The 284,209-nt window shown below is 47.5% G+C and overlaps 7 protein-coding genes, 1 long non-coding RNA gene, 1 other non-coding gene and 1 pseudogene across 20 annotated transcripts; 6 read left to right on the top strand and 4 right to left on the bottom strand.

Moving 5' to 3' along the window:
* Positions 1–11,089: 11,089 nt before the first annotated feature.
* DDX59 (DEAD-box helicase 59) lies at positions 11,090–59,451 on the bottom strand. Of its 8 annotated transcripts, none has more exons than XM_069459303.1 (8): positions 29,584–29,716; positions 27,070–27,887; positions 25,006–25,173; positions 23,397–23,486; positions 18,930–19,181; positions 18,055–18,207; positions 16,769–16,897; positions 11,090–11,476 (listed from the first exon to the last, which is right to left on the bottom strand). In XM_069459303.1, the coding sequence occupies exons 2-8, from the start codon at positions 27,874–27,876 to the stop codon at positions 11,399–11,401; spliced, it is 1,677 nt and encodes a 558-aa protein (XP_069315404.1). In that variant the 5' UTR covers positions 27,877–27,887; positions 29,584–29,716; the 3' UTR covers positions 11,090–11,398. The 8 variants fall into 8 exon arrangements, with proteins under 8 accessions (XP_069315404.1, XP_069315401.1, XP_069315399.1 ...); XM_069459300.1 differs by lacking the exons at positions 11,090–11,476; positions 29,584–29,716 and adding exons at positions 13,727–14,221; positions 59,359–59,451; XM_069459298.1 differs by lacking the exon at positions 11,090–11,476 and adding an exon at positions 13,727–14,221.
* A 9,131-nt stretch (positions 59,452–68,582) lies between these two features.
* Positions 68,583–146,263, top strand: CAMSAP2 (calmodulin regulated spectrin associated protein family member 2). 4 transcript variants are annotated; one of them, XM_069459584.1, is made up of 18 exons: positions 68,583–69,623; positions 88,228–88,487; positions 108,465–108,626; positions 111,107–111,190; positions 115,734–115,766; positions 118,644–118,785; positions 119,096–119,235; positions 124,903–124,996; positions 126,697–126,790; positions 131,310–131,344; positions 131,646–131,715; positions 132,036–134,241; positions 137,035–137,171; positions 137,658–137,878; positions 140,123–140,195; positions 141,048–141,163; positions 142,864–142,982; positions 143,319–146,263. In XM_069459584.1, exons 1-18 carry the CDS (start codon positions 69,485–69,487, stop codon positions 143,622–143,624), a joined length of 4,431 nt encoding a protein of 1,476 aa, XP_069315685.1. In that variant the 5' UTR covers positions 68,583–69,484; the 3' UTR covers positions 143,625–146,263. The 4 variants fall into 4 exon arrangements, with proteins under 4 accessions (XP_069315685.1, XP_069315683.1, XP_069315686.1 ...); XM_069459582.1 differs by having other exon boundaries at positions 131,262–131,344; XM_069459585.1 differs by lacking the exon at positions 115,734–115,766.
* LOC138375872 (U6 spliceosomal RNA) lies at positions 82,588–82,694 on the top strand. The gene has a single exon (XR_011231577.1). It is a non-coding gene; the product is annotated as a U6 spliceosomal RNA (small nuclear RNA).
* On the bottom strand, positions 103,378–174,667 carry LOC138375776 (uncharacterized). 2 transcript variants are annotated; one of them, XR_011231555.1, is made up of 7 exons: positions 174,519–174,667; positions 173,841–174,051; positions 141,040–141,145; positions 135,645–135,759; positions 131,020–131,066; positions 129,641–129,769; positions 103,378–104,530 (listed from the first exon to the last, which is right to left on the bottom strand). It is a non-coding gene; the product is annotated as an uncharacterized lncRNA (long non-coding RNA). The 2 variants fall into 2 exon arrangements; XR_011231556.1 differs by lacking the exon at positions 135,645–135,759 and having other exon boundaries at positions 173,841–174,667.
* LOC138375747 (large ribosomal subunit protein uL24-like) lies at positions 130,358–130,793 on the bottom strand (annotated as a pseudogene).
* On the top strand, positions 157,429–158,703 carry GPR25 (G protein-coupled receptor 25). The gene has a single exon (XM_069459560.1). It carries the CDS (start codon positions 157,500–157,502, stop codon positions 158,595–158,597), a length of 1,098 nt encoding a protein of 365 aa, XP_069315661.1. The 5' UTR covers positions 157,429–157,499; the 3' UTR covers positions 158,598–158,703.
* A 3,104-nt stretch (positions 174,668–177,771) lies between the features above and the next one.
* On the top strand, positions 177,772–197,799 carry INAVA (innate immunity activator). The gene is made up of 10 exons (XM_069459586.1): positions 177,772–177,978; positions 183,883–184,031; positions 184,699–184,823; positions 185,316–185,432; positions 186,137–186,359; positions 190,651–190,704; positions 191,556–191,766; positions 192,023–192,196; positions 193,855–194,527; positions 195,917–197,799. The coding sequence occupies exons 1-10, from the start codon at positions 177,776–177,778 to the stop codon at positions 196,007–196,009; spliced, it is 2,022 nt and encodes a 673-aa protein (XP_069315687.1). The 5' UTR covers positions 177,772–177,775; the 3' UTR covers positions 196,010–197,799.
* Positions 197,800–198,434: 635 nt separating this feature from the next.
* Positions 198,435–212,980, top strand: LOC138375735 (maestro heat-like repeat-containing protein family member 7). Its single transcript, XM_069459546.1, has 13 exons — positions 198,435–198,460; positions 199,383–199,497; positions 202,343–202,407; positions 202,831–202,953; positions 203,073–203,152; positions 203,498–203,627; positions 204,205–204,354; positions 207,120–207,227; positions 207,701–207,836; positions 208,532–208,620; positions 209,762–209,911; positions 211,200–211,354; positions 212,717–212,980. Exons 2-13 carry the CDS (start codon positions 199,410–199,412, stop codon positions 212,976–212,978), a joined length of 1,536 nt encoding a protein of 511 aa, XP_069315647.1. The 5' UTR covers positions 198,435–198,460; positions 199,383–199,409; the 3' UTR covers positions 212,979–212,980.
* A 124-nt stretch (positions 212,981–213,104) lies between these two features.
* Positions 213,105–219,845, top strand: LOC138375717 (maestro heat-like repeat-containing protein family member 7). Its single transcript, XM_069459513.1, has 11 exons — positions 213,105–213,131; positions 213,338–213,513; positions 213,964–214,101; positions 214,205–214,319; positions 214,834–214,974; positions 215,556–215,732; positions 216,063–216,221; positions 216,834–216,935; positions 218,393–218,495; positions 219,010–219,069; positions 219,665–219,845. Exons 1-11 carry the CDS (start codon positions 213,105–213,107, stop codon positions 219,817–219,819), a joined length of 1,353 nt encoding a protein of 450 aa, XP_069315614.1. The 3' UTR covers positions 219,820–219,845.
* A 7,499-nt stretch (positions 219,846–227,344) lies between these two features.
* Positions 227,345–279,500, bottom strand: KIF21B (kinesin family member 21B). The gene is made up of 39 exons (XM_069459512.1): positions 279,410–279,500; positions 275,877–275,949; positions 275,438–275,599; positions 274,320–275,003; positions 273,046–273,330; positions 261,384–261,606; positions 260,968–261,150; positions 258,602–258,751; positions 258,367–258,501; positions 257,228–257,392; positions 256,815–256,930; positions 256,056–256,251; positions 254,686–254,875; positions 253,862–253,925; positions 253,544–253,762; positions 253,067–253,148; positions 252,574–252,691; positions 251,673–251,864; positions 249,523–249,722; positions 246,042–246,149; positions 245,431–245,499; positions 244,712–244,944; positions 244,395–244,542; positions 244,010–244,204; positions 243,815–243,916; positions 242,580–242,745; positions 242,332–242,383; positions 242,090–242,147; positions 241,127–241,332; positions 240,975–241,049; positions 239,129–239,242; positions 237,323–237,361; positions 235,210–235,346; positions 234,113–234,293; positions 230,546–230,710; positions 230,133–230,250; positions 229,191–229,361; positions 228,437–228,636; positions 227,345–227,402 (listed from the first exon to the last, which is right to left on the bottom strand). Exons 1-39 carry the CDS (start codon positions 279,498–279,500, stop codon positions 227,345–227,347), a joined length of 6,123 nt encoding a protein of 2,040 aa, XP_069315613.1.
* Between the last annotated feature and the right edge of the window lie 4,709 nt (positions 279,501–284,209).

The following is a 284,209-nucleotide window of genomic DNA, read 5'->3' as shown; positions in this document are numbered from 1 at the left end:
AAGTCTAACGCAGGGCTGTCTAAGATAATGTGAGCTACGTGTGAATTTTAAATCTTCTAGTAGCCACATTAAGAAAAGTAAAACACAAAGGGGCAGTTTAGTTTAACAATTATTTTATTAAAGCCAACATACTAGAAACATAATCATTTCAATACATAATCAACATAAAATTATGGAGATATTTTACTTTTCTTTAGGCATCTAGTGTCTATTTTTACAATTACAGCATTTACGGAACTAGCCGCATTTTAAGTGCCTAGCAGCCACTATATTGGACAGCACAGGTCTAAGGAATCTCTCTCTCTCTCTCTCTCTCTCTCTCTCATTGCATATGGAAATGGGAAAGCAGGATCTTAGGACGTGGGTTCAAATTTTATTAAGTCAATCATAAGAGAATTGTATTCCAACTGGATGCAAAGGGATGAAATCTACAGCTCCTGATCTCTCTCTCTGGCCACAAACTCCATGGCCTCTCTGATAATCTCTCTGGGCTTTCGTTGGTCTCGAAGGGTCTAGAAGGTCTGTAGTTTAAGTCTGCTTCCGATTTCATGAAGTTGGAGCCCACCCTAAACTGCTGGTTCTACCATAGCATGATCACGTATGTACCTGACTATGTTCAAATTAATACTAACTTCAAAATTATTCCATTTCCTTTTTCTTTGTTTAAATCCCCTGCTCTCTCCCTGTGTTTAATTTAGAAGCCTTATCTTGGAAATATACGCCCGTGAAAAGTGCCAAGTCAGCAAAATGGGAAGAACAAAAGCATAAAAAGAATCGTGGGGGGCCCTATCCTCACTCAAGGTCCTGAGCCAACGTTGAAAGAATGATTCTTTTTGTACTCAGCCCAAGAAAAGGGTGAAAAATGCCTTTAAAAATAATTATAGCATGTACCTGACTGAGCCCCAGACCAATCTTTCCTTTTTCCCTCTTGCCCCCTTTTTAACATAATTCTCGGTGTGTGGGTAGGTACAAGGCCAGGACGACACCCAGGATTCTACACGAGATGTGAGAAACCGTTTACAGCGAGGAACCCGGCGAACCCGGCTATAAAAGGAAATCTCCTGTTTGCAACTAGACTCCTCACAACACTATTATCCAGCCCTAGGGCTCTTTCCTCATTATTTTCTGCAATGCTACCTATTAAGGCCCTGTTTGAATGTGTTATGGATTCTTCGATGCATGACCTTCCAGCTTTGTGAGACTGAATTTCATTAGCCTCCTTTCTGCCCATTTCCCTAAGCCGTTGAAATCTTGGGTAATCTGGTCCATTCCTGGAATGTAGCAGCTGATACTCTTGCAACACAGATTCTCCTGTAAACTCAGCTTCTTCCCAGAGGACACAACGAACTCCATTCTCCCTCTGTGTCCGAGGCCCCCAGCGAGGAGCGATTACAGTGGCACACTGCGGGCAGCGCCCTGCTTTTCCGGGTGACAAATGTGCATCTGTGTGTGCGGTGCCTGGTCCTGCCGCTCTGCTCGGTGCCTTGCACTTGTGAGAAGAGGGAGCTGGTTTTCACACCCATAGACGGAATTCTCTCCTATTTCCAGTCTTCCTGCCCTGACTGTGTTTCCAGAGAGGGGAGAGATTTCCATGGAGAAATGAAATAGGCAGCGGATGTTGGCTTCCCTTTCTCCTCCCCGTCCTGCCCACCCCCCTTCACGCACCTCTCTTTCTCCCCTCCCCTGACTGTGCTCCGACGAAGATAAAACTGCAGAGTTTGATAACTCATTACGTCTCTCAGTGCCGATCGTGACTTATCACCCCACCTGTTTTTGAGTTCAGCCACAATCGCTGAGTCTACTCAGTGACAAAATGTTCAACTAGAATTTGAATCCAGACCTTCGCACTCCAGATTTGCACTCACGATAAAAGCCAGGCTTCGAGGAGGACCAGCAGATAACTGCGCGTGATTGCGGGAAAGACAGCGGGGTGGGGAAGAGTCGGAGGCCAGATAAGGCACTGGATCCTGTGAGGCGATGGGCACCTGGCTGGCATGAGGGGCACAGACGAGGCAATGAGTGCGACAGACATTTTGAGATTGGGGATTATTATAATTTGGTAACTGATTTTATGGGAGGGGGCAAAGAAGGGAGGTGATGGGCTGACACTTCGAGATCACGGAACGAGTTGTCAAACATCAGGAGGCAAATCAAATCAGTGAAACCCTTTTGATTCTATTTCTTCATGTGTGAACCGATGGGGGTGAACAAAACAACCTGTCAGGTGCTTTCTAGAGCCAGAGCGTCTTGACTCTAGTAGACACCTGTGCTCACCCTCGTCAAGCAGACAGCACTGGACAAGGTTCGTCACTTAAGCCTTGTTCTCAGGACTGTGGCAGGCTCTGGAGTGGCACAGAATTGTCCTGGAGACATGGTCAGCAGGCTGCCATGAAAACACTCACACCAGAAGTATCTCTCGCCTCTCTCACAGGAGGTGTTAGGAGCGGAGTCCAGAGCACCCTGCCCGGGTGTGGGCGCCAGCCCTGCCCCTTGCTGGCTGCATGGCTTTGGGCAACTTAATTAACTTCCCTGTGCCCACTTTCCTCGGCTGCAAAACAGTTCACAATAGTGTCTACCTCACCAGGTGGTTGTGAGGATTAAATGAGGTAGTACATTTGCCTGAAACATAGCATTCTATACATTTAGCTATTATCGTTTCATATTTCTTGGCTCCTAGAATCCCACCATTTATAATTGATCCAAATAGGACATTTAATTGTTCCTGCAAGAAAAAAACAGGCCGGGCGCGGTGGCTCACACCTGTAATTCTAGCAGTCTGGGAGGCCGAGGCGGGAGGATCACTTGAAGTCAGGAGTTTGAGACCAGCCTGAGCAAGAGCGAGACTCCGTCTCTACTAAAAATGGAAAAATTAGCTGGGCGTTGTGGCGCACACTTGTAGTCCCAGCAACTCGGGAGGCTGAGGCAGGAGGATCGCTTGAGCCCAGGAGTCTGAGGTTGCTGTGAGCTAGGCTGACGCCACAGCACTCTGGCCTGGGCGACAGAGTGAGACTCTGTCTCCAAAAAAAAGAAAAAACAGAAAAAACAGAAACAAAGTAAGCCATTTTGCCAACGTCACGGTGTGAATGAACTCATCAGAGTCAGTCTCATGTGAGCTGGAGAAACTTCCGTCAGGAGGAAGCTGGACAGATGGTGCTGATGAGGAAAGGGCCTGGTTTGGCAGCCCGGCCACGGCAGGAGGTGCCAGCCTGCCCAGGCAGGGGGCGGAGAGGGTGGCGCTGCACAAGGGGGAGGTGGGTTCGAAGGAGGAGGGGGTTGCCATGGATTCTTCAGCTCTCCACCCGCCCCAGGCTGTAAGAAGGCACGGGGAGAAGTGTCACAGTTCTTGGAAGCCAGGGTCCCTGCTGCCTCACCTGCCCTGTCCCCTCCCAGGAGGGGGGTAACCGGGCGGCACGGGTGCAGCCGGACTGTTCCCTCGCTGGCTGTGAAGACAGCGCGGGAGATCAGCGTCGGCAGCTGGGAGAAACCTGAACACAGGGCCCCCGTGGCCAGCATCTCCCATGGCACGGGCACCCTGCCTTACACTGTCACCGCCTCCAAAAACAAACAGGAGCAGCTTGAAGAGCAACCCGATATGCTCAACCCACTTCTGGGGTTCCCAGTGAAATGCTCAGTCTTTTGAGGGCAGAAACCCAATGTCCCAGGCTTTGTCCGGAGCAGGCTGTGACCTGAGTCGTCCTCAGATGACTAAAACAACGAATGACTCTCAAGACAAGTATGTACAGTTTGTCACGACAATTACAGAACAGAATAAATCCTTTGCTCCTTGTTCCTAGAAACTTGAAAACAGTCTTTCCAGATTTGTTTCCTTTTTTTGGTTTTGGTTTTTGTGTTTTGGGGGGTGGGGGACAGGGTCTCTCTCTGTTACCTGGGGTAGAGTGCAGTGGCATCATCATAGCTCACTGCAACCTCACACTCTTGGGTTCAAGAGGTCCTCCTGCCTCAGGCTCCCAAGTAGCTGGGACTACTGGAGTGTGCCACCACGCCCGGCTAATGTTTTTTCTATTTTTTGTAGAGATGGGGTCTCACTATGTTGCCCAAGCTGGTCCCGAACTCCTAGGCTCAAGTGATCTTCCTTCCTTGGCCTCCCAAAGTACTGACATTACATGTGTGAGCCACTGTGCCCAGTTCCCATAAGTTTTAATAATATATAAATGTTTTATATGTTTTATTTTTAGTATAAGTTGTACACTATATAAACACTGTCTGAGCATTCACTCGGAGCCCAGCACAGCAATGTTCTAGAGGCATGGGGACGAACAAAGTAGGCAGAGTGATGTCGTGGAAGAAGTCAAAGGCTTGGGCTCTGGTCCTAGCCCTCCAGTGGGCCATGGGAGTTGAGAGGGAAAAAAATGGCCAGGTGGTTTCCCTGGCCCCGGATGTTTTGTTTCTAGATGAAAGATACGGTCCTTGTTTTGCATAGAAATGGGAATACCCAAGACACAGAGGAAGGAACTGGTATGTTGTTCTATCCGTATCGAAACCCAGCACAGCGAAGTGGTTCTGTGCACAGATGCTAGGGCCAGACTGCTGGGTTTGAATCCTGGCTTTGCCACTGACCTTGAGCACCTTAGGTGACTGCCCTGAAATCTGTTAAATGATGATCAAAAATGGTACCTACCTCACAGGGCTCTTATCAGGATTCAATGAATTAATCATTGAAAGTGGTTAGAAAACTGCCTTATACCTTGTTAAACAGTTCAAAAGTTTGGGCTATGATTTTGTTCCTTAAAGGGTCATTAAATAATTTCTGATTTACAATAGTTCCTTTTCATTTGTCAGAGAAACAGTGCCTATTGTCTAGTAAGAGAGGAATTCTATTATCTTAGAAGTAATTTAATCATTAACATCTCCAGTAGCTGTAGATTGTGGATAATAACCAGAGTCTATTTAAGAAAGTGGGCCGGGCGTGGTGGCTCACGCCTGTAATCCTAGCACTCTGGGAGGCCGAGTTGAGCGGATTGCTCGAGCTCAGGAGTTCAAGACCAGCCTGAGCAAGAGCAAGACTCCGTCTCTACTAAAAATAGAAAGAAATTAGCTGGACAACTAAAAATATATATAGAAAAAATTAGGCGGGCATGGTGGTGCATGCCTGTAGTCCCAGCCTACGGGAGGGAGGCTGAGGCAGGAGGATCGCTTGAGCCCAGGAGTTTGGGGTTGCTGTGAGCTAGGCTGACGCCATGGCACTCACTCTAGCCTGGGCAACAGAGTGAGACTCTGTCTCAAAAAAAAAAAAAAAAGAAAGAAAGAAAATGCAACTACCTGAACCTTGCTCAGTCCACTGCAGCTCTGTCTGGGCTTCTGTTTCTGTTTTCCCCTCCCTACGAGGACTAGCAGGAAAAATCAATCAAAAAGAATATCAGTCATACTCATTTGGTTTGTCTCATTGCTTTATAGTCTTACCTTCCTTGACCTCTGATTATTTCTTCATTTACCTTCTCCTTTCATTGACTACAGCATTAAAAAAATAATTATATCATTGCTTTCATTACATATTATTAAAAGCTTAGAAACTGGTCACCAAATTTTAACTGCTGATTATTGGCTGCTATTAACATTTTATTAAATTCACAGTTCCATTTTCATAATTACCATTTTACTTTGTAGCGTGCTTATTTAAAATGTAATCATGTAATAAAATAGCGTTCCCCCATCACAGCGTGAAATTTCACAGTAAGTGGCTATTCTGTTGATCTTTCGATCAAATAAAAGTCTTCGTATTTAATTATGAGGATTTTGTCTCCTTTCATAAAATAGAAACATCATGAGCACAAAATCAAGCCTTGATGCTCCTGAAATTGTGACAAACTACGTTTTTCTCCTTAGTTATTGTCCAGTGTCTGCCCTTCCCACGCACAGCCGTCCCCACCACCGAGCGCGGGGACTCGCCAGTATTCTGTGCCAGCGTGCCAGGACGCGCCACGAATACTAAACGGGGAGGGTGTGCAGACCCGTAACCAAGGAGCTCAGAGAGGCCACAAGGAGGCTAAAGCCCAATGACAGCTTCCTCAGTCTCCTGCCATCGCATTGCTACCAAAGACGTCCAGTGCTGTGGGGGTTAACTGCTCCCGTGACATTCGCCTCCCAGATCTCACAAACACCCCAAAACTTGCAGCCGCCTCATTGCACAACTCAAGGGGGCACTGTTCACACAGTTATGCTGCCCAGCAGCTCTGTGAACTTGCTCTCATTTGTCCATCATTTATCTCTCGCGCTAGCCCTTCCTCTTCTACATCCTCCCGGTTAACTTTCGGAGAGACTGAAAGAAGGAATGTAATCAGCCAGGACCCTCCGGTGACCGGCACTTCTTCAGGATTAAGCTGACGATGAAAGCTCAAGCAAACCTCAGAGACATGGTCTCTGCTTTCAACAGCTGTCCGAGGCTTCCAGATCTGTAAAGAAGCTTGGCTTTTTGTAAAAGACCTTTGCATATGTTCATCATGGCCATTAAGGGTCATAAGGTCTAGAACCGGGATGGGGAACCTTTTCGTCGAAAGGGCGCATTAATTTAGCTGTAATCAAATAAGGCCTCACTCAAGAAACTTCAATTAGATATACTTAGAAATGTATATTATTTAAAAAAATCTAACTACCATGTATTTAATAATTTCAAAAATGAAAACTATTTGTTAATTTTAAAGTTAACTAACCTTTTTAATGACTTTGTTGTGTCTGCTTTTTGTTGGAAAGCTTTTGAATACATGGTTGCAGCAGGGAGGGCTGCAGTTTCAGTTGACCCTCTAGATGGGCGTCAGTCATTTGTGACCTTCAGGGCGTTTTGATTTGGGTCAGGCAGGAGAGTGTAGATTCACAGCAAGACATGGTTGAAAAGCAAGAAAGCGTTTTTTGGGCACGTTGCTGAAAGCACAGGCATTCTGCATTTTTCCATATTTCAATTGGATCTTTCTTAGCAACAAACAATGACTTTAAAATGTCATCTACTGGGAGCCCAATCAATTTCACCTGTAGTTCTTTAGGTGCCTTGGTGATAACTAGGTGAAGCTGAAATGCTAATTTGAGTGTGATGTCATGATTCTCAAGGGCAGTGAACCTTTCACTGTATTCTCCAGTAGGTCTATAACAGCTGACTGTTCTTCAAATGATTCCCATTTATCATCCTGCTCATCAATGACCTTTGCTAACTGGAGAAAATGTTCATCCGAAATTTCCTTTTGAAGAAATGTTTTGAAAAAAGATAGCTTTTTTCAAAATGCTTGGATTTTTGCCACACATCGTATATAGACTTAGTGTTACCTTGCAAAAAAATATTCAAGTCATTTTGATTTGACATGATGTCACACAGAAATGCTGCATTCCTATAGAAATCTTCTTTCAATCATTCATGTTGCTGATTCTGTTCTTCATAAAATTTAACTATGTGTTCTCACAGGGATAAAATTTTGGCCAACACCTGTCCCTGCGATAGCCAGCACACTTTAGAAGGAAATAGCAAATCGACACTGAATACCTCATCATTCAACTTTAGCATGTCATGAAACTGACCATGCTGTGTTGCATTTGCACAAATATAGTTAACAATGCTTATAACTTGCTGCAAAGTGTCACTTAAAACAATAGCTTTAGCTATTGCTTATCAGAGATTTTGCTGATGCAAGATACAATGAAAAGAAATGAGAGCATTTGGATCTGTTAATATTCTTTTTATCTGTGCAATAAACCCTTCATGTTTTCCTGTCATGGAAGGTGCACCGTATCTACATACACTCACCAAATTTACCAAATTCAGTCCAACTTCACAACACTTATCTTGAAAATCCCCGAGTCAGTAGTATCAGTTGATTCATCCAAAGTGATTGAATAACATATATTTTCCTTTTGAAGTATTCCATGAAGTTGTTCCATTTAGTTGAAGGCTAATTCATGCTGCCGATCAATTATGGTTCTCCTTGAAAGAGGCAGTTGTTTGTACTTTGAAATGTTATTGGGGTCTAAGCATCCTACTACTTTAATGATGCATCCCTTCACAATTTCTACATCACTGAATGGTTTCCCTTTTTTCCCCCAGAGCGTATAAGCTACTATGTAAGTTGATTCAGTGGCATTATTTCCAGGTTTTTTTGCTGCTTGAAAGAATTGTCTTTGCTTTTGCTTTTCATCTTTTCATGTCTGCAATACAACCTCTTGTGATTCTCCCTCTGATTTAAAATATTTATGGACCTTATGAGTATTATAATGCTGGTGAGCATTTAATTTTTTTAATGTTGATATTGCAGTATCACAAAGCAAGCAAATCATCTTATCTTTAGCATAAACTAGATAATATTGCACTTCCCGGTCCTCATTAAAAAATCTGTTTTCTTCCTTCAGCATTCTCATGCCCTTCACCTTCTCTTCACCTCAGAGCCACTCCTGATTCCTCAGTTCCTGGGCCGATGTGCCCAGGACACCTTGATCCGAGTATTTCTTTAAAACTCACATGAATTTTCCTTGAATTGTTTACAATTATCTATTTAAAAAAAAAAAAAAGTCCAAAATGCTTTTCCACCCAATACCTCTTCAATAGCATTAAGCTAAATTATTTTAATTTGCTAGAGGTTGGAAGGAATTATAATTTTATATGTACTATTTAGTACCTATTCATGAGAGTTCAAGCATACAACCTAATTTCTTGACACAATGCTCTTTCCCCATAAAATAAAACTAAAATGTATTACTTACAAAACAGATACACAAAATTCCACATTTTCCCTCCACTCCCAAATCCAAAAGAATTTAAAGGAAATTGAGTAACCATTTGTCAATAAATAAATGACATCTGCCCATTATTTTAAAAGGACATATAGTGAAAGTCTCCCAGCTCTCTCCTCCCCCCATGGGCTACCCCATTTGGCTTTTCCTATCCTTCCAAAGACAATTTCTGTGTGTGTGTGTATCTATATACATATAGATACACACACACACATATATATATATACATATACACACACATATTTATGTAAATTATTTTCAACAAGGAATTTTCTGCATTTTTATACTTTTGCATTCATAAACGTCATAAACTGTTCTAATTAAGTAAAATGTCTCAAAAAATCACAATTGTTTATAAATGCCCTAATTTCCTTTCCCTAAAGCACCACATTTAATTGAATGCACTCAGTTGCTAACTCATGATTACAGCAGCTTTGTCAGCTCTCAAATGCTGCCCTACTTTCAGAATTCACGTTACTATTATTTCCCAATTCCCAGCACTTAAGATCCTCTGTAATTCCAATGCAAATGTCACCAGGATTCTAAATAGAAAAAAAAATGTTAAAAACAATCCCTCCCTAATTAAAATTGTCCTTCCATTAGCAGATTCTTTGTTTTCTTTTAGCTGTGTTGGACGTCTGAGAGCTCACCAGTGACACATCAGTTCCTGAGTGCCAGCAGTTAATTATTTGTGCTGCGAATGTGTTCGTGGAAGTTCTGATGAGCTGCCCGGCTCATCAGCGGTGATGTTCTGCAAGGCTCTGACAGGCAGGGAGGGCCACGGCAGATGGTTCCAGCTGGAGGGCAGTGGGGAGAAAGCTGGCAAGGGGACTCAGAGGAAGGAGGGATTCAGACACCAGCCAGGACTCAGTTTTGATGACGATGCTGTCAACAGGACGTTGCTGGAGGTTTCTGAGTAAGGAGACATCAAAGTACAGCAGATCCTTGAATAACGTTGTTTTGTTATAATGTTGATGAGAAAAAAAACATCGATATCCAGCCTGGGGCCACTGACTGCGTGGAGTTTGCATGTTCTCCCCATGTCTGCACGGGTGTTCTCAGGGTACTCTGGTTTCCTCTGACATCCCAACGATGCGCTGGTCAGGTTCATGGGCGTGTCCAAGTGGTCCTAGTCTGAGTGAATGACGGTGTGTGAGTGTGTGTGTGTGTGTGTGTGTGTGTGTGCTCCCTGCGACGGGATAGCATCCTGTCCGGGGTGGGTTCCCGCCTTTTCCCTTCAGCTGCTGGGATGGGCTAACAGCCACCTGCCACCCTGAACTGGAATGACTGGGTAAGTAATTATCTTACTTGTTTTTATTAATCTTTCTTACATGTATGTGCAGCTCAGATTTATTTTAATGTTTAATATCAGAAGTGTTTTGGTTTTTATTTAGAAGTTTGGTAATGTTTTCAGGACCAGAATTATACCGTAGTAACTGAACCCTTGTTTATATCCATTAGCCCGTGGTAAAACTGGTTTTGTTATACATCATTTTCCTTAAACTCGCGGTTTCCAAGAACCTATCGAGGACATTAAGTGAGGAATTACTGTAGTGAAATTATACTCTAAAAATATTCCCCTGCTTTGGATCGGAGGGAGACTCAGTGGCAGGGGGACCTCAAATTAGAACGGCCAACTCAGAGGCTGCTAATGTAATTTAGGTTTGTGATGACAGAGTCCTGAACTTCAGTGCCAGCACGAAAATGTGGACATTTTGAAGGAAAACAGATAGGACTTGGAGTCTAAGCAAATATGGAGATCAGGGAGAGAAATGAGTCAACAATGAGAGCAGGACTTTGAGCAGGATCCGGAGCTGGCAGCACCGTAGGCCATAGAGAAGTTAGAAGGGAGGACTCGGGCTTTCTGTAAGGAAAATGATAAATATGGCTTCAGAGCTGAACTCAAGCCAAAAAGTTCAGTGGAAAGTTGAAGATACATAGCTAGGGCACAAGCGAAAGGATGGGATTGGAGCTTATACATATAAAAGTTTTCATAATGGAATATTTCAAATACGTTAAATGTAAATCAAACAGTAATGAACTTCCATGTGCCCATCACCTGAATTCAACAATTTTCCAACTCTTGGCCAATCTTGTTTCACTCATACTCCCCATCCCGTATCCTTGTGAAGCAAACTCCAGACATGGAGATAGGGATTGCAAAGTATGAAGCGCAGAAAATGTAGACTTGGGAAGACCTCAGAGAACCTTGGACCATTTTACGGATGAGCAAAGCTACAGAGTAGTAATTAATTTGCCCTAATTAAAAACTGATAGAGCTGTAACTGGAACCCAGTTATTTGCAAACAGCTTTGCCAAGTCTTCATCTTTCTGAGATGAAATGAGAAAAACAAAGGTGACATGCAATTTTTTCAAAGCTAAAATTCATTTTGTAAATTATTTATACTTACAAATTATTTATAAACACTTTGCAAAAGTAAACACTTGTCTGCTTTACTTGTAATTTTGTCCAATAACATCACACATTATAAAACGTAACTATAAAATAGGTTCTCACACTAACAGCAGAACAAGAGAACTGTTTACTTAATTATCATTGGTTGGTTTTCACACTCTGGCCCTAGAGCCTCTGAGGTCGTTGGAAGTAAGCCTTGGAGGAAACAAGAGTCCTATCTGTCTGGAGTCAGTTTACTTGCAGCTGCCAGAAAAGTCACCTTTGATGACACATTACCTCTCGTACCATACCTGCGTTTATGGAGCCAATTTTATATTGACTGTGATGAGTAGACTATGTAACAAGGCAGCGAGAGGTGATTGATACAAATTCCACAGAAGGGCACAACCTAAATACTCAGTTGCCAGAAGAAAATAGTGTAGTTTTATCATAAAGTATGACAGTTTGTAGATCCAGCTTAGATTTATTAAATTCATCTGTGAGTCATAGTTTAAATATGTGGCAATGTTCTTTGTAAAGATGTTACACAAACACACACACAAGAAAACACTTTGAATAGTTCAAAAAAAATTTGATTTTAAAACTGTGATTGGTATTGGGAATACTAATAGACTAGCATTAAAAGTATTTTACAAAGTGGCAATGATTATTCCAGAATAAAAAGACACTTATAATTAAGGTGTTTGATACATAAAAGATGTTTGTTTATTGCCAGAGTGAAGCAATCAAAAAGCTACTTCAGGACTTTTGTCTTATAATACAATTACTGGTAGACTAAAATGTCTGAGAATGTGTATGATTAGTTATTTGAGCTAATTAAAACTCCAAACAATATAATAATTTTTCAGAAAAATCTACATTTGAAGTTTTATAATACAGTCCATTGGTGTCCTTTCTTGAAAAGAACTGTCCGTTATTCAGCAATTATGTCCTGTCTTATTCCGTACATGTTCTTTCTTTAACTAATGATATTAGATAGCTTTTTAAAATTAACATCTTTAATTGGGGAGAAAATACTAGCAACACTGGCATCAATTTTTTAAAAGTTTAATGTTCTGGACTGTGAAATATGGAATTAAGGAAACCACTGCATTGCAGTCCCCCAGATAACGGAGGAAAGGAAATGTGAGACAAGGAAGAGGTCACCAAGGGAAAGATTAAGGAATGAGAAGCAAAAGGCCCAGAGTCAAGAGTTAGAGAGGCAGGAAGAAGCAGTAAGAGGAGCTGGGAGACTGTGGAGCGGGAAGGAAATGAGAAGGGAGCTAGTACTTGGCTTCTACCCCACTGGGTACTGTACATACGCAACTGCACTTAATTCCCATAACGAGCCTGGGAGTTCGGGGCCCTTTTCCCACCACTCTCTCATTCACTGCTGCCTTAAGGAAGTCAGAGTTTCCAATAGGATGGTCACCAATGCCCAGAGCAATAAAGAAATTCAAAGTGAGGGCTGGCAGGACATGTGGCTCTAAGGAGGCCAAGAGACCACTGCCAGATCAGCATGGGTACGGTGGAGGGAACAGAAGCCAGACTGCAGCAAATTAATCTAACCAGTGAGGTTACGTTATTATTTATTTATAACCTAATATTATTTACTTTTGCTTAAATATAGTCTCCTATAAATTCAGATTCTCAAAGCTATCTTATTTTTCTGGCTAGACCACTTTTTTTTAACTGGACTCAAACTAAACTTAAATTTTTTTTAATGAAATTCTAGTAAAAAAAAAAACAAACCTGTGTTTTTCTATAGTAGTTATCAGTAACACTTCTCAGGCACATAGCATACAGTAAGCATCGTGCCAGTGCTTTTGAGTTCAGCCTCCCAACACACCTTTGCCACAGCACACCGGGACCTTAACTGTTGCCGCATCCTAGCTCCCCTGAAACCAAACATACTCACCACTCATCGGCTGAGCACACTTACAGAGAGAGAGAGAGAGCGAGCCAGAGTCCTGAGGGGTCACACGCTCTTTGTGGCATTTCTGACCCCTTCCTTCCTCTGGGTGGAGAGCGCACTAAGAAACTCCTACGCAGGAACTCTTGCTCGTTAGCTAAATCTCTCCCACACCCTGGGTGGAGGATGCTGAGGCAATAAAGCTTATGTAAGTATCAACATTTGTGTAACATACTATCTAAATTCCCCAACTAATGTGATGCTAACAGTTTTCAAAGAAATGAAAATATAGATGTATCAAAGCCAAACACTTATCCTTCCTTCCAGTATTTAAAACGACTAATTAAATTAGCAAAGCAACATTAGCATAACTTGACATTATTTTGGTAAGCAGCCCGTATTAAATATAAAAAATAATTTGTTAACCAAGCTGAAGGGAAAACAACTGAGAATAAAAATAGACATTTCACATTTATCTTTCAAAAGGAGTTCTGCAAATTTCTTCCAGTTTTTATCATTGACTATTTTCCTAACATTCATACATTCAGCAATAATTCAAGTGCCAGGGTGCCATGGCACTACAGGGCCAGCAAGCAAAGAACCCCCATTCTGAGTCAGGCTCTGCCGGGCAGGTTTCTGGTTCTAACAGTAGCTCTAAGAACTATTTATTTAAAAAAAAAAAAGCTTTGTCGAGAGGAGAAAGAATTTTATTTTATTTAACAATTTATTTTCTGATGTTGTAATTTATGAAAATTAAGAAGGGAAATAAATACATTATTGCTGTATAAATGTTAATAAATTTTTAAAAATCATACCTTAAGGATTTTTTCATGTACATTTCTATTTACTCAAACTATACAGAAATAATTTACAGAAATGTTGCCAACTATACACAATAAAAATATTGTTCATAGTATAACCAATCATTTTTGAGAATTACTTTTATCATGTTTTCTAATAATGTCCATAAGATTAGCTCCTGTAACCAGATCTTTCTGTGTCTGTTTATCTTTCTGTTGTTCTTTTCTCTTCTGGTCATGAAGATAAGGGGAATTTAGTAACTGTGGGGGAAGAATGGATCCTGTGGGTTTTACCCTTTTTGCAATATCCCAGAAGAGCCTTTTTGAATTATTATTGATGAAAGTAATCGCTGTTCCATTTTGACCTAATCTCCCCACTCTTCCAACCTGAAATGAGATGCAAAGGACATGTGTAAAATGTTCATATAAAATCTTAATGTCTCTTGAAAGAAAATGAAGACTATTATTTAAAGCTTTACTAAAATTAACCTTCATTCAAATATCATTTTTTAAACTGTGCATCTCAACATATTTGTGAAATCAATTTAGTGGGTTGCCACCAGCATATTGTTAATAAATTGACCCAAAGAGAACATAAGAAAGTGATCACATATAACAAAAGTAAGTACTGCTGTGAAACTTGTGTTCTGGTTACACCCGTATGTGGGCAGGGGGGTGGAGAGTGCAATGACAAAACTGTTTCTTATTGTGGGTGCGTTAAGGTCAAAAACTTTTGAAAGCCCCTGCGTTAAGAGCAAGAGGACTATCTATAATACTTTAGAATACTTAGGAAGCCTTTTTCTTTTCTTTGAAACGGGGTCTCAATCTGTCACCTGGGCTAGAGTGCAGTGGCATCATCATAGCTCACAGCAACCTCAAACTCCTGGGCTCAAGTGATCCTCCTGCCTCAGCCTCCCGAGTAGCTGGGATTATAGGCATGCCAACACACCCAGCTAATTTTTCTATTTTTTGCAGAGACGGGGTCTTGCTATGTTGCCATGTTGCCCAGGCTGGTCTCCAACTCTTGGCCTCAAGTGATTCTCCCGCCTTGGCCTCCCAAAGCCAAGGATTACAGGTGTGAGCCACCACACCCTATTTCCCATTTTGACAGAATTAAATGGATACAAATTTGTGATGGAGAACCCATAGTAAGGTGTAAAATCTACTTGTTTTTAAATATATAATGAAAATATACTGAGACACTCTTCAGAAGATGGGAAAAATACATAATCAATTACTGCTCCTTAACTGAAATGTAAAACTTAAAGTCTACATACAGAAATATTTAAATGAACAGATAGTTCTTGCTAATATACAGGGCATTTATTACACTGTAGCAAAAGAAGTCTCGAAAAAAGCTGAAAGAGGTGGCCTCCAGGGAATGAGCATGGGGGAAGTGAGGCAAGTGAATACTGTGTTCCAGTGTCAGCTTTTATTTCTACCTGATTTATTTAATTATATTCCTGGATTGTTACAATAAAAATAAAAATGAATATAAAAAGTAGCTTCAACCCACAGAATGAGAGAAAATAGTTGCAAATCATGTATCTAATAAGAGTCTTCTAGAGTATACAAAGAATTTTTACAACTCAATAATAAAGATAACTCACTTAAAAACTGGGCAAAGAATTTGAAGTCATTTCTTCAAAGAAGATATAAAAATGACCACTAAGTACATGAAATGATATTCAACATCATTAATCACTAGAGAAATGCAAATCAAAATACAAGGAGGTATAATTTCACATCCTCTAGCGTAGCTATAATCAAAAAGACAGATAAATGTCAATGAGTAGAGAAACTGGAACCCTCATAAAACAGTGAAGCTATTTTGGAAAACAGTCTGGCAGTTCCTCAAAATGTCCCACATGGAGTTACCATATGAACCAGCAATTCCATTCTTAGGTACATGCCCAACGGAAATGAAAACATCCACACAGAAACTTATACATGAATGTTCATGGCATCATTATTCACAGAAGCCAAAAAGCAGAAACAACTATGTCTAACAATTAATGAATGGATAAACAAAGGTGGTATATCCATACAATGAAACATTATTTGGCCATTTAAGAAAACGACACACTGATGATACATACAATGTGGATGAACCTCAAAAACATCACGGTGAGTGAAACAACCAACTCCTGTGGAATATTCAATTCCCTAACGTGCAGGTAAATGAGATAGTACCAAAAAAAAAAAAAAAATAGAAGTACTGCCATTAATATATTCTTAAGTCTAAGTAAAAAATAAAAGCAACAATGCACTAAAAGCACTAAAAGCTTTCCAGTGGGTGATTCAAGTAAATGTGGCATTCAGAGATGATTCTAAGAACATCGGAGAAAGGCTTTACTTGAAGAGTTTGTAAGTGACGCCCGAGGAGGAGGACAGGCAGCAGTCAGTGAGATAACACGGTGCTAAGAGAAGGCTCTATTTCTGCTAGAAAGAGAAGCTATTGTTACCTCTGGCAGCAAAGGAAAGAAACAAAACTTTAAAAAGTGAAAGACGAGAACAAATAAGGATATCAAGAAGAGATGAAGATTCCTAAAAAAAAACCAAATACTTTAAAGGATCAGTTTAATTTTGGCCATATATATTAACTTGAAACAATCTTTTTAAACAAAGATTTTTCTGATTATAAAAACTCACTGATTATATGCTCACTGAGTAAGAAAAATAAAGAAAACAGAAATAAACCAAAAAGTTTACTACCTCATATTTTTAAACTAACATTATTTACTTCCAGTTTTTTATTTAATGCACTTTAGGCATACATATAGCTTTTAAAAGCACAATTTAGTTTACATACATATACATTTTAAAAGCAAAAATAAACAGTTTTCTGTCCTGCTTTTCTTAAACATCACACTTATGACGCCTCACCCAGTGAAACTCATGAACACAATGGCGGTAACCACTAAACCTCTTTACCTGATGGACATACTCATCCATACTTGACGGCATGTCGAAATTGACGACCAGCTTGACACTGATCAAGTCCAGGCCTCGTCCCAGGACTCCCGTGCTCACTACAACTTCATAGTCTCCATCAAGTAACCCCTTTCCAAAAAAAACCAAAATTTATTATTCAGAATTTATTTTATGTGATTCTCATAACTTTTCTTTTTTCAATGCCTACTTCAATATGTTTGTTGCAACATCTTTTTTTTTCCTGAGACAGAGAGTCTTGCTCTGTCACCCTGGGTAGAGTGCCATCATGTCAGCCTAGCTCACAGCAACCTCAAACTCCTGGGCTCAAGCGATCCTCCTGCCTCAGCCTCCTGAGTAGCTGGGACTACAGATCTGGGCCACCATGCCCGCCTGATTTTTTCTATTTTTTAGTAGACACGGGTCTCACTCTTGCTCAGGCTGGTCTCGAACTCCTGACCTCAAGTGATCCTCCTGCCTCGGCCTCCCAGAGTGCCAGGATTACAGGTGTGAGCCACTACATCCAGCAATATCTTTTAAATAAGTAAACAAGGCCGGGCGTGGTGGCTCACGCCTGTAATCCTAGCACTCTGGGAGGCCGAGGCGGGTGGATCGCTCAAGGTCAGGAGTTCGAGACCAGCCTGAGCAAGAGCGAGACCCCGTCTCTACTAAAAATAGAAAGAAATTATATGGACAACTAAAATATATACAGAAAAAATTAGCCGGGCATGGTGGCGCATGCCTGTAGTCCCAGCTACTCGGGAGGCTGAGACAGTAGGATCGCTTGAGCCCAGGAGTCTGAGGTTGCTGTGAGCTAGGCTGACGCCACGGCACTCACTCTAGCCTGGGCAACAGAGTGAGACTCTGTCTCAAAAAAAAAAATAAATAAATAAATAAGTAAACACTTTAGGATACCTGAAAAAGGTATGCAGCTTAAATTATCCCCAACCACCATGGAATTTATTCTATTCACTTACTCAGGTACACCTTTTCCAAAGGTGAACTACTGCTCTGCCCCAGTCCAAACTGACCTGATTTAAGAAATTGTGAATTCTGATTAGTAATCTATTAATATTTGGTATACAATCCCTAGAGAACAGGCTACTGCTCCCCTAACACAAAATGCTGAGCAAGAGGAACAATCAACCTCATGGTCACTGCTTACTAGAAGTTCCCACGTCATTATGAAAGGGTGTGCTGTAAAAACCAGCTGTGATATGGTGTCCCTTGAGAAGGAGGCAAAACAGATGGATAGGAAAGAGGAGAAGACAGAATGTGGAGGGTCAAACCTTCAGTATGTCTTTCCTTTCCACTTGTGACTTCTCCGAGTGTATCGAGATGCTTTTCAGACCTGTGATTTTCTGCACAGCATCACTCAGCAGATCCGCCCCCAGTCTGCAGTCCACAAACACTAGCACTGGAGGCTTGAAGAGTTTCTTATCCTGAAAAATCAAAAACATATATTTAAAAATAGTCATATAAAATAATTAACAATGGAAAGCTTTCTGAAAACATTAGTACAAGCTAATTATTAATAGGTTTATATATATTGGCAGTGATGAAAAAAGGCATATTGTTAAAAATCGGTATTTTCTTTAAAATACATACAAACAGAAGCCAGTCGACCGCCCATCCCTTCGTGAGTACTGCAGTATTACAAGAGTAATTAAAAAATGTTAAGTGTAATTAATGTAGTTTTACATACTTCTCCTAAGTCAGTACCAACCATATTTAACTTAAAACTGTGTTTGTAAGTAACTATGCTTGTATATTTCACCCACTTAAAATTTCTGTTTAAACAAGTTAACACTTAAAAAAAATTCTTAAGGACAGACTATCCAAAAAAAAAAAAAAATACCTTGCCCCTCCCCTTATATATAAAACTACTAAAAAATTTTTTAAAGAAAAAATAATATTTAGAAATAATCTTCGTATTTAAATATCCTTTTATAAGAAAAAGAAAACCCAACCCTGCATCTATCCAGCATGTTTTCACAAATAACAATTTATTAGATCCTCAGAGAATTCTGAGGCAGATAAAGCAATTTATTATTAAATACCTACACCGAATTCCCCAAAAGTTGACTCTAAGAATCATTCTCTTAAGAGCTTTGAAAAATGCAAACACGATCTGTAAAACATGGCTGATTGCTTTACCACTCACATTTAAGATTTCAAATAATTTTTTCTTCTTGGCTGGGTCTTCTACCCACAGAATTATCTGACGCACACTGGCACAAGGTAGGTTCTTTTCTCCAGTGATGATTCGCACGGGATTCCGCAGAAGCTGGCTTGCTAGCTGCTCTATGCTCGCTGGAATTGTGGCCGAAACCAAGATGGTCTGACAATCATCGGGAACGTTTTCCAAAATGTCAAGCACTTGCTGTTGAAAGCCCATCTTTAACATGGTATCAGCCTAAAATGAAATCATGTTGAAGTTAGCCCAGCTCGACACTGAAGCCCAGAACCACCCAAGAAAAGACTGATAAAATTAGAAATATAAAAAATTAAAAACTCTTAAACAGAAAAATACACTATAAAGTCAAAAGACAAAGGATAAACTGTGGAAAATATATACTTACATAAAATTATAAACTGTGTATTTACAATGATATACAAAGATTGTTATTACGGCATTATTAGTAGTAGCAAACCGCCATACACACCCTAAATATTCATCAGTAGGGGACCTGGTAAATAATGGTAGAGCCATATAATACAACACTATGCTGTCATGAAAAATGATCAGAAAGCCCTTTATTAAATAATGAATGATTGCTAGGAGAAAGAAAGCACAGTACAGTACATATGTACAATAGGATACAATTTACGTTACGCAGTATTGTATGTGTATATATTCAAGAAACTGAAGGATTAACACTGGAGAGAAGGCTGGAGGGGCAATTCCACTTTTCATTTTTTAGCTTTTTGCGAAGTTGGATTTTATTTACCATGAACATATACTATATTTATAATAAAATATTAAATAAAAAGTGTAACGTTGGAGGCTGCTATGGCCTGCATGTTGGTGTCTCCCCCATATTCGTATGTTGAGACCTAACCCGGAATGTGCTGGAATTCAGAGGTGGAGCCTTAGGAGGTGATTAAGGGGCGAGAGCTCCACCGTGGTGAAGGGGATCCGTGCCCTCACCCAGGAGGCTGAGGGAGCTGCCCTCCCCTTCTGCGGGGGGGACACAGAGGACACCACCTCTGAAGAGACAGCAGGCCCGCACGGGTCCATCTGTCACAGCTCCACGGACAGCTCGTCCGTCCCACTCTCCACCACGTCCTCGTGTCACGCACATAAAAAGCCCTGAACGTGTATTTTATAAAACACGAACGTATGTTAATTCTAGGCACAGAACAAGCTCCTTACTTTATGTCAGACACCGTACTAGTCAGTGTGTACCAAAGCCCTCTGAAGACAAGATCACCTGGAATGAGTTTTTAAAGATTCCTGGGCTCCATCTCAGACCTACTGAATCAGAATACGCAAGTGAGAGGGCCGGACTTGTACTACTGTCACCGTCACCGCGCACACCGGGTGACCCTTACCGTCCGGGACACCTGGGCAAACACCGTGCTTCGTTAGGGGGCCACTGCAGGGAACGAAACAGGAGAGAAGGAACAGTCCGCGCGCAGTCCAACGGGGCAGAGGAAACAGGAACCAAACCCGTCTCGGGAGGAAGGGATTTCAGAGTCAGGGACACACGAAGAAGGGAGAGCAGGCAGACGGGGTGGGAGAGGACTCTAAGCCAGAGGACAGGTGTGACGGGAGAGACAGAGGGGGACAGAGCAGAGGTTTCCTACTCCAAAGAACAATGTAGCCCTCACCCCTCTCGAGACAGCAGCTTCTCTCTTCTCCAGGGATACTTTCATTCTCAGTTCCTCCCTGGTTTCTCAGACTACTTCTTCGTTTACTGACTCATCTTCAAACTCCCCAAACCAGACCTCAGCCCCAGCCCTTGTCTCTCCCTGCCCGTTTCTCTCCAGCCTTCCTCCTGAGAGAAACTGTGATGTCTCACAGATTCCAATGCGTATATCTCGTATCTACAGAACACTTCCCCTAGTCTATCGTTCACATGAAATTCAATGTATCTACAGCCAAACTCAATTGCTACTGAGACCCAGCATTTACCCACTTGCCCTTTTCTAAAATTAAAGGCACAACTGTAACTTACGGAGTCACCTCCACCACCGCCTTCTCCTCCCTCTCTCACATTCAGTCATCAGGAGACTCAAGAACGCTCCTCCAGTGACTTCTGGATGTAACTCCTGCCTCCTCCTGCCGCCACCCTGTCTCCGACCCCCACCTCTGTCTGGACTGCTGGCGGCCGTGTTCCCAAGACTCTTCCTTCTTTAATTTCCCTTGCCCTGAGCAGCAGAACGACCATCCTAAACCACCACTTTCAACATGTTACGCCCCAACTCAATAATACAGAAAACCTCCTTGTCTCCCACATCAAACCCAAACTCCTCTGCCTCCCTTCCAAGGCCCTCTATAATCCAGCCCCACCCAAACCACTCAGCTTTACTTCCTATTATTTCTCAGAATTCTTCAAGCTGATGGGCTCCTCTCTGTCTCCTCTACACGTGCACTTGCACTTCTGACTCTGCTTATGTCAGTCTCTTCCCTTGGAATAGTGGATACATCCTCTCGTTTTCTAAATCTTTTTCAATCTTTCGAGGCCATTACCTCTTGAGAAGCCACTTTTTACAGTGTGAATACATTTACTCTCTTGTTTTTCCTTCTGACTTACTTTGTCCTGGACAATAAGCATATTGTGTATAGTCCAATTATTTTACTAACAGCTTGTATCAGCGACTGGCAAATTATAGCTCGGGGGACAAATTCAGATCTTTATCTGTTTTTGTAAATACAGTTTTATGGGAACCCAGTCAGACCCATTTGTTTTCACACTGTCTCCATTTGTACTGAGTAGTTACAACAGAGACCACATGGCCCCAAAGCCTAAGATATTTACTAGCTGGTTCTTTACAGAAAGGGTTTGCCAACCCATGGCCTACATCATTCATTTTAGTACTTTAGGATCTCAGTACATACGATCATGTTCTTGCCTTTACATGTTCGTGTCTTTTCTCTCCAGTACAATTTCAGCACCTGGCAGGCTTGAACGGTAGTCAAACGTTCCCTGTGATGCCTCCCAGGCTTACCCAGAGCTGGCCGATCCACACTAAAGAGCACTTCCGTGCCGACTTCAGTTTCAGTACATCACCAATCACGTTTACCAGCCCACTTCCTCTCCAGACCACATGGAAACCATGCTCCTTAAAAGCCGAGGAGCAGGGATAGAGACTGCACGTAACAGGGACCAGACCCCCGTCTGCCGAATGAACACCCCTTCCGCACCGTGACAGGGAGCACAGCACTGAAGGGCCTCGAGAAACCCTGTTAGCTGAAGAGAATGAAAATGCCATAAAGCGAAGCGAGGATGAGTGGAACCTAACTCCAAATTCGATACAAGAATCATTTCTCGGGCTCATAAGACGGGGAGGGCTGAAGAACGCGGGCTTATCAACAAAACGAAGCCCAGGCATGTGTGCAGGGTGGCAAGAAGTCTAACGATCATCAGATGCAACAAATCGGTCCCACAAAACAGCTGTGCCAGGAAAATGCTGAGTCAGCAGGACTCTTTAAAGGCCTGGATATTATTATTTTACATTTCTGCAGGACTTTTCAGTCTATGTGACATTTTCACAGCCATTCTTCACCCTCAGCACAGCTCTGGAAGAGGAAATGACTTGCCCACAATCTCACAGGAGGTGGAGTAATGTTCAGCCCTGGTCTTTTGGGTACTGGCCACGTGTTCTTCCTACACCCTCCAGTATCCCACTGGGGGATGTTTACTGGGGCCCACAAAAGGTGGGCCAAGACGCTGGGTAACACCAGGCCCTGCTCAGTCCCCGCTGGCAGGTTGGTTGTATGGGAAGACACATGTGCCCACAGGCAGGAACGGCACATACCCAGTGTGGACGGACACACAGTTCTGTGTTCACACACTTAATTGCCTGGTGGAATATCAACGAGTAATCTCGCTTTTACTTCATCGTGCTAAGCAGGCCAAAAGTATAAAAATGCCCACATGGCATATGTAACAACTATTAATACAGATTCCTTTGAAGCTAAGAGCCGAAAAAAAACAAAACAAATAAAAAAAAAAAAAGAAAAAAGAAAAAAATACAGATTCCTATGTCCACACAGAAAAAAAGAAATGAAAAAAGGCCATCCAACTAAGCATTGTTACTTCCAAAATTCCCGTTAATAATTTTTTGCCATTGATTCCTTATTTGTGTAGAGAAATGACAGCAAGCACCAAATGTTTCAGAAACTTATCATTCTGAAAACAGAGCAGTGCCTGTTGAATCTGCGTTTTCTGTGCATTAGGGAAGGATTGCTCTGGTTTAACTCTGGCGGACTACTGCTCACACTGGCTGCAGGGCTGCACAGGAATCAGCTGAAGAACCACTACTGCAATTTTTTAAAAGTCCCTGAATTTTTTTTCCTTTGAGAGAAACAAATGCTCTAAATATACAATGAAATTATAAAACTATGCTTTTCATAAATCCTATAAAATTATGTGACTGATATTTTTAAAACACCACTACTTACTTCATCTACTACTACAATTTTTATACCACAGAGTTCTACGCAGCTCTGCTTCATTATATCCAGAAGTCGCCCAGGTGTCGCTATGATAACCTGAATAACAGAGAAGCAGCAAATTAGAAAATTAGGTAATATTCATTTGCTAATTCATTCTATATTTATTGAGTGGCTCATATATGCCAATGTGCTAAGCACTTAGAGTTCAATGATGAATAAGCCTGACACAGGCTCTGCTCTCAGGAAACTCATAATATAAAGGAAGAAACAGATAAAACAAGTAAATACTCATGAGATATATAGAAAGACATTACACGGACAGCTAAAAATATATAGAAAAAAATTAGCCGGGCATGGTGGTGCGCACCTGTAGTCCCAGCTACTTGGGAGGCTGAGGCAGGAGGATCCCTTGAGCCCAGGAGTTTGAGGTTGCTGTGAGCTAGGCTGATGCCATGGCACTCTAGTCCGGGCAACAGAGTGAGACTCTGTCTCAAATAAATGATGGGACAACTATAAAACTATGAACGGAGTCTGAGGGGTAGGCGATACCAATGTTAATTCCTTGTGTATTCCAATGTATCAATGTCAACGTTAACTTTCTGATTCTATAATTGTATCATGGATAATGTCCTTGTTTGTAGGAACATGCTCTGAAGTACATGAGGGTGACAGGGCATCAAGTCAGCAACTTACATCCAAAAGGCTTGGGAGGAAAAAAAAAGTTCTTTATACAGTACTTGCCCTCTTTCTTTACGTGTGAGATTCCTGTAAGAAAGGCTGATATTCACCCACAGAAGTTGTTGAATACTGCAGTAGCTTCATCCCAGCTGGTAGATAATTGCTGCCCCCTCCCCGAGTGCCCTTCTCCAACTCCCTGCACACCCAGCTCCCTGGGACTCCAGGACCTCCCCACCACCCCAGTAACTAAACAGTTAATGCCCAGCACACCAAGGGGCCTCCAGGGCCTGGCTCCCCCACAGAGGCTGCAGCCTACCTTGACAGGTCAGCATGTGCACCAAATCTTTCCGTAAACATTTTGACTTTAAAGGCAGATATCCTCAACCACCCATTCAAACTCCAGAAAACTGAGGCTCATGGAAGTGAAATAACCTACCTATGGCCATACAGCTATCAGGTTCCAAAGCTAGAACTAGACCATATTGCTTTTACATACCTTTATATATCAGAAAGTACAGACTACACATAATAGCACAGCCAAGGAAGGAGCAGAGTTAGCTAAATTATGGTTTCAATTTTGGCACTTATTATTTATTGGTTATAGACCCTTAGATGGATTCTATCTTTCTGAGATTCAACTCAACCGTAAGAGACGGTATATACCAACCCACCTCCAGGAGTAAATGTGATGGTTAAATGCAATAATGTTCATGAGAACATCCAACAGTATTTGCCATGTAACAGGCACTCAATAAACTGTGTTCCTTTCCCTTCCTATATAAAACAAACTCTTTAAAAAAAATTAAGCCTTATTTGGTAAGAATTGAAAAGCTACCCAAAATCACACTTCTAAGTTCCTCAAGGGGGAAAAAAACCCCACTAGTTCTTACATTGCTTGCAAAACTTTTCGCAGGCATTGTATCAAACTGGTGCTCACCTTAACATGTTGCTGCAGACGGTACAGCTGGGGGGGTAAGGGTAAGCCCCCCACGAGAAGCACAGTCTTCATGCGAGGCAGGCCACTCAACAGCTCTTTAGCTTGTTTCTCTATCTGAATGGCTAACTCTCTTGTTGGTGTGAGAATGAGCGCAGATGGAGTTCTGCTCTGCAAAGACATGAAAAACAAGTCTAAAAACACCAGCAATTAATTCCTGCTGATATGAACGAAATTTCACAGGGATTCCAGGAACACGGCCCTGTTAAACTGTTCCCATCAGCCCAACTGGATACGAGCCCTCCTGCCTTCTGTTTGCTACAGATTTTTTCCCTCTAAAAACCATCATAAATTAAACCCATTTCTTATGTAACACAGACATACAATGAAAGATTAAAATTGGGCCACAGTAACCAAGGTGGGAAAACCGAAGGTTTGCTCTTAATTGGACCCTGCAATCTCTAGCCACCCTCCCCTGAAGAGAAACCCAGTAGTCCCTGTGAAGATCTGGTCAACGCTCGGCATTCTACCCTGGACTTTTCCCTCTCAGTTCTCTTGTAGATTCGCTTCTTTCTTTGTCCAAAGAACTTATAGACACATCCATATCCTATTTCCTGTCTTAGAGCTCTATTTTGGTCCTCCAGCCGTGTGTCTGACCTATATTTTGAACATCTAGTGCTTTCTTTTATTTTTTTCTTCACATTATCTTCTACCACTCTCTAGTTTTCCAAATTTATCTCCTTTATCTTTTCTCTCTTTGCTCCCATTTTTTACTTGTTTCCTTCCTTGCCATACTTCTTATCTCAAAAGCTCACCTGTACTACCAGGCAAATAGTACTTACTCAACATGTTTGTTAAACTAATTAGGTGTGAAAGTGCTTTATACACTGTAACAAGTAAGGTAGCAGTATTTTAAGATGAACTATGGGTCACTTTTAAGAGTATTTTTTGAAATCCTACTACACTGTGTTCCACCTTTGGTATAAATCAATTTCTTCAAAACCCAAAACCAAAGGAGGCTCAACTGACACATAAACTGCAGCTCATCTGGTTGGCAGGATTTTCCCCCCCAAATCAAAAGCTCATTCTTTTTTTTTTTTTTTTTTTGAGACAGAGTCTCACTCTGTTGCCCGGGCTAGAGTGAGTGCCGTGGCGTCAGCTTAGCTCACAGCAACCTCAAACTCCTGGGCTTAAGCGATCCTACTGCCTCAGCCTCCCGAGTAGCTGGGACTACAGGCATGCGCCACTATGCCCGGCTAATTTTTTCTATATAGATTTTTAGGTGTCCATATAATGTCTTTCTATTTTTAGTAGAGACGGGGTCTCGCTCAGGCTGGTCTCGAACTTCTGACCTTGAGCAATCCACCCGCCTCGGCCTCCCAGAGTGCTAGGATTACAGGCGAGAGCCACCGCGCCCGGCCAAAAGCTCATTCTTTTAATAGAAAATCTGTTCAAAAGAAAATCTTTTGCAAGGAAGCAATTTTTTAGACCCTCAATAAACAGACCTTTGGTTCAACAAAACAAAAGAAAAATTCCCTAAAATTATGTTTTTCATACATTCAGAAGCAAAATCACTAGGAGCACTAGTGACTAAAGTTCCAAATATTTAGTATAATACCAGCTTGCAATTTTAATATAAAGGCAGAACTTGGTAAATACCTCATTTGTTTCTTTTTTTTTTTTTTTTTTTTTTTTTTTTTTTTGAGACAGAGTCTCACTCTGTTGCCCAGGCTAGAGTGAGTGCCGTGGCGTCAGCCTAGCTCACAGCAACCTCAAACTCCTGAGCTCAAGCGATCCTCCTGTCTCAGCCTCCCGAGTAGCTGGGACTACAGGCATGCGCCACCATGCCCGGCTAATTTTTTCTATATATATTTTTAGCTGTCCATATAATTTCTTTCTATTTTTAGTAGAGGTGGGGTCTCGCTCTTGCTCAGGCTGGTCTCGAACTCCTGAGCTCAAACGATCCGCCCACCTCGGCCTCCCAGAGTGCTAGGATTACAGGCGTGAGCCACCGCGCCCGGCCCTCATTTGTTTCTGACAATGACGTATGTGAACTCTGTCACTTACTTCACATAATGCTCGGATGATAACAGGAAGAAGAAAAGCAGCTGTTTTTCCTGAGCCAGTATCTGCACTGGCCAGAATGTCTCTTCCCAGAAGTCCCACAGGGATCATCTGCATTTGGATGGGGGTTGGCACTTCATAGCCTGATTTCTTCAAGTTGTGATTTAAGGCCTCAGGGAAACCACAGTGTTCAAAGTCAATGATGGGCCTCGTGACTTCTTGCCCTTGAACTACAATTCCCAGCTGCCGTTTAAGATTTTCAACCTGGTCCTCCTGAAGGTTCAAAATAAAGGGGTGCTCTTTGTAGACATAGAAAGCATTCCGTGGAGACTCTGGCTCCAAATCAGCTTTCTGGGGATTGCTGAGTTTTAATTTCTCTTCCTTTTCCTTAACTTGCAGGAGATGTTTTGCTTTGCACTCCAAGCTGCACACATCTTCATCTGTCTTATCACAGATATACTCTCCGTATCGACCGCAGACCACACAGACGGGTTCCCCTGGTTCTGCCCAGCGCTGTGTTTTGGAAAATGACTTAACAGGCTCTTCAGAAGGATGACTGTCCTTTGTACCCAGCTCAGGTCCTACCGAACCAACCTCGGCCAACTGGCCAGCTGGACCGGGGAAAGGACAAGACTCGCTGCTGTGCCCATCTGGTGTCGTGGCCTCTTTTGTGACTAAAGCATCAGATGGAACATCTCTGCCTTTGTCTGACTGAAGGTCTTCTGCTTCTGGTTTAATTTTCTTAGCCGCACCATTTTTGCCATCCTCATTAGCATTCCTCTTGATTTTCAGAGATCGTGGAACAAACATCCTTCAATATTCTGTTGAGGAAATTATATAATGAGATTTATTTTATCCTTAATAAGGTTCACATATAAAGTACCATATGATTATCTTGGAGTCAGCCTAGTGTCCCAGGGCTTTGCCTTAAAGGAATAGTGAAGACATCATGACACTACTTACATCAAGCTTTTCTTCCATTCACTAATGTCCTCTGGTGAAGAGAGCCCTTTTCCTCATACTTAGGGAGTAGTGAAACACTGCACGCTGCTCCGCGCCGCTCTGCGCACACAGTCTACTTCTGGTGGCTGATTACTTGCACTTTGAAGTATCAGATACTACAGAAATTCTGGGGCAAATCCTCCTGTTTCATTTTCATAAATACAGAGGGATACTTCACAATTAGAATTTTTAAAATCAGGCCAGGCACAGTTGGCTCATGCCTGTAAATCCTAGCACTTTGGGAGGCCTAAACAGGAGGATCACTTGAGGCCAGGAGTTCCAGACCAGCTGGGCAATATAGTGAGACCCTCATCTTCACAATTTCTTAAAAAATTAGCCAGGCATGGCGATGTGTGCCTGTACTTCTACCTACTGGGCAGGCTGAGGAAGAAGGATTGCTTGATTGCTTGAGCCCAGGAGTTGGAGGTTGCAGTGAGCTATGACAGTGCCACTGCACTCCAGCCTGGACAACAGAGCGAGACTCTGTCTCAAAAACACAGAAAACAAAAAACTTTAAAATCAAAACCACAAACCATAGAGAAAAATGCTGTTTTTATGTAACACTTACTTGGTGCTTACTATACGCCAAACACCGTGCTTAGTGCTTTACCCCATCTTCACAACAATCATATAAAATAAGTAGGTTAGTACTTCGTTTCATATATAGATACACACAGATATACATATTTTGATTATGCTCTATTATATATCTTACATGGCACGTTATACATAATATAACATAACAAAATATTTTATATGTCGCATTTCACACGTGAAGAAACTGAGCCAGCTGCAGATTGACGTGCCCAAGCTCACAGACTTAAATGTCAGAGCCCAGGCACTCTGGCTCCAGAGCACACGCTCTCCACCATAGCTATACCTACTTATGCCAAAAATATGTTTTTGCAAAATTACAGTGATTGGCAAAGAAGACTTATAACCTAATTTTGGGACTATCAAATATACTAATAAATATTTTTCTCAAAAAGATTTTTATAAGATAAATTTCCAGATTCCAAAGTCCAAAAAATTCAACAAAATGCAACTGCGGGTCTACAATTACTACCCTCAGTGTCCGAAAACGTGAGCAGGGGCGAGTGGGGCAGGCACGACTCTCGCGAGCACGGAACAGCCTGGAATCGGAAGTCTCCAAATGGCGAAACGGAACCGGCTCTGGCAGGGCGGGCGGCGGCGCCTGCAGTTCTCGCCCTCGGCCCCCGCACGGCCGCGCGTTCCCAGACCCTCCCCTCGGGCGTCGCCTCCCGCCCCCGCCAGGCGGCCCTGCACCCCGAGGCGCGTGCACGTGACGGCGCCGCCCGGAGATGGGGGGCGGGGCGCGGGGTCCCGAGGGAGGCCCAGGACGGGTGGGGGACGGAGGAGGCTGCAGGGATGGGAGGGGGACCGCACAGAGGGACCGTCCCGCCGCCGCCGCCGCCGCGGCCCGGCACCCGCGTCCCGGAGGAGGGGAACAGGACGGCAAGGAGGCCCGAGCGGCCGGGGCCGCGGCGCGCTCACCCGCGCAGACCTGGGGCCGCGTCCGCTCCCGCTCGGGCCGGCTCCCCTTCCAGGTGCTGGGCCGCGCTTCCTGCAGACAGGCCCGGACCCGCTCGTCCCGACGGCGGCCGGGGAGGGGCGGTGCGGAGCGCAGAATCCACTTCTCCGGGTTTTGGGAGGCGGCGCGCCCGCAGCGCGGCGGGGGGCGGGGCGATCTCGGGGCGGGGCTTGGGAGGCGGGGCTACCGCGGCACGGGGCGGGGTCTGGAGAGCTCCGCGCCCCCGGCCCGGCTCTGGGCGGGCGGTCAGGCTCGGAGCCCGGCCGTCGCGGGGTGGATTCTGCACGCAGGGGCACGTTCGGGGATCCTCTTGGAAGCATTTACGTAACCAAGTGCGCCGGGACTGGCTGAAGAGAGACCGTCCCGAAAGACGCAAGAGGGTGGGCGGGGGCCCGGCCCGCGGGGAGAGAGAGCGGGGAGTCGGTGCGGAAGGGAGCCCCTGCCCGCTGGGCCCGAAGCCCATTCTGCCTTGACCTAGTAAAAGAACTCAAAAATTACACAGGGTAGCTTAACGTGGCGTATTCGATATACTGCATAGTATTTCCACCACCACCACACCTACCCACCACCGAAAAGAAAATAACGCAAGTCACGGTTCTCGGTCGCTGTGGTTTGCCCTTTCTCCGCTGTGCCAACCTCTGGAGCCACGTGTCCCAACCACCCTGCAGTTAAGAAGTGATGGGGGAGGAGAAAGCGGGGGAAAGGAGGGCGTATTTTCCAATCTGATATGGATGCATACGAAATAGTACATTAAACAAATACATAAGATTTACGGCACACTGATAAAACTTGTGACTCCACCACATTATCAATAATTAGCATCCGTGCATCCCCGGGATTCCACCATTTGCCTCCCTCCCCCACCATCACGATCCTGAATTTTGTCTGTCTCTCCTTGCCATTTTTTAGTGGTTTCTATCATGTTTGGATGCATCCCTAACAATATATTGGTTTTTCTTTTTGAGCTTTATAAAAATAGTATAACATATGTAGCCTTCTGGGATTCACTCAACATTTGTTTTTTTTTTTTTTTTTTTGATTCATCCAAGTTGTTAAGTGTAGTAGTGGAACATTCATTTTTTACTGCCTAGTCAAAAGGAAGTTTTCTCCCCGTTACGAGTGGATTCAATACTACATCGCATATGATGCTAAATGCACTTTACATTTTTCTTATTGATGGGAACCACACAGACTAATTTTGTAGGTCACAAAGCTATAACAATTCTTTCCTGGGTTTTGTGACATTTGTAATTTGTTGTGATTTCTTTTCCCATTATAAATAAATAGTCACTTTTGAACATAATTTTCATTCACAATTCTGTATCTTTTTCTTAAAAAGCCTCCCCCTTCTCCAATTATATAAGCTCGTGTACCCACAAAACCTGAATCTGCCCCCAGTAATTACGAAAAATGCTGGTAGGAGCATTCTTGTTCACCTCCTGTGCGTGTGCTCAAGTCTCCTTTGAACCTAGGAGTGAGCACTGCTGCATCAGAGGCTACGGGGCTGTTCAGCTGTAAAAGATAAGGAGAAAGTGTTTTCAAAGTGGTTGTACCAATCTATACTGCCGCCAACACTGATCAGCACATGCATTCCACGTTCTCTCCAATCACTGTCAGACTTGTTGCTAGTCTATGGAGAATAAATAGGTACCATTTTATGGTCTTAATTTGTATTCTCTACTTATTTCTGATAAGATTGAGGTTTTTATTCATATATCGATTATTCATTCATGTTTCCTCTTTCTCTTCTAAGGGTTTTAAAATATATACATAGGCTGGTCAAGGTGGCTGGCACCTGTAATCCCAGCACTTTGGGAGGCAGAGGTGGGAGGATCAGTTTCAGAATTAATACAGCGAACTCCTGTATACCCTTCACAAAGATTGACAGTTTGCTGTATTTGTGTGTGTTAACAAATCCACTGAAAAATACGTTTTTTAAAAGACAGGAGAAACTTTATTTCAATGAGCAGTTTGCAAACTGGGAAGAGGCAGTCTTCCTTACAAAAAGATGTGTTTTGAGAGGACAAAGAAAAGGGTTTTTGTTTTTTTTTTGAGACAGAGTCTCACTCTGTTGCCCTGGCTAGAGTGCCATGGTGTCAGCCTAGCTCACAGCAACCTCAAACTCCTGGGCTCAAGCAATCCTACTACCTCAGCCTCCCAAGTAGCTGGGACTACAGGCATATGCCACCATGCCTGGTTAATTTTTTCTATATATTTTTAGTTGTCCAGTTAATTTCTATTTTTTAGTAGAGACAGGGTCTCGTTCTTGCTCAGGCTGGTCTTGAACTCCTGACCTCGAGTGATCCTCCCCAGCCTCGGCCTCCCAAAGTGCTAGGATTACAGGCATGAGCCACCGTGCCTGGCCCAAAGAAAAGGTTTATCTTCTATAGAGAAAGTTCCCACCCAGGTTCCCACGCTGGCCCACTTATGCAAATGAGGATACAAATTTGCTTAGTTCTGATTAGCTGGCACTTGTTAAATTCTAATTGGTCAACACAGGTCACAGTCTGGTGGTTGAGTCAGGCACTAAAAAGGAACACATAGCTACGAAAGTCCCAAAGTTACTCAGAACACAGAGTACTATATGTGATCTCTAGGCCCAGTTAGCCACTCAGAGTCTATCTTGAAGGATTGGCCCTTTCAGGGTTCACATGTGTAAGAGAGATTATATTTTACATATACATATATATATTTTTTCTGAACTATTTGAAAGTAAGTTGTGGCACGTATCTTCAAAGACAAAGATCTTCTCTTAGGTATCCAAAAAACAATGTTCAAATTTAGGTCGTTTAACACTGATGTAATACTAATAGCTAATTTATGGTCCTTACTGAAATTTCACCAGTCGTTCCAATAAGGTCCTTTAGAGCAATTTTTTCCCCAATCCAGGAACCAGTCCATGATCTTTTCACTTTCTTTATGGAGTCTTTTAATGAATAAAAGTTCTTAAGTACAATGTAGTTAAATTTTTCAATTTCTTTTTTACTCCCTTTTATTTTTAGTAACATAATAATTGTACGTATGTATGGGATACGGAGTGATGTTTCGTTATGTGTATACAACGTATGATGATTGATTTAGGGTTATCAGCATATCCATCACCTCAAACCTTTAACATTTCTTTGTGTTGTGAACATTCAGAATCCTCTTTTCTATCTTCATATGGATTGGTTTTTGTCTGGTATGAAGTATAAATTCACATCTTTGCTTTCCAAATGGCCAGCCAATTGTCTAAATCACATTTATTAACTAGATTCCTTCCTCCAGTGACCTGCAGTGCCATCTGGGGTCATGTATCAAGGTTCTACTGTGTCCAAGTCTGTTTCTGGACTCACTGCTCTCTTCCAGGTTGTCTACCTTTGTACCGATTCCATCCTGTCTTGATTATTGTAGCTTTATTATAAGTTTTCCTGTACGATTGAGCAAGTCCTGCCTGCCACGTTAGCTTTCTCCAAAAGAGTCTTGGCTATTCTTGCCCCTTTGTTCTTTCATGTGCATTTTAGATTCAACTTGTCAGTTTTCAGAAAAAGTCTTGATGCAATTATGATGGGAAATGCATTAATTCTGTAGATCAATTTGAGGGCAGAATTGACATCTTTACAATATTATCTTCCTGTATATCACAATTATTTAGGTTTTCTTTCTCCAGAGGTGCTTGCCCATTTTTGGTTATTTATTCCTAGACTCATTACAGTTTCTATTATTATTATAAATGGTATTGTTTAAAAGTTTTTAAAAAATATTTGCTCATTTATAAAAATGCGATTGATTTTCATCTGTTGATTTTATAGCCCCTTGTTAAATACTGTTTGTATTTCTAATAATTTCTTGATTAATTTTAGTTTTCTATTTAGACAGTCACATCTTAAGTGATGTTTGCTTTGTTTTCTTTCTTTTTCTTTCATTTATCTTCCTATGCTGACTAAAATCTCCAATACAGTGCTGAATAAATGTGATGATAGCAGACATTTCTGTCTAGTTCCTGATTTTAAAAGAACTTAACTCACATGTTTCCTCATTAAGAATGATGCATGTTGCAGGTTTTTCAGACACCTTTTATTAAGTTAAGGAAGTTCTCTTCCATTCTGAATTTGCTAAAAGTTTTATTATGAATGAGTATTGGACTGTATCAAATGCTTTTTTCTCTCTTTTTCTTTTTCCTTTGTTGAGATCAGAAAAAGGGTTTTTGTGTCCTTATTTATCAACATAAAGAATTATATTTACAGATTTTTCAAATGTTAAACACCTTTGCATTTCTAAGATAAACCTAATTTGGCCATGATATGTTATCTTTTATGTTAGCATTTTGTTCAGGATTTTAAAATTTATAAGTGAAATTGGCCTATAATTTTATGATTTTCCTTTCTTATACTGTCCATGGTTATGCCAGCATCAAAGAATGAGTTGGAGAATAATTCTCTTTGCCACCCTCCATTCTCTGGAATAATTTGTGTAAGGTTGAAATGATCTGTTTGCTGAAGTTTGGCAGAACTTCCTATAAAATGATCTGGACATGTAGGAGTTTTTTTGTGGAAAGATTTTTACCTTTAGATTTACTGTCTTTAGTAGTCATAGGGCTAGTCAACCTTTCTTAAGGAATTCTTGAGCCAGTTTAACTGTTATGTTTTTAAAGTCCTTTTCAACTAAGTTTTCATATTTATTGATTATAACATCAGTTCTTCAAAGTTTCTTGAGACTTGCTGTATGAGAAGTCTATGGTCAATTTTTATAAATGTTTAAAACCAGAAAACCCAGAGAAGAATGTTTATTCACCACTAGATAGGTACAGTGATATCTGCAAATAAATCAAGCTTGGTATTTTATATTTTCCATATCCTTACTAATGTTCATGTTCAGATTTGCCTATCAGTATTCCTCTTAACCATTAGTGCATAAAATGGATCAAGCAGTTAATTTTCCATTATAAAGGTGGATTTGTCCATTTTCCCCTGTAGTTCCAGCAATTTTAGTTTTGTGTATTTTGGGGCCATTTTATTTTAGAATTAGTATTTATAAAGCAATTTAAGCATTAATATGTCAGAGAATTTTAGATTTCAGTGCATTCACCAGAGTCCGATCACCACCCCTTGCCACTCTCTTGCCACACAAGAGGGGTATTTTAAAGTGCCCTTGCTACATGACCAAATGACTTATTGAATACCTTCGCAGGCAGGGAGCTCCCTGCCTTACAGCGCAGTCTAGTTCTTCACTGGGGGTCTCCACGGTTATAATTGCCATTTAATTGGACTGTCTATGACTAGGCATTACCCAAAGCACTTACAAACATTGCTATATTTCATTCTCACCATCATCTTTTAAAGCAGGCATTTTATCCCCATTGTACTAATGAAGAAACAGGTTAGGGTAATTAAGCAAGCTGCCAAAGTCACACAGGTAGGTAGTGGCACAGCAGGAACGTAAGCCCAAGTCTGTCTCCTAAATCCAACTATACTGTCTCCAAGCTCTTCTTTATGTTAGGTACAAAACCGTGTCCCTTTAACTTTCAATCAAGGGACTTGGTTCCAACCACCATTTTTAGTGTTCCTAGAAGTTCTCAATCCTTTGGAAACCTCAGAAATAACCCAAGCTAATATGTTTTCCCTAACCCTGCCCGACTTCCCTCAGTTTTCTCATGGAAGCTCTGGACCTTTGCCATATGTGTTCATATTCTTATTGTTACTTCTGGAAAAGTAGCCAATCTTGACCTGTGGGATGATTCATTCTTAATTTATAGCCTATGAGTTGAAACTCATTTATAGCCTATGAGTTGAAACTCATTTCTGCATATGAATTAGGATGCTGGATGAAGCCTAATATTTAACACTCCACGTTCTTCATCTTTCAAGGTTAATAAGTCAAACCTTGGAACAACTCAGGTCTCACAGCTAGCTCTATCCCACTGTATGTTCTTTAATAAAAAGCTCAGCTTCAGGCCAAGTGCAGTGTCTCACACCTGTAATCCTAGCATTCTGGGAGGCCAAGATGGGAGGATTGTTTGAGCTCAGGAGTTCAAGACCAGCCTGAGCAAGAGCGAGACCCCATCTCTACTAAAAATAGAAAAATTAGCTGGGTGTGATGGCACAAACCTATAGTCCCAGCTACTCACTCGGGAGGCTGAGCCAGGAGGATCCTTTGAGCTCAGGAGTTTGAGGTCATAGTGAGCTATGATGATGCCACTGCACTCTAACCAGGGCAACAGAGAGAGACTCTGTCTCAAAAAAAAAAAAAAAAAAAGGCCGGGTGCGGTGGCTCACGCCTGTCATCCTAGCACTCTGGGAGGCCAAGGCGGGTGGATCGCTCGAGGTCAGGAGTTCAAGACCAGCCTGAGCAAGAGCGAGACCCCGTCTCTACTAAAAATAGAAAGAAATTATCTGGCCAACTAAAAATATGTACAGAAAAAGTTAGCCAGGCATGGTGGCGCATGCCTGTAGTCCCAGCTACTCGGGAGGCTGAGGCAGTAGGATTGCTTAAGCCCAGGAGTTTGAGGTTGCTGTGAGCTAGGCTGACGCCACGGCACTCACTCTAGCCCGGGCAACAGAGCAAGACTCTATCTCAAAAAAAAAAAAAAAAAAAAGGAAAAGAAACAAAAAAAAAAAAACCATACTTCCAGGTCTGCTGGAAAGAAAAAATAAAAACAAAACAAAACAAAACAAAACAGCTCAGATTCAGATTTCTTCTTAGGTCTCACCAGATCATGGTTTAATTAATCTAAATTCCTATTTCCCTCACAAAAAGTCATTACCAACATGGTTTTATGATGGTCTTTTAATTTTGGGGTCACAGAAAACATTACCTATAATGGGTCACATGGAAATCACAGATGGTATTACTAATACATTCTTATTATGCATTAGGCTTGATGGCAGGGAGGGACAGGAAAACATACAGGGGTGACTCAATTAGACAAGAGTTGTGGAATGCATACAACCTACATAACCATTCTAAGAGTTTGCCAGGAGCTGTGTCTTAGAACAGGAAATGCTGCAATAATGTGAGCTGACCTGTATGTTATTCTCATGTGCTGTTGAGACATGCATAGAAATAATAACGCCTAGCATTCTTTCATCTCGGGAAACTTCAGTCTCACACCTATTAATTTATAGCTACTCCTCACTGTTTTAATATGTGAGGCTTGGAAAGCCTATATAAATTTACATCAAGGTGAAGACAGGAAAGCACAGATTGATAGTATTTGACTGTCATCAATGTTTTTCTCACTTGCATTACTATCATCACAATGAATCAGACCAGAACTTGGACCCTTCCACTTTCTGCCTTTCCTACATTTTCCTGATAAGTAGTATGACCAAACATTCAAATTCTAAAAATTGAATCATTTACTCATTTCCACAGATTGATGCCATCTGCCATGTGCCAGACCGGAGAATATAATGATGAAAAAGTCATAATCTCTGCCCACACCAAGCTTACAGCAGGAAGTGTACGCGGGTGGAGGGAGACTGACAAACAATTCCATAGTAAATGCTATAAAAGGGAAGTACAAATGGCATAGGAAGGTATAGCAAGGGCACATAAGCCAGACATGGCGAGTCAGGGAGAGCTCTCCAGAGGAAATGGCATCTAAGCTGAGATATAAGAGCTGAATATGAATTGGGACAATTAAAACAGAAAGAGAAGAGGAGGGAAAGGCCCAACGTGAGAATATGGCACATCCAAGGAACTGGAAGAAGTTAGGTATCAGTCTACTTAGGTCAGGTTATGCTGCAGTAACAAATGACCCCAAAATCTTAGTGACACATAACAAAGATTTATTCCTCATGTATGCTACAATATGGACAAAAGGTTGGAGGGAGTAAAACTGAGGTAGGGAAGCTAGGTAGGAAGCTGAGGCAGTAGTTCAGGCAGGAGAGGATGACGGCCTGAACTAAAGTAGTGGCCGTGGGGCTACAGAGAAGTGGACAGAGTCAAGAGCTATGTAGAAAGTACAGTCAGTAGCTCTTCCTGATTGACGGGACACGGAGGGAGAAGGAGAAAGAGTTTTGGTTGACATTGCAGTTCAATGTGCGCTACATAGCTTTATAGTAACCACATACAACACGATGATAAAAGCATTTACAGAGATGAATCTAATACTTAAAATAGCACAATCAATGTTTTAATGTAATCATTTTAGAAATGTCTTCCTACTCATCTTGTATACATCATAGAGTTTTTGATCTCAGTGATCAATATTACTCTTTCTTCCCAAACTCCTGGTACAGATATATTCACAAAGTATTAATACATAATTCTTGACAGTGAACCTTCTGGGATGCCAAATTAGGATATGCCTAATTAAAACTAGGTCTATTTTAAAACTCTACGTTCATCCTAAAACTTGAACTTGCAAATATGTCATTGGGTGGTTAGAAAAAATAGACTTTACTGAGCTATAGAGGCTACTTTTGTAAACTGTAGCAAAGAAAGGCCCATGCAGGTTTCACTAGATTCAATATTGCAAAGCCGTCACACTCTGAAGACACGGTATAAAAGCCATGGCCATAAGTACACTTAGAAACCGCTGCCGATATGCATTAATTTCCCAGAGGAAAAAGCAATATGGTGGATTCTCCCTTTCAAGATTACGTGTGTTGCTGTGATATTAAATTCTCAAAAGATGAAGAGAAGGCATCTTAGGTTTTTCCAAGCCAACTCTAAATTTTTCAGCAGTGGACAAATTGAGAGCACCAGTTCAGATATTCCTTTATTTGGCTACAATCTCCTTTTCTTCCAGCTTTACTTGTCCAGCTTCTCCCACTGTGATCATTTTCAACCACACTGGAACCTAGTCTGTTAATTTCTCTATTTCCTCCCAGTATGTCTGCCATCCTCTGTCTTCCTTTTCCATCTTATCCAACTTATATTCCGCATTTTGAGGGTTAATTTCAGTATGCCAACAATAAGCCTGAGGTATTTTACTGAAATCAGAAATGTACCAGCACTGCATAAATTAATATTTGAATGACTTACAAAGATATAATAATCTAGTAAGCTACCAACAAAATGATAGAAATTTATTTTCCAGCTGAAGGTAATCGATGGCTCTCAGAGTAGAGGCTATAGAGGGTGCCATTTGCAGATTCTCTTGTAGGAATACAACTAAAGGTGGCTGGGCGCGGTGGCTCATGCCTGTAATCCTAGCACTCTGGGAGGCCGAGGCGGGAGGATGGCTCGAGGTCAGGAGTTCGAGACCAGCCTGAGCAAGAGCAAGACCCTGTCTCTACTAAAAATAGAAAGAAATTATCTGGACAACTAAAAATATATATAGAAAAAATTAGCCGGGCATGGTGGCACATGCCTGTAGTCCCAGCTACTTGGGAGGCTGAGGCAGGAGGATTGCTTAAGCCCAGGAGTTTGAGGTTGCTGTGAGCTAGGCTGATGCCATGGCACTCTAGCCCGGGCAACAGAGTGAGTCTGTGTCTCAAAAAAAAAAAAAAAAACACGAATACAACCAAAGGAGTTCCTGGCCCCTAATATTCCTCCTCTTAAACATTCTTGCCTCTACACCTAGAGTTTCTATGCTTTTTATAAGGTTGGGTCAAACTAAAGCATGCACTATAAGCCAGTTTCTCTGGAAGGTAATAGTTTCAGATATGTGACATATGGATTATTCCAAAAACAACTTCAAAAAAGCATTACAAATATTTTTGGATTTGGAATAGCTTTTAAGAAATGTGAAGATGCCACATTTCTTGAGTCAAATAAAATTTTACTATGAATATGGCCAATGCATCTTAACCTCATTTGCTTTCTATAGATAGGCAAGTATTAACTTGTATATTTACATTTTCTTAATTTTAATTTTTCATCTTGTCACTAAAAAACAGTATCTAGTTTGTGGTTCAATTACTTTTTTTTTTTTTGAGACAGAGTCTCACTCTTTTGCCCTGGCTACAGTGCCATAGCGTCAGCCTAGCTCACAGCAACCTCAAACTCCTGGGCTCAAGTGATCCTCCTGCCTCAGCCTCCTGAGTAACTGGGGCTACAGGCATGCACTACCATGCCCAGCTAATTTTTTTCTATTTTTTGTAGAGACAGAGTCTTGCTCTTGCTCAGGCTGATCTCCAACTCCTGAGCTCAAGCAATCCTCCTGCCTCGGCCTTCCAAAGTGCTAGGATTATAAGTGTGAGTCACCATGCCAGGCCAGTTCAGTTATTATTAATAAATACTTTTTAAATAATCCTAGCAGCTTAAATGTGTCATGCAGTAGGATGTAGAATTGATTTCCTTTCATATGCAGAAACTGGAAAGTGAATGTAATAAATAATAATTTTACCTAGTCTTGCTCATGTTCATCTTATGTATTGACAGAAAAGAAAAGAAATTTCCATGGCTTACTTTTGGAGGATGCTAGGGAATCAATTTATAATTCTAAAATTTTATAAATAAAAAGAAAGACTCAAACAATAGTCTGACTTTTCTGAACAAATTGTACCTCCGGATAATCATTAGTTGATGAAAGAAAGTTTCCCTTTATAGAGATAGTCTAGCTAATAAGTGAGGCAGGCATAATGGAATTAGAATATCACGGTGCAGCAATCTCTAATGAAATAATGGATGCAAAGATCATCAGTGACTGCTAAAGGCATTGGGTGAAAAGCTGACGGAGAACTTTATATTACAGCATGTGACTCAGCCTAGCAATGCCCAAAGCCACTGATCAATCTTAACATCACAGAAAGAAATAACCATATATTTTGTGCCTCTGATGAAAGTACACAAAACCATTTACAAAGTATTCTCACCAAAAAATTGAACTTAAATTTGACTGAGCCTCTGGATGCATCAGTTTACAGAAAATGTAACAGACAAAGGAATCTTTTAAACAACATCAGTGGGATGCAATTAGCAAATTCAGACTGTTGGAAAATCTTACAGGAAAAATGACAAATATATTTCAAAGAAAGGAAAATGAGAGCGCCAGAAACAGAGGAGGAACCCATAGTTTAAAAGAGACATGTAAACTAAATGTAATATGTGACCCTTATTTGGTTCCTGATTTAAACAAACTGTAAAAAAAATTCAAGAGCTGCCAAGAAGCTCTTCTCTACTAAAGGCAAAACAAAATCACAAACCCCACTCGTATTGACTTCTGTTGGCATAAATCCCACAGTTAAAGAGGTGTACCTTTCAGTTAAACCTTATCCTGAGAAGAACATTCCTAAGAGCACATCAAACCTCCTCTATCACTCATTCTCAAACTAAAGAGAATGTTCACTGTTCACTGAAGCAGTGACCCATGGTTATCAGTCTGAAAATATTAAATGGAAAGTTCCACAAATAAACAATTCATGTTTTAAATTTTTCTATTTAAATTTATTTATATTTATAATTATTCTATTTTAAGTTATTTATATTTATAATTATCCTATTTTTAGTTGTTATTGCTAAACTCTTACTGTGCCTAATTCATAAATTAAACTTTTTCATAGGTATTTATGTATAGGAAAAAACATAGTATATGTCGGGTTCAGTACTATCTGAGGTTTCAGGCATCCACCGGGGGTCTTGGAACGTATCCCCCTCAGTTAAGCGGGGACTACTGTATATACATGAAGGAGTGGCCTAACTCACTGTCCTTTCTGGGGTACAACCTGGAAGTTGATCGTACACTTCTACCCTTGGCCCGTTGGTTATAACGTTGCCACATGGCTACACCTACGAGTAAAGGAACTGGGAAATACAGTGCTCATTCTGAGTGGCCATGTTCCCAGATGAAAATTCCCTGACTCTGGAAGAAGGGTAGAAAGCCTAGTAGTGGACTATTGATAGTCTTTGTCACAATAACTCCAAAAAAAAAAAAAAAACCTATGAGACCAGATGTCATAATGACGATGTGTTCTAAACTAAGTTTCATTGACATGTCCAAATACAAATAACACATACGTGACGGACATTTGTTCGTGACCACCTAACATCCATTGGCTCTACTTCTGGGAACATCCGCGTTGTTCTTTGCGACTCGGTTCTTCCTGGCTGTGCAGCCTGCAGCCGTGACGCCATCGTCGACTCCGGGTGCCTTGTGACCTCGCCTAGCCAATCAGAACAGTGGCTGGCTCCCGGACGGGCACGTGACTTCATTACCGCTGCTGGAAAAGCAGACTCTCTTTGAATTCTACGGCCATCTTGCCACGTGGACCCTGACAAGAAAACCAATTTTTTTTTTTTTCAGCCTTATTTGGGGTCTGCTCTACACTGGGGCTTCCTAGGTACAAGATCCAGTAAACCCTCTTCTCTGCCTCCCCCCTTTTTCTCTCCTTACACTAGTTTATAGTGGGTTTTCTGTAAACCTGCAATAGCGTCCTAATGGATATATTGGTGACTATTTCTAAAATTTAAAATTAAACAATAAAGAATTAAAATAATTTTTAAAAACCAAGTAAACTATCTGATTAGTTCATATATTTCAATGAATAAGCATTTATCATGTAGCAAAGAAATACGAAGCACCAATGTTCTATTCCGTACTTACAGAATTTGAAGTACTGTCTGATTAAGGCTTCAAAATACAGTTCAAGAATTCTCTCTCACACATTGCTAAGTAACATGACTGTAGATTCAAGAGCTTAAAAATTTGGTCATTATCAAGAATTCAGCCTTAAATTCTTTCCAGATGAGTTAGGAGTATAAATAAGTTTAAAAAGTCATCAAGCGATTTCTTTCTTCTTCAAATGGCTTCTTTTCCAAGAGGTCAAACTCTCCTTTCACACGGACTACATGTTCTCATCTTGTGGTACTTTAAAAGCACAATATTTCTTACCATTTTGAGTGAATAAATAATTCAGAGTAAGATAATATCAGATGTAACATAGAACTAACCAAACTTCTTACAAGTCCCTTAAAAAGTATCTTTTGGGGGGGGGGGGGACACAATTACATTACTGGGAAAAAAAGTATCTTGAAAAGAAAATATTGAGGAGAAATTTTGTGGATTCCTATATAATGTCAAAATAATAAAAAACATTCATACTCCATGTTGCCTTTTTGGAAAAGTCCCATTTATGGGAGTGGCTCTGGTGTTCAGTAATGCACATGAAATCTAAACAGGTCCTGTAGTTGGCCAGATAATAAAAGATAGGCTGAAAGGAGCTTAGAGGTCTTCTAGCACATCTTTTCTAGGGAATGATTGTACTAGAATTTTCCTAGAAACAAGGGATTTACCTCATTTTAAAGACTGGCAGGGAAAAGAATTCTATTCCTTTCTTAATAAACCATTTCGGTGCATAGCAAGCCTCACAAGAAATTTATCAACTATGGTTTATCCAAATCCTTTGAGCTGAAATTCTGTTTAGTAGAACTAGAAAGCTGCTGATGACTGTCATCAGTGCGAGAGCCCTTCACATATTCGGACATTGTAATGAAAAGTTCTTTATGATGAATCTCTTAACCCCCTTAATCAACCAGAGATGATTTTACTGCCAAAGGACGTTTGAAAATTTCTGTAGACATTTTTAGTTGTCACAACCAGAGGGGGAATGCTACTGGCATCTCATGTGTAGAGACCAAATATGCCACTAAACACTCCACAATGCACAGGACAGTTCTGCACGCACACACACACCACCCACCCCCCAAAGAATTACCCCAAATGTTAATAAATTCTGTTGCCTTTCCTCATATAGTCTTATTTTCTAGACTTTTAATAATAATTTGAATTTTCTTTGGACATCCCCTCAAACTTAAATGATCCCACTTAGATTTGAAGCTACAAATTACACATGGGTCTGTTCATTACTGAACACTAAAGACAGATGACTTCAAATTCCTTCAGTCTGTCATACTTGTTAAGGATCAACCAAGAGTGGCGTGTCCTGCGTGAAGGTTATAGACTCAAAGCTCCCTGGGGATAGAGATGATCCACATCAAATGCTGGTCGCCATTTGGATGAACTACTAGGGCACGCCCAGGGTTCTACCCAAACAAGATTACTAGAATACCTGAGACTGAGAGAAAAGCAGAGGGGCTGGGGATGGGTGGAGAAAAAAGGAAGATATTCTTGAGCTGGAGCCAAAGAATAGAAGAGCAACAGAAAATGGGAAAGGGAGGTTTCCCAGGGCTCTCTCCTTACAACTCCCAACATGGGCAACCAAAGAAAGGGGCTCAGTCTTCCTGGCCTCAGATGTGTTTTACTGTGGCCTAAGGACACATATTTAAGATATCTTTTGGTAATTTCACAAACTTCTGTAACTTTTATATTGCCTATTGTTAATCCCCTGTTTCTCAGTAATGTAGAGTAATGAAAACCTTTAAGTGAAAAGTCTCGTGAGCCTGCTTCAAAATTAGCAGAAGCAGCCCCCTTTGAGGCAAACTTTGGGAAAAAGGATTTCTGGAAGAAAATCTGGGCTGGCCATAGCTGGGAAGAAAAGCAATCTGGGAAAGTCCCTGATATCTGCAAGAAGAAACTGGGGACCCATGAAGGGCTAACACTGGGGTTGGAAAAAGTGCTTTCTGTCTTCAAAGATGGACGCTGAGTTCAGCTTTACATAGTACCTCGCTCATGAGACGATTTAATACATGGTTTTCTGATTTTGATTAACATTTTTTCTTCTAACTACTGCTCTTAAATTCAAATTATAGCTTTCCAGGGGATTCAAAAAAAAGATGAAGAAATATGCTGAGGCTTGCATAGAGATCAAATAACCATTCCATTTTAAAACCATAGATTCTGCCATTTGTTGGGTTTTCATACCAGGCTTGACATTTCTCATGCTTGATGTCTACATACAAATATTCACATTGGAGAGTTTGAGCAAAATCATTTGGTGGGTTTGAGCTCTGTAAGGAATATATAAAATGTTCCTTGAAATTATAGTTCCAAGTTTGCTTTTATATTTAGATGACTCATAAAGACTTTATTTGCACACATTTAGCATGAAAGATGATCTGGATGAATATGAAAAAATACTTAATTTCGAATTCATGCAAGGAGAAGATGGCAACTTAATGTCCCTCACATTCTCTTACTTCCAACTCCATCCCAGCCCCATCCGTTGGGGTCAATCAGTAGGCAGGTGGGACCTGAGTGATGGTTTCTTCACAGTGGGCAGGACAGGAGCTGAGGGTCAGGGTGGGATAGTCCTGACATGAAGACCTAAAAATGGTAGCTGCTGGCAGTTGGACCCCCTAATGGTGCTATGATAGTTGGCCCATCAGGGGGTTGATTTCTGCCCTGTTGAAGTGTCCATGTTCTCCCGGGCTGCAGCAGCTGGGGAAGAACCCAACAGGCTAGGAGAACTGGAGCAGATCAGAGAGCAGAGGGCCTTCCTTCCTTTCTTCCTGAGAACCTGTCCGCCCCTGTAGAACATCAGGCTATCAGACGCCACTGGCCTTCCACCCTCTTAGGACCAGTGACACTCAAGCTACTCCCAAGGTACTCAAAACCAGACAGAGAAAGAGCAAGTTAAACAATCAGAGTAAGTCCCGTATGAAATAGAATTGATGCAAGAGACAGACGACAACTTGTACGGCAAGAAAAACTTAATAAGAACACTAAGGAGATCTAAATGGAGCACAAAGGAGACACTCTGGAGAGAAATAAAACCAAGATTTTCAGACTAAAAATTTAATGATAGAATAAAGGCCATTGTTGAGACCCAAATTAGAAGCCTAGAAAATCCAATAGAAGAAATATCTCAAGTGACAGAACAAAAATACAAAGGGATACAAGTTATGACCAAAAAAAGGTAAGAAATTTGGAAGATAGCCTCTAGAGGATAGATTCTATTATAGAAAGAGGAAAAGAGCAGATGGAGGAGAGACAATAATAGAAAAAAAATTTTTGTGTGGTGAAGAGAGACCTGAGTCTACCAATTCAAAAGGCTCGCTAAGTTCCAGACATAATTAATGAGAAACATATCTGGGCATATGCTGGTAAAATTCTTAAACTTCAAGATAAAGAGGAAATCTTACAAGTTTCCTGGGTAAAAATGAGTAAACTACAAAGAAAAAGAGTCAGACAGACATGTGATTTTTCTATAGCTTTGGAGGCTAAAAAACGGTGGAGCAAACTCTGCAAACTATTGAGAGAAAAGAACTGTGATCCAAGAATTCTATTTCCAAGAAAGTTGTTTACCTTTCAGTGTGAGTGAAAGATATTTGTAACTATACAGGGATTCAGAGAATAAATCACAGACATACCACCAGTTGAGGAAAGGACTTAAATTACAAAAGACTTGAATAACAAGTTATGAATAGAACTTAAATGTGTGTGTGTATCAGTTACCTATTGCTGCATAACAAATTACCCCAAAACTTAGTGGCTCAAAATAACAGTAAACATTTATTATTTCTCACAGTTTTTGTGGGTTAGGAGTGGCTTAGCTAGGAAGGACTGTCTTGAGTCTGTTACAAAGATAAACTCATGATGTCGGCCTGGGCTGTGGTCACTGCAAGGCTAAACTGGGGCTGCAGGATCTGCTTCCAAGGCAGGTTGCTCATATGGCTGGCAAGCTGTTTGGCTCTGGGTAGGAGTTTCTCTGCACACGGGCTCTTTTAGGGCTCCTTGTGAGTCCTCATGATGTGGCAGCTGGCCTCCCCCAGAACTAGCTATCCAGAAAAGGGAGAGCCAGGTGGAGCCTCAGAAGTCACATGGTATCATTCTAGTTATTAGAAGCAAGTCACTAAATCCAGTCCACATTCAAAGAGAGAGGAATTGTATTCCACCTTTGAAGGGAGAAGTGTTAATGTATTTTTGAGAGCTGGGTATGGTGGCTAACACCTGTAATGTCAGTGATTCAGGAGGCTGAGTTGTTCAGCCCAGATGTTCTTCAACAGGTAAAAGGTTAAACAAACTGTGGTATATGTTCATTGCAGCATTATTAATAGTAGCCAAGATATAGAATAAACCTAAGAATCCACTGATGGACAAATGGATAAAAGGAAATGTGGTCTATATACACAATGGGGTACTATTCACCCTTTACAAAGACAGAAATTCTGTCATTTGCAACAACATGCATGAACCTGGAGGACATTATGTTAAGTGAAATAAACCAGGTACAGAAAGACAAATCCCACATGATCTCACTTATATTCATGTGTAGAATCTAAAAATGTTGAACTCACAGAAGTGGGGAGTAAAGTGGTGATTACCAGGGCTGGGCCAGGACTGGGGAGGAATTGGGAGATGCTGGTCAAAGTAAACAAGAGTTCAGCTAGACAGGAAGCATAAGTTCAAGGGACCTTTTGTACAACACGGTGACTGTAGTTCATAACAATATATTGTATACTTGAAAATCACTAAGAGAGCAGATTTTAAGTGTTCTCACCCCACAAAATAAGTACTTCAAAACATCATGTTGTACATCAAAAATATACACAATTTTTATTCATCAATTTAAATTTTTTTTAAAAAATGGTGGTATATACCTACTATGGCAGAATACCACTCAGCAATAAAAATGAACAAACTATTGATATTAATAGATGCAACAGCTTGGATGAATCTCCAGGGAATTATGCTGACTGAAAAAAAGCCAATCTCAAAGGGTTACATACTATATAATTCCATTTATATGACATTTCAGAAATGACAACATTTTAGAAAGGGAGAACAGTTTAGTGGTTGCCGGTGGTTAAGTTGGGGGGTGGAGGGGCGGGTCGCATAAAAGAGCAACGTGGAGGATCGTCGTGGAGATTGGAACTGCTCAGAATCTTGACTCTGATGGTGAACACGTGACCCTACACACGGAATAATATTGTGTAGAACTAAATACACACACACACACACACACACACACGCATTAACACAAGTAAAACCGAGAAACTCTGAATGAAATGGGTGGATTGTGCAGTGTCAATATCCTAGTTCTGATAGTGTACTGTTTTTCACAATGTTACCACTGGGGAAACTGGCAAAAGGTACAAGAGATCTCTCTGTCTCATTACTTGTAAGTGCATGTTAATCTATAATTATCTCAATTAAAATGTCAATAAAAATAACAGATAGCTTCTGAGTTTGTCAAATATTTCAAAGGGCACTGAAAATGAGAGAAACGAATGCCATCTGTCATTGGAGGTATGTGGCTACAGGTAGACGGGTTATCCATTTGGAAAAAAACAGGCCCCATGTCATACCAGGTAAATTATACCATATGAATAGTGGGAGAAGAGGAGATAATTAGCTTTGTCTTTTATATATGTTTGTAACACATTATTTCACTTATCATTAGAAGCGTGGGCTGCTGCTGTAATGTTCAAAAAAATTGTCTCATTGCATCCCTAGACTTAGCATGTAGTAGATTCTAGGTAAATGTTAGTTGGTGGTGGGTTTATGTTGCTGATGATTTAGTTCTTCCTCTTCCTTTTCTGCAGTCCTTATTTATTGCTCTTAAATCAACTTCTCAGTGAACTAGGAATCCAAACCATGGGCTCGCTGTTTTGCTAATGATCTGTAGTCCAGGTTTCTAGAAAGGCTTTGTGCCACTTTCTCTATTTTAAAAATGGGAACCACAATATATTTTGCTTGGCATAGTCACTAAGCATATTAGCAGAACCCAATGAGATGATGGGAACTGTGTTGCTCCATAAATCTGACTGTGTGTCATTAGCCTTCCGCAAGAGCATTTCTGGAGAGATACAGAAATAACGTTAAAAGGATCCTGGCTTCTCAAAGGACTTTCTCTTTAATATGTTAGTCAATTTAGAAATCAAGATTTCAGTCCCTTAGGAATAAGATAGCTGGGCTATGAATCAATTGATTTGTCTCAAAGATTTAAGCACTGTGAAGAAAGCTTTAACTCAAAGTCTTCTCATTCTCTAAAGGTTAAAAATTATATCCTAATTTCCATTTCCAGACTTGTTCTCTATTAGTCACAAGGAGGAGTCTACTCACCCTATTTTAGCACAAGGCAGATCAAGTAAAAGATTGACATTTGCTCTCAAAGAAAGCAAACAGCTTGAGAAACTACCACTATTTGGAGTAAAGAATGATGAGATTATCTGGTGGGTTTTATTTTCTATGTTAATTCTCTAGATAATTCAGGAAAACAAGCCCTGGAACTGAACTATCTAGATAATCTGTCATCATCTGAATTTGCTTATTCCACATGTAAATCAGGCAGTCCTTCATTTTTCCCTTGGTTAAAACTAGAGCAATGAATCTAGCATCCAATTTTTCCTCCCTGGTAGCAGAGAGTCCAGGGCTCTGGTCTCAGCTGGGACCTTAGGGATGCAAAGTCAGAGCTGCCTGGGGTGCAGGTGAGTAGCAGTGGGGACCTGAGGTCAGTGACCCCACCAAGGGGTGTGGGGAAGCAAGGACAGGGATCAAAGTGAGGTCAATGGCACAGACAAAAGACAATAACTGGATTCCAAACAAAGCATGTGCAGCAGTGTCTATAGGATGGAATGACTGATTCTGATCACAGAGTGTGGAGGGGCTCCCGAAACGTGGCAGGCAGAAGGACATCTCACAGCATGCCCGCCTCTGAGCATCGTTAGCTGCAACGAGTCAGACTGAGCACCCCAGGCCCCTGAGCAGCAGCCGGCACTTCACATAGCACATCCCCAAGCAGAACTGAGATTGTCTAGTGAGCTCTAAAGTATCACAGAGAAGTCACCTAGTAGAATCCTTGCTGATTTATTCACTCATTCATCCCTTCATTTAACAAACATTAATTGAGTGCCTATTATGTGCCAGGGTCTATTCTATGCTACTAGAATACAGTTGTGAACAACATACTTGGAGCTTAGATCCTAGCAAAGGAAGACTACAAACTATTATATAAACAGAATAAATAAGTAAACTGCGTAGTATTTAAGAAGATATCAAGTGCTACAGAAAAAAAATTGCAGCAAGGTAGAGGGTATTGACAGTGCCAAGAGTAGGCAGAATTTGCCTTTTTTTTTTTTTTTTTTTGAGACAGAGTCTCACTCTGTTGCCCAGGCTAGAGTGAGTGCCGTGGCGTCAGCCTAGCTCACAGCAACCTCAAACTCCTGGGCTCAAGCGATCCTCCTGTCTCAGCCTCCCAAGTAGCTGGGACTACAGGCATGCACCACCATGCCCGGCTAATTTTTTCTATATATATTTTTAGCTGTCCATATAATTTCTTTCTATTTTTAGTAGAGATGGGGTCTCGCTCTTGCTCAGGCTGGTCTCGAACTCCTGAGCTCAAACGAGCCGCCCACCTCGGCCTCCCAGAGTGCTAGGATTACAGGCGTGAGCCACTGCGCCCGGCCAGAATTTGCCATTTTAAGCAGAGTAGTCACTGAGAAGGTGACAGGTGAGCAAAGACTTGAAGGAGGCCAAGGAGTTCACCATGTGGCTATCTAGGGGCAGAATGTTCCAGAGTGTTCCAGGCCAAGAGAACAGCCAGGCCCTGCGTCAGGGGCAGGCCTGATGTGGTGGAGGAACAGCAAGGAGGTCAGTGTGAGGCAAGGCAAGGTGAAGAGGAGAGAGTTAGGAGATGCAATCAGAGAGGTAAAGAGGGGAGGGAGCTGTAGATGACATTGGGCCTTCTAGGTCTTTAGAATGACTTTGACTTTTGATCTGCAGGAAATGGGGAACTGTGGGAGAGTTTGTGGCAGAGGAGTGATGCAATCCACTTTAGACATTCGAAAGGATTTCTTTGGAAGTTGTTTTAAGAAGAGACGACAGAGAAACAAGGGTGGAAGCAGAGATCAGGAGACTTCTGTAGTATTCAGAGGGAGAGATGTTATTAGTGCAAGTGATGAGTCAAATTTAATCTACGGTGAGCAATACATTTGGATATTGTACCTACATGGATTCTTCTGTTTTGTTTGTTTTTGTCACAATTTTTTTTTTTTTTTTTTTTTTTTTGAGACAGAGTCTTGCTCTGTCGCCCCAGGTAGAGTGCAGTGGTGTCATCATAGCTCACTCAGACTCCTGGTCGCAAGTGATCCTCCTGCCTCAGCCTCCCAAGCAGCTGGGACAACAGCCATGTGCCACGACATCCAGCTAATTTTTCTATTGTTAGTAGAGATGGGGTCTCACTCTTACTCAGGCTGGTCTCGAACTCCTGAGCTCAAGCGATCCTCCTGCCTCGGCCTCCCAGAGTGCTAGGATTACAGGCGTGAGCCACCACGCCCAGCCTAACCTTTAAATAAATTGATTCAAAGGTTAAAGTTCTTCCTACAAAAAACTAATAGGCCCAGATTTACACAGGAAAGTTTTATCAAACCTTCAACAAGGAGACATAATCCTATTTTGTACAATTTGTTCCATATAATAGAAAAAGACAGAATGGTTTTCAAAACAATTTATGAAACTAGTATAATCTTTGTGCCACAATTAGACAAAGAGAGAATATAAAGGAAGCTTATCAGTAATCTCAAGTATGGAAATAAATGCAAAAATATATTAATGTAATCTATACCAGAATTAATAATATTCATGATTAAAATAAAACAAAAGCTCTTGGAATAAAAATAAACGTCCTTAATCTGATAAAGGTTGCCTACCAAAACCCTATGCAAACAGGATACTTGTGAAGTGTTAGAAGTATTGCTTTTAATTAAAGTTGAGAATAATCCATGGAAACCTGTTTTCATAATTTATATTCATAATTATACTGGAAGTTCAAACCAGAAGAGGAAAATAAGAAAAAAAAAAAAAGAAAGATATAAAGATTGGAAAGACAGAAACTAAACTATAACAATTCACAAGTGACCAATTAACACAATTATCATCGAAAATCCAGAGAATCAATAAATTATTGGAACAATAGTATGTAAAAAAACTGAATTGTATTTCTACACACATCAACATAACAGTACCAAAACACTTAAGATTCTTATGAGTAAATCTAACAAAACATGTCGGGGACATTTTAGGAATAAATACTGAAAGTAATTGAAAGAAATCAAAGGAGATAAACCTTGCTCATTGGAAGATTCAATATTGTAAAATTGTTCATCTTCCACCAATTAATCTCTAAACTCATTGTAATTCCAGACCAAATCTCTATAACGTTTTGGCAACCGAATTCTAAAGTTTACTTGAAGAGATATTTTTGAAGAAAAAAACAAGGTAAGGAATTCACCTTACCATATAAGAAAGCTTACTATAATTAAGCCTTATATGATAATTAAGACTGTGATATTGATGCAGGAATAGGAAAATAGCTCAACAACACAAAATATAGAGTTGCAAAATGGAAACATTAGTATGTGGAACTGTATATCACATTATAAATCCGTGGGGGGGAAAAACTCTTCAATGATCGGTCCTGGACAAACTAATTAATCATATGGAAAAAAATTAAATTACATACCTAATCTCACACAATCCACAAAGGAAAACGTTATGTAGAATAAAGACAATGCAAAAGCAAAATGGGTAAAAGATGGGAATAGGCAAGTCACAGAGAAGAAATGCAATTAACACAAAATAAAAATACTCGAACTCACTTGTAATCAGAGAAATGTGAATTATAATCCAAATGAGCCAGCATTTCGTCCTGTCAGAAAGTCGGCTGATGTCAAGTGCTGGCGCGGATGTGAAACAGGAGAACCTCACACACTGCCAGTGGGAGTCGAAATAGGATCAACCACTTTCGAGAGCATCTTCGAAATGTATAGCTAGTTTTAAAATGTGCGTGTTCGTAACTATTAGCAACTCGTACACACGTGCTCAAGAAAACAAGTACAAGAATATTTATTCTAACACTGTTCGTAACAGCAAATAATTGAAACACTTAACTATCCAGTAATAGTAAAACATAAATAAATGGTGATATAATCATATAAAAAATGGTATACAGCAATAACAATGGGTGAACTTGAACTAAATGTATAAACATAGGTAAATCTCAACACTGATTGAAAGATGGTATAATATCATTAATACGAAATTTAACAGCACATCAGTATGTGTTTTATTTATTATACATTCATATGTTAACAACATTACAGAAAGATGAAAAGAAAACTCCTGGTGTATGATCGCCAATACCCGTAGGTCGGAGGGCGAGGACTGGGATGGGAAAGACTACACAGAAGGTTTCAACTGCATCTGTAACATTTTATTTTTAAAAATTTGAAGCCAAAATAGCAAAATATTCAGATTTGACAAAGATCAGCGGTCAGCACTTTATGATATTATTTTCTGTAACTTTCGTTAAGCTTGAAATATTTTAAAATAAAAAATATTTAAAATACAGTAGAACCAATCCTGCCTGATTTTTACTTTCAAATACTTACATTGACATCTTAATATGGTAATGACATATTGCATGATGTTAGAAATATTTTTCTAACATTTTGAACTTGGGTAAGGATGTGTTATGAAACATTGACTTTTTTTTTTCTTCTTTGAGACAGGGTCTTGCTCTGTCTCCTGGGCTAGAGTGCAATGGCATCATCATAGCTCACAGCAACCTCAAACTCCTGGGCTCAAGCAATCCTCTTGCCTCAGCCTCCCGAGTAGCTGGGACTACAGGCATGCGCCACCATGCCCGGCTAATTTTTCCATTTTTTGTAGAGATGGGGTCTTGCTCTTGCTCAGACTGGTCTTAAACTCCCAACCTCCAGTGATCCTCCTGCCTCGGCCTCCCAAAGTGCTAGGATTACAGGCGTGAACCACCATGCCCGGTGGAAATATTGACTTAATAACAGCATGTTCTACTTATCTTCTTCGTGGCAAATGAAGGAATAATTTAAAATCAAGCAGTGCTTTCTGAAATTGTTTCACTAAGGTAAAAGAGTCAAGAGAGCAGTATTTAGTGAAAATAAGCAAATAATGAAAGAAAAGGTGAAACAGGCTGGAGATGCAGCATAGTGTAGAGAAAGGAATACTGCTGAGGAACCAGAGAGAAAAGGTAAAGACTAAAAGGGATGCACACTCTAGACCAACAATAAAGGGAGTAGACTGAAAATTAATAGAGCAGGTAATTCTTTATGTAACCATAGCAACTAATTTAAAAGGCAGACTCAGTTGCTAAATGTGATTTAATTTACTTAGACCATAGAATTTTACAGTTAACTAATGTTTTCTTCGGCTCTCTTATTTCAGGATGGGGAAACTGAGTCTGAGTTCAGTGAGTTTCCCTGTGGTCATTACAGAGCGGGAGGTAGAACTCGCATGCCCGAGGGCGGCTTGATGCCGTGATTCGTCCGTTGCCTACTGAGAACTGAACTCTGATCTGTTTCTTTGCCCCAAAAATTCCTCTCTAAGGGGGCCTGGTGAGTCACTCCTACAAATTATAAAATCTCAATAAACAGGTTTTTATGATGTGGTTTACTTCGCAACCTGATTCCGGTATAGCATCCCATAAAAGATTAAAGACCCTTACCTTAACTCAAGCATTCCTTTCCGCTGATTCCTAGTCTTTTGGACAAAGCCCAACTCTTTCAGCCAATTGTCAACCAAAGAATCCCTAAATCCACCTGTGACTTGTAAGCCCCGGCTTTGAGATGTCCCACCTTTTTGGGCCAAACCAATGTATGTCTTCCACATATTGATTTACGACTTTACCTGTAATTCTTGTCTCCCCAAAATGCATAAAACCAAACTGTAACCCAGTCACAGCAAGTCCACTTGCTCAAGGTTTCTTGGTTGTGGCTCTGGGCCATGGTCTTCAAATTTGGCTCAGAATAAACCTCCTTAAATTACTTTATAGAGTTTGCCTCTTTTCTGTTGACATTACTATCACAAGGGTCTCCACATACCATGAAAGGGTGCTGGGTGTCAGGGGGGTGTGAGGGGTAAGCACAAGGCATACACCCAGGGCAGGAAAACTCCAGGAAATGGTTGCAACAGAGTCACATAAACAGGGTTAAACTTTTATGCCTGTATAGTCTTCATCTTCTGTTTTTAAGCCTTTTTTGAAAAAAAAAACTCTAGTGGAGCATGCTTCTCCTGTTTTAGGCATTTTTAATAGACACACGATACGGGGAAATGAAAATGGGGAATTGAGAATGAAAAATATCGAGAACTGTTATATTAATCCATTCTTCTACTATTTTTATTTCTGTTTTTCCAGCAGAACATTCTCTGTAACACATTCCTTGTAATCCAGTAGAGAAAGTATCAAAAAGGAATCTTCTTTAATTAGGCCCTAAAATAAGATTACAACCCACAAAGGAGAAGCTGGTCTACAAATGCTTCCATGATGATTGCTGTGATTTCCCTTTTCTAAAAAAGAATGAATTATATCAAATTTGAACAGTAAACCCTGGTTTTGAATAGTTATTTGATTTTTCTAGTTAAGAGGTGGTTATATGCTTTAAGATAGAATGTGAAATTAAAGAAAACAAGCAAGTAAAAACCAAATTGGTTGTGTGATACATTGAAGTTGAAGTTGCTTAGTTTTATTGAACTGTAAAAGCACATTATTTCCTAGTGAAATAGATGTGCCAAAATAACATTTGGTCTATAATTTTGGCCAATGCATAGGAGGATGCCAGGTACATTTTTGTATGCTTCTTGCCATGACTTTGAGTTTCCCTGATAAACTTCACTCACAGTTCTAGCAACCTTATATTCAGCTGGTGAAAGACTGGAGCATTGAGTGGCTGACTGGAGCCATGAATGCGCCTTTGTTTGGGCGGAGAAGTGCAGCGGGGAGGGCTCTGTCCCGCCCGGCACTTGCCATTTAAACCTCCCTTTGCTGAGATTTATAACTTGGCTGGGACACTGTATTCATCACACAACTTTGTGTCAAAGGATTACTTTTTGTAAAGTCTGAAAACACACACACCAAGTAAACCAAATCAAACATTTTGTCAACAGGGAGAGCTTGGTTTTCTCCCTTCGTAAGTTGTGCTCTTACTTTTTGGGAAAGGATGCAATTAGGAAAGCGGGTGTTTCAATGAGACCTTTGATTAAAAATCAATCATACCCTTGGCAAACATTTGTTATATAATGTAGTTTTAGTTCCATTTGGAAAATTGCAACAACTAAGACTTGGAAAAAGTGTGGTAATTTGTTTTCTTTTAGTTAGGGCATTTCCTCTAAGAAAAAGTACCTGGGACCCTACTGAATCACTTAAAAAAAACATCCTGTAGCAAAAATCACTTAATGTTCTAAACTACAGTAACTAATATACTTTGTAAAATGATGCAAAAAAACAAATTTTTTAAAGTTCCATGAAACTGTAACAGTAAACAGTAACGTGTTGCAGAGCTCAAGGATGAGTGGACCTCGGAGGTCACTTGGCCTGTCTTCCCACCCCGCAGGACTGTGTCCCCTCAATTGTTTTTTTCAGCATTTTCTCGAGTCTCATGGAATGTCTAAAGCAACACAATACAGTCCTTTGAATTACAATTGTGTTTTGCAGCATTTCATCAACTAGAGCAATGCTGAGCGGAAATGATTGTCTAAATTGAATGCTGCTTTTAATCCTTCATTAAAAGATTTAAAATTAAGGCAGTGATACTCTTCTTTAATGTTGGTATTCTCTTTGAGGGTGGATGTTAGCCTATGTCATTTATAGAATAAGCATTAGTTCAAATTCTTACCATAATTAGTTATTATGTTTCAAGAGAGCTCTATGTAGAGTGGTGCTGTAATAAGGTCGTACTGTAACACATAGTATTTTGAGGTTTTATTGCTTTATTACATACAATTATTCCATAAAATGATGTACTATCCATTTAAATATTCAGTTGGAAGTGTCTGGTAAAAGTTTATTGAGGAAAAGAAATTATCTGAATACACAAAGCATATTATAGCTGACGACCCTAGAGAATAATTGCTGAGACATTTGTTGAAAAAAAGAGACAATGAAAATGCTTTATTTGTGTGAATGATAGGAGTAAATAAATGAATTGAAAATCTAGTTATTCCATAAACTACAAATGTATCCTGTCTTTTATCAACATTATTTAAGTTCTAAGTAGAATGAACAATTCTATAAGCAATTTCACCACACCAGTGAAAACTTTTTGAAAAGCAGCACAAACAGCCTTTACTTTTGTGTTTTCAGCTGTTCATCCTGCCTCTGTCAGCAAAGTTTCTTCTTGGCAAAAGACTTTCAGGGCTTGTGAATCCATTCTTTTTGTTCTGCTCATCGATAAAAATCAAGTATATAATTGGATTATTTAAGATCACGGTTTTTATAGCGTAGCTGTTTTAAACATTCTCTACCATAAAATAGCTATTTCCCAAACAGTTCATTTGAAATCCTTGCGGTGTCCACCCACAGTGGGCACGAAATGAATGAACACGCTGCTGGAGGTTGTGGGGAGGGGTGGAGTATCTGTCACACAGAAATCTGCACCACGGAAGTGAATTTAAAAGGGGTAGGGGGTGGCAATATGTAATCATCAGAGCTGTTTCCTTTTTACAAAAATCCAAAATGGTTTGTACTACCGTTCCCATTGCTATCTGATTGGGAAGCCAAAAGGAAGCGAGAGAACAGGGAGGGGACGAGGATAAGAACAGGAAGGTAGAGAGGTGAGGTTGGAAGGAGAGGGTGTGGTGAAGGGGGTGGAGGGGTAATATACAGAGCTGGGTATCTGCTATAGCACCAGTGATGGAGAGCAAACCACTGCCCGGGTGCCACATCCGGGAAGTCTTTGCTGACCCCTCTCCCAACTCATTGTCATATCCCCTTTATCAGTCATTTTTTGCTGCATAACAAATTAACTCAAAACCATCTCACACAGTCTCCAAGGGTCAGGAATCCAGAAACAGTTTAGCTGAGTAGCTGTGGCTCAGTCTCTCAAGAGGCATACTGGCTGGGCCAATATTGTCTTCTGAAGGCTTGATGGGGACTGAAGAATTTGCTTCCAAAATGATGCACTCACGTGGCTGTTGGCAGGCTACTTCTGTCCTTTACCAAGTGGGCCTCTTCACAGGCTGGTTAAGCATCCTTACAACATGGCAGGAGGATTTCCCCAGGAGCAAGTGGTTCAAGAGAGAGTAAGCAGGCAGCTGCAATGCCTTTTTGACCTAGTCTCCAGTGACTAGGTTATGGACACTACTCCTTTTGCTTTTTCCATAGTCTTTGGAATGAGTTCCTTAGTCCAGCCCACATTCAAGCGAAGAGGAATCAGGCTCCACCTTTTGAAGGGAATATCAAGGAATTTGTGGACATATTTTAAACCACCATATGACTTACCCTCCCTGGCTGCAAAGAGGTCCTGCCCTCTGTTCTCCTGTGTGGTAAACTAGCACATTGCATTTATAACGTCAGTTCTCAGCCCATCAGTCTTTTAACCAATTCATAACAAAAATTACTAATAGAAATAATTCATACAAAATAAAAACGAGACTGGCCCAGACTGCATACAGTAAAAGTTTTGCCTGGAGAATCACAAATTTTTTTTTTTTTTTTTGTTGACACAGAGTCTCACTTTGTTGCCCAGGCTAGAGTGAGTGCCGTGGCGTCAGTCTAGCTCACAGCAACCTCAGACTCCTCGGCTTAAGCGATCCTACTGCCTCAGCCTCCCGAGTAGCTGGGACTACAGGCATGCGCCACTATGCCCGGCTAATTTTTTCTATATATATTTTTTTTTAGTTGTCCATATAATTTCTTTCTATTTTTAGTAGAGACGGGGTCTCGCTCTTGCTCAGGCTGGTCTCGAACTCCTGACCTCAAGCGATCCACCCGCCTCGGCCTCCCAGAGAGCTAGGATTACAGGCGTGAGCCACCGCGTCCGGCCTAGAATCACAAAATTTTAACAAAATTAGAGCTCTAAAAATGTGACTTATGAAAATTGAACTTGTTAAAAATAATGGCCACGAAAGAAAGTGGATAACAGCAAAAGCTCTTGCTGTGAGAATTTGATGTCGACAAAAGAGTTGCACAACAGGAAAAAAAATAAAAAATAAAAAATGAGAGTAGTTTAATTGCAGAGCAGAGAAAATTGATCAAAAAATTAGCCTAATGGTAATGGTACTCATTCTGAAAACACTGTCTTTGCAGTCAACCTTTTTGGTATAATTCTGATTAAAATGCTTGTTAGTACACAGAGTAAAAACATTCGTGAAATTAAAACAGAGAAGTCTAAATATCTCTGGAGACAAAACATCTGTGACAATACATTGGACAATACATTTATTCATTCATTCATTATTTTATTTTATTTTATTTTTTGACACAGAATCTTGCTCTGTTGCCCTGGGTAGAATGTGGTGGTGTCATCATAGCTCACTGCAACCTCCAATTCCCGGGCTCAAGTGATCCTCCTGCCTCATCCTCCTGAGTAGCTGGGACTACAGGCATGTGCCACACCTAATTTTTCTATTTTTAGTAGAGATGTGCTCTCGCTCTTGCTCAGGCTGGTCTCGAACTCCTGAGCTCAAGTGATCTGCCCACCTTGGCCTCCCAGAGTGCTAGGATTATGGCATCAGCCATTGCACCTGCCCACTTTTCTGTATTTTTAAAATTAAATAGATGAATACGAATTGCTTTCATCATCAGAAAAAATGTGATTTTTTTAAGTATAAAAAAATACACTCAGTTGTAATTAGAAAGATATATTCTAAGTTTTTTTTGTATTGACATAGGGTTACTTAAGTTATTTATACTGCTTTCCTTCTTTCTGATGAACAAATAACATATTAAAAAAAAAAAAAGCTGGCTAAGACGTGGGCACAGGCAATGGGTACGACCACCTGCTGTCCAACCTGCCCCTGCTTCTCTGCTCCCACCTCCCGTTCCTGCCCTTACTCTGGAAAGCTAACCAGACTAGCTAAGCGGCTCATGGAAGGTAAACAATAAAATTCATTTCAAGCAAAATGAAAAGTTAAATGATTACAAGAATACAACCTGCTTGGACCAGCTCCTTTATGTGAATATTAAGATAAATATACAAGGCCGGGCGTGGTGGCTCACGCCTGTAATCCTAGCACTCTGGGAGGCCGAGGCGGGTGGATCGCTCGAGGTCAGGAGTTCGAGACCAGCCTGAGCAAAAGCGAGACCCCGTCTCTACTAAAAATAGAAATTATATGGACAACTAAAATATATATACACAAAAAATTAGCCGGGCATGGTGGCGCATGCCTGTAGTCCCAGCTACTCGGGAGGCCGAGGCAGTAGGATCGCTTAAGCCCAGGAGTTTGAGGTTGCTGTGAGCTAGGCTGAAGCCACGGCACTCACTCTAGCCCGGGCAACAGAGTGAGACTCTGTCTCAAAAAAAAAAAAAAAAAAAAAAAAAGATAAATATACAAGACTTGGTGGGGAAAAATGACTTACTATTAGCACACATCCAGGCAGTTCTTAAATAATGTCATTTATAAACAAATTAAAATTTCCTGATTTTATTTACAAATGATTGTCATTCTGAATTGTGTTCAGTAATTTAATGTAACAAAAAAAAATGCTTTTAACTATGGTAAGAAATAGGCTTAAGCAGATTTTAAATGGATTAGTGAAAGCCTAGAGTGTTTCTTCTATTTTTAAAGAAATCTCTTTTATTTTGGAATTGTGAAGGACTACCTCAGCACATTTTTAACTCACTACGCTTTTTTCTGTTGTTGCTTTTCTTTCCAATTCCAGAGTTCATCTTGAATAATGTAAAAGTAAAGAGTTTTTTTTACATGGCAAAAATAACATTCTGAGTTATCTGAATTCTATAAAGAATATCATTTTGGATGCCACAGGCTTTTGCCTTTTCAAATTCTCAATGTCAAGCTATAATTTCCCTCTTCTAGTTTTATCCAGAACCTTTAAATAAACAACAGAAGAAAGTAAACAGGAAGTTACATTTCTCTGATCTAGAAAATTAGGAGGAAGATGGGGGACAACTGAATGAGGAGAAGGAAGCCGTCATGTTTTGTTTCTCTTAATCAAAATCACGTATTCAAAATCCTCTTGGAATCCTAACTAAAAATATCGGAAAAAAGTGCAGTATATTTTTCCAGCTGTCTGTAGGTAATAACAAAATGAACAAAATGACCATTTCGTCTGATCCACTGGTGTTTCAAAATGTGTTTTAAAAGAGGTCCACAACCATTTAAGCATAGCTCCTAATTAATGTTTTGAAGGATGATTTGACTTATATTTTTAGAGACTAAAAAAGAATGAAAATTTAGCCCATATGTCATCAAATACCAGCATATTTAAAACTACAACAACTGTTTTCATAGCAAATATGATATACAAAAATAACAGATTTTTTATTTGTTTTTCTGAATGGTATAGGAGCCAGTTTTGTTTAAGAAGCTAAGTGAGACTAAGTCACTCAGTTCAGTTAAGTAGAAGTGGCCTCCAGACTTTGGGATTTCATGGAGCAACCAAGTTTCCTAAAATGAATTAATGGATTGAGGAATGAATGAATAAATTGGAGAGCAGCGAATATACGGTGATCAACTTTTTCATTTCACTACATGAGGATAGACAAAAGCTCAACTATCATCTACCACTACCATTGTTTCATAACAGAAAGGACATTTTCACAGGGGAAAAAAGTGGGATGAGAATAATATAATAAAAAATAGTCCTTCAGAGGAAAAGATTTAGGTTATTAAATAATCACTAAATACTCTCAATATGCATATAAGAATATTATGTATACATACAATTTTTATTATTTATTTAGAGACAGGGTCTTTTTTTTTTTTTTTTTTTTGAGATGGAGTCTCAGTCCGTTGCCCTGAGTAGAGTGCTGTGGCGTCAGCCTCGCTCACAGCAACCTCAAACTCCTGACCTCAAGTGATCCTCCTGCCTCTGCCTCCCAGAGTGCTAGGATTACAGGTGTGAGCTACCATACCCGGCCAGAGACAAGGTCTTGCTTTGTCACCCTGGCTGGATTGCAGTGGTACGATAATAGCTCACCTCAAGCGATCCTCCCTTCTCAGCTTCCTGACTAGCTAGGACTACAGGCTCATTTGTGTGCATGTTTGTCGGGGGGGGGGGGGGGGGGGGGGGGGGGGGGCGGGGGCCCGTGTGTGGCCCAGGCTGGTCTTGAACTCCTGTGCTCAAATGATTCTCTTGCCTCAGCCTCCCAAAGTGCTAGGATTACAGGCATGAGCCACCATGCCTAGCCTCAGAATATATTTTAATAAAACAGAATAGACTAGTGTTTAGGAACCACTCAGTATAGTAATATTAAGGAGATCCACTTCCTTTTTTTAATTCCTATATAAGCTAGTTAGGTTATATGGATCTACTGCATGGCCCTAGAATGTGTATTAATGTGTGTTTTGTTGTCATTGCTACCTGTTAATTCACTGATGCCTTCATCTAGTCAACAAATACTTGCTGTGGTCTGTCATATATTAAGCACTCCTGGCAAAGCGACGAAGCTTAATAAGATGTCTCTTCCCTTACGGGGCACAGAAAGGATTATAGTTCAAGACAAAATATACCATAAAAGAGCACAAATAGATCAGGGAGCCAAGGGTGGGGCAGGAAAGGCTTCGTGGAAGAGGTGGCGGTAAGGTAGATACAGAAAGATGAGATCTCAATGGCTCATGTTGGGCTCATGAAGGGCATTTAGAGAAAGGTTAACAAAATTAGCCAAACCAATAAGACTTAGAAAGGATCAAATATGTTTGAGGTCCTGAAAGTAGTTTGGCTTGCTATGCATAGGTGGTACCGGGGGGTATGTGAATGTAAAAACGGGCTATTTTGTAGAGGATCGTCAAGATCAAGGCAAACATTTATAGATTATATCTGGTAAGCAGTGAGAGCCACCAAGCCGGTGAGTGGGGATGGAAAGATTCCTGAACCTGAAACCAGAAACCATGAGTTTGAATGTCAGTTCTGCTCTTTCTCATGAAACCTTGAGGAATTCCCTTAATCTTCCTGAGCTTCTATTTTCCATCCATAAAATGAAGCTAATATCTATTTTTAAAAGAAAAAACTTTAGACAAATTAAATTTAACAGAGTTTATTTGAGCAAAGAACCAATTCAGATTCAGAGAGCTCCACCCAGCAACCGGGCAGGCGGTATTTATAGACGGAAAGAGGAAGTGACCTACACAAACAGCCTGATTGGCTACAGCTTGGAGTTTGCCTTTTTAAGACAAGGCTGAGCAGTTTGCAGCCTGTGATTGGCTGAAAGCTCAGTTGCTGCTACGATTGGCCCAGACTCAGCTACTTGTTAGAATGTTCTCTTAAGTTCCATTGCAGATTGTATATTAAGTTAAGTCGCAGTTCACTGCCTACTGGCCAAATTTAATTTAACGCTATGTTACCTGCTGTTTCATGGCTTCAACTCTCATCCCTGTGTAGGTGATTCCCTAATCTGTATCTCAGCTCCTGACCCTTTCCTGGGTAACTTCTTAAAGCCTGTTGAACATTTTCACCCAGATGTAGTCCTAGGATTTCACATTGAACATGATCAAAAACAAACTCATCAGATTTTCCTTTTACTTGGCTTCTACTCTCAGTCTCCCAAATTCTGCTAACACCACCATTCGCTAAAGTTTGGCGGCTGTGAATATTTGTTGAATCATCGAAGTTCAGGTTTAGGAATATTAATGTATTAAAGTTCAAGAGAGAGACACTGAGCGGGAGTGAATGATAGGAAAGGAGTAGTTTTGGGTAACGGAAAATAGTAAACAGAAGTGAGAGATATTTGGATTGCTTGGATGGAGTGGGATGAGAAAGAGGGAGGGCTCACGAATGATATTAATACATTTTAGGCAGAGAATGGTGTTGTTAGCAGAATTTGGGAGACTGGGACTAGAAGCCAAGTAAGAGGAAAATCTGATGAGTTTGTTTTTGAGGAGAGGGAGGAGAGAAACCAGGATGGAGTCTTGAATGGCTGCTCTATTGGGAAGGCAAGCAAACAAAGGAGGCCAGCAGGGCAGCAGAAAAGGGATTAGATAAGTGAGAGAGAACCAAGTGCCACAGGAGGGCCATGGAACCTGAGAGAGAAGACAGTTTTAAGAACAAAGGGATACTCATAAGTACTACATGCCATAGAGGCCAAAGGAACAAGAGCATGAGAGTCACAAGAATAAGTCGTTGTAATGACTTTTGTGAGAACAGTCTCAGTGGTAGCAGTAAGCAGGAAGACAGTAGTGGAAGCAGAAGCCACATTGCCAGGTAAGACTGAAAAGGTTAGTTAAAAAAAATTAATTTATATTTTGAATAAGTAAAGATGCATATGAATCAAAGTGAATCAAAAGCTATCAAAGCATATAAAGAAAAACCTGGGTCTCTCACCTACTCCTCTAGTTTCCTCGGTATCTTTCTGGGAATATCCAGATATTCCATGAATATATATATATATTTTTTTAAATACCATACCATGCTGCTATGCATATTTCTCTTTTTACCTGACCATGTGATGTTTTGGAGATCTTTCCATAGATGCAATGGATCCCTACATACAGCATAATTTATTTGATCAGTCCTCTCTTCTACTGGGAAACATTTGGATTGTTTCCATTAAGAAGTTGATAAAAGAAGAGCAACATCCTCCTGGTCGACTAGGTGATACTCTAGAATGCTAGATCTTGTGGACTGTTATGGTACCACTACTGTATTTAGCAACAAACAGCTGCCTCCGTCTCCCTCTCTCTAGAGTCCTTCCCTTTTTGATTTGGTCTCTGCCTTCACTGGAGGATTCCATTTTCTGCTGTTACCTCCCCTAGCCTTTCCATACAATCCCATCTTAATGCTTTCTGGAAACAAAAAAGTAATTCCTGCTCTAAAGATTTAAAACCTAAATGCGAGGCAGCTGAGTGATTTAACGTTCAGTTATAATCTAGTAAAGTTTGGAGATGCCATCTTCCTCTCCTAGACTACTGGCATTGAGGGTACTTTAGAAGTTGCCTGGTTCCACCCTATTGTTTCATTGCAGTGGAAACCCGACAGCAGAGAGGTGACATGTGTTTCCCCAAATCACATGGCACAAATAAGGAACAGCACTGGACCCCAGAGTCCACACTCCTAGCCCAGTGCTTTCTCTGTTACTTCCCAACACCCTTACTTTCCTTCAGTGGTGTTAAAAATGGCGGGAGCTTTGCCTGTTATTGGAGGCTAAGGGAGCTTGGTTTGAGTAGGGAATTAATAAAGGAAAAATGTTTTAGGGATCTGGGAAAATACGGTGCAATACCTGAGAACCTGAGGGCCAGGTTTCTCTGTTTAATTCAGACACTGACTCATAGTGTGACTCTGGGAAGTTATGTGGCCTGTGTTTCAGTCTTTCCAGCCACACACTTGGCACCATACTACACAGGCCTCGCTAGGATTATTGTGAAGGTTGATGAAGTAATCCTTATAAAATTCTGTTAGCTACTCGGATGAAAGCCACAACTGTGTCCAGCAATGATAGACTGTCAGATACACAGCACAGACTCTTCTATCTCATATTGGTTTATTACAGGCTGCTATAGTCAACTAACCTTTTATTGTCATCAGTTAGCTAAGCATTCTCTCTCTCCCGTTCCCTCTTCACCCACCCCTTGGTTGTTCTTAACCTGGTTGATTCAAAGTTTACTTATTCTAGTTCTTTTTTTTTTTTTTTTTTTTTTTTTTTAGAGTAGAGACAGGAAGGAGGGCAGAGGGAAGGGGGCTGGTCTCAAACTCCTGGGCTCAAGTGATCCACCCACCTCAGCCTCCCAAGTAGCTGGGACTACAGGCACAAACCACCATCCATGCCTGGTTCTAGTTCCTTGAGTTTCAAAATAACAAGGTCTTCACTTAATTAAGTCCCCTGCACCTTGATTTCTCCATTCGTTAAATGAGGATAATAATAGAACTGTGGGCAGCGTGCGGTGGCTCATGCCTGTAATCCTAGCATTCTGGGAAGCCGAGGCAGGAGAATCACTTGAGGTCAGGAGTTTCAGACCAGCCTGAGCAAGAGCAAGACCCCATTTCTAGTAAAAATAGAAAAAATTAGCAGGGCTTGCTGGTGCACACCTGTAGTCCCAGCTACTCAGGAGGCTGAGGCAGGAGGATCACTTGAGCCCAGGAGTTTGAGGTTGCTGTGAGCTAGGCTGACACAAGGACACTCCAGCCTGGGCAACACAGGGAGACTCTGTCTCATATATATGCCTTCTATTTAAGAAAACATGATGAGATAGTGCTCACTGATTTAGTATTTCTTTGCTTCTGAAGGGACACACTGAAGATTTCTACAGGTGAACAAGGTTTCTGACCTGTGGAGTTATAGGCATACTAATGAAGGAGAGCTGGGCTGCTCAGGCCATAGGATTTCCAAGTTTTCTCCCTAAAAATCTGCTTCTTCAGCTGCCTGTGTAACATTGCATCCTTAGAACCCAGGTGCTCTAGCAGCACTGGCTGATGAATGAGTGACCGAATGAACTTGTGAATCTATCCAAAGACAGAGACACAGAGCACAGCCATAAGGAAGGTAGTCTGGCTGGCACTTTGGATTCTCCAGGAGAAAAGAGAGAAATCCTTTCAAAATAGAGAGGAGGGTTGTGTATGTGGAAATACGAGTGCCTGTTGCCCGATGAACTGAGACTCTAGGCCTGGAGATAAAAAGCAGAGGGATAGCTGTGCAGTTGGGCGAGCTGGCCCAAAGAACCATTGGGTTTTGTTTTTGTTTTTGTTTTGAACAAAGTCAGCTATCTTAAGGAGGCGCTGGAGAGCATTTCTTTTTGACAGTGATATTCTGCAGAGATTTCCAGTTTTTAAAAGGATCATTCTGAAGGTGACACAAAGAACACCCTATTAGAGTGTCTGTCTCCCTGAAAATGAATCCTCCTTCTTTGTATTCAGGGTGTTTCCCTGTTAATAATAGCCTCCTACTGTGACCCCAAGTTGTTTCACAGCCTCCCTGAAAGTAAAAGCTGCTCATTGTTTAGGCATTTTCTTTTTTTCCATTCTTAAACAGACTCCTTCCCAATTGGGGTCCTAGTAATGCCATCCCTACTAAATCCATCACCACTGAATCAAAAGACAAGTTGGAGCAACTTTCTTTGTTTCCTTCTCTTCCTCATCTTGTTTATTTAGGTTGAAATAGCTTTCAGTGAAATTCAACAAGCATTTACTCAGCACCCATCGTGAGCAAACCATTACTGTGCTAGGTCACATGCAAAATAAAGGTGATTAGACATGATTTCTGGGCTTGAGAATCTTGTATTGACTTGCAGATTATTATAATGACTGGCAAAATGTTTCAGTATCTCTCTTCAACCTTTCTAGGTTATAGGCTTCTCTTAATTTGATATGGACGCTCTAGATTCAGTCGAAGTTGAATTTGAGAAAATTGGATTTAACAGAAGTCTCCAAGAAACCTTCCCGATCCCTCCACCTATATGTTTTCTCTGCACTTTATATCTCTTGCAGCACTTTTTACATTGTATTATATTTATTTATGTACATGTCAGCCTCCATAATCCAGAAAGGGAGCAGGCACAGGGAAAGGTGCCGGAGGAGAGGAGCCAGAGACCTATGCTTGCATTTGAAGCTGGGCTCCGCTATGAATCAACCACGAAATCTTGGCCAAGCCACTTGATCTCTACTGTCCTCAGTCCTGCATTTAGAATTGGAAGATAATAATGCCTGTTTTAAAATGGATGTAGAAATTAGTTATCATATGAATGTGTTTTGTGAACCATTATCTATATGTTAATTTTATTATCCCCTATATGATCTGGCAAGGGGCCTTGCCTATGAGAAAACCTTTAGTAATAGTAATTAAATTATTGAAAAAATTACATCAACCACTGGCGTATTACTATTCTCACTCACGTTCTTTTCCTATCCCACCTTGTTAGCGAGGCTTATCTGTAGCGCCCTACTAGGTTTAGGGAGGAGTGTTTGTAGGGATTAAACTGAAACAACCGGGCCTGCTTGCTGGGGGCACTGCCCTTTTAGATAACGGGGTCCAAAACCCCTCCCCCTCCCCTTGCTTCTGTCTTAAGGGAGGGCCTGGCTGTTCAAAGCATGGGCTTTGGAGTCAGATAATTCTGGGTTCAAATCTTGGGTCTGCCTTTACTGGAAATGGAGGAAACATTTTTTCTGAGCCTTAGATCTCTCATCCGTAAAATGAAGACAACACAGGATTTTATATTGGTTAAAATCAGATAATATATTAAAATGAGATGCTATGAGGATTTATTGAGTTAAGTAAGCTCCGTTAGTGTTAACTACAATAATATTCACCCTTAGTCCCTAAACATTAATTGAGCATATACTATGGTGCTGGGCATCATGCAGGTGCTGGAATTATGTCATCATGTCATCAATGGGAAAAACAGACAAGTAACTGATGTTTGCCATACCATGTGACAAGTGCTATGACAGAATTAAGAACAGGGTGCTATGGGAACAATGAGGGAGGCACCTATGTGACAGCCCTGACTGGGAAGTTGTCAGCAACCAGGGAAAGCTTCCTGGAGGGGGTGACTACTAGGAAGACACTTGAAGGTCGAGCAGGAGAGTAAGCTGGTGGGCAGAGCAACCGCCCTGAGCCAAGGCGAAGAGACCTGAGAAAGCACGCCCATCTGGGAACAGAGAGAGAGCAGTTGTGACACAGGAAGCTATTTCAAATGTTTGTAGATGCCACAGCACGGAGGGCGTGCTTGCTCTGTGAAAGAATTTGTGCTTTTTTCTGAGGAAACCGAGAGGCGTCGATGGACGCGCTCACTGAGAGACGAAGCGGAGAGCGCCGAGTTAAGAAAGTGTTTTCATACATGAAATACAGAGCCTCGATCCCGGTTCGGCTCCGTGGGTGACTTAACCAACTCACTTCCCCTCTCTAAGATTTCGTGGTCAGTCAGCGATGACACCCACCCCTCAGGGTTACTTCAAGGACTGCACAGGGCTGTGCAGGTCAAGTTCGCAGCGAAGTGTGCGTCCCTTAACAAGCACTGTTAATGAACCTCAGTTCCCCGCCACACCACGGTTTAACTATGGAAGCTACTGCCAGGCGTCCCCCTCCCGCCTCCCTTCCCGTTCCTCTCTCCGCGGCGGAGGCGGCGGCCGAAAGCCGGGGCGCGGAGGATGCCCGCTCCGGCGAGCGCTCCGCAGCGACGATCCCTCAGCAGCCGCGCCGGGCCGGGGCGCCGGCCGGGAGCCGGACTGGGCATGCTCAGTGGGCCGGGCGGCGGGGCCGGGATCCGGGCGGCGGGAGGCGGGAGGGAAGCGCGGCGGGGGCGGGGGGCTCGGGCGCCGCGCGAGGGCGCATGCTCAGTGCCCGCATCTGCTCTCCATCCAGTGCCGCAGCCGGAAAACCGCGGCGGCGGCGGCTGAGGGGAAGCGGCGGAGCCAGGCAGCAAAAGGGGGCAGAAAAAAAATACAAGGACGTACTGCGAGGCGGGACCTGAGAGCTCGGGATCAGCAGCTTCTCCCGGGCCACCGCCTTCGCCATCAGCAGGAGGAAGACCCGGAGGCGGCGGCAGCGAGGGCGGCAGGGGAAGGAGGAGGCGGCGACGGGAGGGGACCGCAGAGGAGGGGACGGGCCGCCGGCGGCCTGGGAGCCGCAGTGATTTTGACGTTTTTCTCCGCCTCGTCCCTCGCGGCCCCCGGCCGGGCTGCGCTGACTGGGCCACCCCCGCCCGCGCGCTCTCCCGTCCTGCTCGTCACTCCGCCCGCCCGGGCCTGAGGGGTCTCCCCGGTCCGAGGGAAGGGGAGGGAGGCGACGGCGTGCGGGCATCGCGATGGCGGGGACATTTTCCACAACGTGATTGTTACAGACTCGCCCCACCGCCCCCCCCCTTAAAATTCCGGGCCCTTCCAGCCTCCACCCTCCCCCAAGCCCGTGTGACTAAACGGAGACAAAGGGGAGGCGGCCTCGCTCACACGCGCGCTCGCGGGGCGGGTGGCGCGGGACGGACGCCCGCGCGGACGGACGGACGGACAGGCGGACGCGGCGCCGCCACATTCCTATGCCCGGGAGCGGCGGCGGCTCCCGCGGGAGGCGGCAGGCTCGCGGCGCGCACGGCTGAGCTGCTCCCCCCGTCGGCGCCCGGGCTGGCCTCGCCCCGGCCCCGATGCTTTGAGCTCGCCCGTCCTCCGCTCCCGACCCCCGCGGCGGCGAGGCCACACCATGTGAAGGTTAGAGCCGGGACATCCCGAGGAGCCGCCGTGAAAGATGGGGGATGCTGCAGACCCCAGGGAGATGCGAAAGACGTTCATTGTTCCGGCCATCAAGCCCTTTGACCACTATGACTTCTCCAGGGCCAAAATCGCCTGCAATCTGGCCTGGCTGGTGGCCAAAGCCTTTGGGACAGGTTAGTGGTGTCTTCCCTCCCCTCCCCTCTTCCTCCTGATGATGTCGACGTCCCGGTTTTTGTTCCCGATTCTCGAATCCCTCTCCGCTCCGGTCTTCTCGTACAGGTTCGGGGAGGTGATGGGAGACTAGGAAGAGGAGAAAGAAAGAGACCAGGTTTGGCCTTCAGTGACGGGCTCTTGAGTGGTCCGGTGGGCTTTGGCCAGATTCCCTTGGTTGGGTAGCCAAAGTGTTTTGTTTTCAGGGAGCAGTTTTGTCGTGGTTTTACATAGAATGGTTTTAATTTGTGGTCTTTTCCTTATTGTGCTTGCACACATTTCCCTCTCAGTCATCATTGTGATTACACCACCAAGAAATCTGTGTTGGTGTCTTCATTGTTGGCAGAAGGTGGATGACTAGTTCTGCATTGATTTTGACATTTGTAGCGATGGCTGCCATTCATGCCCCGAAGGATGTAGGGTGGCCTGGGTCGAGTGCACTGTTAAATTTTGTTGTCATTTTTTAAGCCTGTATCAGTCCTCCGTACACATTTCAGGTTCTTATTAAATCAGTTATGAAAACCAACGTTTAGTTTGCTGACTGTAGGCAAACGGATGTATTTTCCATTTCATATTATCACTGAGGCATATTCCTTTTTCCAAATATATTTTGGCTTCCTAAATTAACAGGAAAAAAACTCCCTACTTTGGGATTTTTTTTTGTTAGAGGAGTTTTTTTGAGGGCATGTGCTAGTCACACAAATTGTATAGTACAGTAGCAACTAAACACTCCCTCCACAACCCAGTCTTTGCAAAATAACAGGAAAAGGGCCTCCCGTTGTAATTTCTTAGCTGTTGCTTTCAGGAGCCCATGTTGTGGAATGCTAAAAAAAAAAAAAAAAAAAAAAAGTAGAGAGAGGCTTTTCATTGGAAGATGCTCCTGTAAAGTAATTTAGTCTGTTAAGTTTAAAGAGTAATTTTGCAAGATTTCTATTCCCTCGTTAATGAATTTTAGATACGTAAAATATTTGTGGAAAAGTTCCTTAGTATTTACAAACTTCTCCAGATGTTAGATATAGGTTTTAGTGGATGATGGCTGATTTCTAATTTTTGGACTGTGAAAATATGTTGGTAAATCGTTTAGTTCGGTTTTACTGCTGAATCTTACAGCTGAGGATTTTCTGGACTTGCACATCTCAGTTAAATAGCAGATGATTCTCAGTGTTTGGAAAATTATTTGAATTAGATTTTTGGGGAAATTTCACACTGATGTGATTTTATGTTTATGACAGCCTTAATTTTATTTGAATTCTCATGCTTTGATACTGAACTGGCATTAGGAATAAATATACATCCTTTTGAAATGATTTCAATTTTAAACATTTCTTTGAAACTAAATGTCTGTCGTAATACACAGGAAGAAACACAAAGTGTTCCTGCTTTTTTTTTTTTTAAATCAGCTGAATTTAAGATTCATGTTACTGCCTTTAAAATTTCTGGCATCACTGTTACAAGCAGTGACAATAGATATATTTTGCTTTTAATTTAAGCAGCATACTGAAGCTAATATCTATGTGGAGAGTGAATGAAGGCTATTTATTTTGGAAAGATGGAAAGAGGGCAATTTATATAGTAACTTATGTGGAAAAGTAGTGTGTACAAAATGGAAGGCAGAAGAAATAAGAAATATTTTCTTTTCATCTGAAACTGAGAGATTACTTATAGTATGGATGTCAACATTTTGCTGTGTTTTCACAAAGGGTTTTGACTGGAAAATGGCCTACTTTCTGGATATGTGTCAGGTAGGTTACTAGATTCTGGACCACTTGATAAATACATTTAACACACTTCAATGAGAAAGGAAGTGACGAGAATCTAGTATCAGTGGAATCCGACATCAGCCAGGCACTCTGCTGGATGCTTTGCATTAAGTTGTACATTAGGGATTCACAACAACTGTGTGATGTATGTAGTGTGTTCCCCATTTTTAAAAAATGCCAGTGCTCAGAGAGGTTAAAGAACTTTCCTACTATCACACTGTTAGTGTTACAAAGTGGCAGAAGTGTGTTTTGATTTGAGGCCCGACTCCAGAGGGTAAGATATTGGTGGAGACTGGACATTCCTGTTAGATACCAAACACTCTAAATACATTACTTCATTTACTCCTGCAGCAGCCTTACAGATACTGTTCTCGTTTTGCAGGTGAGAGAACAGGTTCAGAAAGATTAATTGGCACAAGATTAAACATCTGGCAAGTGGTATTCTGCATGCCAGCTCAGGTCTTTCTGATTCTGAAATCTTTGCTTATTGCTCTACACCATTCTGCAGAGTACTCCTTTTATCTGCAAGTGTGGAAAATGTGCACATAGTACATGTTGAAGTCTAATGTTATTTTTTCTTTGTAGATTGTGCAGATATTAACTCCCTGTCAGATGGTTTATATGACTGTTGTTGGTACCTAGTTCCATTTGTCTTGGCAGCAGTTGGAATGGATAAAAAGACCATATTCAAAATGGGATGAAAAACAAGTTTAGAAGAACTTGAGAGTGACTTAGTAACAAAAAATTAATACATTATTAATAATACATTTGTGCATTTTGTTCTTTATCAACAGTCTTTCAGAACATAAATTTATATGGAATGAATAGAAAAAAAGTAAGATTTTATTTTTTTGATGTAAATATTCTTCATTGGCTGCAGATACTATTTGCAGAAAAGGTTAATAGACAACATATTTCAAAGGTATTAGCTAATTGTATTCAGTTATTCAAAAAATTAGCCCAACTCTCAAGTATGATTTACTAAAATCACTACTTTTACAATGACCGATAGGGTCTTCAGGTACTGATTTAATGTTTTTCTGTCAGAAACTTTATAACTTTTGATATATTAAAAAAGCAGTCAGTTTTCCCGTATGTTGGGAAAGTAATTTAAAATGACACTAACAATAAATTGTGGGCATAGAGTGAAGTGGTTGAATTATAAAAAATGGATAAAGCACTAGCACTGTAATACCTAGAAAGCAGATGTGGAATATTTATTTAATTGGAAATCTTAAAATCAGGAGCTTTGAATCACTTTTTATCTTTACCCTAAAAATATTCCAAATAGCCCAAATCTTCATACTTTATTTTGTGCAAGAATACAGATGCAGTTTTGATCAAATGAAGAATAAGTTTGTGTAGATGAATTTGAAACAATAAACAGATACTCTAAGTAAATTGCAAAAGAGGAGGAAGTTAAAAACTGCCTTTTCTACTACTATATTTGAAGAACTTATCCTATTTAAGCAATATTACTGAGTTTGCTTTAAATATTCTGTTCCCTTAAATCCTCTGTGGAGATCATAGGTGCAAAACCTCTTACAATACTCTTCCTTACTAAATTCGTGAATTTAGAATTCTTAACATGGAATTCAAGGCCCCATTCCTAGTGTCAGTTTATCATTTCAGCCGTATCAAATATTATTCCCCTTTTCATAGCCTTTAGTTTAATTATATAAAATCATTTGCTGTTATAAATATGCCTTGTTAAATTTCTTTGTATATCTCAACATATCTTGCTGTCAAAATCCTACGTAAGATCTGACTCTGATCCATGTAGGAAGACAGTGAGAACATTAAGTAACATTGTGGTTAAGAGAGACTGCTAGCAGAGAGGCCAGTTTGGGATGTTATTGCAGGAGTCTGGGCAAGAGATGCTGAGGGCTTGAAATAGGGGGAAGATGACAATAAAGCTGCTAATATTTATTGAGCCCTTACTGTGTGTCAAGCACTTTATACATATTATCTAATTTTAATCCTCTTGACAGCCTTATGAGGTGGAAACTATTAATCATTCCAGTTTTACTGATGAGGAAAGTGAGGCCCAGGGGTTTAGAAACTGGTCCAGAGCTACCTGACTGATGGAGCTGGGATCTGAACCTGGGGAATCTGACTTCAGTCTGTGCTCTTAGTGCTGTACTCTATGGGTAGAAGTCAAAGGAATGGAAAAGAGGCAAATGATAGGAAAAATGTTGCACAGATTTAATACCCAAAATTTCTAAATGACTGAATTTGGGGTATAAGGGGAATGGTTTAAATGAAAAAGAAATATATGAGAGGATGAGGTCACCTGAAGTTTTAAGAAGGATGAGGTTAACCGAGATTTTGAGATTTAGTGACTGGGAGGATGAATCGTGATGGCATCGACAGAGAGAGAGAAAGCTGCAAGTTGGAATGGGAAGGCAGCTTGGTTTTTGGAAACTTTGAACTTGACTGTGTTGGCCAAATACTTTCTGAGAAATTAAGTGAAATAGGTAGCTATAAATGTAGGTCTGCAATATGATTGAGAAGTGGAGGCTAGAAATAACAATTTGATAATCTGTGTATAGCACAAAATTGAAATTGGAAGTAGATGAGATTATAGAGGGCGAAAAGAAATTCGAGACAGAATCTAGAGTAGTGAATACTTACAATGGAGGAAGTGCACAGGAAGAGGAGACTGAATTAGAGCAATAAGAAGGTTAGGAAGAGAATTAGGGAAGTGCAGTGATATGGAAGCCCTGGGAGGAAAAAGTTTCAAGGAGAGTAGTCTGATTATCTGATTAACTGTCAAATCCTACTGGTCTAAGTTGTGCCTTTTTTTTAAAGAGTTTATGTTCTTGTAGATATTATAAATGAATAAATACAATAGCATTTGGGAAATCAGTGATAAGAGCTATGTAACTGGAAGAATGATATTGAGAGGGAAACCAGTGGGGGTGGGATCTGGTAGGGTGGAGTAGGGAGATGGTCACTTTCAGCCCCAGTGGTCTGTGAAGGAAGACCTCTGTAGTGGAGGTGGTATTTAAATTAGACTTGGAAGAGAGTCAGGTGAATGAAAAGCAGGCTTTGTAGATGGAGGAAATGGTTTGTGTGTAGGCATGGAGTTGTGAAACCCCGGTGGTGTTAATGAAACAACATAGACCAGATTGATTGGATGAGGTTTTTGTAATGAAGTAGTGGAGGATCTAGCGTGAAAGACAAATTGGGACAGAATTGTGTGAAGGGCCAGGTTAAGGAATTTGGTATTTGTTTAATAGATAAATTATCCTAAGTACATTGGATAAAAAGAAAAAGAAAAACTGTTACTGTTTTAATAAACATGTACTTTGTGCAAGTTACTGTTCTGAGCATTTTCTATGCATTATTTCTTGTAATTATGAAAATGACCTTATTAAGTAGATATTATTTTATTTCTTTTTCTAAGACTTTCAATCAGGGTTTCTCAACTACAGAACTCTTGGCCAGATAATTTGTTGTTGGAGGCTGTCCTGTGCATCACAGGGTTTTAGCAGCATTCTTGGCCTCTAACCACTAGATGCCAGTAGTGTTCCCCACCCCTACTCCCACTCTAGTTGTGACAACCAAAAATGGCCCCGGACATTGCCCAGTGTCTCCTGGGGAGCTAAAGGATCCCAGGTTGAGAATCACTGCTGTAAATATTGTAAGGCACAATGTTGATTTAAAAAGGTTTTTTTGTACATTAAAGTACAAATTAATTATAAGACATCTTGATTTCATAAGTATTCAAACTGTAAATAAGAATTTAGGGAATATGATAGTTTGTCCTCTTTTGTAAGTGAGGAAACAGGTTTAGGGGAGTTAACTAAGTTGCCCTTGATCATCCAGCTTATAAGTGGTGGAACCTAAATTAGAGTCTAAGCCTTTATAGTACTAAAATTTGTGTCTTCACATCTGTGTTAATGCTCTTCCTGTATTTCATTACAGTTTTATAGTGCAGTACTGGAAGTAAAAGTGTAAAGATAGCATGAAAACCTTTCATGTGTCACCCTTAATTTTTTTTTTTTGTAAAATTCAAAAGTATGTTTGATTTTTCTTTAACAAGCCTATTTATATTTGATTAGTTAGTACAGAAGTATGAAATGTATTTATCGTTGATCTGTCATTTCAAGGCCTCTCCCCTCCCTCAGTGGATCTAGTTTTTCATGTATACCAGTTTATTGGTAAATTTTAAAGAATGACATTTAAATGAAATACTATGCATTTATTAGTAGTGACAAGTCTGGTGCTTTAGCTGAGATAATAATTGTTTTGTTTATCACATTTAGCACTTTTTTTACCCTGAGCATAGTTTTTCCTTTTTAAACACTGACTCTTTACCAATATATCATTTGATTAGAGGCTTGTATCATAGTATCTTTCCAGTTCTCTTTCTGCCAATTGTTCCTTTCTTTTCTGGGGCATTTTCCTAAAGCAATCTGTCTCCATTTTCCCGCTTGCTGAATATTCATGATAATAAGTATTTGTATGCCACTTTGAGTTGTGGTATACACACATAGTTGCAAAGTGTTAGAATTTATCAGTCTTACACTTATGCTGTGGATATTGTTTCCCATTGTGGAATGCAATTGTATTTTTTTATAATTATTTCAAAGAATTCTTTTTATTAAAAATATTTTTCACTACAAGCTAGGATAACTAAAACGGAAGCTGGGAGTACAAGAGAGGAGACTGAACTCCCTCTGTAACCCTCATAGTTGCGCTCTAGTATTACGACTGCGAATGTTCATAAGGTGCCTGTATCCTATTTCCTTGAGATAAAGAAATGGAAACGTTAACTGAAATAAATATTCATCTCCCTACTTCATATATCTCGTAGTTCCTGGGATATATGTATATGATCTTAAAAGTTATTTTGAAGCTACCTTGCTCCCCTATTCCCAGCCCTTCCTTCACACCATTTTCTAGCTCTAAAGTGGGAATTGCATGCAGATTTTAAGTACTTTAAGCTCTTGGAATAAAGGACATTTGAAATATTTTAAAAGACATACGTCTTCAGCAAAGGAAAGTTTCAAAATAGATGGTTTCATTTTTTCTGGTGGCATTCTGTTAGTACTCTCAAGATTGTCTTTTATAACTGTCTTCTTATGCTCTATCCTTTTTTAAAAAATGATGTTAGTTAAAAAAAAAAAAAAGAGATTGCTGACTGTGAACTTGTTCTCCAGTTTATATTTTGTAGAATTTTGTATTGTAACAGATTTTGAAACAGCAGAAATTTTTGTCTATTTTTTTAACTACCCCTTTTTTTATATAGATGCTAGAGGTCTTGAGTATAGGTTCTTGAAAATTTATTAACACTTAAAAATATTTTTTGAATAGGTAAATAGGCACAGATTAAAAACTCAAAGGTATAAAAGAGTAGATCTAGTGAACTTGGACCCTGAGCCACTCAGTTTCTGTTTTGAGCAAGATGACATCATCAGAAGTTTGTTTTTCAAAAGATCTCTTCGAGTACACCTAAAAATGGTTCAAATAGTAAATTTTTTTTTTTTTTGGAAACAGAGTCTCGTTCTTTTGCCCTGGCTAGAGTGCTGCAATGTCAGCCTAGCTCACAGCAACTTCAAACTCCTGGGCTCAAGCAATCCTTCTGCCTCAGCCTCCATAGTAGCTGGGACTACAGGCATGTGCCACCATGCCCGGCTAATTTTTTCTACATATACTTTTGGTTGTCCAGATAATTTCTTTCTATTTTTAGTAGAGACGGAGTCTTGCTCTTGCTCAGGCTGGTCTTGAACTCCTGACCTTGAGGGATCCTCCCAGCTTGGCCTCCCAGAGTGCTAGGATTACAGGCGTGAACCACTGCGCCTGGCCTCAAATAGTAAATTTTATGTTATATATCATAATTTTAGAAAGATCTCTTGGGATCAACAGAAAATGAATTGGAGGAGGTCTAAGAGTTATGAAGGAATAAACCAATTGGGAAGTTCTTATGGTCCAGGTGAGAGATGATGGCATCTTGAATTTGGATGGTAGCAGTGATATGGAGAGAAGTGGATGAATGTAAAAGTTAAGACCTGGTGATTGATTGGCTATGTGGAAGGAAAGATGAGATCTTGGAAAGTGTTAAGATCGATTCTATTTTGTGAGAAAGGGAACAATGGAAGAGGGCCAGATTGTGTGTGTGTGTATAAGAGAGAGGATGGGAAAGAACAGCATTGAATTTGAGGAACATCTAAAATGGTGGTGTGTGCATTAGGCCCTTGGAAATTTGTGTGTGGAGCTTAGAAGACCTCAAGGACAAGAAATACAGGTGGTAATTAAAATCAAGAAAGTGGGTGGCTGCCAGTCACTTTGAAGGAGAGCGTGGAGAGAGAAGAGGACCCAAGACTGGAGGGCCAGCGAAGAGCCAGGCATCGGTGGCTAGAGAGGAAGAAAGAAACCCGGGGAACGTGGAGTCTCAGAAGCCTAGGGAAGGGGACATTGAGGATGAGGCAGTGTGAGGTGCAGCTGAGAAAGATTAAGCAAGAAGTCTCAAAAGTAGTCATTGGATTTAGCAACAAGGCAGTTATTGATGACTTTGCTCAGGACATTTTGAGTGTAACGTGGAGACAGAAATGTGACTGGTTTGAAGGTGAATGGGAGATTGTATCAGCTGTGCTGTCTTCACTCGTAGTGACAGATAACCCAACTCAAATTGGCTAACAGGAAAGAGGATTTGTTGGTTCTGAAAAAGTCCTGAGGTGGGATGAGCTTTGCATTTGATTTGATCGGGGCTGTAGCTTCGTTGCTCTATGATTTCTTTAGCTGTGCCCTTGGTCGTGTGTGGATTTCATTCTCGGTTGTCTTCTCTCTTGGTAGAAAATGGCTGTGGTAGTTCCAGGTCTCAAGTCCATTATTCACACCATTCAGAGCTCTTCCCTAATCATTGCATGAAAGCTCTGCACTCTTGCTGTTTTTCTTTCTCTTTAAATGGACAAAACCATCTGATTATAGAAAACCTTACATATCTATAATAACAATAATCTTTCATGTACTCATCATCCAACCTCCACAGTCATCAATTTGTGGCCAGTCTTGATTCATCTGTAAACAGCTTCCCCCCTGCCAGTCACTTGAAACAAATCTCAGACATCATATCATTCCATCTATAAATATGTCAGTATGTATTTTATCTTCAAAAGTCAAGGACTCCCTTTTCAAACATAAACGTGGTGCTGCCATCACGGCACTGTCATCATCACACCACTTCGTATCGTCAGTGTTAACATTTCTGATGGTCTCCTACGTATTTTTATTTTATTCTATTTTGTTAGAGGCAATATCTTGTTTTGTTGCCGAGGTTGAAGTACAGTGGCCTGATCCATAGCTCATTGTAACCTTGAACTTCTGGGCTCAAGTGATCCTCCCACTTTAGTAGCTGGAACTATAAGTGCAGGCTACCACACCTGGCTAATTTTTTTTTTTTTTTCATGTTTTATTGAGATGGAGTATTGTTGTGTTACCAAGGCTGGTCTTGAACTCCTGGCCTCAAGTGATCCTCTTGCCTAGGCCCCCCAAAGTGCTGGGATTACCGGTGTGAGCCACCACACCTGGCCTAGAATGCTACTTTAAAAAGAAACTTACCTTTATTATTTGGTTACCCTTAGTGCTGTGTGGGAAATTACCTTGATGTAATGGTAGCCTCCAGGTACACACCAGGCAAACTGCCCCAGAGGTTACGGAACAGAAAGCTCATTTAAGAACAACTTAAAATGTTCAAATCATGTGATTTGTTAGATCATTTCAGAGTGATCTAAAAGCAAGAGGAAAGATATAGGGTGAGTTAAAACACTTAGGTTAGGGTGCATGCAGGGAGGAAGGACCACAGTCCCTGAATCCTGCCGTATACAGTGTTCATATGTCATCTCTCTCTGCTCCATTAGCCTTCCCTGCTGCTGCTAGTGTGGTCGCCGGGACCAGAGTTGAGGTTTGAACAAAGAGGCCCACAGAGACACAGGCCAGTGCCACACACTTGCTCTGTCAGACAGACACAGGGGACAAGCATGCCTGCCACAGCTGTAGCTTGCCATAAGCCTGATGATGAATGGTCATGGGCTGGCTTTGTGTTCCTTGGGCGGAGGACACATAGGCCAGAATGGGCTTCATTAATGGGTAGCTGAATTAAGGACTCATGAATATCAAGTGTTCATTGACTCTTGTTTAATCATGCATATTTGGTATGACATGAATATTTAGTACCTTGTATATTGTTCATGAATATTTAGTACCTAGGTGCCTCATAAATACTAGATGTCTTGTTTTTTCCGTCTCTTTCTATGTTTTAATATATGTGTGATACTGCTTACCTTTATTTAACCCATTCTATTGATTCTATGTCTAACAAACATTTTTTACTAGCTACTTATCTATACTTAATATTTCTTAAAATAGTTCACCTATGCTTTACAAACTACAAACATTCATGTTTTATAATAGAATTGAACAATCTTAGAAGTAAAATTTTATTGTCTTGAGGTACAGGGAGTGCAGGATAAATGCTATATTCTTTGCCTTTATTGGGGGCAAATTGGGCCAAACTGAATGGATCATGGGCCCCTGAGAATCTGAAAGAGGGCGAGGAATAGCGAAAAAGAGCATTCCGGACTGAGTGACCAGGTGTGCAAAGGCTCTGTAGTGGAAGAGAGCATGGTTTCCGGGAACTGAATGTGGCCAGTGGGGATAGGATCATTCTTTTCTTGTAGGCCAGAGGAAGGATTTTAATCCTTAAAGAAGTGAGAATTCATTGAAAACCCTTGGGGATGGTGGTAGTGATTGTTGTGACATGTGACGTGATCATGTGACATGACCAAATTTGCTTATGGGAAATAAGCAAATTCTGGCTACAGTAAAGAATGGTTTGATGTGGGGACAGGAGTGGATGTGGGAAGACAAAAATGGAAGTAAAGGAATCTTAGTGCATTTACTTGTTGCACTAAGATGCGTTTACTCGTAAGATGAAAAGTGCTGATTGCCTGGGCTAGGGAGATGCGTTGAGACTGTGAGAAGGGCATGATAGCTTTGGTCTGAATTCTTTTTTTTTTTTTTTGAGACAGAGTCTCACTCTGTTGCCCGGGCTAGAGTGAGTGCCGTGGCGTCAGTCTAGCTCACAGCAACCTCAAACTCCTGGGCTTAAGCGATCCTACTGCCTCAGCCTCCCGAGTAGCTGGGACTACAGGCATGCGCCACCATGCCCGGCTAATTTTTTGTATATATATTTTAGTTGTCCATATAATTTCTTTCTATTTTTAGTAGAGACGGGGTCTCGCTCTTGCTCAGGCTGGTCTCGAACTCCTGACCTTGAGCGATCCACCCGCCTCGGCCTCCCAGAGTGCTAGGATTACAGGCGTGAGCCACCGCGCCCAGCCTGCTCTGAATTCTTTAATGGATTTTATTTGGGAGTTGAAGGGGAGAGGGAGGCATTAAGGATGAGTCCTAGGTTTCTGGCTTGTGTAGCTAGATGGATATGGTGTAGTTCATTAATGTAAGGCACACTGGAAGATCATAAAAGTTTGGGAGAAAAGATTGGTTTGGGGCATTTTGAGGTTTTGTAACTTTTTCAACGTAATTTCAAATGTACAAGAATAGTACGTTTGAACTCCCAAATACACTTTACCCAGATTTACCAATTGTTAACATTTTGTCCCATTTTTGTTTGTTTGTTTTTTGAGGCAGCATTTCTCTCTGTCACCCAGGCTAGAGTGCAGTGGCTCATAGCTCACTGTAACCTCAGACTCCTGGGCTTAAGGCTCTTGCCTCAGCCTCCCTAGTTCCCTAGTAGCTGGGACTACAGGCTTGTGGCACAATGTCCAGCTAATTTTTATATTTTTTTGTAGAGACGAAATCTCACTCATGCTCAGGCTGGTCTCCCAACTCCTGGCCTCAAGCAATCCTCCTGCCTCAGCCTCCCAAAGTGCTGGGATTACACGTGTGAGCCACCACGCCCAGCCAGTCCCATTTGTTTTATCATTCTCTCTCTCTCTCTTTCCCTACCTTCTACATAAATACATGTATACATTTTATATGTATGTATGTGTGTATAAATGTAAATATATATATAATATTTTCTGGACTATTTGAGAATGCATTAGGTACATCATACCCCCACACTCCTTCATTGTGTATTTCCTAAAATAAAGGCTAGTTCTTGTAGTAATCTCAGTTAAAAATCAGGAAATTTAACCTTGATATGACATTATCTAATTATTTATTAGCATTTCCTTACTTTCTGGCAGATATATACACACACAAAGGTGTTCTAGCTTATCTTGTACTTTCCCTGCCCCAGCCCTGGAAGCAGCCATTTCTTCAAGGAGCCCTGTTGCTTTTAGTGGGAAGGGTATTAGAAACCAAGATACAGATGCTAGGTTTATTGCAAACGGAGTGTTATTTAGCAGGCAGAGCTAGCATACACATGCACATATATATAATATTATAGCTGCATCTATTTCTTCCTCTTCCCCTTTTCCATATTTGTAACTTCCTTGGTCACTGAGAAACCTGGCTACCATTCTGAGTTTGAGGTTTCTTTGTTACATCCACATGAAGAGCTGAGTAGGCTGGTGACTTATAGGGATGTAGATGGAGCTCAGAAGAGGTATTTTTTGTCTCATAGGGTAATGGGAGGGCTGGAAGTGATAATTTAAGCTCTGGAATGCTGTACAGCACTTAAAACATTGTTTGGTAATAATGTGGAAGGAAGGAGAGAGCTAACTTTTAATTGGTACCATCTATGAAGGCAAGGCTTTATGTGTGGGTATTTTATATTCTTTTAGTAAATACTTGAGTGCCCGCTATGTTTCAGGCACAGTTAGGACAGAGAAGTATCTTGCTCTTCTTGAAGTATCTTATAGTGGGAGAAGGCAGAAATAAAATATTATGGGATAATGGTAACTTTTACCTAAAGAATTAAAACAGAATGATTGGGTGGTCAGGAAAGGTGTATCTGAGGAGATTATATTTCGCTGCGATCTGAATGGAAATAGCCAACCATTCGGTCGGGGGAGGAACAGTGCACGGGCCAAAATGTCTGAACTTGACTTGCAACAGCAAGACTTGGGTGTCTGGAACTTAGTAGGCCAGAGGAGGAGGAGGAAGTTCAGGTCACAGTAGTAGCAGGCGGCATATTGTGCAATATGGAGAAACTAGAAATCAGAGATGTTAATTACTGCAGTCTAAATCCCGTGTTGTGCTCGCTTCGGCAGCGCGTATACTAGAATTAGAACGATACAGAGAAGATTAGCATGGCCCCTGCGCAAGGATAGCATGCAAATTCATGAAGCGTTCCATATTTTTACACCAGGGTTACTCCAGTGCACAGTTTACACGTAGATACACACACTTTTCATCTTCAGTTTTTACCTTTTGTTTGACACAAGGAAACAGTAGTGCCGAGAGACGGAAAAAGAAAAAGATCCCATGTCAAGTAAGTGGTAGAATTAGGATTCGACCAAGTCTTTTTTAATCCAAAGCCCATACTTTCCCAAAGCCCAAATTTTCCCCAAATTTCATAATGAATGTAGGTATTGCGTGTAGAATAACTGAAAAAAGGTTTGGTTTTTGAGAGGGATTGCTATTACAGAGGTTAAGAGCGGCTCCAGGAGAAAACTAAACGTTTTCAAAGCAGGTGTAAGTAGTAGATAATGATTGCTAGTGTAGACTCAGGGAGTTACCTGACGGGAAATTTGAAATCTGGGAGTCCCTTAAGAAAAAGGCCAATGACTAGAAATTTTTTTAAAATAACATTTTCATTCATTTATCAGATATTTGCTTACCATGTACCAGGCACTGAATAGGTGCTGGGGATTCATATAATGGTAAATACGACAGACACATCCTTGCCCTTTGGTCATATATGAGGATGTTCATTTCAAGACATTCTTGTCAACAGTGGATTTAATTTCTTTTTTCCATTTTGATAGGCAAAAAATGTCTCATTGTAACTTTTCTTTGATTACTGGTACTATGAATTTTTTTGTGTTATTGACCATTTTTGGTTAATTTCAAGTTTAAAGTCTCTCTGGTTTTCTTTCAGTGTGTTTTTGAAACTCAAAAGTTCTATTAATATATTAGTTAATTGTTTTAGAAACAATTTTTTAGATTTGGAAAGTAAGGGATATTCTCGTGATTTAGTGTGATGCTATTTCTAAAATGCACTCCCTACCTTTTGTCCGTTTATTGTTTTAAAGAAATCCGTTTCACTTGCTGGAGTATTGATGCACCTGGTAGCTAACCCAGTTTTATAGGAAATTGCCTTGAGCAATACTGTCTCTTCTCTCTACTTGCATCTCAAGGATTTCAGGTGAATGTTAATTTCAAAACTTAGATTTAGTCAGGATTCATAATAACACGATTAATGTATGTTCTGCCTACGTCTTGGTACACAAGAAAAACTTGTCTTTTATCCTCTGCAATTCTAGCAATGGTATTTCACTCAGCCATTCTATATGTATTAATGTCTCACCTGTGTTCTGGAGGTTAAGGAGAGAGTGAAACCTCTTATCTTTGATTTTGCCTGTTTTTCTTTTTTTCCCTAATGTGCTGTTTCAGAGTTCATTTTTTAAAAAATGTGATACAATTCCAAATTGGTTTTTAAAAAATAAAAGTCTTGTACCATTGGTAAAATGATAGACATTTTTGAAGTCTCAAGCACATTTAGTTCTTGAAAACTTGTTTTTAAGGTGATTTATTAATATAATATTCAATTTGCAGTTTTGCATTTGTTTTATTATTTTTATAAAAGGCGGGGTTGTGAGGACCATTATTCAGTTTCCTTGGTTTTTTTTGTTGTTGTTGTTGTTGAGACAGAGTCTCAGTCTGTCACCCTGAGTAGAGTGCAGTGGTGTCATTGTAGCTCACTGCAACCTCCAGCTCCTGGGCTCAAGCAATCTCCTGCCTCTGCCTCCTGAATAGCTTGGACTACAGGTGCACCACAATGCCTGGTGATCTTTTTCTTTTTGGTAGAGACTGGGTCTCACTCTTGCTCAGTCTGGTCTGTTTTTTTTTTTTTTTCCCTGAGACAGGGTCTCGCTCTGTTGCCCAGGCTAGAGTGCCATGGCGTCAGCCTAGCTCACAGCAACCTCAAACTCCTGGGCTCAAGCAATACTCCTGCCTCAGCCTCCCGAGTAGCTGGGACTACAGGCATGCGCCACCATGCCCGGCTAACTTTATATATATGTATTTTTTTAGTTGTCCATATAATTTCTTTTTATTTTTACTAGAGACGGGTCTCGCTCTTGCCCAGGCTGGTCTCGAACTCCTGAGCTCAAACGATCTGCCTGCCTCGGCCTCCCAGAGTGCTAGGATTACAGGTGTGAGCCACCAGCCCCAGCCGTTTTGCATTCTTTCAAGGGTTAAAAAATCTGTTTTTGTGGTATTCTTGAAACACTCTTTGATTTGCTATGGATCCTTTCCCTTTTCCTTGCATTGGGGTCTTTTTAAAACTTACGCTTGCACAACTTAGGTTTGTGGGTCTGCCTTAATGAAATGGAAACAACCCCAGGACTCTGTCTTCTACCTTCCACCCTTGTGATCTTGGCAAAGCATTATGATTTTTTGAGTCTGTTTACCTAGATGGTTTAGCACTAGAATTCTGTACTTATCTGCTATGTGCCCCTGGGCAAGATGACCTTTCTTGAGTTCTTTATCTACAAAATGGCGATAAGAGGATTGTCAGGACTGACAGATAGAAGGTCCTTAGTATTATTGTGTATTATATTATTTGTGTATTATCTGATTTGCCATTTTCACCAAGATGTTATAAAAATCATGTGTGAAAATGGATGTAAAAGCAGTAAGTGAATGTTAGGTGGATGTATAGATATATTTATAATCCTGATAATGAGCACTCACTTTTCACAGCTAATGTTTAGATGCCAAGTAACCTATGTTAGTTTTTTTTTATTGCTACTGGAGATAAAAATCCATTATATATACATTTCATAATAGTTATCTTAAAATCAAATAATTATCCTTTTACAGTTGTTCTGCTGATAGCTTCTTTTTAGTTCCTATAATATTAAAATTTAAATGAGTACCAGCACTATATTCTGTGGTGTACAGCTGAGCTTAAGTATCATGCTGAAGCAGCTGTATTAAGTTTAAGGCTGGCTCACTACTGGATAATGCCACTCTGAAGGAAGGAAAGTGTTTAAGTGTTTTCAATTATTAAGTGAGGATGATATTTTTAGATGTCATCCAAATCCCAAATTGATACATCCATTCTTGACCTCTTTCCAGAGTCCTATATCTCCAGCTGCTTATTGGGTATTTCCGCTTGGATATTTTTGCTATCAATTTAAACTCAACATGTTCAAAACTGAGTTTATGCTCTTGCTTCCAGAATTGGTGCTGCTTCTGATTTCCCTTTTTCTATTAATGATATCACCGTTTCCCTGGTGACCTAGGCTTGATTATCCTTGATTTTCATCTTGACCCCTCTCTTTGCTTTATTCCTGGGTACTTTTTGTTTGTCTTTAGCAGTCTCTTATGTTCTGCACTTCCTGTTGTCACCGCTCCCTTCCAACTTCATTTCCTTATCTCTATAAAATAATCTTCTGTCTCTGATTTTTACAGCCATCAATATTGAATACCAGATTAATTGTCTCAGACATCAATCTTAATGTTTCACTCTCCTGTACAACTGTCAGCAGCTCCTTGTTAGCTAATATACAAAGGCCTGGTGTTTAAAAGATAAATACTACTTTGAAGTCTTAATCCCCAACCTCCCATTCCAGTTTTACCTCTCCCTGCTGTCCTACATGAACCCTTCCCTTCACCCAGATTGTTCAGTGTAATGTATCTTCACATCTTTCTTTCCCCTTCTTTCTCTTACTCTCTCCTCCCCAGCCTTCCTTCTGTTTAGAAAGCCTCTTTTTTTCTGACTAAACAAATTCTGCCTATTTTTCTATCCTATTTCTTTAAGATGAAGTCAGCCCACTGTGATGCTTCCTCTTCTGAACTCTGAAGTACTTAATTGTTCATTTCTTTCATTTGGTGCTTAATCATTTACTGCTCAGTACTCTTTCTACTTTCTGAATGGTTTAACTTTACCTGTGTGTATGTCTAGAATTTTGTAAATTATTAACTCTTTGAAGGTAGGAGTTAATAATCATTGCTAATTCCTTGGCTTCCCCAGAACCATGCTGGTATATAATGTGCTGTGATGAAGACGTTTTTCTAAATAGCAGGAGTTTTTCAAAAACTTTAAGGTGAAGAGTGCTGAGGAGTATATTAATACTTTGTGAATAAATTTTTTGAAGTGCCGATTTTGATTAGTATTATGGTAGTATTGAACTTACATTAAAGCTGCTTATTCGAGAGACTGCTAAAATCAGTGAAAGGATGTCTGGCTTTGGAACCTCACTTTTCAGAGAAGGCAGATGAGGGACTGGCCAAGAGCCAGGCCAGAGCTATCAGGTTCTAAAATTGCAGCTCCACGTTAACTTCTAACTCAGGTGTTCCACCTCTTCCTTTAAAAGCAGGGCAGTCCTCATTCGTGTCCTGCTTTGGTGAGAAGCGTCCAGCCTAGGTAAGCAACAGGGTGGAAGAGGAAGAGATACGGGGTAGAAAAGGCAAGAAAACTTGTAAAACAATGAGAAGTATTTTCTTTCTCATGTTTGTTTTAGTAATCTTGCTGCCATCAGCTAGAAAGACAACCTAACGTTGATTTGGCAGTGGACACTGGGAGCCTGGGCCTGGCATTCTTTTTTTTTTTTTTTTTTTGAGACAGAGTCTCACTCTGTTGCCCAGGCTAGAGTGAGTGCCATGGCGTCAGCCTAGCTCACAGCAACCTCAAACTCCTGGGCTCAAGGGATCCTCCTGTCTCAGCCTCCTGAGTAGCTGGGACTACAGGCATGCACCACCATGCCCAGCTAATTTTTTCTATATATATTTTTAGCTGTCCATATAATTTCTTTCTATTTTTAGTAGAGATGGGGTCTCGCTCTTGCTCAGGCTGGTCTCGAACTCCTGAGCTCAAACGATCCGCCTGCCTCGGCCTCCCAGAGTGCTAGGATTACAGGCGTGAGCCACCGCGCCCGGCCGGGCCTGACATTCTTAAAGGGAAGTAGCTCACAGCAGAAAGAAACTTGGAAAGAGATTTTGGTTTCCTTCCACCTCCCATTTGTAAACTACTCCTTCTTGTGTCTTCATCAAACTTACCAGTTGGGTGCCCAGGAGGTCTTTTTTAGGTAGGATGGGGAGTGGCCAGTGGTAATATGGTGGTATCAGTGGTTCACCTAGTACAGGGGATTTTTCAGAGTAGCTCTCGCCTAAGTAATAATTCTAACTCCCCCCCAATAGCTTCAGCAGGCGAAGCAAGAAGGGAGAGATACCAGGGGTCTTGAGACAGAGGGACAAGTTAGGCTGTCTCTTCTGCAGCTCATTAGCAGTAAAACTTTGGGCAGCGATTAAATACTCTCAGGTGGCAAGGCCTGAAATAGCTATTGTGATGCATTTCTTTGTTGACTGCTTGCCTGTGCGGGGAGTCACTGAAATTAGTTTTTAGGAATCTTACAGTTCATTCTGTAGATTTAACTGTGCACGTGGGAATACATTCCCGAGAGCCACTAGACTCAGAAAACTTTTCTCCTTGTTTGGTTTGTAGTCCCTTTTTGGAAATAGAACAGTATCTTCTGTAAAGGAAACTTGTGTTTTTCTCTCATTCTAGATTATATGCCAAGGTCCAATGAATCATCTTTTCAGCTAAAGGGTTATTATTTTTAGAGGGAATCTTAAGTTCTGTGACATAAATAATAATTATTAAATAAATTGTGTATGTTTTTTATAAAAACCTTGTAAGAGAATTTTTTTCCATTAATCTTTATAGAAAATGTGCCAGAGGAACTTCGAGAACCATTTTACACAGATCAGTATGACCAGGAACACATCAAGCCACCTGTTGTTAATTTGCTTCTATCGGCTGAACTATACTGTCGTGCTGGGAGTCTCATTCTCAAGAGTGATGCTGCAAAACCTCTTTTGGGCCACGATGCTGTAATCCAGGCTTTAGCACAGAAGGGTCTTTATGTCACTGACCAGGAAAAATTGGTAACTGAACGAGATCTCCACAAGAAACCCATACAGATGGTGAGTCTTTATATACCCAAGATTATTTTAAGTTTGAAATGCGTACTTTTGAGTGTGAATTATACTATAAAACAGAGAGAAATGTGCTTTGAAATTGGATTATCTTTTCTGCCTAGAGTTTGAAAACCATCTTTTTCTTATAAACTTTGTTTCCAAAGGAAGGAAGATTTTAACAAACTATTTTGGAATGTTTGGTGCCTTCTAATACCTGGGAGAAACATAATCTCCAACTACTTTAATGTAATTTTTATTCAATTTAAAAATTTATTTCTTCCATTATAGAGACTAGCTAGAAGAAATGGAAAATATGTCTTGAGTTTATCATCATTAGGAAACAGTTGAGACTTGTAAGTGTGCATTTACATAGTTGAATAATCTCTTGGTAAATTTCTCATATCAGATATTTTTGTTTAATAACCATGAACTCATTTTTGTAGAAAATACACACAGAAGGACTCTAAGCTGGCCTGGGACAAGCATGCAAGAACTCTCCCATAGTCTGTGGGGACATCTAAGTTCCTTGGGGAATTCTCTCACACATAGTGTCTGGGGACATCTGATAAGTTCATTGTATGCTGCTTCAGTCTCTTGTACAACTTTAGCTTAAGTTTCACAAAATGTGGTTATCATCAAGATGATAGTGAAGGCAGGATTCTGACCATCTCTGCTTTGACTATGAATCCTATGTTCTTACCTACTAAATTGTATTTTTGTCTTTGCCTAGATAACAGGTAGATGGGAAGTAGTGAGGTGGAAGGAAATAGAAATGATGTGCTACCTGGAAATCCTCCTGGTAGTCTGAAATCTTGGTAATTTACCCCATCTGTTCCTATTTTCAAGGTTGTGTTAATTCTATGTACTATGGGAGTAGGTATGGCAGTTAAGTAGAATGGCTGCGGATAGAGGATGAAGCAGAGCTGTAACAGTCTGGGTGGATGTGAGTTTCTTCATGCAGTATTTAAGAATATGCAAGGTACCGTTATTTTTGCTGGATATACAAAATGTGTGAAGAGCAGAGAAGCTGATCCCAGGAACACTGTGTTATTCCTCTATTTTCTTTTCTTTCTTTCTTTGTTTTTTTTTTTTTTTAAACATAATTGGTCCTGTTTGGCAACTATTCTTAGGAATTTCCATGGTACCACCATCTGTTGGAACTCAGTGTAATTTACTCATTTAGAGGCTTTGAAAAAAATCATTTCCTTGTTTAAGATTTAAAATTCAACTTTAGAGGAAAAAGATTATATAAATGTAGTGTTACAATAGTAGGTGAGGGAACAATTTCTGGTTACTCTTGTGTAAGAATGCCTTGCAAATATATAAGCAGAACTTGTCTTAAAAAAATTATAATAATTCTCATAGCTATTGTTGAACAGGGTTTTCTTCTTCATGCAATGCTGGAACTCAGTTTTCTGTTTCCCACTCATTGTGTACCTAATTTGGATTCCATTATTTCTGGGTAACATGTACACCTCTGTTACAAATTCTCATCATCTTTTGATATCTTACAACCATGTTTATCATTTTAGAGTCACTATTTATTTATAGTTTATTTGGAACTCCAAGTATACATTCTTACAAAACTTAATTATACTTATTTTACCAGAAGATCTCACAAAAACCATTTATATTTATAATAAAAATTCATTCAGACCATTTATTTTATTCAGTTTATTTAAGGAGCTTCTGCAATGTTCTTTGTACTGTCTGTCATGATTACAAAGAGTTCATGTCCTTTAATATCTCACTTTCTAGCAGAGGGTTATAGGAAATAAACCAAATTGTTAATATAATACATATGTTTTAGGAGTCTAGCGGCACCAAACTGTACTACACCTAAGCTGAGTTTTGAAGGATGCGAAGGAATTGACTGGGTGAGGGAAATGTAGGCAGTGTTGTAAGATATTTTTATGGGAGTATAAGCTGATGTTAAAAGGAAGTGTGAGAGCATGATACCCTTGGGGAAAAGCAAGTGGCTTGGTTGTAGCTTTAGCAGTAGCTGCCTATTGAGGGGTGTTGAGAAATGAGATCACAGTTAGATGGGGACAGGGCATGAATGACTTTTTATGCTACTCCAAGTGTGTATGTTATCCTGGCAGTGATAAGGAACTACCTGGTATAGGGTTCTAAACCAGATAGGATGTCAGCAGATTGGTGTTTCAGAAAGTCACTGTGGTGGTATTGTAGGAGAGATACCACGTAGGAGGCTGTGGAAATAAGCTGGGGCCTGAACTGAGGTAGAGGCTGTGAAGATGTAGAAGTGGGGTCATGTGGGAGAGGCCTTTTAAAGGGGAGAATTGAAAGGAATTTTTGATTCATCAAGAGTTGGTGCCGGGCGCGGTGGCTCACGCCTGTAATGCTAGCACTCTGGGAGGCCCAGGCGGGTGGATCGCTCGAGGTCAGGAGTTCTAGACCAGCCTGAGCAAGAGCGAGACCCCGTCTCTACTAAAAATAGAAAGAAATTATATGGACAACTAAAAATATATATAGAAAAATTAGCCGGGCATGGTGGCGCATGCCTGTAGTCCCAGCTACTCAGGAGGCTGAGGCAGGAGGATCGCTTAAGCCGAGGAGTCTGAGGTTGCTGTGAGCTAAGCTGACGCCACGGCACTCACTCTAGCCTGGGCAACAAAGTGAGACTCTGTCTCAAAAAAAAAAAAAAAAAAAAAAAGTTGGGAGATGAAGAGGAGAACCTAGAAGAGGGCTGGCAAAAAATATTTTATCCCTTTTCAACTCTAATTAGTTAATTGGTAGTTAACAATTAGAAGGTGGGAGAAACTAGCTCCTTGGTTTCACTATTCTGAGAACCTTGGGGTCTAGATGATCCCTACCTCATTCTCTGTCGCTCCTAGTGGTTGGTTTGTGGGGTTTTTTTTTTTTTTTTTTTTTTTGCCCCACTGTACTCTGAGGAAGCACCTAGTGTTTTTGAACTTTGACATAATTACCTAACAATGGTAAAAAACCAAAACAAATAAAGGAACAGCTTTATAGTATAAAAATCTTGAGCTGATATTCTTTTTATTTTTCTTTTTGAGACAGAGTTTCACTCTGTTGCCCAGGCTAGAGTGAGTGCCGTGGCGTCGGCCTAGCTCACAGCAACCTCAAACTCCTGGGCTCAAGCAATCCTCCTGCCTCAGCCTCCCGAGTAGCTGGGACTACAGGCATGCGCCACCATGCCCATCTAATTTTTTCTTTTCTTTTTTTTTTTTTTTTTTTTTTTGTTGAGACAGAGTCTCACTCTGTTGCCCCGGCTAGAGTGAGTGCCGTGGCGTCAGCCTAGCTCACAGCAACCTCAAACTCCTGGGGTTAAGTGATCCTACTGCCTCAGCCTCCCGAGTAGCTGGGACTACAGGCATGCGCCACCATGCCCGGCTAATTTTTTCTTTTTTCTTTTTTTTTTTTTTGTTGAGACAGAGTCTCACTCTGTTGCCTCGGCTAGAGTGAGTGCCGTGGCGTCAGCCTAGCTCACAGCAACCTCAAACTCCTGGGGTTAAGTGATCCTACTGCCTCAGCCTCCCGAGTAGCTGGGACTACAGGCATGCACCACCATGCCCGGCTAATTTTTTCTATATATATGTTTAGTTGGCCAGATCATTTCTTTCTATTTTTAGTAGAGATGAGGTCTCGCTCTTGCTCAGGCTGGTCTCGAACTCCTGACCTCAAGCGATCCACCCGCCTGGGCCTCCCAGAGTGCTAGGATTACAGGCGTGAGCCACTGCGCCCGGCCTAATTTTTTCTATATATATTTTTAGCTGTCCATATAATTTCTTTCTATTTTTAGTAGAGACGGAGGTCTCACTCTTGCTCAGGCTGATCTCGAACTCCTGACCTCGAGCGATCCGCCCGCCTCGGCCTCCCAGAGTGCTAGGATTACAGGCGTGAGCCACCACGCCTGGCCTTGAGCTGAAATTCTTGAACTTATTTTTGGTGAGAAAGGTAAAAGGCTGCTGTCTTAAGTTTCATCCTGTTTCTTTTCTTCTTAGTACTTGTTGACAAAGAGTTGTATATAAGTGAAAGTAGGTCTTTGTGTGTATAGAGAAATGAAATAAGATTGATATGTATTTTGGTGGAATATCCTATTTTTTGGTTCGTTATGTTAACGGATTTACTATGAAGACTGGTGGACATTCATTTAGTAGATACTTACTCATTTTGTACTGTGTACTCTGGGATAGGTATTGGTGATCAAGTAGATGATTAGCTTGTTTGCTACTCAGCCCACCTGGGAAACTGAAAACCTAAAGGGAGGGAGAATCCCAGCACAGTGATGGAAGGTGGTTGGAACCACCCGCATCTTGCAGAATTAGTGCCCTAGGGAGAAGTCTGTGAGCTCCTGCTGCTGGAGATGCCGGAGCTGCTCAATTTCTGTGCATTTTTGAGCTTGATGCTTCAGCTGTTCCTTAGATTCTGTGAACTACTTCAGCGTCTCCTCAGTGAATCCCAATTATTGCTAAAATTAGCAGAGCTAATTCAATAGTTCGATTCTGTTGCTTGCCATTAAAAGAACTGTAGCTAACATTAAATTTACAGAAAAGCCACCTCTTGACCTTCTGAACACAGTTGAGGACAGATTTAGTTGTAGGGTTTTTTTTTGGGGGGGGGGAGTTGTTTGGGGTTTTTTTTTTTTTTTTTTTTTGTATTTTTTTTGAGATAACAGTTTCCCACTGTCTCCCAGGCTGGAGAACAGTGGCACAGTCATAGCTCACTGCAGCTTCGAACCCCTGGGCTCAAGCCATCCTCCCAAGTAGCTGGGATTATAGGCATGAGCCACCATACCTGGTGAAGTATAGTTTTAGAGCTGAAAGAGACCTTAGCAATCATCTGGTCTCGTGTTTTGAAATTCTTTTGACTGTGACCCACAGTTAGAAATACATTGTACTACAAGATCGACACCTGGTTTACCTAGCTGGTTGCACATATATTAACAGAAACAAAAATATTTAGCCTTGTAACTTGATACTTTTTTCTATTCTATTTGAAAAAAATATGGGTTGTGACCAACTAAATTGACTTTATGCATGACCCATGAATGGTTTATAAAACCTATATTTAAAATATATGAATTTGGTTACCTTCATTTTTTAGAGAAGAGTGGTAAAATGACAGTGTTGGTACTAGAAACTAAATACCATACCCAGATTTTTCTTTAAAAATGTATTTTCATTTACAAATTACCATCAGCTTCTATCTCTTTGAAAAGAGCTATGGGAATAGAGTTTGTATGTGGACTCGCTTCCTTAAGATTTACCTAATCTCTATGGTGTACGGCTGCCAGATTAATTTTCCTGAAATATGGCTTTGATATCTATCATTTCCTAAATCAAAAACCTTTAATTGTTTTATTTGACTTGACATGCAGTGTACACTTTGGTTTCGGATGCATGTCCTTTTAAATTCAGCCTATTTTCAGAGCTAGCAACTAAAGTATGAGGGAAGAAGTTGCTTCAGACTTTGTCTATAAAATAGATAATTCACTTTTGAATAATGAAAGTTTTATATTCTTTTTGTTTGTAATCTCATGTTCATAAGAGAAGATTCAAAGTAACAAAATCCTAAGATATTTAGGAGGTTGTCTAATATTACAGACCCACCAGCAATAATTTTTGATAATTATTGAAGATAAGTATGTATTAACTAGGACTTTTCATCTTTTAAAAAGAGAAAAAGGATAACTGTATATTCATATAGGTTAATAAACTTGAATAGATGGTACATCATAAGGTGATTTAACTCCAGTGTCTGGGACCTGGCCTATTCTGGAGTAATAATGTTCTTCTAGTTTAAATATCTAAAAACAAAAAATGCGCGCGCGCGCGCACACACGCACACACACACACACACACACACACAAATACAAATAATTGCAAAACAAAAATTGAGGTGTTTTAGTTTCGTATAAAAATACAGACTTTTCTTCTAATTTGCGCAGTTATAGTCCAGTGCTGAGGAACAGTGGACTATTTTTTTTCTATTTTTAGTAGAGACAGGTCTCGCTCTTGTTCAGGCTGGTCTTGAACTCCAGACCACAAGCGATCCTTCCGCCTCAGTCTCCCAGAGTGCTGGAATTACAGTTATGAGCCACCATGCCTGGCTACAAATCAAGTTCTTAACAGGAAAATTAAAGTGTACTTTACAGTTGTTCCACACAGCCAAGGGTAACTGAAAGTGTACATTTTATATAGAATCAGTTCCAGGAAGACAGGCCATGTTAGTCATGTTTGTCTTTGTATTCCTAGTGTCTGGGTCAGGGATAATGCTGAACCAGTGAATGAATAAGAGATATTGGTGAATATTTTAATTGAGAATTAAATATATTTTGAAGGAGAAGAAAGTCATTCAGAATTATTACTAAGAAAGTAGTAGAGGTTCTTTGTTTTGTTTTTTCCCCTACAGATTTGAATGGAGTGAGCTATAATTATTGAAATGCATATTTATTGAGCTTTAAGAATGAGGTGTTCTGGGGGAAGCTCTTGAACTCCTGGAGTTTATAAGAGAATCTAATTAAATGATTAGATTGCCAGTCTTCTACTTTATCATCTTAACGTTATTAAGTACCTGTCTACTTTCAAATACTCGTGGGAAAAAGAACGTGGACTTTTGGTTTCAATTAGCCAATGCTCGTTTGACTTTCCTTTCTACCTTTGCTTTTTGTGTATATCTGTGTTTAAATTTTAACAATTAATCCTGTTTAATATGTAATACCTGCATTTTTGCCCATTTGTTTTATGAAGTGAAGCATAATGAGATGTAAATACTGTATATCTATTAATATCAAGGATGTATTTTGGAAACTAAATCCAGTTTCAGTAGATTTTAGGTTGTTCATTACATAGTTGCATTGGTTGATCTGGAAGTCTTTTAATTATATAAGTTAATTCAGAATTTTAATTTGCATTTGCTTAAAGCCTTTTGTGCAAGAGCCAATAAAATCCAGAGAGTAGCTGGTGACCTGTTTGTTAGCAAATTGGTAAATTAGGTAGAGAGACATGAGGTGGAGTCAGGGCTGGAGGAGCCATGGGAAACCATGGAGTTAAGGGTGAGGAGGGTGCCTGGGAAAGCTTCATAATCATCTTTCCATATTAATGGACATAGATCCACACCATCAGTTTTGAAGGCTGTGCAATATTCTGTGATATGAAAATACTACAGTTTATTTGGCCAGTCCCTTGTTGGTGGATGTTTGGGACCTCCCCATACCAAAAGGTTTTTAATCACAACAATGACATGATCAGAGTTCCATTTTTAAAAGATAAAAATAGACTCTGTAACCTGACTAGGCATACGGGATATATATTAATATTATAGTAACTTTTATTGAAATAGGAAAAAGAGAAGAGGAGGGAATTGGAGTGGGGGAAACGGCCATGGTATAGTGCATAGATAATAAATTCAGTTTGGGACAGGTTTAAATTTAAGATGCCTTCCGAACACCCAGGAAGAGATACCCAGTGAGATGTGGGCTGGAGATAGAGATTTGGGAATCAGCTGAATAGTAATGGTTAGTTGAAGCCATGGAAGTTGGGATGCTCAGGGAGGGCATGTTTTAAAGTGAAAAAGAGAAAGCGATAGAGCTGTTAGAAGCACAAATACTTAAGTAATGCACAGAAAATACCATGGAGAACAGTCAAAGGTATAGGATATAAAGAACTGAATAACTATCAGTAGTATCAGAATCTTCTTGTTCTATGTAATACCTATTTTCCTCTGACTTTTTTTCTATTTTGTATCTTAGATGGGGAAAATATTTTAACAATCTGTTTAATAACTATAGAACATTATATATTAGGAGTTAGCTCATTTTATGTAATTTTGAAATAAAAAAATTTTTTTTTTAATTTTAAATAAGGCAGACAAGTTCAGAAATTCTTTGGATATTTTGACATTTTATCAGTTGTAATACTATGCATTGGTAGCATCTGTCTATAATAAGCCTTTCCTTCCCATTAATAGAGTTTATGCCATACCATTAGTTTCTATGTAACTAAAAGAATATAAGAATATTATTAGAGCAAGACTGAAAATGCAAGGAAAACTAATTTTTTTAGTCTTTCCTACAGCACTATTATTGATAAATATTAGCATTACTTATTCAATTGTTAATATGTACAACTAGAATTTAGGTTTAAATAATGTCAATGGTTAATGATTCATTACAAATTAGTGTTTTAAAGGATTTATATATGATACGGTCTACCAAAATTGGAGGCAGTGTTTTATGTGAGTAGTACTTGACTTGTCAACTATTTGAAAAATCAGTGCTGGTAAGGTGTTACCAACTGAAAGAGTTAAAAAAAAACTTGTTAGTCTTTTGGATCCCATTATGTATTTCTGCATCTTAGAGTTAATAGAGCGGAGATTTGATAGTTTTTTTGTGGGTAGGAGCATTTCTTGGGAATTATGTCATGCTGAGAGTTCATTTTTTGCTTAATTTGGGGACAAGGAAAACAGCTGCTTTGTGGTGAACAGCATCCATTCTAGCATACCGGTTCGTGTATTCCAACTCCTGTCTAGTAAGCCGAAGCTCTTGTACCTCCTAGATCTACAACTCTACTTTTCTTATAGCCATAGCTTTCTGGGCTCTGGCCAGTCTCTATGTGTATAGGCCATGAGGCTGTGAGTTAGGTAAAGTTTTGATCTCTTAATTCTACCTCTAGGGCATGTTAGTCTGGGAATTGTTTGCCAGCTTGCATTGGTCTGGAAGGAAATTGGTGGCTTCTAGATACTTCGTAGGCTGGAAGAAAGGTGTTCACTCTTCTTACTGTGCTGTTTGAGTATCTGCTATAGATACTTAGGTTTAAATTTCGTGAAACTCTCTGCTGTTATTCAACTGTAAACTGGATGGCTAGTTACCAAGGGGGATGTCATGACCTTCCTTTTTCTCTTTCTCATACACAGTGCTTGGAAAAGGAAGCCTGACTGGGTGGTAGAGGCAAACCTTGTGTGATTCAGTTTCTTTTTTCTTGTGATAAAACTAGTGCTGTTGGGCACATTTTTTATACACACCCAGCTGAAAGAAATTTGCTGACAAACTTTTTTCAGGGAATTTTTTGAGTGTTAGCTGGAGCTTTTGCTGATGGTAATTTTTTGTATGATAAAGTATATTTCAGTGAATTTTATGTAACTTGTTTTAGATTTTGAGATTTGAAGCGCACAGTTTTTGGCTCAGGATCAACTATGTCTGGAAAACTTTCAAATCTGGAAAGCTATAAAGCACAACATACTTTGAAGTACAACATATGTGACTGGTTAAAATATACCAGGAAGGTCACATTGGTTAGCAAATGAAAGAACACAGCTATCATTTTACGTTGTTGGCACAAGGTAGCAGCAATTACGTTGAGTGGCGGTGGACAGGCCTGAGCTGCCATATATAAACTATCGTAAAAATAAATCTTGCCCAGGTCACTACGGTTAGGACATTTGGAAAATACATACGTTCTTTACTTAAATCTTGATTTGTTGGATATAATCATCTACTTTAGTGGGTTTTTCATAAAGCCCATGTTTTATGGTCTTGATGGTTATTGTTTTTTTTCCAGCTCATCTGTCTTTGGTTCATTGGTAACTCCATTATTAGTTGGCCAGGTACATGAAGGGTGATACCATAGAAGTCTCCTAATTTAATTCCTTAAAGTATTAATTAATATAACATTTATTTGGGGAAAATATAAAATAAGTAATTATGATGAAGTTTGAAGATTATCTTTAGATTTTATTTATTATAAAACTGTTCTGTAGGCTAATCTCAGTCATATAAGTATATAAATGTGTTAATAAAATATAGATCTTTATATTACTGAGAAATTTTTAGAGCACTTTGATATACATCTGTTTCATGTCTCGTGTGGTGAGAAATCAAGTATTATCCCACATTTAACAGATGAAGAAGATAAGGCCTGGTGAAATCAATTGACTTCTTAAGGTCCGAGCTCTCTTTTTCAAAATTGACTATTAAGGCATTATTTACATAAAATAAAACATACCCATTTAAAGTAGTTTGATCAGTTTTGACAAATACACTCATGTAAATACCACTCCAATCAAGATATAGAACATTATCACCCCCAAAATGCCTTTTTTCAGTCAGCCCTCCCTCCACTTCAGGTACCTGTTAATCTCATTTCTGTCATTGTTGATTAGTTTGCCTGTTCAAGAATTTTATACAGATAAAAACATAACGTGTGAACTTCTTTTTCTGCAAGCATGAAAATGAGGTTTACTGAGGAGAGAAAGAGAGGATTATAGAGCAAGAGCAAGATACAGGTTTACAGAGTGTGATACATACACCACAGATGACGACCAGACCCATTGTCGTAGCCAAGGGAGAGCAAGGGGAAGGAGCAGGAAAAAAAGGGCTATAAACTCTTCTTTACTGGATTCTTTTGCTCATGTTTTTGAGATTCATCCATGTTGTTACGTGTAGTTTATTCCTTTTCAGTGCCAAGTAGTATTCTATTCTATGAATACCATAATTTGTTTGTTTATTCCTTCACCTATTTGATGGATGTTGATGTTGTTTCCAGTTTTTGGCGTATTATAAACAAAGCAGATATGAACCTTTGTGAACATCTTTGTGTAGACATGTATTTTCATTTCTCTCGAGTAAATACCTAGGTTTTGAATTGGTGGGCCATAAGTAAGTGTATGTTTACCTTTTAAGAAGCTGTCAAGTAATTTTCTAAAGTGGTTGTATTTTTTATCTCACCACCGGCAATGTGTAAGCGTTCCAGTTGCGATATACCCTTGCTAACACTTTTAGTATTGTCATTCTTTTTAATTTTAGCCAACCTAGTGTGAGTTAGTATCTCCTTGTGGTTTTAATTTGCATTTCCCTGATGACTAATGTAATTTAGTGTTTTCTTGTGTTTATCGGTCATTCATACATCTTCTTTAGTGAAATGTCTGTTCAACTCTTTCTCTTGTTTTTTTTTTTCTCTTATTACTGTAGGAGTTCTTTATATACATATTATACAAGTCTTTGTCAAATACATGCATTGCAAATATTCTCTCCTAGTCTGTGGTTTACCTTTTCATTTTATTAATGGTATCTTTCAAGGAATTTTAAATTTTGATAAAGACCAATTTATAATTTTTTTCTTTTATTTTTTAGTACACTTTCAAAGATGGTAGAGAACGGACTGGTCCAATAAGGAACAGCCAATTTTTTTCTTTTGTAGTTAGTGTTTTTATGTCCCAAGAAATCTTTCTTTGCCTATATCATGGTTGTGAAGATTTTTATTTTCCTATGTGTTCTTCTAGAAATTTATAGTTTTAGTTTTTACATTCAGGTCCATGATTCATTTTGGATCAATTTTTTTGTATAGTGAGGTCAAGGTTCACTTTATTCTCTTTTTTATTTTTAATGAGGATATCTGATTATTCCAGCACCATTTATAGAAGACTGTTCTTTCCCCATTGACTTACTGTGATACCTGTGTCTGTTGCACTGATTTAGATGTCTCTAGGGTCAGTACTACACAGTCTCGACAACTTGAATGGATGAGGAGTTGCTTCTTAAGGATGAGCAGAGTGGTTTCTTGAGAAGAACTCTACTACTAGTGAAGATGTTATGAATATTATTGAAATGACAACAGAATATTACAGAAATTTAGTTGATAAAGAGTGGCAAGGTTTGAAAAGATTGACTCCAATTTTGAAAGTTCTACTGTGGGTAAAATGCTGTCAAACAGCACCACGTTACAAAGAAATTTTTGGTGAAAAGAAGAGTCGATTGGTATGGCAAACTTTGTTGTTGTCTTATTTTAAGAAATTGCCACAGCTACCCCAACCTTCAGCAACCACCACCCTGATCAGTCAGCATCCGTCAACATCGAGACAACTATTGTTTGGACAGAGTGGTGATGTCTACACTCCTTACATGTAGCAATTGAAGTTCTCCTCCTTTTACATTTTTTGTAGTGCACATTTGCTGGTAACAACTTTTCTCAGTGTTTGTTGATCTAAAGATATCTTTATTTTATCTCCATTTTCAGTGGATATTTTTGCTGGATATACAATTCTATGTTGACAGCTCTTTTCTTTTTTCTCCCCCTCCCCTCCCCTCCTTTCCCAGATGCATTCTGTGTCTCCTGGCTTGCATTATTTCTGAGAGAAGTCAGATGTTATTCTTATCAGTGTTCTTCTGTATGTAATGTGTGATTTGATTTTCTTTAGTTGCTTTTAAGATTTCTTTCTTTCTTATTATTTTTCAGGAATTTGGTTATGATGTGCCTTAGTGGAGCTTTCTTTATCCTGTTTGGAATTTTTTTGAAGTCCTCAGATCTATGAGTGTGTAGTTTTCATCAAATTTAGAAAAATTCCAGCCTTTAGTTCTTTGACTATTATCCCCCTACCACCACTTTTTTTGGACTACATTTACATAACTGCTTACTGCTTCTCACAGGTTGTTGAGGCTCTGTTCATTTTTTCTTTTCAGGCTTTCTTCTTTTTGTGCTTTGGTTATGTAGCTTTTCTTCCCATGTCTTCAAGTTCACTTCTGTGCCTCAACTACTGTTAAGCTCATCCAGTGAATCTTTCATTTCTGATAGTCCATTTTTAAGCTCTAGGAATTCCATTTGTTTCTCGTTTTTATCACTTACATTTCTCTCAGTATGTTCATATTTTATCATATTGGTTTAAAGTACTTGTCTTAGTCTATTTTCTGCTGCTTATAACAGAATACTTGAAGCTAAGTAATTTATAAAGAAAAGGAATTCATTTCTTACAGCTTTGGAGGCTGAGAAATCCAAGGTTGAGGGGCCACATCTTGGGAGAGCCTTCTTGCTTGTGGGGACTGAAGAGTCCCAGGGTGGCACAGGGTATATAACTGAGTGTGCTAATGTGTTAGCTTCCTCTTCTTATAAAGCCACCGGTTCCACTCCCATAATATTCCGTTAATCCATCTTCTAAAGCCACCAGTTCCACTCCCATAATAACCCATTAATTCATTAATCCATGAATGGATTAATCCATTCATGAGGGCAGAGCCCTTGTGATGCAGTCACTTCCTAAAGGCCCCACCTCTCAATACTGCCACTTTAGGAATTAAGTTGCAACACAGTTTTTTTTTTTTTTTCTTTTTTCCTTAATTCTTTTTTTGTTTTTTTTCTGCACATGTCCTTGGTAATAATCAATATAAGTTTTGGAGAGGACAAATACTCAAACAGTAGAAGTCTTTGTGTGGTAATTCCATCATCTCCATCATTTTTGATTCCTCTCCTAATTAAGAGACATTTTTCTGCTTGTGTCTAGTAATTTTCTGTTTAATGCTAGACACTGTAACTGTCATACTTTTGAGTGTCTGAATTTTTTTCCTCCTTTAAAAAGTTTTGAATTTTGTGAAATTTTTCTTCAACCTATAATTATTTTAAAACAAAACGTTATAAAAAAGTTTTGAATTTTCCTTTTGTTGGCACTTAAGTTACTTGCTCTTTTAGTCCGTTTGGTTTACTAAAGCAAATTACCATAGTCTGGATAGCATATAAGCAACAGAAATTTATTTCTCAGAGGTCTGGAAGCTGAGAAATTCAAGATCAAGGTGCCAGCAGATTTGTTGCCCAGTGAGGGCCTGCTTTCTCATAACTGGTGCCTTTGGCTGTGTCCCCACGTGGTAGAAGGGGCATGATAGCTCTCTGGGCCCTCTTTTTTAAGGGCACTAGTCCCAACTGCCCTCGTGATCTAATCACCTTCAAAAGGACCTACCTCCTGATACCATGATCTTGGGGGTTAGGTTTCCAACATATGTATTTCAGGGGGACACATTCAGATCATAGCACTTGCAAATCAGCTTGAGCTTAATCCTTTTGGGACTTGTTTTTTAGCTTTGTTAGTGTGAGTCTAGAATAATCTTCACTCTAGGGCTATTTCAAGCCTACTACTAAGGTATGACCCTTCCGTAGTTTCTACTAGATACCCTGGATATTCAGTGTGATCTTTCTCTTCTTCTTGGTTGAGCCCAAGGAAACTGTGGGAATTACTCCTCCTATAGCTCCTTTTAGTTGTCCTTTCCCTGATAGTTGTTTTGGCCCAGGTTTATGGAGTCTCACCTTTTTCTTGTGCAGGTTTGTATTCTGCCAGTGTGGACGGCAGAATAGCCGTCCTGCATAGCCTCCTCCTCTCTGGTACTCTGCCCCACAAGTTTCAGCTGCTTCACCAAATTCCAGTCCTGTCTCTTTAATTTAGTGAGATAGCCATGCAGAGGGTTCCTACTCCCTTTCTTTTGTAAATTTTATTTATTTATTTATTTATTTATTTATTTTTTTGTTGAGACAGAGTCTCACTTTGTTGCCCAGGCTAGAGTGAGTGCCGTGGCATCAGCTTTAGCTCACAGCAACCTCAGACTCCTCGGCTTAAGCGATCCTACTGCCTCAGCCTCCCGAGTAGCTGGGACTACAGGCATGTGCCACTATGCCCGGCTAATTTTTTCTATATAGATTTTTAGTTGTCTGTATAATGTCTTTCTATTTTTAGTAGAGACGGGGGTCTCGCTCTTGCTCAGGCTGGTCTCGAACTCCTGACCTCGAGCGATCCACCCGCCTCGGCCTCCCAGAGTGTTAGGATTACAGGCGTGAGCCACCACGCCCAGCCAATTTTATTTATTATTATTATTTTTTCTACCCAATATGATTTGCAGGAACCCTCTCCCTTTCAGTATTCCATACAGTGCCGTTAGTCAGAAAGGTGAGGTGGCTCTAGGGCCCTCACTTGTTTCCTTTCTCTCAGGGATCACATCCCTGTGTTGTCTATGGTCCAGTGTCTGAAAATAGTTGTTTTATATGTTTTGTCCTGTTTTTGAGTTGTTTATGGCAGGAAGGCAAGTCTGGTCCTAGTTACTGATTCATGGTCAGAGTGGTTGTGTTTTAGGTAACAGGTGATATTTATAGAATTTAAGTGCAGCACTGTCCCATGCCATTTACATTCATTGATTCATTTATTTAATCCCTAACAATTCTGTGAGGTCTGTAGTACTATTTTATAAATGAGGAAAATAAGGTACAGAGATACTAAATTTACAGTCCTGAGTCACAGGGAAGATCATTGGTAGAGCCAAGCTTTGCCCTAGGCAGGTGGACTCCAGAGCCTCCTGAGTCTGTCCTCTGTGTTGCCTCCGTGCTTCGGAGCTTTAGACCTGGAGGATCTATCTTGGGATGTAGTGTCCGGGGCTAAATCAAGTGGGATGTCTAAATGAAACTGGTCAGAAGAGATACGATCCTAGAGGTGAGTGTGAATTGTAATTGACAAGTGAAGCCAAATGTTAAGGGAGTGATATCAGATAGAAGGCTTGAGAAGACGGGGCTAAAGCTATTAGCGGGAGACAAAGCGAGGTCAAGGATCACTGGCAAGTGCAAGGCAGGAAGAGACAAAATGGTTCAGTACGAGTAAGTCTGTTGGGAGCTGGTTTCTTTGTGGTTTTAATACTCATTCCTTTATTTTGCCCTGCTCTGTGTTAGGCTCTGGGTAAGCTAAACAAGGACACTTTGCATCATGTATGCTTTCTGGAGTGAGATGAGTGCGAAGAGTGTACAACACAGTAGACAGAAGAGAACATGAGTGAATCAGCATGAGATAGTGGTAACTGCCATGAAAAAAAAGCATGATTTGTTGGAGAATAATTAGGGTGGGAGGCAGGCACAATCTTTAGGGAAGATCTTTCTGAGGAAACGGTATTTTGGATGGGACTAGAAAAAAGAAACAAGCTAGGCATGCCAAGAAGTGAGGGCAGAGCCATTCAGTCAGAGGAACCAGCAAGTGCAAAATTCCTAGGCAGGAATAGTCTTGTCATAATTTAGGAACAGAAAACATAGCACAGGTCTAGCAAATTGGTTAGATGAACCTGTCTAAGATCCAAGAGGTAGGTAGGGACCACATTGTGTGACATCTAATGACTGGTGATAAGATTTTTTTTTTTTTTTTTTGGAGACACAGTCTAGCTCTGTCACAGCGTTAGAGTGCCATGGTGTCAGCCTAGCTATAGCAACCTCAAACTCCTGGGCTCAAGCGATCCTCCTTCCTCAGCCTCCCGAGCAGCTGGGCCTACAGGCACCTGCCTGTAGAGAGAGGGAGAGAGAGAATATTAAACATTATTATAGTATGGTGTTCTATTTTTCCTGTTTCTGTTCTGTTCCCTTCCTGTTTCTCATATACATATAAACAGCGGTCCCCAACCTTTTTCACACCAAGACTGGTTTCGTGCAAGACAGTTTTTCCGTGGATGGTGACGGGGCCTTGGGGGAAGGGGGAGAAGTGAGGGATGACGCTCGACACTCAGCTCCATCTCGGATCATGAGGCGTTGGACTCTCAGGAGGAGCACGCAGCCTGGATCCCTTGCGTGCACAGTGCCACAGTCTGCAGTGGGGCTCCCGCTGCTGATCTGACGGCGGGGTGTGTGGAGGGAAGCGGGGCCCGGGCGCTGATGCCAGCCATGGGGAGTGGCTGTGGGTGCAGGTGGGGCTTTGCACACTTGCTGGCCCACCACTCACCTCCTGCTGTGCGGCCCAGTTCCTGGCAGGCCACAGGCCACAGACCATGGCATATAAAAAATATATATATATATATATATATATATATCTTTAATACAGTACGGTATCTGGATTTTTCCACCCAATTTTATATTGTACACATTTCTCCTATCAATAAATAGTTTAATATATCAAATTACTCATTATGGGTGGATATTTACATGGTTTCTTTTTTGCTGTATAGTACTATAATGATTATTTTCATTCATATATCTCTATTCTCCTCTATCATATACCTGTAGAACAAATTGCCAAGAGAAGAAGTCTTAAGAGTACATGAATGGTTTTATGGCTCTTGAAATGTTTTCCCACATTTTTGTCCCAAAGTGTTATGCCTTTTAATGCTATTAAATACTAACTTACTTAAGAGCTTTCACCCATAAAACACTGTCTAAGAACAAAGGTGTGAAAAGACAGGATTCCTGCTTTTTTAGGGGTATTACAGAGGATATATAAAGATAAATGACTCGAGTGAAAGGATATGACAGTTTGAGTCTGAAGGAAGAACTGGGTTATCTGGACAGTACCAGTCTGGAAAAGACTTCTTAGAGGAGGTAGAATATGACAATATCATTTTAATTTGAAATACTGATGCTTATTTTTTTCTTGCATATTCTGTCTCTATCATTTCCAAAACATATTTTTTCCCTTTGAACTAAATGATTTAACTCCTGCCCAACCACCTGATACAGGAGAAAGAGCACGTAAGTTTGGATAAATGACTTGATTGTCTGAACTTCAGTTTCCTTACATATAAAATGTAAAAGATACTTTCTTCAGAGAGTTCTGAGGATCATAGGAGGTTTATTTTATCTATTATCTCTAACATTATTTCAAAAAATATTTGAAATGAAAGTTCATTAATAAAGCACTTAGGACAGTATCTGGCACATAAGTTAGACTTAATAAGTAGGAGTCACCATTGATTATGATGATGATTTATGATTGCCAAAATTAAGCATTTTGCTTCAGACAAAGCATCTACCTTGCTATAAATACTGCTAAGTTTTCTAGAGACCGGACCCACTACCCCTGCCAGTTGCCAGGTACCATGTTAGATGTAGGGAACAGGAAGATAACTAAGATAATGTCTTTGCCCTGAAGAGCCTTACTGTCCACATAGAGAAATAGAGGTGTATGCAGGTGACTATACACTGGTGAGATAAATCGGTGGTTTTCAACTCTGGCTGCTCAGTAGTATCATCCGGGGAGCTGTTTGGACTTGATGTTAGCCAAAAGGCCAAGAAGTGATAGGGTGCGGAGCTGTTTAAACATACCAGTGCCTATGCCCTATTTTAGATAATTAATTTAGAATTGAATGCAAGCATGAACTGCATTCTATAAGAACATGTACTTGTTCAAAGGAAGAGTGAGTCATTCTGATTGGAAAGAGAACTGGAAGAAGCTTCACAATGAGGGTAACATTCAAACCAATGGCATGACTTGGTCTATATAGTACGGACAGCAGTAACAAGCCAGGGCACAGAAACCTGAAAATGGGCAGCAGATTTGAGGAGCAGCAGTCTTATGTGGCTGTTGTGAAAGGAGTATAGATTGGAGAAGGAAATGGTAGGTTATAAGGCTAGTCTGGTAAGTACAAACCAGCTAGTAAGATAGAGCTTTACCTCTGTTAAGTAAGGAGTTCAGACTTTATGTAGAACATGAGGTACACTTTAGGAGAGAAAGATGCAATGCAATCGCTGATTTGGAAAAAGCCTCTAGTCCCTAGTTTATAACATGTTCAAAAATAAATTCCAGATGTATTTAAAGTAATAGAAAAAATAGAGGACAGCATTTCTATATTCTTAGGGTGGACAAGACCTTTGTAAACTGGTATAAACTCCAAAGCCATAACGGAGAACATTGAGATGGACAGATTTTGCCAAAGAAATATTTAAAAGTCTGCAGCAAAAGACACAGTAAAGTTGAAAGTCCGAAGACAAACTAGGAAAAAATATTTGCTACCTGAATGACAGTGGGCTAATGTACCTAATATAGCTCATTAGCTCTTACAAATCAATTAAGAAAGGCAAACATCCCAAAGGGAAGAATAGGCAAAAGATATGAGCAGGCAGTTTTCCAAAGAAGAAAATACAGATGGTTGTTATGGCACATTATAAAGATACTTAGCCTCAGTAATAATCAGAGAACTGCAAGTTAAACAAGAGTGGGGTCTTTTAACTTTTCATACTGATACAGATAAAGTGAATATCTAATGTTGGCAAAAACGTGGAGAAACGGGCATGCTGCCTAACATTCTTGGTGGGAGATGAAGTCAGTATAACCTTTCTAGAAAGCAGATTAGTGGTTATGTATCAAAACTTGTGGTTGCTCTTAGATCCAGTAGCCCCAAAACTAAGAATTATCCCTGGAGAAATGCAGTGTTGTAGCATTGTTTGTAATGCCAAACAATATAAATGCGTACCTATTTGATGTGCATTAATCTTTTTGTAAGAATACACACCAAATTGAAAATATTGCTGGGGGAGGGGCACTTTCTACTTTGTATACTTTGGTAATATTTGGAATTTTTTTTAAGAACCACCATATAACAGTTTGTATATTTGGGGGAAAAAAAAGCCAAAGGAGGCCAGGCGTGGTGGCTCACACCTGTAATCCTAGCACTCTGGGAGGCCGAGGCGGGTGGATCGCTCGAGGTCAGGAGTTCAAGACCAGCCTGAGCAAGAGTGAAACCCCGTCTCTACTAAAAATAGAAAGAAATTATATGGACAACTAAAATATATATATACAAAAAATTAGCCGGGCATGGTGGCGCATGCCTGTAGTCCCAGCTACTCGGGAGGCTGAGGCAGTAGGATCGCTTAAGCCCAGGAGTTTGAGGTTGCTATGAGCTAGACTGACGCCACGGCACTCACTCTAGCCCGGGCAACAGAGCGAGACTCTGTCTCAAAAAAAAAAAAAAAAAAAAAAAAAAAAAGCCAAAGGAAAGACTAGAAGTCCTGAATTAAATGAGGAACAAGTTGGAGGAGGAAAATCAATTAAAGAATTTTTTTTGCCTTGTTCAGGTGTGAGAAATGTTTATGGTCTGAATTGGAACTGTGGCAATCAGAATGAGGAAGAGGACAGATTTGAGAGACATTTTAGGAGTAGAATCTATAAAACTTTTATAATATGTGGATTTGAAGAATGAAAAAGATCATAAATGATTTTGAAGTTTGTAAATTGTATTGCTGTGTAAATGATTATGACACTATCAAAAACAGGAAAAAGCATCTCTGAATAGAAAATGATGAGCATCTTAAACTGGATCCTCTATAAATTTGAATGACAAATCAGTTTGGTTCAGTTAGCTCATCTTTAGCATTTTTTCTTACTATGGCCGGTCTTCTATAGTTACTAATTTTACTGCCACTTGTTAGGAGATGTTATTAATATTTCAAAATATATGAACAGCAGTTTCTAAGCTATTTTTTTTAAAGTACTCTTATTTTATATTTTCAGAGTGCCCATTTGGCCATGATCGATACTCTAATGATGGCGTACACTGTAGAAATGGTCAGCATAGAAAAAGTAATTACGTGTGCTCAACAGTATTCAGCTTTTTTTCAAGCCACGGATCTGCCCTATGATATCGAGGATGCTGTCATGTACTGGATAAATAAGGTAGGATTATGCTCACTTGAGTAAAAATGAGCCTCATAACTGGAAAATGTGAATTCTAAATTATACATTGTCACTTTATTACTCTTTATTTTAAATCAAAGTACAAGCTGAAGTTGTACAATTTACTTAAATTTTTTTATTTTAAAAACCTTAAAATGATGGAAATAGATTTGTATATATTCAGTAATCACTATAATTACATTTAGTAATGATTAATCTGGTTCATATGAGATTATTACAAAATTCAAACAGAACACTCAGAATAGTGAACTATACACAGTGGGTATTCAGTAAATATTTCTTTGAATCCAAGAATGAAATAATTTTCTCACATTTCCAATTTGAGAATTCTTTGGTTTGCTTGACTAAGTTGCACAAGATCATATTCATTGTGGATTCCTGTTCTTGGAAATTTTGGGGGGACTGTGATTTCTCCTTTAAAGATGCTTAAATTGTCAATTTATCACTCCGTTTGCTAATTTAGGTAGTTAATTTCTCTTGGTCCACTTTCATTTATAACTGTCAGCCCAGAGAAAATTAAACTTGCTATGTGGGCAAGCACTGAACAAACTTAAAAGAAGTTAAGTCTTCAGGTATCCTTCCCTGAATGCTTGTATGAAGCTCCTAAGAAGAAGCTAAATATAAAAACCACTCTCACAGGTATCTTCATTATCCATGATATCAGTGTGACTGTAGAAGGCCCATTTAATACTCTGACCCTGGAGTTACTTTATTTCTTCTTCTTTAGTGATCTTTTCTCCCCACTCCTCCTCAGCGATAGAGAATGATGGTCACATCCTAGGCCCATTCATTTTCAGAAACTATGCAACTTTGACCTCCCAGTGCAAACTCCCCATTCTCAAACAATTCCTCCTGTTCTTCTAACTCACTTGCTCTAAATCCCCTACTATTAAAAATTATCAACTTCATCATGACTTCCAAACCATTGAGCCTATTAACTTCTCACAGTATCACTTGACTTCACATTTGTCCTTTTTTGAACTTAGATTTTTACGGTTACCATCAGTTCTTCTGTCTCCTCCTCCCTCCTTGTTACTCATCTGCTAATGGCTCAGGTGGTTGAGCTCAGTTACCTTTCTTATCTCTGATCTACACCTATAGAGGTAAATGTTTCTGGAGAAATTTATACAGAGAAGCTGGTTTCATTTTAAATTTGTAAGCATAAACTTCACAGGGACACTCAGCCATTCACTGACAGTCTGACAAGTATGTCCCTGAGAAGTTTGCTTTTCCACTGTCCAGGATGACTATTTCATCTTTTTTCCTCTAATCCTCAGACCTTCTGTAATTCTTTCCCTATTGCTCTCAGCTGACTACTGTTAGCTTACTTTGCCTCATTCTTTTTTGAGACCAGAGATGGGAAGCCATTAGGTGGGAATGGTCTCCTTTTCGTACTACCTAATGTGTAAACCTTTCCGCGTCAGCACACATTGCCCCCCTTTTCCCACTGTTAGAATGGAGGAAGTTTCCTCCTTCCTGTCAAAGGTGAGTTCCCCAATACTTGTTGCTCTGGGACTCTGTCTTCCTTTTTTCATGGTCATTAGTCCTCTGTTTCCATTCTTTGCACATTTTAATGTACATGAGAATCACTTGGGGCTTTAGTATGTTTTCTTTTGCTTATAACAGAGTACCTGAAATTGGGTAATTTGTAAAGAAAAAGAATTTATTTCTTATAGTTACGGAGGTTGAGATGTCCAAGATCAAGGGGCCACATCTGGTGAGGGCCTTCCTGCTGGTGGGGACTCTGCAGAGTCCTGAGGCAGCGCAGGGCATCCCGTGGCAAGGGAGGCTGAGCGTGCTAGCTCAGGTCTCTCTTCCTCTTATAAGGCCAGCAGTGATAACCCATTAATCCACGAACTGGGTTTGCCCTCATCACCCAGTCACCTCTTAAAGGCCCCACCTCAATACTGCCACATTGGAGATTAAGTTTCAACATGAATTTCAGAGGGGACAGCATTCAAACTCTAGCACCTGGGAACCTATTAAAATGTAGGATCTGACTCTATAGGTCTGGAGTGGAGCCGGACATGTCTGTGAACTCACAGCTTACAAACTTGATGCACAGAGTTTTCTATTGATAATAAAAACATTAATTTTAAGATAAATGATTTTCATTTACTAGTTCCAAAATAAATTGTAAAATGTTTACTTAAAATAGTATTATTTTGCCTCCTAAGTGTTAAAACTGACATTATCGAGTAACTTTTTTTCTCTAGCACTCCAGTAAGTTCCTGACATATAGTAGGTGCTGAACAAGTATTTGATAAATTAATGAATTAATTCTAGAATATCAAATAAAGCACTTGTAAACGATATTTGTCTGGTTGTGAAAATAAATTTTACTTACTTGAGTGGCATTGAAATTTGACATCAGGGATCTGACTATAGGTATTTTAGATATGTAATATTTTATCATTATATTTGAATATAAATTCAAACTAATACTTTTATATTTTAAGGTAAATGAACATTTGAAAGACATAATGGAACAAGAACAGAAATTGAAAGAACATCACACAGTTGAAGCTCCAGGAGGTCAAAAGGTATATCTTTTAAAGACAAAAGGGTTCCTTTATGAGACTGTATATGTTTACATATATGCACTAATTGGGGAAATGTTAATAGTTGTGTCTATTAAATTATTTTTTTGGTATAAGTGTACCCTCAAAAGCCATGCCATAGACACTAAGTAAATACAAGCCCGGGCTAGAGTGAGTGCTGTGGCGTCAGTCTAGCTCACAGCAACCTCAAACTCCTGGGCTTAAGCGATCCTACTGCCTCGGCCTCCCGAGTAGCTGGGACTACAGGCATGTGCCACCATGCCCAGCTAATTTATATATATATATACATATATATATATATATATTATTTTTTTTTTTTAGTTGGCCAGATAATTTCTTTCTATTTTTAGTAGAGACGGGGTCTCACTCTTGCTCAGGCTGGTCTTGAACTCCTGACTCCAAGCGATCCACCTGCCTCGGCCTCCCAGAGTGCTAGGATTACAGGCATGAGCCACCGCGCCCAGCCTATACCTTCATTTTCAAATGAATTTTACCCTTTGTTCCATTGTTAGAATCTTTGTGAAAATAAGTGTTAATTTCACACAGTCTTATTGCAGAGGTACAGGTGTTACCATTATGAGGAAATATACTGTCACAGAATAAGCTAGGGAAAGGAAACTTACTCTGTTACTTGACAATGGGATTTTTGGCATTTGAACTATGTTCTTGGTTTGGCTGGAAATATTATCCTTCCATTCTTGATTTTTTTTTTTTGTTTTTTTTTTTTTTTTTAATTCTGTAAAAGCATGATTTGTGATCCTTTTCTCCCCTTAGGAATGAGATATAAAATGAGTTGCTCTTACTATTCTATAGTTGATAAGAAGTCGCCACTCTTTCCATCTACTTTAGGTAGCTTGCCTAGTGAGCATACTCAGCTGCCTAGCCCTGTGTCTGTTACTTATCTAGCTGTAGACAGAGCCGTGGCTATGATGTAACATATCTTAACCTTTTGTCCTTGACAAACTACTCTAAAACTCAGATGTCCAATAGAATTTGTTTTATGAAAGTTGTTTTTATAACCATAGTCTTGGTAAAATATATGCACATGTTGAAGGATACTTGTACTGTATATTATTAGGGTTGAACCAAAATTGAGGATTCCAAAGGTATTTCTTTGGGATATTATGTCCTTTCCTCATTGGATTGGGTGGTGTCCTAAGAGAAAGGCATTTTAAATAGTATCATGTCCTAGGAAAATGTTAAAAGTTTTGTTTAAACAGTTTAGTAATGTTATTTTCTGTTTTTTTTTTTCCAAATTGCTCTTCTTGCTTCCTTTTGACTATAAAGTAGTGTGCCCAGTTAAATTTGGATTCCAGATAAACAACAAATAATTTTTTAGTGTAAGTTGCATTGGTGTCTTACGTAGGCATCTTGTATTTTTATTTGCTAAATCTAGAAAGCCTGCTTTAAAGATCTCTAAAGTTTATAGCCAAGATGACATTAAGTCCAACATTCATTCTCTTGAAAAGTTTATATAAAGTGCTATGGTAAAATGAGTACTGCACTTAAAGTCAGACTAGTTCTGCCACTAAATAGCTTCATGACCTTTACAAAGGCACTTGACCTCTCTGGGCCTCATTTTTTTAACCTGTAAAAATTAAAAGGTTAGATTGAATGGTTCTTAAATTATGTGATTGAAAAGATTCTTAGTTTTCCCCTTCTCAATACATTAGTAAGCGTAAGGGGCTCAAAAACAAAAGGTTGGTGAAAATAGTAAGTAGTTGGCTATCATGACTTCTATATGTATATTGCTAGTAGATTTATGATAACCGTGAGTGAAACATCTAGGAAGGCTTTCTAGAGGATGTGGGACTTTAACAGGGCCTTAGTAGGTTTCATGATATTTGGAAAGGAGGGCACTAGGTCATCAGGAACAATATGAATAGAGACACTGAGTTGCAAGTAAAAGGCACGCTTGGGAATTACTCAGTAGACCAATTTGGCAGGATCATTTTTGAAAGAGCTATGAATTTGTGGGTTTGCATTCCAATATTAACTATATATGGAGTGAACTTTAGTGTTTCTCCAAAGATACATGTTTACTCAATGTGGCCTTTGCCACTTTTTAAAAAGAAATATTTGTAAGGTATTTTATAGGGGTGTGGGAATTAGATGAAGACCTTAGGAGAAAAGACATTCACTGAGCTCTAGTTGCTTTTCACTTGAAGGTATAGTCTCAATGTAGACGACACTTTCCCCCTGTGCAGGAGGAGGTGAAAGCTTATAGGTCTTCGCTTGGTTACTTCAGCCCATACAAATTTCTCTTTTGACCAAAGTTCCTTAGCCATTAAAAACTATAACCCACTTTTCCCCCCAAAGTCTGTTTCTTCAAATAGTACTTCAAGGTACTTCTTGAGAAATGGTCTCAGAAGTAAAATATATTTGGGAAATGTTGCCTAGTCTATGCCCCTTTAAGAATGTTACAATCCATTTTAGTACATTAAAGGCCCAAAGAGCCTCTCTAGCTACTTTCTAATATCCCATAGAATGAGTGTTCTTTGGAGCATACTTTGGAAAACACTGATTTGTAACCTATAGCTTCGTACTTGATTATCTATTTAATGCAAGTATAAATATTTAAAACAAACATTTAATATTCAAATATAGTGCATCATTCTCAGATACATCATGGTATAATTCTGATGATTTCAGAAATACATGTATTCTTCAGCAAGGAACTTGTGCTATATATTTGAACTTTTTGAAGCATGAGTATATAAGTATGCATAGTATATTTATTTGTTATTTTAGTACATTTACTTTTTTTAGGCATATTTCCTTCAAATAGCTAATCTATGTGGTTTTCCTTTTTCCTCTAATAGGATTGCCACACGAATTTAGACCAATGGAGGGGCAAGAGAAAGGCCAGAGCAGTCTGAATTAGTAAAAAATCCAATTATTGAATATTTTATAAGAAATATGGAGTAACTAGAGCCATTAGAGACTCCTTTGCACACTGCTGTTATGAATAGTCCACAATAATTGCATCTTATCACCAATTTCTATGCAATGGATTCCTCTAATTTAGAAAACAAACCAAAAAAACCCCTCTATTTTTAAAATTTCTGTTACAAATTGGGAACGCTGACACATTTTCAGTGGTTTCCTGCTCTTGTACTTTTTATGGCTATTGTAACTACAGCTGCTAAAAATTTCCAGTTAAATAGGAGATTAAAATGTTATTACATGCAACAAAATTATTAGGGTTAATCTTCCTGATGCTCTAAGAAAAAATTATTGGAAATGTTATTTATATGTAGGAAACCGGTAAAGTTCTTAAAAATACCTTATTTGATAGTATTTTTCTAAGTAATTTTATTTTTCATGTGAATTTATGTAAGAAAAACTTTCTACATCAAAATTGAATATGAATTTTAATGCATATCCCATTTAGTTTGGTTCATTTCAACAAATATTTATTCAGAGCTGCCAGAACTTTTTCCAGGATATGCAAAGATAAATAATCACAAATTATTAGTTCATATTATCTGAAATTACGGGTTTATTATATTCATTTTTTAAAGAGAAAAATTAGACTGGGGGAACCTCCTAGGCAGTAAAATTAATAACATTTATATTCTCTTTATATAAGTAATTACTTTGCTTTATTTTTATTTTATTTTACTTTTTATTTTTTTTTGAGACAGAGTCTCGCTTTGTTGCCCAGGCTAGAGTGAGTGTCATGGCGTCAGCCTAGTTCACAGCAACCTCAAACTCCTGGGCTCAAGTGATCCTCCTGCCTCAGCCTCCCGAGTAGCTGGGACTACAGGCATGTGCCACCATGCCCGGCTAATTTTTTCTATATATATTTTAGTTGGCCAGATAATTTCTTTCTATTTTTAGTAGAGACGGGGTCTCGCTCTTGCTCAGGCTGGTCTTGAACTCCTGAGCTCAAACAATCCACCCGCCTCGGCCTCCCAGAGTGCTAGGATTACAGGCGTGATACTTTGCTTTAGAGACTTGGCAATTACCAACAAGTTTTTTTCCCCCTTAATTAAAAGAAACTTTTTATATAGTTGAAAGGAAAGCATCTTAGTAAATTCTACTACATTGTTGTTTGCTTTATACTTATTTTTATTGAAATGATCTTTCTTCCCTTTTTTTGGGAAAAATATTGCCTTACCAGACTTGTTCTACTACTGTCTAAGAATTATGGCTGCAAATCTAGCCTTAGAATCTTTTTTACTTCCTTTTATGATATAAATTTATTTTTTAATCTGATGTGATTCCAGAACTCAGAAATAAATGCTTTGCTGCCAAAGTATATTGCATACCCTAGGTATCCTCAAATGAATTTCTGTATGGGTAGAGGAGAGAGGGAAGGAGAAGGTGGTAGTCTTTATCATTAGGAACCTACATATTTTTAACTTAAGTATTAATTAACTGAAAATAAATGTTATGAGAGCTATAAACTTGGAACTTCACTATCAGAAGCTTTAATTTAATTTGTTAATTGAAGATAATTCTGATGAATTTTCCCTTTACCTTTTGCTTTCCCCCTTTTTTTCTGCTGCTTCCTCTGAAGTCTCCTTCCAAATGGTTTTGGAAACTGGTTCCAGTAAGTTTGCCCAGCTACTTCAATTTGCTCTCCAGAACTGTAATATGTAGAATGGTATTGTTTATGTCGTACTGGTATAGTCATTTCGTATAACTCTGTTAGTCACTGAATAGAGATTAGATTTTAAGGTATTTGGTCATAACGTCAAATGGAAAGATAAAAGATCTAGCCAAAGTTTGGATTAGAAGTTTTAAAAGCAATTTAAAGGGTAAGCATCCTTTTGCTGATCTTATCAGTATTGACAGATCATCAGTAAATAGGTTAAACAAAACAATCCTTATGGATGTAGGGTCTCAGTGATTTTAATAATTTTAGCAAAAGTGAGTTTGAATTGCATGTGTAAATTAACTGTATTTTAAAATCATCTTTTGACAGAATCATTTCCGTTTTAGCTTGAATTATAGGGGACACCTAACTTTTTGTGTGATTAAAAAAGCAAAAGCTTCTCTGTGTCCTCACCAATATTGGGCCTAATCTATATCAAATTCTGATTTGACTTGAAGGGTTGATCTCTCAGGATTAAATCAGGGTGGGGGTGGTAAACCACTTAAGAAACTCTTTCACACCTTCAGGAATAAAGATACAATTCAGAAATACACCATAATGTTGAAATACGGAAAATACGTATGCCTTTTAAATGCCAAATGTTGAAGTTTGTAGAAAGAACAGGGAATGTTTTCATGCAATGAGTTTATAAAGCATTCAGCATGTTCAAGTATTAAAAGCCTTTAATGAGCTGTAGTTCATCAACTACAGATGAACTTTCTGAGAGTTGCACATACCTCAAGATTTAAAGTTGGTTTACCTGATATATCTTCTAGAATATAATCTTTAGGAAAATGTTATGGCATGCCATTCATAATTCTCTGATTGTCTAATCTGAACCATAGACATTTACTGCTGTGTGTGTGTGTGTGCATGTGCGTGTGCGTGTGTGCACACACCTTGTCCAGAAGTGCTTCTTGGCAGGGGGGAGTACAACAGATCACACAGTTCAGTTCTTTGTTCCATGACCTTGGCTAAGTCCGATTCAGATTGTAGGCTGAAAATAAACTAGTCCCAGGGAAGATCTGGGAAGTCTGGGACTCAGTTTAGCTCAATTTAGAGGATGTCCAAGAGGCAGACTATTTTGATTCTAAATGACCAAAAAAAAGAGTGTAAGGCTCTGGAAGAGTACTTACTAATGTGAGAAAGGTTGCCAACACTAGAAGATGATGCTGGTTGATTTCTTTGTTCCTTCTCCTCTCTCCTCCCTTCCCCATGGTTGATTTTTAAACTGTCTCCCGACAGCAGAGAGGACGTTTTCTAAGGCTTACGTAAAAAGAATCTGTTAAAGAATAAATTAATTAAAGAATCTACATATTACATGTAAGTGATTTTTTTTTTTTTTCTGAATATAGTTACCCTCTGAGTTAGAACAGACAGACCATCAAATACAGATTCTAGCCTGCACTGATGAATAAGAACAAGCTCCTCCAAAAATCTTCAAGAGGAAAACATGTTCCATGAATCTTATCCTTGGGCAGCCAATGAGAGAGAAGCAGGAATAAATATCTCCTTATTCATTAATGTATATGCTTATTTAAAAGAAATCTAAGTTTACCACCAAATGTTAAATTTTCTCTTCAAGATTTTATTATTCTGTTTTTATTCTCACAAAAGTATTGTATCTCATAATTATATTTTAATTATAAAATATAGAGATGACCAGTTTAGATGGAATTAGAAGAAAAAAATACTTTTGATCACCTTTTAAAAAAATATTTAAATATCGGTATCCTATGTTGTCATACATTTTGCTCATAAAATACTTTATTACGTACTCTCACTAAATCTTGAGCATTATTTTTCTTGGCTTCAGGAGAGCTAGTAGCTATAACAGCTGACCTTTATTGATTATCTGTTCTGTGCCCAGCAGTGTACATAGCACTCTGTGTCCGTCATCATCTTTAATCCTCTGGTGGTTCTGTGAAGTACGTACTATTAGAATCCCCATTTTGTAGATGGGGAAAATGAGAAATGAGAGTTTAAGTAACTTGTCCAAGATCACAAAGCTAATTAAGTGGCAGAACCAGGATCTGAACCCCGGTAACCTGACCCAACAGCTTGTTCTCTTGGCCACCTTCACAGCATGTCTTATTTTTAGAGAACTGTCTTGAAAATCTGTGTAGCCACACCAAGCAGTCTTTAGAAAATGAAAGTTTCTTCTGTTTTTCTGAGGAGGAGCAGGAACCCTTGTACTTGGCTCTATTGTTGGTTAATGAAACCTGAATTGGGAGGGTTTTTTTCAGTTTCAAAGTTGTTAACACTATTTGTGTTGTTTCAACATTCAAATGATAAGCCAGAATGTCTTTGGTGATATTATTCTAGTTTCGCAAAGTTATGTTTTTTTCATCTCTAAATTTCCTTTAATAGTATATTCTTCTACATGCCCCCTGACTTTGATAATTCTTGTAATTGTTTCTGCTCAAATAGTACTCTGGCTCTTCTCACATAACTTTCAGTCTACCTGTGTAAGAACTTTGAGTATAAATTAAGTCTAGCATTAAAGAAAATGAATTTTATCATCTATAAAAGAGCAGAACTGATGATTTGGATATATAAAGTATTCCAAATCTGTTTTGGGATGCTTTTATATTTAAGTATTGAAGTTAAACGTCATTTCACGTAAATTAGCAATATGTTATATTAACTATTTAGCTTCAAAACTATAGTGTAGCTGTCTAATTTTGGTAATTCCTACCATTATTTAGAAAAGAAGGATATCATTTCTCTTGAATTATTTTATCACTAATACATTAGAATCTACAACACTAATTTTTTTCCTGCATGCTGCTTAGTACTAACTTTCTTTCATATCTTTTTTTTGTATTGTAGGCTCGTTACAGGAAAGAGCAAACATTGCTTAAGCAGTTGCCCTGCATTCCACTGGTGGAGAATCTGCTGAAGGACGGCACAGACGGCTGCGCCTTAGCCGCCCTCATCCACTTTTACTGCCCCGGTGTTGTCAGGTTGGAGGGTAAGTGTTCCAGGGCAATAGTTCTGACCTACAGATAGATAGTCAGAAATATTTCAGATGGTATTTGACAAGTAATGACAGCTTTTTAAAAAAACATATTTATGTATAAATTCCGAGGAAGATAATGAGAAAAGTAGTGCTTGGTTTCTTAGTTTTTCTGTGTAATGACCGCTATATCTAAAAAGGTATGTCTGTTAAACAAATTCCACATAATAGTGTATTTGTACTAAATCGCCAATTACAAAATGGATATGAATTGTTTTTATCAAATTAACCCAAAGTCATCACCTTACTCTTTTCCTATTTGAAGATATTTGTTTGAAAGAAACTATGTCTTTGGCTGATAGCCTGTATAATCTGCAGCTGATTCAAGAGTTTTGCCAAGAATACTTGAACCAGTGTTGCCATTTCACCCTGGAAGACATGCTGTATGCAGCTTCATCCATAAAGGTAAATTTGATTATTTTCTCTCCCTTTACTTTGTTAAAAGTTTGTTAAAGAAAAAAAAAAAGCATAGAACAAGGTATATAAGTGGTTTAGCCACTTTAAGCTTACAGATTAACTATATCAGTCAAAAGAGCCTTTGAAAAAATAGTTTTTGTTTGATTTTTCTGCTTATTTTATGTTTTTTTAAATACACCATTAGCTATCGGTTTCTTTTGTAGTGCAAAGCCAAACTTAAAGTCACATACAAAATTGGTCTGTTGTCTTAATGTTGGCAAAATAGAGGGTAAGCCATAAATGTTTCTGATCCGTAAACAAAAAATTAATTGAAAAGTAAGGTTATATACTATTTACTACCATATGCATAAATATGTATTTTATATAGTTACATAAGATGATTTGGTACCTTTGCATATTTTTTTGTGTGTAATGAGTCATTGAGCATGAAATTGAAATTTAGTTTATTCTCACTAGCTCATATATAATTGTTCTTTAGTTATCAGAATATTTGAGATTTGTCACCTTTATTGATCCTTTGAGTGTTCATCAGTGTTTGCTTTCAGATTTTGTTAAGAAAATGACTAAAATTTCACATTGGTGAAATTTAAAAATTGTCCTAATTTTGAAAATTGTTGTCAATACTATATTTTTAATACTTCAAGGATTATTTCTTATCCTTCAGAGACTGTTTTGGTAATATTAGTGTTGTATTTTATGTGAGTCATTAATATAAAATGAATTCAGAAATCAGAAATGTTTTGTGATTGAGTCATATGGAGAGTTTTTATAAAATCTTGAACTGTAATACAATTGTAGCATAATTATGGATATTAAAATCTTTGGGGGCTTTTTCTTTTAATTTCCAAAGAAAAAATGTTTAAAATAGTAATTTATTTGAAGTTCAAGATTTGTTTTTGTTAAATAGATGGTGGGAGTCAGATGTATGTTAAAAGAACAGGAACCCCCCATGGACACAATTTATATCTTGGTAAACTATTTCAAAGTAGACTGTGAAAATGAGCTGGGTACATCTGTTGCTTGCAAAGAATGATACGATTTGTTTGCAGCTACTCTGTAGATAACCACCAAGTATTGCATGTGTATCAGTAGAGGAAAGCCCTGTTTCAGACACTGTCTGAAGAAACTGCAGAATGCAAGTGTGTAAAAGTTATTAAAATGAACAGAAAAGCAGCATTAAACAAGTTTGTCAGTAAAGTGTAAAATGGCAAAAACTGGAGATTATTATAACTTTGAGAACATTTGAGGATCCATGTTAATGTTTGACAGATATTTAAGTGAGAACCCGTTATGCACCAGGCACTGTGCTAAGGCTGGGGGATTTGTTTGTTTATTCATTCATCATCAGATATTAATTGAGTTATCTCCAGACACTTTTCAGCGTTGGGGATGAAGTGGTGAATGAAACAGCAGGGCAGAAGATAAAGCCGATGGTAAAGGCATTTCCAAAAGAAGCCACTACACCTACTGACCCAATATAGTATCCACTCCCTTATCTGACACATCAAAATGAAAATATTGATTAATTTTGAAGGTTTACACCTTGCTATTCTTTTTTTTTTTTTTTTTTTTTTTTTAATAGGGTCTTACTATGTTGCTCAGGTTAGTCTTGAACTCCTGGGCTCAAGGGATCCTTCCTCCTCAGCCTCCCAAAGTGCTAGGATTACAGGAGTGAGCCACAGTGCCTTGCCTATACCTTGCCATTCTTATCAGAATGGTAATTAAGAAATATTATTTCCATGTGTATCTTCTTAATGCCTTTTCTGACACTTGCCTGTTAAAAATTTTAAATACTTCTGTAATTGCAAAGGAAAAAGAAGCATCTCACAAATGCATTGAGACATAAGATTACATTTGTGTAAATTGGTATACCTTAGACTTCCAATAAAATACATAGTCCTGATGTTTAGATCAACTTTGGGCATGATCCAGATACAAAGATATTTTCTTAAATCAGGTATATTTAAAAGAGATAATTGTCTGGAGAAAAGGCTTTGGTCGCTTTCTGTATTCTTTACTAAATTATTAGAATCACAACTTTGACTTCGGTTGAGTATCTTAAGACTCTAGCCTACAAGAGGTTGCTTGGTCCATGATGCTGGGCACCTTGTTTTCACTTTAACTTTAAAAACAAGTGTTTATGGAAGTGCAGGGAGTGAGCACTGTCTTCCCCTCTGGGTAGAAGTGTATACTGGTGTGGCCACTGTAGAGGGCAGTCTGACGTTAAGCACATTTAAAATGCACAGAAGGCATGTATAAGGATTGTTTGTGGCGGTGAAAGGTTGGAAACAATTCATCTTAATAGGGGCATAATTAAAATGTAATGTAGCCAGACTGTTCAAACGAAGGAGGTAGAGGTATTTTTACTGATACAGAAAGCTCTCTAAGACATTAAGTGGAGAAAGCAAGTAACAAACATAATGCAAAGCATGATGCAACTTATATATTTTTTTAAAATTCTTGTTCTATTTGTATACAGACTTGTACACATACATTAATAGATGCACAGAAAAAGGTCTATAGAGGGATACACACAAAACTTAACAGTAGTTTCAGTGTAGCATTAGGATTTGGGGTAAAGGGAGTAAGACATACTTTTACTTTTTATTCTATATTCTGTATATCTATATTCTTCTGTATTTATGTTATTTTACAATGTTAATATGTAGCTTAACAAAAAGAAAAGCTTTCATATGAAATTGATTTGGTATCATTTCTGAAATATGGTTACAGATTTATTGCTGTTTAATCGTCATGAATTCAGAAAGAAATAATGAGCTGTGGTTACTGGGAAAATTATTTCTTACTGTACTGACATCTTGTGGCCAAACAGTACAGTTATGTTACTAGGACAGTGATCTCACCAGAGTCCTTAAAATATTAACTCATTATTGAGCACTTAAGCAGTGTTTTTCCAAAAGATGAACGGCACTAGTAGAGTGGAACCTAGCACCACTGCCTAAGACATAATTTTATACTTTGGCTTTAGAAAGTGTACTATAAAGATAAGTACAAAGAAAAATATAAATCACAATAATCTTATTACCCAGAAATATTCCCTATCAACATTTTGGTGTTTTACCGATGTCTTTTTTGTTATGCATAGATTGATTCATTTGTACATTCGTTCAAATTATTATTTTTTGAGCATCTACTATGTGCCAGGAATGGTCTTAAAAACACTGAAGATACAATGTTGAGCCATAAGCTTTGTCTTTCTAGACCTTATGGTCTGGTGGGTAAGATGAGGAACCCTGGAGAATGTGGTATTAGATGAAGCTGGAGAGATAAAAAAGGGATTCAATCAAGTAGCCTCCTCTAGGCCATAGTAAATTTCCCCCTTATCTCAAGAGAATGGAAACGGGTAGTGTAGGGGTTGCATTTTGAAAAGTTTGTTCTTAACAAGCCAAAGAAAAAGCTATTATGTTCCAAACAAGAGATGAAAACATTTGAATCAGAGTAATTATGATGAAGATGTAGAGAAGTGGGTAGATTGCAGAAATATTTGAGATGTAAAATCTGTAGGCTTCAGTAATGAATTGGATACAGGAAGGGAGAGAGAAGGGAGGTATCAAGGATGACTCCTAGGTTTCTGGTTTGCATACTGGCATAGTGGTGCCATTTAGTGAGATACGACTCTGGAATAAGATCAGATTTGTTGGGAAGATGATTATTTCAATTTTGGACGTAAAGCCTTTGAGATATCCAAAACAAAATGCTCTATAAGCCATTGCATATGTAAATACATTTGAGAGTCACTTAGTAGCTGATGGGCATAGGCATGGCAGTGTTTCAAAGAGGGAGAGATCAGGAATATCAAATGCTGCTGAGAGGTCAAATTAGATGAAAAGTGTGTTTGAATTAGCAGCATATGTAAGTCATTGGTGACTTGAGCAAATCCTGTTCTGGAGAAATGGTGTGGCTCCACGCCACACTGGAGTGGCTTGGTGAGTAAAAGGGATGAAATAGTTAGTAGAGGCTTGCTCTCGAAAGAAGTTTGTGAAGAGTTAATAAGGGTAGGGGTGAGGAGAAATTGGAGAATCATGAGTTGAGTGAAGGTTTTGTTTCATTTTTTTTTAATGGGAGAAGTTTGAGCATGTTTTAAAACCACGTGGGAAGGATTCAGTTAAGAAGGGAAGGGTAAATATATAGGCGAGAAAAAGGTAATCAAGAATGTGAAGCTTCTGAGAAGGCAAGCAGGGGTGAGATCCAGTGCACAGCCCTTAGGGATTATAAGCATTCTCATTACTTAATTAATGGCTGCTTCAAATATTAATAATATGTGTTTTGTATATCACTATTTGAATATTCTGGGAATTTATAGTAAAAACCAAATGCTGAAAGTAAAGTAGAAAACATACCAAATTATATTCACCACTCAGACTCTTACACTCAACCACCTCCATGACAGGCCCACTTAAATGTCTAATGAACATCTCAGATACAGTAGGTCGTGATTCCATTCACTACCTGTTTCTCTCAGTCTTCTCCATCTCACTATTAGTTGCTCAAAACAAAAACCTAAGAGTCACCCTTGATTTTTCTCTATCCTTCACTTCCTTACATACACAATAGCATTCTGGAACTATAAGCTTGAGAGATCAATATTTGAGAATCACCAGCTTAAATATAATAAACAAAAACCAAGAGAGTTACATGAACTCTAAGGGAGAGTGTATAGAGCTTTGAGGATTATTCATAATTAGCAGGTAGGAGGAAGAAGGCAAGACATTGGAAAACAGTCATATTTCCAGTGATAATTTTAAAACATGAGATTTAATATGAAGTAAGACCTCATTCATTAAATACTAATACATTTGGTAAGTATTTTATGAAATGCCAAATACCCAAACTTTAGCATGCATGCTGTTATTTTAAATAATTATGAAAACAGGCTTTGTATAGTGTTGTTTTTAAAAACTTACCAGATGCTTAAAATTAAAAGAATTCTTCATGTTTACAGCTTTTATGATGTATGCATTATTAGCACTTTAAAATATAAAAAGTAACATTGTTGATTAATCCTTATTAATAACTTTTCAAAATTAGGTAGGTGCATTAAATTATATAAATGTTTTTGTATATTCCAAAATTATTAAGAATTAGCTATAACAATCTAGAGTTTTGGTGTTATTTAGCAACTGGATTACTGTTGAGTTTAGCATTATTGGGCACATCCGTAAAATATTTTTTAACTATATACTTAATTATGTATAATTTAACTATGTACACTTAATTTTTGGAGAAATTTCTAGGGATCTGAATAGAACTTAATTATTTTTTAAAATGATAACCACTCTTCGGAGTGTCAAAGAATTGAATAGCTGTTTAAGTTGTTTGTATTTAATTTGGAATAAAAGTACCTTATATGTTATCTCAAAGTCCTACACAGTTACAGTTATTAATGCCTGCTAGATAAATTGAACCACCATCCCGGAACTATAGAGCAAATCATTTGCAAAGAGGTTTTGAATAGTTATTATATTTTTTACTCACAGGAGCAAATATTGCAGGCTTAGCAGCCTATAGTAGATGTATTCCAGTGATGACCGAATGAGATTTAGACCTATACTTTAAAACAGAATAAAATTCTATTTTTCATTAAGTTTTACCTAATTTAGGTTTTCTTTTAATTTTCTTAACTTTCTTGTATAGAGTAATTATTTGGTGTTCATGGCAGAACTCTTCTGGTGGTTTGAAGTTGTGAAGCCATCATTTGTACAGCCTCGTGTTGTTCATCCACAAGGAGGTAATCGGTCTTTTTAATATTGAATGTTCCTATAAACAGAAAAAATGGAAAGTTTATATAACCTCACCTTGTTACGCTTTTAGAGAGCAGCCTATTTTTAGATTTTGGCTATTAGCCTTGACAGATTCTGAGTACAGTAAGTATTGTTAATACTTAAAGCTACTAAATTCTCAGTGAGAAACAGACGATTAAGACGGTTAGGAGAGGAGAAGAAAGAAAATGGAGAGAATGGCTCTGAATCTGAGGTCTTACGGTACAGAACTTTTAGCCATAATGGCCCATTTTCTTCTCTTTTCATCTTTTGCCCCATATCCCATGCTTTTAGTCTCTTTTAGATGATTGATTTTTAACATTATGTTACCCAGAATACACTCAAATTATAGTTTGGCCTTAACCTACAACTTGAGTTTACCATTAAACCATAAAAGTGTTTGTGTATATATATATTTTTAAACCTGGTAGGTTTTGTGATTATTACAATATCATGATTTATTGATCGTACATTAATAAGAATAAAACTAATAAGAAGGAGGTTACTGTAAAGGTCCCTAGATATAAAAAACAAAAAATTTACCTAAATTTTCTCTAAAGCAGAATTTCACATAGCAAAACAAAATTTCTATTGGCTTCTATTATAGAACCTAAATTATAAGTTTGGCCCCACTAAAAAACTTTTTTCCAGCATAACTTACAGGAGCAGTTCTTTGTGCTACCAGTGGCTGCCCCACACAGCACAGAACATGATTATCGCGCATCCCAACTACTTAGCAGCTTTCCTTTGCTCTCAGGTTTGTTATTTAGTAACCATTGCCATTACCTCTACCCCCACCCCCACCCCCAAAAAAGAAGGAGACAAGGAAGGAGGAAAAAATACATACCTAAGGGGGAGGCATATTCTAGTGAGTACAGTGAGCTTACTCCAGGCAGCCCACTGACGTTTACTTCAGGCAAAAGTCTGTGAAATTTATGAGGATTTAGTCTGTTCTAGTATCTCTAAGCTGCTTAAGGCAAATTCTGAATATTGAGCCATAACACACCAAAGAATACGTTTAAAGAATTGAGATCCTTCCCTAGGCCATTAAGTAAATCAGATATCTTTAGTAATTATCATAACCGATATTTGTATAATTTTTTACAGATAATGTAAGATTTTAACATACATTGCTTTCTGTGATTTCATCTGTGAAGCCCACTATTTAAAATACCAATAGCTGTTGCATTAAATCTCAAAGTCAAAAAGTAAATTGAGTCGTCCCCCAGAGTTACTTACAAAAATGTAAACTATACCAGTGGGTTTAATTATTTTCAGTTCTCTAATGAAATTTTATCTTTAACTGATTATACCAAAATACCAGCTATTTCATAAAGAAGCAAAGATGACCATGTGTATCTGAAGTTCTGTGAAAGCTTTCACAAAATAAAAACACTAAATAAATTTTCTGCATTTTATGTTAGGCCCCTTAATTATCCTTAATCAAATGAATTTTTTAAGTCAGAATACTTCAAGAAGAGTTTAGAGAAAATTTAACTCTTGGAGAATTATTTAAGAAGAAACTTTATGCTATGATTTCTCTATAAACAGTAAGGGAAATAGAGATTCAATTTTAAACATTTGTTTATTGTCCATAACTCTTGAAGTAATATTATAAACATGTTAAACAGGTCATTTTGAGGTTTTAGCTTTTTATCTTTTATTCTAGCCGAACCTGTGACAGATACGCCTTCGTTTCCTGTCTTGAATGCTGCCAAAAGAAACGCATTGGATAGTTCGTGTAGTTCTGACTTTGCCTCAAGGTAGACTCCACAGTGACTGTATTTTCACTATTTCCACTCAATTTGCTAATGAAATCAAGTAATATTATATTAAATGAGGTTTTTAAAAATTTCAGTTGGATTTTGAACTAAGTTATAATGAGGTTGCCCTGTTAAAGCCTGTTTTAACTTAAATATTATTGAAACTAACACTGAAATGAATGTTTCATAAATAGGCTTTTATAAACCACACTTAAAAGTAGGAGAATATATTCCAAGTTCTAAATAACCAATGTAAGGCCAGACTGTTGCTACATAACTTGTTGATACTTGAGAACAGTTAAATAGGTAACTCTTAAGCCTGGGGGAGATTTTTTAATTCTATTTGGATTTAAATTTTTTATTATTAAAAAAAAATCTTTGAAGAAGTTTTTCTGACTTTTTGTTTTCTGGTTACTTATACCTATTGAGAAATCACAATAGCATATTTATTATAATATTGAATTTTTATCAAATGCTTCAGGTTTTTTTTTTTTTTTTTTTTTTTTTTTTTTTTTTTTTTGAGACAGAGTCTCACTCTGTTGCCTGGGCTAGAGTGAGTGCCGTGGCGTCAGCCTAGCTCACAGCAACCTCAAACTCCTGGGCTTAAGCGATCCTACTGCCTCGGCCTCCCGAGTAGCTGGCACTAGAGGCACCAGCTACCACGCCTGGATAATTTTTTGTTTCTGTTTGTAGTTGACTGGCTAATTTTTTTCTATTTTTAGTAGAGACGGGGTCTCGCTCTTGCTTAGACTGGTCTCGAACTCCTGACCTCGAGCGATCCTCCCACCTCGGCCTCCCAGAGTGCTAGGATTACAGGCGTGAGCCACCGCGCCTGGCCTGCTTTAGTTCTTAATGTCAGGGAATGAATTGAAAGCAAAGTAAAAATTCCTACCATTTGGTATCAGGATAATCCTGACTTCTCATCCAAGTATGTGATAGGAACAATTAGTTTGTTTAAAAATGTTTTTCAGTAGATCCTGTAAATACCTTTTCATTTGTATTTATTAGTACCTAAAATTTTTATTGACTTTGGACTTCCTAATGTATCTGATTTTCTAACTTTAAAATTGATGTATTGGCCGGGCGCGGTGGCTCACGCCTGTAATCCTAGCACTCTGGGAGGCCGAGGTGGGCGGATCGTTTGAGCTCAGGAGTTCGAGACCAGCCTGAGCAAGAGCGAGACCCCATCTCTACTAAAAAAATAGAAAGAAATTATATGGACAGCTAAAAATATATATAGAAAAAATTAGCCGGACATGGTGGCGCATGCCTGTAGTCCCAGCTACTCGGGAGGCTGAGACAGGAGGATCCCTTGAGCTCAGGAGGTTGAGGTTGCTGTGAGCTAGGCTGACGCCACGGCACTCTAGCCTGGGCTACAGAGTGAGACTCTGTCTCAAAAAAAAAAAAAAAAAAATTGATGTATTTTCTAGGTTTTATAAACATAAGCAGGTCCATTAAAAATGCATTTTAAAAATTATTAGTAAAAAATTCAAAGTACTTTCTGTATGAACTCTTGCCCTATACAAAAATACGAGCTTGTACTGAAGCTGTCACCTGCTCCTCACATTTAAGAAGTTTCTCTCGTCAAGTGCATGTTAATGAATGTGAAACCTAAGCCTTGACAATACTCTTACTACCTTTATAGGGCTTTTTACTGTGTGAACGTTCTGATATCTATAAATTAAAACTTAAGAAAGCATGTCCTTCCCTTACCTCTGGTTTACTATGAATTTTCTTATTACTTCCATTAAGTTTTCTATTCCATAACTATCCCTGAGATTTACCACAAAGAGGTTAAGTTAAAATATTGCTGATTTAGGAGTTTCTGTACATTTTCTTCCCATGGGGAACTTTTTTCTACATATTATTTCTTCAGTGCTTTCCTAGGTTGGTTACATAGTGAATTTCCTTCCTTGAAAACTTCAAAAACACTCAATATTCTAGGTTGTCGCTCTTGTACTACTAAATCTTTATGTTCTACTTTCATAACTGTTATTTCTAAGAACCTAAAAGTATAGTTTTCCACATTTCTAACATTGGAAAATGTCTTAATTCAGATTCCCTGGAAGACTCATTTCTTTTTTTCTCAGGTATCTGAGTGTCTCCTTTTTCCTAGTAGGGAACTATTTTTATAACCCAGATAGAGGTCTAAATTCCTTTCCTTGAAGAGCTAGTGTACAGCTGTTACTCTGGGCTCCTAGTCATCCTTTCATTTCTGTAAGTCTCCACATGGTCCATTGTAGTTGTCCAACATTGTAGAACTTTTGAAGCATTCAAAAATTTTTACTCTTCCTGGGAATAATGTAGTCACATCTACAAATTTTATTGTACCTAAATAATACTGTTATGGGGGGAGGAGGAAGGAACCAAAGTAAAAAGACAGGCAAAGCAAAAGACATTTTCAGCAGCTACTCCACACATTTAGCAGCCAGCTATTCAAGAGTTACACCAGATCAAAACCCTCTATGCAGATGTCAAAGTGAGACAATAGGCATTTACAACACTGCAGCCACTATTTAGGGAAGAAAAGAGTGAACATACTATAAGTTACTTGCATGTAGTCAAGATTACCTTACTGTCCGAGATCTGAGGGAGAGTAGAAATTGTAAAAGTGATTTTAGAGGGGTGGTAATAGAGAAAAACATACCAGGGGAGCAGGGAGAGTGTGCTCTGACGGTCCTAACAAACGGTTACAAATAAAACCGAGAGAAAGTGTGATGTGCAGTTAGAGGGGAAAGGTCCACAGGGGCAGACAAGCATTTGCTTCGGACAGGTTCTTCAGGTATTGTTGCTTTTGGAAAAGCTCATTAAGCTTTCATTAGATAGTAAGAATACTGCATTGATACTTACCTTTGAATTCTCTGGTTGAATTGTTTATCATCTCAGTTTACATTTAGCCAAAAGCTACAGTCAATATATCTTGTTTCCCAATTTATTCTCAATCAGTTGGGGGTGGAGATGCTTAACTTCTTGAACTAACTGCAAGGAGAGACATGGCAGACTTAAAACTTGTAAAGAGAAAAATTAAGAGAGGATAGCTTGATTCTGGCCAAATGTCATTATAATTTGAGAAATAGACTATCTAATCCCCTGCATTAATTGGAATAGAGTAGAATTAAAAAATAACAGCAAAGCTTCATGTTTTTATAGTCATTGAGGTCTTGAAGGTACAGCTCACTATATGAATCTTGTAAAAAAAAAAAATTGTTTAAATATATTTAGGGGGTACCTGTGCAGATTTGTTCACGGATTGTCACATAGTGGTGAAGTCTTGGCTTTTTGTGTAACCCTCACCCAAAAATAAGTGTATATAGTACCCATTAGGTAATTTCTCATCCCACACCCCTCCCCCACACTCCCACCCTTCTGATTCTCCAGTGTCTACTATTCCACTTTCCTGTCCATGTGGACTCATTATTCAGCTCCCACTTACGGATGAGAACATGCAGTGTTTGACTTTCCATTTCCAAGTTAGTTCACGTAACACTCTATTAATCTTGATGTAACTGATTTTTTTCCTTTTTTTATTTTAGCTAGTTGTTAATGAAAGTTGTATATAAGATTACTTTATTCCTGCATCTTCTCAATTGTTTCTTCCTTGTATTTGCCCTTTTCCTTTCCTACTTGGCGAGATTTGGCTTTCTCTTGAAGGATCTTTTCGCGATCTTTGTCCAGTTTGAGCCCAGTGATGACCACCTTGCTGGGGTGAACGCTCACATGGACAGCTTGCCTTAGCCTTTTCCTGCTGCACTCACTCATTCAACGTAGATGACACATTTCTTCCTGTAAACCTGGACTACTTTGCTAACGTGCTGACCTTTATAGAGTCCCTGCACAGCCTGAACTTCGTCATCCTTTTGGATGGGCGCGTGTGGAATGTTGTACTTCTGTCTTAGCTCTTTGGAAAGCGGGGAAGACATAATTTGTGCATGTGGGAAGGTGCATTGAAAAGCCTTTTGTGTTTCTTGCTTTAGTCAGAAGTCGCAAAGGGATCGAACTTCATTTTAGCCACTGCTGCTTTGGCGATGGCCACAAAAGTGCAGAGAGAGAATACAGACATAGGTCTGTGAGCAAGGAGACTGTCAGGGTCTTTACAAGGGCTTATCATAGTTACAGTTTTTAGAGATTTAGACTTGACCGAAATATTTCAAGTTGGTGAGTTTCATTTAACTTTTTTTATTTCTCTATTTTTCTATTTATAAAATGAAAATAATATGCCATTATCTTACCTCACAAGGACATTGAGATGTATATGAAAGTACTTCAAGTTGTTTGGCTGAAAGACATAAAATATATAGAGATGTATATACTATAATCACAGCCATTCTTTGGTTTAAACAATATATTACATTTCCGTATTTTTAAAATTTAGAGTGTGCAATCAGGTGATAGTATTGTTTCTAACTTTAGTCATTGTATATAATTATTAAGCAGCTAAAATATAATATTTTTAAATTATTTTACATTGCAGTGGGGAAGGAGCTACATTTGCACAGTCTTACCATCATTTGCCTTCTAGATACTCACGTCCCCAAGCTCATTCTTCAGCCTCAGGTAATATATTTGAAAAAGCCTAGGAAAATGCTATTTTAAGTAAGTAACCTGGGAAATAATTGAGAATAAATATAAATAAATACCCATTCTTTTCCTGCAAAGTAGCTGTTATTACACACTAAAAGCGTGATCTGTTTCTTTAGGCTCGTTTTTCGTAAGAAAATGGTCTCTAATTCTCCACATGTACCTACTTAATTTTCATTGTTCTTAATGAATTCTCAAGTACATGAAATCTGTTAAAGTGCTGTAAGTTAAAATTTTTTACATGACTTCAGTGGCTTGTTCTTTTTTGCATTTAAAGGAGGAATTAGAAGGTCTTCATCTATGTCTTACGTTGATGGCTTCATAGGGACATGGCCCAAAGAGAAAAGGTAAGCAAAAAATTATTTTTAGTGTACTCACATTATCAAGAAATGCTAATTTTTATCTCTGTGTGTCACTCTTGTTGATAACCAATTAGACTTTTAATTTGTACCTAAATTTGTATCTGCTTCTGTTGCCCCTTTCAGAGAGGCAAAAGGGGCTAACTTTAAAAGGTAGCTAGATGGCCCTGACCTCACCTTGAGAACAATATGATTATGAGAAATGGGAAAGAAAGGAAATATAATTTCAAATAATTACTGTTCAGTGGTATAAAAAATTATTTTTTTTTCCAGAATTTTTAAGGATTTTCTCTTTAAATTTTTCTTAGGTCATCAGTGCATGGTGTTTCATTTGATATTTCTTTTGATAAAGAAGATAGTGTACAGAGATCTACTCCAAACCGAGGAATCACTCGTTCTATTAGTAATGAAGGACTTGCCCTGAACAACAATCGTGTATCTAAACACATTAGGAAAAATTTATCCTTCAAGCCAATAAATGGAGAAGAGGAAGCAGAAAGCATTGAAGAAGAACTTAATATAGATTCTCACGGTGACATCAAGTCTTACGTGCCCCTTAATACAAACGAACTAAATTCTAATGAGAATGTTCATTACAAGCTTCCAAATGGAGCTTTACAAAATAGAGTACTTCTAGATGAATTTGGCAATCAGATAGAGACACCAAGCATTGAAGAGGCATTACAGATAATTCACGACACTGAAAAATGTCCTCCCACACCCCAGCCAGACCAAATTGCTAATGGCTTCTTTCTTCATAGCCAGGAAATGAGTATCCTCAATTCAAACATCAAGCTGAATCAGTCTAGTCTCGATAACATAATGGATACAAAAGGTGCCTTGAGTCCCATAACTGACAATACTGAAGTAGATACTGGAATCCATGTTCCTTCAGAAGATATTCCTGAAACCATGGATGAAGATTCTTCTTTGAGAGATTATACTGTAAGCTTAGACTCTGACATGGATGATGCATCTAAATTTCTTCAGGATTATGATGCACGAACCAGCAACCCCAGGGATGCTTTGAGTCCTTGTCCGAGTACTGTAAGCACCAAATCTCAACCAGGTAGCAGTGCTTCTTCTAATTCTGGAGTTAAAATGACCAGCTTTGCTGAACAGAAGTTCAGGAAACTGAATCACACTGATGGAAAAAGTAGTGGAAGCAGTTCTCAGAAAACTACACCAGAGGGCTCCGAACTTAATATTCCTCATGTGGTTGCTTGGGCACAAATTCCAGAAGAAACAGGCATTCCCCAAGGACGGGACACTACCCAGCTATTGGCTTCTGAAATGGTGCATCTTAGGATGAAACTAGAAGAAAAGAGGCGTGCTATAGAAGCCCAGAAAAAGAAAATGGAAGCCGCTTTTACTAAACAGAGGCAGAAGATGGGAAGGACGGCCTTCCTTACTGTAGTGAAAAAGAAAGGGGATGGGATTTCCCCTCTTCGAGAGGAAGCAGCTGGTGCAGAAGACGAGAAAGTGTATACTGATCAAGCAAAGGAAAAGGAGTCACAAAAAACTGATGGGCAGAGGAGCAAGTCTCTGGCAGACATAAAAGAAAGCATGGAGAGTCCTCAGCCCAAGTGGCTGAAGTCTCCAACCACACCTGTGGATCCTGAGAAGCAGTGGAACCTGGCAAGCCCCTCAGAAGAAACTTTAAATGAAGGAGAGATTTTAGAATATACAAAATCCATTGAAAAGTTAAATTCATCCCTGCATTTTCTGCAACAAGAAATGCAGCGCTTGTCACTCCAGCAGGAGATGTTAATGCAGATGCGAGAGCAACAGTCTTGGGTGATTTCACCTCCACAACCCTCTCCACAGAAACAGATCAGAGATTTTAAGCCTTCCAGGCAGGCAGGCCTGTCATCGGCCATGGCGCCCTTCCTGTCCGACTCTCCTCGTCCCACTCACCCATCTCCGCAGTCCTCTAACAGGAAAAGTGCATCTTTTTCTGTTAAAAATCAAAGGACTCCTAGGCCAAATGAGTTAAAAATAACACCTTTGAATCGAACCTTGACTCCCCCCAGGTCTGTGGATAGTCTTCCTCGATTAAGGAGGTTTTCACCAAGTCAAGTTCCTATTCAGACCAGGTCATTTGTATGTTTTGGGGACGATGGAGAACCTCAATTAAAGGAATCCAAACCTAAAGAGGAAGTTAAAAAGGAGGAGTTGGAATCCAAAGGGACTTCGGAACAGCGCAGTGGACGTGATCCAGAAGAAAAGGAGATCAAACCTTTTGAGTCAACAGTTTCTGAAGTCCTGTCACAGCCTGTCACGGAGACTGTGTGCCTGACACCAAATGAGGACCAACTGAATCAACCCACAGAACCACCTCCTAAACCCATTCTCCCACCTACCACTTCTAAAAATGTTAACCTGATTGAAGTTTCCCTCTCAGATTTGAAACCCCCTGAAAAGGCTGATGTATCTGTTGAAAAATATGATGGAGAAAGTGATAAAGAACAATTTGATGATGACCAGAAAGTATGCTGTGGATTCTTTTTTAAGGTAATATTAATCTGCATAGTTCTGGGCATCTTCATTACATTAGTGTGGGGTTTTGGAGGGTTTTCTTGGTGAACATGCTTACTTACTTGTTGCAAGTCTGCCGTTAATCCTATAAAGCGTAATGTGGCGCCTCCCCCCTTGCTGGGCTAGAGTGACGTTCAGGCACACTGATTGCCACAGCGGCCTTCCATCGTAGAGCTGTAAGGTACCATAACCGGGACAAAAGGATTCATGTTGAGATACACTCCCTGTTTCCGCTCCTCTACTGCTCTTTCTCACTTTCACAAAAGCCTTTTAAAAATTAAGCTATTCAGATCTCCTCCAAGAGAGATTCCATTGCCCATTTGTAAAAAGCTCATATCTTGGCATCATATGTAAGTATACATTAGGTTTTTAAAAATCTTTCTTTTTAAAGAAATTTTTAAAAACTGGCCAGATAGGCTCTGATAAGGTAAAATATTTTAAAAAGCATATATAGTTTGAACAGTTGTCATTGAAATAGCTCCTTTAAAAACATGGGCTAAAAGTCTAGCACATGACCTTTAATCTCAGTATTGGTATTGGATACAACGTATTTGAACAATTCTGTAGCCAGCCAACATAAATGTTAAACAGTATCAACTCTTGATGGTAAAGATCTTAGAATTTATCATAGATATTAGAAAAACTAGAAAAGCCTAATAACATTTTAAAAGTTCTCTACTAGATTATCATCCATTTTGTTCAGCTTTATGGTTTTCTATATTTTCCAAATTAACATAGAGAAGAATTTTTTTATAATTGGAAATGTGTTGTTCATACTTTTTTTTTTTTTAAATTAAGGGACTAAAGCAATAATCTCTGATCCTGTGTAGCCCTACAATTTGGAATTTAGATAGAAAAGACAACACCCAACAGCAATAATTTATAATTTAAGATTTTAAATTGAGGCAAACAGCAGTAGTGGAATAAGAACCCAAGAATACTACAATGATTACAATTGCTAGTTTTACTTTTGATCATTTAATGTTGGAAAAATAAAATAATCTTTTTATTGTACTCTCTGACAAGCACATAATGTTGGAAATTTATAACTTATTTTAAAGTTGATCTCAGGATGATTGTCCTTTAGGCCCTTCGAGATGTTTAAAAATTTGGAGGTGAGTCGTTTTGTCTCTTAATCATATAACTACCATTTTTTAAAAGAATGCTACTGTAAGCACTAATATAGTTTACTGTCTAGTTTTAGAGACCTTTGCTACCTCTGTTCCTTGCAGAGAACAGAAAACAGAGGAAAAACCCTGTAGTGTAAAACAGGTAGTACATCTGTACCCTCCTTTCCATTCCAGACCTTCTACCCGTTCATTTCCACATCTTCACCACCCCCGATGCTCTTCCCTTGGACTGCCTTTATAGCTTCTTACCTAGTCTCCCTGCTTCTAATCATGGCATCCCATTCTTCATACCGCTCCTAGAGGTTATTCATCCAAGAGCAAAGTTCCAGTTGAGTCTGTTTCTAATCAAAAATCATAGAATTGCCTGTTGAATACAGTTCAAACCTCTTAGCATAACATTCAGGGACTTTCACAGACTAATGTAAACCTATTTGTCCAGCTTCTTCCCCATAACTGTTATTTTGGACTATTCTTCATGCTTTCAAGCCTTTTATAATTCCTTAAGTAGAGGTTAAATATCGCCTCCTTTGTGTGTTCTGTTGTATCCTAAACATACTCACATTGTAGTACCTGTAACCCAAAGTTTTCATGTATTTTGTTACAATTTGCTTTGTCTCTTAGACTGTGACCTCCAAGAGATACTGCATCTTTTTATCCCAGAGCATAGTAAAGTGCCTGGAAAACTTCAAAATGTATGCAGTTTGTTAGATACACACATAGGAATGTTTGAACGGATTGTCTGAGTGCTATCTTCTGACTCTTTCTACTCAGAGTTAAATCTCTATGTACAAAGCACCTTATTGGTACCTCTTCCTATTGTGATTTTTAAGTTCCTTGACCTAAGGCACCATATATTTTAATATTTGTAATGTCTGGCACCATGTTGTGAATGTATTAGACACCAAAGAAATTTTTATTGACGAGGAGTCATTAAGACAATGAACCACGTCTACAGCTTATAACTTTACAGAATTCTGAAGCATTTTGGAAGCCCTCTGAGAACAAGAGCTGTCCTTTAGAGTTGGGGTAGAAATTGGGGCAGGCCCAGGAGGCCTACAGATAATGAAGTAGCTCTCAGATTTAAAGAACTTTAGAAGAGGAACATAATTATGCCCATATTCTCTTCAAAGGAAATTCTTTCAGTGTAGTTCAGAACCTATCGAGCAAACTGTCACTACCTCAACTTTAAAAAAATCCTGCAGCAGTAGTTTCATTTATGTGATACGACATTGGGTGGCTAATTTGGGGGACCTTTTAACCTGTGTTTGGTTGTTTTTGGTTTTTTTGTTTTTTAACTGAGCATATGTTTTAAACATAAATGCAATTTTAAAAATTAGAAACTCCCCACTTTGTTGTTCATTAGGATCAAAAAAAAAAATCTTTTTTTCTTTTTATGGTTCTTTGCAAAGTTCTTAGGTTTTGAAAGAGTATACTTAAATAAGTGTCCTTTGTTACTTAATAGAAGTGTTAGGACTTCAGTTCTCCCTTCATAATTTCTGGAATATGTCCATATTCCATAGGGTTTTAATACAGATTTCAAATTTTCAGTTATAAGTGTAACCACAAAATGTGACTACAACAATTAAAAATGAGAATATTGGTACTTAAAATATTTAATCTTTTTCAATGAAATTCTTAGGATGATCAAAAAGCAGAAAATGATATGGCAATGAAACGGGCAGCTTTGTTGGAGAAGCGACTAAGAAGGGAAAAAGAAACTCAGCTTCGGAAACAACAGCTAGAAGCAGAAATGGAGCATAAGAAAGAGGAAACAAGGTAAAGGAAATTGTGCCAGTTCTAAATCTGAACGTTGATGATGCATGGGCATATTTAGACAAATGTGGTAAGTATGTACTCAAAGAGGCAGTTTCTCATTTATTTTTATTAATGGATTTTTTCCAGAGATGTTTGTAGTACATAAAGACAACTGGGTCAATGCTGATTTTTGGTGCTTTTTAGAAGTCAATTTATTTTCCCAATGTATCACCTGATTTTTCTATTTTTATCCTAAGTTTGAGGCATGTTACTGTGAAGTTCTCCAGAAACATTAATTTAAATGTTTAAAAAGCATTAATTTAAAGCAACTTTACTGGGAGATATACATATGACCTAAATAATCTCAAGTACATTTTAAATGAATCATTTTTACCCCAACCTGCCAAAATACGATAATTCTCCCTTATCACATCAAATTCATAATTCTCTCCAGTGTCATTTGTCTTTGGCATGCAGAATAAGACATTTAACCATTTGATTTCTTAGGCGAAAAACTGAGGAAGAACGTCAGAAGAAGGAAGATGAGAGAGCACGCAGAGAATTTATTAGGCAAGAATATATGAGGCGAAAACAATTGAAACTAATGGAAGATATGGATACAGTAATTAAACCTCGTCCTCAAGCAGCAAAACAAAAAAAACCGCGACCAAAATCTATTCACAGAGATCATATTGAATCCCCCAAAACACCCATAAAGGGTCCTCCAGGTAACACACCTTATTATGAGGAGTCTGTTCATAAAAAAACACCAGCCTGGTTTGTCACACCACCTTGATTGTGCTTTGATATGCAAAATTGGATACACAGTTTGAGATTATGCATGTTCCTTATTTGGAAAACCAAAATGAGCAAATGAAGTTTTTAATACATTAAGTGTATTATGTGTGCATGCATATATTCAAAAGAACAAATGTGAATGCTAAAAATCCAGTTTAAATACTAACCTATTAGGAAACTCTGCCCTCAGATATAATCTCCCTGAATTATTAACTATCCTTTACATATTTGTAAATTTAAGGATAAATGTTACCTGCATGAAATGTACAACAAACAAATTGGCATAAGGAATATAAGATCAGAGAGTTCAGAAGTCCCTCCTTTGAGATAGAAATGGTCAAAAATCCAAATTTATAACTTCTGCACTTGAGAAAATCTTTTTTTAAATTCAACATGCATATGCTTTATTTTTTTATTAATGCATTGATATTGATGGCATTCAAAGAAATATAAGTAAACTGAAAAAGAGAACGATTTATTCTATCAATTGTCATAGATTTGTGTGCCCCACATACGTTGAAACCTGAAGTTAAAGCAGGTGCAGTTGACAAATATGAACCGGATGAGCCTCTGGTTGACTGACTGACCTTGCTGGGGGTTCCACGATCCCCCACCCCACCCCACCCCACCCCACCCCGCCTTTTTGAAAATCAATAGCCACATGTCTCCCAAAAGCAAAGAGGAACGGCTTGAGTTGCAGAGTCACCTATTCTGTAAGGATATAGTCAATCAAGGGAAAATTTCAAGGCCTCAACATTTCAGGGGTCCATGGTGCTAGTGACGAGGCATCAACTCAAGGGGACATCTACTTGCTCTACTGACTGGCACTAAGAAAACATACATAATTACTCTTCATTGCTCTGTAAAGGAATGAAATTGTCTCTTCCCTATTCCATACATCCTCTCAGGCCAAAACTGTACAGCTTTCCCCCCCTTCAAAAGGTTTCCAATGCAAAAAGTGATAGAGAAGAACCTGGTATTGTGAAGACAGCATTGGTGTGGGGACTGGGAAACCAGGTTCTGTTAATAATTGCAAGTCACCACAAAGCTATGTTATCTGAGCACTATTTGTGCACACTGCTTTCCACATCTGGAAAAAGAGGATATATATTAAATAGAGATGAGCTCTAAAATATTTCACTTATATTTAATAAAAATATTTGGTTTTTCTAGACTTACAAAAATAACTATTTATGTAGTATCTCCAAAATTACTTGTGCTGAGTGATCATGACATCTTTCACTGATTTAAATCACTTCTTCAGAAAAGTCCTTGTCTGACCACCCTACCTATGGGGCACTCTTCCCTAATCGTCTTTTATCCCTCACGCCATTTTTTTCTTCCTAACAGTTCCCACCTGATAGTATACGTTTGTGCATATTCTGTCTTCCCCTTAGAGAGGGCATGGACTTGGAACTCTTTTGGTCACTGTTATACCCTCATTTCCTGGGACAGTACCTGCTTTTGATTAAAAGACTGAATTTTACCCCATCCTAATTGTTGCTTTTATTTTAGCAGTATGGTTTTTAATATAACTTATTTCAAATAATCTGATTTCTAATCCTTAAAACATTGGCATCTCTTGATTATTACATATTTCATTGTGAAAGGTCAAATCAATTTTAATTTGATTTTAAAAAACCAATTTCTATATAAGCATACTATTTTTAAAAAATCTTTATTAAAACCAAATGCCATGGAAAATTTTAGAGAATTCCCATAGTTATTCTAAACCTGAGGAAAAATAACATAACCTTGACTGTTGAAAGAGAACTGTCTCTTCTAATCAGTGAAACTATTTAATATACGGTATTGGATGAAATTAGCATCCACCTAGGAGTGAGATCGTCCTAAACATATTTTATTCTTTTGCTGATTTTTTTTCTTTAGGATCACAGTATATCTCATATTAACACTTTGCTTTTAGAAGAGCAAGTTAGTTTTATCATTGTTTCCTAAAAGTGAGTCCTGGCTAATTTTAAATAAATTGTATATATATGCATGCAAGCATATTATGTGTTTAGATTAAGAGTAAAGAAGAAAGGAAAAGAAACTACAGACGCTTAATTTTCATATGCTGGTGTTATCTAATGAACAGACTCTTTGCTAGTTGCTCCTTTTAAATTTCTAATTTTGTTTTTATTCAGGATCACGAATTTGTCGTGTTTTTTCAGTCTCTAGCCTTTCTTTGGCATCGCTAAATACAGGTGATACCGAGAGTGTGCATTCAGGCAAGAGGACACCAAGGTAAATCCATAACATATGAATATTTTTTATAGAAAAGAATATGGTACCTGTGATTATACAAAATTCTAAGTAAAATTCTTTAGTGTTTTCATTTTATATAATGACTGAATCATAATTATAAATTTTTTATAAGCTCTAAATTATATAAAGAGGTCTATTCATCTTTCAGTGTTTTTTTATGTTTTAGAATGTAGAATTATTGACATTTATATTTTTTATAAGCTATGAAACATTAACAGTAATTCTATGCCAGTAATTGCTAGCATGATTATGATTAAATCATGGTCAGTAGAAACAGCAAGTACGTAATCTATATAGTGCCAGCCTCTCTAGTTTATTTCCCACTGAATATAAAGAGTTTATTCCCATTATAATAATTCCAAAGTAGGTGGCTTCTAAACTTAGGATAACATATAATAATATATCTATACAAAAGAGATCTTTCCTGTCTATTTATAGGATATAGATTAGAAGCTAAATGTCAATATTTCACTACTTTATAATAAAATATAAGGTACTGAATATGATGAATTATAAGGTAGTGAAATACCCATATCAGAAAATAATATTTCCACTGACAGTCATCTTAGAGTTTTAATCTTTGTGTTATCATCCTTTTGTGTTAATTGCCGATTTTCACATGGGAAAACATTCTTTCATCAAATATGTATAGAGTGCCTGCGGTGTTCTAGGAACTTGGATGTGTCAGCTGTGAACAAGACAAACAGCGCTGTCATCATCTTACTGTTTTTAAGCCTCTGGGTTGATTTTGGTTGATACTCTCACATATATTTTCTGGCCCCTGTTCTTTCTCTGTTTGAGACATAAAAAGTATTTTATTTACCGTTCAAGGTCAGAGTCTGTAGAAGGCTTCTTATCTCCAAGTCGCTGTGGCAGTCGAAACGGAGAAAAGGACTGGGAAAATGCGTCCACAACTTCTTCAGTGGCTTCTGGGACAGAATACACAGGTTAGTGTCCGCACATTTTTAGGGAAACCTTTAAATTTAGCATACATGATGTAGGCTATAGATGTACACTAAAGAAAGTTTTATTGGCTCACCTTTTGGTCTAAACACAGGAGACTGATAGAAAATAGTGAATACAGGCGGTCACTTTCAGGTAGCTCAGTTTCAGTGATACGGCTCCCTTTAGGGAAGTAGTGACTTGTCCCAGACGAATTGAAATTGGTTTTTTTTTTTTTTTTTTTTTTTTGAGACAGAGTCTCACTCTGTTGCCCAGGCTAGAGTGAGTGCCGTGGCGTCAGCCTAGCTCACAGCAACCTCAAACTCCTGAGCTCAAGCAATCCTCCTGTCTCAGCCTCCCGAGTAGCTGGGACTACAGGCATGTGCCACCATGCCCGGCTAATTTTTTCTATATATATTTTTTTAGCTGTCCATATAATTTCTTTCTATTTTTAGTAGAGGTAGGGTCTCGCTCTTGCTCAGGCTGGTCTCGAACTCCTGAGCTCAAACGATCCGCCCACCTCGGCCTCCCAGAGTGCTAGGATTACAGGCGTGAGCCACCGCGCCCGGCCTGAAATTGGTTTCTAAACACAATTAGTGATGCCACTTACATCTAATTCGTCTACTTCTGTCTTAAAAATGTTGACTGTTTCTTGGTATAATTTGGGTCTGAAGAAGTTTTAGAGAAGTTCTTTCAGCAATCTATAGGTCCTCAGTACCAAACAAAGGCTAGAATCCAGAGTCCTCTCCCTCGGAATTCAGGTTATCTAGAATTGTGCACCTTTTAATAAGTATCAAGAGGCTCTAAAGGCTGGGCATGGTGGCTCACACCTGCAATCCTAGCCCTCTGGGAGGCTGAGGTGGGAGAATTGTTGAGGCCAGAAGTTTGAGACCAGCCTGAGCAAGAGTGAAACCCTGTCTTTACCAGAAATAGAAAAAATTAGCCAGGCATAGTGGCACACATCTGTAGTCCCAGCTACTCTGGTAGGCATGCTTGAAATTTAGACAAATTGAAGAACAGACTGTAGGTTAAGGACACTTCTAAAGAAATGAAGCAGGAGAGGAAATGGGAGTAGCATGTTGAGTGTTAAAATGGAAGGGCGCAAGAGAGGAAGATACGTGAGGAAGAGCAGAGGGAAAAGAGTTTGTCTCCATCCACCTGTGATACATGGAAATGGAAGCCCTATAGAGGCCTGAAGAGTTCAGAACTTGGTGGAGACCTCACTCTGTGTCTTTAAATACAGCCTCTTACAGCCAGTCCGACAGTCTTTAAAGCCTGGGATTGGGTAATATTTCCATGTTATTCTCTCTGCTTCTCTAGGTTAGATCAGTTGAGCAATCTGAGAAAAGTTAAAGCTTTTTCTTGCCTTTTTAAATGTTTAAATTACTCATGCACCCTTTCTACTTCAAGCTCACTAGTAACCTTACCATACTTAAAAAAGGCTAAACAGTGTAACAATTATAGCAATATTTTATTTCCAGCAGTGCTCTCAGGGAGCAGCCTCAGATCGCCATAGGAACATCCTCCAGGTGTATCTGTGTGGATAAAATAATGTTTTGATTGGAGAACAGCCAGTTAAGAGGCTCTTGAGTACAGAATTTGGTCTTTTATTACAGTGTTTCATCAGTGTGGGAACAATTCCATCATTTAAAAATAGTATTTCTGACTTAGGAGTGATGTTTTTATTGTTAAATCCTTACCACAGGACCAAAGCTCTACAAAGAACCCAGTGCAAAATCCAATAAACATATAATACAAAATGCTTTAGCTCATTGCTGTTTGGCTGGAAAAGTAAATGAAGGTCAGAAGAAAAAAATACTGGAGGTAAGCATGTTGGCATGAAAATTAAATTTGACAACATTTTAAAACTATGGGGGTCTTCCCGATCAATTCAAGAGAACATACTTTCATAGGCCTCCTAGAATTTCAATAGTATATAAAAAGATCTGTAACTAGGTGTTTTAATTATTAGATTTAGTCTGTTTTCAAATTGGGTTCTAGAGGACTGCAGATTTATTAGGAATAGACTTTAAAATTTGTCATTAAAATAATGTCACAAAATGTGACCAAGAAATGTAACACAATTATATAAACTTTATTCAGCAAAATGTTTAAAGGTTTTTATTGTTGTTTGTTTTGTTTTTATTTTTTATTCTGAAGGAAATGGAGAAGTCAGATGCCAACAACTTCTTAATCTTGTTCCGGGATTCAGGCTGCCAGTTCAGGTCTTTGTATACTTATTGCCCAGAAACTGAAGAAATCAATAAACTGACTGGGATAGGCCCTAAATCTATCACTAAAAAAATGATTGAAGGACTTTACAAGTACAATTCTGACAGGAAACAGTTTAGCCACATACCTGCTAAAACTTTATCTGCCAGTGTTGATGCAATCACCATTCACAGCCATTTGTGGCAGACCAAAAGACCAGTAACACCTAAAAAACTTTTACCCACTAAGGCATAGGACTTGGGAAATATTTGCTTCAGAACATTCGTGGTAAATTTGCACTTCATCTTTCCTGCCTATAGAAAATCTTTCTAATTGCCAACAAGACTTTTATTAATTAAAACTGGACATTAAGCTCTGTTGTCATGAACAACTGGAATGTAAACCACAGTATTTTGGAATGCAGAAGATTCTCGCTTAGGTGGTAAGTCCAAGTGATTAAGTAAATATTTTGATCCACAAAGGGGAGATTTGTATGTGTTATTGGGTTGACCTGCTTGATCTTAGATACATTGAAGCACTGAATTTTCGTGGATACTAGTTGGACTTAAGGTTGAAATATGGCTGAGATTACAAATTGTGTGTTTGTTGCTTTTTTTTTTTTTTAACCTTTTAATGTACATGCTTGTCTTTAGATGGTTTATTTTGCTATTTTTCTCTCCTGGGGGTTTATTCTAAGATACCTTTGTATTTTGTTTCATGTGAAGATCATGAAAGTAGGATATACACCTTCAGAAGTAACTTGCACCTTTCTTAAGATGTTAAGAGAAACACTAGTGTTTAGTTTTACAGTAACCCTCATTTTAATGGTGGTAGAGCATTTGCAAAAATTATTCTGCCAAGCATTTACAATTCTGTATTTATTATTCACTCAAGTATTAACATTTCTCTATTAAATAAGAAGAGGTATTGCAAAGAGCTGCTAGTAGGTTCGCTTTAAACCACATGAGCTTAACCAAGAATATAAGAAGTCGCTGATTAAATCAGTGCTGTTTTTACACCACTTCTGGCCAACTCAGAATACTTTAGATTGTTCTTTTAACAAAACAGGCTTTCTATCTCGTTAAAGTAAGTCACTTTATAAGCTGGCAGAAGTGAATGACACTTTGAGAGTAGTCTTTCAGGCTGAAGATGTAAGACTTCCTGGAGCAAGTTCTCAAGAGGTCTTTATGTTATATTTATAACTGATATAAAATTATATTTAGAATTTTTAAACATGTACAAAGGGCTACATTTTAATTTTAAAATAGCCTCACATTATTTTACTTATATTGGGTTTTTCTTCTTTTCAATCCTTTTCAAGTGGAAAAGTTTAGATTGAGTACACACTTGAAATGTCCTCCACATAATCTTTGTTCTTTAACAGTGTATACCAGAGGGTTAGTTGGGGAAAAACTTCATTCTCAGGAAAAGACTTGAATGATTATGTGACCCTGTTATGTTTCGGTGTTGTGACAACTGTGTAAGCCAGGGGGGAGAGAGAGCATTGTATCATAAATGAGATGCGTAGTTCGTTTTCTTTCATGGGAAGTAGAGATGAAAATATATACATTTCTCCTATTGAGTTGTTTAGAGAGAGAACTAATGTCTCATATGATGTAATTACTTATTTAAAAAAAAAAAAAAATAGGAATGAGATGTCCCTGAGCTGTACTTTTCTATTATTATAAGGCCTTTAGGCATCAGTGCATCTGGGTTATCAACATTTTCTGAAATGCTGTCAATATTTTACTGTAATTTATGTTCTTATATTTATGTATATTTGTTAAAACTGTAAAAAAAATTTCACAGATTTTTTTCCAATACCTGTGCAAGATACATGTGTAGCTCAAAACTATTTGTGATCTACTGTTTGCATGTAAGAGACCAGGATATGTAACTCTTATATTTTAAGTGTATACATACTGTGTATATAATATATGAATATTAAAAATGGGGAAATGCACATTTTACCTTTCAGACAACAATTTCTATCACAATTAGGAAATGATTGTCAAATACATGTTTAGATTAAAACTAGTTTTGAAAATATAAGTGAATGTAATCAAAACGTGTCAAAAGGAGAATTTAATAAGCATTTTACATTACTAAATTTGTTCATTTCAGTTAAATTTCCCTTATCAAAGCAATCTTTGTTATATTACTTGGCTATCAAATAAAGAAAAATTGGATGCAAGAGAATGGAGGAACTATTTGAAACTAAACAGGACCATCCTTTATTCTTAAATTTGCGCATGTCCAGCAGCTGAATTGAATGAATGTCCGTGACGTCTAAAGGTAGAATGTGCATACTGCTGCCAACTTCACTGCTCTCAGTATAAGATTTTACTTTATTAATGCAGAAGGAATATGGATATATTTCTTTAAGTCTGCAGATTTTTTATTATGGTGCAGCTTTTTTTTTTTAATTATGTTTTTAAAATTATACAAATGAAAAATATGCCATTTCGTAAAGTCTGGGGATTTTCATCAACCTTACTGAAACACACTGGTGCTTTCATCATCAGAGGTCAAATTATTATGATAATTATCCAATTAAATTTGCCAAATACTGGTCAGGATTGCCAGTGCAGCCTGTCAGATTCTGCTATTTGACACAGCATTGGAAAGCTTTTAATTCTCCTCAGTTTTTCAATTTTGTATTAGAATGATGGTTAAAGTTTTTATTTGGCTGTTTAAAGTCAAATTCAGCATTTAATTACGGTTTCAGGGACACTGTTAAGCAATGTACAGTGTACGGTGTGCTTGCCTGTCCACTCCAGAGCATTGCTTACAGGTTTTCTGAAGATGCTGTGCCGTAAAATACTGTCGTATTTACTATTTCCTGGTACAGTGTAGTTTTTCCCCTTTCATTTGAATAAAAGCATGGCACCAAATGACTCCTTTTCTGTTTCTTGAATAAAATGCATTTTTTGGTAAAACCATTTGAACTTGGGAGAACTCATCATGTAGTTTTTCTGTCCCTTAACCTACATTTAAATTGTAACAATTTGAATATTCTCAAGAGGCAGCTTTTAATAATATTAGACATTGTTTCAATACTAACTTAGGCAATGTTTAAAAGTCTGTAACCTTCTGTGCTTAGGTTGGACAGCCTACACAGCATGATGTATAAATGTCTGTGCTCATCTTAATCTTGTCCATATTAATTTACTATCTTTTGGTAAATTGATAATTAAATTGTGCCAGAATTACTGCTCTTTGTCTTTGCACTTGAATGGCTAGTGAGCTCACTGGTCATCGCTAGCCACGGGAAACCAGTTCTTGACTGTTACTCTGTAAGTTTCACTTTGATTTTGCTGATTCTGCTTATTTAGACCACAGCAATAAGAAAAAAGAGATCTGATAACAAAAACTTCAAGTATAATTGTATACCTGAAGAAATAGCTGCAGTTATTAGGTTTAAATGTGGCTCTCTACTTTGACAGGTTCTGTAGCTTCAGAACAGAGCTACATTTCCATAATATTTTCTAGTACTTTCGTTTTCAAAAATAAAAATATTTACCCCTAAGGTTCAGGCAATATTAGAGAAGTATACACAAACCCTAGAGCCTGCACACAATTTCAGAACGTGTTACCTGACTGACTAATTGATAGTTCTTAACTAAGGCAAAGGAAAATATTCTGTAGTGAATAGGAACAGACACCTTTATTTTTGCTCTGCGTAGACAGGTTATAAAGAATGAAGTCCAGCACAGGAAATGTAACTAATGCTCTGACCTAGGAATCAGGAATTGGAAAAACGTCCATAAAATGAGTTTGAAAGTCTGTCATCCCTCAGAATTGTACAGCTGCTCAAGAAATAGATCTGTGTCATCTTAAATGGCAGTTTTGCTTTTAAAAAGAAACAAATGAGACACTAATCATTTTGCCTGTTTTAGTTTTTTTTTCTGAGATACGTTGTCACTCTGTTGCCCAGGCTAGAGTGCAGTGGCACAATTATAGCTCACTGCAACCCCAACTGCTGGCCTCAAGCAGTCCTGCTGCTTCAGCCTCCTGAGTGACTGGGACTACAGGCTCGCACCACCACGCCCAGCTAATTTTACTATTTTCTGTAGAGACGGGATCTTTCTCTGTTGCTCAGGCTGCTCTTGAGATCCTCCCATCTTGGCCTCCCAGAGTGCTAGGATTACAGGTATGAACCATCTCACCCAGCCAATTTCGCCTAATTTGATGGGGGTTGGTGGAGGTGCACAGGTTGGAATGTCAAAGTTGTTCTTTAAATAAGTAGATCTAGAATCTAGTTTCAATCACCTGTTTTTTGCCTCTCTGGGCATGCAGGCCTTCTAGCACGTCAGTATTCTAAGGCCAGATGCTTGAACAACAAAAATTAGTTTGTGCATGTGTTTAATGTTACTGTATTCATAACTAAAGTTACCTCCAGCCACAGTAGCTTATGTTTATGTCAGAAAAAAATAGGGAGAAGTGATTACTTTCTATTGAAAAGGAAAAAAGCAAATGAACAAATAATGTTTTTAAGTCCACTACCCACTAAGATTTTTTTTTAACCTTGTTAAGCAAAGCCTCTATGCTACCTAGGCTACCAGTTATTTTATTCTTGACCCCAATCTGTTGTTTTAGGTGGCTGAATTGGTGACTTCCTTCCCTTAGTGTTAGAGGCAGTGGCGTTCTGGCATGTGTAGTTCACAGCACCCCTAGTTTACAGTTACATTCAGCTGCTGGGATTCCTAGCCCAACCCACGTACACATACTTCAGGGTCTGCATGTTTATGTAAAAAAGGACAGCAGCTCTTAACTCCAAAGCAAATAGAAACTATCCACTTTAATGTTGCTTACAGTTTAAAAGTTCCTTTGATTTGCTTTCGCTTTTAACTTATTGCCGCTTGGGATGAGGTGAGCATGTGCATCTCCATTTTACAGATGAGGACAATCAGGCTTTAAAATGTTATTAGCTGTCCCAGGAACTCAAAGCTAGTAAATGGCCTCAAAACTGGAGTGTAGGCCGGGCGCGGTGGCTCACACCTGTAATCCTAGCATTCTGGGAGGCCAAGGCCGGAGGATCTCTCGAGGTCAGGAGTTCGAGCCCAGCCTGAGCAAGAGCAAGACCCCGTCTCTACTGAAAAATAGAAAGAAATGATTTAGACAGCTAAAAATATATATAGAAAAAATTAGCAGGGCATGGTGGCGCATGCCTGTAGTCCCAGCTACTCGGGCAGCTGAGGCAGGAGGATTGCTTGAGCCCAGGAGTTTGAGGTTGCTGTGAGCTAGGCTGACGCCACGGCACTCTAGCCTGGGCAACAGAGTGAGACCCTGTCTCTAAATAAATAAATAAATATTTATTTATTTAAAAAACTGGAGTGGAGGCCTTCTGATTTCAAATCCCCTTCACTATGCCACATGGTACAGAGTTTCCCATTGCATTATAGATGTTGTGGAATAAAAATACTTCATGGCTCACGACTGTACTTGCTAAATAATGTATTAACCATTGATGGAAAACTGGGAACTTACAGTTAAAGCAGATTTTATTCTCTGGCTCACAAGTCTTAACCAGCATCAGCATAACAACAGCTAAAACCAGACTGTTATGCTCACCTGCTCTTGAATATCTAGATTCATAAGGATAGAAGAATGGAGAAATGGCAAAAGTGGTGAAGATAAACTAATTCGGATAACAGGCTGATCACACTGATCCAGGAAACAGTTATTAGATGCAAAGGGCTAGCTAGGTCACAAAGATAGGGTCTCCTCCACCAAGAAACTCAGCGTCTGGAAGTTGATACCATGAGACCTTTACAAACAACTGATAAACTATGTGCCATAACAGAGGAGAGGACACAAAGGCCCTTGTCTTGTTCACAGTAAGAGGTTCTTGTTCATCAAGGAAGTTCATGAACTAAATTATTGTCTTATTAAAACGGACTTTATAAAGAACACAAGACTATCTTGAAGGTCCTAATTTACGTTCTATGCTTGCTCAAATGGAACAAAGGTAACTTAAAACTGCATCCTCTTTACTTTCTTAGCTAGAGGTTAAGTATTATACTGGTTTTGCTGTCCTGTTGTCCCCGCCCACCAGATGTAAAAAAGACAGAATACGCGGTCTCATCAGAGGGCTGACTGGAACACTTAGTGCCACAGATATAAACGTAGACACATTAGGAAGTGAGTTTGTGCTTGCAGACTCTATACTCATAGCCAGTGCCTCAACCCTGTAGGTGTTCAGTAAAGAGAAAGGGGGACCACCCAGTCCTGGCCCCGAATTCAAAATCAAATCCAAACTTTGGTCTGATTTCCGCGAGGCCCTTCCCTGATTTCCTACTATAGATATTTTTGCCCCCAACACACAAACCCAAAGTTGGCTTCCCTGGTCTGACTCCCTCTGGTTCACACCATCCCACAGGACCCAAGTGCAGCTTGAAAATCTGAACTCGTGGTCACCGTGATGCAGTGATGTTCCAAGTCCCTGTCACCTTCTCTCTGGCCCCTCCCACAAATTATGGGCCAGTATTGAGGCTCGGTTCTGCACGTTCTGTTCTTTCTCTACTCTCCTTCCAAGGAGGCCGTCAGTACCAGCTTCGACCGACACCTCCCGTCAGAATCTACGTCCCCAGCCCTGAAAGCTCCCGCCGCTTTCGCCTGGACGTGCTGATATCATCCTCATGTTAACCTGTTCAAAACCCAAACATCGACTTCCCAGTCAAACTCTCCTTCCTGACATACAGCCAGCCACCAGGACTGAAACCTTCTGAGGCCTCCTCGCACTCCTTGCTCTGTGTCCAACGTGGAATGACTCCATGCCCAGACAGCCATCAAATCCTGTCACATGTTTATACTTTCAAGCTGTTCCGCGTCCTTCCTGTCACCAGCCTCATGTCCAGGCACCAGTAACGCACACATAACTCCGCAAGAGCCATCAAGTGGTCTTTTCCCGATTCTGTTTCACCCTCCAAACTGTACTGCAAATTGTCACTCAGTTTTCCTAAAGCACTGATTTGCTCACGCCATCCCCACGCGTCAGAAACTCAGTGGCGCCTTATCATCACAGTGCAAAATCAAAATCTCGAGATCAGCATTTAAAGCCCTGGCAGGCTTTCCCCTACCCACCTTGTCAGCAAAGCCAGAACACACGAGAAGGAAATACTCACCAGACACCTAAAACTGAGAAGAGTTTGAAATTTCAAGATAACTCATCATAGTAGTCATGAAAGCCGTCTGTCTTACACTTATTTTGCAGTGCAGCATTGTTTTTATTTTGAGTTGCAGGGAGGATGGGGACGGGGTTTTGAGGTGGTTGTAACCTCTTCATTGCTTGGAACCACTGAAGGTATTAATCCTGGTTTTCAGTCTGCTCTTGTACACGGACTTCTTCAGAAAGGCTGACCTGCTTCAACCTTGACACAAGGCAGGATATCGCCATCTGCCTTGTATCAGAGTTACTTGTCCATTATAGCTCATCTCCAATACTGTGTAACTGTGACGTTACCTGGTAACAGTGCTTGCCCCAAGGTAGGAAGGGACTATTTACAAAGTCCATCGGAATCAAAGGTGACCTTAGGAACGTTTCACAGATCAGTGGCAGGATCACAGCACGGTGGGGGGAGCCACACCAATGCCAAGGGGACGCTGCCAAACTCTTGCTGCAGATAACTAGAAATTTGTACTTTCTATGAAATCACTGAAAAGTAATGGCAAGTCAGGGTTTACAGGTTTTTGTGAGCAGAATCATTGCTGCAAAGAAAAAATGTTACTTCCTTTCCAAACAAATTCTCGGGCCATTTTTATATTGAGGGACTTCCCTACTGGCTTGTTTTTAAGTTTCTAGTGGGTTTGTTTTTTTACCTTTAAAAGAACCTTTGAGCTGGGTGCAATGGCTCACACCTGTAATCCTAGCACTTTGGGAGGCCAAAGCAGGGGGATCACTTGGGGTCCGGAGTTCGAGACCAGCCTGAGCAAGAGCAAGACCCCATCCCTACAAAAAATAGAAAAATTAGCCGGGCATGGTGGCACGCGCCTATAGTCCCAGCCACTCAGGAGGCTGAGGCAGCCGGATTGTTTTAGCCCAGCAGTTGAGGTTGCAGTGAGCTGTGATGACACCACTGCACCCTTAGCCTGGGCAACAGAGTGAGACCCTGTCTCAAAAAATAAAAGGACCCTCGAGCTGCAAAAACCTGCAGTGGAAGAAAGAGAGGAGTCTTAACTTTCCTTGACAGTGTACACACTCCTCCTCCCCAGCCTCCACTCCAATCCCTGACCCGCTCCCCCATGTCCGCCAAGGGCCAACAGTGGTGTCGGGGGTAGACGGGGCCCGGGGACAATCACACAGCTGCAGGCGCCAAGATTTCACATTGAGTCATCCCTCAGCAGTGGGGGCTGGAGCTGAGTGCTCATGTCTAACTCACGTCCTTTGCCAGCTAGTCCATATTTAGTGCCTGAAAGTTTCTGAAATAAATGAACATCTGAGACCTCCTGCAGGGCCTGTGGCATCCAGGGTGGGGCCCCTTGCCCTTGCCTGGAGTGTGCCGGCACTCTGCAGGCCGTGAGGCTGCCGGGCAGGAGCACGAGCTGCTGCGGCCTCCTGTCCTCACTGAACTCCTCTCGCCGCCCCCCGCCCCCCACACCAGCGCTCAGGGCTGTGGGGAAGCTCGTCTTGGTGGCCAGGCAGTAACAGTGACTGTAACAGAGGACTCCCCATTCCCAGTTCAGTCTTTACCGAGGGGGCGGAAACCAGGAGTCGGGCTTTGCAAGATTCTCCTCACACCCAGGACTCGAGTTCCTGCCAACCTCCCTGTCAGCCACACTGACCCCGCCTGTGCTTCAGCCCCGCCAGCAGTCTCTCTGCAGCATCTTGGCTGTGACCCTGTGGAATTCACCATCAGGGTGACATCAGGCACCACGAACTGTGGTGGTCAAGTCTTGAAGACCCCTGGATGGGAATTCACTCTTCCTAGATTCCCAGCGGAACCCCCAAAACATTCCCAGACCACCCGCCGTGTGCAGAGAAAGCACCGTGTCCTGGAGGCAGGAGCAGCAGGACAGCCAGAAGCACGAGTGGTCCTTCATGACGACCAGCCCAGGGACCGAGCGGCGCCCACGAGCTCAACCCTGCATGGGGAGCCAGATCCCACAAGGGCGTCTCGTTTGATCGTCACAATACCCCTACCAAGTATCTTATCATACTTATTTTTTAAATTTTATTTATTAACATTTATTTTAGAGACACGGTCTCGCTCTGCTCTCCTGGCTGGAATGCAGTGGCACAATCATAACTCACCACAGCCTTCAACTCCTGGGCTCAAGTGATCTTCCTGTCTTAGCCTCCCAAGTAGCTGGGACTACAGGCGCACCACATCTGGCCAATTTTTCATATTTTTGGTAGAGATGGGGTCTCACTATATTGCCCAGGCTGGTCTCAAACTCCTAGCCTCAAGCTATCCTCCCACCTTGGCCTCTCAAAGTGCTGGGATTACAGGTGTGAGCTACCTCACCCGGCCTCATGCCTATTTTAAGATGTGCAAACTGGGCCCCAAGATCACACAGCTACCAAATTATAAATCTGACATTTAAACTAGACTCTCACTACCAACAATCTGATCTCTTTGTTCACTGATCAGAAACAGATGCAATGACATAAGAAATTTATGTGATAAATTCTACATTGCAACACAAAAGAGCAGGGTTTTTAAAAAAATTTTAAATTTAATAAATGATGTTAGGAAAGCTGGATAGAAATCTGAAAAAATATAGATTACACACGAGGTACATTAAAAATGACTAAAAATTATTTTTCAACTATAGAACTGAATATTTTTACATTGTCAAAGTAACATTGTAAGCTCTGAAACTGCTAAGAACAACAGATTTGACTACACGAAATACAAAACTAATAAGATAGCTAAGAAGAAAATCTCAAAAAATAACTGAATCAACTAGGATTGTGATTCATCTTAAATATATAGTTCATACAAATTAAAAAATCTGTAAGATTATAATAGATAAATGTGTGAAGGACTGATTAGATAGTTCAAATAAGAGGAAACAAATAAGGAAAGATTTTTTTTGCATCTCATTTGTGATCAAATAAATGCAAATTAAAATGAATTACCATTTATCTCATTACCTATTAAAATGGAAAAAATACACATTACTGATAAGCATCTAACAAGACTGTGCTGAACCTAATATCCACACACAATGCCGGTGACATTCTAAGTTTCTAATCACTGTAAACATTTGTATCAAGCAATAAACATTTTTATAGCCTTTGACCTACACGAGGGCATTTGACTATGAAAGTCTTGAAGAAGAAAAAAGTCGTAAGTGCAGTTGATTATTACAAATTTCTGTAACAGTTAAAAATACTGGAAACAACCTAAATGTCCGACTTGAAGGGTTTAGGAAATGAAACATAGATAAATGTGGATTCCTCTGGTGTTAATATTGAGAACAGCAGACTACAGAACTGTGATGCCCTAAGTACAACTATGCCCGAAACCGTTGTGTAGAAGAACAGATCCGTGGAGAACATCTGAAACGGAATGTGAAAAAAAAAATCCAACAACAGTGGAATTACGAGTGAATTCTTTACTTTTGAGAACATCTTTGACTGGCTGGAAAGACATTCACCAGAATGCTAAGCAAGGCCGTGCTGAGGTCTGGGACGTCTTCTGTGTTTTGTTATGGGATTGCTTGTATGGCTCGTATGATGAAAAAGGCAAGTACAGTTTTCAAAATTTTTCCTCAAAGGTTAAGATTATTTATACAGAAAAATTAAAATTGGAAAAAATTAAGTTGTAAGGGCGTAAATATGGCCCATAAAGGGGCAGAAATAAATGTAGTCCTGAAAGCAATTTAGTTCGGAGCATTCATTTAAAGTAGCACCTCTGTTCTCAGGCTCGTGCCGGTCACCGTGAGGGACAGAGAGACGCTCCCATTGCCCCAGGAGTTCTTCGTCCCCTGGGCAAGGCCTGCTGGGGACGGGAGGTTGGAGAGGCTCCCGGGGTGGGGACGGAGGAAGAGGGAAGCCTGCCTCTGCCTTGCTTTGTCCACAGCCCGTGAGGGGTGGCTGTTTCTATTAGGTGACCGGGTGGTTTCCTGCGGGGAGTCCTCCCGAGGGGCAGGAGGGAGAGCGGTGTGGGGACACTGGCCTCGGTCACTGCAACCTGGGGCTGCAGCTGCCTCCCCTGCAGGCTGGCGGAGCACCCTGGGACGCCAGGCCCAGCGCCATGTCCCTGGTTCTGACCCCTGCTGCTTCCTCCCGTCCAGGTGAGTTCGGTGAGGCCCACCCCACCCGGGCCCCAGCAGAGAAAATTCACCAGATGCTCCGGGCCACAGACTTCCCTTGGGTACGAGACCACAGCCCAGGAAGCAAGCCTCTCTGTGATTTTTTAAAATAAACAACCTACTTCTACTTCCCCTCGCCCCCTGCCTCCATTCCCCCCGCGGTCTGCTCCCCCGTTCTGCGTTTTCACCTGGCGGTTTCCTTTGCCATCTCCCAGCTTTCAGGGGAGTGCAGAGCACAGCTCTGGGCCTGGCCCCGACTGTCCCCCGGCTCTGCCAGCCAGCAAGCCCTGGACCCTCCAGCCTGCCAGGGGCGGCGGCTGCAGCCCCCCTGCCCCCTCAGGGTAGGGGCCCCGCTCGCCAGCAGCCCTGTGCACAGACATTAGAAAATCTGCCCTGAATCTCCGGCGGCCCCTCGGGTTTCTACCCTCTGAGGTGGGTCTTCAGGGACAACCCAAACCCAGAAGCCAGAACGCCTGCGGAGGGACAGACAGGCCCAGGACGGCGCATTCCCCGGCCTCCTCCCGCGCCTGCCTCGATCCATCTTGTGATCGGCCTGGGAGAAAAATTCTTGACAGGAGCAGCCTAGACACATGCGTGAGATCTAGAACCATGTCCAACCCCCTGCGGGGATCTCTACGAGAGGGACCTTGAGCGAGGGGGACCTCACGTCTCGGGTTGCCCAGAATAATCCTGGCGTATGGCCCAGGTTAATTACAACTGTGCCTCTTTCGCTCTCAGACGCATCCCGGTTTGGATCATAAATTATTTTGTCACTCTACTTCACATCCACATCAAACGGAACACATAGACACACCTGCCCCTCTGTGTTCTGGACAATTACGGGGACCGAGTCCACATGGTCTCTAAGCAGAGAGACCCCAGGCCTATCGTTGACGCCTCTCTGCGAGCTCCTGATACTACAGTTATCTTTTGAATAGATCCTTTCCTTTCTGTCTTCACTGCCGATAATCTATTTCAGACACAAATACAACCTACTGTGGCGTCTCCCTGCTTAAGCCGCTACCCTCTCCGATCCACAGTTCTGCCAGCAATCGGCGATGGCTTCCGAGCAGATTGGTAACCCGTGGCTCCCACCACCCGCAGACTGAAACCCGCATCCCTGCACAATCTGGCCTCAGCCACTTTCCTTGCTTCATCTCCTGCCGCTCTGCTCCTGCCCTGGGCTCTGGTCGCAGTAGGCAGACTGCTTCTTGTCCCAGGAAAATTCACCTTCCTACTGTTGCCTCCTAGTCTGACCCATTGCTCTCTTTTCTTATTTGACCTTCAGCTCCTTCCTGGAACTGACCTCAAGTGTGGTCTCCTAGAACGCCTTTTCTGATTCACCCCTCCCATCAGAAGTAATCGCTTCCTCCTCGGAGCTCCAAGGGGACTTTGTTTTTAACATTTGCTACAGTTTATCTCCTTGTGAGTCAGGGCCTTAGAGGGGGCGAGTACAGTTTTCACATGCTGGCCCTTGTGCACACCACGTGTGTGTCACTCTCTCCTGCCTCCATGATGAACCTCCAAGGTCAAGAACGGCACCGTCTGCAATGCCTGAAACAGTGCCTGGTGCATGGAGGAGTTCACTGTTCATGGGACTGACTCAAATAAAATTGATAACCCACATCAAATTTGCAACACGAGGTTGCCCAACACGTCAGTCACTCACTCCTGGTGACAACGGTGCAGCTTTGGGAGGGCACACAATGGTAACACTAGTTCCAACACTGCTTCTCCCAGGAAGAACTCTGCTCAGAAGAGTCCGATATAACTGGATGCACCCCTCCTCCGGGAGGAAGAGCAAGCCTTCCCTCCTCATCCTCTCCCGCCATGTCCCACCAGGCTCTTCAGCGTCAGACTTCATTCCCACCCTTCGTGAATCCCTCCCTCACTCTCGGTTCATAAGGGATCTCGCCCCCTCCAAGGCCCTGACTCACAATTTAGGACAACTACTCTGGTGTTTAATTAGGTGTCACCTCTGGAACTGTGCTTACATCTGTGTTTGGCCTAACAGGTGGGTTTTGCAGGATGCGGGAAGATGGGAAGAGCCAGATTTGAAGCCCAGGCTTTGCCCCTTTCCAGCAGGATAATCTGACTACCCCCTCCGTCTCTGGTTTACAACCCTTCCACTTGGCTTCACGAGGACCTGACTGGTCAGAGAAGCCACTCCTGGGCTCGTTTGCCCAGGATCGCAGGAGGCTGACAAGGGCATGTGCGCTCTGGTGCCCCGTTCCTGCTCAGGGTCCCGGCCAGATGCCGCGTGTACCAGACAGCCCAGCTGCTCCCTGGGCCCACGGGAGGCAGCCTCAGGCTTCATCCACCTCCTACAATCCTCATCTCTAAAACTGAAAAAACAGCAGCAGGGGCTGGGGGTGGGAAGGAGCCAGGTGGACGCCGAGAACGGACTAGGGGTCTCGGGCACCCACTACCCATTGCAACCTGACATCAGCCCCTGAGGAAGTAAGGCAAGTACCCCGATTTCATAGACAAACTGAGCGACTAAGAGAGGAAGCCACGGGCCACGCTCCTACGGGGAGGCAGGCAGGTCTCCCAGCGCTGAGGACGTGTCCTCGTCCTCGCAAGACCCCACTGGGAAGCCCCTTCTGCCTGGCCCTGCCCTTCCCCCTCAGGACAGCCCCAAATCGGAGGCCGCCATCTCTACCACAGGATCCTGCCCCTCCCACCCCACCCCTCCCCTCCTCCCCCCACCTTCCTGCCCACCCCTTCGCCTCGGTCCGGGGTGGCAGGAAGGGAGGTGCTGGGCACGGGCCGTGAAGAGCAAACCCCCCTCCTGCTCAGAGCTGCCGCCGCCTGCGCCAGAGCGTCGTCCCGTCCGCACAGGCCTCACCCCAGGCCTCACCCCAGGCCATGGCCCCCACCCAGCCCTGGAGCCCCAGCCCTGGGGTGGCGTCCTGGGACTACTCGGGGTCGGATGTCCTGGAGGAGCTGGAGCTGTGTCCGTCCTGGGACCTGCCCTACGGCTACGCCTACATCCCCGCGCTCTACCTGGCGGCCTTCGCGGTGGGGCTGCTGGGCAACGCCTTCGTGGTGTGGCTGCTGGCCGGGCGGCGCGGCCCGCGGCGGCTCGTGGACACCTTCGTGCTGCACCTGGCCGTGGCCGACCTGGGCTTCGTGCTCACGCTGCCGCTGTGGGCCGCGGCGGCGGCGCGGGGCGGCCGCTGGCCCTTCGGCGACGGCCTGTGCAAGCTCAGCTGCTTCGCGCTGGCGGGCACGCGCTGCGCGGGCGCGCTGCTGCTGGCGGGCATGAGCGTGGACCGCTACCTGGCCGTGGTGAAGCTGCTGGACGCGCGGCCGCTGCGCACCCCGCGCTGCGCGCTGGCCACGTGCTGCGGCGTCTGGGCCGCGGCGCTCCTGGCCGGGCTGCCGTCCCTGCTCTACCGCGGGCTGCAGCCCCTGCCCGGGGGCCGGGGCAGCCAGTGCGGGGAGGAGCCCTCCGACGCCTTCCAGGGCCTCAGCCTGCTGCTGCTGCTGCTCACCTTCGCGCTGCCCCTGGGCGTCACCCTCTTCTGCTACTGCCGCATCTCGCGCCGCCTGCGCAGGCCGCCGCACGTGGGCCGGGCGCCGAGGAACTCGCTGCGCATCATCTTCGCCATCGAGGGCACGTTCGTGGGCTCCTGGCTGCCCTTCAGCGCCCTGCGGGCCGCCTTCCACCTGGCGCGCCTGGGGGCGCTGCCGCTGCCCTGTCCGCTGCTGCTGGCGCTGCGCTGGGGCCTCACCATCGCCACCTGCCTGGCCTTCGTCAACAGCTGCGCCAACCCGGTCATCTACCTCCTGCTGGACCGCTCGTTCCGAGCCCGGGCGCGGCGCGGGGCCTGTGGGCGCGCCGGCCTCCAGGCGCGCAGGACCAGCTTCTCGCTCTCCGGGGCCTCCTCGCTCTCCAGGGACGACAGCTCGGTGTTCTGGGGCCGGGCGCTGACGGCAAGCGCCGACTCGGCCACCCGCTAGCTGCCCCGGGCCGGGGGAGGGGACCGGGCTGCACCGCGCGGCTCCGCGGCTCCCCGGACGCCCACCGCCTCACAGCCGTTTGAATCCCCTGATCCAGGCCGCTGCGCCCAGCCTGGTGGGCACCTGCACTCACTTTCTCCAGTCCAGGAAAGATCCCGAGCTGGAGCAGATCCCGGGAGGCACCGTGGCTCACCAAATAGAAGGGCGATGGGTCTCCTCGTCTCATCCGGAATAGCACCGAGGGAGGCCACTCCTGTCTCTGGCTACGCTTCCTCTGGTCCCTACAGCAGCCTTTGCCTTCTGAGAATTACCTTCTTCAAGCCAGACCCTCTGGCCCTCTCACTTCCCAAAAAAATTCTAGAGAACACGGGAATCGACAGCCCTGTGTGCTCGATCATCTTTGTAGCTGCGTTGACTCTATCAGTCGTCACCATCAATTCCAATTTTCATTTTCAAAGCCCACCAAAGCCTGGAAACCAGCCCCAAAGTGAGTGGGCTGCCCAATCTGTTCCTCTGGACAGTTCTCCCCAAGTCACGGGCCTACCCGGGTTTGTATCCGGTGACCCTTCCCCCCTCTGCCATGAAGCCGCAGGACTCACCCTGAAAGTTGTTCTGGCCCTTCCCTCTGCATAGACGATCCTGAAATCCCTCACCAGGCAATCGGATTCTCCATCACTCAGCCTGGGACCCCAGAATCTTCTGTGCGAGTTCACCCTCCTCAATAAACACTTTTGCCAGCCCTGGCCTGACAACGGTGTGTTTCCTTGAGCGGTGGGAGTGAAATGAGTGTCGGGAGGTGGGCGGCGCACCGGGTCAGACAGAACTCAGCACAGGGGTTGAGGTTGACCTCAGGGTGACGAGGACTTGTGTGATGCGGGGACCGTGGAAGCTCCCTGCACTGTGCAGCTACGGAGACCCCACAGGGGGGCAGCAAATTGTTTCTTCTTATTTTTAAGGACATTTCACATTTGGAAGGTTAAAGAAAAAAAAAGTTGCAAGGGTATCTGCCAGCCAGGTGTCACTTCAAAGAGATGTATCATTTCAGTTTTCAAATATCAAACCTTTTTTCCTACCCTTTCTGAGACCTTCCAGTACAAATGGTTGGGATTAGCCATTTTCTGACTCTGATTTATCCTTTGACGTTTCCGGGGGCAGGGGTGGAAATTGACCGTTTATACTTTTGATTTAGGAGGATTTGGCCTAAAGACATTTGATTCAGCACCGGGAAAGGGACTCAGTGGTTCTGCTCTTCTTGAGAGGCAGATCCTAGCCAGACGATGCCGCGGGCTGTGGGGGAGCGCCCACGGGGAGTACCCCCGTGCCAGCTTGGCTCTGGGGGAGTGCCCAGTCTGGTATGTACCCCCGTGCTAGCTTGGGACAGAAAACTGGCGCTCCTTCTTGGGTTGTCCAGCCTCTCTCCCCATCTAACACCACTGCATTCTCTGGAGCACCTGGGCTGTTGGGTTAGAGCAAGTTGAACATCACACCTCACCTTGACCCCACCTGTCAGCTGCTCCTAGGACAGCCTGTCAAAAAGGATATCTATGCACATTCCGCCCCTGCACCCCGAGAGAGGCGAGGATGCAGGCAGTGGGGTCACCCGTGCCAGCAGGACGTGTCTCAGGCACTTTAATGTTGGAGAGCTCAGTTGGATCTTGGCCCTCCCTATCCTCCCCATGGCCGTCTGAAGCAAGAGATTTTCTGTTTTATACGGCTGAGGCCCCAGAGTTTCCGGGAGAGGGAAGCTGACTCTCCTCTGGGTTTGAGTGTGGCAAGATCTCAGCTGTAAGAGGACGCACTTCTCTAGGCTGTTGGGACTGAGTCCCCCCCTCCACCCCTGCCAGGTGGCTCTGACTTACTGACTAGATGAGCTCCCTGAAAACACGCAGGAAGGAGGCTCCTCCAAGCCCTGGGAGGTTTTCGTCTCCCCTCCTGCAGTCATCACTGAAACTCATCATTCCCCCCACTGGGGAACTATGCTCGACGTGGAGAGAAAGTTCCCTGCCTTTGTTTAAGTAGATCCCTGAGTTGGTCTAGCAGGTGTCCCTTGGCAATTTTCTCTGACATTCAGACAAGAACGAAGGAGGAGCAGTGAACTCCCACTTCCCACTAGGGAAGGTGAGGGCAGAGTCTGCGAGGATCTGGGTGAGTGAGCACCCGCAGACGCTGCCGGCGGGAGGACAGCCAGCAGGTTCTTTTAAAAAGCAAGTTGTCAACCTGTATCAAGAGCTTCAGAACTTTTCATATTCCATCCCTCTAAAATGCTCATACCTTTCGACCCTGTAATTTTATTTCTGCCACTCTCTTCCAATGCAAGAACACTAACTTTAAAAAGTTTGATGTAGTGAGTTATAGAAGTTTTTAAAGACTTAAACCTGGCCGGGCGCGGTGGCTCACGCCTGTAATCCTAGCACTCTGGGAGGCTGAGGTGGGAGGATCGCTTGAGCTCAGGAGTTCGAGGTCAGCCTGAGCAAGAGAGAAACCCCGTCTCTACTAAAAATAGAAAGGAATTAGCTGGACAACTAAAAATATATAGAACAAAGTAGCCAAACATGGTGGCACATGCCTGTAGTCCCAGCTACTCAGGAGGCTGAGGCAGGAGGATCCCTGGAGCCCAAGAGTTGGAGGCTGCAGTGAGCTACGATCTGCCACCGCACTCCAGCCCAGGCAACACAGCGAGATCCCATTTCTAACAAAATAAAGGAAGGAAGAAAAGAAAGGCTAGAAGGAAATACAATAAATGTTAACAATGATTGTGTTCGAGTAAGAGGATTATAGATCCTTTTTTCCCCTCCATTTCTTTATTTTCAAAATCTTGTATAAGCTTTTTTTCAAAAGAGCAGTTACCAAATAGCAGGGAAGCCGCCAAACCCCCGGAGCTAAAGTGAGACCCGCGGGTGGCGGGTCCCCTCAGTCACAGGCTGCCTGTCCTCGCCATGAAGATGATCCTATCTGCTCACGCTGCCTCCGAGATCAAAGGAGATCATCTCCTTGAAAGTACTTTGTAAGCTGCGGCGTTCAGGTGACACACCGCAGGAGCCCACCCGCAGGACCAGCTTGTTCCAGGCAGGGCTGCCCACGCCCCCTCCTCGTGGCCACGGGGACAGGAGACGGGGGAGCAGCCCGGGGTTTTCACCAGGCGGCATCTGGGCAAAGGCCGGGCCCACTGGCCCTGTGCGATTCTGATTGACTTCTTGTGACTAATTCTGGGCTTCCTCCTCACCTCCCTCGACCCCGGGTCCTTTCTCAGGGCACAGTGTGGGAACCCGGGGCCCCTGGGCTGATGAGTGATCTGGAGAGTTCAGAAAGGTGGCAGGGCGCCAGGAGTGGCACTGGCGGTATGACTCAGCCCCCCTCGCCGCTCTGGGGGCAAAGTGAGGGCACCGGACACCTGTAGGACATCTGGCTAGTTGGGGCTCCAAGTCCCCGTCCCACCTGGGCGGAGGGCCCCGCAGGACGGCCCTACACCACCCCAGCCTCGGGCAAAGGGGGCGAGGGATGAAAGGACCAGGAACTGCCTGAAGAATGAGAGGGGAGGACGGAACAAAGATGTGAAATCACCCTCTTCTTATCACCAAAACTGAAAAGTATCTACTGAGTGTGTAACTACATCTTCCAGGAACGTCAGCACTGCCTGAGATTGGCATTTACATAAAGCACTGGGGGGGGGGGGGTGAGCTGGATGCTCATTTTGTTCATTGTAAGAATGAGGACACTGAGGGCCAGAGATGGGAAGTCGCTCGCTTAAGGTGATAAAAGCACTGCACTTTAGCCTGGGTGACAGTGAGATCCTGTCTCTAAAATAACAACAACAATGGAAAATTAAAAGAAACACTTATACCTGTGTAGCATGTTGTGCCTTTTTTTTAAAGTACATACACATGATTTCGTAGATTCTCACGACCCTGTGGCTATAGCAGGGATAACCAGCTTCACATTCTTGCTGATAAAACCGAGGCTCAGAAGCAAAGTGGCCTGGGCAAGGTCGCAGGCCAGCCAGCCTCGAGCTCAAACCCTGCTCCCTGCCTCCTGCCCCTGCGCCCTCTCCCGCGGGACTCAGAGGCTCCGAGTTTGAACCTGGCTCCTGCTGGTGACCCCCTGACCCAGCCCCTCTCTTAAAACTTTAAAGAATTCCCCCCCACACCCTGGTTATTACAGACTCTTGTTTTTTTTTTTTTTTTTAAAGGAAAAAAAAAGGAAACTATAAAGAAAAATATGAAAAACACCCATTATTCCACCATATGAATACCTTGGAGTATCTTTCTATGTATATAAAAATGCACATGTGCACATTTTTCCAGCTAAATTCGGGTCAATCTGCATAATCCCTGTTCAACCAAACCCCAAGGCTATTGTGTTCCCAAGCGTACACCTAGTGCCTGGCACAAAACGGGCACTCAGGAACCATTTGTTGAATAGATATTATATATTGTTTTGTAGCCTGCTTTCTTCACTTAACAAGTTTTAGTATGTTTTATTATGTCATTAAATATTGTTCTAAAACACGACTTTAGGTTATGTCATTAAATATAACCTTGTTTATTTAACCAACCCCCTAATCTTTTTTCAATTTTTCACTCTTATAAATAATTCTGTGAGGAACATCCTTATACAAAAAATCTTTATGTCCATCTCTAATTCTTCAGGACAAATTCCTAGAAGTGAAATTAATAATCAAAGATTATGAACCATTTCAGACTTTTGAAAATTGTGGCAACTGTTGAAAACTGTACATTCTCTCTTGAGTTCTGTGACCATGCCTTTCACCACACCTTAACCAACAACCCTAGGCGTTACCATTTCAAAAAATATTTGTCAATTTGCTATCTGCCCAGTTTGAAATGAAAAATATTTTACTATCTTGTTATTTCAAAGACCTTGGCCGGATGTGGCGGCTCACGCCTGTAATCCTAACACTCTGGGAGGCTGGGGCGGGAGGATTGCTTGAGCTCAGGAGTTCGAGATCAGCCTGAGCAAGAGTAAGACACCGTTTCTACTAAAAAATAGAAAGAAATTTGGCCAGGCAACTAAAAATATAAAAAATTAGCCAGGCCTGGTGGCACATGCCTGTAGTCCCAGCTACTCGGGAGGCTGAGGCAGGAGGATCGCTTGAGCCCAGGAGTTTGAGGTTGCTGTGAGCTAGGCTGATGCCACCGTACTCACTCTAGCCTGGGCAACAGAGTGAGACCCTGTCTCGAAAAAATAAATAAATACATAATAAAAAAAAAATCAAAGACCTTTTACATATAACATCCCATTACAACATCTCTCAGAAGTAGGTGTTAAAATAATAGCAGGTATCTACTGAGCACATATGAGAGGCACTGAGTTAAAAGTTTTATATGTTATCTTATTAATCCTCACATTAACTTTATGGGATACACGATATTATTGTCCCCATTCTACAGATTAAAAAATTGTACTTTGGAGAGTTTATGTAACTTGACCAACATAGCCTGCCTAGAGAACGTGTACTGCTATCCCCATTTTACAGACAGGAAAACTAAAACTCCAAGAGCTCGGTTGCCTTGCCAGGGTCGCACACACAGGGCAGGACTTAAAACCTGTGCCTCTTGGTCACAGCTCAGCCCACCTTCATCTTCCACTGGTTTCCTAGCTCCTGGCTCACCTGTGTCTCCCCAGTTAGTGTTAAACCAAAGAATGCGCTGGGGACAGGCAGCTGTTAACTGGCCCTGCGTGGAAGTGACCCTGGTTCTGTTCCCCAAATCAGGGTCCCCTCGCTGCACAGATGGACAGTAAATTGTTTGGTCAATATACTGACTGGCAAATGGGGCTTTTTCCAGGGTGCTGGGGCAGGACGTGGGAGAAACCCACCAACGCTGGTGTCCCCTGGGTAGTCCCAGCATCGAGTCAGAGAGCTGGGCAAGGAGGAGTTTGGCTTCAATGGGCAGCAAAACCCGAAGCGCAGACCTCAGACGACGGCTGCGAATGTCTGGGTGGAGGTTGTGGTTTGCCCGGGACAGATGTGCCAGACAAGGGGTGATTAATCTAATTGCTCAGGCTGCTCTGCAAATGACTGTCTGCTCGCCGTGTGCTCCCATTTCCCTCTGCTCGTCGCCTCTGCCCCTGGCCACCCTGAAACAAGCAGGTCATGCCTCGGGCTGCCCCGTCCTGCATCCTACAAACACAAAGGCATAAGCCAGTGCAGCTCACAAGGCTTGCTGAATCCTCTTTTTTTTTTTTTTTTTTTGAGACAGAGTCTTGCTTTGTTGCCCGGGCTTAAGCGATCCTACCGCCTCAGCCTCCCGAGTAGCTGGGACTACAGGCATGCACCACCATGCCCAGCTAATTTTTTTTCTATATATATTTTAGTTGGCCAGATAATTTCTTTCTATTTTTAGTAGAGACGGGGTCTCGCTCTTGCTCAGGCTGGTCTCGAACTCCTGAGCTCAAACGATCCACCCGCCTCGGCCTCCCAGAGTGCTAGGGTTACAGGCGTGAGCCACCGCGCCCGGCCTCCTCTTTCTTTTTAAACAAAGTCTTGTTCTTTATATAATCTCTTGCCCCAAATCTTCTCAGGTCTCAAAGTTCTAAAATTATTATTACCATAAAGATAGAAAATGTAATAGTGAGACTGAAATAACTCAAGATCCTGCGCCCCTAATTGCAGTGATTTTGACTTTTGCCTACCCTCTTCCTAACCCTTCTCTATCATGGTCACGTTTTACATCGCTGTCATCAGGCTGTGTTGTATTTTTTTTATTTTGCAGAACATATTACAACATTTTTCTATGCCACTATAGATTTCATAATTGTCATTTTTGAAGGCTTCATTCGGTGGATAGACTGCAGTGTAAACTACCCATTTCTCTGTTATTAGACATTTACATTTCGCAGGAGGTTTTGCTTTTCTAAATATACCATAGTGAACATCTTTTCCATCCAGTTCAGGGCTGACTTTGAGTGTCTGTTTCAAACTGAACAAAACCCCCCCGCCACGGGCCCCCTCTTCTAGGCTCTTCCCCATCTCTGCCTTGTGTGATATCACCTCTTTCTTTCTGTCTCCTTCAAAAGATTGAAACCTCCTCCACAGCAGTCGCCGTGGACTTGCAAAAAATGCATTTTGAAAGCACTCTGAAAAGCAGCAGAGCACACCGGGCTGCAGGAAACTGCAGTGCGGGCAAAACAAAAGCACAGAGCAGGAGGAAAGCTAATTAAAGGACAAGCGGTTTCTTACATAAGCTGTTCCACTCCTCTCCCCAGTTAAAGTTCCTCATGGCTTTCTCTTGTTGGAAGAATTTGAAGACGGACAAAGGGGAGCAGGCGAGCGTAGGGTTAGCTGGGGCTTGAAGATGATGGAGACAGGACACTTGCCAGGTGGACAGACATGGTTACTGGGCCACCAGGGACAAAGTACGAAAGCAGAATATATAGCTTGGAAGTAGAATGTGGACCTACCTACACAGAAGCCCTCCATCAGTTATTAATAGATTTGTAAAAAAAAAAAAAAAAAATTAATATGAATGGGATAAATAATTCCAGCGGGATGGCGTGCACACAGCACACCAGCGTCAGCAACATGGCACAGTTCACGGAGCACGAAAGCTGCACTGCGAGAGCCGAGGCACCTGCTGATGCCCAGGAAAACCTGAAGCTTCCACAGGCACCAAACATACAATTCATTTTAGTGGATCTCAGACTCGTCTTCAATCAACATCCTTCTACTCGTGTTAATGTCTTGATCAAATGGCATAATGCAAAATACCCACACATGAAGTAAAAGAATTCTGCCTGCTAAACATGACCTGGACATTTGTAGGAATATACTTCATAATATATGTGCACCCATTATGTTTTCACGTAACAGGAGGAAAAACGCAGCATCATTTTTTTTTTCTCTAGTTAAGGCACTGTCATTTAAACATAAACCTGGAACACTCAAAATAGAATTTAGGTTTACAGGATGAAAGTGTGAAGAGAAGTGTCAGATGGCAGTGGAAGCATGTATGTTTCTGAAAAGTAAAAATTTCAAGAAGGAAAAATAGAAATGGCAAGCTTTATCCCGCCTTGCTTAGTGAAAGAGCTACAGCTGACATTGTTTAAAGTAGCAGATACAATGAGTATCGCAACAAATTGTGTTGATTTTTGAAGCGGTGTGGGTGCTGACTGCTAGTAGTATCAAAAATATCTTCAGGATTGTTTTGATACCTATATTTATAATAAAAAAATGTGGGAGGGGTTGATGAGTTTCTGTGAAAAGGTGTTCCTGTATGTTACATGTAACAGATATGGTAAATATTTATTTACAATTTTTGCTTAACAAACTGTGTATTTACATTTAAGTGAAGTCAACAAAAAGGAAATAGGTGTCTGGATATGTGATTTTGAGATTAAAGTTAGTCTTAAAATGTAAACAAAATGTGCAAGTGTCCTCAAAAAAAAAAAAAAAAAAAAAGCAGGCCAGCACACGGATGAAACGGCCGTGTGTGTTAGTAATTACATAGAGGGGTCAAGCGCACCAACTCTGGTGCCGCTGCCTGGCCCAGTCCCAGCCCTGCTTCCCACCGTCTGTGTGACCTTGGGTGAGTTATCCACCTCTTTCCATCCCAGAATCCTCGTCTGTAAAATGGGGATGATACGTCTTATCTCCCAGGGTGTGTGTGTGGTTAAATGTGCCGACTATGACTATCTGGAACATGTTAAGTAGTATATGTTTGCTATGATTATTAGGAATAAAATAAACAATAAAAATCATTAGGAGTAAAATAAACAATAAAAACATTTGTTAAATGGAATTGAATTCTACCACGGTTTTGGATTCTCTTCTTAAATTCACTGATTCAGCAAACTTGTATTTTGCATCACTGATTTTTAAAAGTAATAGTATTAGACTTAAGGAAAGAAACAAAAGCATCGTAACAGGCAGAGACTTCAACATCCCACTGATGGGACCAGACAGACCAATGAGGCAGACAGTCGGCAGAGGAACACTGGACTTCAGTGGGACTCTAGAACAAATGGACCTAGGAGACATTAAAGAACATTCTACAACAAAACTGCAAAATATATATTCTTCCCGTCAGCATATGAAAGAATTTCCAAGACAGGTCACATGTTAGACCACAAAAGAAGGCTCCACAAATTTAAAAAAAAATTGAAATCGTACCATATATCTTCTCAGACCGCAGTGGTAAAAGCTAGAAATCTACTCCAAGAGAAACTCCCAAGAGTACACAAATACTGGGAAAATAAACAGCCCACTTCTGAGCAATCCCTGGGTCAATGATACAATGAAGATGGAAATAAAAATGTTTTAATTGATTGGCAAAAATTACATAAGCTATCGAAGTCTCTGAGATGCAGAAAAAGCAGGGCTAAGAGGGAATTTCACAGCACCAAATGCCTACATCAAAAAGACAGAAAGGTCACAAATTACTAACCTAATGTCACACCTCAAGGACATAGTAAAAGAAGAACAAGCCAAACCCAAACCTAGCAGAAGATAAATAAAAAAAATCAGAGAGCCGGGTGGGGTGGCGTGCAAGGCCTGGGGCTACAGCAATAGGAGAGACCCCCAGATCTCCTGCAGAACCGCGATAGCTAATCTGAGTCTTCAACCCACACAAAAAAAGAGATGGCAGCTTACCCCTACAAAGAAGAAAATAAAAGCCACATGGATCTTCAGTTTTGAATAAAATGTTTCTTTTCTTTTCCTGTCTCTTTTTCTTGAGACTAAAAACCATACAAAGAATTCTGTGCTGTGACGGGGAGGCTTTGGTATACTGATTTCTAGAGAATGAGTTGGTTGGTGTGTCCCCAAGCAGAAGGACTGTGAGGAGTCTCAGGACACTTTGTCCCTCTGGGCTGGGAATTTCCTGCCAGAGCCCAGAGCGGTCCCTGAAATGAGCAGGACTGAGAGCAGTGTCCACAGCGACAGTTCCGTGTCCAGCGCCGGACGGTCCACCTGCTGCAGACAAGGTCCCGACGCTGGGTTGGGGGGGGTGGTGAGGAGACCTCCCTGATCCCTGTCACCCAGCAGGTTCCCAGATCCTGCAACTGCAGGGCTAGCCTGTCCTCCAGGGACTTATCTGGTTCATTGCCTTTTAGAAAATGTTTAAATATTTTATAAAATGCACCCATCAAAAGGCTAGAAGCATGTATCCATCAATTAAAAATTAAACAAGGCAAAACAATGAAAAAAGAATCCATCCATTAACTACGAACAAGCCCATCAACAGGAGACCACAGAAAGAGAAATAACTTACATCACTTGTGCAAGTAAAACACATTTATCAGCCACTTAATAAATGCTTTCTGACATTTAGGAGCCTGCTTCTACCTGGTCCTGTACCGAGTGATCTGCGCACACATGCTCTGCATTCTCAGAGCTTACGGTCTAAGACAGCCGACCTAGCAGTCTGCCCAGCGCTCTCCGGCATGCTGTTACTAATTGATAGGAAAGCTGGTTTTAAAAAATTATCACTAGAGGCCGGGCGCGGTGGCTCACGCCTGTAATCCTAGCACTCTGGGAGGCCGAGGCGGGTGGATCGCTCAAGGTCAGGAGTTCGAGACCAGCCTGAGCAATGAGCGAGACCCCCGTCTCTACTAAAAATAGAAAGAAATTATCTGGCCAACTAAAATATATATAGAAAAAAAAATTAGCCGGGCATGGTGGCGCATGCCTGTAGTCCCAGCTACTCGGGAGGCTGAGGCAGTAGGATTGCTTAAGCCCAGGAGTTTGAGGTTGCTGTGAGCTAGGCTGACACCACGGCACTCACTCTAGCCTGGGCAACAAAGCGACACTCTGTCTCAAAATAAATAAATAAATAAATAAATAAATAAAATAAAAAAAAATAAAATAAAATAAAAAATTATCACTAGGGATGTCTTTGTGGGGTTTTCTTGTATCACAAGCTGAATTGGGAAGATAGATTAATAAGAAGATGAGCACATCATGTATCACTTTTTAACAGTAAAAATTATTTTCATAGAAATTGCAAATCACCTTTTGCAACCGCTAATAAGGTAATTGATTCCGGCGACAATCACCCGTGGCTGCTAAAACCTGTCAGCAGGTGAGAAGCTGCTGGGGACTGGACTATTGCAAGACGCCAACACGTCACCCCGAAGGTTACCTCCCAGTGATAGGAGAAACGCCACACGATGATGGAGGGGTCGGGCTGTCACCACCCGAACCCACCCATGAGCTTTGTGTCACCGTAAGAGGGACAAGCAGACATTCTGTGCTTGGCAGGAAGCACGGAACGGAGTGTCCAGCACCACCTGGGAGGTATTCTCGCCCAAACTGATACACCTGAATCCACGCAAGCCTTTGGGGATGACTTCCAGGTTACAGGAAATACAGGGCTTAGGAGCAAGTTAAATGACAACGTGAGGATGCAAGCAGAGAAGACACAAAATCCAGGACAACTGACCTGATTTCTTCAACAAGTAGTTGACACGATTAGAACGGTGGGCATGGGGGACCGCACAAGATTAAAAGACCGAAATGCTATGAGTAGACCTTACTTGGAGCCAGACACAAACAAACCAACTTTAAAAGACAGTATGGGGACAGCTGGGGAACTTTGAATATGACTTGGTATTAGGTGACAATAGCAGTGACTGCGGGCTGGTGGGAAGGTAGTGAGTTATCACAATTGATGGTTCACAGTTAGTTACAGCTTGAACTTGCTCTGCTGTCTCCGCTTCTCACTACTGCCCTTAACCAGTCTGAACAGAAAAAGGTGATTGTGATAATGATGATCACATGATCGTATAAGAGAAATGTCTGATTATTTTCAGGGATATACGTTGAAACATTTAAAGTTGACACGTCATCATGCCTGGGATTTTCCTTAAGATATTCACTAAAGAAAAAAAATCAAGGTGCTATAGGGAAATTTTAATAATTACTACTAAGTCTAGGCGCTGGGTAAATGGGAGTTCATTCCTTACAACCGACACCCCGCCTCCTGCCACTGAGCCCTTTCTCACCACCCCCTGCACCCCACAGAGCTGTCAGAGCCCCTAGAACACTTGAGCACGACGTGCATTTACGAACAAATGGACGAAACTGCTTTGACCCAAAAGAACCAGTTGCAGAGGCGTGGGGATGGGTGTGGGTCGGGGCAGAGCCCCGGGAGGAAGGGGGAGGAGGTACACACTGCTGGGTTTATCGACCACTTCAATTGATTCAGACAGCATCTGACCTCAATTAAAACCATCCTGCCTTTACAGCACACTGCTTTCTCGTCCTTTCTCAGCACTTTGAGTACTTTAAGAGAAGCCAAAGGTGTGCAGTACTAATTTGTTTCTAAGGAACCGATGCCAAGGCCGTTGGCCCAGACCCCATCACGGGAGGAGGTGGCCTTTTGAAGCCTCGAATTGCTAAACCACAGGAAGTGGAACTTGGTCACTGGTAAACAAGTTTGGACCATTCAAGATGTAATTATCATGCATAAATTTTATTTTTCATAGAGGTTGGATGGGAGCAAGAAGAAAAATTTTTTTTGAAAGCCTACCTGAAAAAACATCTTTTAAAAAATGCTACCATTTATTGAGTGCTTACCTCTCTGCAAAGAACAATGCTTGAAAGCATTTTGTCTGCATGATTTCGTTATGCTCACCAGAGCCACATGAGTGGGTCCTATCATGCCCATTTTACAGATGAAGAAACCAAGGCTATATGACTCCAAAACACATATTTTTCAATGTCTCTCCCACACATGTACCTGAGCCACTCACTCAACATCCACTAGGTAAAGTACTAAAAGCCCCAAGAGGCTCAGGTACCAGTCCAGAGGGCAGCTCCAGCCCAAGGCCTTTGAAAAGGGCCAAGTGCACCTGGTGTTAGCGGTATTAACCGAAACTTACAGGATGCCACCGACTTGAACCAAACTCCTGCACCAGGCCCCGACAGAACAAACCCAAATAGCGTCACCCATGCTAAAGTTCCACGTCACCAAACCGAAACTGAGCTTGTTTATCTGAAGTTCCAAGAACAGCCGAGAGAGATAAGAGCCCAATCCCCAAATAGGCCGGGTTCAGCCAGCGTGAGCAAGTCCCTCTGCTCGAATCCCACAAGGACAGTGACCGACATTGCCTGAAGCCAGCCGATTGCTGCTTGCCCCTGCGTCTGCTTTCCTCAGCCTTCTTCTGCTGGGAAGCTCAGCTCACCCAGGTGCCTTTTCTAAGTTTTTACAAAAGATGCTGCCCAGATTTATGAATCACAGATAAAAGCCACTCAGATCATTTAACCAAATTTGTCGTAATTTTGCCTTTTGGCAGCGGTCCCGTAATAGCCCGGGCCCGGTCCGAGCAGCAGAGCCCCCCCACGCCCCGCACCCCTCCTGCGAGACCGAGGCCTCCGCTCCAGGCTCTGCCCCCAGGGGCCTGGGGACTCCCCACCGCACAGGCCACCTCCGGGGAGGAACAGAGGCGGGGACAGGCCGACCAAGGGTCCCTACCTCGTGCCATCCGACGCCAAGGAGACCTGGGCTCTCCGCCGACGGGGACCGGAGTCCGTCTGTCTGGACGCCGGTCCCGGCCTCGTGGGAAGGCCCCACAGCAACGCCCACCTCCTCGTTCTCGTATTTAGCTTTTAACTTTGTAGTTGCATTGTGTTTAACGTAATGCACCTGGAACTTTCCTGAAAGTTCCAAATGCTCCTTGGGTCTCCAGAAACAAAAGCAGGACGGTGCAGAGCGGCCCGGGCGGGGGCTCGCTGGGCAGAGATCTGGGGCAGGGGCCGGGCCTGGGGTCCACGTCTCTACCAGCGAGACCGCAGACAGCCGGGAAGGTCCAGGTTAGACGGGAGCCTCCGGGACGCGCCCTCCGCGCCCTCCCCGTCACTTGCACCTGCAGGTTTTCCCTCCAGGGCGCAGTACTGGCAACTGTCGCCCCCTGGTGGCACCGCCGGGGAGAGCGCGTTACAACTGCTGCTGCGCGAGCAGGGCCGAGCGGGGCCAAGCGAGCCCCGCGCAGCGCGGAGGACACGGTCCGGTGGCCCCTGACATCCGCTGGGAGCCCAGGCGGACAGCGCAGAGGGAGAGCAAGGCGGAGGAGGAAGGAGAGGGGGCAAAGGAACAATGAGAAAGGAGAGAGAAGGCGGGGAGGGTAAGGCGAGGACTCCCTGGAGCGCACCTGGCAGCAGTTAGGAACCGGCCCCAGCTGCCGGCCAGCAGCGTGCGGGGGTGTCTCGGGGAAGTGGGCGCCTTTCCCATCGCACGCAACTCCCAGGTCTGAGCCCGAGCGGCCCCTGCCCTCCCAGCTGCCCTCTAGAGTCACTGTCCTGACCCCAGTTTCAGGGAGTTTGACCCCTCAGTCAGCTGCACGCATTTGCGTGGCCACTCACCTGCCTGCAGCCCACCTGTGCCCGGGTGGCCGGGTTCTGGGGCACAGAGGCAGAGGCCCCCGAGGACAGTGCCCCTCCTGCACCTGCCCCAGCTGCGAGCTGCAGGATGCGGTCAGGAGAGGAAGCAGGGCTCTGCCCCGTTATTCTGGGGTTTCCAGAGAGCTCCGCACCAAGGGCACCCACAGGGCACTGTCTGGGTCGCTAAGCATCGCCTGCCTCTCCTCACCAGCCCCTGGAGCATGGGGGAGGGAAAGGGAAGCTCCACCAGGCTGGAGGCCTGAGCATTGAGAAGCAGCAGGACCAGGGTAGCTGGCTCCAGCAGAGAGAGGTCTGGGGTGAGCCCCCTCCCCTGTGTGTGTGTGTGTGTGTGTGCAGGGGTGCACACAGGCAGCTGCCCAGCACCGTGCAGCATCCAGAAGCTCAGCTGCAGAGCTGACATCCTACCCTGACCCCTTCCCCTCACCAGCAAGAACTCTACGTTTTCCCCACTACCCTCCACTTCCCGGAAAAACTGACAGGGGCTTAGTGGCCTCCCCCAAATCGCACCTCCCTCCCCTGCCTCCACCAGCTGAGCCAGTCAGGGCCCAAACGGGGTTCTGCTGTCGGCCTCCAGGACAGGTGCTTCGCAAGCCGCGACTTCGGATGCCTGAGGCCCCCCCTGCAAGCCACAGGCTCTGTGAGTGACTCCACAGCCTCGGGGGTGCAGACACATTCTGTTGGACTCCTTTGAGGTTTTAATAAAATAAACATGTATAAGTCTGATTTTACATAAAAACGTGGACTTACAGCTTTGGTTGGTAAAGCAAAAGCAATTTCTGGTGACGGCATTTGCAGTGATTACCCCTGAAGACAGAGCCTGCGTTTCCTAAGCTGCCATGGTGCCCTTGCCTGCCGCCGCCTCCCCCCGCCCACCACGCTGCGCTCACCAAGTAGGACGAGGTCTGAATACCAGAACTCCTACAGCGGACATTTCGTTCCTTCACTCTCTGTCTGGTCCCTCTGGTGTTTGGAGTTTTTCAAGCACAAGGGTAGGGCTACGAAGTCAGAGAGATCTATCTCCAAACCCGGCACCAGTCACTCGCCAGTTGTGTGGCCTGAACCCAGTTACTCAGCTTCTCTGGGCCTCAGTTTCCTTACCTGCAAACGGAGACAATAATATTGCTACAGACTTCAACCTATGAACTCAGATTTGCAAGGCACACTAATCATTTTCTTTCTTTTAAATCGATTTGATTTTGTCCCGGGTGCCAACCTGCCGGGATGACAAACAGTTCCGTCTCCTTATGCCGGATCCTGAAGGCTCAGGGGAGCCCAGACAGTGAGGCAGGGCTGCCATCCTAGTCGCTCTAGCCCACAGGGGTCTCCTGTAGCCTGAGGGCTCCTGCTTCCTAGATGCTTGGGGTGCGGAAATCTGTCAAGGTGGGAAATCTGGGGCCCAAGGTCCCAACTCCCACCCCTTCTGAGGTCTTGTCACCCTCGAGGGCACTGCCACGATGCTGGTGCTCACAGTGCTCAGACCCTTGCTGCTCGGGGCACACTCCCAGTCAATCTCACTCGCTCCTGGCCCTCAGAGACCCACAGCCCTGCCTGTCCCATCAGCACACCTGGGACAGCCTCCATCAGTAGGCTCAGGGCAGGTGCCTTCTGGAGGCTTCTGCTTCCATCTAGAGAAAAGGTAAGGGTGAATGGGGGAGGGGGAGGAATGCAGATCAGTATTTGAACAAATTACTCTGTCTCACAAGTATTAATAATGCTTTACCCTCTGTCCATCCCTTAAATGCTTCCAGAATTTCCCCTCCCGCCCCCCCCCCCATCCTTTTCTCATTTTATACTTTCTTCTCAGGTGATCTCACCCAGTCCCAGAGCTGCCACTCTGTGGTGGCTCCTAAGCCCTTTTCTCCAACCTTCCTTGGGCTTCAGAGCCCCCAGCTGGACTGCTTTCCGGACATCACCATGAATGTTCTAGAGTGAACACATCTTAGACCGAACTCTCAAGCCAGAAACCTGGGAATCTCCAGCCCCTCCCTCTTCCTCACTGCCCACATCTGCGGTCCCTCAGTTACAGAATCCGGCCGGGTCAACCTCCTGACTAGCTCCTGCCCCCCCACCACTCCCCCCCCCAGCCCCAGCTCGGTCACCCACGCCTGCCCTCGTATACCACAGTCAGCTGCTAACGGGGAGTCGCCCGGCTCATCTCCTGGAGCAGCATGTTTTGGTAGCACGATGGTTAATTTTGTGTGTCAACTTGGCGAAGCCACGGTGCCCAGATATGGGGTCAAACATTATTCTGGATATTTCTGTGAAGGTGTCTTACAGATGAACTAATATTTAAATCAATAGACTTTGAGTAGAGTAGATTCTCTCCAATCTGTTGAGGGCCTTGATGGAACAAAGACTGGTCTCCCCTGAGCAAGAATGAATTCCGCCACCAGATTGCGTTTGGACTCGAACCGCAGCTCTTCCCTGGGTCTCCAGCCTGATGGTGTCCCCTGCAGATCCTGGACCTGCCAGCTTCCACGTCACATGAGCCCATTTCTCAAAATAAATCAGTCTCTCTCTCTCTCTCTCTCACTCTTGCTCTCGCCATACATCTTATTAGTTCAGTTTCTCTGGAGAACTCTGATTAATACAAGTAGCTTCTCTTGAGTTTCAAGATAAAAATCTTTTTCTTTTTATAATTAATTTTAGTTGTCCATATAATTTCTTTCTATTTTTAGTAGAGACAAGGTCTTGCTCTTGCTCAGGCTGGCCTCGAACTCCTGAGCTCAAACCATCCTCCCGCCTAGGCCTCCCAGAGTGCTAGGATTACAGGCATGAGCCACTGCACCCGGCCTCAAGATAAAAATCTTAAATCCTTAGCCCATGAGGTTCTTCAGTCAACTACGCTCATACAGGACATTTGTACGAATTAGGAAAAGCCCCTCCCGCCAGGCAGACACAGCTTAGGCCAAGGCACAGGCTGAGTGGGCGGGGCAGGGTGGGCCTTCCCTCTTAGCACAGTGCACAGCCTGGACAACAACTTGGAGCTGCCCTGCTTCCTTTTTAACTTTTATTGTTTTTGACATTATTTTGTAAATTTATTTATTTACTTATTTTCAAAATATTAAGGAGGTAGAAAAGTTTTTGTTGCATGGATGCACTCTGTGACGCTGAAGCCAGGGCTTCCAGTGTGCCCGCCACCAGGACGGTGTACCTTGTACCCAACAGGTAAGTTTTTATCCCTCTCTCCTCTCCCATTCTACTCCCTTCTTAGTTTCCAATGTCCTTTATGTCTCTCGGTGCACCCATCATTTAGCTCCCACTTATTAGTGAGAACAGTATTTGTTTTTCCATTCTGGAGATACTTCACTTAGGACAATGGTCTCCAGTCCCAGCCAAGTTGCGGAGAATGACATTATTTCATTCCTTTTTACGGCTGAGTAGTACCCATGGCATATACATACACGTTTTCTTTTATCCACTCACGTATTGATGGGCACTTAGGTGGATTCCATGTCTTTGCATTTGTGAATTATGCTGTGATAAACATGCAGGTGCAGGTGTCTTTTTGATAAAATGATTTCTTTTCCTTTAGGCAGAGAGATACCCAGCAGTTGGATTGCTGGGTGGAACGGTAGGTCTACTCTTAGCTCTTGGAGGAATCTCCATACTGTTTTCCATAGAGGTTGTACTAGTTTGCGGTCCCACCAGCAGAGTATAAGCATACCGTTCTCTCTGCATCCATGCCAGCATCTGTTGGTTTTTGACTTTTTGATGGTGACCACTCTGATAGGGGTAAGGTGGTGTCTCATTGTGGTTTTAATTCGCTTTTCCCGGATGGTTGTGACATTGAACATTTTTTCATGTCTGTTGGCCATTTGTTTATCTTCTTTTGAAAAAAATTCTGTTCATGTCCGCCCTGCTTCTTGATGGGCCCCTGCCTGCCACTTTAGCCTCGCCTCTCTTCCGTCTCCTGTCCCTTACCTCTTCCTCATCCCAAAACTCCCTGGGCTTCCTAGAACCTGCCGTACTCCTTCACCATCACGCTTCTCTACACCCGTCACTGCTGTTTTAAGTTCCTCCTAGTGTCACTCACATTCCTCTGGCATTGCCTCCTCCGGCCACGCTCGGAGGGCCCGACCCCCAGCCTGGGTCAGCCTCCCCTCTCCTGTCCCTGATTCCTCGCTCCTACTTCACTGACACAGCTTGATCGCTCGATAGGAGAACCCTCCAGTGAAGGGGCTTGAGCTTTGATCCATCGTGCTGGGCACTAGTAGGTGCTCAGTAAGGTTTATGGAACAAATGCAAGCCGGGAAGAGGGAGTGAATGAATGGATGGGCGGGCGGGGGGCGCCGGCTCGCGGTGACAGCAGGAGGCGCTCGCCCGGAGCGCGCGCCCCTCCGTAACCAGCCGGTTCAGCCCGCGGGTCCCCAGCCGCGGGAGCGGCCGGGCCGGGGGAGGGGAGGCAGTCGGGTCGCCGGCGCGCAGCTGGGGGAAGGGGCCGGCGGGGAGGGGGCGGGGGCCAGCGCGTGGTGCGGGGGCGCCCGCCCGCCGTCTCCTTCCACGCTTCCTCTCTGGGGTCCCCAGGAATGAAAACTGCCCCCGGCCAGGCCGGAGCGCGCGAATGAAAGGCGGCACTCGGACGCAGAGGGGAGCCTCGTCCCGCCCGGGCTGCGGAAACCGGCCGCGCCGGGGGTGTCCCGCCGCGCAGGCGTCCGAAAGCCGGAGAAGGGGCACAGCTTCGCCCCTCGAGCGGCCGCCCGCACAGGACACGCACCCCTGCTGGGCCCCGCAGCCCCTCAGCATGCGGCCCCGCCCCGGCTCTGGGATCGGAATCTCGAGTCCCTCCTTGCATCTTCCCCTCTCTCCTCTGGGCCTTGGTATGCCCCAGGGGACAGATGTCTCGGGATCTTTAACATTTGGGATGCTGCAAATGCCGAAGTTAAATGAAATACCTCGGGGGAGGGAGGGCCGGGGGGAGGACCTGGCAGGGGGGAGATGGCCTGGACAAACAGGTCCTGAAGCTGCGAGGCGGGAACCGGGGGCGCGGGGGCAGGCGGGCGGCGGCGGAGCTCCATGGGACAGGTAAGGGGGAAACTTAGGGGGACCCGGCGCGGGCGAACTGAGGGGCTCAGGCGCCCGAACCTACGGTCTGCAGCCGCAGCGGAGGCGGCCTCGCAGGGACCCGGGTGATTGTACCCAGGGGGTGGGAGTGCTGAGTTCCCACCAGCAACGCGTGTTCCCAACCCCGCAACCTTTCTCCTGCGACCTTCCCCACGCCGTGGGTCCCCTGGCCAGGTTCCGGGAAGCTAGAAAGCGCCAAACAAAAGGAGCGGAGTCTCGGGCCGGCCTGGATGCGGAGGGCGCGGTGGGGGAGGGGAGCGGGGTGGACAGGACAAAGGGGCTTTTTAAAGAAAGTCTAGAGGTCCGATTTCAGGGCGCATTCCGGGCCGGCGTGCAGTCCCCTGCTCCCGCCACTCCACCGTCGCCTGGTGGAGGCGAACACCTTTCCCCGTGGGCAGGGAGGAGAGTCGAGAAAGAAAGTTCAGGAACGATCTCTACCCCTCTTGCCCGGAGGGTCCCGGGCTATTTCCCTTCTCCCTTTCCCACTGTTGACTGTAGCGGCCGACCATTGATTCGTGAATCCATTAAGTACGATCTCAGGAGTGCCCCAGACTGTACTTTGCTCGGTGCTGTTGGGGGTGTGGGGACGGCAGGGCGAGGCCATTGCTTTAAAGAACTACCAAGCTGATGTATCAGAGGAAATTGAAGAGAAGGAACTTAAAAAAAATTGGAGAGTGGATGTCGACTGTATGGAAGAGTTTTCTGATGCAGGACCTTCTATCGGGAATGAAAGCCCTGAAGTAGTACAGTTCCTTCCTCCTGGGGAAGGGCGCTCGTCCACAGAGATCAGGTTCCCAGTACTGGGATGCTGTGCTAGGAAACACCATTTCCGCACCAACAGGGGGTCTTGAGGATGATATTCTGGGTTTCGAGCTGGAGCATCAGGCCCCTCATTCCATAGACTGGCAAGAGTCGGGTGCTAAGTTCCAAATTCCCAGGGGGCCTCCAGAGAGCCCACCTCCCCCTTGGCATTTTGAGTTGAATGACATGGCAGCTAGACCCAATGGCGCCTCCCTGGGGTCCTTTGAAGGAGGGTTGGTTTGCCGGCCGCCTTCCAAACCTCAGATCCCGTGGGGTTGGGAAGTGCTGGGTGTGAATCTGGGGGAGGAAGGTGTCTGAGAATTCCACAGGACCAATGCAAACAGCAAGCTTGATCATCTGCACTTCTCTCCCCTGAACTCAGAGGTGGTGGCTTACCTGAGGGCTTGGATTCTTAACTGGGTCCGGGGCACCAAGGCATCTGTGGGTAGAATTCGGAGGGTTTGTAAATCTTAGATGGGGGAAAAAAAGTAACATCTTTACTTTTCACGTACCTTTAACAGGAATTTAGCATCATCTTTAGTCATGAAGGCAACAGCATTGGCAGACCTGTGACTTTGCCATGAGTGGGATTCACAGTTGCATATCACTTTGCAGTCTTGCTATCTTGACATACTGTTTACATTCATCACATGTATGAAATTACCCACTGCTAGATCCTGTGTAATGTTAATAAAGAAGCATATATATTGCTATGTTTCTCTGGTTTTAGGACTGTATTTCAATATAATTGGTTCTCTTAGTGGTTCTAGAAACTTCCACACCCCTCCACCTGGAGCTGGGGGAAGGGCAAGGGAAGGGAAGGGCTGCTTATGCCCAAAGTCAATTTCTCTGTGTTTGACTTTGGAAGCAAGTGCGGCACCTCTGTGGGGAGGGACCGCTGAATTGCGGAGGACTTGGGGGAGGGAAGGGCTGCAAGCTCTTTGGGAGACCCAGAGAGCACACTATGAGGGGCAGGGGACTGTCCCTTGTTAGGGCCCCTCAGCCTCAGCCTGGGGTGGAAAGGAGGTGGTCAGCCTGGAGCACTCGGGGCATTGTTTGGAAAGAGGGTGTGTGAGGAATGCGAAGGTGTGCTGCGGATGTGTCTGTAGGCGTGGGGGCTGCAGGCAAGGGCGACCTTGAGAGCTCTGCTCCACGGGACACACTGGTCGTCCCTGCACTGCGGGGCAGGGGGTGGGGAAGCAATTCAGACGTCTGTTAAGGAGCTGGAATCTGAAGGGGGCAGGGCGGGAGGATCAGAGAGTAGGGGAAAGGGAGGTGCGGGACGGAGACCGGAGTGCTCAGCCCGGCTCTGTGTATTTCAGCAGTCAGCCTTAGCTCTGCGTCCCCCTGTGAAACAGGCTGGATTCTCCACAGTTTTCCAGTCACTTGAGGGTTGATGGTGTGGGAGACCTGGAGGCTCATTGTTTTGTAGGAGTAAGTTCCATTTTAGTTTCTGGTGCCTTGCATTTCAGCAGTGGGCTGAGAGCCGGGGGTCACGGTGGCCTTCCTGTGCAGGAGGGGACAGGACTGGGATTTGGGTCAGTGCCCCAATGAATGGAGTTGCTGGGGATGGATGTAGATGGATATAAACAATAAACAGAGAAGTGATGGCCTCGATACCCCGGGACAAAAGAGAACAGCCTGGTCCTCCCTGTCTAGGACCCCAGAGCCTCTACGTACAGAATTCCAGCTGCTTTGCCTGAGGTTTCTAAACCCTGATTTGGGAGTGACGAAACTCAGGCCTTGGTCTCCATTTCAATTTATGAGGGAAAGCAATGACCCATCCTTGTCAGTTTGTAAATTTCCTGCTGGTATTTTCCAGGGACAGTGAACATTTAACCCTGTTTGGGGGGCCTTAACATACCTCGATTTCTGAAATGGGAAACTGAGGTACAAGGAAGGCAGGGAGAGCAGGGTCAGGACGGGAGGGCACTCAGGCAGGCACCTCAGCTCAGCACGTTGCACTAGGGTCTCTTGAGGCCATGAAGACATGACCCCTGTTGCCTTCTTAGGGGATTCCTCCATGGGGAGCCCCTTTTTCTCTGCTCCCCTCCTGCCCCCCGGAAGTACAGAGGCCCAGGAGCCGCCTGCCGGCAACAGTCGCGGGATTTGTTCAGGGAAGGACTTGCTCACCTGCTCCTCCCCTCTGACTCAAGTCATAACAAGTAACCTGGTTCCCCTGGCCCTGCAGCCTGGGAGGGACGGCAGGCGGGCCGGACGAGAGGGGCGGCCTCGGGCCAGCAGCCCCAGTCCGAGAGAGCACAAGGTGGCAGCTGCGGCCTCCGAGACCCTGAGGCAACATGCAAGACCCCTGCGCCCCCTGACTGAGAGGAGGGGCTGCTCCCCGAATTCCTGGACTAGAGCCCAGAAGCAGGTGAGGGTGGGGCAGGGTGGAGCGGGTCTTTGGGGCTGAGGGCAGGCTGGCTGGGGAATAGAGGGAGCCCAGGCTGTGGCTGTCACCCCTTTCTGCCCCCCGCCAGCTCATGTCTGGGGCATAGAGACGATATAGGGGTGCCCGTGGGCTTGGGGGGGCCCATCCCTGTGGTTCCCCAGGCCTGAGTTGCCACCAGAGAGAGGGCAAGCCGAGATTAGCTGGGACAGACAGGCTCAGGACCTGGCTTTGGGGGCATGTTTGTGATGGGGGGTCCCCAATGGCCCGGCCTGAGGGAAAGTGTACTGGAGTTTCCGTTCCTCCCTTTATGCCCCTCCTTTCCTCCTCTGCCTTTTTTGGGGGACATTGTTCAGCCAGGTGGGCTGCTTCTTAGGGCCCAGCAGTGAGGCTGGCCAAAGGCCGGGAGGACCAGGAGGGGTCCCTGTGTTGGGGAGGGGGAGGGGCTGTTACCTGAACTGCCTTTATCTGGAAGCTATGCCTCCCGGGTGGGCTGGGCCTGAGCCCTGCCTGTGGACCCGGGGCAGGTTCCCCACAGCTGTGGGGGCAGCCTCGGCAGGGGCAGGTGAGTGGGGTTTCCTTCCCAGCCTAGCATTGTCCAAGAGGTCCAGATTCAGATCGGGGAGCTGGAAGGGCCTTAGACACTGTCTAATCTTCACTGTGCTTATGAGGAAGGAGGGCGGGCGGAGGCCAGCGGACGGAGGCCAGCTGACGTCCCCAGGGCAGCGCAGACAGTAGCAGAATCGAGACTGGAATCCAGGACTCCGCACTTCCGGTCCTGAGCTCTGTGCCCTGCTTGGAGCAGCAAGTCAGCCCAGAGTGGACCCAGCACCAGTCTGGGACCACTGTGAACGTCAGTGCCTCCCCCTGGACCCCGGCACTGAGGGACTGGGTGGACCCGGGGGAGGGGGAGCTGGAGGAGAGGGGAGGCGTGCCAAGGCCCCCTCGGTCCCTGCAAGTCCCCACTCTCTGCAGCAGTCTAGGAGCCGCTGAGAATCAGGGCTGAGTTGTCCCAACTTTCCAAGGCAACTCCTCAGTGGTTAATAATTAATTAGCAAGTGTGACTAATTAATGGCTTCCCCTCCCACATTACCTCCTCCCTTTTCCAGAGCAGAAGCACTCAGCTTGCCAGCCCTGAGCCCAGGCCCTGCCTCGCTTCCCGCTCGGGCTGGGCCCTGCCCTGGCTCTGGGGAGAGTCGGAGGGTGCCCTGGGTGGGTGAATAGCCAGGACTCCAAAGGGATGTGAGCTCCCGAGCCTCTGTCCTGTCCTCGTCTGTAGGAGGGATAGGGCTTGGGACAGATGGACAGTGCGGAGCTAACAGTCACCCTAAGTACCCTGGGGGATCCCAGAATACATGGCCAATCTTTCTCTGACATGTTTGCAAAGATCCCACATAAACTCTAGACTTCCTTGGAGAACTGAAATTGCAAAGGGCGAGGCACAAGTTTTCAGGGCCGTGTTGCCGTACGTTGATCGGCTGTGTTATTTACGTGGGTCTATACAAGTTCCTGACTGTTCCTGCTCTTTGGGGCTCGACTGGCAGAGAGGTAGTGCTGGGGACCTGGCTGACAGCAGTCCCCAGTCCTCTGCCTGGCTTTGCTGATCAGCTTTCCCAAGGTCTGCTTCTCTGTCCTGCGGGCTGCCCCACCCCCACCCTGCGCCTGGGCTCTGAGGAGGCAGGATAAGCCCCAGACAGAAACTCGGAAGGACTTTTGGACTCTTGCTCAATGGGCTGACTCAGTGAGGAGGTGGCTGGGCTGTCCTTCCAGACTGCCCCTCCCCAGGCCTGCTCCTGCCAGCAGCTGCCAGGCCCTGGCCAGCTGGGACCCTGACCTGGGTGTGGGCTTGGTGACGGAGAGAGGGGGCGGGCACAGGTGTTGTTTGGGTGCCCAGTGCCCGGCTGGACCAGCACCGTGGGGTCACACCTGCGCCACCCAGGTGCGTTCAAGCCCCAGGGAGCAGAGAAGCAGGTAGTGTAATTTCTGGCCTTGGACAGTTTCTGCTCTGGTCACTGTTCCCCACCCCCCAATTCCTGGAAACCCTGACAGACATACCCAGGTCTCCTCTGGCTGTGAGGTCTCTCGGATCCAGTCTGAGTCGCCCTTGAAGGGTGTCTTAGGTGTGGCGGTGGCCTGGGAGCTGTTTCGGGGCTTTGGAACACTCTGGCATACAGTTGCCGCACCTGTCTACAGAGGGATGACCTAGAGCAGAGGGGGGACTTCCTGGGCTTTGGGGTCCCCAGACCAGGGCCTTGGCCAAGTGCCCAGGGCCCTTCCTGGGGTGCCCTCAGCCACTGGGGCAGTCAGACATGCCTCATGCCCGCCGAGTTCTGGGGCTGAGGACAGCCGTGCTGTGAAAACATCTTCCCCTTCCTCCCTGCTCTTGTCAGCCCATCCCATTTTTTTTTTTGTCCCCTTCCTTTCTGACACCCTTGGGCCTAGAGACCTCTCTTGAAAGGGGGCTCTGGAGAGGGCACTGGGAACAGGATTTGCTGGCAAGACTCAAGCACCTTCTCCCCGGCAGCGCCCACAGCATGAGAACCCCACCCCAGATCATTCTAGAAGCACAGTTGTCACTTGCGCACCCTCTGCTCTCGAGCATCTATTCCTAAGCTCTGTTTGGAACCAAAGGAGTTCGCATAGAGCTTTTTTGTTCTTCTGTTTTCTCTTAAAAGCTGGGGAAACTCCAGGCTACCTCCACATCCTGGTCCAGGCTGGGTGCAGTGTCCCCCCTTCCTGCCCTGTGTCCCCTCCTCCCAGAAGTCCGCCATGGAGAGTAAGGATGAAGTCAGCGACACCGACAGCGGCATCATCCTACAGTCTGGTGAGTGTTCAGGGAAATCCCACCGCCCGGCCTCCAGCCCTGACTCCTGGCCAGGCTGAGCCTCCCCGGGGGTGGGGGGCGGGGAGGGCGCTGAAGGGTTGGAGCCTCAGGGACACCTGGAGTTTTCTTCCCTGGAGGGGTCTGGCCTGCAGTTTCGGTTCTATCTGCAAGAAGGATCTGTAATATCCAACTTCAGCCCCAGTGATTACTAAGACATTGAAATCCCATCTGGCCAGTGCAAAGACCCTGCCTCCCTGTCAGCCTGAGCTTGGGGGCCTGGTCTGGCCTAGTCTTGCCGCAGGACAAGGAAGCGGAGAGGGGTGTGTGCGTGGGGGGAGGGGGAGGAGGGAGAGGCAGTAGGAAGAGAAGGAGGAGGAAGAGGAGGAGGAAAGGAGCACTACTGACCGTGTAGTGCTCCCCGCCAGGACAGGTCACCTGGTGGGATGGCGCTTCCTTCTGAGCTGTAACATTGCCACCTTTGGGCAGCCAGGAGACATGGTGTTTTGTGGCTGTGACACAGGCCACAGCAGCTAGACTGTAATGAGCGGGCAGGCATGAGGCTGTGTGTGTGTGTGTGTGTGCACTCCCCAAGGGTGGTCAACACGTGTCCAAGAGAGGCTCCCACCTCAGTGTCCCTGACCGTGTACCCCCTGCCACCCTCCCGCAGGCCCCGACAGCCCGGTGTCCCCGATGAAGGAGCTGACCCACGCGGTGCGGAAGCAGCAGAGGGCCCTGGAGGCCCGGCTGGAGGCCTGCCTGGAGGAGCTAAGGAGACTGTGCCTGCGGGAGGCGGTGAGAGCCCCGGCCAGCCGCCGCCCTGCACACCCAGGCTTGGGGTTAATCTGGGGAGCCCTGGGGCCACGGTTTGGGGGCTGAGGGGAGGGAACCCCACTCTTGAGGGCATTCTGGAAATCAGCCTGGGGGCTGGAGCCCAGAGGCCCTCTGACGCATCGCTGGACCTGGGCACTGGACGGAGGAGAGTCAGAGCCCGGCGCAGGCCCAGGCCCAGGGGACGGGGCTGCAGGGGCTGTGCCCATGTCAGTGCACGGGGGAATTGTGCAGGGTGGGTGCAGCTCTCTGGAGGACGTGATCAGAACGAGGTCGGAAGGGACGGGGAGGAAGTGCAGAGCAGACTCTAGGATGGGACGAGACAACCGTGGCCGATGGGATGGGGAGGTCGTCCTGGGAGCCCCGGGAAGGCAGGCGCATGCCCCGCGGGGGCCAGCGGACGGGCTCCCCTTGGGTGGGTACAGAGGCCCCGGCTTGACTCTGCGTCCACCCCAGGAGCTGACGGGCACCTTGCCAGCAGAGTATCCCCTCAAGCCAGGGGAAAAGGCCCCCAAGGTCCGCCGCAGGATCGGAGCAGCTTACAAACTGGACGAGTGGGCCTTGCACAGAGAGGTGAGGACCTGCAGGAAGCGACGGCACCCTCATTCCCCAAGGGTAGACCACGGACATGCAGGACCTCAGCCCTGTACCCAGCAGGCTCCCCCCCACCCCTTTGCACCCAGAGCTGGTGCCTGGCTCCATGTCAGCAAGGGGCCCTGCCCCGGGTGGCCGCGTGGGAAGGTGTGTCGCCACAGGAACCGAGAGAGCCGGGCGCTCAGGGCAGGACACTGGGTTTGGCTCCAGTGGGCAGGAAATCAGTTAAGAGCGCCAACCACCAACCCGGAGAGGCAGCAGCGGTTGAGACAGGTTGCTCTGGCCCCCAGGGCCGGCCTCCTCTTTCTCAGCACAGGAGGAAGGAGGCGCGGTGGCTGGGGCCCTGGGTGCCCTTCCCCGTGGCGTGAGTGGCAGCAGTTTCCCATGGGCTGGCCTGCCCAGCCCTCCGGGGTCAGGAGGGAAAGTGTGCCACCGGGTTCCCACCCTGCCCGGTTCAGCAGGCAGGCTGCCGGGCGGTGCCTGTGCTCGCTTTCCAGGCCACAGGTTTGCCCCTGGGCCTCTCCCACCCTCCACCCTCTGCTCCACGTCGTGGGTGCTGCTGTCCGCCCCTCCTCTGTCCTCCACGCTGGCGCCAGGACACAGCACCGGGGCGGGGCTGCTCTCTGTCCTCTGGGCCCCCGGCCCCTGCCCGTCCCAGGCCTCACCCCTGCGCCCTCCCTCAGGACGGCCTGAGCAGCCTGGAGCGCCAGCTGGCCCTGCAGCTGCAGATCACCGAGGCGGCGCGGCGGCTGTGCCTGGAGGAGCCGCTGAGCCGCCAGGCGCGGCGGCAGCGGAAACACGCGGCGCTGCAGGAGGAGAAGAAGCTGCGGGAGCTGCAGCGCTGCCTGGGCGAGCGGCGGCGCAGCAGCCAGCCTCCCCCTGCCACCGCGCCCCCCTTGGGCCAAGGTGAGCCAGCTGCCCCGGGCCGGGCTGAGCCCGCCTCGTACGCGCTTACGTGGGATCAGGGCGCAGCCGTGTCACTGCCTTTGCACTTGGGTGGCGCCGCCGCCTGCCCAGAGCGGGGCTCGGTGTTCCGCCTCGGCTCCAGCCGGGCCAACCTGCTTCCTGGGTCCACCTGGACCCTCTGCGCCACCAGCAACCCTTCTCCACCCCGTGAGACCCTCTCCCCCATCTCTGGAAAACAGCCTCTCCTTCCTCCCGCATCCTCCTTAAAAGACACCGCCTTCAGGCAGACGTCCTAGACTGAGGCGTTCCCCCGGCTGACCCTGAGCTCTGTCCAAGGGTTTGTGCAGGCGGAGCAGCCAGGCCTGCCCTCCGCTCTCCAGGCCCGAGGGCCGTGGCTTGCCTGGGTCAGGGCCGTGTGCGGCTCCTGTGAGCCCGAGGGCAGGACCGATGCCCTGGCCTGGGCCGGGCAGCACAGGGGAGGACGCTGCCATGCGTAACTGCCCACTGAGTGGTTTCAGGGGCCCGCAGCTACTCACGGGTTGAAATCCCGCAGCGCCAAACACTCCCCTAGGTACCTGCAACCACCTGGCCCTAGTGGGGTCCTTCCCCTCTGTTCTCTGCCTGTGCGGAGCCTCTAGTTCAGTCGCTCAGCCCAGAGACCGTGGCTCTGGGTCACCCAGGGAGCTGTCATTGCCCAGGGCCAGCCACATGACGTCAGCGCTCCCAGCCTGAGTTAGCTTCCATCAGACGGTTCCAAGCCCTTAGGTGTGACTATTTTTCTTTGTCCCCAACCCACATCCAGCTTGTCAGGTCAGGACCTGGAGCCCTCCAGCCCCACCCCCACCCCCACCACCTCATGCCCCCGGCTCAGCCCTGCCCCCGGGTCTCACGGGGGTCTCAGGCCTCCCCGGCTGCCTCTGAGGGATGAGTAGGGACTGGGGGGTGGCCCTGGGTCAGAACTGGATTCAGGGGCCTTGGCTTGGAGAGTGGCTGCTTCTCTTGCATTTGTAGGCCGGTCGGGTTGGGGTTTTGCCAAGACTGCTCTCCTCCCCGGGCTGGGAGCAGGCGGACGGAAGCCTGAAGGCTCTCCCTGGTCCCTGTGCCCCATGGCCCATGCGTCGGGCAGGTAGTTATCTCGGCACAGGGCTCAGGAGTCCCCGATCCCACCCAGGGCCTCTAATTTAGGGTAGAAAGTGTGTGACGAGACATCGCCCTGGTCACCCCCAGCAGTCGGGAGTAGATGAGAAGGGAGGCCGTGCCCATGTGACAGCTGACCCCGTAAACACAGAAGGCAGTGGGGGCTGGCCCCGGGCGGTGGCCAGACTTCTCGGATGGCCCTGGCGTGGCTGCACAGCTAGCTACACTCCTGGTCTACGAGGCTCTCAGGGAACAGACGTTCTCCATCTTTACCCCGAGCTCAACAGGGCTCTCAGGAGTTGACCTTCCCTTGAAAGGCAGCTGCTGGCTTGGGCATGGAAGCCCCCAAGAGCCAACTGCTCTGTGCTTGTAGGGAGCTGTCGGGGTGGAGAGATGGGCCCCATCCCAGTTGGTCCCGGCCCCTCCTGTGTCCCTCTCCAGACTTACCGCTGCTCCGAGGCCTCCCGTGCCCATCGGCGCTGAGGCTGCTGGGAGCCTCTGCCCGTGACTGGGGTGGTGGAGGGGTGTCTGTCACTCTGAGGCCACCATCATGGCCGACGATGCTCCTTGTTGGAAGAGGGGAACAGGCCAGGACACGCCTGGGGCTCTGGCTTAACCCTCTGTGGGAGGCAGGAGGTTGAGGTTCTGAAACCTTCTCGGGGCACTGAGCCCAGGTGAAGACAGAGCCGTAGAGAGGAAACACCTGGCGTAGCTGCGGCCTTGCCCAGATCAGCCATGCGGACCCTGCTCTCCAACCTCGGGCCCTGGGACCTAATGTCCTACCTGGGGAGCAACAGAAGGGGACAGTTTTAGACAAGTAATTCCTGTTTTGTGGCTCCTCTGCCCAGCAGTGTTCTCCCAGAAAGAAGGAAGTAAAGAGGGATTAATAATTAATTAGTAGCTGAAAGGTGTTTTGATTTAAAAAGGGGGGGGGGAAGCAAACAGAAAAAAAGAAAAATCCAAAGCCAAAAACCCCATGCCCCCTTGGTCTCCCCACACACAGGGCTATTCAATTTGGGAAAGGGATTGTGCCGGGGACATTAATCAGGCTGTGCAGTGGCAGGGAGCAGTCAGGTGTTGAACGAATGCGCTAGGGTGGGCTCGGGGAGAGCCGCCCGGCTCGCGCCCCTGTAACGTGTAGGCACTTAGCGTGGGCTTGTTGATGGGCAGCACCGGCGGTTAGCGGCGCTCTGATAGCATTTCTGCGATGATGGGAGTGCTCTGTGTCTGTGCTGTCCAGTACGGAAGCCACCAGCTGCGTGTGGCTATTGAGCGTTTGAACTGTGCCTAGTGTGACTGAGGAGCTGACTTTTAAGTTTTAATTTTAATGAAAATAGCCGTATGTGGCTAGTGGCCACTGTGTTGGACAGCACAGCCTCGGAGAAGGCTCGAGTCTGTGAATGTGACCTTGTTCCCTCCCCACCTGGGCGTCCTGTTCTGCTGCAGGGCTGGGTGGGGACAGGGCTGAGCCGGGGGGCAGATCAGTGTGCCCCCCCACGCCCCGTGCAACGTGTCTCCAGACGCCCTTCTGTGCATGCACCTGTTGGCCTACGAAACACTGACCTGCTTGTTTTTATGAAGATTAGGGGCGATGGGGAATGATCTTACAGCCACACCAAAACACACAACTCTAACCCTGGTTCCAGTACCCGGCGTGAATAGCGTAGTTCCACAATTTCTTCAACTTGATGTTTGGGAAAAATAAAATAAAAAATCCTTTGTGTAAAAGACGGGAGGCAGGGAGCCGGAATTTAACAGGAGGGTGTCTCCTCCTCGGCAGCCCCAAGGCTGGCGGTGGGCCTAGCAGAGCCTGGGTGGGCCCAGCTCCTGGCACTGTGCGCCCCACAAAGTCCAAGACCTGCTCTGCATAAAACCTTTATTTCATTTAAGTTGTGGAGCAAAGGTTGACAGACTTTTCCGTAAAGGGCCAGATAGTCCGTATTTTAGCCAGACATTGGGTAAACAAACCCAGAGCTGTGTTCCAGGAAGACTTTGTGACAACAGCTATGGAACCAGATTTAGCCCGTGGGCCGTGGTTTGCCAACCCCTGCTGCAGGCGATTTCACGATGGTTGGAACTTTTGACTTTTCCTAAAACTTTCTGGGTGGTGACCTGCGCGTTAGATGCTAACAGGAAGGCCGCTGAAGGTTTGAGGTTAGGAGCGCAGACCTGACTGTCTAGGTGTGAATTCTGACTCAACCCCCTTTCGGTGGATTGACCTAAACCACGTTACTCAACTCCTCTGAGGCGCAGTTTCCGCAACTGTCACGTGGGGATGATAACATCTGCCTTACGTGGGTGTTACGAGGACGAATGAATCAATATATATAAAGTGCTGCGTTTAGAAAAGCCCCAGCACATAGACATAGTAGCAGCTGTTGGCTTTTCCTCCTCTTTGCTCTCAAACACAGTTGCAAATGCTTTGTGAGTTCCCTCCAGGTCACATCAGGCTTATTTGCAATATCTGAAGGCTTAAGTTTGTTCAAGGGCAATGGCAAAAATAAGTTCCCTCCGATGTCCTGGGCCACAACTGCTGCCGTACCACGCAGAAATGCCACACTCCACTTCCTTCAGGTGACCCGCTCTTGTCACCACTTGGAGAACTTTCCCTGGGGCCGGCTGGCCTGACTCTGACTTAAACTGGCCTCCTGATCCCACAGCCCAAATTCCTGCCTCCCACCGCTCTTGTTGCGGGTAATGCAGGAGTTCTCAGATTTGGGATCCTTGACTTGAATTACATTTGTGGCGTCAGAAGACTACAGAAAAGTTAGTGACAGTCTTTTCATCCCAAGGGCCTCCCAAACGGCTCCTGGCCTTTCCCTCCCACGCCAGAGGAAGCCCTGGCTTTTTATTTTTGACAAGCAGGGAAACTGAGGTGTACAGCATTGAAGTGGTTTATTCAAGGCTTGCAAAGCTAAGGACATCCAGGATTAAACTCAAGTTTCCTGTCTCCCAGCCCCTGACTTCGGGGTTTTCTTAACTTCCGAGTAATAAATTCACACCCAGTGCGGTGTTTAGCACACAGTGGGGATCTCCTGACCTTTCCATTGTCCGTGGGGAGGGACCCGGCCTGGGCTGCTCAGCCATGCTGGTCACTCATTCTGTGGGTTAATCTCCTCACCGCCTTCTCTTCCCTCCCCTCTGCCTTTCACAGAGCTCAGTGCCTCCGATGACAGCTCCCTGTCAGATGGGCTACTCCTGGAGGAAGGTGAGAGGGACAGTTTGGGGACTATTGTCAAGGCTGAGCTCCTACTTCGAGACCTTGGGGCTTTGGCAGAGTCTGCTGGTGCGGACGTCAGTGGGGCGTGGAGCTTTTAGTGAGCTAGCGGGGCAAGGGTGCCAGGCTGGGGTCCCCGCTGAGGCCTCACGTCGGTTTCCATGTGCCCCTGCACCTGCAGTTGGGGGCCGGGGGCTGACCACCTCTCATTCTAGAAGCTCATCGTTTTGACGGGGAAGAGAAAGGTGAACTCCAGCAGAGCCCATCCACCCCAGGTGTCCCTCTTCACCCTGGGGCTTCATTGTGAGATGCTCTGGTCAGAGCTAAAGAGTAATCTGCCCACAATTATTGCCCTTTTTGAAAAGAAGGGAGCTCTGGGGGAGGGAACATGAGTCTGTAGATTAAGGGTCTGTTTACAAACCATGGGGACACCAGGGTCAAGGTGGACCAAGAAGGTGGTGCAGTTCTGCCCAGGGGAGTGCCCAGGCCAATAAGGACATAGGGCACCTGGGCTTGGCAGGAACAAGGAAAATAGGTGAGCAGAAGGCTCGCTGCCGACATGGCACCAGGAGCAAAGGCTGGGAAGTAGAGGGATGGGACCCAAGGAGAGCCAGGCTGGGGAGGCTTCTTGAAGGAAGAAGGATAAAGTAGGGCTGTGAGGGAAGGAGCAAGTCTCAAAGGAGAAGAAGACATGGAGCGTCTGGGGCTGGAGCCAGAGGCTGGAGCAGTCGGACCTGCCAGCCTTGGGCGCGAGAGCAAGACACGGGCTGTGGTTTGTGGAGGTTCTTGCTGGGCCGGTTCCCCCAGCCTCTGCCCTTATCAAGTTTCTTTTACCCCTGCAGAGGAATCCCCAGTGCCAAAACCTCCCCCAGAGTCCCCAGCCCCACCTTCCCGGCCTGTCCCACCCCAAAGCCTCGAGGGGCTGCAGCCAGCAGGACCTGAGACTGGGGGCCTGGAGCGAGCCCCGATCCAGAACAGCCCCTGGAAGGAGACCAGCCTGGACCACCCCTACGAGAAGCCCAGGAAGTCTTCTGAGCCCTGCAGCGAGTCCAGGTCAGCGGGGGACGAAGGGAGGAAGGGAGGGCTGGGGACAGGTGGGATGTGTGGGAGGTGGGAGAGGGGACAGGTGGGGCGATCACTCCCGCAGCTGTGTGATGGCGGAGGTGTGAGCTTTGGCAGCTCCCAAGGGTGCTGGCGGTTTACACCACTAACTTTGGGGCCCCCTTCCACTGTGGTCCCACTCTTCTGCCCTTCTTGAGCCCCCAATGGCGGCATTCCTGCCACTGACCTGTCTCCAATCTTGTTGCAGCAGCCCAGCCACCACACCGCAGGACGGGTCCGGCACCTCCAGCCCGTGGCTGCTGGAGCCTACGTCCTACCAAATGGTTCCCATCCGCGGTGTTCCTGGACAGCGGCAGGGCCGCACCAGCGCCCCGGCCACCCCCGAGATGCAGGGGAGGAGGGGCCAGTCACAGTCTCTGAGGTAAGAGACAGTCCCCCCCAGAGATGCAGGGGGGACCCCGCCCATCCAGAGCTTACTGCTGGACATTGGTAGCTTCTTGGGTACAGGCGTGTGGGTCACCCCTAGGTGACACATGGCTAGTGCCTTGGCTTCTCTTAGAAGCCCTTCTTGGAGTGTCTCTTGGAAGAGGTTTTGCCACGATCAGCAAAGCCCAAGGCTATCCGTGAAGCAAGTTGTTTTCTTCCAAAGGTTCCATTTTTGTCTTTTGATTCAAGTTTTTTTCCTTTGCCATGTTTTCTTGTGCTAATAGATTATTCTTGGTCACTAACGTTGGGCAATTCAGTTTTTCAATTGACATATAGTCAATCTCATTATCTGTGGTAGTTATGTTCTATAAAATCGCAAGCATTGAATTAGCAAATACTCAACCTTTGCCTATAGGGGAAATACAAGATTAGATTCCTGGGAGCCATTTTTCATCGACAAATCAACATATAACCTTGTTTTATATGGGTTTCTGCTTAAAGACGCCTTATTTAATACACACTGTTGATTCGTTAACATTAAACTCACAGCCAGCGGCTGCAGCTCAGGCCTGGGTGCAGTCTATTTATCTAGCGAGGGTCTTTCCCCCTAAGGCTCATCGCAGCCGCTCCCTGTTAGAAACACTAGACAGCACTTCAGCACTCAGTCTGGGGCTATTCTAAACAGCAAAATCACCAACCCAAAGCAAAAAATGCCAAAACACACTAAATAAATGCACCAGAGAGAGAACACTTGTTCACAACATGAGAGCTGAGACAAGAAGGCAGAGCACAGCCTCGTGTGACCTGAGCCGGGAATGTGGGCTTATAGTGGCTCAATTGTTTTGTTGTGCTGTGAATGTTCGAGAATGACTCTGAAAGCACGGTGTATACTGATTTGGAAATGACAAACACATTTCAGCAAGTAGGCAAATTCACAAACACTGAACCTACAAATAATGAGAATTGACTGTATAATACTTTCCTAGTCACCTGCTACTTGGTAATAATTTCAGCGGCTGAGTTACGACAGGCAGTAGTGGCCACACCACACAGGGTCTGGGGCACCATCAAAGCATTTCCGGATCCTTCTGTCCGCTTAAATTTGCGGATCGGGCAGCGCTGGGCTGCGTGCAGCTTGGGAAAACTGCGCTCAGGAAAAGCAATGAGTGTTATATTTCACGTGCTACCAGGGTCATTTTATAAACAATGCTTTTGTACAAATCAGAAAAAGGCAGACACAGCCCCGTACCCGGGGGTAGGAGCAGAGCAAGGGCTGGTTCCGGGCGGCGTGAGTGCCCTGTGTACCATGCCACGGCTTTTACAAGTCAGATACCCCCAGGGTCTACCTGAGCAGATTCTGCAGAGGAAGCGCCACTGGCCGTAGTGTACCTAAACCGGCTGCAGATGTGTGACGCTGGTGTCGCGTAGCTTACAGGAACTAGGAGCTGTGAATGCAGCAGGAAGCGTTTGCAGCGGCGAGGGCAGTGTGGCACCGCACTCCGGGCCAGCCCGGGCAAGGGGGTCGCTTTGCTTTGCGGGGTTTGACCTGAAACCCTGCGGTGTTGAGTGCCACGCCTGGGCCCTGCGGTGGAGGGTCTGACTCACCTGCTGTGACCCCATCCCCCGCCACACTCGGTCTCTTTCTCCCTTCAGGATGGAGTCCTTCCGGGCGGGGCCGGAGGGCCGCGGTCGCAGCGCCCTTGCCCGCCGCCGCCCCACCCACTACACGGTGACCGTGCCGGACTCGTGCTTCCCGCCCACCAAGCCCCCGCTGCCCCCGGCTGCCTGCCACTCCTGCTCGGAGGACAGCGGCTCTGACGTCTCCAGCATCTCGCACCCCACCTCGCCCGGCAGCAGCAGCCCCGACATCTCCTTCCTGCGGCCTCTCTCCCCACCCGAGCCCCCTCGCCACCGCGGGGCCTGGGGCCCGGGCAGCAGGGAGCTGGCCGCCCACTACCCCAAGCTGCTGCTGCCCCCCGGCTATTTCCCGGCGGGGCGCTACGTGGTGGTGGCCGAGGGCCACCTGCCGCCGGGCGAGTGGGAGCTGTGCCGCGCCGCCCCGGGCGCGGCCTACGCGGAGGAGGGCGCCCCGCTGCGCTACCAGCGCCTGGTGCCCTCGCACAGCCGCGTCGTGCGCACGCCCTCGCTGAAGGACAGCCCCGCGGGCCGCGCGCTCAGCAAGGCCGCCGTCTCCGAGGAGCTCAAGTGGTGGCACGAGCGGGCTCGCCTCCGCAGCGCCCGCCCCCACTCGCTGGACCGCCAAGGGGCCTTCCGGGTGCGAAGCCTGCCCCCCGCGAGAGAGGGCTTCGGCCGAGCCCGGGCACAGGTGCGGCTGCTCTGGAGGGACCCCCGGGCCAGGCAGGGGAGGCGCCTCGCTGGGGAAGGGCTGCAATTACATTTAATAGCAGGTCCAAGTGCAGAACCATCAAACCAGCAGCCTGGTGGCCAGGTAATCCCCGGCTAGGAGGAACGGGCCCCCAAATCCTTTTCTCTTGGCTTTGGAGGGCACGCCTGACTCCCCCGGGGCGCCGCCTCCTTTTGCCTGCCATGCCCAGCTCAAGAGCGCATGCGCTGGTGGAGATGATCCTTGCACACGGCTGAGACTTTTTTCCCTAATGGCTCCACGGAGGATTCACAAAGCAGATAAAACTCTTCCTAATCAAAAGTGCAATCCGGATCAACCTCCCCTAATCTCCTGACTCGAGGGCCCAGGACAGAGGCCGAGTCTGGAAATGTGTTTGCAGAAGCCAGAACCTGTGATTGCCAGTCCATCAGCTTCCTCCCTGTCACCCCTCCACGGCGCCAAGCTGAGAAGCAGGGTGGCATAGCTAAGAGCAAGGACCTCAGCTAGACTGACAGGTTCCCATCCCAGCTCCGCCACTTACAAGCTCTGCGATTGGGCAACTTACATAACCCCTTTGAGGCTGCTCTTTTCCCCTCTGCAAAAGGGAAGCAGTGAAGGACTCGTGTCCTGCGGGCTGTTAAGAGGCTGAAATGATTAGAGCAATGCCCAGTAAGCACTAGATAAGTGATACTATTCCCATCTGGGCCCCCAGGGGCCAGGAACCAGGTTGATGGTAGTATATAGGATAGAGCACCCTGACGCTGGCTAGGGGTGGCAGCCTCGGTTTCTTTGGACCCAGTTTCTTCATTCTCAAAGTAGGGATAACACATGAATCCTTTCTTTATTCTGTCTCCCTGGTACGGAGGGCTCTGCAGGGGATGTGCTCCAGAAGTTACTAACAAGCTGCTGCTTTGAGACCCCAGATTCCGAGCAGGCCCAGCTGCGTGCCCTCCCCCACCCACAGTTCTGTGGGCTGCAGCTGGCGTCCTGGCCTGGCAGCACCCTGGCCCCGGTCCCAAGCCGCACCCTCCAGCTGACGTGCTTTTCCCTTCCTGCGAGCTTGGACCTGTCCTTGGCCAGGCCCAGCCCATCCGAACGGGCCAGAGAGGGAGGGTGATGAGCAGCGAGCCCAGAAGAAGTGGGGGGAGGAGGTCAGGGTGCCTGTCCCACCCCAAAGGAACCTGGAGTGGACAATGGATAAAGGGTGTTCCCTAGGGGACCAAGAGCTTCCTGGGGAGGCAGGGGCTGAGTGCCAGGGCTGTGCTGCTGCTTAGTGTCCCCGAGGGATAAAGATGGTGTAACTGGGCTTGCTGGCCCCAGATTTCTACGTGGTTCACTCACCCACCTCTCCTTTCTTCCCGACCCTGGCAGGTGCCCACAGTGTGTGTGCTCCGGAGATCACCCGAGGGGGCCCCGGTGCAAGTCTTTGTACCTGAGAACGGAGAGATCATCAGCCAGGTGTAACGATGCCCCAGATGCCTCAGCCCCTTCCCCAGGAGAGACTTTCATAGTGGGGCCGGGCTGAGACCCCCTCCCACACCCTGAGTGCCTTCGTCAGCTCCCCCACCCCCATCGCAGGACGATGACCTGGAGCTGAGACCTTTTGTTTTTTTTTTTAGACAAGTTTTTTCAGAAGCCCTGACCTGAGGATTTATATTAATATTTGTCAATTGTCCTCAAGATCCCTGTAATATGATTATGTGTCACCACCCAGACTCTGGCCTACTGGACGAAAGGCTTTAACCATCTGGCTGACAGCATTTGTGGCCTTATGCAAGACACGTGGCAGGGGATGCTCAAAGCAGAGAGGGCCACCTGGGGATTCCTCAAACGCTCCGTGCTCTGGTTCCGAGAACGTCCCCGGAGAACAGCCCCTGGCACTTTTGTCCCACTATTGCTGGAGGCTGGATGTGGCACACACTCGTGTACAAAACTGTCCTCCAGTTCCCAGGTCTCTGGGTACGGCAGCCTGGGCTGGGGGAGAACCTCCTCCTCCCTCTATAATGTGCTCTGTGATGCACACACCAAGCGGTAGGATAAAGTTCAGTGTATCCTCGTGAAGTGTTGTCTTCCTGGACCTTGCTAGTTTCCTGACCCCAGCAATCCCCTTTAGGGGTCCGATCACTATGCCCTGTAGCTCCCAGACCTCTGAGCCTTGAGTTGGAGGCTTCACCGGCCTGTAGCATCAGGGGGTCTGGCCAGCCTGTGTTGGTTAGTGGACAGCGGCTCACCCTTGGCAGCCACCACTGGGCATGTCAAGGGCTTGCAGTCCCACGACTTACATCTTTTCTTTGTAGTCCTAAAAACGAACGCCTCACAAGTATTTTTGGAAAGGCACCACTTTTGTGGCATTTTCTGGGGGGTGGGGGTGGGGAGGAGGTCACTGTTCCTACATCCCTCGAAACTGTGCTTCTGTTCAGAGAAAGTCCTTATTTATAGAAACGTGGGCATATTCACTCCTGAGCCCTGACGAGATGTTGAATTTTCCTCAAGGGCATTAATGGATTGTCTCCGATGCGGGACCAGGGCGAGTCTGCAGGCGGCCTGTGCTGAGACCACCCGGCAGGCCCTGGGTTCTCATCCTAGAGCCTTCTTTGCTTGCAGGTCAGATGCCAGGTAGGGCTCCTGCTTCAGTGAGAAAGCAACTGAGTGGAGGCTGGGGGGGTCGGGAGAGCGGAGTTCTGCCTTTGCCTGTGCGGAGCTCTCTCCCACCCAAGTGCCCTGAACCCGAGCAGAGGCTGAATGTAGCAGGAGGCTCCAAGAACTTTGATGCCTGACCCAAAGGAGGCACACTTCTCCCTACTGGAAAGCGGTGTGGCTGATTGCACAAGGGGACCAAGGGAGCAACCAAGACAGCCCGTCAGAGGAATCTGGGGGAGGAGAGGGGAGACTGAGGGGTCCCACCTGGCATTTCTCTGTATTCTTGCCTCATCCTGCGGCAGTCACCGCCTTTTGGGCAGACTCTGTCCCCCGTTATATTTGAATGCCCTACTTTGGATGCTGTTCTCTTGCAGTGTGTCTCCAAGCCCCTGTCCCCCGTGTCCAGCTGTCCACCCCCGCCCCTCAGTGTCCTCCCTGCAGCCCAGAACTTCTCGGGCTGAGCCAGGCGACTTCTCAGCACTGGCCCCCACCCCCACACCTGAGTGTCCTTTATATTAACTTATTGGTCCTATATAACGCCTACTGCGGTTGCTACATGGCTGTGCCCTCGGCTGCGGGGCTGGAACTGTGTGGGTATTAATGTAAAATACTTCAATAAAGTCTGTTCTTTGTGATTGGCTGAACTGAGGATAAAGGGTTTTTTGGTGCCAAGTTTTCTGAGCAGAGGCTGTGCCCAGCCCCTCCAGCTGCCCACCCAAGGGGGCCAAGCTGCCTGGCCTCTCCAGCTGGTCTGGCCAGGTCCCCGGGGAGCCGGTGGGATGGGCGGGGTGGTCGAGGGAGGACCTCGGGTTCTCTGCTTCCTGGCGGGACGGAGGCAAAGCACTGTCCGTCAGAGCTTACGGCCTCTTCCTGGGCCCCAGGAGCGGGGCCCTAGCAGTCGCCTCCCCAGGAAAGGCCAGGACTGGCTGGGCCAGGCTGGGCAGCGAGAGGGCTGTGGGGTGTGGCTAAGTCTCCAGCTCCCCCAGCCTGTTCCCGGAGCTCTCACTGGCCAGAGCCGAGAGAAACAGCCCCTTCCCCATAGCTGGGAAACTGGGGCCCTTCCTCGGGGCCCTTCCTCGGGGTGGCGAGGAGGAGGGCAAGAGTGCCCTCTGCCCCCTGGCAGGTGCACAGGGATGGGGTGGGGGGTGGGGACCTCCAACCTGGATCACTTCCTCGCCCGCCCTGCAGGGGCCGCTCCAGGGCCCAGGAGCACAGCGCCCCCTGCAGCTGCAGTGCCGGGAGGAGCCTGTGCCCTGGGTCTGCGCCGTGTGGCAGGTAAAGGGTCCCTGCCCCCCCATCCTCCTCCACAGCCAGGGAGGGGGCAGGGCAGGAAGGTCCCAGGCAGCTGGCTCGGAGGGGGTGACGCCAGCTCTGCCCTGGGGAGGGTGGGAATCCGGGCTTCAGGGGCCTGGCTCGCCCGGGTCTGGGGGGCTCCCCTGGGGGGTGGGCTGGGAGGGGAGACAGGTCCAGGTCTCTGGAGAAGCTGTGGTATCCGGACCTCAGACCTGGACGCCTGGACCTAACTTGTGGAGACTGGAGCACTTGATTTTGTGTTTTCGACCGTTGTGATGAGCCAGGCCCGGGGCAGCCCTGACTAGGCACAGGGGAGGTCCCCGGGGATGACCCGTCTGAGGAGATGGCCGCCCGCAGGGACACGGACAGGGACCAGGGGGTGCACAGAGCAGGGAGCAGCAGGATGCACCGGCCTGGGGTCCCTCAGCGCCCTGCTTGGCCACGGGTTCTGCCTGGCCTGCGAGCAGGTCTCCCTGGGCCAAGTCTGGGAGGGCGAACTCGGGGGCACTGGGCCCCCTGCCGTAGGGCAGAAGTGGGATTATGAGTTAGGGAGGGGGGACGGGAGCCTCTGGGAAGAGGGTGCTTCAGGATTTTAGCAGCAAAATGTTCGGGGGCAATTAGGCCCAGGAGCAGAGGGGTGGACACTATGACTCGGCGGCCGGCCTGGGTCTGGGATTTCCACGCAGGGAGGTCCCTGCAGGGAAGAGCCCAGGCAAGCCAGGGTGGACCGGGGGGCTTCAGAGAGTCCCGGGTCTCCCCAAGGCGAGGAAGGAGGAAGCTGGCCAGGGGCCGGGCGCTGGCCCCGCTCGGGCCATTCCTTTGCTCGCAGTGGCCGGGCCTGGCTGCTGCAGCTCCCCGCACAGCGGAGAGGCTGCGTCCCCAGGAAGGACTGTTCTCGGCGCAGGCTGCGGGCTGCCCCCTCGGTGAGCAGATGAATCCACATCCTCGCAAGCGAAAACCACACAGAGTGACCTTTGAGCCATCGCTGTCCCATGCCTCTTGGCAGCCAAACTTATCGGGTGAGCAGTTGGTTCTGTTTCTCAACTGACTGCAGTGGCTTGGAAGTGGTGGTGACTGCCCCCCTCTTGCGTGAAGCGTCACGTAGTGGGCCCAAGTCTGCCCGCCTCTGACTGCCCCTTCCTAGTCCCTGCATGCCTGTCCCTATCCAGGCCCGCCTCCCTGATACGCCTGGAGCTGGGCGGGGAACAAGACGGTGTCTGAGACTTTGAGGGACACCGCACCTAGCTGACAACTGTCCGGGAGATCAGATCTTGACATCCCACCCGCCTGCCAGCAACTCCCAAATCCGTGTCTGCAGCCCAGACCTGCAGGCCCTGAGCTCAGTCAGGGCTCTTACGTCCAGCTGCGACTGGTACCTCCACTTGGATGCCTAGTGGACATCTCAAAGTTAACATATTCCAGATGGAACTTCTGACTTTACTACCAACCCCAATTCTGCCCCTCATGGCAACTACAATCCTTCCAGTGTCTTGGGCCAAAAAGCCTGACTTCTGTCTTTCATACTCACATCTAGTCCGTCAGCTATTTCCATTGGCTCTGCCTTCAGGATAGATACGGAATCTGATCACTCCCTCCTAACCACCTTCCCTGGTGTGAGCCACCATCATTTCTCCTCTGGATTATTGTCACGGTCTCCCAGTTGGTCTCCTTGCTTCTGCCCACACCCCATGTCACTCTCCGCTTCTACTGCTGATCTACTCTCAGCTGAGCAGCCAGAGGGATATTGTTAAACAAAGCCAGACCACTTTGGTTTAAACCCGCCTAGGGCTCCCATCCCCAAGGCCAAAGGCCTTACAATAAACTACTACGCCCCCCTCCCCCAGATCTGTCCCATCTCGGCTCTACTTTCCTCTCCCACCACTCTTCCCCTGCTCCTCCCACTCCAGGCACCAGACTTCCCTGCTGTTCCCCAATCGCACCAGGCAAGATCCTGCCCCAGGGCCTTTGCATTTGCTGTTCCCTTGGCTTAGAATGCTCTTTCTTCCGATATATGAATGGCTTCTCCTCATGTCCTTTAGGCCCACTCAAATTCAGTAAATGAGATTTTTTTTTTTTGACCTCTGTGTATGTATATATACTAACCTATATGGGCAAATGAAAAAACAATTCTCTTAGAAGGATATGTAAGGGTAGGCCAGGTGTGGTGGCTTATACCTACCTGTCCAGCACTTTGGGAGACCGAGGCAGGAAGATCACTTGAGGCCAGGAGTTCAAGACCAGCTGGGGTACCATAGTGAGACTCTGTCTCTACAAAAAATAATAAAAAAAAAATGTAGCTGATTGCAGTGGCATGTGCCTGTAGTCCCAGCTATTCAGGAAGCTGAGGCAGGAGGATCACTTGAATCCAGGGGTTTGAGGCTACAGTGAGCTATGATGAACCATAGCACCCCAGCAAGACCTCATCTCACAAAACAGAAAAAGGCTCTGTGAGGGTAGGCACGTAAGCTCTACTACAGCAAAGATTTGTTCACTACCTGCTGTGCCTAGAATACTTTTTACATAGTAGGTGCTCAATAAATGTATGCTGAAGAATGAATTTATTGAGTTTCTACTATGTGCCAGGAAGTATTCTAATTTTTTTACATGTACTAATTCATTTAAACCCACAACAACAGATACTGTGGTTATTATCCTCATGTTAAGATGACAGAACTGAAGCTTAGGGGAATTTAATTTGCTTAAGATCACTCCTTATATGTATTAGTTCATTTAATTCCCACAATAACAGACACTGTCATCTTCCCCTTCACATAGACAGGGAAAGGAAAGCTGAGAGAGTTTAATTTGCTGAAAGCCACAGGGCTAACGGAGAAGGGCTGAGCTTTGAACCCACACAGTTTGACGCCAGAGCCACTGTGTGTCAACACCCGTGTGTCAGCTCCAAGCCCTGCTCAGAGGGGCTCTGTTTGCAGGACTCTGTGAAAGGGCCGTAGCACCCTGGACTCAGGCCCGTGGCCCGTGTCACCTCGGGGCCCAGCGCAGTCACCATCTCCAACCTCTTGCTTCACCTCCTCCTGACTCCACTGGGGGCGGACAGGCTCTATATTCCTGGCCCCGACCTCCAGCCTCGGTGTCCATGCCTGGCCCCTGCTCAGGGAGGCGCCCTGCGGGCTACACCAGCCCAGCCGACACGGGCGGTTCCCAGGCTGACTTGTGGTTTCAATTCCATCACAACCGGGAATTTCAAAGCCAGCCTAGGACAGGCCCCGGATTTTATGGCTTCTAGGAGTGATTTGAAGGTCTCTCTCTTCCCTGTTGTTCTTCTATCCCTGGCCACGCCTGATGCAGAAAACCTCTTTTTTATTTGGAGACAGAGTCTCGCTCTGTTGCCCAGGCTAGAGTGCCATGGTGTCAGCCTAGCTCACAGCAACCTCAAACTCCTGGGCTCAAGCAATCCTCCTGCCTCAGCCTCCCGAGTAGCTGGGACTGCAGGTGTGCGCCATGATGCCTGGCTAATTTTATATATATATATATTTTTAGTTGTCCAGCTAATTTCTTTCTATTTTTTTTAGTAGAGACGGGTTCTCGCTCTTGCTCAGGCTGGTCTCGAACTCCTGAGCTCAAACAATCCACCCGCCTCAGCCTCCCAGAATGCTGGGATTACTGGCATGAGACACCGTACCCGGCCAAAAAACCTCTTAACTACATCCCCACATGATGGCCTTTTCACTTTGGCTTCTGAGGTCCATGCCAGGCATCGCCTGCATAAGCTGGTTCTTGGGACCCACGCCGCACCCTGGGGGCTTCTGAGCCTTCTTGGCGGAGGTGAGGGGAGGACGGCTCTGCCTTCTTCTTCCATCTGGTAAAATCAACTAAACTCTTCCCAACTACATCCCTTTTCAGTACTGCGCCAATCAGAAAGAGAAGCCTACCAGCTCATTCTGGAATTTCTAGAAGAAGAATATATGGTAAGAAAATTCTCTAGACCCTTTTGAGAACTGAGGAGGAAAGTAGGAAAAAAGAGGGCCCATGATTCCTTGGGTTTTGAGTGCTAGCCCTAGCTTGGAAGCCACCAGAAATTCAGCCTGTGGCTGCCTCCTGGCCTGGGCAAGTCCCGGGTGTCTGGGCCACTGGACAGGGTGTCTGGAAGGCAGGCCTTGCCGCTCCCTTCCTACGTGAGGGATCTTCCTCGGAGACCCTTGGCCCCACTGTCCCCAAAGGACTACCGAGGCAGCTGACTCAGCACCAGTCCCAGGGATGAGGACCCACGGCTAGCTGACCCGAGTCCGGGCCGGGTGTGGGGTGTGGGGTGCGGGCTCAGGTGCCCCCGGGAGGCACCGCACAGGGCTGGGGCCTGGCTCACAGGCAGGAGTCTGTGCCTTGTGTCCCAGTCTGAGTCCGCCAAGCTGCGGTTCCTGAGGGCCGTGGAAACGCTGAGTGGGGCCGTGCGCGCCCAGGCAGAGGGCGACATGAGCGAGTACTGTTCCAAAACCATCCTGGCCAAGAAAATCGAGGTGAGAGGGACCCAGGCTCTTCTGGGAGCCGTCACCCAGGGATGAGGGTGACAAGTTTCAGACCTGTGGGCTGGCGCTTCTCTCTGAGGGGAATTCTTGTTTCTTCCTGACCCTTCTAGAAATTCATCCTCCAGGAACCCACTGAGGTTTTGACGAGCAGCGTGCGTCAGCAAGCCATGCTCTGCATCGTGGCCCTGAGGTCCCTTCCTGCTGTCACCCCCCAGGGCCCCTGGGTCTCTGGTGCTGGGAACGTTTGGGTTGGGAGGAAGGGCAAGGTCTGGGGCCTTGGCTTTGGGCCCGAGGGTGGCGCGGCCCCACGGCCTCCACTGTGCCTGCGTCCTGGGGTGGGGGCGGGTGTTCTCCAGTTTCCCGGAGGGCGGCCCTGGCAGAGAGGCCGCCGGAAAGCAAGTAGGGGCTCAGGGCCCCACTGTTCCCGCACCTCAGAGAGAGCAGCAGAGCAGAGTCCCCCAGAGAGTCCCGGAAACATGACCCCGCCTCCCGCATGCCCCCCAAAGCCCGCTGTCCCGCTCACCTCTCCCCGCAGCCAGGTGAGACCACCGTTCCGCCTGTCGGAGAAGCTGGACCTGGTGAACACGTGTGTCTTCAGCACGTTCGCGCTGCCGCCCATCTTGCCCAGGCTGGACCGGAAGGAGAGCGCGAGTCTCTACCTCCAGGTACCGCCTCTGCTTGGCAGTGGCCTCGGGCCCTCTCAGCTCCCCGGGCCTCTTGCGGCTCTGACCCTCCTCAGAGCCCCGGCCCGCGGCCCATGGGATGCGGAGAGGCCCCCGGCTGTCCTGTCATCGCCCGTCTGCAGGGCTGGGCCCTGCTGCCACAGTCCCCACGTCCTTGCTCACCGAGGCGCATGACAGCCTCAGTCTTGGCAGGAGACAGACCAGGAATAAAACCCACAGATTCTACCGACAACTGTCCGGTAGACTGCCACGTCTTCCCAGGCACTTTTAGTTTTAACAACAGAAGTTTCCTGAATCTGACAGAATGATTCTTTAAGGGCGAGTGTCCCATGGGGGCTGGCTCTGCTGGGGAGAGCTGCCGGATGCCCACAGCTTACTATCTGTCCTGCAATTCGGGCTGGATCCGGTCCAGTCTTCAGCGAGGCCAAGAAAGGCCATCGCCAGGGGAGACCAGAGTGTGGCTGCCAGGAGGCAGGGGACACCTGGGGTGGCCGAGCTGGGCCGACCCCCACCCCCTTCCTGCTGCGGAGGGGGCTCACAGACGGGGCCGTGTCCCCAGGGAGGCGAGCTGGCACTGTGGCAGTCTGTCCTCCCGGACGCTCCCTGTCTCCTCACTTGTCAGACGGTCCAGGCCTTAGACGACATGTTGCAAGTTCTGGTGATGGACGACATGGACCCCGACATGCACATCCTGCAGAGCTTCCTGGAGGTGAGCGGCTGCGGGAACCGGGGAAACCGCACCCCGTGTGAATTTTAGTATGTTCGAGAGAAAAGGAAAGGACTGCAAGGACCGTCTGGGGGCCCTACAGTCCGAAGACGACTGTCCTCACACCGCAGCAGGCATGAGCATCACCTGAAGACAGATTCCTGTGTCTCCCCCAAAATGTTGTTCTGAGGATCGCATTTCGGAACCACGGCCACCAGGCTGAGGACCCCTTTCTTTTCAGAACTTGGGCAGGTTGAGGCTTTAACAGTAATAACGTTTATATCCGTGTCAGAGTTTAATCTTCTTCAAGGTATTCCCCCTGTTAGGGTGTCCGCTGTTGCTCTCTGGTAAGGAAGACCTTGGTGCTCGTCCTCCAGGCCACTTTCATATTCCTTAATGCAATCCCCGCCCGAGACTCAAAGCGTCACCCAGTGCTTCTTCACCTGTCTTCAGAGCATTTCAAATACTCCTACTTAGGACAGACTGTCATCTGCGGGTGAGCTTGAGTTGGGAAAGTAGCCAAGAGTCACTTGAAGCCAACTCTCATGAACGAGATGGTGATCAATTAGGGTAATATAATTTTGCATAAAACATTAGATGTGACCACAAATAAGGAGACGAGATTGCCCAGGTATCTTATAAAATGCCCTCGACAGGGCTGTATCTGGAGGGGAAATTGATCCATATTTGGATGAGTGTCATAGTTCTTTTGGAATGTGTCATTTCTGGTATGTCTGTTGAGAAGCATTTTCATGCATTTTAGGCAATCTCACTATAAATGTAATAATCGCAAATGTTCTGTTAGAGCTGGAGATTGTGGGGCACGGAAGTGCTAAACTCTGGTGCTGGTCAGTGTGGAGTCCTCAAGGGGGTCCCCTGCCAGGGTTCTCATTATCCAAATGCAAATGGTGCCCGAAAGCACACGACTCCCAAACATGTTCTAACACTTCATAGAAAACTGGGGGGAAATCAATTTATCTAGATAAATAAAATTAAAATGATAAAAATTACTTATTTTTATATGCAACAAAATTTAGATTATATTTGCTACTTTGAGGTAATTCTTAAAAAATCAAGTGTGTATATTTTAGACATAATTTTTTTCTGCAAAATTATACAACAGCGTAACACAACATCATTTATTTCACTTTTGGTTTTCCTAAGGGCCCTCCTTTTTCTTTTGTTTTCATTTATTTCCATTCTTTTTAAATTAAGGCATAATTTACATATAGTATAATTCACCCTTTTTAGTGTGTACTTCTATGGGTTTTGACAAATGCATACAGTTGTGTAACCACAACCACCATCACGCTATAGAGCGGTTCTATCATCCTCCCAAATTCCCCCATGACTTTTTTTTTTTTTAGACAGAGTCTCATTTCGTTGCCCAGGCTACAGTGCCGTGGCGTCAGCCTAGCTCACAGCAACCTCAAACTCCTGGGCTCAAGGGATCCTCCTGCCTCAGCCTCCCGAGTAGCTGGGACTACAGGCATGCGCCATGATGCCTGGCTAGTTTTTTCTATATATTTTTAGTTGTCCAGCTAATTTCTTTCTATTTTTAGTAGAGATGGGGTCTCGCTCTTGCTCAGGCTGGTCTCGAACTCCTGAGCTCAAACGATCCGCCCACCTCGGCCTCCCAGAGTGCTGGGATTACAGGCGTGAGCCACGTCAGCCAGAATTTTGCCCATTTCTTAATGGGTTGTTTTCTTATTGGGTTGTTTTCTCATTTTGGGTTTTGAGAGTTCACTCTATATTCTGAATATGGATCTTTTGTCGGATACGTGATTTGCGGATGTTTTGTCCCATTTTGTGGCTTTTTATTTTCTTAACAGTTTCTTTTGCAGAGCAGTGGGTATTCATTTTGATAAAATCCAAATTATCAATTTTTTCTTTTATGTCATACTCCTGTTGCCTTACCTAAGAAATTTTTTGCCTTACCTAAGGTCTCAAATATTTCATCTTGTTTTCTTCTAGACGTTTATCAAATTTCTAGGTTTTAAGTTTAAGTCTGTGATCAATTCTGAATTAATTTTTGTTTATTTCTTTTTTTATTCATTTTTAATTCATGTTTAAGCAGAGTATTCTGAATTAATTTTTGTATCGGATGTCAGGTATGGGTGGTCGTTCATTTTTCTCTTTTGGCACATGACTGTCCATGATGGGGCTTAATGCGCTGGAGAAAGGCTGCCCTGAAGGGCTATGGCAGGGGGCACACTCTTCCAAAGGCATGGCCCCAAGCAGGACACAGGCCTCTCCCACTTGCTGGGATCTCAACCTAGCGTAGCAATAAGAATACCTATCTCGTAGAATTGTTGTGAGGATAAAATGAGTTATTATATTCAGAGTACGTACTTATGTGACTATTATTATTAATCTCCAGAAATTAATGGCTCTGAATCTCATCCCTCAGAGACCACTTTACCGCTGCCCCTGGCCTAGCAGGCAAGGGTTTGTGTAGATACGCTGCCGAGAGAACCCCCACTCCCCACCCTACCCATCCTTCCTTACCTCTGCTTTGTAACTCTAGCTCCGCAGTGCAATGCTGTCTTTAAACCTTCCTGTAGGAAGAGACTCAGAGGTAGTTGGTGAAGTGCCGGGGACTCTCAACACACCCTTGCTTTGCCGAGTACGGAGGGCCATGCACTCTGGGGCCCGCCGCAGCTCCCCGCTGTTGGTCCTTCTGGCAGTCAGGGATGTGGAGCCAAGAAAAGGAAGGGAACAGGGCTGCCGTAGAAGGTGCTGACGGGGTCTCTTTGCTCCCTCTCCAGATCATCTTGCCTTGGTCATTACTGTCAAACAAAGTGCATGAACAGACCCGGGCGTTGGTCACTATTTCCCGGCTGCTGAGATTTATTTGCAACTTCCCCAGACTGTTGGTGAGTGCTTGGGGTGGGGGGAAAGGCTGACCCAGAAGGCCCTGCTTCTCTGCACATGGCGTACATGACCGATCCCCTGGCTCTGCAGGGGTAACAGGAGGGTGGGTGGTCAGAGCATCCCCTCTCCTTTTTTGCATTAGTGCCTTTTCTGTTCCTATGGGGTACGAGGCTTGACATGTCTGCTGGGTTTGCCCTTGGCCAAGTGAGTCCAGTGGGCTGGACACATCTCTACCTTGTTGAGGGACCTTGGCCTAGATAGCCGGGTTGGGTCCACAGCCCCCCGCTGGCTTATGTGTTTCAGGGATCTGGTGGCCCCCTTTCCCTGGGTGCTGATTTGGAAGGTTTTTCTTGGCCAGGACAGAGTGTGGAGCTGTTGGGGTGAGGGGATGCATACAGGCAAACTGTGTGAGGTGGAGACGTGGGGAGGTTGGAAAGGGACAGTGAAGAGCTGATCAGTCTCCTTTTCCTGGCAGCACATGACGGAATTCTCGATGAGCGGGAGACTGATGGGTATCTTTGGCCTCTTCTGTCTGGACTCCAACCAGGAGATCAGCATGGGGGCGTCCGAGGCGCTGCATTACTTGTTCAAAATCCTTGTGCTCCAGAGAAGTAAGCAACAGGAGCAGGGTGCCACGGGGCTGTGGCCGTGGGGACCCCCTGAGTAACAAGAGCAAATAAGCACCGTTGGCTGAGGTGTGCCAGGCACACACTGAGGCACTGGGGTAAGCATGCTATGAGGCCCCCAGACTGGGAGCCCAGTTACCAGCAGATCTGGACGAGCTCCAGCCCAGTGTTGATGCAAGGTCCTCTTCAGGAGATTCTGAGCGATCCCTGGTAAAAGGAGGGCTAGGCTTGTGGCCACCCGTGGAGTCAACCCGGACACCCAATATTTCCCAGCTGTTCCATCCCAACTGCTAGGCGTGAGACTGGGAAAACGAACATCCTCTCTCAAGGAACAAGCTGAGGAGTCCTGAGGTAGCCCCTCTGTGCCTCAGGAAAACCAAAGACACAGACAGCCACACGCACTTAGGGGGCAGGAGAATTTGCAAATGTCCCCCAAAGGAGTTTCAGACACCCTGGCCTCGTGAGTTGACAGGCGGACCAGACCGAGTCCCCAGCCCCGTCCTCCCTCCACCCATCGGCCTGGTGCTAGAGGACGCTCCCGTTCTGGTTCTGCTGAGCAAGTGTTATTTCATCCATTTAACTCTGTTAATCTTCTCTGAGGTTTGGAGGGAGAGGAGGAAGGGCGTTTTCCTTTTTCCCTGTCAAGGCCCTGCCCATTAATTGTTGTTTTTGGATCGGAGGTACGAAACCGAAGACAGAGATCATCCTGAAGGACCTACAGAAGCATTTCCGTGGGGAATGGTTTGCCAGCATGCAGGACGTCACCCTGGTAACCTGGGGTGCCCAGATGGGGAGTGTCGGCAGGGGAGAAGGAGGGCCAGGGCGAGATTGTGGAGGGCCTGGGTGGGGCCACAGAGGAGTAAATTCCCCGCCCAGGGGAGTGTCTCCAAAGTTCAAGGTCTCATGAGGGGTGAGGCCCAATTCCTAGCTACAGTTGAGTTGACTGAGGTTTGAGGTCACTGAGACAGTTTTTTTTTTTTTTAAAGTACAGTTAACCCTATTCTCCACCTACAGATGTGCCCATGCACTTTCATTTGTGGGCTGCCTTTAATTTTATCTGTGCAGCAAAGGCGTATTGGTTGTCTTAGTATGGTGTCCCCAGGCTTGGTCAACTGAAATCACCCCAGCTGGAAATGCAGGCGCCAGCCGGGCTCTTTCCTCTCCCTCACTCTCCACATCCTGTTCAACGCGCCAGTCCACCCGCCTCCTAAACAGCTCTCGAATCTACCCCCTGTGCGGCTGTTCTCATTCGGTCCCCTCCTCGCTCGCCTGGGTCCTGCTGCAGCCTCTTACTGACCGTCCTGTTCCCGGCATCTCCCTGTCACCCCATTTCCCACGCTGCAGTCAGAGAACTAGTTCTAAAACACGAAGCTCATCGTATTATTCCCCTTCAGACTTGGCACTGACTCCCCATGGTCCTTCACGTGGCCCATGAGACCCTTCCTGATCCGGCCCTGCTGTAACTGTCCTGCCTCGTCTCGTCTCAACCCCCCTTTTCCACCTGGCCCGGGGCTCCCTTGCAGGACACAAGGGTCAGACTGAACTCTGCACTCCCGGCCTTTGCATATTCTGTTCCCCCCGCCTGGAACTCTTCCCCCTTTTCCCTCGGGCATGAACTCCACGCAGCCTCCTCTCATCTGTCAAGTCTGGCTTCAGGGCCCTCACCGTGTTCCTTACCGGCATTCTCACGCTGCACTGTCCCCTGTGTCGTGTTGTCTGGGCCACTGTTTCTGCCTGGGGACTTCAGAGCTGGTGTCACTCTGAAGCTTGGCCTCACACTATGGCAGGGCCAGGTGCTGGCCAGGGACTGCCTCCCACCCTGACTGACTGGTCTCTTCGGAGGCCAGAGGCTCGGGGGCTGTCCCAGAGCGGGACGCGGGCACTGCGGAGACTTGTTCTTCTTCCTTCAGTTCTTCAGGAAATACCTGACCCCCAACGAGAGAGCCGACGTGATCATGGTGGCCATGGAGGCCATGAGCGGTGCCAGCAGTCACGCCGTCTGCGCAGCTTCCAAGATGTTGAAGATGATCCTGAAGTACAGCATTCCAGAGATCGGGAAGGTAGCGGCCCTGGGGCACCTGACAGTTCAAGGTCCATTTAAGGGTTCCTCCTTTCGGTTCTGTTTCGGGTCTTGTTCTATTTCCCACTGGCTTGAGTTTAAGGACTCACAATCCTTTAGCCCAGACGAGAAAGGGCTAAACGAGGAGTTGTTTGTGATTGTGGGCGAGGCCCTTTCTCGGGAAGGGGTGACCACCCGGCCGTCAGCTCTACCAGGAAGGGAAGAAAGAATCGAGTCGAAGCCAGAGCAGGAGAAGCCTACTCGGGGCTCCCGGGACCAGGAGTGCCCTCTGCCACCCCTCCTGCTTCCAGACAGGGTGTGATGTGTTAGAGCTGTAGGTGCCACCTCCTTGACCCAGGTGGGAGAGTGCACGGGGAGGACAGTGGGGGACATACATTACTTACAACACATTCCCACCAACAGCGTACGAGGGTGAACCGCTTTCCTTGCCTGAAAGTTCTACCGTAAACTGAACTGAAATCTGTATCCACATGGTTTCCAATCCCTGGCCCGTTTGCCCTCGGGGGCTGCGCAGAATCCCGTTACTATTCAGGTTTTACTCACAGTAGGTGCTGTGCGCCGTCAGCTTCACTTCCGTGTCATTTTATGGAATTCTTACACCAGGTCTGTGAGGAGGTGACTATCTCCTTCAGAAATGGGAAAAGGCTCAAAGAGGCTATGAACCTTATCAACTAAAGTTTACTGAGTGCTTGTGTGACAGGCACTGGGCCCACTGGGCTGCACTGACTCAGAACTGTTGGGTGGGTGGGCTGTTCTCCTTATTTCCTATTTGGGGCACTAAAGTACGGAGAGGATGACAACTTACCCCAGGCCAGTCAGCAGGGGGTGAAATTCACACCCAGGCGGGGTGACTCCGGGTCCAAGCTGCTCCCCACGAGCCGTGGAGCCCGTAATCAGCGAGGGCTGACCCTTCCCTCCCTCCATCGTGGTCTTTAGACATTCGGAGGTAGCAATCCTCTCTCCCTTGTCATCCTTTCTCCAAGTTACTCACCCTCAGATTCTTCCTTCCTTCTTCGTGACGTGGTTTCCACACACGGTTCTGAGCTCCCTTCCCTGGCTGCTCTCTACTGCGTCCAGCTCGTAAAATATGAGGCCGAGACAGTCCACAGTCCTGCGGGGGTGACCTGGGCGGGACGGTGACTTCTTTGGTCTGGACACTCTACGTAGATGTCGTGTGCAGCCCCGCGAGTCACACGGGTGCCTGGTCCTGTGAGTCTTGGTGACTGGTGTTGGGCACCCAGAAAGAGCCTCCTGTCCCCTCGTTCCAGGTGCCGGAAATCATCCGCTACATTCACCAGCACATGAACAGCATCACCGAAACCACAGCCCAAATGACCATCAAGAAGATCCTCTACCTGCTGGCCGAGTCCTCCACGGACGAGGTTATCCTGACACTGTTCCAGATGGAGGATCGGTCCCAAAAGTAGGTGACTGGGTAGACGAACAAGGCTCCCCCGGTTTGGTTGCTCTTAACATGTGTTTTGGAAGTATTCCCTTATATTCTATTTTTTGGAGGAGATGGTGTAAAATTGGCATTAATTCTCTCTAAATGTTTAGTAGAATTCACCACTGAAACCATCTGGGTCTAGAGTTTTATTTGTTGGAAGTTTTTAAACCATGAATTGAATTTATTCTGTAGATAGGACTATTAAGAGTATCTATTTATTTGCTCATCATTTTCTAGGTTTTTAAGGTGAAAATGCAAATTCATGATTTGAGAACGTTCTTCTTTTTTAAAATAAGCATTTTAGGTTAGGTGGTGCCTCACACCTATAATCCCAGCATTGCGGGAGGCCAAGGCAGGAGGATTGCTTAAGGCCAGGGGTTTAAGACCAGCTTGGGCAACGAAGTGAGACACTGTCTCTACAAAAAACAAACAAATAATTTAAAAACTTGTAAAAAATAAATAAAATAAGCACTCTAATGCTATGAATTTCCTGCTAAGGATAGCTTTAGCTACAGCCAACACATTTTTTTTTTTTTTTTTTTTTTTTTTGAGACAGAGTCTCACTCTGTTGCCCGGGCTAGAGTGAGTGCCGTGGCTTCAGCCTAGCTCACAGCAACCTCAAACTCCTGGGCTCAAGCGATCCTCCTGCCTCAGCCTCCCGAGTAGCTGGGACTACAGGCATGCGCCACCATGCCCGGCTAATTTTTTGTATATATATATTTTAGTTGTCCATATAATTTCTTTCTATTTTTAGTAGAGACGGGGTCTCACTCTTGCTCAGGCTGGTCTCGAACTCCTGACCTCGAGCGATCCACCCGCCTCGGCCTCCCAGAGTGCTAGGATTACAGGCGTGAGCCACCGCGCCCGGCTGCCAACACATTTTTAAATGTTGTATTTTCATTTTTAATTAGTTCAAAAATCTTTTCTTATTTCCTTTGAGACTTTCTCTCTGAGCCATGAATTATTTAGAAATGTTGTTTTAATTTCCAAACAGTTGTGGATTTTCCAGGTATCTTAACTATTACTATTTGTAGTTTAAATTTATTATGGCCAAAAAGCATCGGCCTCAGATATTTTCTCAAATCAAGTTCATAGGCCACGTGAACGTTTCCAGATTTACGTATGTGTGAAATGACAGAGAACAGGGAGGTCTGGAGGTGATGAAAAGATGAAAGGAATAGAAGGAGAAAAGAGAGGGGATAATAAAGAGAGAAGGAAGAAAGCAGGGGAGCAAGAGGACTCGGCAAAGGAGCCCGGAGTTTCCTCGCCTGGAAGCACCTACTGGGGAGTGGGTTACCCATGGTGGGTAACCTTTTCGGTGGGTTTCTGACTCTGCAGAGGGGTCCACAAGCCCTGGGAAATCCTGGCATCCTTCCCCAAAAGCTACGAGGTGATCATGGAGTACCTGCTGCAGAGGCTGGCCCCATACCGGCAACCAAGGGGCCAGGAGCCCAGCGGCAGAACAGCCATCTCTCCGCTGATTGTATGGCGGGAACGGCAGAGGGGGGCTGTGGGTGGAGAAGGGGACTCCCTGATGCCCTGTCCTCGCCCGTCTTGGGGTCTCTGGGCCTCGACCTTCTATGTGTCAGTGTTTGGTTGAATATTCAGTGGCAGAGTCCCGGGCTTGGGTTGGAATATTGAACAGAACTGGAGGGAAGGTTTTCCAGCTGGCTCTGCCCTGTCAGGGAGACAGAACTGGACCCCCAGTTCTCCTTAACTCTCAAGGATGCCGAGAGAACAAACAGCTGCCTTAGTTCTAAGAGCACTTTAAAGCGATGACATTCTAGAAATTGCCCTTCATTTTTCCGGCTCACGCTCATTTAGTCGTCACTTGCTCTAGCGTCACGAGTTTTCCTGGGCAAGCCTGTCAGGGTGGTGGCCGTGGGAGGTTTCCTGGTGACAGGACCCCTGAGCTGAAGGTCAAGGTGGCGACGCCCCCACTCTCCTCCTCACCCCCAGGCCACCAGGGCCATCCACGAGCTCCTGCTGGAACCGAGCCGAAGGGCAGAGGTGCAGACCCTCTTCTCCCCCCTGTTCATGGCCCTGCTGCTGCAGGTCTCCTTCTTCGTGACCGAAGGGGTTGCTGAGGCCGTGCAGGACCCGCATCACATAACCGAGGGGGTGGACCCCATCAGGTACCTTTGGCCCCGGGCCAGGTTCCCAGTGACCGTGTTCCGGGCCGTCAGCCCAGCCTCGCCCGACCGGGTCCTTGCCTGCTGGGCCCGGGCACTTAGTACGATCCCCACGCGTCGCTGCAGGAAGTCTCCCTGGACTTTCTAGAAAATACTCTTTCTGTAAGCCTGGCTCACCAGGCTGCTGGGGAGCTTCTGTGCCACGGTGAGCCAGTACGATGGCTGTTAACGGAACAAGACATGTGGACCCGCAGCCCGACTGCGTTCCCTCCCCTCTGCCAGCTCTCCGTGCCACCGTGGGGATGCCACGTCTCTCTGGGCTTTGCGAAATGTCGGCCTGGGGCCGCCAGCAGCTCACGATCCTAAGGGAGGCTCGGGGAGCCGCCAGGCGGCCGTGCGGGAGAGCAGTGCCGGTGGCGGTGACTTCCGGTCGGCTTTCTGCTCTTTCCCGAGTTCTACCGTGGAGGCTCTGAAGACCCTGATGCGGAGCTCTGGGTACGAGGACCACGTGTCTTCCATTCAGGAACTTGGGGGCTGGGAGCTGCTTACCAATCCTGAGAGACACTATGAGGGAGTCACGCTGGTGGCCAGGTAAGCTGTGCCTGGGTCCCCGGCTGGAGGACGAGGACCTTCCCTCCCCTCGGCCCTCCCCTGCGGCCCAGGCGCACCCTGAGCGCCACGCCCTTGCCGGCAGGTCCCTGGTCATCAATCGCTGTTGGCACAACCGCTCCATCTTCGGCCTCGTCATCAGGATCCTGCAGGACCCCGGCTGCAAGAATCACTTGACTGTCCTTGTGTTCCTGACAGAGGTGACTGGCTCTGGCGGGGGCGGGCAGGTGGGGGCCGCGTCTCCCCTTTCAACTCAACCACACGCATTCCCCTGTCTTTATTCTTCAAATTCAGCTCAGGTCCTGCCTCTTTCCTAAGCCCTTCCTAGACCAATGAGCACATGCGTATAATGAGTTTCTACTCGCTTGTAACTGGTGCAACGTCATTATTGCCTGGAAGTGCTCGCCAGGTGGTTCGTGTACACAGTCTTCACTCCCCATCCGAATTGTTGGGATCTCTGGGGGCCCAGTGGATTTCTTACTTTCATCTCCTGCAGCTCCCCTTATCAAAGACGCCTAAGGAAAACTTGCAAAATGAATAAATGACTTCTGGAATGATAGGTGGGAATTCACCCTTTAACCAAGCTTCGGCCTCTCTGCCAATTCTTCCAAACCCTTCGGAACGTTTCTTTACGAATGAGCAGGCGCCGAGATCCAACACCATGGAGGATTTTCCCTCCGTGCCCATCCGTGTTTCTCGGTCTCCTTTCTCCAGCTGCTCCAGTGCCCAGACGTGGCAGCCGTGGTGGACGATGTCACCACCCACATTCTGGCCACCTGGTTCAAGACGGAGGACCTGGCCACGGTGAGGCTGCTGCTGCAGCTGACGGAGACCTACGCGAAGAATGAGAGCATGGTGAGCTGGGCGCGGGTCACGGCACGCTCCCAGGAGTTGCTGTCACTCAGGGAAGGGACAGATAGACTCGGCGGTCGGTGTGTCCAGTCCCAGACGGGGGGAACACACTCTTGGGATCAGAGAGGGCTGATCCTCATGAGGCCAGCCCCCTGCAGACAGGGGTCAGGGCTTGAACCACGAGTGATTTCTCCCTCCCAGGAGAGGCCCCGTCGGGAGGGGGTCATTTCAGAGAAGGGGCCACGCCAGTCCCGGATCCCAGACGTTCCACCCCGGTCTCCTGATCGGTGTCGCCGTCAGGCAGTGGAGTTGGGGGCTCGCAGTGCAGTGGAAGGAGGGGCCTCCTCCGTCTCTCCCCGTTGCTCCTGCGGGACTGAAGTCACCTTCCCAAATGCCCTCCCGGGCAGCTCACCCGGACTGCCACCCATTGGCCGGACCGGTCCCGGCTCCGGGAAGAAAAAGCAGGAGCACGTGTGTGACCACCGTCTCTCATCTCTGGGGCTGGAATGAACTGAAGTGAGAGCCCCTGACTCGGCAGGTGTCATGTCCCAGCTCCCCGTCCCTGAGCAGCTGTCGCCCTGCAGGTGACACACCTCCGTGTCCTCCAGCCTTACGTGCTCAACTGCTGCTACTCCCTGAACAGCGACATCGTGGTGGAGACTTTGCTGATGCTGAAGGACCTCCTGAGCCACCTCACCTGGAAGTACTCCTCGTCCTTCCTGCTGCAGCTCACCTTCACGCTGGGGCCCTTCTTCGAGGAGGTGAGGCCCCCTGGGGTGTCCTGCTCTTTCTCTGGGTGTCTGTACAACAGGGGCGCTGGGCAGAACGATCTCAACGGCCGTTCTACCTTGAATGTGGCGCCGTTCCGTAGGGGTCCGACTGCGTCTGCCCTCGCGTGATGGCCGTAAAGGGGGCACAGTGGAGCCATCAGAGCAGACCCTCCCTTCTGCCGCCGTCTGTCCCCTCGCTCAAAGCAGATCCCGCGGTGGTGGCAGCGTGCACAGGAGCATGCGCTTGGTGGGGGCGGAGCTCGGGGGCCCTGACCCTGGTGGCCAGGTGGACGTACAGGTGCAGAGGTGTCTTCTCCCCAGGAGTCAGAGCATCTGCGCTTGACAGCCTTTGAGATCTACGGGCGTCTCTTGGCCAAGGTCACCAGGAGGGTCTTTGTCCTCCCCTTGAAGCACCAGGTGCTCAACTTGATCATCGTCCTCGTGCTCCACCTGAAGGATGCGAATATCGACGTGGCTCTGGTGAGAGGCCAGGCCTTGGAGCCTGATCTGCAGCCCCGGTTCCCACGGGAGGCGGACGCTGAGCATGGGAAGCGCCTATGTGGGGCCTCCCAGGCACGGGGGGCTGCTGCCAATGGGGCTGTCCTTTGTGGGGGTGGCGTCCCAGCTGGCAAAGTCAGTGGTGACAGTGCTGACACAGCCAGCCCTGCCAGGAGGTGACTGCTATTCTAAATCGGTTGTGGATTAAGCCTTGGGGGAAATTTGTTTCCAGAGGGACTGTTTTGGGGGGTGGGAAGCTCTGGGGCCGGTGAATCGGGCTGGGAGGTGGACGGTCTCGTTGCCCCGGGGCTCAGGGTAGTGCCACAGCAACTGGAAAAATCGTTAGAACTGTAACTTTTAACCTTCTCATTCACGGGAAACGGGGGTTGTAAGTAGAGCCCAGCTGCCCAGACCATTCTGCCTGCCTTCCTCCTAACCCCGGCTCCCTGTCGGCTCCCCGTCCGCTCCCCGGAGTCCCGTCCCGCCGAGGCCGAGCGCTGCCTCTTGTCTCCCTGCCTCGGGCCCCTCCACGTCCCCACAGGCCCCCGCCCCCCACCCCCCACGCTCCTCACATGAAACCTCCTTGTCTCGCAGATCTGCCGGACCACCCTCTGCCAGATAGCCGCCCTGCTGGGCTGGTCAAAGCTCCACGCGGCATTCGAGGAGAAAGACGTGTGGATCATCCTCGGGGCCCTGGTAAGCCCAGCTCGCCCACCACTCTGCCCCTGGGCGGAGGGGGCGGCGTCCCCAGCGGCCTGGGTCCTCTCCCTGCAGCTCCGAGGTTTGCAGCCGAAGCTGCAGCAGCTGCAGCAGCTCAACGACGAGACACTCACTGAGCATCTACTTTGTGCCTGGCACTCAGGCACGGTTCCTGCCCTCCCCTCGCTCCCCGTCCAAGCCAGGGAGCTGGGCACATCCGTGGATGATCTCAGGACACTTTGGCGAGGCCAGGAAGAGAGGGTCGCACTTTGTAGTTCCGTCCCCAGTTGAGATCCAACCGGCTGTTTCTTTGAGAGGAAGTGGGCTCGGGGTTGCTAGATCTGCCACGTCGTTAGGAGAAGCAGGAAGTCCTGATTTTAGGTGAAACTTCCCGCGTTTACACACGTTGAGTGGTGGATGGGAATCACAGCCGTGAGCCCAGGTGTGCTCACTGAGCAAGGTGCGTGGCGGGAGAAGCTTAGGAGGCAACGTCAGGTCCAAGGAGCCCACAAAGGAGACTAGGAAAGAGAGTCAGGTGAAAGGAGGGTCCCGGTCACCTAGGAAGGACAGGGTTTCGGGAAGCACTCGGGGCTCAGCGGCGGCCGCAGCACAAGTCCAGGCAGCGTCTGGGAGACGGTGGTGCAGGAACCCGCGGCTTCTCGGGCAACCTCACAGCTGGGAGACGAGCAGCTGGGCTGGGCTCGGCCTCACCAGCACCCCCGGCCGGAGCAGCCTCCTCTCCCGTTGCTCTGGGATACGGGGCTTCCAGTCGCGATTTGTATTTGAAGAAAAGATCCTGCTGCTGAAAGAAGTTGGAAAAACCCTCGGATGTAGCCTGCAGAACTGAGCCTGCAGGGCGGGAAAGGAGAGAAAGAATACAGCAAGGAAGGCAATGCAGGAGGCGGGGTCAGGGTTAGCGGTCCAGGTGAGGGAAGGACACAGCCTCCCCTGAGCCTTCAAGGGAAGAGGCGGGGGTGAGAGGAGAGCAAGACGCATTCCTGGGCCGGGGAAGGAGGGTGTGAGGGCACCTAATTACACGCAGCACCGCCAGGCCCCGTTTGAACAGAATGGTGTAGACATGACTGGATCTTTTGCAGCTTAAAGCACATGACCATGAGGTTGACGGTTGTAAGCCAAGGTGTAAATAGTTCATTCCCCTACTGTTGGGAGTAGGAGAAAAAAACGTGTGAGCCAAAGATGGGGGTAAATCTCTCTGAGTGTCGCGGTCCAGCTGGGTCAAGGCCAGGGAAGGTGATCCCTGTGGCTTGGTCAATCCAGGAGGGCTTCATGGAAGAAATCCGATTTCAGGAGCTGGGGTAGGAGGATGGAGATGTAGAACGTTTTGACAGATTTTTTTCACTCAGGGGATGACTCCAGTTTAGCCTTAAGACTGTCTGAGGGGACAGAGGATCTGGCAATGGGCCCCTTCCGCAATCTGCCACCTCTTCTTGCAGCTGGAGCAGGAGGCGAACAAAGCCCTCTGGTTCCTGAAGCAGAGCGTGGCTCTCTTCAAGAGCCCCCAGGTGCCCATCCGCCAGGCAGCCGTGTGGTTTGCAGGTATGGCCTTGTGTCTTCTTGGGGCCACTGTGTCCTTACTGTGGGGTCCTTCAAACAGACTGAGGGCTGGGGCGTGAGGACGTGTCATACTCACGGTAATTATATCAGAGGGCAGGAGCCCACCTGCTCCCCTCCCCCGCAGGAAGCTCCTGGTGGGGTTGGGGGTGACCTTCCTCCAGGAGGTCAGGCCGGCAGAGCTCCCCAAGTGTGGGGTGTCAGGAGCATGACAGCTGCTCTGTGGGGGAAGTTCAGAGACAGCTGGGGACGGCCTCGGGTCACCCTGGGGAAAAGTGTCCACCCCTTCACCCAGCCCAATCTGCTTAGAACCCTTCAGAGAGGAGGGGACGCAATTTTAACTCTATGGGAAAAGTCCAGACCTGAAGCTGGTGGCCACGGGAGGGAAAAAAAAAGGGAGGGGATGGGCAGTGTTTCGGGACGGGGACAAGAGCTCGCAGCCAGGGTCCCACTGGTCCTCTGTGGGGCACTCACTGGGTGCCTCTGTGTGCCCCTGCAGGCCAGATTATCCAGACCCTGGACCTGGAAGAGATCGATGAAATCGAGGAGGCATACGCAGGTGTGTGCAACCTGGTCGTGGATGGGGAGGGCTCAGGAATTAGGAAACAGGGGCAGGTGGGCTCACAGAAATTATCCAGGAGGGGAGAGGTAGGCTCGTGCCCAGGGGCTTAGGTTTCAGGGTTGGTCAGAGCCCTCCTGCCCCACGTCCCCTCTCTCACCCCACTGCCGTCCAGTGGAGCCCACGCACCAGGAGGACAGTTCCCCGAGCCCCTCGCAGGACAGACGCTGCTGGCCGCGTGTGGCTGGCTCCCTGGCTGCAGCTCTCCGTGAAGTCAGAGGGCGCACACTCTGCTGTCCCGTGGCACAGAGGAGGGCAGAACCAGGCAGGGGACATGGAGAGGCGAGAAAGTGTTGGTCACAGTTGCAGGGTGAGGCTCAGCCTGGCCCCACATGTCCCTCGGCCCGGGGCAGGTATGTGGTCTTGCTTGAAGCTGAGCAGTGTGGACTCCTGGAAGAAACTCCTGCTCGTATTTCTAAAATCTGCCCGTCCCCGTCCTGTTCCCGGTTACCTTTCCCCACGGCAGGGCCAGGGCCTCCCGCCCTGCCCGGCAGCCTTTCTCCGTTCCAAGCGCTGTAGCAGTGTCTGTTTCCAGCCCTCAGGTGCATGCAGAGAGACCGCGACCCCATGGTCAGCTGCCTCACCACCCAGACCCTCCACGTCCTGCAAGCCAGGAGGAAGATGCTGCCGGTGAGGACCCCGACGACCTCCTGCTTCTGCAGAAGGAAGTCCCGGAGGAGACACTTCTGAGCCTGCGTCCTTGGGTCCTGGATGCAGGCCTGGCCCCGGGACTGTGACGCAGGGCCTGACCCTGCACTGGAAATGGAGACACGCAGCTGTGTTCCTGCAGAACCTTTATAATAAAAGGAGAAAGCATGCACTTTTTTTTTTTTTTTTTTTTTTTTTTGAGAATCTCTCTTTGTCGCCTTGGTTAGAGTACAGTGGTGTCACCATAGCTCGCTGCAACCTGCAACTTCTGGGCTCAAGTGATCCTCCAGCCTCGGCTTCCCTGGTAGGTGCACGACCACACCAGGCTAATTTTTTTTATTTTTTTGTAGAGACGGGGTCTCGCTCTTGCTCAGGCTGGTCTTGAACTCCTGGCCTCAAGTGATCTTCCCACCTTGGCCTCCCAAAGTGCTAGGATTACAGGCGTGAGCCACCACGCCCGGCCGACGTGCACTTTCGGGCAAGCAGCTGTTACATCGTCTTTGCAGTAGTGTCCGTTCTTGGCCGCACGGGGTGGAGCACTGGTTGTGAGCCGCCTTCTCTGCAGCAAACCTCTGGGCCCAGGCTGGCCCCTCCCGGCCCTGCTCCTCTGTGCCCTTGTCTCATTCAGCCAGGCGGCCCGAGGCCAGAGCAAGCAGTTTCTTTAGAGCCAGTCTGAACTGCGAGCTGGGGGGAAGTGATGGCGGGACACACAGTATTCTGGAACCCAGCTGTGCCGGGCAGCGTTCTGACGGCAAGCAGCAGCATCATCGGCCCGGGCCAGTGTGAGCAGGACAGTGATTCACGGGAGGGCTATGAGCGGGCTCAGACAGTCAGGTACCGCACAGCCGGGAACAGGGCTGCTCTACAGAGACACCACTGCGCTGCCCCCTGGCGCAGCCCAAGTGACAACACTCAGGCCTGGATACCGGAAGTGCGGCCACTGTTCCAGAGCCAGAAGTTTCCTCCCCGATGCCGAGAGTGAGCTGGGTCGGCACCGGCTGCCTCCAGCGGCTCCTGCTGGAGTCAGTCTGACCCAGGCCCACCGGCCAGAGTCACGTGCTGCTCCCACAACCGCGGACTCCCTGACCCCGCAGCCAGGGGGTCGCCGTGTAGCCCTGACCTCCCATCGGCCAGGCCCTAGGCAACGCCCACAGGACAGTAACCCAGTACCCTAAGCCGCAGGCTCCGCCACGGGCACACATGCTGTGACTCGGATGGAGCTTGGCCACAGAGGGCAGATGCTCGTCTCGCGCCGGCTCCTGCCCGGCAGTGCTGGCCGCTGCCACCTGCACCCACGCCCTTGGGGGCGCGAACACAGAGCTCCCTCCTCGTGCTCCCACCCCAGTGTGCCTCTGCTCCTTGGTGGCTGCACTGCTCACAGGGCTATTGCAGCCTGGGCCTGGCAGCCCGGGTCCCTCGGTCACGCTTGCAGACAACTTCCAAAGTGGCATTAAAGGCTGCACTAATGTCTGTCCTGGCCGGAAGGCTCTTCTCACCCACTCCCCTTGGCCTGTTCTCCGGCTCCCTCATCAGCTGCCACCAGCTGTCACTAGGGGCCTCAGCAGCTGAACCTTTTCTGGATGGAGGTGCCTGGGAAACAGCACAGGGCTCAGCGGCGCACGCACATCTCCCTCCTGGCGCCCAAAGGGCAACCCGCTTTGCTGCAAGCAACGATGAAAGGTAGATCTTATTAAAAACCTATGAACAGGTCAAGGGCACTGGGATAGTGCCCTTCAAAGACTACTCTGACACGCCTTCAAATCACCCCCTCACCCTGCTCCAGCCACGGTGACAAGCACGCGGACAGTAATGGCCTCCAGGGCCATCTTTGTCCAGTATGATCTTGGCCAACTCTGTCGGCCTCCCTGGGCCTCAGTCCCCTTCATTGCTAAACGGAGAGGGTTGGGAAAATGATCTTTTAAGATGCCACCCAGCTCTGACAAAGAATGGCCCTTGTCAAGTTCCGGGAAGTGCCATTTCCTTGTATCCTGGAAACTGCCCCAAAGCCTGTACCCTAAATGGGATTTTTCTTAACACTCTTGTTTTCTAAATTTTCTAAAGTAAGCAGCTATTATGCTTATAACGTGGGAAAAAACAACACCCCACATTAAAAGAGTAAGAAACAGAGTCTCCTAACCCAGCGCTCCCGCCCATCCCCTGGTGCCTTGTGTGCCCGGTGCAGGTGACCTGCCTGGGGAACAGCCTGCCCTTGGCCACACCCTCTGCGGGGCGAGGGGAGGGGCGTGGTCACGAGGAAGAGCCAGTGGGCTGGAGTCCTCCCCCCGCCAGGGTCAGCCCCTGACAAGGTCCCCAGCGCCTGGCATGCAGCTGGCCATGCCCGATTGTCACTGTCCCACTGTTGGGTGGGATCCTGAGTAAAACACGGGCCTGTCGGTGGGGGGGGGACGGGGAGAGTGGCACGGGGGGGGGGCTGGGTCAGCCAGCCAAGATCAACCACCCTCGGGGAGCCACCTGCTTCCCACGGCAGGAGGCTCTGTGCCCACCAGGCCAGCTGGCAGGTCGGCAACTGTGCCCGCTGTCTCCCTCTGTGGCCCAGGGTCCTCCTCTCGCTCGCCAAGGCCCTTCTGTTGGAGGACCAGAAGCCTGGCGGGAAGGAACCTCCCTCGGGGAGCCTTTCCCCTCCCTCCCGCAGTGCCCTCGGCCTTCTGCAGACCCCGGGACCTCCCGGCCGAGCGACTGCCCCCACCGCAGGTCTGCACGGCAGCAAGGACCTGGGCAGGCTGAGGAAGCAACTTCGTTTTGCATTTGGAGAACAAGCAAAGAGAGACCCTGTTGTCTTCCTGAGGCAAAAACCAGAGAGTAAACTTCCAAAAGGACCCTGGCTGGTGCTGAAGACGCAGATTCTCCCCCAGGGCCACTGCCCGGGGCGTGGGCCAGAATCCCCGGGAGCTGACCGGGATTTCTGGTTGCCAAAAGGGAATATGGTTTCCAAAGACTGAAAAGCACCGATCTAGAAAAAAGTCACAACCATTGCAGAGCTGTTTCCTTACTCGAACTCTTTATACGTCTCCTCTCCGTGAGTGGAAGGGACGGAAAGGTGTCTGGCAGGTGCCGTGTGCAGCGTATTCCAGGCCCTAGAGAGGCACGTCATTCATTACTGAAAGGCAATGGGAGCCGTGGCCGGGCAGGTCTGGGTTCAAATCCTGGCTCCGTCCTTACTAGCTGCGATCCTGGATGAGTCACTCCCATCCTGAGACTCTTCTCCTTTCATACAACAAGACTATCACCTGTCACGTGGGGTAGTGGAGAGCCAATGAAAAATGCCCCAAACAGAGCCTGGAATATACAGCAGGTGCTCAAACAATGCCAGTGCCCACTCTTCAACAACTGCATCTACCCGGGAGGCAAGGTCTGGAGTCTGGAGGAGAATGGGTCACACCCAGAGCTCTGCCCCACAGACCCACCTCCGCCAAACTCCCACCCCAAAGAAAGGCCACCAGCAGCCCCCAGGGCCACACCTCCACAGACGATGGTCATTCGGGTTTTATTTATGACAACTTTTTAGAGCACACACACCCGATCTAGGAACAGAAATGTACAGCATGAGACTTAAATAACTTTCATACATATGTACAGCCGCCACAGGTACAAAACGTATATACACCTTGTGATAGCCACGGCGCCGAGGACAGCAAGAGCCAAATGGAGCCCTGCGGCCAGGGCAGGGGGATCGCTAGAAAAGAGCTGGTGGGCGGGGCAGGGCCCCGATTCACGTCAGGGGTCTTCTCTGACCCTCAGCTGTTCGTGGAGCAGTTTCTACTTCCTACTTCCCTGCAAGGCCCTCAGGACACGGGTTCAAATGACTAAGCTAGGGTCTGGGGGGGCTGCGGGACCATCAGAGTGCTGGGGACAGGCGGGGGGTAGGGCACAGAACAAAGACGCCAAAGAAGAAACAGAACTTTCCTTTGAGATTCTGCTCTTGCAGGTAGGAGGGCAGAGAAGGATCCGGGAGCCGGGAGAGCAGGGCCAGGCCCAGGAAGGCCTGTGGGGGCAGTGGCCATCGACCAGGAAGCCGTGCTAGGCAGAGAGAGCAAGCAGTCTCCTGTTGGGGATGGCAAAGGGACAGACACCACAGGTATGGGCCACACAGCGGGCAGGAACTCGCTGCTCCTGCAGGGCAGGCTCTGCCCACGCACACACAGCGGAGAACACACCGGGCACGGGCAGCGGCTGAACCACCAAGGGGCTGTGCCCGCTCCCTGCCCAGCCTGCTTCAGGGGACGCCCCCAAGAGCTGGAGAGAGCAGAGCAAAAAGCATTACGTTCTCTGACATCCCAGCAGCCACCTGCCTGTGTCTCCACCACATCAAGTGGCACGAGAAATTCCCAGCGAGCTAGCGTCTTCCCCATGGTGGCTTTGTGCTTTAAACCGCCCTCTGCCCAAGCCACACGGCCCCAGGCAGGCGGCAGGGCGGGACGGCGAGGGTGGAGGGTTTCCTAGGCTGAAGGTGGGGTGGGGCCCCTTCCCAGGGGGCTGAAGGTGGCACCTGACCACCTCAAAGGCTTGGGTGTGCCAGCCTGGGCCTCACAGCCTGTCCGCCTTCCTTGGCAACCTCCGAGGCAACGCCAGGCGCTGCCTTAGAGAATTCTGGCTGCCTCGGAGGAGACAGTCACTCAGATAACAGCAAACACGGAACTGGTTAATACTGGGATCGGGGTCCTGGCGCAGGACTGTGCTGAGACGGCGCGAGCGCGTCCATCCGGGGAACCCGCCAGTCCGTCCCAACAGCACTGACGGGCTCTGCCCAGGAGACGGGGTCTGGGTTCAAGCGCTCCAGGCTCGACAGGGCCGGGACGCAGCCTGTGCTCGGACATCTAAGATGCGGGCGTGGGGGGAGAGGGCCCTACTCCTGGGCCCACAGCCACATAGGTGGCTTTGCTGCCGCGGCTCAGCCTCAAGTCTTAGGATGCGCAAGAGGGGTCAGAAGTCACAAGTCCCAGAGTCAGCACAAGCCATGGGCCAAGCCCAGGTCTGAGCAAGGGCAGCCCCCGTCCCCCAACGTGGCAACCCCCACCCAACCTTGGACAGAGCCCCCCGGGAGGATGCTCCCGGGCCCAGTCTGCCACTGTGCTCGGTCACGACCGTTCTGTGCTTCCAACACCTGGGACGCTTGTGCAGTGAGAGGAGCTGGGGGCCTGCCCCGAACCATGTACCTGGGACATCCCTGAACAGTAGGCAGAGACTCCGACGCTCACGGAGCACAACTTGGGGGGCTCAGGGGTGACGGGCTCAGGGCTCCCGAAGGACTTCAAGTTTAGAGTCAGTGACGCTCGCCAGGACAGCAGAGCCGGCCCCGCCATGAGGTAGCTGACCCACCGGAAACAGCAGGAAACAGGCAACGACGAGGAGCACCTCTCGCGGGCCGCGGCTCGCACCTTGTGCAGGAACAGGCCTTGCAGCCACAGGACAGTCGCCCAGGCCGGGCGTCCCCGGCCCCGGGGGAGCACGGCACAGTCTTACGTGTTTCTATAGCTTGTGAACAGTCATGCGGACGGTTCCTTCTTACAGGTTGCAAGGTCCAAACTTTCTGTTCAGGTGGTGAGGACGGAAGAGGGGTGAGAAGAGGCTGGTGGCTCCTGAGTGCTAAGGGGGTGGCCCTGCACCCTGGGGTGGCCCAGGGAAGAAGGGTTTCCAGTCATTGCGAGACTGTCGGGTTCCAGGAGACCAGCAGCCGGGGGTGTGTCCTAACCCCACGTCCGGTGGGGCCGCACACAAGCAGGGCAGCCTCCTTCGCCTCTGGGGCAGCTCCGAGGAGGGCGCGGGGGAGGGGGACAGGCCCCACTCAGCCTCCTGACCCCGCCTACACCAGGGGCCCCAAGGAGCAGCTCCAGCCGCCCCGGACAGGGGAGGAGGACAGGGGAGGAGGACAGGGGAGGAGAGGCGCCGAGGGCAGAAACAAAGCCACCTCCAGAAAGTCCGAAAGTCACTGCATCCTCTGAACGGAGCTGGGTTCCTGGCTCCGACAGAGGACAGGACGCACGAGACCAGTGACGCAAGGAGAAGCATGAGGACAGGCCCGGCCCCGCCAAGGCCCAGGCCTGCAAACACGGGGCGCCCAACAGGGGGCGCCCTAACACTGACTTACCACCCTGCCCAGAGCTGAGTCTCAGCCCCGGGAAGAGGGAAGCGCAAAGACCCTCTTCATGGCCAAGCTCCTACAAGGGGGCGCCCACGCCCCTGCCAGCTTTAAGGCTGAAAACGTGTCTCCTGAATAACCAGAGGGAAAGAAGCTGGAGACGCTTCCTGTCCTAGTCGGGGTGAAAACACAGGTGGGCTGCGGGGGGACAGGGGCTGGGCGGTCCCCCCACTCACGCCACTTCCCAGTGGACGCCGTCCACCAAGCTGCTTCCTGCGTGACCCAGGCAGGACTCTAGGGGACGGGCTCCCGGGCCCTGGGCTGTGGGGTGGGCTTCCCGCCTTCCCGGGGGCAGCGGGCCGGGCCCCGTGAGTGAGAAGACACGTGTGGTGCCGCGGGCATGGCTGGTGTGAGGCTGCCGGCACGTGCCAGGCCCACGATGGAGGAAGGCACTGAAGCGTCAGGCGGCCAGGCCGGGGGTGCGCTGGAAGGGTCCCCGGGGGCAGTGTCGGGGGCGGGTCCCCGGGGGTCCGCTAGAAGGGTCCCCGGGGGCAGTGTTGGGGGCGGTCCCCGGGGGTGCACTAGAAGGGTCCCCGGGGGCAATGTCGGGGACAGGCCCGAGCTGCACAGAGTTGAGGGGGCATGGCCCTCCTCTGCAGAGCAAGCAGAGGAGGTGACACTGGAGGCCAGGGCAGCGGACCCGCTTTGGGGTCCCTGGTCCCCAAGAGCTGAGGGAAAGAACATGTGGGAAGAAACTTCAAGTCAGTTTCCAGGAGGCAACAGCAAAAAATAAAAATAAAAAAACCAATAAATAACTGAAGTATTTCTGACCGTCTCCCCAGAGGAATCTAGCAGCTCGCCCTTGGCCCATCAGAAAGGGACGCCGGGAACGGCCAGGGCCAACTGGGACTAGTTGTGGCCACAGGGTGAGGGGTCACTGCAAGGCCAGCTGCCTACACCTGATCTCCATGGTTACCTGAGGACTAGGTTTTTGGGCTCATAGGCAGGTGCAGGGGCTCCAGAGGCTGGGAACGCGGGGGGAGGCCAGCTCCTGGGGGGCGCGGCGGGGGTGTGATGGGGGCATGACAGGGCTGGGCTGCCTCCCCTCCCCCAGGGCCCCACGGCTGGGCCGGAGGCTGGGAGGCAGCGCAGGGCCGGCTTGGCAGGGGACGTATGGCCAGCGCTGGGTGAGCGGGCGGGGAGCCCGAGGGACGAGGGGCGCCGGGAGAGGAATGGAGGGGATAATGCCCTTTGGCTTCACAGCTTAATTTCCTCCCCAGCCTCTCCCGAGAAGCAGGGGAGGGGCTGAGGAAACAGCACCCCCGGGAAGGCAGGGGAACAGAAGAGGGGCCGCACCCACGGCCCACACCTGTCCCCAGGGCAGCGCCCGCCAGGCCGGGCCACAGCTTCCCTTCTGTGCTGTCCAGGCCGCCGGGGTCGAGGGTCCGGGGGCTCCCTCCGACCTCACTCCTAGGGTGGGCCGCTGCGGGGTAGCCTCCGCACGCTCCAGAACTTCACCGTCAGGTCACTGGGGTGGAGGACAAGAAGGGCTTGGTCAGCTCTGGAAGTGGGCCCAGCTGGCGGCCCCGGAAGCGCAGGATGGGCCGATTCCCCACACGTGGGGAGCAGGCGTCGCTTGGGGCAGGCAGGCTGCAGGGGGAGCACTGGGGGGGGGGCTGCGGTCTCCCAGGCCCTGCGGGATCCTTATCCCAGGCTGTCCCTTGTGCTGGTGTCTGTTTTGCCCAGGCCTGAAGGCGGCCCTTGCTCCCTGGCACCCTCTCCCGGGCCGTCCCGCTGCTCATGCTCGGGGAGGGGGGGAGCAGGAGGGCAGGCGGGGCGCGCTCTGGGCCAGGCATGTGCAGGGACAGTAGGGAGAAGGAGTAAAATAATCTCATACCGTCAAGAAGCAGCTCAGATCGCAGTGAGGAAAGACAGGGAAAAGGAAAGAGGGAAGAAAGAGAAAGAGAGCGGGGACGGGGCGGGGCGTCAGGGCAGGGTGGTGGCGCGGCCCTTTATGGCCAGGACGCGGCGAGGAAGGCAGGGGGTGAGTCCAGGGACGTAATTCCACAACTTTACCCGGCAGTCACTGTGGGGGGAGACAGCGAGGGGCAGAGAGGAGAGGCAGGGGGAGATGGGACGGGGAGGGGACAGGGGACAAGGTGGGAACAAGAAGGGAGAAGAAGAAAGCCGTCTGAGTGGCACCCCGCGGGACGGAGGGCCTGGGCGCCCCCGTGCGGGGACCAGAGCTGGGGCCGGAGGGAGGTGTGGTGCGGATGCCTGCGGTCTGAGGGGGCCCTGGGCGGGAGACAGCAGGCGGGGCCGCCGTGGCAGGGGCAGGAGGGCCCGGAGAGAGGTGGGCAAGGCCTGGCCCGGGGCCCAGCACCTTCCTGCTCCCCCGCATGGCGCAGCGCCCGGCACGCAGTAGGCGCTCTGCAGGCTGGCACGGCGCGGTATGGAGAGGAGGGTCTGCTCTGGGAACTGGGGGCTCTGAGCCTCCCAGCACCCGCTGGCCGTGCCAGGGGAGGGGCGGGGGCAGAGGCAGACTCTCCGGCCAGCACCCACCTGGAGGCTGTGAAGATGTGCTTGGCGTTGGTGCAGATGGCATTGATGGGACTGTCGTGGCCCTTGATCTCACCGATGGGGGTGAAGTTGTCCACGTTCCAGACCTTGATGACGCCCGCACGGCAGGCGCTCAGCAGCATGGGGCGGCCGGGGACAAAGGCCAGCGCGCACACCCAGTCCTTGTGCGCGTTGGGGATTTGCTGCGGGAGCATCAGGGCTGGTGAGGACTCGGGAGGTTCCAAGGAGGGAGGGGACCTGCCCCGGGGCCCCTCTTGCTGGTGGCAGCGGGCTACTACGATGCAGACAGGCAACACTGGTCCCAGGAGCCAGGCTGGGGTGGCCTGTGCTGGGGGTTCAGGGGACCAGAGATGGGTCCTTCTGCCCCCACGCCCCCATGAGGTTCAAGCCTAAGATCCTGCACTGCTGGAGAACCCTTCAGTCCTCAAACGGGTCAGGCTAAAATGTAATCGCTGCCGGGAGAGGGAATTTGGTGACTGAGCTTCACATTCAAACCCAGGGGCCGAGAGCAAAGCCATTGCTGAGAGCAGGTGGCAAAGGGGGAGATGGTGGCGTCAGGAGAGGCTGCAGGGAGGGAGGGGCGGCGGCGGAGACAGAGGTTAGAGGCTGGAGAACAGCCTCAGGGAGCTCGGAAACCAGCTGCCCTGGGCCAGCGAGCCCAAGCCCTAGGGCCCCAAGGCCCCGCCTGGGCCGGGAGCCACCCTGGCCCACGCTCTGCCCTGCTCCCCAGGCGCACCTGGATGAGCTCCTGCTGGTCCAGGTCCCACTTCTTGATGCCATTATCCCGGGAGCCGCTGAACAGGATGTCCCCCTGGATGGACAGACACTCGATGCCGTCGTAGTGCGGGGGCTCAAAGTTGTGCGTGGGGCCGATGGTGCCTGTCACGCAGTCGCCCAGCTCGAACATCTGCAGGAGGAGCCGTGGGGAGCTCAGAGCAGGGAGGAGGGAAGGCCATGGCCCGCGGCACTGCTGTCCCCGGGGGCCCGAGGAGCCAGGGGTCTGGCCCAGCAGGTGAGGGCTCCTGGAGGAGGGGCTGCTCTTTCCAGGGCACTGGGGACTCGGGGACTCGGGTCGGCACCCCTCCCACAGAGACTGAGGCTGGGGGCGGGAGCCTGACTCAAGCTGATGCAGGGGTGACTCGGCTGATCACTTGAGACCCCACAGGCAGCTGCTGACAAGAAAGGTTTATAATTCTTCTGTTTTTTAATAAATTAAATGTAATGTTACTTGTCTTTCAATAAAAATATCCACCATAATCCCGCCACCGCAACTTCCCTGTTTCCTTCCGGTGTCTGACCAGGAACACGCAGTTTCCAATGGCATCACGAGGGAGCAAAAATTAGTGCCGTTTGTATACTTTGTTTCCCTATTTGTCATTTTAACAGTTGCAATGTGTCCTGTTCAGTGCATTTCCCATAATTTACTTGACTGCTGTTCTACCCTCCAACATTCAGGCTATTTCTAATTTTTCACCATTTACAAAGTGACCCCGCAATCGACCACTTTCTGCATAGTTTCCTGCCATCTTTGGGGTGATTTCTCTGCACAGATCCCCAGAAGTCTCGTCAGTCTTTACGAGCAGCCTCACGGCAACAGAGGCCAAAGACGGGGAGGGCGGAAGGAACGCTAGGATCGCCCCCCGGCCTCTGGCCTCCCAGCCGCGCCAGCCTCAGGTACCTTGACATAGTGGTCCTTGGAGCCGGTCACCACGAGGTCGTGCTGGCTGGCAGTCTGGGTGACTGTCAGGCACATCACAGGGCCAATGTGGCCAGTCAGTTTGCCGATGGGCTGGAACCTGCAATGGGGAGAGGCCCAGCGGGGAACGGGGGCAGATTAGGGGGGACCCTGGGCTGGGCTGGGGGTCTGCCCTGAAACAGCCTGGCCTGGCCAAGGCACTCGCCACCTCAAGGCAAGATCAGGAACCTGGACGGACGTGTCCCTTCAGGGGAGGGGACACAAGCCCAGCAGTGTGGGGATGAGGAGCAGCCATGGCCCTGCCCACCCTGAGTGGGTCACCCCAAACTGAGACCTGGAAACCGTTGCTGGGCAACACGTTGCCGGGCCCTCCCCCGCCCAGGCGTCTCACTGACCGGCTCAGCTCCCAGATGCGCACGGCGTTGCCCGAGGCGGCGTACAGCATGGTGCCCGAGGGGCTGAGGGCGATCTGGTTGATCTGATGCTCGCCCTGGGCGCTGGTGATGGCGCGGGTAGACGTGGCCGCGCAGGCGTCACCTGAGATCACCTGGCCCGAGGACCTGCCGTGAGGGGGAGAGGCAAGGCCAGAGGTCAAAACAGTCCATCCTCATGGGCCAGAAAACCAGTAACACCTCACTCAGACAAGCCCCGACAGCCCACTTCTTCCAGGAAGTCTTCCCTGACTGACGAAAGAGCAACAGCCTCTTTAGCAGTGGGACCGAGGGGAGCACTCAGTCCACCCCCCAGAGACAAGTCCCCTGTGGCCCGTGGTGTGCCAGGCGCTGGCTGGAAAGGCCATCAGACTGTCGTGAGACGGGTGTGCGCCTGATCTCGTGGAAATCGCTTAACCTCTCTGAGTCTCAGCCTCCTCATTTGTAAAAAGAGCTGATGATACCCATTCTGCTTGCTTTTTTAAGACTTTAAGAACAGTTCTAGGCCCACAGAAACACTGAGCACGAGATACAGGGATTTCTCACGTGACCCCCATCCCACAGGTGTAGCCTCCCCCCCTTATCCACAAACGTGTACATCTGCCACAACTGACGGACCTACGTTGACACATCACTGCCCAAGGCACTGTTTACATTAGGGTTCAGTCTGGGCGTTGTGTTATAGGTTCTGTGGCTCTGGACAAATGTACAATGACGTGTCTCCACCATCGCAGCACCATACGGAGAAACTTCGCTGCCCTAAAAATCCTGTGCTTACTTCTTCTTCTTCTTCTTTTTTTTTTTTTTTTATTGAGACAGAGTCTTACTCTGTTGCCTGGGCTAGAGTGCCGTGGCGTCAGCCTAGCTCACAGCAACCTCAAACTCCTGGGCTCAAGTGATCCTCCTGCCTCAGCCTCCCGAGTAGCTGGGACTACAGGCATGCGCCGCCATGCCCAGCTAATTTTTTCTATATATATTTTTAGTTGTCCATTTAATTTCTTTCTATTTTTAGTAGAGACGAGGTCTTGCTCTTGCTCAGGCTGGTCTCAAACTCCTGACCTCGAGCGATCCTCCCACCTCGGCCTCCCAGAGTGCTAGGATTACAGGCGTGAGCCACCGCGCCTGGCCTGTGTTTACTTCTTAATGCATTAACTGCCACGTGAGTTGCATTTAACTCACGCCAGTTTTGAGCCCGGGGCCTTGTGAAGCATGTGTAACTCACACGTCTCTCTACCTTGGGAGCCACGTGGCGCACAGGCAACTCACGCTACCAGGCTGTAGCACACCTGTCACGAGACACTCGCGTGCGGCAGCAGCTAAGGGAACACGGCGGCGCCCGACAGGCTTCACACCCGAGAGGAGCCCGAGTCTCACTCCTCTGCGTCCACCAGCATCTTACCAGGAGCTAAGACTTGCTGTGCTGATAAGAGCCCTAGAGCATTTAACCTTAAAAATTATTTTAAATATATTCTTTTATTATTTATAAGGGAAATACAAATAGCTGATAAATACCAAAGAGATTCCAAAGCAGCTTAATGTAAAAAGCACTAAGAGATTCTGGCTTTAAATGCTGAAATCTCAGCGTTTTTACAGTTGCTGAGCTAAAGCATGTGATTATTGACTGTACAGATTTAAATACTGTCACTGAAAGGCTAAAGTCCCTACTGTTTTTATGAAGGAAGACTTGTGCTGCCTCAGAGACCCCGGGTACGGAAGTGGGGACACAGAAGTGAAGAGGTCAGTTTGAAATATTGGTGAGTCACAATTTAAAAAAGGGTTAGTTTGCAGATAGTCATAAAAGGAAAAGGTTATTGAAATAAGTAGTCAACAGCACATTTACTCTCTAAAACTAATCTCAGGGGTTGAAGCTTTATGATCAGACTATGATAATTTTGATATCTGTCAAAATTCTGCACCTAGGGTTACTCAGAGCAGATTTAATACCATGTGGTTCTGTATTTTTTTTTTTTTTTGAGACAGAGTCTCACTCTGTTGCCCAGGCTAGAGTGAGTGCCGTGGCGTCAGCCTAGCTCACAGCAACCTCAAACTCCTGAGCTCAAGCGATCCTCCTGTCTCAGCCTCCCGAGTAGCTGGGACTACAGGCATGCGCCACCATGCCTGGCTAATTTTTTCTATATATATTTTTAGCTGTCCATATAATTTCTTTCTATTTTTAGTAGAGATGGGGTCTCGCTCTTGCTCAGGCTGGTCTCGAACTCCTGAGCTCAAACGATCCGCCCACCTCGGCCTCCCAGAGTGCTAGGATTACAGGCGTGAGCCACCGCGCCCGGCCCTGTCTTTACTACAGATACGTGGAGCTGTAACCACACATGTTGCTCTTTAAAAATAACTTTCTCTTGTTGATTGCAAAATACAATTCTATCAACAAAAACCATATATAAAAATGTTAATTTTATTGCATAAGTTTGGAAATTATAAATATAGCATTTGAGTCTGTATTAGACAAATAAGCCCTGCACTTTGCAAGTAATCTGAAATTCACTTTTATTTATCTCTTTATTTTGATGGTGGTTTGATTTTTTTTTTTTAAAGTAAAATCACTAAACTTGTTGCGATGGTAGCATGGAAATTATCTACGGTGTGTTGTATGATTGTACTTTAGCCAGGGTGGACATAAATCATCAAAACTAAAGATGAAAGTGCAAGGAAGCATAAATTCATGCTGCCTACTTCTAAGATAACTTCATTCTTCATAACTATGGGACGTTACGTTAATGCCACTGTTTTATAACGGGTTTAAATTCTACAGGGGAGGACACCAGAATCCTTAGTGTTCATTTTCATCTGAGATCTTTATTCTCTAACGTTCTTGGTCCTGTGGAACATCTCAGTGTACAAAAATACTGCAGTGTTAATACCCAAGAGAAAAGCCACTATTGTGTGTATGCTGGTTGTCCTGATCAGTGTGGTACAATTTTTTAAAATAAACATTGTCCTTCAAAAAAAACAAATAATTTTTTTATTCAATTAGAAACGATTGTTTTGTTTTTGAAGTTTTTGTTCTATTTTTGTAATAAAACACCATGGCCCCAAGGAAAAATGTTTTTTTCTAGTGTGGCAGTCAATGTGTTTAGCACCAAATTAAATAACAGACTAGCCTACAATGTACACAAAAGGCTGAAGCATGACTTTTGCTAAAAAGCCATTTCGTTGTGCTGGGGTCCTGGTCTTGGTTCTGTCTGCCTGAGACTGTCAGGGCCAGGGCTCGGGGCCATGTCTGGGTGGTCACCCACACAGGCAGAGGCCAGCAGGGCTTGCAGGCTGGGACGTGGGTATGAGCAGGCGGGTCAGAGGCTCCCCCAAGCTGCTGCCCCAGACACTGTCCCCCAGTCACAGGGTCTCACCTCGTCCCCCAGAATCAAACCAAGGTTATGGGCTGGTAACAGCCTTTGTGGCCATGTAGCCAGGCTGTGCTGTGCTTAGGGGGTCACCTGAGCGGGGAAGCATCTGCACTCGCCCCAGCCCGTGGCCACCACCGCCGGGAAGCAGGCAGGGGGAGGCAGCACTCACGTGAGGGTCCGGACGCACTTGGCCGAGTCCCGGATGTCCCAGACTTTGATGTAGGAGGTGGACACGGAGAACACGAGCCCCGAGTGGCTGCAGTGCTTGATGGAGACCACGTTGTTGGGGTGGCCCTTCAGGGCTGCGATCTCCTGCCCCGTCACCAAGTTCCACATCTTGCAGCTGCGGTCTGCGGGGCGGGGGGGACGCGGGGAGGGGACTGGTGTCAGCTGCCGGGGAGGGGGCCAGGCAGCTCCCCCAGCACGGGCTACCCGGCGTGGTCGGGGGAAGCGACGGACAAAGACCTACAGGAAGGAGCTGCAGGTCTGAGGGACAGAAAAACACACACGCGTGTGCTCACAGGCATGTGCGTGTGCCTGTACGTGTAAAAAACTCAGGGGAGACAGAAGTCGTTCAGAACAACTTCAGATCAGAGTTTCTCACGCAAACCTTCTACAAACGCCAGAGTTCTGTGAGCACTGCCAAGGTGTCTTGGGCTAAAACAAAATTCTTAAGCCTTTGGTGCCTGTCCCTACAAATGCTACCGTGACAGCTGACAGAAGGAGGGAGCCAGCGGCAGGCACGTCTCATGGGAAAGGCTGGACTCAGACAGGCACACCCAGGTCGACACCCTCTTCCCGCCTGCCGCAGATCTTTCCCCTGTTTCTGTTATGTGTCTGCTCGGCTTGTTCTTTCTGGTAAAATTTGTGACTTTGCAGTTGTGATAGAGCGAGTGTGGCTTTGTGGGGTCCGGCTGCCCAGATCACAGGAAGGGCCGAGAGGCGGGGGCTGGGCGAGACCAGGACAGCACTACAGTGGGAGGTGGGACGAGCGGGCACGGGGGGGGGGGGGGGGGGGCACCCTAGAGGCCTCCCGATGTTCTCAGGTCTGGAAGGAAGTGGCGGATGAGCCCCCGGGGTGGGAAGGAGGGAAGGCTCAGCTGGGGGGGGTGCGTGTGGGAGGAGAGCGGAGGTCTGTGCGGGAGATAAGAACACAGCCCCCCGGAGGTGAGGGTTGGGGGTCAGCTAGCTTTCTACCCTTGGCTCCGCTTTCCGTTAGGACAAAGGAAACCCTAACCCAGCTTGGCCAGTTGGGGTCCCACGCACCTTTGGACCCTGTGAAGAGCAACTCGTCCGTGGCGTCCAGGCAGAGGATGGGCTTGGTGTGGCCCTCGGCCATGGAGACGCACTGCAGCGGGGCTGTCCGTGCACCCTTGGCTCCTCCGACGGGGGAGATGATGCCCCTTCCCGGGAGAGAGGGAGAGAGGGGAGGGCGTGCCGGTCAACCAGGGGGACCGTGGCCAGGCTGATCAAGGTACACGGGCAAAAGGGGACAGGGCAGAGATGGGACGAGGGCCTAATGACGGAAACTCCAGGGACTCCAGCGAGACTCCCTCAAGGTCTGAGCCGGGGATGGGCTGCGCGGGGCGGGGAGGGCTGGTCTTGTACAGCAGTCTGTCAGTCGCCACCCTGAGCACTGCCGGGGAGCGAGCCCCGTGCTAAGCACGGCTGGAAGGGGCAGGAGGCGCGGGCCCTGCCCACGGCGGATTCCTGTCTGACACTGCCGGGCCGGATCCTGACATAAATGCACCGTGGCCCCTGCTGGGCAGGGCAGAGGCCCAAGTGCTGGAACTGTCCCCGCAGCTCCCATCAGTAGTCGCTGCTGCTTCAGTGACCCAAGCGTGAGGGAGGGGTGCATAGAGGGAAGGGTGCTGGGGCTGTCCCCTCTAAGCACCCTGATCCCAGTGTATCACCTGCCGGGGACAGCTCTGGGGCTGGCGCCTCCCAGCAGAGAGACCTGCGCACGCGCGCACACTCCCTACCCACGGCCCCTTCTGGACCAGCAGGTCAGACCTCTGTCATTTACAAAGGGCCAAAGGACCCCAGCTTAGCTCTGGATTAGGATGTCCGGGGCCCCCCGGAACGAGGCTACGTGGACCTGGAGTAGCAGCCCCTGCTCCCCGGGACGCACTGAGGCGGGAACGGGGCGGATCCGAACGTGTGAGGGTTCCCTACGCCAGCCAGCTGCAGGTTCTGGGGATGAAGACTTTTTCCTCAGTGAGGGTCTTTTGGGATGAGCCAGGGCTGAATTATGTCTGAAAATATATCCTAGCTCTTTTTCAAAGAGAACAGTGCTCCTAACAGCGATGCCGTGGCGAAGGGTACACGGAAATGACCAAGGTCTCAGCCACGCGGCGCCTCGCACAGCCCTCCACGGACTCCACAGGCCCACCCCCGGGGACAGCGGCCGGACACACCCAGCTGCCAGCCAGGTGTCTCCCTCTCTCTCTCTCTCTCTCTCTCACACACACACACACACACACACAGCTCCCCCAAGCTGCCCCAGCGCCCCACGTGTGACATTGGCATGGCCTAGCCATGTGGCTGGAGAAGCCCAAGACTGCCGTGGGACGATGTCAGAGAGACACTCCCTTTGAAGAGAGCTTGGCAGGCTGGCCAACACCTCACGGTGGCAAAGCCTCAGGCCCGCAGGGGGCAAAGCAGAACGTCAACACCCTGCCCGGAGGCACAGGGGCAGAGAGGCTGCGGGGACAGCCGGAGACGCTCTCGGTCCACGAGGGGCCCTCTGCTTGGCAGGGCGCAGGCCTACCAGGTCCCGAGACCTGGCCCTGGCTGCAGGGTGCTGGGCTGGGTCGCTGGGGAGAACCAGCTCTGGCCACTCCCAGATGGGGGCAGGGGGTACTGTCTGTGTGCCAGGGCATGTGGGCAGGGGGCACTGTCCCCTCGATGTCCCTCCCAGAGCCCAGGTCTGAGAAGCTCAGCCCCTGGCACAAGCTGAGTGAGTCCCAAGAGCCCTGAGCACAGCCACTGGTGCTCCTCCAAGGAGCAGCGGCCTCGCGGCCCCCAGGCCTTTGGTCGTGCAGCGGCGGAGCTCGGCCTGGCCCAGCCCTTGGGCGTCCATGCTGCCCACGCCCTGCCCAGGCCCCGATGAGGGAGAAGAGGACGGGGCTCGCAACAAGCAACTGCACGCCCTCCCGAGCGCCAGCTCCAGCCATCGAGGCGCAGTCAGAGGCCATGCGGCCACCCTGAGAGGAGGAACCCTGGGGCAGGAACGGGTCTGAGGGACGGGAGGGGAGCGAGGGGCTGCATGCAAGGACGGGGTGTGCAGGCGGGAGGGGCCGGTGCAGCCAGAGGCAGAGGAGAGAGAGTGCAGAGAGTGACAGCTGGGGACCAAACACGAGAGACATTCCGTGTGTACCTCAGGACCTCCGACAAAGAGGAGTCGCTGTCATCAGACCTGGGGAGGGCAGAAAATTAGCTGGATTAGGGGGCGAGAGGGAGACACACACGAAGGGGCAGCAGGCGGCAGCAGCTCGGGGAGGTCAGAGGGCAGGTTATTCTCTCAAGGGCAGTGGAGAGAGAAAGAGGAAGGAGGCCTTCCGGGGAGAGCAGAGAAGGGGTGGGGCGGGCTGGCCTGGGAGCTGGGAGGCTCCCTGGGTGCGGGCCACGGGGTCCCTCAGCTGGCAGGGTGGGAGTGGGGCGGGATCGTGGGGAGGCTGGGAGTGCCTGCCCCACACGCAGGTAGACGGTTCCGGGACCGTGTGCTGGTTCCAAGCTCTCTGGCTGCCCCACTGCACGAGCCCAGGCACCTGCCCCGCCACAGCAAGGCTCACACCTGGCCGAGGCGGAAGAAGCTACGCCTGATCCTCCCCCTGCCTGGGAGCTGACTTCCGCCAGCAACCCCTCAGGCGCTCACTTAGCTGCAAAGCCCACCTGCACCCAGGGAGTCCACTAGGACCCTGCCTAGAGCCGGCTCTGTACCACGCATGGGCCCCAGACGTGGACCACCAGAGGGGACCGAGGACTCTGGGGACCACCAGGCTGGGCTGGGCAGAGTTCCACCTCAGTCATTGCAGAAAGGGAACTTGTCCATTTTAACAGCATGGGACAGGCCCGGCTTGGGCCACAGGTCCCCCCATGCGAGCCTGAGTGGAGGTAGGTTTGGGGACAGAGGGTGCTGGGGTGCGGGGTCTGCCAGGCTCGGAGCCCTGGGCTCAGCGCTCATGGAGCTGCATTTTGAAGCAGGAAGGGGTGTTTCTGCGGGGAGGTGGGAAGGGCACATCAGGCGCCAGATACAAGGACAAGCACTTCCTAGCTTGGGGCTCCTCTGCAGGACACGGCACCACTGCCCTTTGGGGTACGGGAACATTGAGGGAGCCAAGAGAGGAGCCATCTGTGGGCTGCAGAGAGCTAGACAGGGCCAGGTGGGCCAAGCACAGAGGAGCACGCAGAGGATGGGGTCCCTCCCTTTCCCGAGGCAGGGCGGGCAGAAGCGGAAGCCCCAGGCCCTGGGCCGCTCTGACACTTTCTAGGCGCACGTCCTTGGCCTCTCTTTGAGCCTCACTTCCTCTTATGTAAAACGGGGAAGGCCACGCTCGTGGCTGATCTACAGGTCAAGTGGAGTCACAGTAGGAAAGCGGGCTGTCAAGCAAGGCGAGGGCACCTGCTGATCGCAGGGGCTGCTGTTAACAGAAATTGCGCCATTAGTAAGGAAAGCATCGCAACGGGAGCTGGGGAGACAGGCTGATCCGGACCTGCCAGGTGAGGTAACCTGGGGTCTCTTTCTGCTGGGACAGTTCACAAGGACTGCTGCGGCCTCGTGTGAAGCACTGTGGTCAGGCATCAGAGTGCCTGAAGCTGAAGGAAGGGGCTTCAGAGAAGAATCACGGAGTCAGCAGAGGCAGACTAAAGGGACAGTTCTAGAGAGCCCTCTGCCTGGCTGCCCCGCACGGCCACTCCTACCCCGCACTGTCCCAGCCCCAATCCCTGGGGCTTCCTTCCTGCCCTCTGCTGAGGGCCCAGCATGCTCAGGGGACGGGAGGGCCCCTGGTCGGTGCAAAAAGGACGGAGATGGCAGGAGAGGGGTCAGAGCCTCGGCTCTCTGAGGGGCCGGAAGAGCAGGGCTGGGGTCTGCCGCCGCCCCAGCCTCCCTCCAGCAAGGACCACCCACAGGCTCCCTCTCGCACCTGGGTGCCCTCCCCGCCTGCCCCGCAGCCCTGCTTACTTGTCCAGCGCCGATCCCTGGCTCTGATTACTGGTGAGACGAGAGAAGACGTTGCGGTCGTTGCGGGGCCGAGTGGGGGGGGACGACGGGGGCGTGAATCCCACATCCGTGGACCTGGTGCGGTGGGCGGAGGGCAGCCTGTTAGCGACCACCCCCTGCCCACAGGCCCACACCTGGAGCTGGGCTCCCACCTTCTGCCTCAGGAGCGAGGCCCGCCGGGCAGGGCCTGCTGCACCGTTATCTTGGAGCCCATGATGGGGCTCAGCCCCCAACTCAGCTCCTGGGTGCTGGTTTTAAAAATCCATCCTCATCATTCACAGATCGCATACTCGGGAATTCTCCTACTTGTTAAAACGCATTTGCCATCCCCAGCTCAACACGTGTGCCTTTGTGGTCATTCCTGGACACACACAGAGCAGCAAAAAACTGTGAGTCGCTCGACCTGCGTGTCCCCAGCTGAGGCTGGACAAGGAGACGCTCGGCCTCGTTTCGGCTGACATACTGTGAACACGTGTCCCCTTCATGGCCTACTAGGTGCCAGGCTATTGTGCATTTTTCTGCTTTTTTTGGTGATTTCACTGTTTACAACGGCCCCCAGGCACAGCGCTGAAGTGCCGCCTGGTGCCCTGAGTGCAGGACGGCCGCGAGGTGCCTTGCGGAGAAGATGAACAAGCAGCTTCGTTCAGGCACGAGTAGCAGCGCCCTTGGCCGTGAGTTCAATGTTAATGAATCAACAATATATATTAAATGAGGTGTCTCTAAACAGAAACTCATTGTACGAGGTTATATATTGGTTAGTTGATAATGTCATGGCCAGAGGTTCAAAGGAGCTGAGTCCTGTATTTTTCCTGGGGCGACGGTTCAGGACTCAGTGATTGAGTGTTTGTGCCGACTCTGCAGAACGTAACTACCGCATGTGACGAGAGTCGACTCCAGGGAGGGAAGGATGCGCTCCCCGTCCCACACTCCGCGAGCCCTCTCTGTGGAAAGACGTCACTAGGTTCAGCCTCAGTCCTCCCTCCCTTTGGAGAGTCCGTCATGAGTTCGGCCCGAATCCCTCAGACTGCAGCTTAAGAGTGTCCTCGCAGGGCACCGGGGAAGTGACAGTCTGGGAGGCTCCAAGCGCACAGATGTTCTGGCTCCTCCTCCCCACCAAGACCACTCTGCAAACCACTGGCCGGGGGGCATCTTCCCCCGGCTCTGGGGAGGAGGGAGGGCTGGGAGCTTGAGCGAGTCCCCCTCCTGCCTGCCACCGAGACAGGCAGCAAGAGGACACCTGCTCCCCACTGCTCAGCTGTGTGCACTGAGGAAGGCCACCAACCTCCGGAAGTTAAATGCACGCACCACGGACACCCTAAAAGTCATGCTGTGACGTGCAGAGGCTCTGAGGGGACAGCCCCATGTGTGGCCGACCAGCTAGAGACTTCCCTCCATTGATCTCTCTGGTTTTTCCTTGAATTTCTACACTCCCCTCGCATGACAAGGCCTTAAAATGACCTGATGCTCCCAAGCACCTATTGTCACAAAGAGGCTGAAGCACCTCAGTGCAATGACTACCCTAAGCCACTCCCAAGCCACCTACATTGAGTGCAGGCAAGCACGCAGTTTTCATGGTGGCATCTGGCTTGACCACCCAGGTCAAGGTGCCCTACGGAGATCACATTTCTTGAGCCCACACCTGACAGGATGGGGAAGGGACCAGGGGGTGAAGCTGAATGGCTCAGTCACACTGGCCCAGATTAAAAAGCGTTCGAGATGAGCCGCAGAGTGGAACAGCACAGCTATTCGTGCACCCAGGGACTACACCGGCAGTGACTCTGGAATAGATTCTAGAACATGCTCTCACCTGATGGGCTGTCCTCGGTCATACGACTTCCTTCTCGTCAGAGGGGACGTCTCTGCGCCTCGAGACTGCCGGGGGCTGGAACAGAGGGTCCGGTGAGGCCCAGGCCCGACTCCAGGCCCGCCCTGACTCACACCGCGGGCTCCCGTCCTTACAAAGTGCTGCCCCGGGTGGGCAGGCTGATGGTGCGGGAGACCTTGTCCCGGTGGTAGGGGTCTCGGACGGAGAAGCCCACTCCGTCCTCCTTGATCTCGACGAGGGAGGCCAAGGACTTGGTGATGTTCTTGGTGGAGATGTCCAGTGGGGGACCCAGGCACTCGGCCGACACAGCCTTCATCTGGGCAGACAGCTTGGGCTCGCCCTGGGAGAGGGAGGACGGGGCGGACAGCTACTCAAACAGGGCGGCACGTCCACGGGGAACCAGGGGAAGTCTACAGAGGGAAATGGTGCTGCCTCGGCCTGAGGGAGAGGCGCTGACGGCAGGACCCAGGCAGTCACCTCCCGGAAACTTCCGTGCGCCACGGCTAACCGCTCAAGGCTGCTGCGGCACCCGCAGCGGCTGAAATTGGTTCACTCAGCGGGAGTATGCACACACAGCATGCCCCGACCGACCTGTTTGCTGGTCACCAGCTAATCAGTATATCCTAAAACTGCGCATAATTTACCGTTCCCAGTCTGCAGTTTTTTTCCCATTCTCTCTCTAATAAATCCTGCGTCTTGGTTCAGTCTGGTAACTAACCCCTCGCTGTTAAGTAAACTCCCTTACTGTTGACTCCCATCCTACTGAGCCAGCTACCTGCACGCAAGGCGACCAGACAGGGCACGAGGCAGAGCCACAGGTGGGGAAGCAGGTTTCTGAGAGCAGGGCCCCTGGCTATGGTGACGCTGCCAGGCAGAGTGGACAGAGGCCAGCATTGGCTCCGGCACCTCTCTGACCGTCCACCCACCTCAGAGAGAATGGGCTGCAGCAGGCTACACAGCTGGGCAGCCCCTCAGTCCCAGCTGGATGCAACACGGGTTCAAGGCCAGCGGTAGGGCAGAGCCACAAGACGGGGGGAACCAGGCTGTGGGGAGGCTGGCCCTGCTGCACCTCCTGCCCGACTTCCAGTGGGGCTCACCTTGAACTTGAAATCATCATGGCTGGTGGAGCCTTTCATGGTGAATGACTGGGAGAAGCTGAGGAAGAAGCAAAGAGAGCTTAGGATCCCGACATCCTATGTACTTGCTCTCTGGGACTTAAAGACTTGTGGGTCCCAAAATGCCCCCAAAGCCAGGCTCAGCCCGGGCGCCTGTGGCAATGCCTCCCACCAGCCCAGGTACAGGCTGCGAGCCAGCCTCTCGCACCAGCTTGGAAACTCACCTCCCCTCGGAGAACTCCGAGATCTCCTCGTCCGTGCTGGCGTAGCCGTTCTCTGTGGGAGGCAGGGAGGGGGACTGAGGCCCTGCGGGGGTGCGGGGAGAGGCAACAGCCTCCCTCCAGCATCTCACCCACTGGGCTCCCACCGGGGCTTCCGGGGAGTTCTGGGGAAGTGAGGTCCTCCCTGGGGTCAGAGCCGCAGAGCACTGGCGTGCCCGGTACAGCGGAGCCCCCGCCCGCGCCCCCCATACCCTGCTGCACGTTGTAGATGAGCGCCTGCAGCTCGGGGTGTGCCTCGGCCTTCTCGCGCAGGGCGTCCAGGAGCAGGTGGTTCTGGGAGGAGCCCGCCATGTCTGTCTGCCTCAGCCGGCCCTCCAGCAGCCGGATCTGGGCCTCCTTCTGTGCCACCTGCAGCCCCTGAGGACAAGGAGCAGGGCCTTGGTCACCCTCCTGGGTGGTGGAGCCCCATCCCACACAACCTGCTCCCACAGGCCACCTGGGATCCCGTCCGGCTCCTGGGCATCACCCGTGCACCTGTCACGGGCCTGAGATGCCCCCCAGCCCCCTTAGTTCCCATATGCACACATCAGTGCAGGTCACCCTAGTTCCCTGCTATGGGCTGGAGTGTGTCCCCCCAAAGCTCACATGTTGAAGCTCTAATGCCCCGAACCTCAGAATGTAACTATATCTGGAGATAGGTCATAGGGGTGGCCCCGACACAATATGGCTGGTGTCCTTATAAGAGGAGGAGATTAGGACACACACAGGCACAGAGGAAAGACCATGGGAAGACACAACGGGGTGAAGGTGGCCATCTATAGCCAAGGAGAGAGGCCTCAGGTGTCAGCCCTGCCGACACCTGGATCTTGGACTTCCCAGCTTCCAGAACTGTGAGAAAATAAATCTCTGTCGCTCGAGCCTCCCAGTCTGTGGCGTTATCACTTTGTTACGGCAGCCCAGCAAACTAACACGTCCCTAGACACGGAGCAGAGCTGAGGGGCCCACTGGGGACACGGAGGAGTCAGGAGGGCAGAGTCTCCCACCTCCTTGCCCGACACCATGCACACCGCGTGGACTCTGTCCCCAGAGACCACAGGCCCCAGGAGGGAAGGCAACACGGCCTCTGGCCGGCCCTCCGCCAGGGGGAGAGACAGCAGCCCAAGGGACAGCTGACGCTGTGGTGCAAACGCTCCTGGGTGGAATGCGGTCTGTCTGTCTGTCCATCTCCCGTTCCCCCATCTCCCACACACACCCACTTCTCCCTCCAGCTCCAGCAGACGCAAACCTGGGGCTGCTGTGCACAGGCCTAGGCCAGACACGCAGGGTCCAATTCTTGGCCCTGCTGTGTGCCGGCATCACAGCTGCAGAATCCGCCCTAGCCCGTGAGACACGGCTGAGGAGGCGCCCGGCCTGTGGGCTTCACTACCGGGTGTACCGTGGGGGCCCCGTGCCCAGGGGCCCGTGCCCAGCTGAGCTGCTGGCTCACCTTGTCAATGGACGCCTTGAGGAAATTGTCCAGCAGGAGGCGGGCTTCGGCCAGGGAGCAGGAGCTGATGACCACCGATGTGTCTGTGGAGTCCAGCTCCTCCTAGGACCGGGAGGCACAGGTCCCCGTCACCGGGGCTGCCCCTGCCACCCCTCTCTCCCACCTCCGCCCCGCCAGGCCCAGCCTCGCAGGGACCTTGGTCTCCTCCAGCTGCACGATGGTGGCCTGGCAGTCGGTGATGCTGTCGTTGATGTAGTCGATGTTGGCCGCCAGCACCTCGATCTCCTCGGCCAGCTCCTGCAGCCCCTTCTCCTCCTCGGGGCTCTCGGCCTGCAGCCGCTCCCGCTTCCTCCGCAGCGCCTCCTGCAGGAGGAACAGCTCCTCCCTTTTCTGGGGGGTGGGGAGGAGGAGAGGCCTCAGGGAGCCGCCCAGTCTCGCTTGCCCTTAGCTCCCACCGCAGGCCGGCCCGTGGGGTCCCCCGGCACCCCTGGATTCCGGAGTGGGGGAAGGACATGGGGAGAAATCTGAAGTCAGAGGTGACAGAGGACGACAGCTGGAGGAGCGGGAAGGAAGGGCCCACCTTGATGAGGCGCTCCATGTCGGCCTCCAGGTTGACAATGGTCATCCTCTGCATGACGATGTCGATGATCCGCCGCTCCAGGGACTGCCACTTGAGCCTCGCCGCCTTGCTGAAGCTCTGGCTGGCCCCCTTCTTCTGGAACTTCTTTCTGGGAGACAAGGAGGGTTGGGTGGGATTCCTTTAACCGCTGCAGCTCCACTGAGCCCCCTGCCGGGACTGGCAGCCAAGGGGACCCGGAACACTCCCCCGCGTTTCCCCCACCTAGTCCTGCCCCCGTATTCCCACCCCTGCCCACACAGGCCAGAGGGCCGCCTCACCGGGCAGGGCGGGTGCCATTGACAGTGGGCGCGGGGTGGTCTCCCAGGAAGTGGTTGATTTTGCGGTTCCACTGGCGCACGATGCTGGAGACAGAGCGGGCCCCGGATTCGGCCTCCGAGGAGGTGGTGCTGGCCGACACCTCGGCCCCGGAGTCCAGCATGGGAGGCTTCAGTCCCGCACGCCCCGCCACCCGCTCAGACATGGGCTTGGCCAGGCGCCTCAGCGCAGAGACCTGGGGGGCGAGGGCGGGAGCAGCAAGAGAAGAGGAAGCCAGTAAGCAGGGCAGCCCAGACCCTTACAGAGGGCCCAGGATGGGGTGCCGGGCAGGGGAACACAGGGCTCAGGGCCCCTGGCTGAGGGCCTCTGTCTGATGTGAAACAAACACAGAAGGGACTTCCGCCTTTTCTTCCTCTTAAAAAATGCAAAGCCCAGGCAACTGGGTAGGAGCCGCAGCCTGCGGTCTGGCCTGGCTGTCCTGCTGAGCAAGGCCCTCCCAGGAGGCCAGACACCACCCGGCCACGGTGCTCGCTGAAGGAAGGGGGAGCCAGGGCCAGGGCAGGGCTCGCTCTCCTCCCTGCTGGCACTGGCAGGACTGGGAAATGCTGCCTTTATCCTCCCGCCAGGAAGTCGGAGGCCGGGAAGAAGGGGCGCGATGCAGGGCGTGCGCCGCGGGGCAGGGCCTCATACCCAGCCGGCCGTGGGCCGTGGGCAAGCTCACCTCCTGGGTCTTCCTCCTCAGGACCATTTCCTGCTGCCGCTTCTGGGACTCCAGAGCTCGGATCTGAAACTGCGGGCAGAGAGGAGGGCTGGGGTCCACCAGCAGGCACCTAAGCCCCTCCTGCCTGCGCTGGCCAGCTCTGTAGCCGAAAGCCTGGGTTTCGGGGTGATTCTCAAACAGCCACGTTGCTGGTTAAATGGGACCCAGTGTCGAGCTGCCCTCCCACGAGCTCGTGGTGAAGTCCCTTTCTCTGCACGGGCAATTCCCTTGGCCTCTTCTTCCCGCCGTGGGTGAGGAATCCCGGACTACAGAGCTCAGCCCTCCTGGGGCCTCCTGCAGGGACTGGGGCTGCACCTTTCTGGCTTGCTGGTGACCCTGGGCTAGTTTCTGCCCTCCTCTGGGACTCAAGTCCCCACTCTGAACACGTGGGGGCTGAGCGAGAAGCCACAGGGGCCTGGCCTTCTCTGACAGGCTGCGTGCGTCTCCACGCACAGCTGTCATCGCTCGGGACAGTGGGAACCCCGGGCCCGGTTCGTGGGGAGTTGCAGACAGGCACACAGGCCAGGGTGCTGGGGCTGACAGCTCCCGGGAGCCTCGAGGGCCGCCCTCACCTCCTGTCGCCGCTGCTCCTTCTTGAGCTGAGCGATCTCCCGGTTCCTCTTGGTCTCCACCAGCCGCCGCCGCTGCTGCTCCTCACGCATCTGCTTCATCAGGGCCACCTGGGGCGGGCAGAGGCGGCAGTGGTGAGGCAGGGCTGGGCAGCGGGCGGCCCGCACCCTCCAGGGAGTGGCTGGCCGGGGTGGCAGCCAGCCGGGCAACTCTGGCTCAGGACTCGGGGGTCTGGAGAGAAGGCTCCACCCCCCACTCCTCCAAGGGCGACCTGCAGAAAGGTGTGGTCCTACGCCAGCCTAGTGGTGCAGGTGCTCCCATTCTGCAAGGCCTAACTCCGGCCCCCACCACTCTGAATGTCACAGCCCCTGGTGGCCTTCACCCCAAGGCCACTGTCCTGGGTCTGGCCATTCTAGGACAAGCCTGGGAGCACTGACAGCCTGAGCCACGGACACGAATGAGTGAAGGTCAGGGCTGGATTGTGCGGCCATGCGCACAGTGAGAAATAACACCCCCATTATTTGAGGAGCGGCTGTCTGCCACGCCTGCCACCACGCTCATGACAATCAGATGAGAGAGGCAGTCTCACTCTGTTTTATAAACAAGGACATGCGCCTCAGAGAGACAAGAGGACTTAAAGTCATAAAACTAGTATCAGATGCCAGACTTGGCGCCCAGGTCATTTTGCCCCCCGGATCCAGCCCCTCCTGCAGCTCCAGCCACGGCACCACGGCAGCTCAGAGCAAAGGTAGGGACCCAGGGTAGAGAGCCCGGAACCCAGAGGCACAGAGGCACCATCGGTGTGGCCAGAGACAACCCAACGTGCTGGGAAGCCACTGACCTGGGGCCCTGTAGACCTGCCTCCCCTTTCCCAGTGCCCAAAACACAGGATTGCAAGGCACACGGGGCTTCAGACACCTCCAAGTGACGGGGCCACGAGAATCACATGAGAAACATAAAGCTGATCCTTCCTCTGCCACTGAAGCCTCGGATATCACCAGGAATGTCACCAGCCTGCCCTGCCCTGAGGACAGGCAGGAAAGGAAATGGCATAGGAGGGAGGGAGAAGGGGGCCCATGGCTGGCAGGGTCGGCTTCTCCCTGGGAGGACAGACAGGCTCTGCTGGGTGACTCTGTGGAGAAGAAGAGGGTTCACCACTGCTGGGTCTCTGGCATCCAGAACGAGTGTTCTCCCCCAAGGACTGGGACCAGGAAGACCAAGCCAGCTCCCTGGCTAGAACTGGGCCTGAAAACTAGCATGCCAGGAGCTGTGTGTAGACCTAAAGTGCCCGGTATCTTCTGGGGTTGGGGGCCTGAGGCTTCCTGGTCAAAGGTGCATCCACCCAACTTTGCACGTATCATGTATGGCTGAGCTCTGAGGAGGCCACCACGGAGGTGACGATCTCAGAACAGGTGAGCGCATTCCAGGCCCATAAACGCTCAAACGGGTCACAGTTACCTGGGAGCAGCACTGCTCCACAGGGCTAAGGTAGAAGGCAGTGTGCCCTCTCCCTAGGAGACCCCGTGGCTGCAGGCCCCAGCCAGGGTCCACCCCACAACTCTCTGGGTCCTGCAGCTGAACAGCCGTGGGAAGACTCTGGCGCCAGCTCTCACGGCATCTGGGTAGAATCCTCGCTGCTGAACCCTCTGTCCTTGCAACGGGAACCCTGGGGTGACCCAAGGCTGTTCACTCCAGCTTCTAGCCCTGGGCTCACAAGAGCACAGTCGCGGGGACAGAGGTGGGCACCCGGCTGAAGGGCCTGAGCAATCCAAGCCTGGAACACAGCTACACACGTGGCTCCTCTGTCTCTCACATACATCCTGGCACTACACTATCTTTCCAGGCTTCAGAGCCATGAGGATCTTCCCCTCGTGAGGCTCCCCAGGGCCCTCCCCAGCTGGGCTGTGAGCTGGCCAGGACAGGCTGGGGTGCCCTGCAGAGGTATCAGCTGGGAACCTCCAGGGAGACAGAAAGTGGGGACACAGAGAAGCACACCCCAAAACTGCTCCAGGAGCTGCTGCAGAATGTACAGGCCCACGGTGTGCATGCCACTGGGGTGGCGGGGTGACGAAGGCCTGCTGGTCCCTCCCTATAAACCCCCAGCAGGTACCTGGGGCCCCGACTGATCTGTGGGTACTTGCGCCCCGAGTGCCTTCGCTGTCATCCTGGCAGCCCTGTCTCAGTGCCCCACAGGGGGGCCGCACTGACGTAGAAGGTGAAAACGGGGCTCCCTGGGGCTGACCCATGCGAAACCGGTCTCACCCAGCAAGGCAGGGGCGTCTGCACTCTGGCCAGGCTGATGGAGACCCTGGACCTGGGTCCCAGGCTTGGGGACAGAGCCTGCCCAGGTGAGGTGGCTGGGCCTCATGACAGCTGCGGGTCCACCGCCTCTCAGAATCTACGTCAGCTATTGCTGCCTCGCCTCTCCCCTCCCCACACCGGTCAGCGCCGCTGAGTCAGCGGTGAGGACGCAGTTATTGACGGCTCCAGGATGCAGACCCCTGTTCCACTGACCCCAAGCACTGGGGAGCTCCCCTTTCCTGTGTCTCTGTCCCCAAGGCCAGCCTTCCACAGCTTGCTGGAGCTGCCACCAGGGCCAGGCTTTGCTGGGCAGTCCAGCCCCAGGGCCGAGCTCAGGGCGATGGAGAGCTGGGGTACACCAGGGACTGGGGGATCACAGCAGGCAGGAATGCAGGACCGGGAAGGCCGGGGTCGGGGAGAGGGAGGACAGAAAGGGAATGCGGATCTGCTGAACCCAGATAGGAGCCAGAACACACCAGACCCAGGAGGCACAAGACCTGAGCCCCAAAGCCAGAACCGCAGGGCCGGACCCCAGGCCCTGGAGACTGGAGCACTCTGAGTGGTGGCAAAGTATTTGAAAAGGGAGGCTTTGTACCACCTAGAACACACACAGGCTTAGGAGGCAGAGAACCGAGTTCAAACCCCAGTGCTACCTCTCGGTAGCTGGAATTAACTTCTCTGAGCTTCACTTTCCCATGCATAAACTGGAAGTAGTAACAGGACTTCTTTCATGAGGTTCTTCTCAGGACTGAGTGACCAGCCTGGAGCCTGGCCAGAGTAAGCACTCCGACAATGGTAATTATTGTTATCCAAGGCAAGGGTTGCACCCCATGAAAGGCCTCACAGAAGCTTTGCGCAGACCGAAGGCAAATGTGGTGCAGCCTCCCACCACAGGGGGCAGCACTGAGCAGGGTCCCCTGAGATCTGCACCTGCCCCGCACCTGCCCCATGCAACCCAGCACCTGCACACCGCCCCGTTACGGGCACAGGTTGCTTCAACCTGGACCATGCACCTGGGCTAGGAGGACAGTGTCCAGGGTCAGGACAGGGCTGAACTAGGCAATGCTGTGTGTCAAGAGAATCCACTCTTGACAGCAAGGATTCTCTTTAACGTGGTAAGTGTGTTCTATGAAGATGCCTCACGGACACCCTAGGCTGGGTCCTCACACCCTTGGCTCCTACCTTGGCCTTCTTCATCTCCGCCACCTCGGCCTGCAGCTTCTTCAGCTCCCGCTCGTAGCGCGACTGGTTCTTGAGCAGCCGGGCGTGCTCCTTCTGCGCCGCCTGCAGCTTCTGCAGGTCCCGGTTCATCTCCCGCAGCCTCTTCTCGTAGTCTGCCTTGATCTTGTTGGCCTTCTCCTCCGTGTAGCACTCCATGGTGCCTGGGAGCGGCAAGAAGCGACTGTTGGGGCCGGGTCCTCATGGGCCCCACTAAATGTGGGCTCGTGGACGGGGGAGGCAGGAGGCCTGGGCTCTACTCTCGCTGTGTGACCTTGGGCAAGTCACACCCCCCACTCTGAGCCCGTTGCTTTATTAGAACAATGAGGGGGTCAGACTAGCAGATGCCCAGGCCCCTTCCTGCTGTGACGTTCTACCGGAATGTGAGGGGGTGTTTTCATCTTGAGATCTCTGAGCCCCTGGCCCCCAGCTTCCCAGGAGGGCTCATGCTGGCTCGGTTCTGACTCATGATCCAGTGTTGGAGGAAAGGGCTGGGCCGGTGGGAAGGGGAAGAGCTAGCAAGAGCAGACACAGTGACGTGGGCCGCAGCAGAAGGAAGAAGCCAATTCTCCACCCTAGACCTCTCCTACCTGAACTGTCAACACTTATCTCAACCTTAACAGGTACAGAAGCGAACTCCTCATCTCCACCCCCCCCATCCCAGCGACTATCATCGCCATCCTTCCAGAAGCCCACAGCGCAGACGTCTTACGCAGACGTTCTTACCACCCCCTGTCCAAGCCATCTCCCTGGGATCTTTGTAGGTTTCCTAAGTGGTCTCCAGCTTCCATTTTCATTCTCCTACATAGCAGCCAGAGTGGTTTTTTAAAAATGCTTCTAAATTTTACATCACGGAGCTCTTTCAAGTCTCCACACCTTCCCATCTCCCTCGGAGCATGATGACTGACGTGACCTGGCCCCACATTTCTTCCCCAGCCTGTCCCTTTCCGTGTGCTCCAACCGTTCTGGCCCCTCAGCATTCCACCAACACGCCGGGCACACGCCGGCCGCAGGATCTCCGAACCTTCTGTTCCCTCTGCCTAGAATGCTCCCCCGGCTCATTCCGCGCTAACGCTCTCTCGTCTCCTTCAAGTCTTTGCTCAAACGTCACCTTCTCAGGGCAGTCTTCCACGACCATCCTTTACAAAACTCAGACCCACTCCCCAGCACTCCCTCTCTTCCCTGCTACATGTTTTTTCGTAATCCCTCCCCATCTGACACGCCACAGAGTCTGCTTAGTGTCTGTCTGTCTCTCCCCGCCGGGACGTACACTGCACGGGAGCAGCGACTGCTCACTCCCACAGCTCGAGCACCTAGAACCGCGTCCGCTCTGTAAGACGTATTCGGCATGTGTTTCATGAACAGGGAATGAATGAATGAAGAAAAAATGGAAGGAATGGGCTGAAAAGCAGCGCAAGGAAGACAGGATGTGAGAGGAAGGTTTGCAAACAGATCCAAAGGAAAATATCCAAGGAACTGAATGCAGCAGAAAAGGCCCGGGGCCTCACGTTCACGTGCCTGGGCATAGGAGGATTCTAATTTTTTTTTTTTTTTTTTTTGAGACAGAGTCTCACTCTGTTGCCCAGGCTAGAGTGAGTGCCGTGGCGTCAGCCTAGCTCACAGCAACCTCAAACTCCTGAGCTCAAGCGATCCTCCTGCCTCAGCCTCCCGAGTAGCTGGGACTACAGGCATGCGCCACCATGCCCGGCTAATTTTTTCTATATATATTTTTTAGCTGTCCATATAATTTCTTTCTATTTTTAGTAGAGATGGGGTCTCGCTCTTGCTCAGGCTGGTCTCAAACTCCTGACCTCGAGTGATCCTCCCACCTCGGCCTCCCAGGGTGCTAGGATTACAGGCGTGAGCCACCGCGCCCGGCCACGAGGATTCTAATTTTTAAAGAAGATGAATTCAGAGTGTGGCACAGGAACTCGGGTTCCACATAAGGACTTTTAGCTGTGGGTCAAAAGGCCACAGTCAGAGGGTCAGAAGTCCCTCACGCCAGAAGGCCAGGTGAGCCCCCAAGATGCCAGCTGACGGGGGCGGGGTGGCTCGGGGAGAGCGAGGGTCTGCGGGGGTCCGAGCGGGCTCTGGGGTGGGGGCGCGGGCCTCACTGAGGTTCTGCAGCACGCGGTCGCGCTCCAGCTGCGTGTCGCGGATCTTGTTCTGCAGCAGGATCAGCTTCTCCTCGTACTGGTGCTTGAGCGTCTGCAGCCGCCGCTGGCTGTTCTCCAGCTCGTCGATCAGCTTCTGCTTGATCTCGATCTCGCACGTCAGGTCTGCCAGGTCCGCCTGGAAGTTCACCTCTGCGGGGGCACAGCCAGGCTCAGTCCAGCCAGCGCCAGCGCGAGGGGGGAGGGGGGCCGACTGGCCAGTCCTGGGGGTGGGGCCCCCCTCTGGTCAGCCACGACCACTCAGTGAGCAGAGGCGGGTGACAGGCTGCCAGGGCGGATGACACATTTACAGGGGAGCCCAGAAACGCAAGGCTGGGCTCAGGAGCTGGCGGAGGGGTCTAGACATCCTTCCCAGCCCTGCTGTGCCTGAGGCCAATGTGGCAGGTGACATGGGACCCAGCTTGGGTGGAGGAGGGTGAGACAACCGAGAGCACCTTGCAGGGCTGTGGGGCCAGAGACAGCAGCGGGTGGAGCTGAAGGGGCACGTGCTGTCCCCTTTTAGGAAAGGGGGCCTTGGCGCCAGCCAGACCGACACACTCTGTGTGGCCCAGCGGGGACAGGTCGCTGAACTCTCCGAGCTCGTTCTTCAGTGGTCACACAGGGAAAACCATCACACCCACCACAGGGCTGTCGTGGGAATGAAAGGGTCCAGCCAAGCACGGCGCCGGGCACATACGAGAGTTCAAAAAGTGTTTGCCACCATTGTCACCATCGCTGCTGTCATAGCTACTGGCTTCCTGTCTGGGAGTTCTGGGCCCTGGACAGCCACTGTCTTTTGAAAACGCAAGCACGACCTGACCCCACCAGGTGTCTCGTGTGCCCCCAGCCCCGTCCCACGCACCCTTCTCCTCGGGGTCCGAGTCCGAGTCCACCAGGCTCTCCTCACTGCCTGAGTCCTCGTCTTCGTCCTCGCGCCCTTCCTCCTCCTCACAGCCACTCTCGTCTCGCTCCTCCTCCTCCTGAGCACCAAGCACCACGGGGGTGGCCCAGCCTCAGGGGAGCCCAGAAGCAGGGGCCCGCTGGGACACAATGCCCCAGGTGTGCCAGGAGGGCAGGGACTGGGGCAGGCCGCGCGGAGGCCCCTTCTGCCCACCCTGGCTCCCGCAAGAGCACCACCGCCCCCAACACCTGGGCAGAGCCCCTGAAAAGGCCTCCCTCCCCGCATCATCCACTTGGGGGAGATCACCATGGCAACCAGCCAGCAATATTGGGAAGCGCATGGATCGACTGGAGGCAGACCCAACGCCCTCCCCACCCTGCACAAGGAAGCGGATGGGCCCCCAGCCGCGGGACACGGGGGTAGGCAGGTGGGGAGACGGGCGGGTGGACCTCACCTCCTCTGCCTCATTCTCATCCGTCTCCTCGCTGTTTTCCTGCTGGAGTTTCGCCCTCTTTTTGAAGGCTTCCTTCTCTGGGCTGTTCACGGAGTGAAGGGGAGGCCAGGTTAGCGGGGTAACCCTGCCTTGAGCCTGTGGCAGCGGGTGGCAGGTCGGGTAAGGAATGCTCTCGCTCCCAGGACACGGGGACAGGGCTGACACCCGCTCTGCAGCCAACCCCCCTGCTCTTCTCTGGCGCCCCACCCAGAACCAGCCTTGGTTAATCGCGACCCCTGGTCTCCCGGGGGAAAGTACACACTGGAGAAGAAGGGGGTTCTGCCCAAGGGGCTGAGCACTTTTCTCCACGGATTCCAGAGCAGCACTGGGGAGCTCCTGGGGCTGGGACGTGGGAGGGACAGGGTCCTTCCTGAACACAGGCAGGTGGGCGCGGTGCTCAGGGTGAGCGACCAAGGGGGACGGGCGGCTCTCGCTCACCTCTTCCTCCGCTGCCTGACCTCCTTCTTCTTCAGCCGCTCCAGGTCCTGCTTGGCCCTGCGGATCACCTCAGTGGCATCCTCCATGGAGCTGGCAGGGCTGCCCCCAAAGGCTGGGGTGGCCGAAGAAGCACCCAGGGAGTAGGGACTCCGGGTTGAGGCCCGTGAGAGGCTGCGGCGGAGGGACTCATTCATAGCCTCACTTTCCAGAAGCTTTGTCCTGCGTGGGAGGAGCAGGCGCGTGGCCGGTGAGCGGGCATTGCCCTCGCGGGCCTGGCTGAAGCCGCCCAGCCTGCCCACACCTGCGGGGCCCACTCACCGGAGCTCCTCAATCTCCCGGATGTAGTTCTGGATCAGAGCGCCGATGGCCTCGTTGCCATCACCTGGAGGGGCAAGGCCAGAGGGGGTGCCATGAAGGTAAGTAACAGCAAGGACCTTTAGCTCTAAGTCGGGTGGTCTTGTATCTGTGCCCCCACTGGGGTGGCTCACACAGGCCTTTTCCAAGAAGAAATCTCTACCAAAGAAATACTTGTACATGCGCACATATGTATACAAGCACTGCCAATAACAGTGAGAAACTGAAAACAATGTAAATGTCCATCGATAGAGGGCTGTTATAATAAATTATTCATCACCACATATGGAACACCATGCAACAGTTTATGAGAATTAAGTAGGTTTTAATATGCAAAGATTTCTAAAACATGAAACTAAAGGAGAAGTCACAGAATGACACGTATGATCTCATATGCAGAAGCGGTACATAGCACACATAGGTGTGAATGTTAACGAATACATATTCATAGCTGAAACAACGTACTGAGAAAGGTGTGGAAAAATATGCACCAAGCTGCCCCTGAAGGTTCTTCAGAGAAGTAGAGAGGGCTTGGGCGGGGCGTTTGGAGAGAGGATTTTTAATCTTTCACATACTGATGCACTGTTTGCATGTTTAACAAGAAGGATGTGTTCACGTATTACTTGTGTCATAAAAAAATGTTTTACAATCAGTTGGAAAACCATGTATGAATGAATTGCTCTGTGAATTGACTGGCTGGCTTAGCCCAGTCGGTGCCCTGGGTGCGTGTGGGGAGAGGGGGTCCTAGCCCACTGGTGCTCCGAGCCGGCCTGGCTCACCCGACTCACCGGCTTTGGCCAGGAGCAGGTTGGCCTCTTGGCTCATGAGCTGGGTGACGCGGTTGTTGATGGCGTCGATGGCCTCCTGCATGGCCTTCACCCGCAGCCGCAGTGCGCTGTTCTCCTTCTGCAGCATGGCATTCTCCCGGAACAGGTCGCTGTAGCCCTCAGCGCCGTCCTCCCCAATCACCCGCTTGCCCTGGGAGCGGGGGCATGAGGGAGCAGTCAGGCACCTCCCTCTGCCAGTGCCCTGGCCTTTCCCTGGACGTGGTGGCACTGACAGTCTCTCCTGCCCCAGGTTTCCCAAAACTCAGCTCCTGTCTCCCAGTGCTCAAAACCCAGACGTAGCTCCCTTGACAACAGAAAAGTCCAACTCCTACAACCAGCCACTCGTGGCCTCCCATGATCTTACTCAACCTACCTTTCCACGGCTCACACCTCCATAAATGCTAGTCCAAGGTTCAAAACCATCCCTGGGCCAGGCAATTGGCATAAATGAGTCAGTCTGGGTGTAAAACTACAGGGAGCGGTAGAGACTGGAGCCAACAGAGTTCCAGACCCAGTCTAAAAGGGGCAGCCACTATCCACTCCAGCCAACTTAGTGCCAAATGTTAGCTCTTCAGACTTCTGAAAAACTGAAACTCCCTGACTTTCAGAAAGGTTGACAGCTAAGGTGCATTCTTACAAAACAAGTGCAAACCAAATCAAAATCCATCTGTGTACAAGATTTAGGCCATGGGCCACCAGTTGGAGACTTCTGCCTTAGTCACATGGAATTAGATACTTCTCCCAAAGTATCCTTTTTTTCCCCACTTCTGTTCCTCTGTGCGTGGCTCGTTCTCTATCTAGAATGCCTGCCCGACCTCCTTTTGCTAATACCTCCTTCATTCTTCAAAATCCATATAAAAGGCCACTTCCTCCATGAGGCCCTCCCTGATCACCCAAGAGAGTAAGGCCAACTTTGCCTTCTGCCCCACTGCAGCACACTGGACCACTCCTGTGGTCCCTATTATCAACTATTCTGTGTCACAGTCTAGTAGTCTCATCTGCTCCAACACAGCACATTCAGCGGAGACAAAAGCACGCTGGAGAGTGCCTTCCTGGTGCATGAGATCTATGCAGTAAAAGCCAAGGTGCTCCTCTTTCCCAGACTCAGTATTGTAAAACTCTGGGGGCTCAGACCACGCTTGATTCACCTGCGTAAGCCCCACCAGTGAGTGTCAAGCCTGGCACACAGCTGACGCCCAGGAGGTGCACAAGGAGAGGACGAGTGGGTGATGGGGAGGCAGGAGGGAAGCTGAGGGACTCGGGGAGAGACTGCAGGGCAGCGGGGCACAGGCTCCAGGCAGGGTGCCGGGCGTGGCCGGGAGCGTGCTCACCGCCTTGTACTCCATCAGCTCCATCTGCAGGCGCGCGATCTCCGCCCGCAGCGCGCTGATCTGCTGGCTGGTCTTGTCCTGGTTCACCACCACCTTGTTCTTGATGTTGCGGGCCCGATTGGCATATTTGAGTGTGTTGAGGGTCTCCATGAAGTCTCGGTCCGAGGGGCTCACACAGGCGATCATGATGGTCTGGCTGGGGGTGCGGTGAGACTGGGGTGAGGGTGAGGGACGCAGCCAGCCCCCAGGAGCACTGGCGCCAGGGAAAGGTCCTGCTCCCCACAATTCCCCTACTGCCTCCATGCCTGAAGGACCCGGACACTCAGGAAGGCAGACCCTGGAATGTGGGGGCCTGGACCACCTGGCCGAGAGTTTCCATTGCGACACTGGCAGCCAAAGTGGAGACGGCTCACAAGGTTGGGGACAGGTTGTGACGTGTCACTGCCAGAGTCCTCTGCTTATCAAGGAGGATAAGCCACAGAGGCTGATTTTCCTAGCATTTCCCATCTATTATCTCGTTTGGACTGTATGACTTCCTTTAGGAATCTCTCTCCCTGTTGTATAGATAAGGAAATTGAGTCCGGCTATAATCGTCCAGTTACAGTCACGGAGCACCTCAAGGCTCCCATCCCTCAAGCCTGCAGCCTGCGAGGGGAAGGCCTTTTCCTCCAGGCCGTCATGCACCAAACCGCACATCGGAATCCTCCTGCGACCTCCCTGCCTCCCCTGCCCTCCCCCTGGGTGTCGGTCACCAGATACCTGTTGCCCCCCAGCGAGTCCTGGAGGAGCCGAGTGAGTTTGGAGTCCCTGTAGGGCACGTGCACCACCTTCTTGCTCTGGTCCCCCAAGGCGCTGATCACGTTGCCCAAGGCCAGCTGTGGGAGACAGACCCTGGCACTCAAGAGCACCCCGGGAGGGAGGGGCAGGGACAAGGCAACCCCCAAGCTGTGGGTACCTGCCTCGCTGGCCCCAGCACCCCCAGGCCCCCCGGGTAGGTTTATAGGCAGATGGGATAAGCTGGGGAAGTTGGCGGCAGGGGTGAACCTGAGGGTGAGGGGCCAGCTGGCAAGAAGCCCAAGGAGGATCGGGCGGCCGTGGGGCCGGGGGTCCTTGGCAGGGTCTGAGACGGAGCAGTGCTGGCTGCCGGGGCCGGGGTCCCACCAGATGCCTACCAGGCCGCAGTTGATGGAGATGCCCTCCTTGGCCCGCTCGCCCGTGGCCCCCGTCCGCTTCAGCCGCTCTGAGCCGGCCAGGTCCACAAAGTGAAACTTAGCAGTGAGTGTCTCGTACTCGTTCGCAGGAGCTGTGCCCTCAGGAAGGCCACTCACCTCGTTCACCTGCAGAAGTTGGCGGGTGACTCGCCCAGCCTCGCCCCACCTCGCTGCTCCTCTGCTCACAGCCCACCACCACGGGAGAGTCAGGGTCACAGCCACCGCCCCCCAGGACAGTCAGGGTCACAGCCCACCACCCCCCAGGACAGTCAGGGTCACAGCCCGCTGCCCCCCAGGACAGTCAGGGTCACAGCCCGCTGCCCCCCAGGACAGTCAGGGTCATAGCCCGCTGCCCCCCAGGACTGCCCCCCAGGACAGTCAGGGTCACAGCCCGCTGCCCCCCAGGACTGCCATCCAGGACAGTCAGGGTCACAGCCCGCTGCCCTCCAGGACTGCCATCCAGGACAGTCAGGGTCACAGCCCGCTGCCCCCCAGGACTGCCCCCCAGGACAGTCAGGGTCACAGCCCGCTGCCCTCCAGGACTGCCATCCGGGACAGTCAGGGTCACAGCCCGCTGCCCCCCAGGACAGTCAGGGTCATAGCCCGCTGCCCCCCAGGACTGCCCCCCAGGACAGTCAGGGTCACAGCCCGCTGCCCCCCAGGACTGCCATCCAGGACAGTCAGGGTCACAGCCCACTGCCCCCCAGGACTGCCATCCAGGACAGTCAGGGTCACAGCCCGCTGCCCCCCAGGACTGCCATCCGGACAGTCAGGGTCACAGCCCATCACTCCCCAGGATGGCCGTCCGGGACAGCCAGTGCAGGCGTGCCCTTTGCACACGAAGAGCTTGTGACAGTGTACGCAGTATCTGCACGTGCCTGGTTCTCATGTAACCCTCACAACACAACGACAGGGATATCATTAGCCCATTGCATAGATGGGGTAACCAAGGCTTAAGAAAGAAGAAAATTGAAACCCGGCAAGCGGCAGAGGCAAGCCCCCGCTCTGGTTTGCTGTCTCTGGATCCACGGCTCCTCGTCCTGCCATTCCTGGGATTCCCTACAGCACAGAGACCCCCGGGCCCCTTGAGGGCTCCTCACCAGGTCGGGCTGGGCACACAGGCGCATCTGGCACAGGTGGATGGTGAAGATGGCGTGGGAGCGGGAGCTCTGCACGTTCATCTGGGTGCTGGCTGTGGTGCGTGACAGGGCCCCCTGCTTCAGGCACTGGATCAGCTGCGGACGGAGGCAGACGTGAGGACTCGAGGCCGCCATGGGGCCAGCCCCTGCCCTTTCGGGATGCCCTGGGCCTGCCCCAGACCTCCAGCGGGCTCACCTCCTCCTGGGAGTGGATGAGGCGAGAAGTGACGCCCGTGGTGTAGATGCCACCGTTCGCATCCTCGTGGATCTTGATGTTGGACCTGCGGTGGCGGGCGTCGGGGTCACGGGTGCAATCGAACAGGTCGAGGATCTCCTCGTTATAGAGCTGTGTGGGGAAGAGACAGCTGCTGGGTTCGCTGGGCACCAGCGTGGGCCCCAGGGGGCTGTCTCGTGCTTATCAACCATCTCTGTTTGCTGACGTGGAAACTGAGGCTCTGGGGGACGACTTGCCCAACTCTGATCCCCTCTGGGCTCTCAATTCCACGGTCTTATCCTGGACAGGGTGGGAGGGGAGCCGGGCCCTGGGCACAACTATCCTGAGGCTGCACACTGCTCCTCCACTCCCCAGGGAACCAGCACCCAGCAGCGCTCAGTCCCAGCGGGGGCCTAAGGACCTAAAGGGGACACGGGTCCTAAGTGTAGATGAGGAAGATACGACCATCATGTGGGCAGATCCTACTACATTACCGGGCTAGGAAAGCGGGGACAGGGATGTGATTCCAACGAGGGAGGACAGAGACAGACTCGGCAGAGACCAGGGGAGCCTCGTCCTGATTCCGACAGTCCCTGGGGGTTGGGGTGATGACAGGCTGCCCGTGGGGGAAGGACGTGCTGTGTGCCTTGCCTACGCTCAGGGGGGAGGTGGGCAGGGAGAGTGCGCCACGGTGGCCCAGCTCCTGGGAAGTGCCTGGGGAGACCACAAGGTGCGGTGACCTGGCCAGAGCAGTCACCCCATTTCAGACACTCTCAGCATGGGGAATGCTGTGTCTGGAACCGCTGGCCAGGAAAGCTTCACCTGCTGAAGGCCTGGGATGTTCAAAAGGCAGGAGCTAGGGTTGGGGGTCGGGAAAAGGGACGGGGCAGCTGGAACAGCAGCCAAGAGAACGCCGTGGGGCCAGGGGGGCACTGCGGCCTCAGACATCCGAGGCTTTGATGCCCTTACGGGGACGGAAATATCCCACAGGAAGGGGAAGAGGAAACGGAAGGGAGAGTGCAGATGGGGGCCACGGTGTGTGTCTGTCTGTCTGTCTGTCTGTCTGTGTTGGGACAGACACACTGCATCATTTGACCTCTTGCGGCTCACTGTTTGGTGTTGATTTTCTAGGAACTAGGCTGCTCTTTGAGGATTTCCATGGCAACAGGATGAAGAAGGGAGGAAAACAAAGCGGTAAGACAGAAAAGCTTATATAGATACACAAACAGCAGCGCGCGCGCGCACACACACACACACACACACGCACACATTTGCACACAGGCAGTCTGTTTACCAGAAGCAAAAGTCCAGACGAGCAAAGGAACACTCCCAAGTCTAAAATATGGGGTAGTTGGGTACCCTACGGAGACAGCAGCTGCCCTGGGTACCGACGAGGGAATAACTGCGGTTCGGTAGGCGGGGGGTGTGGCACGAGAAGGCCCACAGAGGGCTGAGGCCATATCCTCCCTACAGGACAACCAGGGTGCAATCAGAGGGTCACGGTTTTGGAGCCCAGGATGGCTCCAAACCCAGCAAATGCCCCAGAGCTGCAGTCCAGGGTTGGAGTTGTAGATGCCAATAATTGGAGCTGCCCACCCAAGTGTCCTGGAGGGGGAGCCGGGTGAAGTCAGGCTCTCATGAGAAATATCCAGGTCTGCCTGCCTTCCTAGAACTCCTCCGAGACAGGCCCTTTACAGGTGGGGCTCCCACCTCTGAGCTACTGAGCTGGGGCCCAGAACAGGCCCAAAGGGCAAGAGCCTAGAGGCCCGCTCCACCTCTAAAGCCCCTGGCTGCCACCGTTCCAGACCTGACATTCTCCCAGAGAAAGGCCACTTCTGGAGGACCTTTCTGCCCACAGGTCAGAGAAGCAGCATGCCAGGGAGGCCCAGCCTCCTGGAGAAAAGCATCTCAGCCAGAAAGGGACAGGACAGGCCACGCTGAGGCTTAGGAGGGACCCAGAGAAGGCCAGAAGGGAGAGAACCAGAGTTCTCACTACGCGCCAGGCCTATGCTTCCATGTCACCCTCACGAAATCCCTGATGGAACAGACATCACCCCCACTTTGCAGACGAGGCTCTGAGTAGGTCACGTGGCTAAGAAGCGTCAGAGCTAGAATCAGTCAGGGTCTGAAAGGATCTTACAGGTCATCCACTCAAGCCCCACCTGATGCAGGAGACCCCTTCAGAGTGTCCCAGCAACTGCTCCTCCAGCCCCTGCCTGCATAGTTCCAGCAGGGAACCCATCACCTGTAGATGCCCCCATGGCTCCCTAGTGCTGGGGGAAGGCCCAGCTCCCGTGGCCTTGCGGTCCACCAAGTTTCCCCCCTGCCACCCTGCGAGACCAGGGTACCTCCAGGAACTGAGCGCTGACTTTGAATTCAGGCCCGGCCAGGCCCTGCTCCTGCGCCCGACGCTTGCGCTCGGCGATGCCCCCAAAGAGGTGGGCGATGGCCCTCGGGATGATGCCCTGCTCCTCCTCCGACATCGCCATGTCGAAGCCAGTGCCCATAGTGTACGTCTTCCCGGCGCCCGTCTGCATTGGCAAAGAGAGACGGAGGGTGTCACCAGCCCCTTTCTGGGTCCCAAAGCCACACCCAGGTGAAGTCTCTTAGGGGCCACCCTCTGCCAACCAGCGGCATGGCAGCATCCTCAGACAACACACAGAACTACGCAGCTGGGTCTCAACTGCTCTGAAGGAAGAGCTGTCCCCCCATCAGGTGGGGGGACCAAGGCTGGAGTGGCCGTGGCTGGGTGGAGGTGGCTTACCTGCCCGTAGGCCAGCACTGTGGCATTGTAGCCCTCGAAGCAGCCCTCAATGAGCTTATTCACACAGGTTGAATAGATCTGTTCTTGCCAGGTGTCCAGGTCGAAGACAAAGTCATAGGTGAAGGCCTTGTCCTTCCCCAGGAGGACCTGGGGCTCCCCCGGGGTAACAGAGGTACAGATGTGACAGCCCTCAATCTTCTCCTTCGATAGCTGCGGCCGGATCCTGCCCAAGACGGGGAGAGCCCTGGGTCAGGCTCAGCTTGGGGGTAGGGCTGCCACAGGACCTGCCCTTGCGTGGCCTGTCAAGCTTCCCCTCCCCCACAGCCCAGAGGGGAAGGAAGGAAGATTAGGAGCCCCCCAGAGGACATGGGCAACTTTTGTCATGCAATAATAGCAATAATCTCATCACCAAAACAGCAGTTGCTAACATTTACTGAGCACTCTGTATGTGAGATCTGTGTTCAAAGTATTTCACGTAAATAAATCCATGTATTCTTTCCTATAAGCCTGTGAGGCACTTATTATTTGCCTAATTTTACAGATAAGAGAACTGAAAGCTGAGAGTGTAAATGACTTGCCCGAGTGACAGAGCTAAATCCAGGTCTGTGTGACATAAATGCACACACTCCTGATTGGACCGGAGCCCTGGAAACCAGCTTCTGCTCCACAGAGAGAAGGCAGCTTGCCCACGTGTGGGGAGACAGCGCTCAGGGCCAGGGTGGGGAAGAGAGGGACAGGCCTGGGTGCTCCCCGGAGTTCTGGACCACACTCCCCAGAGCCAGGACTAAGCTCTAGAGGGGGCCAGAGCCTCTGCCAAGGCCTGTGGGGGCTACAAGGGTCGTCCAGCCCAGAAGCCCCCTTGCCAGATGCCAAAGCCTGGTAGACATTCTGGGTACGAGCTCTAGTTCCTTTCCAGGAGCTGAGGGGCCAGACCAAGTCCAACGCTGGCTGACCAGGGCAAGCCAAAAATTTCCTGCAAAGAGCAGGGACCTTTAGCAAGGGACACCACGCCAGCCACAGCGTGGGCCCCTGTGCCAGATCCTGGCGGTTCTCCTGTAATGAGGAGGAAACGTGGCATCAGGACTGCGTGGGGAGCCAGCCATGGACAGGACTGTCTCCATCCAGCCGCCCCTTCTTCCCTCTTCCAACCAGCCATCACCATGACGAGGTCCCCATGGCAACCAAGCACAAGTCCGTGAGCATGCGTGTGTCGGGATTGGCAGAAGGCACCCCCCAACACCCTACAGTAAAAGGGAGGTGGGTCAGGCTGTCATGCCCATGAGCTCACGAGAGCCAGCCCGTCCGCGGCACTCACAATGGCTGCTTGTCAGGCTCCCTCTCCCTAAGCCAACATTCACCAAGAGAAGAAAGAATGCCAGGGCCCAGGCCAGCACCCACCCAGGGCCTAGAGGCGCCTAGCCACAGAGCCCAGAGCCTCCAAGTCGCCATCCTGTCTCTGTCCCCGGCTGCCCCGGCCCCCAAGGCCCATTCAGCGCTGCAGGCCAGGGAAGGTGCTCACCTGAGTCTCCTCCCTGCACTTGGCTGGGAGGGGATTCCCGGGGGCTGGGGACGTGGGGGAATGCCTGGGGGCAGGAGCTGGGGCGAGCGACAGCAGGCCTAGTTCCTACTCATAGATGGGAGCCTGCGCTTTCTTCAGAAGTGCTTTCCCTGGGGTGCAAACACGTCCTCAGGGGTCAGTGGCTCTCCCTCGAAAGGAATGGAAGCCCAAGGTTACCGCCCTTACCCAGCTGTGCTGGGCCACGTTGGAATGGGAGCCAGCTTCTCAGTCTCCCACCTGAAAGGAACTGGCTTCTGACTGGGAGGGGAACGGCTGATGCCTGCTCATCCCTCTGCACCTGTAGACCTGCAACTCGAGCCCCCAGGAAGAGCTCAGGGCCAGCAAGACCCCACCCCACTTCCACCCACCTCTACCACCAGCGATGGACCTGCACACACTGAGCCCTCGCCACACGCCAGGCCGTATCCGACGTGCCAGCGCTGCGAGGGAAGCACTGCGCCCTCGTGCCTAGGCGAGGGAGCCGAGCTGGTGCTCAGCCAGAGTCGCAGACAGTAAGGGCTGGAACCCAGGCCGTCTGTGCACGCTGCCTCTTCCATGTCCTGAACTACACTGTCTCTAAGGAGCAGGCCCAGAGTGCCAAGGGACAAGAACATCTCACAGATGCAGGGAGAGCGAGCAGGCAGCAGCCTCGGAGGAAGGGGTGCGGCACTGCTCACAGGTACCAGACAGGAATCTGGAGCTCCGGTTCTCAGACCTGGCTCTGTCCCTGGGCCTGTGTGGACCCAAAACCAAACAATTCCTCCCAGGGCATCCAGGTGCTTCCAGGTGAACCAAAGGTCTGGCCCGGCAGCCTCTGAGCACCCGCTCTGTTGGCTAGCACCAGCTCCCGAAGACGCCCTCCCTACCACGTGGCTGCCTGCAGTGGGATTTCTGGATTCAATTCAAATACCATTTAATTACCGTAGGCAGATGGCAATGCTGGCGATTGGAGGGAAATCGAATCAGCATCCCCGGAGACAGGGGGAGCACGGGAGGGGGAGCAGCAGCTCTGCTTGTCAGAGCCCTTCAATGAGAGGGGCAGCTTCTCCTTCAGCAACTGGGCCCCAGACTACCCGGGGAGCCCGCCTGCCAGGAATGAGAGAGCGGGCAGAGGCCAGTCCAGGAAAGACGATGCAGAGGAGGGGACCCTGGGGTTTTAGGGTCCAGGAGTTGTACAGTCAGTCATTTACCCTGGGACCCTTCGTTGGTGCAGAGAGAGCCCTCTGGCCTCAGGCTTCCCATTCTAAGCACCAGAGTGCTTTGCCAGGGTACAGGTGGGTGTGCAGTGTTACCCAGAGGTAGAGACAACAGCTGGGAGGAAGACGACATGGATGAGTCACTAATTCCCAAAGCAAATGGCCTAGAAGAGGGAGACAGTGTTAGTCTCAGGAATGGGGACTGAATGAGTGACTGGAGGTAGAAGCAAAGAACTAAGATTCCACGACGCGCTGTGTGTGTGCTAGCGCCGGGCCCCGCCCCCTCCACAGACGGCCTGATTTAAGTGATGCTATGAGCTATGGATTGCAATCCCCATCCTCCAGAAAGGAAAGTTGAGGCTTGAAGTGGTTCCGTCACACACAGTAAACACAGTGAAGCTGGGCACCAGTTCCAGCTCTGCCCTTGCACGTCCCCGGCTGCCCCATACTGGAAAACGCTCAAACCCCAAAATCGCTGAATAAACTTCACCCACAGCACCCTCACAGCCAGGGAGGCTCTCTGGACGGAGTCCCGAATGTCCGCTCACGCATGCAAGCCGCAGACACGCTGCCTGGCCCGTGGAGAGTTCAAACCCGCGCCCCACAGGCAGGACACCAGAGGGCCGGGGGAGAGGAGACCAGGGTCCTGGTCCAGCCTCTGCCCCGGCCCTCTGTGCCTCTGAGCCTCTGCTTTCTCCTGGGCTATCCAGGTGCTCTCTTCCCAGTGTTCACTTTCTAAGAACTCCATCACCCTCCCCGCCAGCAGCCTCTTCTCCGGGCCCCACCCTGAGTGAGGCTGTGGGCTGTCCTCGCAGTGGCAGTGGCCCACTTGGCCACAAAGGGAAGGAAGAAATTTCCCATCATAGCAGGGTGGCAAGGGTTGCAACCACTCACAGCCCTCTTCCTCCCTGGGGGCATGGAGAGGGGTCAGGGGGCAGTCTCTAGGGTCTCCCAAGGAAACCATGGCCCCTAGGGGCTGCGAACCAGAGCCAGGACTAAGGCGAGGCAAGTGAGGCATTTGTGTTAAGTACAAAATTGAAGGAGGCAAGAAAAAACTCAGCAATCAAGATAAATGATAATACAATATTCAAAACATGAAATTGTCAAAGTAGGGCCCATAGGCCAGCTGCCTGATTATATCAAGAAACATCCAGTGTCATTTCTGCCCAGGGACATTCCGAATCTCACCCTGGGGCATCCCACCCCAAGCCCCACCCCTCCCAGCCTCCCCCATCCCTTCTCTCGGGCTCTGCAGGGAGGGACAGCCCCGCTCAGAAAGGCCCCCGGAATCTCCCGGAACAGAGCCCGGCCTATGTGCCACTTGGCAACCCCCAGGCTGAGCGCGGGTGAGCGCGGGCACCAGGGCGAAGAGAAAGGGCCCCGGGCTTTTCAGAGGCAGAGTCTGGTACTGGCAGCGAGGAGCTTCCTCTGTTCACAATTGAGAGGAGCGGGCATGATGGGGGAAGCCGCCCCCCACCCCGGAGAAACGCGCGGGGCGAGCCCCTCCTCCCCGGCCGACCCCGCCGCTCAGTGCCCGCCGGGGCGGCGGGACAAAGGCGGCAAGTCGGAGCCCAGAGCTGCGGGAAGAGCTGAGCTCAGCGGTTCTGCGGCTCTTTGGGGAGCCAGGAGGGCGGAAGGGGAGGACAGAGGCGACAGGGAGGGGGCAGGCCAGGGGATGCTGAGACTGCCAAGGAGAGAAAACGCTGCAAAGGGTACCGGCCGCGCACATCCGGGCACGTGCCAGGAGCCCCGCGGTTTAGCGGGGAGGGTGGCGCTGGCCCCACCCGCCTCACGCCCAGTCCTCAGTGACGTCACACGAAGCTGGCCAATCACCCTGCCCAGGAGCTCCGTCCAGTGACCTTGGGCTCCTAGAGGTTGTCCCAGCTTCTTAGGTGAAATTAAGTCCCACCCAATCAGCTGGCTAGGGCCCCTCCCAGAGTGTCTGACCCGCCCCCCCAAATCTTTACCCTTAGGCCCCTAGGGGTGCAGCCCCAGGCTTTCCACTAGAAGGGTTTTACTTCTCACTGATAGGAGGTGACAGGCAGTGATATTAAAATAACTAACCAAGAACTGTTCCAGAATCCAAGAAAATCCTTACCCAGGTGTGGTGAGCGGTCTGTGAAGCCTGATGCCCTGGAACCCCACGTCACCTTGGCTTACTGAACTCCTTCAGTTAATGACAACCGCCGCACTCACGGAGCAAGGCTGCCTCTAGCTAGACACTGTCTAGGATGCTCTGCCCACATTAGGTCATTCCTTACATTATTTCGTCCTAAAGTGGCTATTTTTGCCCTTAATTTACAAATGAAGGATCACAGAGAAATTAAGTAACTTGGTTCAAGGCCACAAAGCTGGTATGTGACAAGGTCTTCCCCTTTCCTGGCCATCAGCCCTGAAGATCCCACCCAGAGCAGAGGTGGGGAGAACTAGCATCCATGCAAATTCGCACTTCAGGGACTTCCAGGCTGGGAGACACCCTCTCTCACAGCCCTACCTCAAAGGCTTTGAAAAGAGCCAGAGATCTAGACTAGAATCACTCCTTGAATGGCCAAAATAACTAACAGGACCAGTCTCTTCGGAAAAGGCCTGGAGGGCTAAAAACACATCTGCTCTTTTCTCCCACAAGACCCCTGCCTTCCTGGAATCCTGAAAAGGAGCCCCCAGAGGCCAGCGGGGACAGCAGACGGAGGGACTGCAAAGTCAGGAAGCTCATCATCCTCTCTCTGGGAGTGCTGCTCCCAAGCTCAAGGGGGAAAGCGATGTCTGCCCAGATTTCAGAACTCTTCTAGTGCCCAGCCCCAAATGGGCACACCTGGCTCCAACCACAGGCAGCAGGGCAGAGCAGGGGTCAAGCGGTTACATCTTCTGTGGTGGAAATGTGTGTGTGTGTGTGTGTGTGTGTGTACGAGCATAGGGGGACATGGGAGGAGCCCCATGATCTCTAGTCTGCCTGACATACGGGGTCACTTAGCCATGCTGTGACCTGCCAGGTACCAGCTCTTCCTCATCAGTGACAGGGCAAGATCAAAGGGGAACCCAGCTACAGCAGGAGGGATTTAGATACGCCAGCAGAAAGAACTTCCTGCCTGCCATGACTGTTAAACCCGGGAAAGGGGAGCCTGGAGGAGTCTGGAATCTTCTTCCTCAGAAATCACTTGTCACCGATAGTCATTGATATCACTTCTGCCTCCTTCTGCATTCTGCATTCTCCGCCACCCAGGCCCCATCTGATAAGGATACCACCTAATCCTTTAGAAGGCCTACGTGCCAAGCTCTTTGATGCGATGTATTATGACAACCCCGTGAAGCTGGGGACAGGTGAAGCTGGGGACAGGTGCCCCATTTTACTGAGGCTTGACAGGCGAAATTTAACAAGCCCAAAGTCACACAGTTTGCAATGGTGGAGATGAAATTCAAACCCAACCTGCCTGTGGCCAATCCTGCTGCACCCCCCAAGCAACTCTGCACCAGGGCAGGAAAGAGGTCGGCCTGGAGAAAAACAATCCCCTCACAGAATCTCCTGGACTGATCCTACTGACAGCTGCTAGCAGTGCCACGAGCTGTTGGGAAAGCATTTTCCCCATTTTGTAGCTAAGAAAGCCGAAGCCTAGAGCATGGGGACGTATGGAGCCGGGAACCCAAGGGGCTGCTTCCCTGCCAGAGGAAGGAGGCTCTCCTCTGCAGCAGAAAGAGGACGTCAACACCCCCACTTTAATGAGCATCCCCTCCTCCTCCTCCTCCCCATGGCAGCCTGCCAGCTCTGGAAGGCGGCTGGAAGCAAAATCCCTGCTCTCTCAGGGGAGTCTGGCTCCCAGCTACCCAGGGGCTTTTGGCAGACTGAGCCCAGACAAGGCTTCTTCCCACAGAGGCCACTCTTCTCTAAAACAGGGTGGCAAGATCCAGTTTGGGGTGCTGGCCCTTTTAGCTGCAGGGGTACAGTGTAGGGAGAGCCCGGCACCACCAGGGGCAGAGCCACCTGAGCCCTTGGACAACCAAAGGGTCTCGTTGCTCTCCCACTGCACCCTCTGCTGGCCCCTCAGAAGCTCCCCCAGCCCAGCCCTCTTGAGGCTGCCCTCAGGGAAGAGACCGGGACTGGCTCTGAACCCCCAAACAAGAAGGCTTTGTACTGCGGGGCCAAAGGGCATGGGTTTAGGAGGCCTGGAACAAGGGGTCTGTCAACCCTCTCTGCCTGACTTCTGCCCTCAAACATATTCCTGAGAGCACAAGGAGGGGGTGTGACACCCTAAGAAAACCTACAGGAGGCCTTGGGGTGTCAACGTGGGATGCCTGGCTTTCAGGACTCTGACCCTGCCCCTGCCCTGGACATGTCCTCGATCTTACAATGAATGGATGAACTTCAGTTCATCCAGAATCCTGGCCGCTGACTTAGTAATCTCTCGACTTCTCAGTAATGCCCCGGGGTCAGGCAGGCAAACAGGGGAGAGAGTGCTGCCCTGAGGCACCTTGAGGAGAGTCTTGCTGCCCATGGCCCTGCAGGGCATCAGGATGTCAGATGTGCCCAGAGGCACCACCCCCCCAGAAAGGCTGAAACCAGGCGTGGGGAGGAATCGGGCAAGCAAGTAGACTGGGGTGAGATGTCAGAAGCCAGGGGGTGGGTTTGCAGGGAGCTGAGGGCAGGGGCCACTCCTTGTCCTGAGCTGGACATACCCCCAGCCTGCCACTGCCGCATGGGCCTGGCTGTGAGTGGGAGCCAGGAGCTTCCAGAGCTACGGGTCTGACTCCTCCTTCTCTGGGGCCTGGGAAGAGGGGCAAGCCCAGCCCAGGGAAGAGCTGCTCAGCTGTGCTCCTGCATCACTCTCCCTGTCTCACCCCCATCTCGGGGCATCTGGCAGGGGTTTCCCATGACCTCCCGGGAGACAGGAGACTCTGCAGAGTCGGGCTTAACCCAGAGCCCAGAGCTGTGACGGCATTGGCATCGGCATCTGGTGGGGGACAGCTCAGTGGGGACTGGGCCCTGGGGACGTTCCTCTGCTGAGGAATGCAGAGCAACAGGCGGCTGGCTGGCTGTGGAGGGCAGTGAGCCTCTCCACCACACTGGCCCTGGTCCCCAGACCCCACTGCCAGCCTGCATGCAGGCCAGCTCTCCTCTATGCATCTTAACTTGGCCTCAGGTAGGACCAGCCGGCCTGGAGAAAGGACAGGGACTTCCACTGCTGCTCTGATGGTGACCTCCCCCGAAGAAGGCAGAGGAACAATGACTCAAACATCTGAGCACACAACCTCTTTTCCACACCCTGGAGCAGCTGGAGGTGAAAGAGAGCATCCTCCATAGAACAGGACATTACTGCTACCTGCCCTGGGGCTGCACAGCCCCTCCCACCGAGCTCCGCCCCCTCTCCATCTCCAGGGGGACGGAGAGAGCACACCAGTTCCAGCCCAGCTCCCCTCAGGGCAGAGAAGCAACCTCCTCCCCCAGCCCAGCACCCCCTCAGTGCCGCTCCAGCTGTTCTAAGAGGGAGGGGCACAGAAGACACTGCTTTCCTCCTTAACGTTCTCTATGTGCTTCTGTCTAGGGGGCAAAACGAGAGGCTAGGAGACCCAGGACACCTGGGGTTCTGCCCTTTGACTGGTGTGTGTGGGGAGGGGTGTCAAGAGGAGACGTGGGTGCCCCCAGAACTTCCTGCCCTAGAGAGTGGCAAGGTGGAACTCAGGCAGGAAAACAAATGCCAGGGAAGGCTGCACGGATCTAAGAAAGGGAGAATGGGGGTGGGGAGGGAGAAGTGCTTCAAACAAAAGGGAACAGCATGGATCCAGGAGCTAGGACCGCAGTGGTGAGGCAGCGATCCCATAAAGGAAAATACGGGCAGCCTCACCCCTGCCACGTACCTGCACAGCACTGGGCCTTCCCACGCCCACGCACATGGGGAGCCACTGTGTGTGGTAAAGCATTCGAAGAAACTGAGGCACACAGACTGCAAGCACAGAGCTAATTAGCAGGTGAATTAGGAGGCAGCTTAGAGCAGTACGAGCAGCACGTGCTGGGAAGTGAGAGTGCTCTGGGTTCAAATCCAGACCCCTCCTTTTCCTGCCTGTGTTGCGCATCTACACGACAGGACTAACGTTGGTCCCCTGGCAGGTTTGATGGGCTACGGCGCACAGTGTCCAATAATCACAGTGCTTAGCCAGCTCTTGGTTCAGACTCCTCCTACCACGAGGTTCTTTCTGCTCTTAATTAGTTAATTAATTAAAGGGTTGGAGGTGAATTCAGTTTATCTAATAGTTCACTATAGCTTTACCCGGAGAGACACCTCTCAGGCCCACCAAGGTTGGGGCTTATTTTTAAAACATTTTATTTATACTCAACTCCTCAGGAGTCTACCCTGCATGTTGTTCCCTCCCAGGATTATATGTCTTCTACTTCATTCAACCACTGCTCTTCACCAACGAACCAGAACAAACCAGCTGTTCCCATTCTCCAGTGGGTAAAACTGAGGCCCAGCAGGACAAACTGGGAAGGGACCCCGTGACGCAGCCAATGGATGAACTGCCTGGCCTCAGCTGGCCGCGGCTGCCGCCCTGCCCTTTGCTCCCAGAGCGTCTGAGTGAGGGTGCCTACCACTTCCTCCGCCCCACCCCACCTCCACTGGGAGGTTTTCAAAAGCTGAGATCCAATCAGGCGGGCTGCTGGGGTGGGGGAGGGGAGGTTTCTGGGGCTTGTGGTTACTACACTCCACTTCCTTGTGATGACATAAGCCCTATTTCTGCAGAAGGAGGCCACCACCAAGATTCTCAGGTCTCCACACAGCCCACATGAGGTCCCTTTTAGGCCTCAGTCTCCCAGATCTATAAACTGGACAGCATGGGACACAGGTGGCATTGACTGGCACTGACCGGCTTTGGGACTCAGAAGGCACCCCACATCCCCACCCCCACACAGTTTCTTCTGGCTTCTTCAGTCTGTCTCTCCCAACCCAGCGATGCTCTCGATTCACAATTCAGACAATCATTGACCAAGATTTCAGAGTAGTCTAGAACTCAGGAAATAACTACAGCAGGAGATCCCAAATAGCAAAGGGCATGGGTGCCCTCTAATACTGTCCCTTGGGTCCCCCATCCCCTCCCCAGCCCCTGCTCAACCCTGTAGTCTCAACGGCTGGATGTGGGCCTGGCCAAGGCACCTCCCCCTCCCCAGCAGACGAGGAAGGAAGCTCAGGGAAGCTGGGCAGAGATAAGGGGGAAGGGGTTGAGCAACACTGAGGGCTCCCCTCACGGCGGGGGCTCAGAGTTGGGGGCTTGAAAGGGGCTTAAATAAACTACCATGTGGCTTGGCTTCCTTCCCCAATTTTAACTTTGCCAACTTGCATTTCTTAATAGCTACACTCCTTCTCCCCCCATTTGTCAGGCCTGTGTTTCTACAGCCTGGGGCAGGTCACAGCTCAGCCTCACCTCTCTCTAGCCTTTACCTCCCCCCCAGGTAAAGGCCAGCTCTGGTCCAGCCCAGGAAGCTGAGAATCTTTATAGTACAAGGGGATTAATGGATAAAGGGATCACAGGGCAGGCTGAAGGGGCCGGCCTGGGAATCTCCTGGTGCAAAGCCGACTAGTCTGGGTATGGGGCAGACGGGCCAGACTCCAGCTACCTGGGGAGGCCACAGGGTGGGGCTTTGGGGGTCTACTCCCACCTGGGCCTTCCATTCTTATCCTGAAGCCCCAGGTCCTGAAAGTTTCCTTCTTTGCCTCTTCTGGAGGCCAGGCCTTCTCCGCAGCACAGCGCTCCTCAGACAGCAGCTTTGCTCCTCATCCCCAACACGTCACAGGGCCGAGAGCCCTGGGCTGGCACTTCTCACCTAGTCTAACAGCCCTGGGCCTCTCTCCCTACACCACACGCGGCAGACCAAGTCTGTCTCACTCCTGGCCTCCCAGTCTGAAGAGCTGGACTCCAGGGCTCACCACAAGTTATTCCCATGGGAATTCAGAAAGCACTTGGTTAGCTACAAGAAAGGACTTCCAGAGAGTCAGCAAGACAGCTGAACCTGGCAGGAGGTAGCGAGTGGGGCTGGGCTAGGCTCTAGGCAATCCCAAATCCCTGTCCTTCCCATAAGTGCCCTGCACTAGTGCAGCCCACCATCCAGTCTTTCAGGTGGGACAAGTGATTTCTAGGGGGTGGGGAGAGGAAGAAGAGTACCCAAAAGCAAGGAGAACTCCCCGCTACAACCTGTCACTAGCACCATCTGTTCCCCGTCCCAGCCCAGCGCAGCCCAGCCCTAGCCCAGTCGTATCCTCAGCTCTGTGATTAGAAACTGGGTTCTGTCCAGGCATTGTCTGCCTTCCACGGCCGGCTGCCCATTGAGGTCTGGCGTGTGCTGGGGCAGGAGGGGAGGAGTGGGTGGGGACCTCACCTTCCCAGAACCCCTGAAAGCCTGGCTCTTCTGATGCTCAAACCCCTTACTCCTGCATCCAGATCAGCAATGCAAGGCAAGGCATGGAGGCACCCAGACCCCACTTAGGGCAATCTGACCAGGAAGCAGCGATGACACACATCACCCTGAAGAACTGGATGCAGAGGGCAGGCACAATCCCTTCTCTGTGCAAAGGGTCCCGGGAACCTTCTGGTGGTGGTAGTGGGAAGGGAACACCAGCTTTTCCTCACTCTTCTACACAAGGTGCCAATCCCATAAGCCTCCCCAGGTGGAAGCCTCACACCTTACCATGCCCCCCAGTCCAGACCAGGGACCCTGAACAGAGGTGGGGGGGTTGCTTGGCTCTGTTCTGCAAGATGGAGTCTAAAGGAAAGCCCCCTGTGGAAGGGGCACCCCAAGCTCCTTCCTTCCCAGGCCTGGTTCACAATGGGTGGGGGCCAGACCGTCAAATTTCCCTTTTATGGTGTTCTCGGACTCTCCCAATCTGCCTCTGATGCCATATTTACATTTCTCACTCCCACCCCTCACCCATGGTCCCCCCTCCCTCGACCTACGCTGGATCCTGCAGCAATGTCAGCCCCAGCGGCAGCCTGGCCCCGCCCCAGCCAGCCCACCAGGCACCTGCGGGGCTCCTCTTTGTCTCTCTGACTGTTCAGGGCCAGGAAGGCTGTGTTCAAGTGATGCTCCCAGTGCTGCCTGGGGTGCAAGGCTGGGGGTGCCTCAATCTCCCTCCCGCAACGCCAGCACTGATCAGCGGCCAGCTCCTCTTCTCTGGGCTGCAGAGGGCTGGCCAGGTGGCAGGGGGCATCTGCCCTGGAACAGGCAGGGAGAAGCTTTTCCATTGTCATCTCTGACCCTGCCTAGAACCAACTTCCTAGAACCCTTGCAATTTGGGTCACATGTGACCCAGGAGATCTAGAGACCTGTCTCAGAGACCTGTCCTAGACCTGAATGAACCCCTCCCACCAAACTCCCTCTCTCTCTCTCTCTCTCTCTCCAATCATACAGGGCTCGGGCAGAGATAGATGTTCCTGTCCGCATCCCTACCTCGGTGAAAGGTCCCAGATTGGCACTCTGCCACCAATACACCCCTCTCAAAGAGAAAAACCCAAAGCAAAAACTGGGAGAGGTGATGTGATGTAGAGCGTCTCCACCCAGCACAAAGAACACAGATGGTTCAACTTTGCAGCATTTCCTGCCCCTGCACCTCTGTGTACCCCTCCCAATAGCACCTACCCAGCCATGTCCTCTCCCCACCTCATTTCTGTTAGGATGTCACTTCGAGTGCCAGAGCTGTTGAGAACGGAACCCCAGGTAAGTCTATGCAGCCTCCCCCACTCGATTTTATCTGAGTGCCTGGGGATGGGGCATCCGTCACACCCTCCTGCCCTCTCGGAGGGTAGCACCTCAGACACACCTCTTCCTCCCTTCCCTGGTCCTATCTCCTCGTGGGACGGGACCAGCAGGATTCTCTCCAAAAGCCGCCGACTCCCCACAGAAGGCCAAGGCACCGTCCCAGCCCTTCCACGGGTCCCCGCACCCGATCTTTGTCTGCGGAACCGGCTCCGGAGCGGGTGCGCTGCCCTCGCTTGGGGGACCAAGAGCACAGAACCGGCCGCCTGGCGGAATGAGGGGAAATTCTCCCCTCCAGTGTCCCCGCAGGGGACAGCAGCCTCGTGGGGAGGCGAAGAGGAAACACACAGACGCTCCGGCCTGGGCCAGGGCTGGGTGTGAAATACCGGATTTCCTTGTTTATTCGATTTTCTGATCATTAAGGGCTCCCAAGGGGGGCCCGAAATTACCACCCAAACAAAGCCACCTTCCAGCGGTCCGCAGGGTCGCCACTCCCCTGCGGCAGCCGGGCCACGCGAGGCGCCCTCCGGCCCGGCCCCTCCCCCGGGCGTGCGGCTCCAGCACGAGCGGCGCCCGCGCCCCCGAACCCGAACCCACGCGAGACAAAGCCCGAGCCCTCCGCGCGCCCTTCGCCGCGGGCCCCTACCTGACGGCCACCTTGACGCAGCAGTCCCCCTGGCCGGCCATGGTGCCCGGGCGCTGCGGTCCCGGCGCGTTTCAGGGGCGGGGGTCCGCGGGCCAATGCCCGAGGCGGCGGCGGAGGCGGCGGGAGGCGGGGGCGCGGGCGCTGCCGGCGGGGGCTGCCGCGGCGGCCAGAGGTGACATGCTCGCGGGGACGGGCAGAGGGGTCACCCGCGGCCCGCCCCCCGGGGCTGGGTCCGCGCGCCTCCTCGCGCCATCGGGCGGCGGCGCCGAGCGAGCTGACAGCCGGCGGCGCGACCCGCCGCGCTCCACGGCGCCGCACGCGCGCACACACCTCCCGCCCGCCGCCGCGAACAAAGGGGGCGGGGGCCGAGCCGGCGCCGGCTCCGCCCCCGAGCCGCGCCGAGCCGCGCCGAGCCCGCGCCCGGCTCCGCCCCGTCCGGGAGCCACCAATCGAAGGCCCGAACGAGCAGCAGGGGCGGGACTTGCGCCTTTAAAGGGCCCTCTTGGCTCGCGTCCACCGGGTCGCTGGGTGGGGGGCGGGGCCGGCGGGGGTCTGGGGTGGGGGTGGGGGCGGGGGCGCGGGCTGAGGAGCGGACCACGCAGGAGCCTCGGCCGCTGGGGTCGCATAGCCTCGTCCTGAATGGGACCCTCACTTCATACGTGAGGAAACTGAGGCGCAGAGAGGGGAACTACTCAAGGTCACAGCCAGTCGGTGGCCGAGCGCGGCGACGAGCCCGGGGCTCCGGGCGGAGCGCTGCACTTCCAAGAGTCCCACAGCCATTAGCGGTTTATAGTTTGAAAGAACCAGGAAAGCTTCCTTCTGCGTTTATTCCAGTAAACTCGCCAACCTTATTGAAGGGGGTTCTCGCCAGCGCCTGACTGAAAGTCCCCCGCCTCGACCCTGCGGCACCTCACAGCTCACCGGGCTGATTCCCGGCCGGGCTCCTCGCCCAGGCCGGCCCCCTCCTGCCGGACCGCGTCCCGCTGACCTTTGTGACCCACACGTGACCCCGCCGAGCCTGGCTCCCGCTCTGCTGGTTGCGGCGGTCGGGGCAGAGGGTCGGGGTGGGAGGCCCGGGCTGCCCTGGGGGAGAGGAGGGAACAAAGGGGGCACTCAGTTCCAGGCACCTGGGGAGGGAGGCTGGGCCTCGAAGTGGGCGGGAAGGGAAGAAGGAGGGGACAGAAAGGGCTGGGAGGAGCCACTGATGCGGTGATGGAGGAGGAGACCAGTGCTGCAAAATCGCAGCCCCCTTTCCAGTCCGCCCCGCCTCCCTCCGAGCCAGACTCCACCTCCCTGCGCCCAACCCCCAACATTGGGGCCATTCACAGGGCCCCTCACTGGCCGCCCTCCCTTCCCTCACTGCACCCAGCTCCCTCCCCGGGAGTGGGCCCAAGAGGAGGACCAGCTGCAGCTCCAGATGTGGATGGAGATCGCTGGGGGAGGGGAGAAAAGGGAGTCTGACTCCAATCCACTTGCATCACCCTCAGATGATGACACCAAGTCAGAGATTTTGGCAAGGGTGTGAGTAGGGTCTGAGGATGCATCTGCTGGTGCCATCTTCCTCCCCTTCCCTCCCTCCCCCTCCCCCAGGGGCAACTGCTCCATCCAGTGGCTCAGATCTGGATGACAAAGATAACTCCAAGGGCAAATCAACACATCCTCCCGGTCCTCATGGCAAACAGGAAGAGTGCCACCAGCAGTGCCCCTGGGATGGGGGAGGGAGGAAGAGGTCCTGGTGCTATCCTGCACCTTTTACTGGCATTTGAACCTAGAGGAAGCTCTCCTTGGGGTCAGCGGATCACCCCTCCCAGAGCAGGAGGCTGGCAGAGGAGTCAGATCCTGGACATTCCCTCCCATCTCCAACCAAAATGGGAAGTGGGGGAGAGAATAACATGCATGGACCACCTATACAAAGTACTTTATGTGCGTATTCATTCTATTTCATTCCCATAACCTTGTGAGCTAGGCTTCAATATTGTCTTTCAATTTTGCAGACACTGAGTCTCACCCAGCATATTAGACTCAGGATTAGAACTCATGCATCTGGTTCCAGACTCCCCAGATCACCTTCAAGCAACTGACCAGAGGGAAGGAAGCTGAGCCGGCCCAGGCTTTTCCTCCAGGCACAGCAGGCTCCAGGTTTAGCCCTCCTGGATGATAATGCTGCATTTTGCAATGCTGCTACCCGCCCCCCCCCCATCTCTGGACTTCTCTGGGGCCCAGCTCTGGTTTCCTGCCTGCAGGAGGTCCCCTCTGACTTCTGACAGTAGGTGACCCTTCTGACTCACTCTTCTACTGCTGGGAAATGCCGCCAGAGCCGCTACCCACCCCCTCTACATCCCTCCAGGCCGCAGAGTGTTGAGCCAGGGGAAGTGGGGCAGCACAGAGGTTGGAAACACAGGCCTTGCAGAGGTCAGGGCCTCAGGACTTGGGCTACCCCAGCCACCCCACAGCACCCTCCTGGGCCACTTCTGCTGCCCAGAAGTGAGGAGGTAACTGGGCAGAGGCCGGATGGGTGGAAGCCAAGGTGGGAAAGAGGCTTAAACTGCAGCTTGAGGAGATCAGGTTAGATGGTCTGAGGGCTTCTGGGACAATCCCTGCCCTTTTCAGTAGTCTCTGTCCAGCTTCAACACAGCCGCTGCTGCTTCTCTCTGGTTGGTTCCCATGCCCGTCTCTCCCACCCCTTCTACGTCCATCCACCCTGCTGCTTTTCTTTCTTTCCCTCCTTCTCAAACCCTAAAGTTTCTCAGGATCAGCTGCCTATATGCATATCTCCCCCAGCCCCAGTGCTTTCCTCTCTGCCCACAGAAAGAAGCAAGCGTGCACGCACACGAGTTATCCCCAAGCCTCCTAACTGGACTGGGGTTTGAGCCCCTGTTCCAGTCCTGAGCTGAGGCCCTTTCCCCAGGTATCTTGGGGTCGCCATCATTTCTCCTGACAGGAGCTGTGGGCGTCTTGGCAGATGGGAGCCTGGGGGAGGTGTGGAGGGCCCTCTCCCAGGCAGGAAGCTCCCACGCTACTGTAGTTGAAATACTCCAGCAGTAACTTGGGGCAGCCATCTGGCCCAGAGCTCTCAGGCACGTCCCAGCTCTCAACAGCAACCCTATAGCAACAAATCAAAGCACCGAAGAGATACCTGTAGGCCCCAGAAATGTCTCTAAAGGTGGTGTGAACTTGAGCCCTCTTCTCTTTTATCTTCTGTGGGGTTAGCACTGGGCATTGGCATTTGCAAAAACTGTCTGAGATTTGATCTAAAGTTCTGAGGTGGAAGACACAGAGTTCCAGACCTCTAGTCCTAACGCCGAGCCCACTCCAGCAGCTGCGCTTAGTTCCAGGGGAGAACAGGCATAGCCCATCCTGCTGGCCGATTGGTCGGTCACACCCTCTAATGCCCACCTGGAGGCGGAGCCCCACAGAGGGTCTACTGGGGTGCAGACTCGGAAGCTCTTAGCCCAGGCACAGGTTCAGCCTGACTTCCTCTTTCACAGGAGGAGATAGCCTCAGCCACAGAGGAAACCAGAGTTTGTTATAAATAGCAAGGAAGGGAGAGAACTGCTATGGATTAGAAACACCCCATCAGTCTTAAAAAAAAAAAAACAACAAAAACAAAAACTATTTTTAGTGCTAAGTAATAATGAGGGTTTAATTATTACTCTGTATAACTTCAAACATGGGATCTTTATGCACTCTTCTACTTTGTGATGCTTTCTAATACAGTATTAGGGCCAAAGGCAAGAGCCAGTGTGAGTAATTCTCTGTGTCACCAAATCCTAGACTTAGAAGAAGCCATAAGATCATCTAGTACAGTCCTTTTATTTTCAAGTGAAGAAACTGAGGCTCAGAGAGGTAAAGGAACTCATCCAAAGTTGCACAGTGAGGCAGGGACTGAGCAGTGACCGAATACACAGTCCCTCCACTCCCAGGGCAGGGCAGTGTCCCCAGTAGCACGATAGGACCCAAAGGCCAAACATCTGAGATTGGGCTGTGGGTGAGTTTGTAGTCTGGATAAAAGTTAGGTCTCAATGAAATAACAAAAGACAGCCCCAAAACTGAAGTGGGGTCTTCTGAGTCGCAGAGAACCGGGTTCAAATCCCAGCTCTGCCACTTACTAGCTGTGTCACCCTGGGCTGTTACGTGACTACTCCAGGCATCAGCCCCACATCTCAGAATGAGGATAATCCCGCTCGCCTCATCACAGGACTATTATGAGGCTGAAATGAGGAAACCCGGGTCGCGCATCCAGCACAGTGATCAGCACAGAATAGATGTTCATTTCCTTCACGTTTCCCTTAATTCCCCATCCCTTCTTCAATGGGCTCCTATCCTCTAAGCGAGCAGAAGGGCGGATTTGTCATTAAGTAGTCACATGAGGGAGAGGACTTCTCAGAGATGGGTGTGAACAGGCTGGGGGAGGGTGGAGGTCACAGCAATGAGACTGGCCTGGCCCAAGTGGTCAGTGTGGGATCTGAAGGCTGGGAGAAGACAGATTTCAGAAAATTACCCTCCGCTGCTGCCCGCTCCGTGCTGGGGCCTCGGGATTCAGGGCGAGCGTTTGCAGAGGAGGGAGACTTGGCTGGCTGCGTCCTCACTGCACACAAACCCCTGGTCTCGGCCTCACCAGGGGCTGCCTGGAAGGGGATCTAAGTTTATTACCCGCGTGCTTCAGGGTGCCAAGGGCATTACGTAAGTCCTGCAGTCCTCACAGCAGTCTGTGGGGTAAATACTATTGTTGTCCCCATTTTGCAGAAGAGGAAATGGGCTCGAAGTTCACTTGGCCAGTGCAGTAGTCATTAGAGCTGTTTGCCAAACATTTCCAGCTCTCTGCCTCCTGGCACGAGGCAGGGCTGCATGTCCTCCTTCTCCTCTGGTGGCAGCTGTGGCCATGCAGCTTACGGTAACCGATGAAGGGTGGCAGAAGGGCTGTGTGGCACCTCTGGGTGGAGGCTTTCAGACTCACTGGCACCCTCACACCTATGCTGCTCATAGGGCGTAAATGAGAAATAAACTTCTATTGTGTTAAGCCACTGAACCTCTGGGTTGTGCAGCCTTGGGGCCTCATGGGGCCTTCTGGATCCTTGAGTGAGGCCTTTTGAATGAATCCAAATTTTATGGAACAAATCCTGTAATAAACAGATTTGTTCTGTGAAGTTTGGCTTCAGTTGAGGGGCCGCACTTGGGGATCTGGAGGGCCACGTGTGGCCCTGTGGCTGCAGGTTCCCCACCCCTGACTGGGGCAGAGCCAGAATTCAGAGCCTGGTTCCGTAAAGATGCCAAAGGGCTGAAGTGCTGTCCAGGCCTCTACCCACCTGCCTAAGGCCCACGGGGCCCCTTCTGGGTTCTGATCCCTGGGGCTGCTTGGAGCCCTGCGGGGCAGTGGAAGAGAGTGGTCAGCCTCTCTTCCACCACCCACTGCCATCCCATGGTTTGCCTGAGATTTTGGTGGGTCCTGGGAGCTGACTCAGTGAGAGTGGTTTGTATTAACCCCTTGGGGCTCAGAGTCTTCTGGTCAGCTGTGACATGACTGGAAAATTCCGACTTCCTTTGCCACTCTGCCCATTGCCTGACCAGGAAATAGTTGGCTATCAGGACATAGCTGTGCCAACTCCCAGCACAAAGACTGGCCCTACTCAAGTCACTCTTTTGTTTGGGACTCAGTTACTCCTCTGTGAATTGGAGCCACTAGAGAGGGTTGGGGTAACCGCTCAGAGATCCCAGAGGAAGCCCTTCTGGGCTGTATAGCTCTCCTCAGTGGTGCCTCAGTGGTGTAAAACAATAGCAGCTGCCCTGTCTGAGCATTGTGCTGGGCATTGCGCTAAATGCCTCAGATCTGTTCTGTAACGCCGACAACAACCCCAGGAAGTAGGAACAATCGGCATCCCCGTAAAACAAACCAGGACACCAAGAGTGGCACAAGGTCACACTGCACGTGGCAGGGCAGGGTTCAAACCCAAGCGAGCTGCCTGCTGGTTTCCTCCTGTGTTGAATCACAGTGAAGGAAAAGGACAAACCTGGCCTTGGCAGCTGCTGAGCTGCTGAGAAGTGAGCAGAGGCCCTAAGAAGTCGTCTGCTCCGTGTGTCCACACAAAGGCTTGTACGTGAGCAATCGCAGCAGTTTTGTCACTGGCCCAAACTGGAAACGGCACAAATGTCCATCAACGGGGAAGGGCTAAAGAAACTGAAACTGTGGCATGTCATACAATGGAATACTATTCAGCAGTAAAAAGAAAGCCCTTCATTAGGATACAGTGTAATAAATGCTGTAAAAAAGTATCAAGTGCTATAAGAGCACTAAGGAAGTAGCAACTAAGTTTACTCGGTCGATCAGAGAAGGCTGTCGGGCTGAGACAAGAGCAGGAGTTTGCTGGTGCAGACAGGCGCTGCTGGTGGAAGCTCGCGAGCACTCGGGCTGTGCAGGGAGGGACTTGTTGAGTGTGGTCGGGCTGGTGCTTGGCAGGGTGTGCAGAGGATCTTGGGCCAGATTAGTAGAGGATGGGGTGGGGATTGGGGGGTAGGGGAAGATTATCATGTGATCTTCACAATAACACAAGAAGTAAGCAGCTTAATAGTGTCCAGGCTCCTGTTAGACACCTGGCTTCACCATCTCATGGCCAAGTGACTGAGTACTTCACTCAGCCTTTCCGAACCCCAACTTTCTCATCATAACACCGGATTAACAATAGTACCTATTTTATAGGCAGTGTTGCAAAGATTAGATGAGACAGGAAAGGCAAGGCACTTTAATTTTTAATTTTAATTAAATGAGCAGGGCTCAATGAATGTTAGCATTATTGTTCTACGGATGAGAAAACCAAGGGGCAGAGGCATTTTTAAAAGAACACACAACTAGAAATGGGACTGGGTTTCTCCCCAGTCCAGGGCTTCTCTTTGCTGCACCCTGTGCGTTTCACGGGAGCCTTTCTGAAGCCTGGATGGGGGCGCCGGGGTCTCTTCCTGGCTCCTCTCACTGACTCGGTGACGTGGGGTATTTATGGCTCTTTCCTTCCCTGGGTCTTGGTTTCCTTTCTCACCACCATGGAATCTCCTCTTGTGTTCATTTGACTTTAAACTAACACTGGTGACGTCTCCCTCTTCTGAACCCTCGAAAGCCCAGTGACCCATCAAGGTACAACTGATAACTGCAGCATTTTTAATTGGTATTCAGCATGAGAATTACTATTTCCCCTTTGTATTTATGACCAATTTCTTTTTTAAATGCCTCTGTACTTGGGCTTCCTCAACTGCACTTTGAGTTCCGTTTAGGGGCACCCTTGTGTGACATAAAGGAAGGACGCAACAGAGAGAGCTTGAGGGCACGTCCTCAATTTGCCTCTCACTGGCTGTGGGATCTTGGCCCTGGGTTGCCTCATCAGTAAAATGGCAGAAGGACAGCCGCTGGTGGGGTGGCAGAGTCACCTGGCACTGTGAGCCCCAAGGCAGGAGTGACATGTCATTGGGATCCAATGCCAGAAGAACGGGGGACAAGATCCTTGAAACAAAGGTTGGGGTCAAGGTCTGCTTTGCCTCGGCAGTGTCTTCTGTAAGTGGTCTGAGGCCAGAGCCGGCGTCCAGATCCACGGCCGCTGGAGAGAGCTGGCAGGGCCGGCAGGAGGACGCGGCCTGGTCGGGGGTGTGTGGGCTCAGGTCACTGCTGCCCAGTCCGCTCCAACAACCTCCCATCCTGGAGGCCTGGCCCTCTCCCTAACCGGCATCTGACAGAATCAAAACGGGTTCCTACCAGGTGCCGGGTCCTTACATCCTAACATTCCTGTCTCACAACAACCCTGGAAGTAGGAATTATTCCCCCATTTACAGAGGGAGAAGCAGAAGCTTAAAAGGGTTATTCTGTGAACTGCTTGGCCACCACACAATGCGGGGGTGGGGGAATGGGATTCGGATCCGAAAGAGCCTGGCTCCCAGGGCTCTGCTGGCAAACACCTGCAGCCAGGAGCCACCCCCTCCTGCGAGAGTCCCAGCACAGGCGGCTCAGTGGCAGTCACCAAGCCCCGCCCAGAGCAGGGCCTGGAAATGCGGCAGGGCCCGTCCCAGGGGGCTCCTCCCTTCTCTGAGCTGGACTGGAGCAGGGGCCCCCTCTCTCCTGCCTTTCCAGAGACCCCCCCCATCTGAGCTCCACACCTTCCAGATGGAGAGCTCCTCTACTGCCCGTAGCCCCAGCTCTCGGCTTTGTGCCCACGCCTCTCGCCAGCCACACCCCCGCCCCTTCTGGCAGATTCCCCACCCAGCAGCTGGGCCCCAAATCTGCAGGGAACTGTCAGGAACCCATATATGAGTCCAGCAGACATTGCCCTTGGCCACGGCCCTCAGGTGACAGAAGGTGGCCCCACCTCCTCCTAGGGGCACCCTGTCTCTGTCGGTGGTCCTGCTGAGGGGAGGGCTTGTCTGTCTCACACGAAATCTGCCCACTCCCCCCCACTCCCACTGCAACCCTCGTGTTTCCACAATTTTTCCTTTAAGGCCCTATTAGAGTAGCCCGGCAGTGCTGTAAGAGGAAACCCACCCAGCCAAGCTGGGAGTAGCGGCAGGATTTTGCTCATTCTGAGAAATCAGAACATCTTATATGTTGCAAAGGAAACTGCCTGGACTTTTCCATAGGGTGAAGGCAGAATGGATAGGAAAGTTTCTCAGAGCCTGTGTGCACAGGCATACCTGTCAGTCAGGCGGGCTGGGGGGAATAGATTTACAGGTATAAACAGAACAGCAGTTAAGGGTGTGGAATCTGATGCTAAACTGCTGGGTTTGACGCTCACCTCAGCTCTTACCAGCTGTGTGGCCTTAGGCAAATTACTTGTTCTCTGAGTCATCTTTGCAAAGTGAGGATGATGATACCTTTCTTAATTGTTAAGAGGGTTAAACAAATTAATATATGTAAAACCCCTGGAACAGGGCCTGCCATATCGTTAGCATTCTATACATGGTAGGTAGCAATATAAGATGCTCAGGTCCCTCGTAAATAAAAACACCCTTTTAGAGAATTTTGCAGTGCACACGTATGTTCCACATTGTCCTATCTTCCCTAGAGATGAGTGAATAGAATGGGAGACAGTGTGAGTGGCTGCGGGGGGGGGGGGGGCATATGGGAGCTACACTGTGGAGTCCAGCTTGTCACCTCTGAGGCAGAATTCTTCCTCCCTTCGTCCCCATGGCCTAGACAGACAGGGCTGAGCAGGGGATGCTGAGTGGTGAGCCTGCCAAGGGCAGGGTCCACACCTCTTAGCTCTTCCTGCATCTATTTAACAAGCAGGTACTGAGCCACCAATCCGTGCTGAAAAGTGCGCAGCCCTGGAGGGTAACTGTGAACAAGGTGGACACAGCCCCTGCTTTCGTGGAGCTTGCTGTCCGGCAGGGGTAAAAATAAACAGGCGGTCACAACACGGTTATGATCCCTGCTGTAACGGGGCAAAGACCACGTGCCAAATTTATGGGTCAGGCTACAGAGAGTTTGGGGGTGTTCAGAGAAAGCTTTCTGCAAAGCTGAGGTTTGAAGGATGATAGGGGTCAGTCAGGGAGGGGGCTCAGGAAGTTTCCAGACAGAACAGCACATTCGCCGTTGTGAATATGTGAAAGTACTTTGTAAATACGGTGTAGTAAAAGCAACCCCTGGCGTGAGGGCAGGTATGTGGATGGCATACCGGCGGCGCTTGGTGAACAGCGGCTGTTACTTGGCGTGGATGACAG

Source organism: Eulemur rufifrons, chromosome 27, assembly GCF_041146395.1.
Source record: "Eulemur rufifrons isolate Redbay chromosome 27, OSU_ERuf_1, whole genome shotgun sequence".
NCBI classification, from domain to species: Eukaryota; Metazoa; Chordata; class Mammalia; order Primates; family Lemuridae; genus Eulemur; species Eulemur rufifrons.
The sequence above is the reverse complement of the archived record's forward strand: the minus strand, read 5'-3'. Positions and strand labels throughout refer to the sequence as shown.

What these genes read in the sequence shown, in the direction of transcription:
- DDX59 (XM_069459300.1), bottom strand. Translation starts at nt 27,876, where the DNA reads ATGTTTGTTCCACGATCTCTGAAAATCAAGAGGAATGCTAATGAGGAT. An exon ending in TCATCCGAGCATTATGTGAA is followed by an intron (nt 25,174 to 27,069) that starts GTAAGTGACAGA and finishes ATGTCTTTGCAG; the next exon opens with AGCAGAACTCCATCTGCGCT. An exon ending in AATTATTTGAAATCTTAAAT is followed by an intron (nt 18,208 to 18,929) that starts GTGAGTGGTAAA and finishes TTGATTTTTCAG; the next exon opens with GATAAGAAACTCTTCAAGCC.
- CAMSAP2 (XM_069459582.1), top strand. Translation starts at nt 69,485, where the DNA reads ATGGGGGATGCTGCAGACCCCAGGGAGATGCGAAAGACGTTCATTGTT. An exon ending in TGTTGTTCATCCACAAGGAG is followed by an intron (nt 124,997 to 126,696) that starts GTAATCGGTCTT and finishes CTTTTATTCTAG; the next exon opens with CCGAACCTGTGACAGATACG. An exon ending in CATAAGAAAGAGGAAACAAG is followed by an intron (nt 137,172 to 137,657) that starts GTAAAGGAAATT and finishes TTGATTTCTTAG; the next exon opens with GCGAAAAACTGAGGAAGAAC.
- GPR25 (XM_069459560.1), top strand. Translation starts at nt 157,500, where the DNA reads ATGGCCCCCACCCAGCCCTGGAGCCCCAGCCCTGGGGTGGCGTCCTGG.
- INAVA (XM_069459586.1), top strand. Translation starts at nt 177,776, where the DNA reads ATGCCCCAGGGGACAGATGTCTCGGGATCTTTAACATTTGGGATGCTG. An exon ending in GGCCAGTCACAGTCTCTGAG is followed by an intron (nt 192,197 to 193,854) that starts GTAAGAGACAGT and finishes TTCTCCCTTCAG; the next exon opens with GATGGAGTCCTTCCGGGCGG. An exon ending in TCGGCCGAGCCCGGGCACAG is followed by an intron (nt 194,528 to 195,916) that starts GTGCGGCTGCTC and finishes CGACCCTGGCAG; the next exon opens with GTGCCCACAGTGTGTGTGCT.
- LOC138375735 (XM_069459546.1), top strand. Translation starts at nt 199,410, where the DNA reads ATGAATCCACATCCTCGCAAGCGAAAACCACACAGAGTGACCTTTGAG. An exon ending in TTGGCAGCCAAACTTATCGG is followed by an intron (nt 199,498 to 202,342) that starts GTGAGCAGTTGG and finishes ATCCCTTTTCAG; the next exon opens with TACTGCGCCAATCAGAAAGA. An exon ending in GCAACTTCCCCAGACTGTTG is followed by an intron (nt 207,228 to 207,700) that starts GTGAGTGCTTGG and finishes TTTTCCTGGCAG; the next exon opens with CACATGACGGAATTCTCGAT.
- LOC138375717 (XM_069459513.1), top strand. Translation starts at nt 213,105, where the DNA reads ATGCCGAGAGAACAAACAGCTGCCTTA. An exon ending in CGAATATCGACGTGGCTCTG is followed by an intron (nt 216,222 to 216,833) that starts GTGAGAGGCCAG and finishes CTTGTCTCGCAG; the next exon opens with ATCTGCCGGACCACCCTCTG. An exon ending in GGCAGCCGTGTGGTTTGCAG is followed by an intron (nt 218,496 to 219,009) that starts GTATGGCCTTGT and finishes GTGCCCCTGCAG; the next exon opens with GCCAGATTATCCAGACCCTG.
- KIF21B (XM_069459512.1), bottom strand. Translation starts at nt 279,500, where the DNA reads ATGAGCAGCATAGGTGTGAGGGTGCCAGTGAGTCTGAAAGCCTCCACC. An exon ending in TCAGCGCTCAGTTCCTGGAG is followed by an intron (nt 258,752 to 260,967) that starts GTACCCTGGTCT and finishes TTCCCCACACAG; the next exon opens with CTCTATAACGAGGAGATCCT. An exon ending in CGCATCTGGGAGCTGAGCCG is followed by an intron (nt 230,251 to 230,545) that starts GTCAGTGAGACG and finishes TCCCCATTGCAG; the next exon opens with GTTCCAGCCCATCGGCAAAC.